The sequence below is a fragment of the Gossypium hirsutum genome, chromosome D11, assembly GCF_007990345.1.
Source record: "Gossypium hirsutum isolate 1008001.06 chromosome D11, Gossypium_hirsutum_v2.1, whole genome shotgun sequence".
Lineage (NCBI taxonomy): Eukaryota > Viridiplantae > Streptophyta > Magnoliopsida > Malvales > Malvaceae > Gossypium > Gossypium hirsutum.
The window spans coordinates 4,616,300-4,879,886 of record NC_053447.1 but is presented as its reverse complement, the minus strand read 5'-3'; the positions used below and the strand labels follow the sequence as shown (position 1 = coordinate 4,879,886).

At 32.2% G+C, this 263,587-nt stretch overlaps 32 protein-coding genes, 3 long non-coding RNA genes, 3 other non-coding genes and 4 pseudogenes across 62 annotated transcripts; 25 read left to right on the top strand and 17 right to left on the bottom strand.

Moving 5' to 3' along the window:
- Positions 1-1,051: 1,051 nt before the first annotated feature.
- Positions 1,052-1,629, bottom strand: LOC121223662 (inactive TPR repeat-containing thioredoxin TTL3-like). The gene is made up of 2 exons (XM_041105627.1): positions 1,461-1,629; positions 1,052-1,379 (listed from the first exon to the last, which is right to left on the bottom strand). Exons 1-2 carry the CDS (start codon positions 1,472-1,474, stop codon positions 1,079-1,081), a joined length of 315 nt encoding a protein of 104 aa, XP_040961561.1. The 5' UTR covers positions 1,475-1,629; the 3' UTR covers positions 1,052-1,078.
- A 4,133-nt stretch (positions 1,630-5,762) lies between these two features.
- LOC121223011 (uncharacterized) lies at positions 5,763-6,615 on the top strand (annotated as a pseudogene).
- Positions 6,616-7,929: 1,314 nt separating this feature from the next.
- Positions 7,930-10,124, top strand: LOC121223661 (uncharacterized; annotated as a pseudogene).
- Positions 10,125-13,839: 3,715 nt separating this feature from the next.
- On the top strand, positions 13,840-17,840 carry LOC107911639 (uncharacterized). Of its 2 annotated transcripts, none has more exons than XM_016839508.2 (7): positions 13,840-13,981; positions 14,430-14,462; positions 14,572-14,741; positions 14,857-14,930; positions 16,402-16,531; positions 16,623-16,931; positions 17,347-17,840. In XM_016839508.2, exons 3-7 carry the CDS (start codon positions 14,601-14,603, stop codon positions 17,617-17,619), a joined length of 927 nt encoding a protein of 308 aa, XP_016694997.2. In that variant the 5' UTR covers positions 13,840-13,981; positions 14,430-14,462; positions 14,572-14,600; the 3' UTR covers positions 17,620-17,840. The 2 variants fall into 2 exon arrangements, with proteins under 2 accessions (XP_016694997.2, XP_040961560.1); XM_041105626.1 differs by having other exon boundaries at positions 13,846-13,981; positions 14,423-14,462.
- Positions 17,841-20,186: 2,346 nt separating this feature from the next.
- Positions 20,187-22,051, bottom strand: LOC107911638 (annexin D2-like). Its single transcript, NM_001327048.1, has 5 exons — positions 21,976-22,051; positions 21,230-21,375; positions 20,893-21,111; positions 20,584-20,796; positions 20,187-20,483 (listed from the first exon to the last, which is right to left on the bottom strand). The coding sequence occupies exons 1-5, from the start codon at positions 22,049-22,051 to the stop codon at positions 20,187-20,189; spliced, it is 951 nt and encodes a 316-aa protein (NP_001313977.1).
- A 2,015-nt stretch (positions 22,052-24,066) lies between these two features.
- Positions 24,067-27,507, top strand: LOC107911637 (UDP-N-acetylglucosamine transporter ROCK1). Its single transcript, XM_016839505.2, has 7 exons — positions 24,067-24,538; positions 25,340-25,388; positions 25,479-25,705; positions 25,969-26,167; positions 26,266-26,409; positions 26,652-26,726; positions 27,021-27,507. Exons 1-7 carry the CDS (start codon positions 24,411-24,413, stop codon positions 27,180-27,182), a joined length of 984 nt encoding a protein of 327 aa, XP_016694994.1. The 5' UTR covers positions 24,067-24,410; the 3' UTR covers positions 27,183-27,507.
- Positions 27,508-28,188: 681 nt separating this feature from the next.
- LOC107911636 (ras-related protein RABH1e) lies at positions 28,189-31,429 on the top strand. 3 transcript variants are annotated; one of them, XM_016839504.2, is made up of 7 exons: positions 28,199-28,521; positions 28,949-29,019; positions 29,550-29,638; positions 29,801-29,912; positions 30,250-30,340; positions 30,661-30,897; positions 31,045-31,429. In XM_016839504.2, exons 1-6 carry the CDS (start codon positions 28,405-28,407, stop codon positions 30,805-30,807), a joined length of 627 nt encoding a protein of 208 aa, XP_016694993.1. In that variant the 5' UTR covers positions 28,199-28,404; the 3' UTR covers positions 30,808-30,897; positions 31,045-31,429. The 3 variants fall into 3 exon arrangements, with proteins under 3 accessions (XP_040961558.1, XP_016694993.1, XP_016694992.1); XM_016839503.2 differs by having other exon boundaries at positions 28,203-28,521; positions 31,013-31,429; XM_041105624.1 differs by lacking the exon at positions 31,045-31,429 and having other exon boundaries at positions 28,189-28,521; positions 30,633-30,715.
- A 4,899-nt stretch (positions 31,430-36,328) lies between these two features.
- LOC107911221 (protein SENSITIVE TO PROTON RHIZOTOXICITY 1) lies at positions 36,329-37,812 on the top strand. The gene has a single exon (XM_016839096.2). The coding sequence runs from the start codon at positions 36,562-36,564 to the stop codon at positions 37,573-37,575; it is 1,014 nt and encodes a 337-aa protein (XP_016694585.2). The 5' UTR covers positions 36,329-36,561; the 3' UTR covers positions 37,576-37,812.
- Positions 37,813-42,628: 4,816 nt separating this feature from the next.
- Positions 42,629-43,948, top strand: LOC107911635 (protein SENSITIVE TO PROTON RHIZOTOXICITY 1). The gene has a single exon (XM_016839502.2). It carries the CDS (start codon positions 42,708-42,710, stop codon positions 43,731-43,733), a length of 1,026 nt encoding a protein of 341 aa, XP_016694991.1. The 5' UTR covers positions 42,629-42,707; the 3' UTR covers positions 43,734-43,948.
- Positions 43,949-44,101: 153 nt separating this feature from the next.
- On the bottom strand, positions 44,102-49,104 carry LOC107911634 (probable LRR receptor-like serine/threonine-protein kinase At5g10290). Its single transcript, XM_016839501.2, has 12 exons — positions 48,786-49,104; positions 47,878-48,018; positions 47,166-47,298; positions 46,930-47,001; positions 46,690-46,833; positions 46,521-46,592; positions 46,291-46,356; positions 46,080-46,150; positions 45,811-45,951; positions 45,340-45,681; positions 44,732-45,126; positions 44,102-44,630 (listed from the first exon to the last, which is right to left on the bottom strand). The coding sequence occupies exons 2-12, from the start codon at positions 47,942-47,944 to the stop codon at positions 44,316-44,318; spliced, it is 1,818 nt and encodes a 605-aa protein (XP_016694990.2). The 5' UTR covers positions 47,945-48,018; positions 48,786-49,104; the 3' UTR covers positions 44,102-44,315.
- Positions 49,105-52,480: 3,376 nt separating this feature from the next.
- LOC107911631 (pentatricopeptide repeat-containing protein At4g39952, mitochondrial) lies at positions 52,481-56,273 on the top strand. Of its 7 annotated transcripts, XM_041105621.1 has the most exons (5): positions 52,505-55,166; positions 55,308-55,394; positions 55,692-55,758; positions 55,846-55,954; positions 56,034-56,273. In XM_041105621.1, exon 1 carries the CDS (start codon positions 52,644-52,646, stop codon positions 54,999-55,001), a length of 2,358 nt encoding a protein of 785 aa, XP_040961555.1. In that variant the 5' UTR covers positions 52,505-52,643; the 3' UTR covers positions 55,002-55,166; positions 55,308-55,394; positions 55,692-55,758; positions 55,846-55,954; positions 56,034-56,273. The 7 variants fall into 7 exon arrangements, with proteins under 7 accessions (XP_016694989.2, XP_016694986.2, XP_040961554.1 ...); XM_041105618.1 differs by having other exon boundaries at positions 52,516-55,166; positions 55,250-55,394; positions 55,846-56,273; XM_041105619.1 differs by having other exon boundaries at positions 52,516-55,166; positions 55,250-55,394; positions 55,692-55,954.
- A 413-nt stretch (positions 56,274-56,686) lies between these two features.
- LOC107911633 (uncharacterized hydrolase YugF) lies at positions 56,687-59,358 on the top strand. The gene is made up of 5 exons (XM_041105622.1): positions 56,687-57,618; positions 57,841-57,933; positions 58,061-58,128; positions 58,220-58,384; positions 59,041-59,358. The coding sequence occupies exons 1-4, from the start codon at positions 56,992-56,994 to the stop codon at positions 58,356-58,358; spliced, it is 927 nt and encodes a 308-aa protein (XP_040961556.1). The 5' UTR covers positions 56,687-56,991; the 3' UTR covers positions 58,359-58,384; positions 59,041-59,358.
- Positions 59,359-68,408: 9,050 nt separating this feature from the next.
- On the top strand, positions 68,409-71,049 carry LOC107910840 (linamarin synthase 2). Of its 4 annotated transcripts, none has more exons than XM_041105613.1 (4): positions 68,409-68,485; positions 68,929-68,995; positions 69,143-69,675; positions 69,985-71,049. In XM_041105613.1, the coding sequence occupies exons 1-4, from the start codon at positions 68,437-68,439 to the stop codon at positions 70,902-70,904; spliced, it is 1,569 nt and encodes a 522-aa protein (XP_040961547.1). In that variant the 5' UTR covers positions 68,409-68,436; the 3' UTR covers positions 70,905-71,049. The 4 variants fall into 4 exon arrangements, with proteins under 4 accessions (XP_040961547.1, XP_040961549.1, XP_040961550.1 ...); XM_041105615.1 differs by having other exon boundaries at positions 68,414-68,485; positions 69,314-69,675; XM_041105616.1 differs by having other exon boundaries at positions 68,447-68,795; positions 69,314-69,675.
- Positions 71,050-71,169: 120 nt separating this feature from the next.
- Positions 71,170-72,819, bottom strand: LOC107911630 (linamarin synthase 2-like; annotated as a pseudogene).
- Positions 72,820-77,672: 4,853 nt separating this feature from the next.
- On the top strand, positions 77,673-80,725 carry LOC107911629 (F-box protein FBW2). 4 transcript variants are annotated; one of them, XM_016839495.2, is made up of 4 exons: positions 77,673-78,316; positions 78,462-78,558; positions 79,011-79,325; positions 79,761-80,725. In XM_016839495.2, the coding sequence occupies exons 3-4, from the start codon at positions 79,018-79,020 to the stop codon at positions 80,413-80,415; spliced, it is 963 nt and encodes a 320-aa protein (XP_016694984.1). In that variant the 5' UTR covers positions 77,673-78,316; positions 78,462-78,558; positions 79,011-79,017; the 3' UTR covers positions 80,416-80,725. The 4 variants fall into 4 exon arrangements, with proteins under 4 accessions (XP_016694984.1, XP_016694982.1, XP_016694985.1 ...); XM_016839493.2 differs by having other exon boundaries at positions 77,787-78,316; positions 78,973-79,325; XM_016839496.2 differs by having other exon boundaries at positions 77,962-78,316; positions 79,004-79,325.
- Positions 80,726-82,359: 1,634 nt separating this feature from the next.
- LOC107911628 (ras-related protein Rab11A) lies at positions 82,360-84,296 on the top strand. Its single transcript, XM_016839491.2, has 2 exons — positions 82,360-82,681; positions 83,605-84,296. The coding sequence occupies exons 1-2, from the start codon at positions 82,449-82,451 to the stop codon at positions 84,047-84,049; spliced, it is 678 nt and encodes a 225-aa protein (XP_016694980.1). The 5' UTR covers positions 82,360-82,448; the 3' UTR covers positions 84,050-84,296.
- A 3,595-nt stretch (positions 84,297-87,891) lies between these two features.
- On the bottom strand, positions 87,892-90,718 carry LOC107911627 (serine/threonine-protein kinase SAPK2). Of its 2 annotated transcripts, XM_016839490.2 has the most exons (9): positions 90,314-90,717; positions 90,052-90,126; positions 89,794-89,895; positions 89,653-89,706; positions 89,473-89,565; positions 89,113-89,205; positions 88,894-88,998; positions 88,686-88,784; positions 87,892-88,607 (listed from the first exon to the last, which is right to left on the bottom strand). In XM_016839490.2, the coding sequence occupies exons 1-9, from the start codon at positions 90,431-90,433 to the stop codon at positions 88,323-88,325; spliced, it is 1,026 nt and encodes a 341-aa protein (XP_016694979.1). In that variant the 5' UTR covers positions 90,434-90,717; the 3' UTR covers positions 87,892-88,322. The 2 variants fall into 2 exon arrangements, with proteins under 2 accessions (XP_016694979.1, XP_040961545.1); XM_041105611.1 differs by having other exon boundaries at positions 89,473-89,706; positions 90,314-90,718.
- Positions 90,719-94,999: 4,281 nt separating this feature from the next.
- Positions 95,000-98,548, bottom strand: LOC107911626 (uncharacterized protein DDB_G0284459). Its single transcript, XM_016839489.2, has 2 exons — positions 98,212-98,548; positions 95,000-97,691 (listed from the first exon to the last, which is right to left on the bottom strand). The coding sequence occupies exon 2, from the start codon at positions 97,686-97,688 to the stop codon at positions 95,181-95,183; it is 2,508 nt and encodes an 835-aa protein (XP_016694978.2). The 5' UTR covers positions 97,689-97,691; positions 98,212-98,548; the 3' UTR covers positions 95,000-95,180.
- A 2,698-nt stretch (positions 98,549-101,246) lies between these two features.
- On the bottom strand, positions 101,247-101,753 carry LOC107911624 (uncharacterized). Its single transcript, XM_016839488.2, has one exon. The coding sequence runs from the start codon at positions 101,751-101,753 to the stop codon at positions 101,247-101,249; it is 507 nt and encodes a 168-aa protein (XP_016694977.2).
- A 2,642-nt stretch (positions 101,754-104,395) lies between these two features.
- On the bottom strand, positions 104,396-108,013 carry LOC107911220 (uncharacterized). Its single transcript, XR_001687813.2, has 2 exons — positions 107,795-108,013; positions 104,396-104,771 (listed from the first exon to the last, which is right to left on the bottom strand). It is a non-coding gene; the product is annotated as an uncharacterized lncRNA (long non-coding RNA).
- Positions 108,014-113,371: 5,358 nt separating this feature from the next.
- On the top strand, positions 113,372-114,722 carry LOC107911623 (putative clathrin assembly protein At4g40080). Its single transcript, XM_016839487.2, has 2 exons — positions 113,372-113,887; positions 113,992-114,722. Exons 1-2 carry the CDS (start codon positions 113,454-113,456, stop codon positions 114,602-114,604), a joined length of 1,047 nt encoding a protein of 348 aa, XP_016694976.1. The 5' UTR covers positions 113,372-113,453; the 3' UTR covers positions 114,605-114,722.
- A 2,410-nt stretch (positions 114,723-117,132) lies between these two features.
- LOC107911622 (GLABRA2 expression modulator) lies at positions 117,133-119,171 on the top strand. The gene is made up of 4 exons (XM_016839486.2): positions 117,133-117,650; positions 117,729-117,830; positions 118,370-118,641; positions 118,749-119,171. Exons 1-4 carry the CDS (start codon positions 117,299-117,301, stop codon positions 118,923-118,925), a joined length of 903 nt encoding a protein of 300 aa, XP_016694975.1. The 5' UTR covers positions 117,133-117,298; the 3' UTR covers positions 118,926-119,171.
- Positions 119,172-119,628: 457 nt separating this feature from the next.
- On the bottom strand, positions 119,629-122,039 carry LOC107911621 (cyclin-D4-2). Its single transcript, XM_016839485.2, has 6 exons — positions 121,382-122,039; positions 120,956-121,042; positions 120,767-120,865; positions 120,472-120,676; positions 120,267-120,388; positions 119,629-120,162 (listed from the first exon to the last, which is right to left on the bottom strand). The coding sequence occupies exons 1-6, from the start codon at positions 121,736-121,738 to the stop codon at positions 119,923-119,925; spliced, it is 1,110 nt and encodes a 369-aa protein (XP_016694974.2). The 5' UTR covers positions 121,739-122,039; the 3' UTR covers positions 119,629-119,922.
- Positions 122,040-131,938: 9,899 nt separating this feature from the next.
- On the top strand, positions 131,939-137,332 carry LOC107911620 (uncharacterized). 2 transcript variants are annotated; one of them, XR_005920954.1, is made up of 3 exons: positions 131,939-132,285; positions 132,358-134,645; positions 137,201-137,332. It is a non-coding gene; the product is annotated as an uncharacterized lncRNA (long non-coding RNA). The 2 variants fall into 2 exon arrangements; XR_001687945.2 differs by lacking the exon at positions 137,201-137,332 and having other exon boundaries at positions 132,358-134,350; positions 134,451-134,795.
- Positions 137,333-137,664: 332 nt separating this feature from the next.
- On the bottom strand, positions 137,665-141,532 carry LOC107910838 (uncharacterized protein At4g38062). Its single transcript, XM_041105610.1, has 2 exons — positions 141,365-141,532; positions 137,665-140,903 (listed from the first exon to the last, which is right to left on the bottom strand). The coding sequence occupies exon 2, from the start codon at positions 140,866-140,868 to the stop codon at positions 137,827-137,829; it is 3,042 nt and encodes a 1,013-aa protein (XP_040961544.1). The 5' UTR covers positions 140,869-140,903; positions 141,365-141,532; the 3' UTR covers positions 137,665-137,826.
- Positions 141,533-142,566: 1,034 nt separating this feature from the next.
- On the bottom strand, positions 142,567-142,683 carry LOC121223979 (U5 spliceosomal RNA). The gene has a single exon (XR_005921443.1). It is a non-coding gene; the product is annotated as a U5 spliceosomal RNA (small nuclear RNA).
- Positions 142,684-151,035: 8,352 nt separating this feature from the next.
- On the top strand, positions 151,036-152,600 carry LOC107911219 (uncharacterized; annotated as a pseudogene).
- Positions 152,601-156,587: 3,987 nt separating this feature from the next.
- On the top strand, positions 156,588-162,252 carry LOC107911619 (nucleobase-ascorbate transporter 11). 2 transcript variants are annotated; one of them, XM_016839484.2, is made up of 10 exons: positions 156,588-157,613; positions 158,354-158,451; positions 158,543-158,713; positions 158,987-159,087; positions 159,222-159,357; positions 159,494-159,544; positions 160,398-160,685; positions 160,839-161,073; positions 161,315-161,595; positions 161,788-162,252. In XM_016839484.2, exons 1-10 carry the CDS (start codon positions 156,959-156,961, stop codon positions 162,007-162,009), a joined length of 2,238 nt encoding a protein of 745 aa, XP_016694973.2. In that variant the 5' UTR covers positions 156,588-156,958; the 3' UTR covers positions 162,010-162,252. The 2 variants fall into 2 exon arrangements, with proteins under 2 accessions (XP_016694973.2, XP_016694972.2); XM_016839483.2 differs by having other exon boundaries at positions 160,836-161,073.
- Positions 162,253-162,784: 532 nt separating this feature from the next.
- TRNAA-CGC (transfer RNA alanine (anticodon CGC)) lies at positions 162,785-162,857 on the top strand. The gene has a single exon. It is a non-coding gene; the product is annotated as a tRNA-Ala (tRNA).
- A 4,327-nt stretch (positions 162,858-167,184) lies between these two features.
- LOC107910837 (abrin-a-like) lies at positions 167,185-168,108 on the top strand. Its single transcript, XM_016838770.2, has one exon. The coding sequence runs from the start codon at positions 167,185-167,187 to the stop codon at positions 168,106-168,108; it is 924 nt and encodes a 307-aa protein (XP_016694259.2).
- Positions 168,109-168,596: 488 nt separating this feature from the next.
- Positions 168,597-169,529, bottom strand: LOC107911618 (uncharacterized). Its single transcript, XM_016839482.2, has one exon. It carries the CDS (start codon positions 169,379-169,381, stop codon positions 168,731-168,733), a length of 651 nt encoding a protein of 216 aa, XP_016694971.1. The 5' UTR covers positions 169,382-169,529; the 3' UTR covers positions 168,597-168,730.
- Positions 169,530-169,715: 186 nt separating this feature from the next.
- LOC107911616 (receptor-like cytosolic serine/threonine-protein kinase RBK1) lies at positions 169,716-172,721 on the bottom strand. The gene is made up of 9 exons (XM_016839481.2): positions 172,248-172,721; positions 172,051-172,113; positions 171,575-171,964; positions 170,990-171,244; positions 170,721-170,875; positions 170,563-170,642; positions 170,339-170,474; positions 170,109-170,258; positions 169,716-170,016 (listed from the first exon to the last, which is right to left on the bottom strand). Exons 1-9 carry the CDS (start codon positions 172,264-172,266, stop codon positions 169,876-169,878), a joined length of 1,389 nt encoding a protein of 462 aa, XP_016694970.1. The 5' UTR covers positions 172,267-172,721; the 3' UTR covers positions 169,716-169,875.
- A 976-nt stretch (positions 172,722-173,697) lies between these two features.
- Positions 173,698-173,770, top strand: TRNAR-CCU (transfer RNA arginine (anticodon CCU)). Its single transcript has one exon. It is a non-coding gene; the product is annotated as a tRNA-Arg (tRNA).
- A 4,951-nt stretch (positions 173,771-178,721) lies between these two features.
- Positions 178,722-183,301, top strand: LOC107911218 (MADS-box transcription factor 23). The gene is made up of 9 exons (XM_041105608.1): positions 178,722-178,970; positions 179,090-179,292; positions 181,498-181,576; positions 181,959-182,020; positions 182,215-182,314; positions 182,408-182,449; positions 182,542-182,625; positions 182,704-182,825; positions 182,910-183,301. The coding sequence occupies exons 2-8, from the start codon at positions 179,111-179,113 to the stop codon at positions 182,821-182,823; spliced, it is 669 nt and encodes a 222-aa protein (XP_040961542.1). The 5' UTR covers positions 178,722-178,970; positions 179,090-179,110; the 3' UTR covers positions 182,824-182,825; positions 182,910-183,301.
- A 10,729-nt stretch (positions 183,302-194,030) lies between these two features.
- LOC107911615 (uncharacterized) lies at positions 194,031-196,356 on the bottom strand. The gene is made up of 2 exons (XM_016839480.2): positions 195,620-196,356; positions 194,031-195,011 (listed from the first exon to the last, which is right to left on the bottom strand). Exons 1-2 carry the CDS (start codon positions 196,253-196,255, stop codon positions 194,259-194,261), a joined length of 1,389 nt encoding a protein of 462 aa, XP_016694969.1. The 5' UTR covers positions 196,256-196,356; the 3' UTR covers positions 194,031-194,258.
- A 6,272-nt stretch (positions 196,357-202,628) lies between these two features.
- LOC107911614 (uncharacterized protein At5g65660) lies at positions 202,629-203,534 on the bottom strand. Its single transcript, XM_016839479.2, has 2 exons — positions 203,135-203,534; positions 202,629-203,001 (listed from the first exon to the last, which is right to left on the bottom strand). Exons 1-2 carry the CDS (start codon positions 203,366-203,368, stop codon positions 202,834-202,836), a joined length of 402 nt encoding a protein of 133 aa, XP_016694968.1. The 5' UTR covers positions 203,369-203,534; the 3' UTR covers positions 202,629-202,833.
- Positions 203,535-210,655: 7,121 nt separating this feature from the next.
- LOC121223659 (uncharacterized) lies at positions 210,656-211,484 on the bottom strand. The gene is made up of 2 exons (XR_005920953.1): positions 211,229-211,484; positions 210,656-210,980 (listed from the first exon to the last, which is right to left on the bottom strand). It is a non-coding gene; the product is annotated as an uncharacterized lncRNA (long non-coding RNA).
- A 2,951-nt stretch (positions 211,485-214,435) lies between these two features.
- LOC107911613 (piezo-type mechanosensitive ion channel homolog) lies at positions 214,436-216,889 on the top strand. 6 transcript variants are annotated; one of them, XR_005920952.1, is made up of 5 exons: positions 214,447-214,692; positions 215,870-216,002; positions 216,177-216,247; positions 216,394-216,489; positions 216,606-216,889. XR_005920952.1 is itself a non-coding variant. In XM_041105606.1 (3 exons), the coding sequence occupies exons 1-3, from the start codon at positions 216,189-216,191 to the stop codon at positions 216,814-216,816; spliced, it is 366 nt and encodes a 121-aa protein (XP_040961540.1). In that variant the 5' UTR covers positions 216,009-216,188; the 3' UTR covers positions 216,817-216,889. The 6 variants fall into 6 exon arrangements, 1 of the variants encoding a protein (XP_040961540.1); XR_005920949.1 differs by lacking the exon at positions 216,177-216,247 and having other exon boundaries at positions 214,436-214,692; XR_005920950.1 differs by having other exon boundaries at positions 216,177-216,489.
- Positions 216,890-224,917: 8,028 nt separating this feature from the next.
- Positions 224,918-226,979, top strand: LOC107910836 (transcription factor bHLH18). The gene is made up of 3 exons (XM_041105605.1): positions 224,918-225,754; positions 226,246-226,623; positions 226,743-226,979. Exons 1-3 carry the CDS (start codon positions 225,629-225,631, stop codon positions 226,815-226,817), a joined length of 579 nt encoding a protein of 192 aa, XP_040961539.1. The 5' UTR covers positions 224,918-225,628; the 3' UTR covers positions 226,818-226,979.
- Positions 226,980-237,699: 10,720 nt separating this feature from the next.
- Positions 237,700-240,452, top strand: LOC107911217 (probable hexokinase-like 2 protein). Of its 2 annotated transcripts, none has more exons than XM_041105604.1 (9): positions 237,700-238,175; positions 238,271-238,424; positions 238,612-238,750; positions 238,876-238,950; positions 239,021-239,193; positions 239,276-239,374; positions 239,466-239,596; positions 239,688-239,769; positions 239,872-240,452. In XM_041105604.1, the coding sequence occupies exons 1-9, from the start codon at positions 237,892-237,894 to the stop codon at positions 240,187-240,189; spliced, it is 1,455 nt and encodes a 484-aa protein (XP_040961538.1). In that variant the 5' UTR covers positions 237,700-237,891; the 3' UTR covers positions 240,190-240,452. The 2 variants fall into 2 exon arrangements, with proteins under 2 accessions (XP_040961538.1, XP_016694582.1); XM_016839093.2 differs by having other exon boundaries at positions 238,612-238,791; positions 239,038-239,193.
- Positions 240,453-241,903: 1,451 nt separating this feature from the next.
- On the bottom strand, positions 241,904-243,087 carry LOC107911612 (EPIDERMAL PATTERNING FACTOR-like protein 2). The gene is made up of 3 exons (XM_016839478.2): positions 242,538-243,087; positions 242,420-242,445; positions 241,904-242,339 (listed from the first exon to the last, which is right to left on the bottom strand). The coding sequence occupies exons 1-3, from the start codon at positions 242,638-242,640 to the stop codon at positions 242,085-242,087; spliced, it is 384 nt and encodes a 127-aa protein (XP_016694967.2). The 5' UTR covers positions 242,641-243,087; the 3' UTR covers positions 241,904-242,084.
- Positions 243,088-253,050: 9,963 nt separating this feature from the next.
- Positions 253,051-254,543, top strand: LOC107911611 (probable xyloglucan endotransglucosylase/hydrolase protein 7). The gene is made up of 4 exons (NM_001327047.2): positions 253,051-253,359; positions 253,447-253,547; positions 253,636-253,832; positions 253,909-254,543. Exons 1-4 carry the CDS (start codon positions 253,179-253,181, stop codon positions 254,297-254,299), a joined length of 870 nt encoding a protein of 289 aa, NP_001313976.1. The 5' UTR covers positions 253,051-253,178; the 3' UTR covers positions 254,300-254,543.
- Positions 254,544-263,587: the final 9,044 nt, after the last annotated feature.

The window sequence follows — 263,587 nt, the reverse complement described above, 5'->3', positions numbered from 1 at the left end:
TTTTTTCTAAATAAGGGATAATTTTAAATATTGTGTTTAAAAAATTGAAGAAAGAGTATAGATGAAATCTGTTCGGAAAAATGTATAAATTTGACTGTAAATCTAAAACTAATATAGCTTCAATTATCGCACAAAATAAGTGCTTTAAGAATGTATGTATGTATACTTGATTAAAAAAGGAATAGATGCGTACATATACACACATACAATACCATATATGTTCTTAAAGTATCAAAATTTACTTTCAAGATTCCGCACAATGACAAAGAAGCCTTCTTTTTTCATCTTCCCCGATCTAAATAAGTTTTAAGCTCCTATTAATTCCTTGGCTGCCGATTTAACTCTTTTTGTTGTTGCCTCCGAGCTTTTTATTTTTATACTTTTTCATTTTAAGTGTTTGTTTGATTTGTGTTCATCAATATACTTCCATCGTATTCTTCCCTGCCCTAGCCTGTCTTCTTGTTCTTGATCTTGAGCTTTGGACAAACCTTGTTTCACCTCCTCGTTGTTCGGAGTTTCTTTTTTCAACATCTCGTAGTCTTCTATCGAAGCTTCCATCTCTCCAACTATTTATGTATAAATCCAATACAACATTATTAATTAGGTTATTGTACATGTTCAATAGCCAATACAATTATTTTAAGCATAAGTTTTCATTACGTGCATACTGTTGATAGACTCAGTAATACTAGAGATTATACAATTTATTATACATAAAAACATAACAAAAACAATCTATTGAACTATGGAGTAGTAAGGAATTTGTGTTCAAAGTTTTAGTTAACAATTGTCCAAATTTTGATGTTTGGACAGTTTCTATCCTTATATATATATAAAAACATGATACGGTTGATCAGATCACATCGTGCTTGTATTACTGAATTTTGGGTACCCACATAGTAGAGTCCATTTTATAACACTAATATTTTATGTCGAATTGTGTTAATTCTCATATTTTATCATGCTTGTGTCGTGTTGTGTAATTGTGTATCATCAATTCTAACCAGTAAACATGGAAAACTAGGTAGCCAGTTAATATAATAAGGCTGACCTTGGAATTGCAATGGCTCTTTTGAGTCTAGCTTGGTGTAACCAGGGCGGACACTAAGGGCACGGGTGCAGTCCTCGATTGCGAGTTCGTCCTGGCCAAGTTTGGAATAACAGATTGCTCGTTAAGCAACAAGACAGAGTTGGGGTCATGCGCCAGCCCCTCGCCATATGAGATACATGCATCATAGAAATTTGATGTCTTGAAATGCTCATTTCCAATGGTTTCGAACGTTGCCAATGCTCTAGCTTTGCTCATTGCACTGTTTGCTTCTTTGCTGTTCGAGTCAAGCCTAACTGCTCTCTCCATGGCAGCCAAGGCATCGTCAAATCTTCAATGAAATCATAAAAAATAATAATAACATTATCAGTTGGCTTCAAATTTTTAATTTTTTTTATTAAAAAAAACTAACCTGCCGAGGGCCATATCCACCTTTGCTTGAACAACTAGCAAATTGGCGTTACCGATAGGGCCGAAGTGTTTAATGCAATCCTCGTCATTGTATTTCGGACCTTGTAACAATGTTCGTTCGCCTCTTGGTGTCTATGGAGCTTCAGCAAAGCTTCCGCTTTAAATGCATACAACTTGACGAAAAAAAAACAAGCTATTTATTATAAACCCATATCAAAACACTAAAATTTGATGGAATTTGACCCCTTTTTGGGGATTGTTTAGTGTTACTCACAAATGGAGATGAATCTGCACCAGCTTTAATGGCGGAATCTGTCTCTTTTACCAATACATTCAAGTTCGTAGCCTTTTTGCTTCAGTACATTTGTTTATCGTTCTTGAAGAAGTTTTAGCTTTAGCAATGTGATCACTATCAGCCTCAGGGCCTGCACGTTTGAGGTGATACATCGCCTTTTCCACTTCCCCCAATCTGCATAATTTCATCAGCAACAAATACAAATGCCCGGTTGTTTAAATGTAGAAGAATTGAACAAATTTCGTTGACGATTTTTCACAGGTGGCTCTGAAACATATTCGTGCCCCCTCAAAACTCTCCGTCCGCCGCGCCTAAAGCTCCCTAAGGTCGAACGCAATGAAAATCAACGATCGCCCAAACCAAAGCTTCGAACTGTATGTATTCGGGTTTCCTTTTTTTCTGTAATTTGCGAGAGAGTGGCAGGCTCTTCACCTTATCTGCGTCCTAGGGTTCCAATTCCTAAATGGCCGAAAGCATAAATTCCCCGATGTCGAATATTTTTGTTTTATTTCGAAATCTTTCCAGCTCGCCGGAGATACTAATGGCTTCTTTAGGCACCTTCCTTGGTTAGTTGTTATCTGGTGATTCAACCGGCGGTTACAAACCTGGTTTTGTTGATGTACGACGACCAGCAACGAATGATTTGAGGCAATTCAATAGGAACCGCCGTCGAGACCCTGTCGACATCGCCCCCCCCCCGGTATCCAGTTGATGTTAAACATTATGTTGTTTGGTTGGAATTGAACCCGTAAATAGACGTTCTCTCGGCCAACACTACACCTCCCAAAACTGTACCCAAAACCCCCCGATTCTTCTCCAAAGAATTGCCCCCCATATTTCCAGCGAGAATCTCGTTCATGAAGCAGTTTATCGTTGTGGATCCACGCAAACAAACAGATAAAACATGGGTTTTTTGAAATTGCGCGAGAAACAAACAAAAAATGCTGAAATAGGGATCATGATTTGTTAGTGTGAAGAAAATGAAGGGTTGAAAGAGAAAAAATGGAGGGGAAGGGATAAATAAGACAAAGGCTTATTTTTAGAAGAATGAAATGCATTGGTTGTCCTGGACAATGGCTGCCAAGAGAACAAATTTACGGTGTTTCTGGGAGACAAAAAAAAAAGGATTTTTTTTCCCTGATTTTTTTCCAGGGAAAAAAAATCAATGATTTTACGTCGTTTGTCCTTTATAAAAAAAATGCAAAGGTGGATTTCATCGGTTGACAAAATTTCCACCTTTATTTTTCCTTTTTTCCTTTGGGTTCTTTTTTTTTATCTTTATGATGCAAATAACCAAATCTAGGGAAGTGGTTTAAATGAGAATCTCTATAATTAGAAATTTAAGAAATAAAAAACCTTCCTGTTATCACCTTTTTCTATCTGTAATTTCGAGTAAATATAGATACCAATACTATATTTATGTATGTATTTGAATTTAATTTAATAAATAAAAGCTCAATCCAATCATAACCTAACACGTATCTGTCTACATATCTTAATGGGGTCTAATTTGTTCATTATTACCTTTTCCCAATTCTTGCATATTGTTACAATGCACACCCTAATTTATCTTAAACAAGAAAATCGAACGTGCTCTCTTTATCTTTTTTAATAGGGCCGAGCTAGGGTTGGTAGGAGCCCCGCTCTCCTGAAATACTTAACACGTCTTTTAACTTTTAAAAAATATAAAACAATTTTAATCTTTTACTTAATTTGTAAAATATATGGGCCGATTGAACTAAACTAAAAATTAGTAATCAAATTTATAATTTTATAAAAAATTAATAATTTATTTAATTTTCAAATTAAACGTCACCAATCAACTGGGATCGATTCAATCTCAATCTAATTTCAAAAACCATTACTTCTACATCACCATCAACCATCATTGGTTCTTCCAAAAGTTCTTCAACTTTTGTTGAAACTGATTGTAAAAAGGACCAAATCATAATACTTCATTAAGTTTACAAAGAAATCATATTAATTCTTCAGTTCTCGTTTCTTTTTTGTGATGTTTGACATTAATGATACAATCAAAAATACAAATAATAAATAGACTATCTTCGAATCATAAAAGAGTACTTATCAAAATTTCGACTTGTCATGTACGGGGTAGACTATCGCAAAATTATTCAATATGCAAACAAAATAAAGTAAATTCATAAAACGAAATGATAAAAAAAAACAAAAGTAAAAAGAATAAATGAATAAATAGTTACCAAAAATTATTCCATCACAATATACATCATATGGTAAATACCTTCTGGGTGGAATTGTCACAATATAGCCATTCTTATCAAGAATATTCAGTAGAATAATGGTTAGGAGGATTTGAAAGGCATTATGCATTAAAATTTTCAAGGTTTAGCAAGAATTAGCTTAGACCCCACTACTCCCGTATTTGGTTTGGTATGCTATGGTGCATACAGTAAAACTTAATTGTGGTTAAAAGTATACTTGAAATTTTAATTTGATTTAATCATACACATTTAATTATAATGTTTAACATTTCAAAAAATTAAATTAAATTAAAATTTTAATATATAAAATCAAACAAAATACAATTATACTTAAATTATTATTTTTATATAAATTATCCAAATAATAACTGGACTCTGGAACATGTCATCTACAAACAGTACTGAAAACCTCGTCAGGAAAAGACTTGGGAAGGACATTTATTCTGATTGTCCAATCATTCAAATCATTATCCCCAAACTTCTTGCAGCAGTCTTTTATTCTGTCACAAAAAGCAAAACTAAGGAAAACGACTCAGATCCACCAACCAGAACATACCACTGTTAAACCATTATCCTGATCTCAAGAGTGGCTCCACCGATGTTGTTAAACCTTTCCACTGTTCATATGCTGTGATACACTTTAACCTTCCCGAAAAAGTCAACGATCAAAATCCTTCCTCCAACAGAGAAACCCCAAAAAAGGGAAAAAGAAACACAGATTACTTACTCAGTACTCTGTTTTTTCTGTTCATCTATTTTGTCTTTTCCCACTATTCCCGAAAGGAAAACCCTTCAACAATGAAATCCGAGACCTTACTTTGGTTTTAGTGAACCTAGCTGGGATAATGGAACGAGCCGATAGTCATTTATTGCCTGGGGTTTACAAAGAAGTTGGCGCCGCTTGCATACGGACCGACGGGGTTAGGCTCCCTCACACGTGTACCGATCCATAGTTCAAATCTTCTTGTTATCCTTAGCTGCTTACCTTGCTATCATCACAACGTGCTCATGTCATTGCTCTTGCGCTTTTCTTTGGCTGCTGCAACATTTCTCGTCGCCATTCCACACTTTCCTCCAGTATTATATACCTTCATTTTTTATGCATTTTTCTTTTAGTTGAAATTGGTTCTTTTCTGGGTTTGTTTGTTTGATTAATCTATGATGATAATTATTTTAATGGATGTGTTATACAGATCTAGTGGTTTTGGATGGGGTGAACTAAGTCAAAAATGGAGACTATATGCCGATATGAAGGGTAAATGTATACACACTAATCAAACTTGTTAAAATCTAATAATATTTATAATGGTAACAAGCATATTAAACATAAACTGAGTGAATTCTGACAAAACTTAGTTATTATTTAAATGGTTAACCAAGCCTATAAACTTAATCTAGCAACAATCTTCTTGGCAATTAGGTTGCACTTTCAAGAGGTTGAATGGGATGGCCTTGCAATTGTCATACACCATCAGTCCTTGTTGCGATTCAACCGATGATAGTAACCGTGTATGGCTTCGGATGGCTTCAATTGACTGGAAAACATCGGTTGATCCAGGCGGTCTATGCTCAGTCCTTATTGCCTCAAAAACGATCATTGGCATACCCTGGCTGGCGATTGCATTCCATCTGGTTGGGATAATTAGTGTCGTAGTTGGTATTTCGGTCTGTTTTTTCACTAATGATCCACGATATTCCGGTCGCGACAATGTAGCCAAAGACCATGCTGCATGTAAGTCATTTTCATTGCGGGTGAAGGACATGATAAATGAAGCAAAGTCATTATGAGAATCCCAACTTTCCAAGTCATTGTTGCTCAAGGTGTTTCAGGATCTTTGCAGGATCAGCTTTGGCATTTGCTCCAATGTGGCTTGAACTAATCGGCTTCTCCCACAAACAACGGCACTGATCATGACTTTTGTGATCTCGGGTTCAATGGAGGTCTCTTTGGAGGATGGATGGAGATATTCTTGCGAAACGCTTCCCGAATGCCAGGAAGAATTATTCTGTCACAGATAAGCTCGGGTTCTGCAATCCCGATAGCTGCGGTTTGATGCTGGCATTACCTGATAACCCTCCACTGCAGTTGCCCATGGTCGGTCTTTCCATCTTGGGACTATGGATGTCATGGAATGCTCCAGCAACCAACAAGTATGTATTCTTTGTCCATTCAAACTACAACATACTTAGCTCGGTTTAATAATGTTCAGACAGTGGAAAGTGTTTTAATCTCTGGTATATGCAGTCCGATATTTGCGGAGATCGTCCCCTGAGAAATCCAGAACAAGTATCTATGCGTTGGTAATTCTTCGAGTCTATATTGGCATCATTTGCTCCTCCTATTTTGGATTTGGCTCAGCTTGTTTTTGGTTATAAACCGATACCGGAAGGATTACGGACTCAATCGAATCAAGACAGATAGAGAGAACGCTGCATCACTTGCTAAGGCATGTACACCGCAATTGGATTCCGATGGCAATCTGTTGCTTCATTTACTCATTCCTCTATTGCACGTATCCGAGAGACCGGAGACAGCACGAATGCAAGCACTGATAGAGTCGGAATTGCAAGACACAGAGGAAAATATCTCTTTCAAGTCGGAAAACCCGATTATGTCGTAAACTTAAAAGCTTGATGACGAGGAAAGGAGTGAAAGTACATAGAGTTTGGGGAGAAGAGGTCGATTCGAAAATAATGACGACAAAGAATCCCTCTGCATCATGATCACATCATCACCGCTGATTCTCATACTAAGAAGCTTCAACAACTGTCTTATAGAAATTCAACTTTCGTGCGAACGAATTTTAAGGATCAAATGATTACTAGCATTAATCTAAGTCACAGGTAAGACATGCCTAAATAATTGAATTCAACTCTTAAGGAGTAGCTTATACAAATTCATGATCTCAAAAATTCAACAAATGGCATAAATTATGATTTAATCCAACTAAATTTCATTAGAAACCATGTTTAAAAATACTAGAAAATAATATATTATTTAAATTTCTGCATATTAAACATCACAATTCTCTCCGATCTATTTGAATTTAAATTGATATTTATAATAATAATATATTTTATACTAATATGATTTAATTTTGATTTGTTATCTAAATCTATTATACATTTGTATTTTTTTATAAACTCTCTTAAATCATTATGTTTTTTAATTCATAAATAAATTTAAATGTAAAGGTCTTAAATAATAATTAAAAAAATCTTTTAACTACTATAAGTATTATATGTGCCCACATGATGGATTGATAGCAACTCGAACTTTTTGAAGTGTTTTATTCAAGATCAGTCTGGGTCCAACACTTTAATATTTCTGTATCTCAAGATAAATATTTATTAAAATATATTTTATAATTAATTTAAAAAATATTTTTATAATTAATCTTACTTTAGTATCTATATTATTTTATTTATTTAATACTGAATTTTTAATCATTCTCATGAATTTAAATTTGATGAAAGTGAGATGATTATAAAATATAATTTTATATTTATGTATATTTAAATAATAACAGTTAAATAATATCACATTTTTCAATCTAAAATTAAACAATAAAATAAACCTAGTTGCCGGAAATTAAGCATTTATTTTGATGTCCAAACCTAAGACAGATGGGATCCCATCGTATCCCAAACTTCTTGCAGCAACCTTTTATTCCGTCACCAAACCACGGAAAACTCCGCAGCCTCAGATCTGCCCAATCAGCACATAACACGTTTCAAGCCAAGTCATTCATATGCTGTAAGACACCATAACATTGCCCAAACCAAGTCAACTTTCAAAGTCTTTCCTCCAAGAGAACAAGGCAAACAATAAAACAGAGTCTCTTAGAACAAGACAAAGAAACAGAAAAACAGAGCAAGTACCTGCTCTGTTTTCTGCATCTACTTTTTTCCCCATTATTCCAATAGCTTTTACAATGAAACCGGAGACTCTAACGTTAGTTTTAGTGAATCTGGCGGAATAATGGAGCGAGCCGACGAATCATTACTGCCTGGTGTTTACAAAGAAGTGGCGCCGCTTTGCATACGGATCCAACAGGGCTTGGCTCACTCACTCTGTATCGGTCCATAGTTCAAACTTCTTGTTATCCTTTAGCTGCTTACCTTGCTATGTATCACAACCGTGCTCATGTTATTGCTCTCGGTGCTTTCCTTTGGGCTGCTGCAACATTTCTTGTCGCCATTTCCACTACTTACCTCCAGGTTTTTATATAGCTTTTCTTGTTTGATGCATTCTCTTTTCCGTTCTTTCTTTTTGCTTCTGTTTTAGTTGAAATGGTGTTTCCTTTTCTGGGTTTTCTGTTTTTTGAATGAATATTTGTCTTTAATGATCGTATAGACAGATCTATTGGTTTTTATGAGACTCTAGTGATTTAGAATTGGGGAAAACTTAGGTAAGTCAATGGTGAAAAAAAAATTATATAAAAAATAAATGAAGAACGAGGGACTTAAATATAATATAGATAGATAAATTACATGGTATAACAGTATGTTTATTTTTTAACTAGAGATTTTTTTGGTCCAAGCTTTTATTTTTTGAAGTTAATTAGAACTATGGAAATTAAGTATAAACTCATTATGATTGTACAACATTTAAGCTGATTTTCTTTTTGTGGTTTTAATTGCATAAATAGTTGTTCTTGTACCAAGAAAGAACTCATTCCATGGCATGCTCAGGTGCATAATCTAGAAATAATGCTTTCTTTACCTAATTAGGTAGCAATTTCAAGAGGTTGAATGGGATTGGCCTTGCAATTGTAGTACCAGCCATTCAGTCCCTTGTTGCCGATTCAACTGATGATTGTAACCGCGGTGTGGCTTTCGGATGGCTTCAACTTACTGGAAACATTGGCTCAATCCTAGGCGGTCTCTGTTCGGTCCTGATTGCCTCAAAAAACTATCATGGGGATACCCGGCTGGCGCTTTGCGTTCCATTTGGTTTGGATAATTAGTGTTGTTGTCGGTATTGCGGTCCGTCTTTTTGCTAACGATCCACGATTTTCCGGTCATGACAACGCAGCCAAAAAACATGTTGGACACAAGTCTTTTTCATCACTGGTGAAAGACATCATAAACGAAGCAAAATCAGTTATAAGAATCCCAACTTTCCAAATCATTGTTGCTCAAGGTGTTTCGGGATCATTTCCATGGTCCGCTTTGTCATTTGCTCCCGATGTGGCTTGAACTAATCGGCTTCTCCCACGAAACAACAGCAATGATCATTACACTTTTCGTGATTTCGGGTTCAGTCGGTGCTCTCTTTGGAGGAAAGATGGGTGATGTTCTCGCAAAACGCTTCCCAAATGGCGGAGGATCATTTTGTCGCAGATAAGCGCGGGTTCTATGATCCCCATAGCCGCAGTTTTGCTGCTGGGATTACCTGATGATCCCTCCACTGCATTTATGCATGCTTTAGTTTATGTCATCATGGGATTTTGCACATCTTGGAATGCTCCAGCAACCAACAAGTATGTATTCGTAGTACATCTTAATATTTCCTCACTGTGTTTGAACTATTGCATGTGAGCATTGTTTGGTATATGAATCGTATGCACAGTCCGATATTTGCAGAGATCGTACCTGAGAAATCCCGAACAAGCATCTACGCTTTGGATCGATCTTTTGAGTCTGTACTGGCATCTTTGCTCCTCCTATAGTAGGGATTTGGCTCAGCATGTTTATGGTTTTAAACCGATACCTAAGGGATCATCGGACACAATAGAGGTCGAGACGGATCGGAAGAATGCTGCATCACTTGCTAAGGCACTTTACACTGCAATCGCGATTCCAATGGCTCTCTGTTCCTCTATCTATTCGTTCCTTTATTGCACGTATCCAAGGGACAGGGAAAGAGCAAGAATGCAGGCATTGATTGAATCAGAAATGCAACAACTAGAGGACGATCATAATGCTCCATCAAATGCCAAACAATCTGAATTCCGTGTGGCGGACACGAAGGACAAAGAAAGGAGTGAAATGTGTAGCATTGATTTGGATGATAACGATGAGAAATCTCTTCTGAATCACCAGATTGGCTTCTCAAACTTAGAAAACTGATAAACATGTCGTTTTGCAGAATCATTTGAAACTAAAGTCATAAAGGCTTCATTAATTTCATGTCAACACAAAATTTTTTTATTCAATTAGTCTCGTTAATTGTCAATTTCCATTGTTTTTCATTTGAAACTAACACATCGGCTACATTGAACAACCCTTAAACCATGATAAACAATCAATTTAAAACCTGTTATAAGTAAGCCAAGAACTAAAATTAAACTGGTCTATCTTCAAAACCAACTACAGAAATCTATATATATTTGCTAACTGCTATCACTGTCTTTTTCTCCTCGATATATATAACGCTCTTTGTCTAATCGGTCGGCATGGCAAAGCGGCAAACAGGACAATAATGGCTAACCTTCAACCACTTTTCGATACAATTACAATGAAAAGCATGCGAACAAGGCATCTGAGAAGCGTCGATCCCAATCTCGAGCTCCTCCAAACAATCAAGCAATCTTCATCTCGACTTTTTACTCTTACTTTCTTTAGCATCTTCTTAACAAAAGACTCTTTAGCAGCAACCATGCCGTAGTTACTCCTCTCGAACTCCAATTCCGATTCCGCCGTAGCTCTTCCAATCGAAACCTCCTCCTCTTCGTTTTCCTTTTCCACAAAGACGACCCGCATCTCTAAACACAAAGGCAAGACTTCGCAATTATTTCCCGTCGTCGAATCCGCAATTCTAAGCCCACATTCGACAATTTCATGAATGATCACATCGTAAGCAGTAGAGACTACGTCGATTCCGTATCTTATAAAATTGGGAGCAAGAGCAAGACGAAGCTGGTCGTGGCTTTGCAAAAGGCCGAGATCGAAACGAAGTGTTTCGAGGGATAAACGCTCGAAGTTGATCAGGTGGCCATCAATGCGACGACGAGGGATTAAAAGGGAAGTTACGTTGAGGATCAACTCGATTTGCATGGGACGGGGAGGTGTGTGATGGGTTTGTTGGAATCTGGAATGGGGTTGGAAAACACGGTAAACAATGTCATAACACTCGTAAGAAATTGAAGCCATTAGCGAAGGAACTTGAGGAGAAAGCTTTGTGTCAAAAGTTTGAATCACGATGGTATTTTATAAGGAGGGGAGGCAATGGCGATGGCACTATCGGCTACGTGAAATCTTGAAATTCTAGTGGCGGTTTAATTTTCACTATATGTGTTGACATGTTCGTCTTGTATTTTCTCGTCTCATTTTATTTATGGCTAATTTAAGTCCCTATTGACTTCTTTTATCATGATTTTAATTAAAATATTTTAAATATTTTTAATAATTTGAGTATGATAAATTTCTTTGACAAGTTGAAATAATTTTGATTACAGAGACTTCATTTTCCAAGCTAAAAAGCTGTTGTGTTTGTTGAAAAAATTTTACAGTATCATTTTAATTAGATCATGATGCCAATTGATTTTGAAAAAAAAATGTTTTTTTAATTCATCTTATTATAATTTTTATCATATCTGCTATTTTTAATATAATACTTATCGGGGCGAAGCCAGCAATTTTTTATAGGGGGCTAAATAAAATTTAATTTTTAATAGTTTATATCTTTATAATTTTTAAAGGATTAAATCAAATTTTTATAATTTTAGAGGGGCAAAGTGTAATTTTACTTTTACTAATTTAAAATTTTAAAAAAATTTAAAGGGTCTAAATATTAATTTTCTATTTTAGGGGGGTCGTAGCCCTTGTCAGCCCCTAGATTTACCTATGAATGCTTAGAATTACTCATAGTCTCTCCCTAGCCCTTAAATAGGATAATACGTTTCAGTACACTTGAATACACATTCTCATGCATTAACATAATTACCAATATCGATCAAGTTAAAGACTCTTTAATTATATGAATCCAAGGTTTTGTTTTATTAAGTGTATTACCTTAATTTTCTCCTCCTAAGGTAAAATGCAACATAGGTCGTAGGTGCATGTATTTTCGAATAGAAAAATATTTATATATTGCTATGGTAACAAATATTTTATTTCATAACATTCATATATAGGTTATCTTTAAGTAACTGAAGAGTTGGATATGAATATTTTACCGCTGGTTGAATTGTGAATAATTTATGTAATATATATTTTTAGTATAACAATGATTCAATTTTAATTATTTTTATTGGTTTGTTGAAATCGTTATTATATGAATTTTTTGTTTTTTTTATAGTTCATTTTTATTAAACAATTTTGAATATCATGAATTTGTATTAAACTGTTTTTTTTCCGATCTTTGATATTGGTTATCAGATTAACTTGGATCTAAAGTATGTTATTCTACTCATTAATAGGTATTAATCCATTGTACCGATTGTTGAATCATCGCTTGAAGCTCGCTAGTTGAACTTAAAAAAATAATAATTATCTAATGACTTGAATAAATTTTTTGAATAATTCAATAACTTGAACGTAAACTTTCAAACAATACAATAATTATTTTATAAAATTTTGAAATTAAATTGTAAAAATTAAATTTATTAATAGTTGATGATTTTTGGAATGATTTAACGGTAACCTTAATTTACCGCCGAAGAAAAAGGATTTTGTGTGGCGTCCGTCCCTTGAGGAATTGTTTTACTTATAAAGCGAGTTTAAAACAACGGGTTCATTGTAATTATTTATATAATGTTGAATTGCTTTAAGTCTAAAGAAGCCCGGCAGTTAGCAGGTATGTCTCTTTCAGGTGCACCTATTTCAGATTTTATTTGCCTTCTGACCTGTAATCATTCATTTCCAACTGTTTATGTTTGAAGAATTAATTTCAGAATGCATACCTTTTTTGACAAATTAAAGTGTTAATAAGGTAGCCTTGTTATGTAAATCTTCGTTAACGAAGTGTTTTCCTTCACATGTTTTATTTTTAGTGAATTTGATATTTTTATTTAGATTATCGTTTTTGAAAATCAAATTAATTATACATTAATTAAAATCATGGTATAGAATCAATTGATTCGTAAATCAAAATAAATTATAATTGTATTAAGAATAATCTATCAGATGAATCGAATTTTTATATTTAATTAAATCATTTTAACCCTAATTGAAAAAAAACCTTTGAATAGATTAAATTTTTCTTTAAAAGAGTCTCAAATCTTATATAGGTCAAATAATAAAAGAAATGGAAAGAAAGTTAAATTTATTTAAAGAAAAAAAAAACCAAAAGGCAAACTCAAGTACCCTAACTTTCTAAAAAGTTTTTGGGGTTCTCTCCCTCTTCGATTTCAAGTTCTAATCTCTCAGTTGCTCTTACATCAAAATGGCAAAGGTTAAAGCTTTAGCCTTCAGAACACTTCTTGATCAGAATGGCAAAAGTTCAAGCTTATACGGATAGATAGTTTTAAGCTTCTATTGGATTTTGTTTAAATAAGGTTTTAAATTTTTATAGAACTATCACATTTTATTATATATATTGGATAATTTAATTATTTTTGTTAGTATAATTTTATCATCGACTCAAAATTTGAATGGTTTTGAGCCGGATCTATTGAGCTCACAAATCGAGCTTGCTTTCATGCAAAATTACATATGCACAAATTATATAGATACGTGTAAGTCTATAGTAGATACTGTCTATACATATGAAATTTATCTAATATGTCATATAAATGAATAGTACTATATTATATAAATATATAAACACCACCTAGAGATATGAAAAATATCAACAAATTTATTATGTATAATATGAAAAGAAATAAAATTATTTATAATGTTTTTCATAGGAGGCTTAAAGTAGCCTTGTATGATGGGTTTGTGGGGGTGTGATATAGGGTTGGTAAACACGGTAAGCAAAGTCAATACACTGGTGAGAAATTGGAGCCATTGACGAGAAAGCTTGCAACCCTCGATCGTCGTGGTATTCATATATATGGAGGGCAATGGCGGTCGTGTAAAATCCTATATCAACAAGGAGTATGATATTCTAATTGTCGTTTTCTGATTATTATTATTATTATTATTATTATTATTATTATATTATCGTATATGCTTATTTTATTTTATCTTAAATTGTGTTTATTTTTTTGCTTCTAAACACTATTCTTTTGGACTAAAATGAAATTTTCTTTTATTAGTATTAATCACAATAGTTTTAAATATTTATATAAAGAATAATAGCTTTAAATATTATGAAAAGAAATTAAAAATTAAAAATTTATTAATTTATTTGATAAATAATAGTTGTTAACATTTTTTAAGACGAGGAAAAGAATCTTCATGACTGATACTTTCAACTTAAACTTAAATTTTAAAATTAAAAAAAAAAGTATATTACATATTTACAATAATTTAAAAAATAAAATAAAAATCTAATTTAAAATTAAGAAAATCAATTCGAGTTCTGACACGTTTCAGTTCCTAGGGGCGAGTTTTGAGATCCGCCAAAACCCCGCGAGTACGTCTCTTAAAATTTTCTTTTAATTTTTTTCTAGTCATTTTCAAACCAGAAAGAGAAAAAAGGTATCTCGAAAGACTGAAAGCCTGAAACTATTTTCACCTTTCAGCTTAGCATACCAAAGAAAAGAAAAGAAAAATGGAGAGGAGCACACCCGTGCGAAAGCCTCACACCTCAACCGCCGACCTGCTGACGTGGACGGAGGGTTCACAATCTGCCTCCTCCAACTCGGCCGCTTCCTCAGCCTCCGCCCTGCGTTCCTCTGGTCGTTACAACCAGGTCTATTTCGATTATATATAAATGTATATTCTCTGCATATTTATGATTACGCATGCAGCATGCTTATTCCGTACACATTTTTTCTTCATTTGACGAGTAATGCATTGAATAACAGCCATCGGATAGAATCAGTAAAGTGCTATTTGGAGGTCAGGTAACTGATGCCGAAGCTCAATCTCTCTTGAACAAGTAAGAACCCTTTCTATTTTCAGTTTATCTTTATTTTGGAGAACAAAAAGCTTCTTTTTTTTTTCTTTTTTTTGCGAAACTTTGCATTTTTAGTTTGATTTTTAAATTAAAAATATATTGTATTTCGTCCTTTTCCTTTTAGATTTATAATTTAGAACCAGATCTATCTATTGTTACATCTTGTTTTGGGGGTTGTGTTTGATTTGTATTAAGATATTGATCTTCTACTATTTTATTAGCTGAGGAAATTTTGATAATATAATTAGAAATATCTATGTATCTTTTGCAGGAACGAGATGATCTGCTTTTTTTTTCTTGTTCAAATTACCTAATTTATATTAAATTTATGTATTTAAAATAATAAGTTCGGGTGGTTTAAGTTTTAATCTCGCTGTAGTTCCTACTTTTGCCTTTTTGAATTTATTTATTCCTTAATGAACTCTCAATAGACATGAAACTTTAAATCTTTTCATATGAAAGCTTATCTTTTAACTAACCGGAGCACTCACATTCCATGTTATTCAGACTCGGGTACCACTATCAAATATGGGTATGTGTCCTACATGGGTATCTTCAGTTTTTTAAAAGTTTTACCATATATTTGGAAGGTTTTTGAGGGTCATACTCCATATCTCAATACTTATATCCAAATATTTGTTTGATGTCAGCTATGAGTATTTCAAGAAAAATGAAGAGTTGAATCAACATAACTTACATTTCCAACTTATGACTCATTCATGTCCTTTTTTTTCTTTATATTAGGTTTGATAGTTGAGCTGCTTTTTATGTCCATTTGAAATTAATGTTTTAACCTGGAAATCTCTCTAATTGGACATTGTAAAATAGATTGCCGTGTAGACCATTGCAAACATAAAGTTGGGGTATTCACATGTTTAGGCCTTTATCATAAATCTCAACTGTCAAGTACAGTTGGCTACAGAGCAGGCATTAAACTAGACTGCACTCTTGTAGTTTCCTCATTTATACATCTTTGTTTCTGGATCCAGTTCATGTATGTTAGTCATTGATTTTTCGGGTCATGCTCTCCAACTCGGCTCATACAGTTAAGACTAACACTGCTTAAAAAGTTAGATCTGGAACCGATGTTGGGACTCCTTGGGGTTTAAGATAACTAATATAATTTCTTGGTTTTTGATTGCTTGCGATGTCATTTCCCGTAGAAAGACTCCAGCCAAACTAATATTGGGACTTCCAGTTGTCTGGTATCTCTTATATTTTGCTCATTGAATTCTGGATTAACTATGCACTTATGGGTGTACACCCTTTAATTGGACTCTATTCTAAGAATTTCACAACTTCGTCCAAGCCCGTTGCATGAACCGGTTCCCTTTTGCTCATTTTTGTAATCTGGCATGGAGTTGTAATATAGTACATTCATCAAGGGCCAATTTATATGAGTGGCTATCATTCGTCTGATTCTGTCTGGAATTGTTCACTATTGCTCTTTCAGGAAGCCATGCTCGGGTTACAAAATGAAAGAGATGACTGGTAGTGGAATTTTTGCTGCTGCTGGTGCCAATGGGGCATCTGAAACTACTGCTATGAATTCCACTAACAAAACAGGATTGCGGATGTATCAGGTATCTGTTTGATCTCCCTCGCAGAATGAGCATGATCGTTCACCAGTTGTTGATGTAAATTTACCATTTTAAACTTTGGTGTGATTTTCAGCAAGCAATGAATGGAATTAGCCAAATATCATTTACTGCTGATGCAAGTGTTTCTCCCAAGAAGCCTACCTCTATCCCTGAGGTAGCAAAGCAGCGAGAGTTAAGTGGCTCATTGCAAAGAGAATCAGATGCAAAGAATAAAAAGCAAATATCAAATGCAAAGTATAAGGAGATCAGTGGACATGACATCTTTGCCCCTCCTGAAAATAAGCCACGTTCGTTGGCTGCTGTCACCTCTGAATCAAGAGGAAGCAAAGACATGGGAGAACCTGCACCACGAAATGTCCGCACATCTGTCAAAGTTTCAAATGTGAGTTCTATCTTTTTTGTGTCTAATAATCCTTTCTCACCATTGTACCACTCGTAGAAAGTAAGAACATAGAATAGTCGACTCAGTGTAGTGCCTTCTCAGTACTCTTGGGATGCATTATTCCAAGTCTTCATTTTTCTGAGGTACTTGTGTCCAATATACATATCACTATAGTAATCCTTAACATAAATTTGGGAATACACACATGCTTTACATAAATTTGGGATTGAACCATAACTTTTACGTCAAGCAAATAAATTTTTTTCTCTCCAATTTGCACGATTTCCTTCAGGCCAGTTCTATTATAGGCTTATCCTACCTGCAAACATCATTCCATTGGTCCTAGGGTTTTGTTTTTGTATATTGATTTTGAAGTTTCACCAGTCATGTAACTGTTATTTCGTATTTGTTATAGCCTGCAGGAGGTCAGACAAGTATCCTATTCACGGACGAACCAATTGTCAAGGTGACAAAGAAGATACATAACCAAAAGTTTCAAGAGCTGACCGGTAATGGTATCTTCAAGGGAGATGTCCCACCAGGTTCTGTGGAAAAACCACTTAGCCGAGCTAAACTGCGAGAAATGAGCGGCAATGACATCTTTTCTGATGGGAAGGCAGAATCTCGCGACTCTTTGGGTGGTGTACGTAAGCCTCCCGGTGGTGAGAGCAGCATTGCCTTGGTTTAACTTGATATTAAGCTGCCTGTATAACTATAGTGTCATTTGCTGTACATCCCAGTTTGGGGTGCTATGTTTTGACTATGAAGTGTTCTCAGTGTTGGATGACAATCGAATATAGGTATTCGAGTGGTGTATGTTAGTTGTGGCTTGTGATTATGCTGTTTTGGTGTAACATTTAGATCGAGACTCTAGGCAATTATTATCGGCTAATTGAGTGATTTCAACAATTTCCAGTGTTAGTGTTTGTTCTGGTCTCCAGACCAACTTTCTTTGTTTCTGTGGAATAAACAAGGCCCTTGGTGAGACCATGCACCAAAGTGTTAAATGCCAAAAATTAGCCTTCTTATGGATACAGAGTATCTGCGGCCTGCGCAGTCCCGTGGAGCAATTAAATCCTGTATTTTTAAAATCAGAGTAAATTGGTAATATTCTCAGCAGTTTTTAAAGTCGAGTAAATTGATAAATCATTGACAAAAATCGAAGTAAATGGGTAACACCGTTAACAATTTTTAAAATGGACGTAAATGGGTACCGAATAAATTTTATTAATCCTTGTACCTTTGATAATGCCGCTCTAAAAGACCAAAAGTGCACATGCAGGAGGCAGGGGCTGGAAGGCACATAATTATGAACCCCATTTTCAACGGAAAGAAGGGTAAAGCTTGCGCAAATGCACTGCCTGCATGTGCTGTTGACCATTCATGTCCTCAAATGCTTTGTTACCCCAAACGGGACCTCCCCATGAATATATTTTAGATCTATGCTCCGATGTGTCAAATAAGGGTCTTTTACGTTAATAATACAAATAAATAATTATAAAAATATATTTTAGATCTATGCTCCGATGTGTCAAATAAGGGTCTTTTACGTTAATAATACAAATAAATAATTATAAAAATACGGTGGAAAACATATTATTTATGAGAATAAATTATTTTGAACAATAAAAGACGGTCTGGTCAATGTGTTATATAACACCTATAAAAATAATATTTTAATAAAATTAATTTAAAAATAATATTTTAATTCAAAAAAGGGTGACGCTAAAATGTCAACCAGCACCCCTTTTTCACATTTATTTTTTTTTAATTTTATACATTTTAATTTTATTACTTTATATTTTATAGTTTTCATAATTTAATTTTTATTTCATAAAAAATGGTTGAGTTGGGTTGTTTTTATAATTTTAATATTTTATAAATATAAAATTTTGAATATTTAAAATAATGACCAAGTAGATAATTTTTTGGTAAAATTGACATAAAAACATGAAGGTAATCTACCTAAATAGCCATTTAAGTTTTTTATTGAGTTCCTGATTTAGTTATCAATTTTTTTTTGTTAATTTCGTCATTCTTGTTAAGTAAATTTCTAATTCTAGTCACTCCACTATTAAAATGTATTTGGTCACCAAATAGAATGTTGATATAGCATTTTTTATTGGTATAATAACAAATTTAGCCCTTAATATTTTACATATTCTATCAAATTGATTATATTTCTAAAAAGTTTAATACATTTCACTCTCAAAATTTACACATTATCAACTCGATCATTATTATAAATATTAAAGAATTTATAATTATAAAATATTTAAAAAATTAAATTTATAAAATTAAAACAGCTCTACCGTTTTTTATGAAATAAAAATTAAATTATGAAGGCAATAAAATATAAAATTATGAAATAGAAATATATAATTAAAAAGAAAGTAAAGATGGGTGAAAAGGGGCGCCATTGACATTTTGGCGTACCCCTTTTAAACTAAAATATATTTTTTATTATTCATTTAATTTTATTAAAATATTATTTCTATAAGTGGTGTCATTTCATTGGCGACATCGTCTTTTACTATTCAAAACTATTCATCCTCGTAAATAATTTGCTTTCCACTCTATTTTAATAATTATTTCTTTTATTAGTGTAAAAAAACCCGTCTCCTCGTAAATAATTTGCTTTCCACTCTATTTTAATAATTATTTCTTTTATTAGTGTAAAAAAACCCGTCAAATAACATTCGTAGTCACATAATGTGTCCGTATGTAGTGTAAGCTTGTTTCTATCACATGTTGGAGTACTAACTTTCTAATTTTCTGGTATTAAAAAAACATTCATATCAACTTTGGGTATATTTATTTTTAAAATTTTTTTTGGTATAATAAAAATATCATCATGATATATTGACGTTAGAAATAATTTATTAACTCTAAAGGCTAAAAAATAGGGGGAAAAGTACATTTTGAAAAATAATTTTTCAAATTCTCTTTCTTGAAATAACAAAAAAATGTTTGAATAATAAAAATTTTAAGAAATAGTTGTATAGAGTTTTACCGAGTATCACTAACAATGGAGCTTCAAATCATGGGCAAACAATGATTGAATCCGAAATTGAACTCAAACAAATCGAAAAATACCTGTAAACGAACTCAATCATTTTATTTTGAATGTTCTATCATGGAAGCAAGCAATGCTTTAGATAATGAAAACGATGAAAAACCAAGCATAAATTATTAAGTCATAGCGGATAAGGCAAACTAGACATTCATACAGAGGAACTTAATACCGAAGACGGTTCATGCATCTCCAGCTCCGATCAAGGCAAGAAGAAACTTCTCATAGTCACCCGAAGTATCTTTAGCAATTGCTTGTTCGAGAGGGATGCTGTTTCTTCGTTGATATGCCTCCTTAATACGTACCATGTCGACCTCTGCACGAGTTGTGACGACTCGGGTAAGAGCCCATTCATCGGATCCCAACTTATTGATGGCTTGACGTAGAACCTTCTCGAAATATTGCTCTGGGGTGGTCAAGCACTTGATCACAGCTCTTAGTAATTTGAGGAATTCATCACTGGGATCAGCCTTCAAATCCTGCAAACCCGTATTTCATCATTAGTTTGATTCGAACATAGTAAAAGGATTTACATATTTCGTCGAGAAAAATGACCATCGTTTATTGTTTATCATCTACCTTGTTGATAGCATTGCCGAATGAGGTATTGTAATGGTTGAGAGTTGCATTGAGCTGTGCCTTACTCCTTGTTGATACAATCCTAATCACCTCCTCATCGGTATAATGCTTGTCCGAGATTTTATCATGAAGTATCTTAGCCTCAGATTTTGCCAATGTCATGTTCACCTCCTCTCCCTCATATCGGAATGCACTAACAAGAGGGACCAAAAGCTGCACCAAGCAAGTGAAATAAAACACTTTATAAATCTTATGTAGGCATTCAACTCGAGAACGATAAAAGCATGGCAAAGAAAGTCAAGCCGGAACCTTGCGGTACTCTCCGGTAGTGTGGTGAGCAACATCTTCTTCAAGGGATTTCTTATAACGAGCATGATACGCCTTTTTCACATTGAGTAGTTCATGCGAAGACCTACTGCAAGCTATCTCCATGAGAATCCAATTGCTTGATGTGAACTTCTTTGTAGCTTCATTAGCCAGATGAGCATCTCGCTCTGCAGGGTCCAACGTAAAAAGCAGCACAGCCCGCTGTAGAATGTCAAAGCAGAACAAAAATCTCAATAAGTTAAAGAAAACGTAATATTCGAAACTATTACAAAAAAAAAATGTCCAATGCCAGACATCAAAATGTATGTCGAAATTTGACCTCGAAATCACTTGTAAGTTCCTTCTCCAAACACTTGAGAAGATCTTCCCCATAAGCTTCACCATAAACTTTCCGAATTGAATTGCGCTGTGCTGCATTCCTGTGAGCCAATATGTCGATAATCAATTGCTCGTTCGTACCCCAGCCTGCCAAAGAATATCGGAAACAGTTCATCGTCATAGCTTGTTCTTTCAGCAATTAAAACAAACAGTAACAGGGAGTATCTGTTGATTGTATGATACAATATCTATTACTCCAAAATAGCACAAATTAAAATACTATTTCATTACCCCATCAAATGCAGATTGAGAAAAAGATGACGGTCCTTCAATATAAGCAATTAAGCATACAAATAGCAGATAACATTCACTTGATCTACAAATTATAAGGGCAAACTCTGATGTCCAGAGACATATAACCAAAGTAATCTTGATCTTCCATTTAAAAAATGCAGATCAGATGGTGATCCAACACTGACAGATCAGATCTGGAATCCATTTCCAGATGAACAACTTCAAGAAAGCCTTTATGAACGATTTTCAAAGATCATAGCGAAGGAGATGATGACAAAATATGAAACCACCCAAGAAAAAAAAGCAGATCAATCAAAATACATAAAAAAAAAACCCCATAATTCAATACAATGCTATACCATCAAACATCAACTCAAACAAGTCAAGAACAAAACATGGAAAGATAGATGAATGATTCAACTTAGTAAGTATAGAACTAAAGAATAAAAGGACCTTCAAAAGCTTTCCGAAGTTGCTCAGCATCCTCAGAAGGAGAAGGAACGTGAACTGGAACTTTGAGGGTTGCCATTGAAACTTTCTTTGGTTTGTTTTCAGTGATTGTGGAAAATGTCTATAGCCTTAAAACGCTTTATATTACATTAAAAGCAATCAAATTCCTTCCTCTCTTTTTTTTTTTTTTGTATTTTCTAAATTTTGTTATTAACTTTCCTTTTCTTCCGCACGTTGAAAGTATATTATTATTATTTTCTAATCGTATCAGTTTCTTTTAAAGATAATGTCTAAAATTAAATATAATCTTTTTTCAACATATTCAAATTTATGTTTTTTATACTAATAACAATAATTATATAATTGAGTTAAGATTTAATTAATAAAAGTAATACTATTATTATAATTATACGGTAACTAGGCATTCACATGAGAATTTCCGCCCATATTTTCACATAATTATTGAATAAGGACAGAACAGTGAATCTTATCTTTGTTGATAATGTAATATAAGTCGGGATTTTAATACTGTTTCACATTTCAAATATTTGATTTTGGTATAGCGAAGTACATTTACTTAAAATTTGAATTAAATTAAGTTTAAATTTCAAAAATATTATATTGAACAGAGTAGTTATAAATTTTTAATAATTAATTTTTATAAACAATAAAATGGACAGGTGTACGTATATTTCATGAACTGAATTTTTCACTAACTTTTAATTATTTAAAATATAAAAAAATAGTTCACTTTAAATTAATAGAAATAATTATAAAATATTATATGAAAATATTTTTAAATTGTTTTTTTTTATAAAACTAATGAGCTAAACCGATAAGAACAGTGGAAAAACATGACCACCTTTTACATTTATTCATAATCTATTTGTGTATTTATATTATTTATATTAGTACTAAGAGTTTGACTGAATTGGTATTATTAATTAATTATAGATATAGTAAATTTTTTATTTTTAATTTTATAAAAAAATTATTTTAGTATTTTATTTAATTTTTTTGTCTCTTTAAATTCTTGAACTTATACTTCCTGCTAAATCACCCTGCAATGGATGAAAAAGTTAATGTTTGTTAGTTAACATTGCTAATGTGGCATATATATGGATTATCACGTAGATGACATTCAGAATTTAATTAACTTTTTAAAATTATAAAAATATTTTTATAATTTTAATAATTTTAAATTTTAAAATAATTTTTATATATTTAAAATTTTTAAAAATTAATTAAATACGAATGTGTATGTGATAATGCACACATATGTTAAAAAAACGTTAACTTTATAGATTGACCAATGAAATTTTAATGATGTTTGTAAAAGTTGAAATTTTAATAATCAGATTCGGTTCACACTTTGCATTATATAAAGCATATATGAAATATTTATAGATTTATTTTTATTTAAGTCTCTATTGTCCTCCTCAAAACTATTTTAATTTGACTCCTTGCAATCATTGACCTCATTGCTTCTTAATTATAATCATAGCTAATTGGGATATATATTATTTGTTTTATACATATTTTTTAATATTAATTAATATGGAAAAAAACAATTCAAATTTATCATAAACTTCAACATAAATGATGAAATTATTAGATAAACAAGTTTAATGAAATGGAATTAGACCTATATATGGTCGGGTCATTCGGTTCGGCCCAAAGACCCTCCTGAAAAGTGAGTGAGAGGGTTTAGATAAAAATATAAACTTGAAAAGTGAAATTAGGTAAAAAATAAGACTCGTTAAAAAACTGGTCGGATCTCAAGTAAGATTTTTTACCTAATATGCAAAAAAATGTATTTATTTTTTTTTACTTTTTTTAATATTTTGTTTTTATTTTCTTATTATTATTGCTTAGATATTGTATAACTCTTATTTTATTGTTAATTTTGTTATTATTTTAAAGACATTTACTTATTAAGTTGCATCTATATATTATTTAAATATATATATATTTTTAAATTTATTTTTAATTTGTTGAAAAATGTTTATTTTTATTTTAATGATTTTAGTAATTTTGGTGTATTATATATTTTTTAAAAATAATATAATATGAGTGAACCAGGCCTAAAATTTTGATTGGCCCGGCCGGGCCATCTACACCTCTAGTTTACTTCAAAAGCAATGAACTTCTCAAATGGAATGCGGTGGTCAATCTTCAAATTTGAAATTGAGCAGCTTGGCTCCACTTGATTAGCCGGGTTAAACCGAAGAAGCCGAAAGGAAACAATTTAGTTTACTTCAGTGAAGAGCCGAAGATCCGCGAGAGTTACCGCTACTTTTTCTTTTTCCTGACGGGGAAAAAATTAGAATCATTCTCTGATCTCATCTCAGTCATCCGCCAACAAAACCATCAGACAAGCAAGGATCGACGTTGAACAAGAAATCTCCCATCTAGCTTATTCGTGAAGGTCGCCAAAAATGGTGGCGACAAAGCCCAACGCTTCTACTCCTATTACAGGCAAAATGAGTCCGCGCATTTGGTTTTACTCCATTTTGCTCACTCTTCAATACGGAGCGCAGCCTCTTATCTCCAAGCGCTTCACCAGGTAACCATTTTTCCTTCAAAAAATTTTAATTTATTTAATTATTTGCTTTTTAAATTGGATTGTAATTGATCACCTGCTGGATTTTATAGAAAATAATTTTTGAGTGATCTTTTCGAAATTTTGATTTGCATTATGGGGTAATGTAGTAATTGGAACTGTTTTTGTAATATCTTAGTTTATCATGATCTTTTGGCTAAGTTGAATATTCATTCATTTTCCTGGTTTTTGTTTTATTTTGTTCTTTTTAAGATTGGCAACTTAGTTAGAGATATTGACGTTTGAATTGGTCTCTAGAGAGCTTATTCCTTCCTTGAACTTGAAGCATCATCTTGGTTTGCCCATGCATTTGATGCGATTAGTAGCGGGAAATCTTCATTGGCATCAACTGCTTAAATGTACCCTTGTTGGCTTATATCTTAATGCTATCTTTTAAAGTATTCAATGCTAGGATGTAAATTCAGTTTAATAATGATGGTGAATATCCCAGCTCTTGCACAGTGCACACATGTATGCTTTGACTTTTCATTTTTCGTTAGTACCCATATCCGTCAACAATCTAGATGATATAGAGCTATGAGTCCCTAAGAACCCTTCAAATACATGGAAATTCTGAAAAAAATTGAACTTGTCCGTGTTGAGCTCATACCTGTGTCTGATTTTTATACTTGAATCCAGGTAGCAGAGCATGTATATGGATCATAAACAACATCTGACTTCTTTGTTTACATACTTGCTGGAGTCTATTTGAACAAATTTTATTTTCCAAGTCTTTAACTCATTTTTTTAATTATTATTATACAGACGGGAAGTAATTGTAACGTCGTCAGTCTTGATATGTGAAATAGCAAAGGTAATCTTACATGTAATTTATACTTTTGGTTCTTTTAGCTTTTAAACATTTGAGTTTATGAGATCATTTACTTTTGAATATGTTTACTAGGTTGCATGTGCTATAATTCTCATGGCGAAAGATGGTAGCATAAAGAGACTGGCGAAGGAATGGACTTTGATGGGTTCACTTACTGCATCGGGTCTTCCTGCTGCAATTTATGCACTTCAAAATAGCTTGTTGCAAATATCTTACAGGAACCTGGATTCGCTTACTTTCTCAATGCTGAACCAGACAAAAATATTTTTCACTGCCTTATTTACATATATCATACTGAGGTATCTTCTCCAAGGGGTCCTTTATCTATCATTTATCTTCTTTAGTACTGATCTACTGGTTCCGATTAAAGCTAGAGACTAGGTTGATGTTTGTGTATATTACCCATTACTGCTCACCAATATGCTAGTCTCCTTTTGAGTTTTCAAATGACTTTTTCTTGCAGTATGTTTTACGAATGTGGTTGTTTTTTCTTTGCAAAATGGGCATTATGGTTTTTTTTTTTTTTTAGTTTTTTGACTTAATTTGTTGTGTGTCTATGCAGGCAAAGGCAGTCAATTCAACAAACTGGGGCTCTGTTTTTGTTGATCATGGCAGCTGTTCTTCTAAGTATCGGTGAAGGTTCTAGCAAAGCTTCTAGCACTGGTGATCCTGAGCAAATTCTATTTTACGGAATTGTACCTGTTTTAGTTGCTTCTGTACTTTCTGGTCTGGCTTCTGCATTATGTCAATGGGCTTCTCAGGTGAGAAACGGCCTATTTTCCTTTTTACCTATTTTTAATAAACAAATTATCTATGCTTGCCTATTTCTTAACTTTCATTAAAAATTTCTTTATTACAGGTCAAGAAGCACTCATCATACTTGATGACTGTAGAAATGTCTATTGTTGGAAGTTTGTGCTTACTGGCTAGTACCTCTAAGTCTCCAGATGGAGAAGCTATCAGACGCCATGGATTCTTTTATGGTTGGACTCCACTAACTCTGGTAATAATCGTTCTTTTTCCTAAAAATTCTCTGGAGAACATAGGGGATGCTCTTGGGTTTACATAAGCAGGGAAACTATAGTATAAGACTGGGTAGGGAGCCTGCAGGGAGCTTTGCAAGCTAAGGCTACCTAAGTTCTCTCTAAAGGATGTACATTAAGTTTATTTCTGCAATACTTTTTTTGTTTAAACTGCTATGGTACATGCATAGTTTTAACACATCTATCTTTCTTCCTTTTTCAGATTCCGGTTGTAGCCAATGCTGTCGGTGGGATTCTTGTTGGCCTTGTCACCAGCCTTGCAGGTGGCGTGAGAAAGGTAGGCCTAACTACATAGAACTAATACGGTGACTACTTAGGACGGAGCATTGAAGAGTGGAGTGGTGATTAAATGGGTGCTTGTCGACATGGAGGCTATTGAATTGCATGTGTTAATCAAGTAAACAAAAAATCAAATCTAAAGTCATCAGACCTGCAGATTTCGAAATAATATTTTTGAGGGATCATTAAAGAGAAGAGTGATGTTTGCTTTATTGTTTGAATTTATTTTCTATACCGCATTTTGTTTTCTCAAGGGTACTTACGCCAGCAAAATTTTCTCAAATGCGATCAGGGGTTTGTCATTGTTTCGGCACTTCTTGTAACAGCGATGCTGCAGTTCCTGTTTGAAGGAAAACCTCCATCAGTATATTGTCTCGTGGCTCTTCCACTTGTCATTAGTAGCATTTCAATATACCAGAAATATCCGTACAAAGTCAAAAAGAAGGAAGCCTAATAACACCTGTAGGCAGGTAAGGGAATTTCTCATAGTGACCCCAATTATTATAGTTTACATTTGTTTTTCCCAAGTTCTACAGGGAGGGTTTACAGGAATTTTACATGTATGCAACTGAAGAAGGCATTTTATACCTGCTTGAATTTGGGAAGTTAAAGAAAACCCAAGGCTTTGATGCAATTCTTACCTTTTGGAGCAGTATAAAGTTGTATGAATTATGAATTGAATAATCATGTATGTGATTGTGAAGTAATTGAGAAGATCTATAGAATTCTTTTTAATGAGAAGAAAATACATAGTTATGGATGGTGCTGGCTTCACTTAACTAAGCATTTCTTCGCATCTAGTTAGATTCTAAAAAAAATATCATGATCCTCCCTTTTTTTGTCATTATAGAGGTAATGAAGGCCTTAATTGACTGCCATTAAGAATTATAACATATGGATCTACATCTTCTCCAATTGGGGTTTCAAGTTTCTTTTTACTGTTGGAATGCCTCAAGTTCCAAACTATTGAAACCACCAAGTGGGGTCAAATTCCCCTTTATTATTCTGTTACTATTATTTAATCACCATTCATAAATTAATTAATGTATTGAAAAAATCAACAGAAATAAATTGAATCTGATCTCTTCGACTTGGGAGTCACGAAAACTTAAAAAAGTGATAGAATCCGGGGTTTATAAATGTTCTTTTAACTTGGAAAACTTCGACTTTTACCAACAATATAAAAGTTTTATTGGCATTTTTAATAAGATTTTAAATTTTATATGCAAAATAATAATTTAATATATCTATTAAAGATTAAATATGTAACAATTTTTAATTATACTTTTGGAATGAAAAAAAAATTGAACTCAAATCAAAACGAATAAATACTAAATAGGACAAATTGAAAATGTGGGAATAATTCAAGGATAAAATTCTATTCTCGATCCCCGAATACTCTGATGAGTTTATCCCGTCTCCTTATAAAGGAAGGGATAAAATTGGAAAGAAAAAAGCTGTTCAAAGGTTTTGACTCTCGATAATTGGCGGTTTCTCGAACTCACTATATAAACGATTGAAGTCAAAGCTTTCCTTCATTTTCTTCTCTCTTCTCAAAATTAAAAAGTTTCATTTCCATTTCCATAATAATAGTAATTTTATTTTATTTTCCTTCCTGGTTCAGATCTGAAACTCTCGTTTATACAATCGAAGAGAGAGAGAGAAGAAATTGAAAAATGGCGACGGTGTCCCCTCTGGCGAAATACAAGCTTGTATTCTTAGGCGATCAATCTGTCGGCAAAACCAGCATTATCACCCGCTTCATGTACGATAAATTCGACACCACTTATCAGGTCAATTTTTCACGATAAATTCGACACCACTTATCAGGTCAATTTTTCATTCATTTTTTTTAACTATTCGACGTGGTTTTTCTGAGTAAGATTTTACCGTTTCTTAAATTCCTCTGTCGCTCGTAATTTAGTCCCGTATTTGGTTTATTATCACTCTCCGTTAGATAATGATCGGGAGTATTAGTCACGGATGTAAATGTCGTCGTTTCTTCTGTTGTTGATCTCGATCGAAATGATCTTAGTTTAAAAAATGCTTGATTTTTAGGGTACAGGAAATTATGACCAATTTTGTATAATAGCTTAACCAGATCTTGATTTTTATTTTTTTAAATATGATTAATTTAGATTTTGAATCGGCAGTTTTTATGTATATTTTGCTTGAAGAAAAAGAAATTGCTCCTGATTCATTGATATAAATCAATTGCAGGCCACTATAGGAATTGATTTTTTGTCAAAGACAATGTATCTTGAAGATCGAACGGTTCGATTGCAGCTTTGGTACTATGTTTTCTTCCTCTACGCCCCTCTTTTCTGAACAATGTAGAATCTTGGATAACTTTGATCAGCGATTCATTTCGATAAACGCTGAATGAATACAGAGCATATTTCTTGCAAATTTGTTTTGGACTTCTTCTAAATTTAGATTTTAGTCAACAAACTAGTGCCAAATAGAGCTTATATTTGTTGTCACTTGTCAAAAATTATTTCATTTTGTTGTGTACTTTTATCATCTTAAAAAATAACTATCCTCATCAATTCCAAGGATTGACTATTCACCCGGTCCAATAGACCAAGTTTGGATGATTTTTTTCTTGATGACCAGTTTGATCCGAATCACTATTTGTAAATAAAACATTATTTGAATTTAATTATAAACATAAATTTTAAATATTTAAAACCAGTAAACTGAACTCTCGGGTCAGTCTCGCCTGATCAAGGTTGGGTAAAAATTTCAACAAAATTCAGGCCATAGCCGAGCTCGACCTATTATCTCTTCTCTGTTTGAGTTTTATCTTATAATTTCACAGGGATACTGCAGGGCAGGAGAGATTTAGGAGTCTTATTCCAAGTTATATCAGAGATTCTTCTGTTGCAGTAATTGCCTATGATGTAGCTAGTGAGTATCAGCTAGCCAAATACTTTATATCATACATGTACATGTACATGCATAGTTATTATGTTTTATTAATTGAACACTCTTTGGTAACCATTATTATTTGTTTGGCGTACGCCTTAACCTGAATTATTCCCATCCCTCACTTGGATGATCACTTTGCAGATAGACAATCATTTTTGAACACTTCAAAGTGGATTGAAGAAGTACGCACAGAACGAGGCACCGATGTCATTATTGTCCTTGTTGGGAACAAAACCGATCTGGTTGATAAAAGGTAAGTGATAAGATGGAAAAATAATTGAACTTCTTGATTGGGTTTCCTTATTGCTGGATTTTAATTGCTTATTTGCTTGGACTTATTCTAATTTAGGAAGTTTAAAATGTCATTTTTCTTTCGCACTTAAGAGGTGTAACAGTTAACTTACAAGCACACGAGCAACATAGAAGATGTTTTTGACTAATTTGGCATGGCCAAGGAAATAACATTTCTTGATTATACTTCTTAAATACTTCTTTTTCTATCCAAAAAATTTCAACAGCAACTTTAAACTAAAAATGTAGTGAATATCTTTTATTGTGTCGTTAATTTGCACAATTTGGTGACTAAACAGGCAGGTTTCTATAGAGGAAGGAGATAGCAAGGCTCGTGAACTTGGAGTCATGTTCATAGAAACCAGTGCAAAAGCAGGATTCAACATTAAGGTGGAAAATACAACAATTTGATAGTCATACAATATTTTGTTAACTGAATTTTTATTTTACTTTATATATTTACATGTTCAACATTTAGGTCCGAATATATGATTCTCTAGATATATTAAAAGATTTGAAACTTAAGCATATTCATATCCTACACTCATATTGCAATAGCAGTGACGTTACATATATGTATTGTTGATCTCCTACTTTTATGCTGTACCTTGCACATCATTTTTCTTGTTTAAAGTAGATGCAGTGGTAGTGTTTACTTTTTGCTCCTTTTGTTAACTTGCAGTTTGAAAATGAATAATGTGAAATTGCAGCCTCTATTCCGCAAGATAGCTGCTGCCTTACCAGGAATGGGATCTCTTTCTTCAACAAAACAGGACGATATGGTTGATGTAAACCTGAAATCCAGTGGAAATTCATATCAAAATCCAGATCAGCAAGGAGGTGGTTGTGCTTGTTAAAACAAATACTGTATTTACTACAAGCTTAGCTTAAGAGATAGGGAAAAAGAGATCCAAATTAAGTTTCCGAACTTCCTTCACGTTACTTAGGTAAGTCTCATTCACCAAATTAAGTTCAATTGGCATGAAAATTTTATTATATATGTTGGGGTCGGATTTTGGATAGAAGTTCTGTTAATTCAAGTTTGGTCCGGTTTGATTTTAGGCCCTGATTTTCTTAGCTGGGTTAATGATCAGTTAGATAACTTCGTCAGTTGGATGAAGGGGAGCAAGACCTGCAAGCAATGAATTAATAAGGTAAGGGGAATACCGGAAATAGATTTTTGAGACATTTTCTGATACGTAAGTCAACAAAAATTTAAGAAAGGAAAGAGGGGCCAAAGAGGCAGAGTGTAAAAGTATTATGGAGAATTCTTTCCTGAAGTCTTGCGTTACGTACTGGTATTCCAAGAATTTCGATCCTATTTGTGGCTCCCGACTTTCTTCTACCTTAATGTGCCCTGTGTGATCAACTTATCTATGAACATGTTATTACTCTTTCTTTTGGTAATTGCTAATGCTTTGTCTTTACAGTCTCACGGACTGAGTGGAAATAATCTAATGAAAAGTTGTTTTTTTCAAATTTTGTTTTGGCATTCAACCATATAAAAAGTTATTTTAGAATTTTATTTTATTTTGCCTTTTTTACCCTTTGAATTAACATTATTTATCAAATCATCCCAAAATGGATGAAAAAGTTAGTTTCGGTTTGACTTGACATTCACGTGTATGTCACTTCAACAAAGTTAAACAAATATTAACTTTTTCATTCCTTTTAGAGTGATTTGATAAAGTTTAAGTTTAAGGATTATAAGAGACTAGTTTTCACCAAAAGAAAAAAGAGAAAATTAAATGGAGGGTTTTTTTTTTGTTTGTAAAATCATAGGGCGGAATAAGTTATTGGGACTTTTTTGAATGCTCTAGCTGCTTATCCAACTTGCTCAAGTTGGGCCTTCGATAAGATTGTTTGTAATTTTAGATCTAATTAATTATAGGTTATTTGCTTTAATTAATAAGTTAGTATTTGGTATGTTGAGAGTGTATTTTTTTATTTCACGGGCAGTATTTAAAAAATTAATGTGTTTTTTTAAAATATTTTTAAAATATTTTACTATAAGAGTTTATAGGACATTTGTCAATATCTTAACATTGTTTGTGAAGTCTAAAAATTTAATGTGTGCCAAATAATTTCCCTTAATTAATAATTAAAAATGCGTTTGCTTGAGTGAGAAAGTAGAAAGATGGAAAGATGGGTGAAAATTTTGAAGGCACCTAATAATAAAGAACAGCAAGAGAAAATAAAACACAAAATATGATGATATATCATCTTAATGCATAAAAGCAATTATTTTAAAATGGAGTGATAAAATAGTGAGAATAAGATATGCGAATTAGTTCTAAAATATATATTATTTAAAAAATTTTATTAATCTTCTTCTCATTTTTTATCTTTACAAAGTAATCCATTGATTAAAATAATTTTTTTTTTAAATTTTCTGTCTTCTCTATCAAGACCTAGAGAAAGAGAAAGAGAAAATTGCTTTTCTAACTTTCTTTTCACTCTACCAAAAATATATATATAATTTTCTGTTCACCCTACCAAGTAAAACATAAAAGTTACTTCATATGGTACAATAGTTTTAGCTATAAGCATTTCCAAATTAGCTCATTTGCTGGCAATTAACACTTACTTGGACATCCATAAATATGACTTTACTTATTGAGAAATGGTGAGTGAAGTATGAATGAAGGATTATTGAAACATATGATTGATGGTAACTTTGCTAGGATTTGGGCTTACATTATTATTGATATTGTTTGAATTATTAAATTGAGGAGTAATGATATAAAGATTAAGTGATTAAAATATTCATTGCCAAAACATATATTCGAATATTCACAATTTAACTCATTCTTATAAACTATTTCAGCTTCAACATCAACATAAGGGTAATGAATTCTTGCTTTGTTTTCAGCAATTTGGAGAATCTTCTGCTTAAGATTGTCAGACAAATTGAGTAAATCTTGCATGGTTATTAACGAGCATGTCATTCTTCTAGATCTTTTCTATAAAAAGAGATGTCGGTGGTCTTCAAAAGTTAACTGGCGGCGGGTACTGGCGTCGCCGACCAGGCCACTGAGTGGAGGCAATTGGATTTGGATGAAACTTTGAATCTGACGTTTAAAGTTTGAGCTTTTTTTCATAATTGATTTCTTGTTTTTGACTAAATGATCATCCCTGTATAAACACATCTACATCTATACTATTTATACTATTATATGTACCAGCCAATCCAAAAACAATTAGGGAAAGTCGAATTTTAACTTCATAAATTAAAATATAAATTTATTATTTTTGTAGGGATTTAACAGAAATTATTTCATTTTTATGAGCTAAAGTGTAATTTTACTGTATATTAATTTATAATTTCTTTATTTATAAGAAGATTGAATTGAATTTTTTTCATTTTAAAAGAGCCAAAGTATAATCTCAATATATATTAATTTATATATATTTTATTTATAAAAGAACTAAATTGAAAATTTTTTATTGTTTGGGGACCAAGGCACTCTCTGCCCCCTTCGAATTTGCCTCTCACTATATGTATATAATAAGAATTTGTCATGTGTCCTTATATAATATTAAAATTAAAATTAATATTTGTCACTCATTTAATCTTGTATTTAAAAAATTAACAAAAACTCTATAAAATCTTGTATTTAAAATTTGTTACATTTTTTTTAAAATTTTTTAAATACAACTTAAAGATATATGATAGAATCTCAATCACATTTGTGCATTTAAGAAATTTCACGGCTTATTTACCAAATAATTAATAATTTTAGTTATTAGAAAATCATCAAGTTGTAGATTTGATTCAACTATTATGCTCAAATATGATTTTTTTTAACAATGAGATTAATTAACTCAAATAATTAATAATTTTAATAATTTTAAATAAAATATTTATGCAAATTAAAAAAAATTCTAAAACATAAAAAAATTGACATGACAAGTTGTAATGTATATTTTAGAGAAAAAAATCTACCTTAGCATTTTAACTCGAATAATTATGTGTGTCGATTGTTTAGTGGAACCAAATTTATATCTAATACAATCGTGTTTTTTATTTAATTTGATTTTTTAAAGAACATATATTTTTTAATTAAAACTTAAATTTTGACATTACAGAATAAAGACCTTTGGATGGTAAGACATGTCCTTAGGAAGTTTAATTTTGTCGGGAACAAGATTGTCAAGATGGCTCTTGCTAATGTGGAGGGTGTTAACGTGATGACAAATATCCCAACGAGTTTAAGTGAAGTCATTGATAAAGATAAGGTTAGTGATGCTTTTGATATTGTAATTCTGAATTAAACTTTTATGAGTTTTTTCTTCACAAAAAAAAAAGTTTGAATTAATAAAAATAATTTTGGTCATTTTAATAATTATGATATAATTAATTCAATTTTTTTAAAGAAAATTACTATCATTAATAGGAATCATAAATAATAGGAATACATTGACATAACACATAGCTCAAACTACGAATAAAACAATAAACTGCTATACAGATGTTATTGTCTAAAAAAAACCACAATAGAAAAGAAAAATAGACTAGCAATAACTACAACCAAAAAGTTAATAAACAAATTAGAGATGTGTCACATTAATCAATCTTCGAAAATTGCATCTTAGCTTGTCATTATCGAACTAAACTGACAATAAACCATGGCCTACTAATAAATCACTTGAAGAGCCCAAAAAACACATTGCATTAGTGATGCACAAATAGTTTAGTCTCAAATTACTTCTTCTCTTCGTCATATCAGAATTCAATCTTGTGAATACCATCAAAATGCTCTATCACGATAACATTATTTGAAAACAATTTTATTGATAATACAAATGAAAAGCTTTATAGAATACTTAAATCGTAAATATAAATAAATATGAATACAAATCATGTATAAACCACATCAATAATTGATTCAAAAAATTTAATTCCATAGATCGATTGCATAAAAATAGAATTATATTTTTGGTGGCTATTTTTTTCCTGTGAAAAAACCCTAAAAAAATTTTAAATCATTTTTTTTAAAATTTAGATGAAGTTAGAGAGGTGATTGTATTCGGATGTGTATATTAATCTTTTATATATTTAAAAATGAAAAAGATTAAAAATTTTAAGATGGTACTGATAGAAATTACTCCATATTTATATTATGTGTTATAAAATTTATATTTATATTATAATTTTATTCAAATCCATCCCAAACAAGCAAAGTGGGTATATGTTGAAGGACGCGGTATTTACTGTGATGAGTGGAAGTCTGCTGTGGTCTCCCACATTAGAGCAAAGCATGCCAATGCCAATGCCAATTCCCCCACCACTTTGTTTATTTTAGGAAATTTGGTCTGCAAATTATTCTATTATTGGGTACTTTAGCCGAATAAGGAAAAACCAGGTTTTTCTTTTTAATATGAGACTTTGTTATTTTTTATTCAATATACCCAATTAAATATTAATCTTATATTAGATTTTAACATTATTATATTAAAATAATAATGAATAAATTTATTAGGTCAAAATTATTTTTGTTTTTACTTTATTTTATCCATAATATCCGATTACCATTTATATTGTTCTACTTATTCTTTTTTAATTTCTAACTTACAAATTTAACATTAACTATATCCATATAATACATAAAATCTTTTAAATTAACATTTTCCCCTTACAGTTTTATTTTTTAAAGAGTTAGATTTTGTGATTTTTAATTAAGTGATGTTTCTTATTAAAATATTTTAATATTTTAAATGCATTGAATTTTATAAAATTTTTAAGGTTCTTAGAATCACCTCTACATTTTTTGGGACTAAAGCATTATCATTTCTTTCTTTTTCTTCTTAATATTTTTATTTATAGATATTTATTCTAAAAAGAATGTAATTTTTTTAATGATGTCACTAGAGTTTAGGGTTTATGTTTAAAAAATTACAAAAATAATGTGTCAATGATATAAAAAAATATTAAAATAATATTAAATAATTGATAAGAGATACAAGATGATATGACATCTCTATTTTATACAATATTTTCCCTTAGATTGAGTGGTTTGCTAGAAATAAAGACGAGAAGATGAAAATCATTTTTGGTTTGGAGAAGAGAGAGAAAATAAAAAAATTAATTTAAGTTTAATATATAATATATTAATTTCATATGGATGGTGATGCGTCCAAAATGGCAGGTGGGATGCTTTGATCGGCTCCACATGGTTGATCAAAATTTTTTAACAGTGTTAACTCAAATGAGCTGAACCTATTGACTGGAGTAAAGCTAAAATATCAACGTGAAAAAATATATATAATTTAAGGACTAAATTGTGAATAAAAACTAAATTTTTCATTCAAACACAAAATGGGCGGAAACAAACTTCAAAGCAAAAGTAGATAATGACCCAATAGTTCCATGGCCCAGAGCCGCCACAGAATTATTAAACGGTCAAGGTCTAATTCACACGTGTCAGTACCAGATACATTTAGAGTGTTTCAACTTGCTGTCTCTTATCTTTTCCTCAATAGTTCACAGTAAAAAACATAATATAAAATAGAACGACATGGCCCCTTGTCACTTGCTCTTTCGTAAGCTTATCAAAATCTTACATTACCAAATTTAGAGAAAAAAAAACACTTCACTTCCCCAGTCAAAAATGTCGATTCCCGCAGAACCTTTTCGTACATCGTCGGAATATCCCGGCAACGGAGGACCCTCTCGCCAGCAACATGATCCTATAGCCTTGGCCGCCGATTTACGTGTCCCTCTCCAAAACCTCTCGACGGTGAAACGTAGAATGGATTCACTACAAGATTTCCTATCTCTATCGGTTAACACCAACACTTTGATCTCCAAAGATCAAATGGACCTCGTTTCCTCCGAAATCGCCGACGCTGTACACCAAATCATCACCAACAGTGCCGCTCTCCTCTCTTGTGCCCAAAAAACTCATTGCCGGAATTCGAATCCGACTCCGGAACTGAAACCGGAGTTCGAAGATTCCGATGAAGGAGAACCCGACGTAATCGAGGTAGACGCCGTCGAATTGCTTTCGGAACATTTACATTTCTGCGAAATTTGCCGGAAAAGTTTCAAACGTGACGCGAATCTACGTATGCATATGAGGGCTCACGGAGATCAGTACAAAACTCCGGAAGCGTTGGCAAAGAAATCCGAGAACAATTCGGACGTGATGAATCCGGGTCGAAAAACCCGGTTTTCGTGCCCGTACGAGGGGTGTAATAGGAACAAGAAACACCACAAGTTTAGGTCACTGAAATCGGTCATTTGTGTAAGGAATCATTTCAAGAGAAGCCATTGCCCGAAAATGTATCGTTGCAATAGGTGCCATAAGAAGAGTTTCTCGATTTTGGTGGATTTGAAGGTTCATTTGAAGCATTGTGGCGGAAAGGAAGAGATTAAGAAGTGGAAGTGTAGTTGTGGGAATGGGTTTTCTAGGAAAGATAAGCTTTTCCGACATATATCATTGTTTGAAGGGCATATGCCGGCGATGGTGGCCGAGGAGGATCGGAAGCTAAAAGGAATAGTCGCAATGGAGGAAGATGAACAAAAGAAAGCTTGTTTGGAAGATGGGTTATTTGATGATTGGCTTAATGGGTTTGATTCTCTTGAGAATTATTGTTTGCAAGATATGTTGGAATCATGGTAGTCGCCTAGTTGGTACTGAATTACTGGTTGAGAAGCATTTAGGATTAATTTAGTATTGTTTGTCAAAATTATTTTTGAATTATAAAATACTTTTGAACAAAAATTGAATTTTTCTACTTCTGTTTTGGGTAAAAAAATGTGTTTTTGTAAAGAATTTTTTTTATCTCAAAAATATTGTTGAGAAGCAACACTAAACTTAGTACTAATTAGTTTAAGTTTCGGTTTAGTCATATTAATTTATTTTGGTCCATTTCAACTAATATCACAATCCGTATCATTGCTATAAGATTTTAATATTTTAAATTAATTTTTAATATTTTATTTTTTATAATTACATTTAAAAGTAAATACCATACTAATTCAGTACTACCATAATTAGATTTTGTTTCATAGGACGTAAGTAGAATTATTAGATGACAGTTTGTAGCACAACTCACAGATTTAGATTATTTAGATTTAGTTAACACAATCAAACTATCAATGTGTTATATTCAATTTTTTTTTATAAGAGTCATATTTTCAAAACTATGTTTTTACGTAGAATGTAAATGTTGCAAGTAAAAATTAAAATAGCTTTGGAGAATGAATATCCGATAATTGATATCTCGAAATTTACAATAAATAATAATTAAAATATATGAATATAAATATTTAGTCGAATATACGAAAAAAACTTATAGAAATCAATTATTCCGGTTTAGCAAGCTAGAACTGGGAAGTTGATATAGTTCAGCATACAAAAATGGTTCAATGAAGAAGCGCGATTGAGGAAAAGAAAGGGTTGCTCTAACAGCCATTCAAGCATAACGTCACATTAATCTTTGAACACTCAAAACAGGACATGTTGAGATTAAGAGAAATAAACAAGATCATGCCCTTTCTCCACGTTTGTTCTTCGTCGATTCAATAAACCCTAAACTAGAAATCGTGGAATAAAACATGCCAAAAAGGAGAGTTACGATACGATACACAAAGCCATGCAACTTGGACCACTGACACCACCTCCTCGATGCTGTAGTTTTTTATTAAGGTTCCGCTCTACGATAGCATCCACCTTCACCTTCACATCCCCATGAATGATTTTTGGATTGCAACCTTTCATGAAGGTATTCTCCTACTCCTAGAGCTATTATTATTCTTGTAGCCGAATCTAAAACCGGGTTTCAGTTCTGCAGCAGTTGCATAGTGTTAGTGTATAAGGCAAGTTAGGTTGTTAGCAATCAGTTATACAATCTGGTATACTGTTAGTAGAATTGGTTAGCAGCAGCTAGTCACTCACACATGTATATTAATCCTGTTCCTGTACTAATACAATCAAGCAAATAATACTAGAATATTCAATCAATTTCATTTTATATTTCTTTATTCTGTTTTCCTATACTTACTAACACTTAGGGTAAACTATAAAAATAGTCAATTTTGTTTGACTCAGATTATATTTTAGTCATTTATGTTTGAAATATTGCGTTTTAGTCACTTACGTTATCGTTGTGTTATGAAGTGGTTACTCTACCGTTAAACTCCGTTACCTGTTGTCCCTTACAACAGTCCTACATGGTAGTCCAAATGAGGTTTAAATGCCAACTTAGATGTCTAGTTGCTGAAATTAAATAGGTTTTTAATTAAATAAATTTAATTTGGACTGCCACGTAGGACTGTCATTAGGGAGGTAACGAGCTTAACGGTAGAGTGGCCACTTCGTAACAAAACGATATTATAAGTGACTAAAACGTAACATTTCAAATATAAATGACTAAAATATAATATGAGCCAAACAAAAAAGATTATTTTTATAATTTATCTATATACATATGTCAAACACGAATATCGAAGCATTGTATAAACTATTTAAAGTCTTCAAAAAAGAAGCATGAATATGAGATATAATCTTTCAAATATATAAAAAAAATTGACTATATTAAATTTTTGGGTTTTTTACAAAAATAAAAAAAAATAAAAATTTACCAAAATATTATAACTTTTTTTTATTTACCAAAATATACAAAAAAACAAAAAACAGAAAAAAAAACCTGACAACAACCTGATCAAGCCAATATTTAAATTAAAATAGAGTTATTAAATGAGAATAGTTTATTAAATTAAAATAGAGTTATTACTTAATTAGAATTCTAAGTATCTTAATTATCACTTAACTAATATTAGATTTAATTAAAAAATTAATAGAAATACCAGTAAAAACCAGGAGTAATAATAAAACTGATCACCCATAAATGTAACCCAAATAGAAAAAATAAATTATAATTATAAACTATTCTCATCAAATTTAGTAAATTTTTTAAATAAACTATTCTCATCAAATTACCAAAATAATACATAAAATGCGAATTAGTTTATACTTTTTTAAATAACTTTACTTTAGGTAAAATATATTTACTTTAATAATAAAATAAAAGGCTTTTATGAGTAAAAATCATAAATTAAGAGTTTATTTAACTACAAAAATAGGTTGAGGGCTTGTTTATTAAATAAAAAAGTGAGTTGAAGGAGAATAAAAAATAATAAATAAGGAGGGCTTAGAAGGCAATTAGTCACATTTCAATTTTAGTGCCCGCTGCAACAATTCACTTTCAAAATCTGAAATGGTAAATTTCATGTCATGTCCTTGAAACTGCAGGTGGTCACATTTTAGTCCTTTGGCACCATTGGTGCCGCCAATCTCTTTGGCGCCTTTGGTGCCGCCAATGTGATTGGCCTGATCAGGTTGTTGTCAGGTTTTTTTCTGTTTTTTATTTTTTTTGTATATTTTAATAAAAAAAGTTATAATATTTTAGTAAATAAAGAAAAAGTTATAATATTTTGGTAAATTTTTATTTTTTATAATAATTTTGTAAAAAACCCTAAATTTTTAGTATTTTATTATTTAACCATCAGTTCAACTGAAAATCAAAAGTTAGACTGATTCAATTTTCAATCCCATCTATAACATTGGCCCTCCACAATCATGTCATCTTCATCTGTATGCCATATCATTCTCCTTCTCAGGGACAATGCAAGGCTTTAGTTCCTTCATTGGAAATAAAATGTGTCTCATCTCAATAACACTAAATCTTGTAACATTATAGTACAGTTATTGTATGAAAAGAAGAAGAAGAAAAGTATAGGTTTTGTGCCCCTCCATCCTTCAACTAGAGTGGCAATAAACTCTAGCATGTAAAGGAACTTGCTAATTCAAGTTATTGTATATAATTTTAGATGATTTAATGACCCGACACATAAATTTTCAAATTTCGGCAGCAATTAATCACTTCATTCATTTTTTTTTCTACTTTTTATCACTTTATGTTAAAGTACTAGAAGAGATTTAAATAATTTAGAATGAAAAATAGAGAAATAAGAGGTATCATAAGAGGCAGCCGCATAGCCGGGGTATAAAATGGGAAAATTTTCATTTAGGCCTCTTTAAAATTTTAAAAATTTTAAATTAGAAAAGGTAAAATTGTACTTTATCCCCCAAAATGATAAAATTTTGATTTAATCATTTAAAAATTATAAAGATATAAATTATTTAAATGATGAAATTTTATTTTTTAGTATTATAAAAATATACAATTTAATTTCGACCCACCTAAAAAAAATTTCTACCTTCGCCCTTGGTAAGAAAAGAGATGAAATGAGTCTAGAAGAATCGTGAATTCAATCGAACTTCAGCAACCATAGTATCGAGGCACTTTATGCAATCTCGTACATTGAAAAACTTGGAATTCATTCAACATTAAAGTAGAAACTAACTTCAACATTATAAAAGTTTTGATAAAAAAATTTAAATTAAAACTTATAGTTATACTTATATTTAAATATTTTATTGGGTTGGTATCATCCTTAATCGAGTCATCAACTCAGTTATGAAACTATAGAAACATTTTTTTTAAAATTATAATTAATATTATTATAATGAATTTTTTTATCTTTTCATATTTTTATAACATCTTTAAATAAATGGTAAACTATCAAAATAGTCACTTTTGTTTCCCTCAAGTTACACTTTAATCACTTATGTTTGAAATGTTACATTTTAGTCACTTAGATTAACGTGTTGTAACATTTTAGTCACTGAGCCGTTAATTGTCGTTAACGATATAATGGTAAGATAACGTGACACGTTAAATCATCATTTCAAACAAAAATTTTAGGTTAATTTATACAATTGGTCCCCATATTTTTTTCGTTTTGAGCATTTTTTTTCTTTTATGTTCTTTTAATTTTCCATTCTCTTTATTTTCCTTTTTTTCTTTATTTTCCATTCTCTTCTGCTTCTCCATCTATTTTCTTCCCTTCTCAATCTCTTTTAACGTAAAAGAGAAAAATTAAATTGCTCAAAATGGAAAAATATAGGGACCAATTGTATAATTTAACCTAACATTTTCTTTTGAAATGATATTAACATGCCACGTCAGTTTACCGTTACATCGTTAACGACAATTAATGCTCAATGACTAAAACGTTACAACACAATAACGTAAGCGACTAAAACGTAACATTTCAAATATAAGTGACTAAAATGTAATCCGAAGAAAACAAAAGTGACTATTTTAATAATTTACCCTTAAATAAAACAACTACAAATCTAAAATTTATTATCACGTTCACTTATATTTATTATTGAAAATATTTCTAACATAAAATTAAATAGCTCATTAAAATAAACACATGTTAATAACGATAAAATCAATTATTTTAGATACTAAATTGAATGAGTGACTAAAATAAATCTAAATCAAGCATAGATGTGAGATTGAAACTTTGACATCTCTCCTACTAAGCCAAGTCTTTATTTGCCATAATTAATTTTTTAGGTTTAAAATTTTGGAAAAAAATGCAATAATCAAATGAAAAGATTCTACAAATGATCGAAGAAAAGTCCAAAAGAAAAAATAGTAACCCAATAGTTGCGAGCCACGCAGTTATTAAAAAGGCCGGGATCTGCAATTCACACGTGTCGATCTCAGCGTACATTTCGAGTGTTTCCAACTTGGCTCTCTTCTTGTCTTTTTCAAAGTTCATAATATAAAATAAAATAAAAGAGAAAAGCCTTTTCTACTTGGTCTTCCTTAAGCTTATTAAAATTCAGAAAAGGGAAAAAAAAAAAGAGCTCCACTTCCCCCCAAAAAAAAAATGTCGAATCCCGGAGAACCCTTTCGTATATCGTCGGAATATCCCGGCACCGGAGGAGCCTCTGGACGGCAACAAGAGCCGGACGGCGATGCTAATCTACGTGTTCCACTCCAAAATCTCTCGACGGTGAAAAGTAGGATGGACTCTCTACAAGATTTCCTCTCTCAATCGGTCAACACCAACACTTTGATCTCCAAAGATCAAATGGACTACGTTTCCTCCGAAATCGCCAACGCCGTCCACCAAACCATCATCAACGGTGCCGCTCTTCTCTCTTGTGCCCAAATCCATTACCGTAATCTGGCTCCGGTTCTAAACCCGACTCCAGAAACGAAACCCGAGTTCGAAGATTACAATGGAGGAGAGTCCGAGGTAATCGAGTTAGACGCCGTCGAATTGCTTTCGGAACATTTACATTTCTGCGAAATTTGCGGGAAAGGTTTCAAACGTGATGCGAATCTACGGATGCATATGAGGGCTCACGGAGATCAGTACAAAACTCCAGAAGCGTTGGCGAAGAAACCGGAAGTAAAGAATACGGTTCGGAAAGCCCAGTTCTCGTGCCCGTATGAGGGGTGTAATAGGAACAAGAAACATAAAAAATTTAGGCCACTGAAATCGGTTATCTGTGTAAGGAACCATTTCAAGAGAAGTCATTGCCCAAAAATGTATTGTTGCAATAGGTGCCATAAGAAGAGTTTCTCGGTTTTGGCGGATTTGAAGGCTCATTTGAAGAATTGTGGCGTAGGTGAAGAGAGTAAGAAGTGGAAATGTAGTTGTGGGAATGGGTTTTCGAGGAAAGATAAGCTTTTTGGACATATATCATTGTTCGAAGGGCATATGCCGGCGGTGGCGGCCGAGGAGGATAAGAAGCTGAAAGGAGTGGTGGCAATGGAGGAAGTTGAAGACGAAGATGAAGATGAGTTGACGGAGAAAGAATCCTATTTGTATGATGGGTTTTTTAATGATCTCGATTTGCTTGATGGGTCTGGGTCTTTTGAGAATTACTCTTTGCAAGATGTGTAGGGACCGTCTCGCGATGTGTTGTAGCGTTGTCATCAAGGTAAGACTTGGATTTATATTTAGTGTAAAATTATACGTTGCAAATATGTTTTCCATCCTTTACTTCACTGCTCTATTTTTGTCTTGATTTTTAGTGTTGGTTTCAGATTTTCTAATAATCTTTATTGTAACATATAATAATGTTAGCTTCTTGCAATAACAAAATGCTTCTTATTTTTTGTGCAAGTGTTTTTAAGTGTAAACTGGAAAGTTTGCCAAGCTACACCTCAAAGTTTATGTATGGTTCAATCACGAAAAAGAATGATTGAGAAAAATATGGTTTCTTTAAAACACACAAACACAAAGGCGCCATGTTGAGATTAAGAGAAAAATTAACTGAAAATCAAGAACATGCCCTTTCTTCAGGTTTGTTCTTCCATTCAATAAACACAAACAAGAAATCATCGAATACAGCATGCTGAAAAGGAGAGTTATGACGAACAATGATTCGGATATTAAAACAGAAATAATATGATGGCTTTTTTTTTGGCTAAAGCGAAACATTTGATTTAGCTAACCAACTAACTAGGATATTATATGTTTACCTCATCTTCCGCCAGATAACTCAATCGCGTCCTGATTATATAATGAATCTTCTCCCCATTCAAATCTCCTTTGAAGTCTTTCGTACTCTTGCCTACGCGTAACTTCAACATGCTGCCACTCTTCCCATCTCTCAGCCAGCCCCTCTCCTTCCAGCATCCTCACCACCTCTGACATTGCTGGACGTTCCTCGGGTGAAGCTTGTGTACAAAGCAATGCAACTTGGATCATTGCTTCCACCTCCTCGATGTTGTAGTTTTCATTAAGGTTCTGATCTACGATAGCATCCAGCTTTTTCTCCCTTTCCAGCTTCTTGACCTTCACAAACAAAAATTGACCAGTGAGCAAAAACAACAATACTATTAAGAACTGTTCATTTGCAAATGTGAAAGCCAACATAATAATAGATTTTATCTTACATGATCAAGCAGCAAAACATCATCTTCTTCTTCCAAGCGTGAAAAATCAATCGCGCGTTGACCTGTTACAAGCTCTAGAAGCATAATCCCGTAACCAAAGACATCTGTCCTTTCCGATGACTTCCCAGTGGACAAGTACTCGGGTGCTATGTGACCCATTGTCCCTCGAACTTGAGTCGTTACATTTGTCTGCCTGACATCCACCAACTTTGCAAGGCCGAAGTCACCAACAACCGCTTCAAAGTCTTCGTCCAACAATACATTAGCTGCCTTCACATCCCGATGAATGATCTTCGGATTGCAATGCTCATGAAGGTATTCCAGTCCACGTGCTGCACCTAGGGCTATTCTTTTTCTTGTAGGCCAATCTAAAACAGGTTCACCAGGTTTGAGTTCTGCAACAGTTCCAATAATAGTCGCATATTATACGAAGCTCTGTAGAACTGAATGCCTTATAAAACAGAAAATTATATAAAAACAGTTTTCTGCACCTAAAGTAGCTCTAATGGCAATAGCACAATGTTTGTTTTTGATAGGAAGTTCGTTTTAAGAATGATAAAATATATGTAATATGGTAATGTTGAATTAAATTCTCAAATAACTAGTACCTCTAAGGCGATACGCCACACTTAAATTCTCCATAAACGGATAAACCAAAAGGCGTTCAGTTGGTGTTGTGCAAAAGCCAATCAGCCTCAAGAGATTCCTGTGAACAGCTACACTTATCATCTCGACTTCACGTTGAAAAGCCGCATCTCCTCCAGGACTTTCAAAATCGGTTAATCTCTTAACTGCAATTTTTGTGTTATCAGAAAGCACGCCTTTATAAACCTTTCCAAAACCTCCCTGTCCGAGGATATTCTTTTCACTGAAGCTATCAGTAGCCAACTGTAATTCCCTCCAAGCAAACCTTTTCAATTGACCAAAAGCAATTCTTCGGTCGACTTCACCTGACCATTCAAAATTATTCAGTTGGACCAGAAATTATTTTTTATATATTTAAAATCATTTTGATCAAATCAGCTGGTCCGATCAGCAGCCACCGGTTTTTACTCAGAAGTATGAAAGGTAGCACCAACCTGCAACATCTACAAATACTTCACCCTTGTAGCCTTTTCGACCCTTGCACAAGAAAAACAGCAAGCTACTGAAAAGAAGAAGAATTATAAACCCGCCAATAATTCCAACTATAATTCCAACTTTCGGTTTCTGTGATGAACCTGCAAGCAAAGAGAAACCTCAGAGATAGCTGGTCAAAGTACGGTACATATTTTTAAATGGGGTATCTTTGAAACCATTGAAAGCTGTAAAAAAAATGCAATTCACTCAAATTATCAAATCCAACTACCCGACTCATTTCCTTTTGATGCACAACCGTGCGGAAAATTTCGACCACAATTTAGCCTGTTTCCTGTAAAACTGAAATAAATAATGTGTTAGCTTAAGTTCACTGCTGATAAATATTTGTGATCGGTGTGAGAATTGAATTGACCATTTACAATATTTTTATTTCTGTCTTAAAATTGGAAATGAAATGAACTAATCAAAGATAGGCATACTTGTAAATCGGAATGCGGAACAAATGATCAGGAACTTGACCGCTAAGATCATTTCCATCGAGCAGACTGCAGAAATAGTTCAACCATGCCATCGGTAACTTTAAAAAGAGTAAAAAGAAATAATCCTTGTTCGTTCGAGTTTGCAACTTTACAAACTGGGAACTCAAGGCTTAGTCAATTAAGTGCTGTTTTCCAAGACATTCAGATATCAATCTTGATGCAATACTTACAGACTAATCAACTTTGGAAGATCTGAGATTGACGAAGGGATAGTCCCAGTAAGATTGTTCATGCTCAGTGTCCTGCTTGAATGAAAGGAAGGATGCCTTAAAATAATTAAATACAAGACACTGCAAATAAATAAATAAGCCTAAATATAAAACAAACAGCAGTACTTACAGGAATTGGAGATTTTTAAGATTACCGAGGGAAGAAGGTATATCTCCGGTTAAACGATTATTTTCCAAATCCAAGCTGGTCAAGCTCGACAAGTTCCCTAACTCTTTTGGTATCTCACCAGTTATACCATTTCCTTTCAATGTACTACAGGATGAACACACGGTATACAGAGATATATGAACACATGAAGAACATAAACTATTGAAATATACTGTTTGATTGAATATGTTCGATACATACAGTGATGAAAGTGTCGTCAGAACTCCTATTTTAGGGGACAGCGTGCCAGAAAAGTTCATGGATGCCAACATCCTGAAAGCAGAATTATGACATAAGGATACCTATTTATTTATATAATGAAGAAGAATGAAAAATTAATAATAAATATTTCATAATCAATTGAATAATGCATGCATATATTTACAACTACGAATAATAGTCAAGGAGGAAAAATAAAAGTACAGCAAATTACTTACACGGAAATGACATTATTACTAGGATCACACATAACATTTGGCCAAGCGCAAGGATTAACTTGATCGGGATTCCAGTCTCTCAACTGATCGGGTGAAGCACGGAGCGAAGTCTTCAATGCAAATAAAGCATCTCCTGAAACAAATGATATGAATATTCATAATCTAATTACGCAAACAAATAACACCAGGCCAAACCAGGCCTAAAGAGTTGGAATATAAAATCAATAGAACAAAGAAACAAGATTATCCGAGGAATATCATCTCACTATACGACTCACACATGCGCACATGTTTAGACATCCATATGTCTCTCCCTAGAATTCAGGCAAATATAACTTTTAGGCATATATCAGTTTCTCAACCCGCTAATATTTCAGTAGAGGAAATATATTATTATATAGTTTGATTAAAAGCATATATGAAACCAAATCTAGAGCTCATTGAGCAAAATGAAAAGCTTCTAGCATCTTATTATGTTCCCATTTGAGCTTACTGGCTAAGTAACATATTTGGTATACATCTAAATTCTTTAGTATGAATAAGGACCTAAAACTCCGAAGTAACTAGTATTATGAGAAAAAAAAAGAAAAAGAAGATGTCTATTATCAAATTTACCACACCAAGTGAAACCAGAGAACAATTGCCTCCACATGTGCAGCGTATGCATGTTTGACCAGGAAAAAGAAAATTCAGACAAGGAATAACCACATACCTTGTAAATTAGCAGATACAAAAGAAAGCAAGCAAGCCAATATAATAAAACCACGAAAGGATTCCATTTTCAACAAAGTTAGCCCCAACGATCAATGCCATGAAATATAAAATCTCACGAGCATAAAAGTGAATTCCATCTCTGCAAAAACATTCAAGCACAAAAATGTAAGGCACAACACAATTAGCTAAAGAGCTATTCCTGCAGCTTCAGCCATTACCAGGTTCACAGACCTGGTGGGGATTCCCCAAGGACAATCACCTCTTTGCAAAATCACTATTATGAGCAAGTAAAACATCTGCTTTTTCTAGAAAGCTAAAATTCTTAAGATCCAATTTGATTCAAAATGAATGAAAAGGAATTGCCAATATTAAGTTAATGGTGCAATGGAGAAATTTCAAAGAATAATAATAATAATGTCAATAGAACTGTGAATTTAGTTACAATAGGAAGCTACTAATAAACTGTAATAAATATAAATTAGGAAGTAGCAGCAACTTTTCCATCAAAACCAAACAATATTCCAATAAGCTCAAAAGGCTTCTTCCAGGTTGTAAAGCAGTAAATGCAGGTATTAACATTCAGTACTAGGGAAATAAATGAAGAACTAACCAAGGAATTCCATTTCAAACAACAAGACGGAAAAGAACAGCTAAATGGTTCTCACATAATTGAAAGAAGTTCAACTCAATAACTACAAGGAGACACATTAAAAGTCTATGAACTTCCAAGCTAAAACTATCAGAACCCAACACACACACATACACACACACACACACACACAAAAAAAAAAAAACCCTGACCTTGACCAAAAAGCAAAGAGAAAACAATAAGATATCAGTCACCCAACAAAAACCCAAATCTTAGAATCTAAAAAAAAAAATTGGATTTAGAAGAAAGTAGCTTACCTTTGAGGAAGGAATCAAATTGGAGAAGAAACAAAAAAGGGGTTTTTTCATTTCAGATGTACCATGTAACTTCAAAAGTGAAAGAATCAATCTTTGATTCTCTTTTAATCTGTAAATTAGAAGTAATGAGCTGGCTTAGTGAAAGGGATGACAGTATATTTGTTTGAGTTTTTCTCTCTTATGGAAAAAGAAAAAGCAAAAATCAAATAAGAAGCTTCTGTCTTTTTGCTTTTTGCTACCCCTCCTCTCAGTCTTCTCTTTAGTTATTGCCTTGTTTTTCTAACTCTGCAATTATTACTACCCTCTTTCTTTCTTTTTCTTTTCAGATTAGAATCTTGTATTTTTTACTTTTGTATTTACGAAATAATAAATATATTTTATTGAAATCATATTTTTCACACAGCATAAAAAATTATAAAGAAAGTGTACAAATGTGCAACTCCATCCATAGTTAGTAGTTCAGATGTATTGTTATTTTGCCCATATAATATATAATATAAATATTATTTAAAATAGTTTACATATTTTTATTTTTATATTGAGTTTGATGTGACTTCAATTTTGTAATTGTTCTTAATTATCTACTGTATTGATTTTTTGGGATCTTTGTTATAAATTGTTTGTACGTTACCATGATTCTGTCTTATATGTTAAAACATAAACCAAACTTGACGTCATTCTAAATTAATGGCATTAGTTTAAATTTTAATAATAAAATAAAATTGATTTCTTTATAGAATTTCTTGACTTTAGTTTTAAAAATTATTAAAATAATTACTAATTGTTTTTATTTTTTCCCCTTTAATTTGGCATTTTAAAATTTTCAATTAAAAAGTTAGAAGGAATAAAAATTAATTGACACAATAGTTAGAACTAAACAAACCGTGTAAGGGAGAGATCAATTATTAAGAATGTATTTTTAAAATATTTATAGAACATGAAAGTATTTAAAAATATTTTTTTTAATTTAAGAGAAACATTTTTTCCCATTTATTTAAGAAAATATATAAATATAGCTATATTAAAATTATAACAAATCAAATCTAACAGAAATTTTATGTAAGCATCACAGTAAAATAATCTAATAAATAGTTTTATATATTGTTTTAATAAAAATTATGTTTAAAAAATTACTGCCAAAATTATACTACATGAAAAATGGAGAATGAGATGGAATTTTTGTTGTTTAAAAGATATAAATGTAATTTGAATGTTCCCTATTTATTGTTGGCCCACTTGTTTTTTCTTCTTGGTAATTGAGGGAAAAAAAAAGGGTTAAGTTGTCGTATTTACAATATAATATTTTTGTGATTAAATTACAAAGTTATTATCACTTATTAAATATTGTTTATAGCAACCATGATTTGTAGTATGCTAGTTGTTCGTCTCATCTTTTAATCTTATCACGAGGTTAGGAGTTGGATAAAAAATATTATTTATAGTACAAATTTTGAGATTTATAAATGCTAACTAAATAATAATTTTTTTAAATGATTTTGAAACAATAAAATATAATTTTTATAATAAAGAAATAAAAATAAAAAAAAGTTTTGTGAGTAAAAAGAATTAATTTTCAAAATTTATCCGATGAAGACGGTAAAGAAAGGCCAGCTTCTTATTGAAGCATAGATGGTGGACCAGTCAATCAAGTCAACAGACATAACAGGCCCCCTGCATTTAATTGATGCAGGCATGCTGCTCAATTTCATCTTCACCCTTTTACAGGCTTACTAGATTTTAGAGCACGAAAAATAAATTAATTAAAGAAAAAAAATTATTTTATTCAAAATGAAAGTCGAAAATGTTGAAATAAAGGTTTCTCAAGTGTCATATACTAAGTTTTAAAGTTTTAAATTGTGTCTTTTTAAGCGCAAAACTTAATTTTTACTTAAATTGGGTTGAAATGTATAAAAAATCTTTATTTAAACATTTTTATAAAGATTATGCTCTTATGTGAGCATTTTAAAATGTTTGTGGGAGCCGCCCTAAAAGATTGGTTCATAATTTAAGTATTTAGTAAAAAAAGAAGAAGAAGAGATAATATAATTTTCCCCATTAAATTTGACAATTAGGTCCATTTAGGTACCTATATTTTTATTTACTTTGATACTTGATATTGGCAACTAAATTCGTTTTGATCCTAAACTTGAAAAATATAAAAGTTTGATAATATGAAACTCTAAGATTGTGTCACATCATTACTTGAAATAAAAATTTTATATAAAATTTCAGGTGATAACGTGGTACATTCTTAGAGTGACACATACAATGTTCTAATAACTAAACCAATTTTTGTGTCGATTTTCGATTTTTACTGATTTTTGAGCAGTTTCTGATTCAATTGCTTCAATCCTTTTGTTTGAACCAATATACCTATTGATTTTCGGTTTTATAGTTCGACTGACCAATCCAATCATATTTCAAAAACATTAATCACATCATCAAATCTTGATGGAATCCAAATTTAGAGACAAAAAATTATATTATCTCAAAGCAATCTAACGACTCCAAAAAAAAGTTTGTCAAAACTCGAATTTAATAAAAAATAATTAATTTTCAATTAAATACTTTTTTATAAAAGTTTTAATTATTGATTTTATTTTAATATTTTTAATAAATTTATTATATATTTATATAAAATGAAATAATAATTTGTGAGGAAACGAGATTACTGATGTTATATATAAACACAAAAAGTTTTCAATATTAATACCTAATTTTGAATTATTTCTCTTGTCATAGCATTTTATTCTTATTATCTTAGTTTCTTATTTTCAAAACAAAAATTTGTATTTGGATGATTTAATTCAATGATTTTGATGAATTTCATATATGAGAAAATTTATATATTATCATTCTATTTTCATGATTCAAAAATTAAATTAAATACAATGACCTACATACATGTAAAACAGGAATGGGAAAACATGCACATTGATAGCAAATCAGTGGAAATAGAGAAAACAAAATGATAATTTAATAAACATGATTGCATTGTGGTTGTTGGAAAGAGACGTAAAAGATACATTAGCTTTTAAATATATATATATATAATCAAATAATAAAAAATGAATTTTAATTAAAAGAATAATAAACATTTATCATGAATTTTATTTGAAGACAGAAAAGAGTAAAAATCCAAAAGTTCTTTTTTAAAGTTGTAATTATTCTTGTTACAGGCCTATTAAATATTTTATTTACCTACTTATTCTTTTTATTTGTTTTGATTTGTTCTTTGTATAAAATGTGATTTTCTTTGTTTTTGATAAGAGTCTCCGTGTTAAGATCTATGAATCAATTGAAATTTCATATTCAATAAGACCTTTAAATAAATTCAAAGATTCTTTGAATAAAAACCATTGGATCATCACTTATTCAATTAATAAAATAGATATAATAAATAAAAATACAAATAAAAGAAAGTTTGTCCCTTGCAATTAATTTAATAAAAATTTAATATCAAATGTTACTAGTAAATTATTACTAAATCCATAATATTAAACTTTTATTAACAAATTAATCCCTACTCCAATTATTTTATTGATATTTTTTTTGTCATAAATTTACATAAACAATCATTTTATCATATTTTACCTAAAAAATATATTGTATTTAATAAGTAAAATATATATTAAAATATTAAAAACTGTTTAAATAATTTAAAATAAAATAAAATGAAAGTGAACCAAGCCGAGTGGTGCATTGGATTTGGATCCCTCGTCCATAAAATTGAAAGGGTTTTAGTGCGTACAAAATTCACTGTGGTGTATCCAAATGACCGGCAAACGGATGCCGATCTTCAGTGGGAGGATTTCCTTCCATTTTAAAGCTTAGGATCCCACTCCATTTTAAACAACAATGCTGAAACTCAAACCAACACGGTTGTTGAAACAACACTTCGCCTCTCCTCACTATCAACTCTTGTTTTATTCAACTTCTAACTACCTTAACTGTCACTTAGACTCCTTCCTCTCCACCAACGCTGCCTCTTCAACTGTCAAATCCCTTCTTCAATCCCATGCTCTCATTATCACCAGCGGCAACTCAAACGATAACATTTTCATTTCCTCAAAGCTCATCTCTTTGTACGCCTTTTTCAACAAACCCCATTGTTCCACCAAGGTTTTTGATTCACTTCCCACTCCGAAAAAGGATGTTTTCCTTTGGAATTCGGTTATCAAATCCCATTTCTCCAATGGGAACTACTCTGAATCCTTTGCCTATTATCTTAAGATGAGGTTGTCTAATACCCTGCCTAATGATTTCACTGTTCCCATTGTTGTTTCCGCTTGTGCTGAGCTGAGGTGGGACGTTTGTGGGAGATATGTTCATGGGTTGGTCTTGAAATCTAGCCTTTTCGTGTTGAGTTCGGCCGTCGGGTCTTCCTTTGTTTTTATGTATGCCAAGTGTAGTTCAATGGGGGATGCTCATCTTGTGTTTGATGAAATGATTGTTAAAGATGTGGTTGCTTGGACGGCTCTTGTAATTGGGTGCGTGCAAAATGGGCAGAGTGAGAAGGGCTTGGAATGTCTTCGTGATATGCATAGAGTTGCCAGGGATGGTGATACAAGGCCAAATTTTAGGACTTTGGAAGGTGGCTTTCAGGCTTGCGCAAATCTGTGCGCTTTGGATGAGGGGAAGTGTTTACATGGTTTTGTGGTGAAAACTGGACTTGGATTTAATCCACTTGTACAATCTTCAATATTGTCTATGTATTCTAGGTGTGGGAGTGTTGAGGATTCATATGCTTCATTTTCTGAAGTTGTTGATAAAGATGTTATCTCATGGACTTCAATCATTGGCGTGAATGCTAGATTTGGACTTATGAAGGAATGCTTAGATATATTTTGGGAAATGCAAGTTGATGGTTTATGTGCAGATGGAATTTTGATTAGTTCTATGGCATTGGGTTTTGGAAATTTCATGAGTGTACGTGAGGGAAAGGCTTTTCATGGACTAATCATAAGGAGGAAATTTTTGTTAGATCAGCTGGTTCATAATGCACTTTTATCGATGTACTGCAAGTTTAGAATCCTATCTATGGCAGAGAAGCTCTTCATAAGGATACCTAACCATAGCATAGAGTCGTGGAATATAATGGTTCATGGATATTGTAAGATGGGACAAGAAGCAAAAGCTATAGAATTGTTTAGGAAGATGCAACAACTTGGCATTGAGGTTGATTCAAACAGTCTGGTCTCTGTTATCATTTCATGTTCTCAGCTAGGAGCAATCCGTATTGGCCGCTCACTTCATTGCCAGATAGTTAAAAGTTACATGGCTGACAACACTTCAATTGCTAATTCTCTCATAGATATGTATGGAAAAGTGGGAAACTTAACTGTTGCATGGAGGATATTTAATCAAACACAAAGAGATGTTATCACATGGAACACAATGATGTCAGCATATACTTGTTGCAGACATTTTTCTGAGGCTATTGCCTTATTTGATCAAATGCTTTTGGGAAACTTAATGCCCGACTTGGCAACATTGTTAACTGTTGTTTCAGCTTGTTCTCATCTAGCATCATGGGAGAAAGGGGAAAGGATTCATTGTTACATCAAGGAAGGAGGATATGAGCTCTGTCAATCTCTTGTTACTGCATTGATTGACATGTATGCAAAGTGTGGGCAAATAGAGAAATCGAGGGAGTTATTCATGTTAATTGAGGAGAAGGATGTAGTTTCTTGGAATGTAATGATTTCAGGTTATGCAATGCATGGAGATGCAAAATCAGCACTTCAGATTTTCCAGCAGATGGAAGAATCAAAGGCTAAACCAAACGATCTTACCTTTCTTTCTCTTCTCAATTCTTGTGCTCATGCAGGCCTTGTTGAAGAGGGGAAGTTTCTATTCAGTAGAATGGAACATTATTCTATAAAGCCGAATTTGAAGCATTATGCTTGCATGACGGACCTTCTTGGCAGATCAGGTAATCTTCAGGAAGCTGAAGCCCTGGTTACGTCACTGCCCATCTCTCCTGATGGGGGTGTTTGGGGAGCTCTGTTAAGTTCTTGTCTTGTTCATAATGAAACTGAGATGGGGATAAGGATAGCAAAGCGTGCTATCGATTCTGATCCCGAGAATGATGGGTACTATATTTTGATTTCTAACATGTATAGTTCTATGGGATGGTGGGAGGAGGCAGAGCGGGCCAGAGAAATGATGAAGAAAAGGGGTGTAGGAAAAAAAGCTGGTTGGAGTGCAATGTAATATAAAGAATACGAGATCGATTTTGGTTCAGAAATTTCTCGTGTCCCTTAAAAAATGTGGGCTTCCTGGATCCACCTATGTTTCAGCAGAGAACATATGGTTTTATTTCTTCAGGACTGATGCTTGCTTCACGTAAAGAATGAGGCTGAAACTGCAGTATGCCTGGTATGCAAGTACTTTTTTCATCTTCCATTTTGGCTTACACCTGCCTATAGGTAATAGATTAATGTTGCACGTTTTGTTTTTAGTTTTAAGGAATTGGTAAGGTTTAGAAACGAGGACTTCTCAGATCTGTGAATTGTGCAGTGAGAAAACATATGGCTTGATGGGTTCAGGATCTCTGCTTTACCCGAAGAATGAGGCTGCACTACATAATGCTAGCATTGTTTTCAGGTACTTTCTCTTGCTTACAGCCATTTTCACCCTTTTCAGTTTTTAGTTACTACTTTTGTTAGCATGCTTATGAAAAACATATTTTATCTTGCAATGTATGCATATCCCCCCCCCCCCCAAAAAAAAAAAAAAGGTGCAGGTACGGGTTGTTCATGGTGATTGTTGACTATTGACTTGTTTCTCATCCTGCATGCTAAGCATCTGTATCAAAATACTTAAGGAGTTCCATCCTGTACCTTTTCCCTTTTCTTTAGAAAAATTTGAGACTGATGTTGAAATACAAAATCACGTTTTCAGTTCAATAAAGCCAATTCCTTTGTCTCAAGCAATTCAGCAAACCTGGCAAGCCATATCAAATTCAGAGGTTTATAGTTTGATTTCTTTGGATATGCTTCTACCAATTGGAAAGACATGCTAGCTTAATCGATCAATTTGGTTAATTCTTCTATAGCTTTTGGCCATATCAGTTGCAGCCAGTTGCTGTTCAAACTAATTGTTCTACGAGAGGACTTGTCGTTATCTTGAGACAAATTGTTTCTTCCTCTAGGCTTTTTATACAAGTTTGTATCCGAAAGAAATTCAAAAAATTATGGTGTGTAATATCTCCCCAAAATCACTTAAATGCGTAGTTTTCTGCAGATGGAAGTCACTTGTATGTTCGTTGGGGATTTCGTGTTTCACGGCATCGGGAGATGAAATTGTTTCACAGTGTTCCGGTATCGGGTTCATTGCTTTCGTTCTGTATTGCCAGCTTCACAAGGTGCAGAAATATTCTTGTTTGACATTTATGCATCTATCAAACATACAATGCACTCCTTCATTTTGACATATGTGAATCAGTTACTTGGCCGGTTAAGAAATTTTATTTCCAGAGTTTAATTGATCCCAATTTTGTTTTGTCTGTCTCCTTTAATTAATCTCGATCACAGAATAAGCAACCGAAGCAAAATTGGGAAATCCCAAGATCAGGTTGCCATGGAAAATTATGTTGTGATAAAAATTTTGGTGGAGAAAGAAATTTTCTGGCTGAGAAAAACAAGTCAACTTTTTGCAAACTTGATCGTCAATAATATAATATAATCAACGTGTCACATATACAGGGGCAGACAAATTTGGTACCACTCAAGAATACGATATTTGTGTATATAGTTCTATTAATCATCATTGCAGCATCCTCATTGGAATCTGATTCTTTTATAAACTTGATATGATTTACACGTATAAAAATTCGGAAATTTGTAATATGATTTTGATCCACCCTTTTACATCACTTGGGTATTGACTCAACACGACAACTGCAAGAATCTGTGTTCTGGAAAATATTAAAAGGAGAATCTATCCCCCCCCCCCAATAAAAAAAAAATAGAATAAATTCCTCAGCTTGAAAGATAGAAAAGTCCAGAAGGAGCCATTTTTGACGTTTTTTACTTGCAACAAATGAATAAATGTTTTGTTACCAAAAAAAAAAAGGAATAAATGTTTAATATTCATTGGCCTGCCTGCATTCGCTAAACAACAACCACCCACTAACTCCTTTAATTCATTCCCTCCGACAAACCCACATCGGATTCTGGAGCAGACAAATAATTTTTGTAGTATGGTTAAGTGTTTCAGTTTCACTGCAACGCGGGATTCGTGCTTTCGTTGCAGCTTCTCCAGGGCCGGTCTCCGATCATCGACGACGGACCTCGGAGATGGCACCGTCATGCACGTTTGGATCCCCAAACTCCATGTCCAATCCAAGCCAACGTTAGTCCTCATCCACGGCTTTGGCGCCAACGCTATGTGGCAGTGGAACGACTTCATTTCACCTCTCATCTCCCGCTTCAACGTCTACGTCCCAGACCTCCTCTTCTTCGGGGAGTCCTACACGACCGGACCCGAACGATCGGAGCAATTCCAGGCGGAGTGTGTGGTCCGGGTCATGGAGGCCCATGGGGTGGTTAGTGGTATGAACGTGGTTGGGATCAGTTACGGGGGATTTGTGGGATATAGGATGGCGGCGCAGTTTAAGGAGAGGATAGAGAAGGTGGTGCTATGTTGCACTGGGGTGTGTCTGGAAGAGAAAGATATGGAAGAAGGAATGTTTAAAGTGAAGAGCGTGGATGAGGCTGTTAGTATTTTGTTACCCCAAACGTCAGATAAAATGAGGGAGTTGATGAAGCTTTCCTTCTCTAAGCCTACTCAAAGAGTTCCTTCTTGCTTCCTAAACGATTTCATCCATGTGAGTCAAAACTACTTCATATTTCATTTCATCCCTATATATATATATATATATCATTCCACCTTAAGTACATATTTGTTTCGAAAATTTTCTCTACTTCAAAACTATTTCAGACACATAGGTAGGATCTTTCTAGTATAAAGAAATTAAATATATTTTGTATCAATATCATACCCAAAACTTTGCATTATTTTTGTGTTGGGAATTCAATTTTATTGGCAGGTGATGTGTACAGAATACCTTCAAGAGAGAAAAGATTTGATTTTAGCATTACATAAGGACAGAAGACTGTCTGATCTTCCAAAGATAACCCAGGTTTGTTGTTACTACTTTTTTTTTTTTTTTGAAACATACTCGATATTGATATTGGTATTGGTATGAAATGTCTTTCAAAAAGCAACTAAAAAAAATGGAAAATATCCGAATTATGTTTATTGTGCAGCCAACACTAATAATCTGGGGAGAGCATGACCAAATATTCCCTTTAGAATTGGGACACAGATTGAAAAGGTCAGTCACTGTCATATATATGCCCATAGTTAAAACTTTTGAGCTAAAAATCAACCTTGATATGGACGGCTATGTTTTACTGTTGATGCAGGCATTTGGGAGACAATGCAGAACTGGTGATCATAAAAAATGCAGGGCATGCCATCAATGCAGAGAAACCTAAAGAGCTATTCAAGCACTTGAAATCTTTCCTTATCGATCCCCTCTCCCGGGCTAAACCCGGAAACTGAGCAATGGCCGTAGAACAGATTCAAAGGTATGCAAAAGAATGAAGATAATCCAGGAGTTTCTGGTTTCTCAAAATAAGCCTTCATTTACAGATTTTGTGTTTTAGTCCTTTAATCTGTGAAAAAAAGTACTAGATCCTCATCGTTTAATTTGTTATAATCAAATTTCTACTACATGGTATTAATTAAATGGATTTGATTATTAAATAAATTATGCGGATATGGATTGGAATACTACTCGATTTGTCTGGTTTTAACAACTTTTCCTAGTCGAAGAAAAGTTCCTCGACTCTCATTAAACTCACAACATTCAAAAGCAGACAAGAAGAAATTTGAAGGTGAAAGCATCTGCAAAGGATAGACTTGAAGAATATTTCTCTCACTTGATTAACTCACTTGTTCTAGCTTCAAAGCTTGTTTATCATTTGCAACATGAGATTTAATAATAACACTCATTTTAAAAATTGAAGAGGGTTATATATGGGTGAGTTTAAACATAAAATTGTCCATATTTTGAGTCTAACTGAGTTAAAAACTTTTAATATATGTATGGATTTTTAAATATATCTGTTATGGACAGAATCAGTGATTAAATGCAAAAAGTATATATTTTATGTAATTTAATTGGTCAATTTATGAGAATGAATCACTGATTTTCTCCATGTTTATATTGAATTTTATGCAGGGGTGCAATTTAGGGTCAAAAGAGAAAAAGGAGAAGCAATTGGGCTAGATTGAAGAAAGGAACAAAGAAGACGAGCCAAAACAGAATTTTTTCAAGTTGTAATTAGTTGAAATTTTATTTTAACTTAGTGAGAGATTATGTAGGGATTTTGATACCATGGTAATATTTTTTTTCCTTGATTTTCTATAGCTAGTGGCCTTTAATTTGGCAAATTTGTTCAAAGCCACTAGTATAAATAGGGGGCTACTATGTTCATTTAAGAATCAAGTTTTTCATCAAGCTTTCATCTTTTGAATACAATATTTCTTTCCTTTTTTATTTGCTGTCATTAGTTCTTAATATTTTTCCATTTATTAATTTCCAGCCTTGGAAATATAACACTAGCAGCCGAACATTGCGTCACCCACACCCACCCACCCACCCACCCACCTATTTCTTTTTCATTTATCCAACCCTCTCCAATTATGCCCAACTCTAACAAGTCCCAAACTTTAGCCAACTAAACCCATTTCAGCTTTAGGTCGGTGTTAATTTCATCAAGACCCGTGAGTTACGAACCCGGGTAATTTAACTCCTAAATTTTAGTATTTATTATTTCTCCAGATTAAAAGTATGATTTCGTCAAATCAACACTAAGTCAAAAAAGACGTCGTTTGAGTTAGTGTGGTTAGACGTACAGTTAGAATTCCGAAAGGATCGATTGTTTAATCAATTTTCCGTGAACACATTGGCGTGCTAAGTGGGGATTGCTATTTGGTTCTGTCAAGGGAAGTAATAATCGGATTTAAATGTCCCACGCGGTTGAGGGCATTGGTTCGAGCTAGGCTTTTTTAGAACGTAAAGCTGCCGGAGTTCTAAATCACGAACGTTTTGTAGGTTGTTCGATCGGCAAGGGTTAGTTAGGACGTTCCATAACTAATTTACACAAGGAAGAGTTGGTAGCCGAAGCGTCCTTGGTAGCTATAACTAGCTTATTGGAAAAAAAGGAGTTCATCTAATTTCGAGGATCGGTTCAAAGACGAAAAAACTCGTGCTTGAAGCTGAGCTAAATATAATTAATTTTTCTTCAAATTTACTTAACTATTTTTCTTATTTAATTGTCTTCAGCTTTTACTTTTTACACATTTTTTTCCTCTGTTTATTTCAGGTTTAATATTTTATCCCCTCAAACTTCTTGGGCACGACAACTACCCGACATAAATCTGGTCGAGAGAGAAACAATTTTCAGTAAACCCAGTCTCTGAGGGATCGACCCTACTCTCTATGCTGCTCAAATTTGCAAATTAGGTGTAGAATTATATTGGTGGAATCGACAACCATCAGTCGGTAAAGATATCATCTATGAAGCATTGACACAACTCTTTTTCTCTCATGTCAATATCATAGGTGTCATCTATGAAGCACTGACACAACTCTTTTTCTCTCATGTTCATGTCGAGTGTTCTACACATATACACTTGGATACGGGACATATTAGAACATACGGAAAAAAAAGTTGAAGACAATCTTGACATAGCCGAGGCATGAGTATCCAGAAACAAGCATAGATGGATATGGGAGAACTTTTTTCAACGGGAAGTAGAGGTGGAAAGAAGAGCTCTGTTTTAGGAAGAGTAAGAGGCTGGATGAAACTTTGGAAAGAAAATGATAGATGAAGATGAGAAAATGAGTAGTTTTAGCAAATAAATAAGCAAAAGGTTCTGGTATGATAAAACAATGTAGCTTAGGGTCTTTTTTCATTTTTCTTCAATTTAGTTTTAGATAATTTAGAAAAGGGTTAATATGCAATTTGACTTCTGAATATTTTCAAAAGTACTTAGTTGTAAATTAAATTTCTTTTATTTAGTAGGTACTTAAACTTGTGCCCTATTATTTAAGATGGTACTTCTACATTAATATTATTTAATTTGTGTTGATGTGGCATGAGGACCAATATAATTATTGCACTTTGTAGCCTCTAATATGCCATCTTACACAACTGTTTCAAAATAAATAATATATTTTTAATATCAAGAATACCCATATCATTATTAGGTGATAATATTATGTTAGGTGACAGTTTCACATAAAAAAAATATATTTTCCCTACAAGTGTCCCTTACATGGCATTTTCAAAATATAAAAAAAAAATTCTAAAAGTTCTTTATACAATGATATCAAAATAAAAAATATTTTTTTTTCTAAAATATTTCTCTTATTCTTTTGCACTCTTTAGAACTTTTACAAGATAAGTATTTAATTTTTTCAATTCTTTCAAGTAAGTTTCTTTCCTAATTTGGCAATAATTCTTATTTTTTTAAAGCTTTATTGATTAATCTCTAGAAAATTAGTATTGTAGCTTTTCTTGTAATATATTCTGAATTTTTATCTATTGAATGATATTATATATAAGATTCCTAACATCATGATTGGGTAATAATTTTTAGAGGTTGATTAATACGAATCATTGAAGAAATTAGATTTGATTGTATTTATAATCTTGAATTTATTGAATTCGTTTAGAAATTTAGCATTTTTATTTAGAAGTTGTTATAAGTGTGATTATTGTAAATTTTGTGTTAGAAAATTGATATATTACATTCGCATTCACATGACACCAAAAACACTTAACCAATTTTTATTTTTGTGAAAGAAAATTACTAGTTCTTTGTTGGATTTGTAAACACTTTTATGCGTTTCAAGATTAGATTTATTTACTCTAATGCCTCGTTTGGTTGCAAGTGTATTAACATGGAGGAACTTATTTATTACATGTCTATTACAATAGTTAGACATATAATAAAGAATAGTTGGTATAAATTTAAACTTGAAATTAGAAATATGAGTAAAAACTCTGGTAAAAAATAAGACATTTTTAAAATAAGTGAATTTTTCCTTCTCTTTATTAAAAAAAAGTCATGAGAGTGGCCAAATATTACTAATTAAATTAGTTTATAGATAACTCATATATTAAAACATGTATAAAAAAATAATACTTCTACCAAACGTAACATAAATGTTTAATACGAATAAAAAATTATTTTAAAAGAAAATCTACTAATGAAGTAAAAGAAAATTAACAACAAAATAAAACATTATACATTAACTTATATAATTTTTATAATCATTTTAATTTTTTTAAAAATTTACCCCACAATTCAAACTTTTTTAATTTCACTGCTCTTGTGTGGTACATATTCTTAACCACATTGCTCTTAAAAATATATATGCTAAAAAAAATACCCAACAAAATGAGAAACTTTTTTACTCCATAACATTAATAATATTTTGTACTTTTTGAAAGCACTTATAAATATTATAAATATTAGATACATAAACTTTTTTTAATAATATTTTGTACTTTTTAAAAACACTTGATAATATTTTATGGATAAAATTATTGAATAATTAGAGGCAAACAATTATAGGTGTGACAAGATAAAAGAATATAAAAGATCAATCTTTTATGAAGGGTATATGATTTTTTTTTAATTAGTGGACTAAGAGTACTACACCACTTATTGTATGGCTCATACATTAAATTTGATGTAAAGTTTGTAACACCTTCATATTCGATTCGACGTTCGGTGCAGGTGGGCAATGTTGAATTAACTTCTTTTTTTTGTGTTTCTCAAAATTTTTTTAACAAAATCATCATCATTTAAACAATTTAATAAAATTCAATAAAATAATTTCTAACGTTTTCAAAAGCTAAAAAGCCTTTAAAAAATCATTTCAAATCATCCTTTAGATGTTTGGATATGGAAATTATATAAAATAGATTTTCTGTAACTCAAAATGCAATTAAAACACTTTAACAAATTTCAACACAACTCAAATGCCATCTAAGTGGCATTTTGGCAAAAGCACCTCTGTTAAGACAATTTGTCCTCTATCGTGATGACCTCGCAACTGCCCATCCAAATATCACCAACCAATGTCACTTTATTTCTAAAGCATTATCAAAGCTCTTTTAAACACAATTTCCTCTAAAAAAAATATGGTCAAATCATATCAACACCACAACTTATTTTAACAATATTAAAAAGTGTCATACACATCATGAAAACTTGACAAACTTACAATCTTAATATAAAATACATTTGGCTTATGTACATGCTATTTCAAACTCTTCAAATACAAGAAATATAAAACTAAATTCTTTATGCTCCTCAAACCTTGCACAAGAATATGATCTTTAAAGACACAATCTCTAGCTTCTTGGAGTAGATCTTCCACCTACGCATTTTAAACCATTAGCGTATTAAGCTCAAAGAGCTTAATAAGTACACTAAAATTTTCTTAGTCACCTCATTTCTGATTTATATTGAATCTCTTATAATAATGATACATAATTTTCATTTGTGCCACTCACTTAAAAGAAACTTAATGTAACACCCCTAACCTAAGTCCGTAGCTAGAATAGGGTTACAGAGTATTACCGGAGTTTACAAAACAAATAGACAAAAATTTCAAGTATTTCACATCGCATAATATACATGTCAGAAACCAATCAGAATTAAACATATTGTCTCTTATACGAGCCCTCGAGGCCCAAAATACACATTAGAAACAAATCGGGACTAAATCGGAAACTCAAAAAAATTTTCAGAAACATTTAATATTTGCAACACTGCAAAGGTCACACAGTCGTGTGACCAAACCGTGTGACTCACACGGTCAAGAGACACACCCGTATCTAAGGCCGTGTAACTCACTAACTTGCATTCTTTTAAAAGATACAGGGGACACACCTATTTTACAAGCCACATTTCTCACCCAATTTGGTGTCAACCTACAATCAACATTACGTATATCAACAAGTCGTAATTAGGCATCTAAAACAAGCCAAAACAAGTGTATTCATGCATTCAATATATTCATATGTATAACTAACTTATATGCATTTTTGTACCCAAGGTTTACCAAGTTAATGTGCTTTATTTCAAACCAAGTCACTTACCTACCAAAACATACCATTTGGTGCCAAAATGTATTTCAAATACTAACATATTTAGATATATATACCTTACATATTAAAGTACCGATTCATGATGAATTCATCACATTCCAAATCACATGTATAAAATGCACATTTAGCTAACATTTTACCTTTCACCATACAACCATAAACCAAACCACACATAAACCATATAAGACAAATATGCACAAATCAAAATGTGCCAAAACACAAGCCAAATAAGTGGCTAATCTCAACAAAATACATATAGGCCAACATTAACCAAATTCCCTATACATGCCATTATAACCAAAATCAAAACATCCGAAAGTACCAATAGAAATGATGGATAGTGTGATATATCTCCGACAAGCTTACAACCCAATCGAGCTTCCGATAATCTAGAAAGTAAAGGAAAACAACTACGTAAGCAATGAATGCTTAGTAAGCTCGTATAAACTTTAATCATAACAATTCATTTCAAATATGAAATTTATACAAATCAAGAATAATCCAATATTGATACCGCAATACTCGTTAAGTTATATTCAATAACTCATAAGGTGAATAAATCCATAGCATCACTCATACATATTATTCCTAGCATAGTAGGATTTTAAACAACTTTAACTCTTCCAAATTTATTTATTTTCATTTGCATTTCTTTACTTTCCACACTCATTTCATATGCATAACATACCAGTCATAAACATATCATTCAACCATAGCCACAAGCTAATGCATTTAAACATAACCTTTTTCAAATTAATCATTTGATAAGTCATTTCATAAGAAATTGTATAACTTAAAATTTACCACTCTTTCATGAGCACTAGCATATTTTCACTTGAGTACTTACCCTTTCAATGTATCATATAAATAAACATATTACCATTCAACCAATAGCTTGGCACTTGCCTAAGCATCAAACAGCAACACTTGTTAGCGTACTTGCATATATTTCATATAAATTCAACAATGATAAATTTATTTTCTTGACATGTCACACTTGATTTTATTACCCGTCTCAACTTACATAATTTCCTTATATAGTCATATAAAAAATATTCATATATGTATATATTATGATACATATCGTTCTCTTACAGTTTCTTCATAAACATATATCATTCATTTCATTATATCAATATATCATGTACCATCATTTCCATGTATCTTGTATAAATATCAAGAAACATGTATGAGCTCAATAATAATCAAATTTCCATATACATATACTTTCCACATTACGTGTCCATATAACATGTACAAATTATATCCATATAAATATATATTATTTCTGTAATAATTCATCTCGAATTCAGATTATCTCATATCAGAACTTTGCCCGTTGAATTATTCCTTATTCAATGGATACATGGGTAGTACACACGAAGTGTACAAATCTGTAATCCGTCAATTCATGTATTATCCGTCAATTTATATTCGGGAATGCTCATAAGAGCACATAAATGAGAAGCTCATGTGAGCCATGTAACGGGAAGCTCATACGAGCCAATATCGAGAAGATTCAAGCGAGCCAATATCAGAAAGTTTCGGAGAGCCAATTAATCGGGAAGCTCCGAAGAGCCATATATCGGGACGCTCATAAGAGTTGCGGTGTGTCTACAACACATGTAGGATTAGAACCAATCGGGATGCTCCGAAGAGCTATTAACGGGAAGCTCGCAATAACCATATAACGGGAAGCTCGTGAGAGTTAATAACGAGACGCTCTTTCGAGGTATGGTGTGTCCGCAACACATGTAGAACCACAACCAATTCGGAAACCCTGTATCCATCGAATCTCATTTATCCAAATAGGATTTAACGCTTGTCAGACATTATTGGATATCTGATTCATAAATTATTCATGGAAATTTTATACATTTCACATACATAACATTCAATTCAAATATATAAATATAAAATTTAATTACACGAACTTACCTGGCTAAATTGAAGAAATACCAAAGTTCAGAGGCATTGCATTTTGGTAATTTCCCATTTTCCTCGATTTTTCACCTGATCTTGATCTAAATTAATAATTTCATTCAATATATTAATTTAGACGATAAAACAATTCATTTCATGCAATTTGGTCATTTTTGAAATTTTTACAAAATTGCCTCTAAAGTTTTACTTTTATTAAATTTAGTCCCTAAACCCAACACATGCAAATTAACCAATTTTAATACAAATACAAGATAGCTGAATATTCATGGCATTTAATACAGCCAATTTTTCAATAATTTCACAATAAGTCCTTATATTTTTACTAATTTAACAAATTAATCCTTAATCGAAAAAGTCATCAAAATCACTTAAAAAATACTTTTAATTAACAAATAATATTTTAAATTCATCATTTAGCATAAAAAATCATATAGATTCATCAATGACAACATTCAAAATCTTTAACAAAATCAAAAACAAAGGTAAGATTTAGTTGAACCTAATTGTAATAATCTCAAAAACATAAAAATTACAAGAAATGGGCAAGAATTGAACTCACATGAGGCAAAAATATTAAAAACCAGCTTGAGCTCTCTCCCCTGTCTGTTTGAACCGAAAATGGGAGAAGAAATGCCTAGAAACTTTCTAATTTCACATTTATTTTACTTTAATTACAATTTTGCCACTAATGGCTTTATTTTATTATTATTTTCTTTCATATGCGGCCTAAACTTTTCATTTAGGCATAATTGTTATTTAGGTTCTTCTTTATTTATTACTCATGCCATTTAATCACTTAATTATTATAATTAGTAAGTTTTGCACCTTTTTTAATTTAGTTCTTTTTAATTAATTAACTATCAAAACATTAAAATTTTTCAACAAAACTTTAATACTACTTTAATAACACTCCATAAATATTTATAAAAATGTTTACGGCGGTTTATAGAAACGAGGTCCTGATACCTCATTTTCTAAAACCACTTGAATTAGGGTTTTATCAGTCAAACCTAATAATTCATTATAAGACATAAATTACCAATTTAAAAATCTTTTTAAAACTATATTTGAATCATAAATATTAAATAATAATATTTACAAACTTACTTGTCGGATTTAGTAGCCTCGAACCACTATTTCCAACACCACTAAAAATCAGGTTGTTACACTTAATCCCATGTAATTTTTAAACATAAGCATATTTCACTTCGATTATTTAACTTCGTTAAATTAAATAATTTATAAATCATATTTACTCATTCAATTAGCATCCACTTAAGTCATCCATCTCTTTAATTCCACCATACAAGTTAGTCACTTGGTTACATGCATCCTTTTCTTTTATTACAGTTGGAACACCATTTTTATAGAACTCTTTCCTCATTATACTTATGATGATTCAATGCCAAGTTCAAATTTCTATCTCTTGATACTAAATTAGTAAATTCACTATATCATGAGCGATGTTGCTGAGTTTCTTCTGGTTAGTTGTTAGTGATTAAAGGATTTTTTTGTTATATGCAACTTATGTTTCGATTGCTTACACAATTGCTTTTTGGAGGGTAGAATAACAGGGGGTTTTGGGGGTCTAGTGGTATGGAATCATGATTTTATCCATTTGAGATTTTGGTGATTTGTACTTGATAGAGGGACATTTTTTGTGGGGGATTACTGCATTTGGCAAATTATAACATTGTTTGTAAATGCTTAAAATGTGTAATAATTTGATCGAGCAAAAAAAATAGCAAATTCACCATAAACAATTATTTACTTATTTCAAATTTAGAACCAAAAATTTTATCTTATATTCACTTTACTTAAAAGTCATTCTTATAAACACATATTGACATAATAATTTAAAATACGTATCCCTTAATAAAACTCTAGTGTAATAAAATTCGAATATTTGAGATTCCAACCGATCATATCACAGATATTGCACTAATTCTACATTCCACCTAACACACTAAGCACATAAAGGCTCAAGTTGCACATAAATGCTATGCTAGAAAGCATCACATTGTCATTCCAAAACATAAAATAATTAAATATTATTTTAAATTATTTATCATTTAATTAGTGTTGCAGTTATGAACCAATCAAATTAATATTTATCTAACATTTTGCACTTAAATATTTTCTAACAAATAATATCTAAATAATGTCACTCAAAAAATGAAGTTTTTTTAACATTAATAAGTTTAAACTGTTTAAAAAATAATGGAATATTAAAATATGGGTTTTCCGAAAAGAAAATTTTCAAATTACAATTAAATAACAATGTCAATCATAGAGATAAAACATCAATTTAATCCAACATGAGATAAATTAATGATAAATCTTAGTTTTGTGTAAAAAAAAAGGGGTTGTTTGATTAATTTACATTAAGTTTTTTAACAAAAAATATCTTTTTAATTGTTGTGTCATGCCATACTTGAATCTAAACTTTTTAAAATATCATATATATATATATATTTATATATACACATATATCGTAAAGGATGTCACAGCTTTGGGATAGGAAAATTGAAAAGACAACTGATCCCATTGGTAAGACTGATGCAGATTTCTTGCCTCTTCGGATTATCAAATGGAAGATGAGATATAGATTGATATCTTTTCTTAGGCGTTGAAAGCTGCAATTTTTTATTTACTAACCTCCAATGGTGGAGTTTCCAAAGCACCAAGTACAACTCTTTTAAACAACAGAGACAAGCTTAAATGGCATATTCCATAGAGCTGTAAACATGGTGCTGATAAGGCTGAAGCATTTTTTTTGGCTGATGTTTTCGTTTTTGTTAATATCTTGTTTTTGCTAGCTTTCAGGGTCGGACATTGTAGACTATGCACTTGTCTTGTAGTAAACTGACCTTTCTCTCTCACTTTTGTCTAATTGAATATAGATTTTGTTTCCGGGAAAGTTAAAATTCTTGTTTGATTTGCTAAGCTCATTCGAATCCTAAGAAACTCTAAAACTTTCTTTTTATTTGCAGAAATTGTAGCTGGTTCACCTAATCTCCAACCAGGCAGCATTCAGGGTTCAACAGCCTACAAACCCAGGTTCAAGTTTGACCTAGTTATTTATCCTTGTTCGATGTCAACTCTTCATTTGCAAGTATTGGAATATGATCTTGAATATACCCGCATTAGATACATACATGCACTTGAATCAGAATAACGTAATCCCTATCTTCTATATATATACAGCCTAAACTGGGACATGAGTGCATTCTATAGCATGGGTTCAATTACCAAGCCTCATGCGGTATTTGTCCCATACCCTGCACAAGGGCATGTCAACCCATTAATGCAGTTAGCTAAGCTTTTACATTCAAGAGGCTTCTACGTAACCTTCGTTAACACTGAGTTTAACCATAGGCGGTTAGTGAGATCCAAAGGTCCAGGATTTCTCACCAGTTTGTCCGACTTTCGGTTCGAGACCATATCTGATGGGTTGCCACCATCAGACCGTGATGCAACCCAGGACATTTGGGTCCTATCCGATTCGGTTCAGAAAAATTGCTTGGGTCCATTTAAGGAGTTGCTGGCTAAGCTAAACGGTTCATCAGAATCCCCACCTGTAAGCTGTATTGTATCAGATGGGTCCATGAGCTTCACCATTAAAGCAGCTAAGGAGTTCGGCATACCTGAAGCTCAATTTTGGACCACCTCGGCTTGTGGTTTCATGGCATATTTGCATTTCAGGGAACTCATCGAGGGAGGCATTGTTCCATTTAAAGGTACTTTTTTATCTTATTTCTCAATTATTTTGAATTATACCCTGGACATAAAAACGAGATAAGACTAAAATTGTCAGCATCATATTGGTTAGTATACTGTTTTTGTTTTGGAACTAAAACATGTCAATTTCGTTGTATTTCAATGTATCCAATCTAAAAGTATTTCTTAAATATTATTCATATATATATAGTTTAATTTTTACTTTTTTTTAAAAAATAATATATATATATATTATTTTTTTCTTTAGTATTCTCCACTCAACCATATTCGTTTTAGATTTATAAAATGTTATCTTGATGTGTCTGCAGATGAAAACTTCACCAAGGATGGCACACTAGATACACCAGTCAATGGAGTCCCTGGCATGAGCAGCATGAGGCTTAAGGATTTCCCAACATTGATAAGAACAACAAATCAAACCGACATAATGTTGAATTTCATGAGTGAAGAAGCACAGAATTGCCTAAAATCTTCATCAATCATTTTAAACACATTCGATGCGCTAGAACATGAAGTTCTGCAAGCAATCGCTGCAAAGTCCACTAACCTTTACACCATAGGCCCACTTTCGTTGCTCGAAAAGCTCACCCCTCTTAGCCGAAACTACTATCTCAGGTCTAGCTTATGGAAAGAGGACTCCAAATGCCTCGAATGGCTCTACAAGAGACAAGCTAACTCAGTCTTGTTCGTTAGCTATGGCAGCATAACTGTGATGACAGACCAACTGTTCGAAGAATTTGCATGGGGGCTTGCAAACAGCAACCACCCTTTTTTGTGGGTTGTAAGGCCTGATATGGTGATGGGGAACCCTGGAATCTTGCCGGGAGAGTATTATAAAGAGATCGAAGGTAGGGGGTTGATAGTGAATTGGTGCCCGCAAGATCAGGTACTTTCTCACCCTTCAGTTGGGGCATTTCTTACACATTGTGGTTGGAATTCAACACTGGAAAGTATCAGTGGAGGCAAGCCGGTGATTTGTTGGCCATTTTTCGATGAGCAGCCCACGAATTGTTTGTATTTATGCAATCAATGGGGAATTGGGAAGGAGATTAGTAATGATGTGAAGCGTGATGAAGTTACAACACTTGTGAAGATGATGATGGAAGGGGATGTAGGGAAGGAAATGAAGCTAAAGGCTTTGGAATGGAAGAAGAAAGCTGAAGAGGCTACTAATGTTGGAGGATCTTCTTATAATAATCTTAACAAATTCATTAGTGACATTCTATAACGAGATACAAGGTTATTTCATATTTTTCCTTTGATTTTTAAATTGAAAGATAATTTACGAATAAACATACTCAAATGCATATCTTCTTAAATCAAATTCACCATTGAACTTTGCAACACTTTCTCGACTACAATTCTTATATCCCTTCTCCATGATCGGGAGTTATGTAGCTAGGATTACTCTTCTTGTATCTCAACATGTAAACATGCATATGAGCTTAAAAATAAGATTTTCAAAATACATAAGAAAATTTAATAAAAGAAATTAGATATATTAGTGACTACATGTTTAAATCCGGTACTCAGGCCTAGGCCCGACGACTAACGGAGATGGAGCTAACTTCTTCAATGAATCTGTCGAAATTATTGTAAGAAGATCCGCCGACATCAGTGGCAACATGAGCTTTTTCCCTCCATTCCAGGGCCTTTTTCTTCATCTTCTTTCCATTTTCACCTTCCATCATTTCCTTCACAAGCGCAGCAACGTCATCGCGGTATACATTAGGGTTAACTTCCACACCAATGCCCCATCTGGTGCATGCAAATCTACAATTCGTTTGTTGTTCGGCAAAGAACGGCCAGCAAATCACAGGCAGCCCTCCCGAAATGGATTCCAACGTCGAATTCCACCCGCAATGCGTAAGAAAAACCCCGACAGACCCATGGGACAACACTCGATCTTGGGGACACCAGCTCGTAATAAATCCTCTATCCTTGACCTCCTCGAAGAACTCTTCGGGCAAAACAGCTGATTCCCCATCACAACATCGGGTCTCACGATCCATAAAAACGGGTGCTTGCTGTTTGCAAGTCCCCATGCGAACTCTTTCAGATGATAATCGGACATCACCGTGACACTCCCGTAATTCACATAAACCACAGATTTGGGTTCCCTTTGATTCAGCCATTCAATACAGTTGGTGTCTTCTTTCCATAAGCTCGACCTCAGTGAGCTGAAATGGCTTTCGGGGACATGTCTGCCGAGCAAACTCAAAGGACCCAAGGTATAAATACGAGGGAATTTGGCAACAATGGCTTCCAACACCTCATGTTCTAACTCATCAAATGTATTGAAGATTATTGCTGAAGATTTTAAGCAGTTTTGAGCTTCAGATTCCATGAAATCAAACATTATATCGTTGGGATCTATTGTTCTTATAAAGCTCGGGATATCCTTGAGCCGCATGTTACTCATACCAGGGATCCAATCTATTGGTGTGTCCAGAGTGCCATCATTCACGAATTTTTCATCTGTAAAAAACGTATATGTAAAGATGCAAATCCCCGAAACGAAAGCAAAAGAAAAATGAAACAAAAGATGTTTACCTTTGAATGGAACAATGCCCCTTTTGAATATTTCATTATACTGCAAATAACACATGAAACCACAAGCCGAGGCAGTCCAAAACTGGAACTCGGGTATCCAAGCAACCGGCCGGCTTCAATGCCAAAGCTCATCACACCATCAGAAACAATGCAGGTAACAGGCGGCACATCAGAAGAGTTCAATTTAGTAATAAGCTCCAACAATGGAGCCAAGCAATTCTTCCTCGTCGAGTCGCATAACGCAGGGATATCCTGAGTTGCATCCTGGTCCGACTGCGGCAGCCCATCGGGTATCATTTCGAACCTAAAATCCGGAAAACCCTTCATTGCTTCGGCACCTTTGGATCGAACCAGGCGCCTATATGGTTGAACTCAGTGTTGACGAAGGTTATATGGAACCCTTTCGAGTGTAAAAGCTTAGCTAATTGCGTCATTGGGTTAACATGACCTTGTGAAGGATATGGAATACAAACAACATGGGGTTTTTGAGCTTCAATTGAACCCATTTTTGAAGAATTATTTGAGAATGAATCATAGCTAAAATGAAAGAGGATTTTATAAGTGTTGCTCAACATCAATGGAGGATAAGACAAAATGCATGTTAAAGTCAAACAATATGAAAGATGCTTTAAATCAAGAATTCATTGGCTATTTATAGAATTATTGAATGACGTAAACAACTGGTGCGTATAATGGTCAGTTGAAGATTATTTAATTATAATTTTATGAAATTTGTTAATAAATTTTAAAAATTAATACACTATTACCCGCTGATTCCATCTGTTTTTGAAAAATAGTTAAATGATTAAAAATCGAAACATGGCTTTTTAAATCTATTGGTCAACGCAGTTAAGCTGTCATAAGAGGCACTAAAATGAATCTTAAGATCCATATAAATTGAGTCTATAATGGGCTTTCCTCATTTACGACCCATATCCTCACTGCAGTAGACCACTTATCTGCCAATTCCAGCCCACCATTGGAGATGGTGGAACCATGTTTTTTTTTTGGGTACATTTTTATTTATTATTGTACTAATATTTGTTTAGTATGATATTGTTATTTATGTTTATATGTTAAAATAAATATTTGAGGAATTATTTTATATTAATAAAATTATTAAATATTTTATTGTAAAATATTCGTAGTTTGACAAAAAATTGAGAAAAATCATTTAATTACATTTTGATAATTTTTATTTTTAACATTAAATTTGAGTTGAAATTTAAATTTAAGTTTAAATTAATAGAATATTGTGATTTTTTTTCAAATCTTTATAAAAATATCTTAAATTGAAATAACCAAATGCAGTCCAATTCTTTTTTTTTTAATTTTAAAATTGAGTTTTAATAAAATCCACTTTAATAAGATTTTAATTTAAACTTAAAAAAATTAACTTAAACTGATTAACTAATTTAATTAATTAATTAATTAATCCATACATAAATTTTACAATATGCAACATAAACTTAAAAATTCAAAATCTCAAAATGTTAACCATTATCGGCATAGGTAATATCTCATAAAACTATCATGAAAGTTTTCATGTCAAGAGTCAAATTAAATTTTATCTCTGCACACAAAAATGTGCAAAATTAATCATTTTATGTTAGATGAAAAAATAAATTAATTTTTTTGTTAAAATTTTTATTTATTTATATTATTAAAATTTTATGTGATTGATAAAATAATCAGAGAATAATATATAATATCTCACGTGTACCTCATATTAGCATACAAAAATTAACTTTTAATAATATAAATAAATAAAACTTTTAACAAAATAATCAATTTACATCTTAATTCAACTCCTATACAAGCTCCTCTTTAGTAGTTTTACCGTAATATCTCAATGGCAAGTAGTAGTATTTTTATTTTGAGAAATTAAAAGGAAAAGCTGATAATTAATGGGCAACTACTGGTTTCTGCAGCTGCTGCAGAAGACTTGTCATATGGAGATTACGTATGAGAATCTGATGGTACAAAGTGGTTCACGTGTATGTAATCACTTGATCAGATTTATTCGACGGTCTTGATTTCCCCAATGACAATCCTCTTTCTTTTTATCTTTTTTCTTTTTTGTCTGTGTGCCTGTTCATGGTCCCATTTTCCAAGTAAATGTAAAAATAATGTATTAAGTATAATATAACATAACCAACATTTGTGTTTAAATTTTTTTACATATTTAATAATATATATTATATTGATAATTTGTAAATAGAAATAAAAAACACAACATCCATAAAATATTCATGCTAAGTTTTTTTATTTAAAAAATATCTAATTTTTATGATTAATGAAAATATTATATTAATTATCAAATAAATGCTGGAATGTAAATTGTTATTACTTAGGCACATAGGCAGGCACCAGCCGCTCATATTAATAAGGCTGGTTTATTGTTATAAGTAGGAAGGATTGACTAGGAATTTATTTCCAGAAGGGTAAAAAAAATACAGTTTTTCAATTGATTAAAGGCTAAAAAATTTAAATTGAAAGTTTTAATTTTTGAAAGGTAAAAAAATAAAATTTTCCACTTAGTCAAAGCCGTAGCTACACCTCTGATAATATGTAATGTGATATCAATTTTATCGAGAAAATATGCAAAAGTCTAAATTTTTATTATTTTTATTATTTTTATTATTTTAATAAATAATTATCTACTAAAGATTCTACTAATTTAAAAAATTTTAAAAAAGGTAAAACATGTTTTATATTTATATTAATATATTTTATAATTAAATTTAAATAAAATAATTCACTCTAATCAAAACTGGTTTATTTTAAAGTAATACTTAAAATTACTAATAATTTCTCTCAACGAGAGAATAAATATATTTAAATTAATTTAATATAAATTGAATTAATTGGTTGTATATTCATTAATAATTTAAAATAATAATAAAATTCGAATAACTATCAACAAATAAATGAAGTTAGAATGGATGAGTAAATGACAGAAGATTTAAATACGTTTAACTCCAAATCAAATATAGGTAAACCTAACTAAGATTTTGCCAACGTGATTCACTCGTCCCATTGCCAAAATATTCTCATCTACGCATTAATAATCCATTCAAAAAATAAAAAATAAAAACTCAATTATATTAATATTGTTATTGGTGTAGAAATACGTGAATTTGAGTGTATTAAAACGCATTATCTTTAGGGGTGTAAATGAATAGAACGTTCGGTGAACTGTTCGTATAACGTTCGTTTATATTTGTTAATTAAGCTAAATAAACGAGTATGAACAAAATTTTTATGTTCATTTAATAAACGAACGAACACAAACAGAGGTGTGATCGGCTCGTTTTTGTTTATGAACAAGCTCGTTTATTTATTAATGATTTTTTTCTTATAAAAATTCCATCAGTATATATTAATAAAATTATCTTGATTTGTATTTTTTTTCATTTGTAATATAGTTATTAATATTTATATTTGACTATTTTACATCTAAACAATATATGTGTGTATTTGTTGTTTGTTTGTTTGTTTATTATTTATTAACATTGTTCGTGAACATGTTCATTTAATGTTCGTAAACATTAAACAAACAAACATGAACATACATAATTTTAAATAAACGAACACGAACAAAAAATTGAAATTATTAACAAACACAAACTGAACACGGACAAATTTAAAAGTAAACAAACAAACATGATAAGAAATTTGTTAGTTCAAGCTCAATTCATTTATAGCTCTAATTATCCTCCTATTCAAAGTATGGGGGAAGAGAGATTTATGTTAAAAAAAAATGCTGGCCATCGTTTTACGAAGTGTAGGCACGGTGGCCCTTCATCCTAACACGTGGTTTCTAAATTTGCAGAAAATAGGCACAGCAAAATGGTTGTCACATGCTCTGTGGAAACAAACCAGGGGCCTTCACTTCCATGGATGCTATGTTAAAAAGGCACATCCAAATTTAGCACCTGTTTCTAATACCTTCCTGGACAAATTTAAATACCATACAATTAAAAATATAGACATAATAATCTCAATTAAAACATTAAATTATTAATACGTATGAGTACATAAATTGATTTTAAGATCAAACAATATTTTGATTTTTGATTTAATAATTTAGTAAATTGATTGTACTATTAACTATATGCATTCTTGGAACTTGATTTCTAACTTAGAACCCAATTTTAAGTTATTTGGATTTAAGATTGAGTGTGGGGTATTCATGTATATGTGATTAAGATTGTATTCAACTTAATGGGGAAAAACTATTTAGATAGCTATAATTTATAATCATAATAACATTAAAGGATGACATTTATTTTTTCAAAGTTCAGAAAAGGAGTTAGTTTTTGTTGTTAATCAAATCTAAATTTTATTTGGAAATAAATAATGAAATTAATTAAAATAACAAAAGTAAAAGGTTGTTTAGTCTAAATTTTTAGAATTTATTTTTTGTAATACAAGATAATTTAAGAAATAGATCGTATTGAAATATTACCTTTTTATACTACGACATTTTGATATTATTTGAAAATATGAAATTATAATATAATTGAAATGTTTCGAATCTAAATAAAATATTTTAAAGCGAAATATAAAATTACGGGTGGAATGTGATATAATATCAATTAAATATTTATATTTTATATTCATAGATGACAAGCAATTCAAAGGAGTTGAAAAATAAAAGTAATGCAAATCTCATTTTATTAATTTATTTATTTTTATATAAAAATATTTTTAAAAATAAAAAAATATTTGTAAAATATAATTTTCTATAACAATTTATTTTTAATTATTTTTCAATTTAATTAGTACTCGATTGATTATTGATTTTAACTAAATGTAAAATTTAAATGATAATATAGATATCTATTGAAAGTTTACGAGTACAATCAAAATGTAAATATAATTATATATTCGAGTAATCATAAAATATAAAATTAAATGATTATAATACAAATAAATTAAGACTGAAACAATCTTAAATTATGTCTAATTAATCAAACTAAAATTCAGGGGAGATTATGAAAATGAAGGTACAAAAGAAAATATTCCAATAAATTTCCCAACCTCTTTTACAGGTTTAGATTTACAAAGTCTAGTACATTGTCTTAGTAACAGGAGTTGTACAAATAAGTTAAATTCTTGAAAAATTTTCTGCTTGATTTTGATATGCTAACAACCTAGCATGTACAACTGAGCTTATATTTTGTTACTATTTTTATTAGTAGTGTTTTTCTAAATAGGTTATTGAAATCTTAATCATCTACACTCACAATCCCAGAAAAATAAATTTATAAAAAATTATATAAAAAATTTCATTATGGGTATTATTTTACTTTTTATATAAAAAATACAAAATACAATAAAAATATGATCAAAATAATATAATATATTTTATAAAATTAATATAAATTTTTATTATCGACTTAAATTAATATTCGGTTAACTCAACTCAAACTGAAGGGTTTAATATTCAATATAAATTATAAATTTTAGCATCACTAAAATAACAAAATTTTCTTTGGAGAAAAGGTAAACACCATAAAAGAAAATTCACCATTGTTTAAGAAGAAAGATTATCCGGGAAAGTGCAAAGGCAAAAGCATCATCAGCCATTGAATTTCCCAAAGACCCGCCATCCTACCAACATTGGAGTCATTTCGAATTACTGCTCATTTTTTTTTTTGAATCAAATGGAATTGAGATTACCAATTATATATAATCAAATCGAATTGATCTCTCCAAGTTGGAAGAGCAGCAGAGACTCAAAGAGGGGTTAAAATCTCATTCCCCACTGTTACAGTGATTACCCAAACCCGAAAAGACAAAACCCACATTTGTGTTCATTCAATTATTTACTTTTCCTTCACGTTTCTCTTTCTCTTTCTCTTTCTCTTTCTCATTGTTTTGTTTTTGGGGGGGTTTTTGCTTCTTTTATTTTCGCTTTGTTCTTTCTGTAGTCTTCTACTGCCGCTTAAAGCGCTCTCTCTCTCTCTCTCTCTTTCTCTACCTGTGCTTTCTTTCTGCTTTCTCTCTCTTTTTAACCTTTGTTTCTGGCGGATAAACCGGGGTCTTTGCAGATCCAGGGGAAAAAAATCCCAACTTCTGGTAAAAACTCTTATTCTTTCCTCCTTTTTTTTCCTTGTTAACTGTAAAGCGTAAACTCGGTGTGTGTATATATGTGTTCATTCTTTCTCTGTCAGTTTTTTTTTTCATTCTTGTTAAAGATAATGTTTTTGTTTACATTTTGCAGTGCAACTCAGTTAGTAATGTTAATTAGGACAAAATGATGGGATGTTCTTGGTTTTTCCCGTCTGATCTATATTTCTGAGCATAAGACCTCCTTCGGGGTAAAATTTCTGCCTCTTTTGTTGCTTTTGTTTTTGTTTTTCTTGCATAATTGGTTTCTTTTAGCTGTTTTTTTATCTGCGTATGTTTTGTTTTCAAAGGTTTTTTTTATCAGTAGTATTGGAATAGAGTGTTTTTTTATTTGGGTTTCTAAAGTGTTTTTTTAATTATTAGTATCAGGTCTTCATTTCCAATCATCTTTCTCTTTAAAGTTTGACTCTTTTAATTGGAAACTGGGATTTCAGTGTTCAAAAATGTGTTTTTTTTCCCCCTTCATTGTTACTTTTGGCACTTCTAATTGCTAACTATTTAGGCCTCATTTTCACTGGTTTCTGCTTGTCATTTAGCTTCTATTCTCTTCTCTTCCATTTTGGTTATTTGTTTGTAGAAGCATTTTAATGGCTTACTGCTTGCAGTTTCGTACTTAGTTATGCTTTATCTGGAAAGGAAGCAGGGATTAGATGGGGGAGAATATTGATTTCAGACGCTGGGATGAATTGATACCGGATGCCTTAGGGATGATTTTCAAGAATCTTCCGCTCCAGGAAATACTTACTGTTGTTCCGAGGGTCTGCAAGTCGTGGCGGAAAGCGGTTGCTGGACCGTACTGCTGGCAGGACATTGACATTGAACAATGGAGCCAACAATGCCGGCCTGAAACCCTTGATCGAATGCTTCAAATGCTGATAACTAGAAGCTCAGGTTCACTCCGAAAGCTTTGTGTTACTGGTCTCGCTAATGACCAGAGCTTTTCACTCATTGCAGATAAGTAAGGACATTACATGTTGCTATCCATGCCTTTCAATTGCATTTTCTGTTTATTATATCCCCTTTGGCGTGAAAGTTATTACATCTGCAATTTGCAACTGGAAGGGCATAAAACCATTATAGGTTTCGATACGAGGCTTATGCTAACGGGCTAAATGGAAAAAATGCTGACATTGGGTGTATGTCGCTGCTAAAGTCTTAGCTTAGGCAATTAATACTAAACTGAAAACTAATACCTAGCTGGATGAAGCTGCTCATAATTTTCATTTTCCTTCTATTTTACTTTAAATTCTGTATCTTGAGTATCTTACTGATAGAATATGATGGATTCTAAGATCAGAGTTCACGTTCCTTTTTATTTTGTGACTTCATTGTGGATATTGTAAATTCAATAATTGCTGCCCTCATTTTCACTCTTATTCTCCCCTGCTTCTAGTGCCAAATCCCTTCAGACTTTACGGCTGCCAAGAAGTGAAATAAGTGATTCGATAGTGGAACAGGTTGCTGGGAGGCTTTTTTCGGTGACTTTCTTGGATGTTAGTTACTGCAGGAACATCGGGGCTCCAGCCCTTGAAGCAATTGGTAAGAACTGTAAGTTACTAATGGGGTTGAGGAGAACAATGCACCCATTAGAGGTAATTGACAAGCTGTCTCAAGACGATGAGGCCTTTGCCATTGCTACAACAATGCCGAAGCTCAAGCAACTTGAGGTGGCATACCTACTTATTAGCACCGAAGCTGTGCTTAAGATACTCGAAAACTGCCCTGAGCTTGAATTATTGGATGTGCGAGGATGTTGGAACGTGAAGCTGGATGAAAATTATATCAAGAAATTCACACGACTGAAAGTGGTCGGACCTCTTGTTGTCGATTATTTTGGGATGAAAGGCTGCGATGACTGTTCAAATTATTCAGGTTCCTCCGGTTACTTGGCCTGGGACTTCATTGCCGGAAATGTCGGTTCTGATTACGACGATGAAATATCAGATGGGGATTGGGAAGATGACCAAAGCATGGAAGATGTCGAAATGAGGTTCTACGATGGATTTGATTTAGACAATGCTGCCTTTGATTGGCCCCTCTCTCCCTAAGGATTTTTCCCATCTTATTTTCATAACTGGCTTTGACAATCTCTGTCGATGCTTTTCCACCATTATTGAGTACCTCTTAGCTGCCACTTTGTTATGTATAAACAAAGCTTTTCCATGAGTGTTTGTAATAAAAAACCAGTAACATGTAGCCAAAAAAGAAGAAGCTTTCTTTTATACATATTTTAATGGTCCGGTAGTGCCCTTGCAATAATTATAGAGTTTCGGTGTGGGATTGTAAGATTCTTGAGATTAGTGTTTTTGGTTGGTGACTTTGATGGAATATCAAAGAAAAATGGATCAGATTCTGACAGAAAGGTCTCTTTTTTATTCACTTTAATCTTTTGACTTCTGTTGGATGCTTTAGGTTCATAATCAAGAAAAGTAGTTGAAAAGATCAATGTTTGAGGATTGGTTGTTAAGCTTTTTTTCTTTTTTTTTGCTCAAATGCTTCATTATTAAGCCAAATATAAACACAGAGACTTAGAATATTGCAGCTGTCTTTGAATCAGATGCTTCAAAATGATGAACCCCCAAAAATAAAAGATGCTGCAAAATGAGGGGGTTTTTTCCTGTTAAATCATGGCATATAAAAGGATGGATTATAACGAGTAAAAGAGGGACACACTTTCTTCTTTTATATCTGATTCAAAGACAGCTGCAATATTCTAAGTCTCTGTGTTTATATTTGGAAATGTGCTCAACAGGGACTTTATAACTTTAATGCTATGTTTGGTAGGAATATTTATTTTTCACATATTGTAGTTATGAGTTAGCTACGCTTACATTATTTGTTTTATGTTCAATTACAACTGACAATTTTTTTTTTCAATTTTTAGCCACAAAAAATTAAATATTTTCAAGATTTTAATGTATTTGAAGGATCTTTTGTATTAACCCAGGTTCATAATCAAGCTACTCATTGATGTAATAATAAAAAAGAAGCTAAAATGAACTATTTTTTCAAGATGTTTTTTTTATGTCGATAATGTAGATGAGTGCCCAATCAATTAAATTCCATAGCGTTGATGTGAGGTTTAGTTGGCGGCGACGTTGGTCAGTTCATCCTGTTTAGAACATGATAAAGAGTTGACAATATAGATGATCGGAGTATGGTGAGGAAGCTTGGCTTGGTACTTCTCTAATTGATGGGCTCTCCTGTGGATGTGAGGAGGGAGATGAAAAAAAAGGAGAGGAGAGAGAGACGACCCAAAAAGGGTCCTTAGAGTGGATATAAAAAGGCCTTGGATGCATACATTTATCGTGTAGAAGCGCAAGCCTTTTAAGTATGAAAGATAACAAAGCCCAACCAATCAATACACATACCATAGCCCACCAAAACAACAAATTGAACAGCTGTCAATATCTTAGACACACCATGAACTTTTTTTTATTAGGTTCAGTTGTTATAAATAGAATGAACAACTGAACCACGTCCATAGAAAAAATCAATTGGACCGTCAAAACGATTAATAAAATAACATGGCAGGGGGGATAAATCTCGACGGTAGGACTGTAGTAATGATGGCGGTTGAAAACAATATTATAATATTATCCTAAATTCACGCCCTATCCTATTTAACTTTCTTTATTACCATCAATGCCTATCATTAGCTTTTTTTTTACTCTTCCCATCTACCTCTCTTTTAATTTTTTTTTATAATTTCTATACATTTATTTTTATTTTAAAAAATAATTAATTATTAACGTCACAATACATCAATGTTGAAATGCTACAGTAATAAGTTAAAGGAAAATTTGTTAACTTTTTCATCCAATTATGAATATTTTGATCAAACAATAATTTGAGGATTAAAAAAGATTAAATAAATAAATTTAAGGACTAAAATAAAAAAAATTTATAGTTCGAGGTTGAAAACACTCATTACGCCTAAACTCAAAAACTTTCCTAATTGCACCCCCCTTTTTTCTCTCTCTCTTCGCTATATTTCAGGGGACGAAACAAAATCAAGTGGACACATACAAAGACACTGAAGAAAAAAAAAACTTCAAAAAGTTGGAATTAGAAGAGAAAAATGGCTAGTGGGGGAGGGTATGGTGATCCAAACCAGAAGATTGACTACGTTTTCAAGGTAGTTTTAATCGGTGATTCTGCTGTGGGTAAGTCTCAGATTCTTGCTCGGTTTGCTAGAAATGAGTTCAGTTTAGATTCCAAGGCTACCATTGGAGTTGAGTTTCAGACTAGAACTCTTGTTATTGAACATAAGAGTGTCAAAGCTCAGATCTGGGATACTGCTGGTCAAGAACGGTACTTTTTCTTTTCCTACGCAAATATAATTGTTTTCTCTTGCTGTTTTTGGTGAAATATTTCTGGGTTTTTCATTTTATGTGCATGTTCCCCTTCTTTCCCCTTCTTAGACCTGTAGTTTGTAGATAGAATTATAAGCTTGCATAAGAAGAAAACTGTTTGAAACTGAAAACCCATGTCACTGTGGAATGGCAAGACATGGTTCAATTAGGTAACATGATTGTGTTTAGCTGTTTAGATTATTGGGTGTTGAAAGGTTCGATCATAGGATTGGATGTTTGATGGATGAACTGTATATATAGTTCCTCTTGATCTTTATTGATTGCTTTTAACTTGATGAACTTGATAAAAATATACAAGCTGCTTAGATGAGTATGAGCCAGGTCCTTAGTTGAATCTTGTGACGGTGTCATTTTTTCTATTTTAGATCGTACTCTATTAGATTCTCGATCTCATAGCATTATCATTGAATCTCAGCCTCCATGTCGAAAATTTGTGCTTGTGGTAGTGTGTGTTTAAGTAAGCAATGCCATGTTGAAAACCTGGGCTGCGGTCTCTATGATCCCTATTAAATTTGAGCAGGCCGTGTTCGTAAACCAGATATATATCCTCTATATGGAACTCGAACCATTTTACCTTAATAAAATAAGTTGTCAATGTTGATCTACTGCCTGGGTTTGGTTAGGGTTTTATCATGTAACCAGATGGTAATGGTTAAACCGTTGAATCTGCTTCTTGACAATAAGGTTTATAACTGGTTTTCGTACAGTCTAACCTGCCGTTTAGGGTTCTTGCTATTTGGTTATAGCGGTTCTTTTGACATGTCATTTTGTGTCTGGATATACAAATCTAGTGATCTAGCTCGGCTAATTCTTTATAAGCGGTTGGCAATTTTATTTCTTCTCTTCTGTTGTATTGAATAGATACAGAGCTGTTACGAGCGCATACTATAGGGGCGCTGTTGGGGCAATGCTGGTTTATGATATATCGAAACGCCAGACCTTCGATCACATTCCACGTTGGCTTGAAGAGTTGCGTGGCCATGCTGACAAGAACATTGTTATCATTCTGATCGGGAACAAGAGTGACCTCGAAAACCAACGAGCAGTCTCAACGGAGGATGCAAAAGAATTTGCTCAAAAGGAAGGACTATTTTTCTTGGAGACCTCAGCTCTGGAAGCTACTAATGTGGAGGCTGCCTTCTTAACCGTGCTCAACGAGATCTTCAACATTGTGAACAAGAAGAACCTAGTTGCTGCTGAGAATCAAGGGAACGACAACCCTGCTACACTAGCGGGCAAGAAGATCGTTGTTCCGGGTCCAGCTCAAGATATTCCAGCGAAGAAGAACATGTGCTGTAGGTCATAATTTAATCGGATTTGTCCAGTAATATCGATTCCTTTCTTCTTTCACATTCATGATAGCAATTTTTTTTGGTGTGGTATATCTATTTGTATATTTAACATTGCATTAGTTTAGTTTGCAAGAGAAGGCTAATTAATTGCATGTTTTGAGTTGGGAAAATAGAGAACCAAAATTTGAAGCAGAATTGTAAATTGCTTCAATGTTGTTTCTTAAAATTATATATTGGATCCGTTTATCCTATTGAAGATCACTTTTGTCTTTGAAGTATTGTATCGAAGAGAGAAAAAAGAAATTGTTTTCAGATATACAATCCATATCTATCCTGGGGTTGTTCGACACGCGACCTGCTCGGACTGATTTGGGTTGGTTCCACTGTGATCAGAGGTAAAAATGGACTTCGTTAAATGGGCTGAAAGAAAAATAAACCGAAAGGCGTCAACCCATATTAAGGTTGATCCACGGCATTATGGACATTTTAACAAACACCTAACAAGCATCAAAACTCTTAGCAGCGACTCCGTCAAACTCTAGTGTATAATGGCCCATTTTTAAGTGCTGAATTGAGGTAGGTAAACGCCGAAACCTATTCAAAATCTTCTCACTTTCCTCAGCATCCTAGAAATATTTTTTTTAAGGAGATGAATGAAATTTTAATTTTTAATAATTTATATTTTTATAATTTTTAAAGATTAAATTAAATTTTTATAATTTTAGAAGGGTCAAAGTGTAACTTTAGTTTTACTAATTTAAAATTTTTTAAAAATTTAAAAAGTCTAAATAGTAATCTTCTATTTTAAAGGGACGAAACCCCTACCAGTCCCAGATTCGTCTCTGTCAGCATGGGTTCTTTTATTTGAATATAACCAGAGAAATCAATATGGTTTCTTTATATTACGGGTATTTATTCTATTAATGAATATATATTTGCAGATTGAGTCTTAACTCGATTGAAATTGATATTATTGTCAGTATTAGAGAATGTAAATTCGAGTACGATGAAACACATTTATCCTCATATGTAAGGGTTAGAGGAAGATTATAAGTAGTTCTAGACATTATATTAATAAATTAACAGTGTATAAAATAGTTATCTACTACACATGCGTACTCTTTCCTTTTATTATTTTTTATTTTTTACCATTCATTTGTAGACGAATGCACTCTTGATTTGATGATAATAATAATAAAAATCTAACACTAAGATATTCTCTTTCATTTGTACCAATTTTATTTCTAGTTTGATTAGGAAAAAATCAATCACTAAAATATGCCATGGGATATTCCTTTAATTTCCTTTAGAAATAATCTTTTACCCTTTTAATAAAATTTTAACAAAATTAAGTAGTAAAGTTTTAATTGTGATTCATTTTGAAGATAAGTGACATTATTAAGTGAAAATCCTCATCACACACTCTTAAAGCCCATTACACAAATTTTATTACAATTTTAACATTTTATAGGATAGAAAACAGATGAATTGTTGTGGAATCCATAGGATATAATATTAAAATGGTAATTTATTATTAAAATATTGGAAACTTAAGTGGACAGCCATATCAATCTTCCCTCATATTCCTTTACTATCAATTCTATACTACTAATATATAAAAGATGACAGCTGTCCACTACACTGCTTTTTTTTATATATCTGCGGCATGTTCTGCACTCTGCAGTACTTAACAAAAATATTTTTGGCAGGAGAAAAGTAGCGCTAAATAAGTTTAAAATTTTTAGTTTTTTATTTTTCAAAAGTATTTTTAGTGTTTAATTATTTTTTTACCCCTTTGATATTATAGTATTTTTTTCTTTTTTTTTGTGCTTAATTATAAATGTGTTAAAATTATTAATTAAAAATAAAAAAATATTTTTTAAATACTAATTACAAATATTTAAATATTTAAAATATAGTTTAAATATTCTAATTAAATTTTATAAATAATTAATATTTATTGCTTAAAAATATTTAAAATTTATATTTCATATATTAAAATATTAACAAGCTATAATAATTTTTTATATTTTTTATTAAAATATAATAATATTAATTAATTTAAATATTATTTAAATGCATATTTGTTACTTGATAATAACATGTCTAAAATAGACATTTTATTTCTCAAAAGTACTTTTTGACAGTAATGCTAAAAACTCAAATTTTAAACCAAAATTTTCAAAAGTATTTCTCCACAACACTTTTCAAAAGCATTGCCAAACTAGCAACTTCAATTATAATCCCTTGAGATTATATAAGAATAGTTATATTTAAATTTTGATCTTCATATTTAGTTAAAATTTGAGATTTAATCTCTACACTTTAATTTTATAATATCAATACTTAGTCTAAATACTTTTTTCGATTCAAATACTAAGGTGATTTTTTAAGAATCGTTAACACTGTTAAAATTCTCTGTTAAATTTAAATCAATTATAATGTTAACCTTTTGTTACATGGATACCGAATGAGTATTTTTTTTAATTTTTAAAATATCACACCAATAAATTTAATAAAAAAAATGATGTTATGAAATGGACGTAAATTTTAAATTCGAAAAGTAGATTGATTAAATTCATAAAAATAAATAAAAATTATTTTGTAATTTATAATAAAAATAAATAATTAACCCTCATTTCTCTAAGCAATTTCTGCTCATATTTCATATTGATTTGAATTTAACCTTGGAATAATCTATATTTCCTATTGTATAAATAATCATATAAAAATATTTTTTGAGTAGTTTCATTGTTTTAATTTGTTGGAAAAATAAAAAATAAAAAATGTGATTGTGATTGTGATTGTGATTGTGATTGATATAAAATGGGGGAAAGAACATGGATCCTTTTTCCTCTGATTAAACTTTAAAAAAGGAGAAGAAAAGGATGCCCTCTAACTTCTATAAGAAGTGGTCCATCCTTTTACTTTTACTTTGATTCAATGGTTGCACACTTTTACTATATGTATCCCTTCTATTTTCTCCATTATTTTCCTTTCATGGATGAGTTTTCTCTTTATTTATTGAAAGTGCAATTCAAAGACAACCCCTTGCATTTCCTTTTTCTTCTTTTCATGTATTACAAATTAAAGTCAGCTTTTACTATACTAAATATTGTCAAATGGAGCCTAAAAACAATGGCTATTTATGTTTTTAAATAATTTTAAAAGAAGGGAGAAATGAAATATTAAAGTTTTTTTTAAGTGTAAATTTGATTTTTAATGTAATTTTGTATGAAACAAAGACGCTATCATTATGTATTTCTTATTAATTATTTAATGTCATTTCAGTATTTTTTTTCATGCCATTGTCACATATTTTGGTTTTTTTTTTACCTTGGAACTTGAATCCTCGATCCTAAACCTTGAATTCATGAATCAGGTTTTAAGGTCGAGGGTTCAGAATTCAAGGTCCAAGATCCAATGTTTAGGGCTTGAAGTTCAAAGAAATGATTGTATGAAACTGTGATTCTACATCATCCTTATCCCTTTTCAATAGGTGAATGACAAATAAGATTTTTCCTCCTGATTTTTAACATTTTTAGTTGGATTTAAATTTGTTCAGGGGAAAAAAATTGAAAATCATGAGGAAAAATCTTATTTATCATTCTTCCATTGGAAAGGGATATGGATGACGTGGAATCACAGTTTTATATAATCCCTTCTCTTGGGGTCCAAGTTATCTATAGTTTAGGGTCGAAGGTCGAGGATTCAGGTTAAAAAAATTACCAAAATTGTCAATGATATGAAAAAAATACTAAAATAACATTAAATAATTAATAAGGAATATAAAAGGATATGAACTCTCTATTTCATACCATCCTTTTCGTTCGTATGTTAGAGTAAAAAGTTAATATGAAAATTCAAAAGTAAACTAATCCACTTATAGTTTCCCACTCAACTACTACATTGACATATTATCATATCCGCCCAGCAGTGTTTAGAGCTTTACAGCATCTAACAAAAACAAATTGTATCACTTATCTTTGTCTCTATTCAACTATTTTACTCTTTTTTTTTTTTTTCTAATGGCCATGACATTCATCATTCATCACACTTAATACAACCTTTTCTTTTTGGAATTTGGTCTACCAAAACACATTCTGCTCATTGAGATAAGCATTGGGAATTTTAGGGAGTAATTAAAAATTTAGAAGCAGACATAACATTTAGTTTAATCTAATCCCCTTCATGCTAATGAAACATCATCCCCTGGAGAACAGTTACCCATAAGCCATGAAAATACAATGCACTGCCTTCGTCTGATTCGGAACATAATTTTCAAACTCAAACTCGTAATGCACAAACAAAATCGCCACTTGTTTCTAAATCATCGATGTCCGCATCACAATCAATGTCATCATCATCAAGATCCATGCTTCCACCAAGTAATTGACTACCAACTTTTGGACCATCACCACCCTTCCTTGCTTCATCTCTTATAGACAATATTTCTTCAATACTCTGTGATTCTTCTTCATTTTCCATGTACCCATTTTCTCCTTCCACGAACTCTATTGGCAAGTTCTTTAGAAACCAGGGATGCTGCTTGATTTCTGGTATGCTTATTCTCTGCAATCAAAAGACAGATATGTATCTAATACGGGTATTTCAAAAATTCCTTTACATGTCCGGATGTGAGTCAAATACCTTTTCGGGTTCCGCTACGAAAATCCTCGACAGCAGATGTTTACACTCCTTGGAAACTCGAACGTAATCAGGAATTGAATAGTGGACACTCAGAATCCGCTGTCATAATCCAATTATCATTTATTATTGTTGTTTTTTTTAATCCCAACATAATAAACTATCATATCTACAGTCTATATGGAGCCAAAAAGGGCTGATATCAACTAACCTGAATTGTTTTTCTGAAATTTTTTGGATCTTCAGGATCTTCAAAAGGATAAGCCCCAACCAACATGACATACAAAGTAACCCCACAAGACCAAACATCTGCAATCTAAATATTTCCAAAACGTCTCTAAGTTTTCATTCATATGAAGCTCTACTCAGCTCAACTCGGAATAGTATGTCTTATAGACCAAAAAGTACAGAAACAGGGAATAAGAATTACCTTCCCATCATATTGTTTCCTAGACAAGACCTCTGGTGCAATGTAGGCTGGGGTTCCTACAGTAGATTTGGGTTGGGAATGAAACACACTTGACTGAAACATGCAGTACAAAGTTAATAATTTAATTTTTATAGCTATGTTGTTTGGACTCTTTGGTCGGTGTTTGACATCCATGCTGAACACATTTTCAGGCATAGATATGGGAATATGACAGTCCAAGTGTATGGAAAAAAGTAAAAAAACTAAATAAGCCCGCGTCAAATATTATAGCATATCAAACACATACACTCAAGTCCAAGTAACATAGCTTTTATAGCAAGTATCAAGATTGATGCTGAATAATCAATAAAGGTTCATTGCCTTAGAGTAGCCAAAGTCGCATATTTTGAGTCTCGGCGCAGTGCTCCCATCTAACAGCGTGTTTTCCAGCTTAAGATCTCTATGACAAATTTGCTGTATAAAAAGGGGTGAAAAATCTCGATTTAGATAAGATATGATAGGCAAAAAATGGAAAACTATTTTCAGAATTAGTATATATACCATTGCATGGCAATAACACACTCCTGATATCAGTTGCTGAAAGAAAAACCTTGCCTGACGCAGGAAAGCAAATAACAGTTAATGAAAAATGGAAAAGAATGAAATTCAATATAAAAAACAGTAGTTAAATTCAATATATACCTCATCCTCACTAAATCTACCAGCATTGCATATCCTTTCAAAAAGTTCTCCTCCAGCTGCATATTCCATGACTATGGCAAGATGGGTTGGTGTTAACAGCACCTGCAAAAAAAAAAGAACAGAACAAAAGATGAATCGTTTTTAAGCCTGTTAAGTTCAAACCAACTCTGGTTTTCTCTGGATGTTCAGTCATTCGATATTTAGAGTTATAGCAAGTAATGCAAAACGTGAAAGCAGTATATATGTATAGATATATACCTCTTTGAATTTAATTATATTTGGATGCTTCAAAGACCTATGGTTCATAATCTCCCTCTGCACATGTTCATCTATCTGCATAGTCAAAGAAACCCTTGAAATCAATCAATTGAGTCTAAACAAGAAAAAAGGAGCCCAATTTAGCCTATGAATAATAAAAAAAAACAAACAGATACAAGATCATGAACATTAACCGTAGAAATCAGTATAGTAAATATGAAATGGAAGGAAAAAGAAAAGAAAAGAAAATCCTAGTACGTACCTTGGGTCCTCTTTCAATATACTTGACAGCATAAAGGTCGCCACTCCATTTTTCCCTAACCAGCTTTGCAACACCAAAGTTCCCAGACCCAATATCTTTCAGTATCTCATAACGATCCATTTTTCCAAAACCAAATCCCAGGAAAATCTATATATGACGTATAATATATTACGAATATATGTTCTATGTTGGGTTTTTCTTAAATTTGTTGATTTTGCTTATGTTTGATTTGGTTTGAAGGTTGATGAAACTCGGTCTTAAGGATATATATTGGAGAGGAGATGCTTAGAATCGGAGGATCACCATGATTTGGAAGGCTTTTGAATTTCTGGTTTGAGTTTGTGGTATAGCTGACAGCAAAGGCGAAAAGGCCAATACGAAGTGGAGACTGTCAAAATGGTGTCAACTGCCAACGGCAGAGAGACAAAAGAAACGCAGGAAGTACACGTGGCGTATAGTTAGAGGTTGGAATTTGGAGCAGAAATAGAACAAGTTGCACACTAGACAACGACGTCGTTGCCTGCGCCTTTGTTTCCATTTTTATTTTATTTTTGGTCTTTGTTTGGTTACCCTCCCCTGTAGGTTTCCTCCACTTACTCGTCTTACTTCTTTTGCTAAACTACTCTCTTCTTGTTATTTAAACACTATAAATTTTTTAACATTAATTTCTTATCATATTTGTTTTTTTTAATACAATGTCTAAAATTATTTATAATCTCTCTTCAACTTTTAAATAATAGGATAATGCATTTCAATATACTCAAACCCACGTCTTTCTACACTGACAACAATATTTATATCAATCAAATTAAAACTCAATCAACATTTAAACACTATAATTAATGTAAATGATTTTATTTTAATAATCAAGAGAGGAGAATAGAATTACTTAAGATCGAACCCTAACTCTCGTACCTACAACATAATACTTTTACTATTGAATCAAAAATTGTTCCCAATGCGAATGAATGAAAATTTGATATTCGTTGCAAAAATTAAAACTTTTGAGTATTTTAGTTCTAAGTCTTATTATGTTTAGGGTTTCACCGAGGGCAGATGAAGTTATTAAATCGGGAGAAAAAAGTAATATCTTTATTGAGAAAAGTTTTGTTGAAATTTTTAACTTTACAAATTTCAAGATATATTTTTAAAAATTAAAAATAAATAAATAAAATATATAGTAAAATCTCAACTCTTTTGTTGACTTCAAAATTTTCATCACTAATGTACTAAATAAATACCCTACTGGTTTTTATAGGGACGAATTCACTTACACAGTATAAAAATTAAAGTAGTTTTACACACTTCCATAATTATTTATATGATTAATATTTTAACGATCCAACCGTTATATTCTATGGTCTGTTCATGTAAATCATGTATATCTAATTTGATGTAAGTTTAAAAACTTCTAACTATTTGTTGTATGTAAAAAACAATTATTGAATATATATTATTATATAGAGTATTTTAGATCAATTTGATAAGATATCGGATCGGTTCGAAAATTTGCATGCATGGCAAGTAAAATTATATTGATAAATTTAATGATTGGATCATTAAAATATTAATCAGATAATAGTTAGGAAAGTGTATCAAACTATAGTTTTAATGTGTAAGTGAATCCTTCCTCGATTTTTATTGTTAAAATTAAATGTTTTTACTAGGATTGATATAATTATGTTTCATAAGTTTAATTTAACATTCAGTATCTAACATGATACTTTTTACTAATTATTTGGTACTTAAATTTTTTTTTTCAATTTGGTATCTAAACTTAACAATTTTTTCTTAATTTAATATCTAAACTTATTTAGTCCAATTTGGTACTTGAACTTGACACTTTTTCCCAATTTAGAACCTAAAATTTTTGTCTAATTATTATATCAATTAATCCAATATACTAGCAACTTTTTTTTTTGTGATGCAACAAAAATAATCCATATAAGATCATCATAAATGACATGAAATTTCCTTTTTTCATTTTAAATGTTGAATTAGTTTAATATGTTTATTTTATTTTTATTTTTAATCTCACCTAATATTTTTTTAATTTTAAGTTTTAAAACTCTTATTTTCTTCTTTTTCACACTAATGATTTTTTTTTGTGAAATTAAGGATTTTGTGAAGACCAAATCATGCATTAAGCATGCAGTCTCTCTCGATTTATTTTTGCCACTAACAATAAAGGTAATCGAACCCTATGAAAAGTGAAAATTTTAGCATATTATTTAGGAAAATAGAGGAAATTCTAAATAAATGTAATCAATACTATCATTAAATCCCATACCATCTGCCATATGTCAAGCATACATTAGCTATTTATGTCCTTTAACAAAAAAAACACCATTAGTGTTATGGAGTAATTTGTATAATATTTGACAAGTTTAGTATCAAATTTGAAAAAAAAAACTTAGGTACTAGATTAGAAAAATGTGTCAAGTTCAAGTATCAAAATTAGATAAAAAAAAATTTAGGTACCAAATTAAAAAAAAAAGTGTCAAATTCAAGTACCAAATGTTATATTAAACCTATTTTATACCATGGAGGTACATGTATTAGGAGTTAGATTGCATTTTGGCCCCTCTATTCAAAAAATAGGTAAATTAGTCCTTGTACATTAGATCAAAGAGCAAACTAGTCCTTTTGTTAAAATTTCCATCTAATTCTGTTGTTTGAAATTAGTCTATACACGTCAACATGAGGTACACATGGCATGCCAAGCATCACTATCTGGTTATTCTGTTAATCACGTCAGTTTTTAACAGTAAAAAAAGGATGAAATTTTTAATAAAAAGACTGAATTACTTCTTAATATAAAGTATAAGGGTTAATTTGACTATTTTTTAAATAGAAAAAGTAAAATATAAGTTAACTCATCATACAAAGGTCTGTAAGGTACTTTCACTGTTTTAGGCTTGAGTTTCTTTTAATAAAAACTAGTTAATTATGTTAGGGGTTACTAGAGCGAGTACCAATATATTCATACTCGAGGCGGGTAGGGCTGTAATTTAGAAAACAGAAAAAGTACAAAAGAGAAAATTCTTTCAAATTACGAGGAGAAGAGGATAAGTCGACAGGAGGTAGAACAGAACAAAAGAATGACGTGGACGGTCGAGGAGGGTTGATTGATTCACTGTATTGGAATTGTGGTCCCTACCTTAATTCGCTTTTATATATTTAAATCTTATTATTTATATGAAAATTTTAATATCTAGGGTATTAATATCGTATTGGTCTAAATTTATTTAAATTGGTCTTGAACTTAGACAAAAAAATGTTTAGACTTTAATGTGAGAATAGTTGTCATTTAAAAATTATTTAACTTAAAATTTAATTTATTAAATATTTTTATTTTTATAATCTATTTTTTCTTAATTTTAAATATACTAAATATTTTATCTACATAGTCTCATAATGGGTAATTGCATTAAGTGGATTTCTAATGTTATTATTCGTGATCTCTAGTTTTATCATGTGCGAATGTCGTGTATAAGTTTTGCCTGATTTTTTTATATTTATTGCCTTTTATTTTTTATATTAGTTTGATATTAAATTATATTATTTTATCGAAATCAAAATACCTATTGTCGATGACAATAATTAATTCTCTTATTACGATTGTCTTCCAAAAAAGTAAATGATCGGCCGTAAAATGTGCTACAAATTTTATATTATAATATTAGTGAACCTTATGTAAAACTATGTGCTATATGTGCTTTTCTTTTCGAACTATGTACTACATTTGTAATATTAGTGAACCTTTTAAAAAAAATTATTCAAGAACGAATTCGATTGCACTTTACTTTTTTATCTTTATGCTTGTTTCCATATTCAAAATAAAATATTAATTTTATAAAGATATATTTTTTATTGGGATAACTTATGTTTATCATAGAACTAAATAAAAAATTAATTTAATAAATTTTAGCATTCAAATTCAATTTAATTAAGATTGTTTGTATCATATAGGATTCATCAGTCGGATCTGTTAGATTAAAAACTGATTAAGGTATCGGTCAAAAAAATTTTTATTGATCTAGTTTACTCAGGATTCGTTATAGACCAGTTGAATTGAATTTTTTTATATTTTTGTATTTTATAAATTTTTAATAATTTATTTAATCGAATTGAACGAACCAATCAAATCAACAAATCGATGATCTAATCAATTTAATCACTTATCTAAATCTAAAAATCTTAAGTTTAATCTATAAGAAATCAAAGAAAGAAGCTAAAGTTATATATTATATATATTCAATTGTGAATGAAGGATTTTAATGGTAGGTCTTTTATGGGATAAATCGAAAAATGTGTAATGTGTTTCATTTTCGAATAAAATTTTATTATAAATTTATGTGCATGTTTTTATTTAAATTTTATTATAATCTGAATATATTTTAATTAATATATTATGATACATCTTTTGTATTTAAAATTATAATTATAATTGCAATTTAAAAAAACAAATTTCCCAACTTCATCGTCGGAAGTCGGAAGTATATAAAAAGTAAAATCATTGAAAGGTAATTTTTTAATATTTAATTTAAAAGATTATCCAAGTGTTGGGTTTAGGAATCTCAAGTTTCATGAGTTTAGGCAGGCTGAGCCCAAACTCACGTTTATTAATAAATATTAGTATGGCACTGGTTAATGAGTTTCAGCTTCCCTTCACGCCATGAAAATTCTGTACTCCTCTCAATGGCGACATTGTTCACCTTTATACTCATGAAATCTAACTAATAATTAATTGTTAGCTTGGATAAACTAATGTAAACAATACAACAAATATTTTATATGAATTACACACAGAAAATGATACATCAAAGTTAATCAATCTAGAGTGTTGAATACGAAAGATACTGTTTTATTGATCTAAAGGTGGTTGTTCTTTCTTGTAAAAATTTCTCATTCCTATAAGATCACTAAACCTCGAAAACAATGCTCTTTTCTTTTTTGGGAATTTATCAGTTTCTTCGTCGAAATGGCTTGAATCAAAGTGATGGAACTCCTCACCGCACATTGATTCATCATCAGCGACATAGAGTGAAGGCTTTTTCGAATGATGGTTTTGCACTGCTTCACTTTTGGGGGTTTCAGCTACGTCGAAAATTGAGCCCTTAAGCGGGTCAAAGTAATCAGAGTCTGAATCCTCATCACTGTCTTTTAATTGGACTTTGGGCTCTTCTTCTGGGTACTTGTTTTTGTATGGGAACTTTATAATCAAACAAGAGCTGTTGGTTTTAATATGCCTTGATTTCTTAGTATGTTCTTTATCATAATCTTTATTTTCCTTATGCTGTGTTGAATCGGTTGATTTTAGTTTCATAGCTTCCTCTTGATCCTCCATTTTCCTAAGATCTTTGACACTATAAGGTGTTGTTGAACTTGAATCCGTTGGCTTTGGATTCATAAGCTCTCCCATATCCTCTAGTTCCAGAAGATCCTTCATTGTCATCCCCCTTGTTATTACCGGAGTTGTCGTTGCTGGTACTGGTGATGCTGGTGCTGGGGATGGCGACGATGATCGTAATGGTGTCGCTGTAGTTGTTGATTGTGATGATGATTGTGTTGGTGGTGTTGGTGTCGGTGTCGGTGTTGCTACCGACGATGACGATGATGGTGCTATCGTAGATGCTATTTGTGATGATGATTGTGCTGGCACTTCTGTTGTTGCTGATTGTGTTGGTGTTGCTACCGACGATGACGATGATGGTGCTATCGTAGATGCTATTTGTGATGATGATTGTGCTGGCACTACTGTTGTTGCTGATTGTGTTGGTTCTGGTGGTGCTACCGATGGTGATGATGTCGTTGTAGCTGCTAATTGTGATGCTGGTTGTGCTGGTGCTGGTGTTGCTACTGCAGATGATGATTGTGATGATGTCGTTGTAGCCGCTGATTGTGTTGGAGATGGTGTTGCTGTTGTAGATGATGATTGTGATGATGTTGATGTTGTTGTTGCAGATGATGATGATGATGGTATGGTTGTAGGTGCTGATCGTGATGGTGATTGTGTTGGTACTGGTGCAGATGATGATGGTAGTGGTATCGTTGCAGCTGCTGGTTGTGTTGGTGCTGCTGCAGACGACGACCACGATGATAATAGTGTCGTTGTAGCCGCCCGTTGTGCTGGTATTGGTGATGGGGCGGGTTCTCGGCTTTTCTTTGTATTCTCACAAACCGATGCTTCCTTGAGCTTAAGCCTTTCGTTTTCTTGGGAAAGGAGTTTCAAAGCTGCTTCTTTTTGGGCAATGGTGTCTTTGAGTTGGGAAATTTCTTGTTTAGTTGCATTTGCTTCATTTAAAGCCTGTATCATTATGTCCTTTAGTTTATGATTTTCTTCTTTGGATTTTTTACTGTCTTCTAGAGCAGCATTCCTTTCATATTCAGCCTTCTTAATACACTCAATGAACCCCATCTCTTTTTCATTCCATGCAATCAAGGTTTCTTCAGCTTCTAATCTTAATCTCTCCGAAACAATCTTACACCGATCCGTTTCTTTCTTGGCTTCTTTATATTGTTCCTCAACCTTCTTCAACTTCACCTTCAGTTCTTCAACTTGCCCTTTCGTTGTCTCAAGTTCACTCGTCGTTGACATGAGCTTTTCTTTAGCTTGGTTAGCCTCGGTTATAACTTCTTTCAACGCCACAGCGAAATCATCCATGGCTTTCTTGTTGTTTTCCTCCGCTTCAATAGTGGTTTTCAATTCACTTTGCAACTTCTTCACTTCCTCAGCTAGATTCTTAGCTTTCAACAAAGCAAACCTTTCGTTATCTTGGGCTCGCCCCAACTTTTCTCGAGTCGATTGCAGCTCAGATTCAAGGGCTTCCACCAATGAATTTTGTTCTTCATCACCTGTTGAACACTGCGAGGCAACATCGGACGAACTCTCTAATTTCTCTATATTTTGGATCAATGACTTGATTTCTTGCTTACATTCATCCAATGAAACCTTGGTTTTTTCCAACTCTTTGGTCTGAGCTAACAGCGAATCATGCAACTTTTTTTCCGACCCTTTCCTTCTCTCAACTTCTTCTTCCAGTTCTTGGATTCTTTTTTTGCCTTCCGACAACAATTGCATCGCTTCCGACTCGAACGATTTCACCTTATTCAACTCTTCTTTCAACTTGCAAAATGATGCTTCTTTCTCCGCCAATTTATCCTCTAACTCTTTAGTCTTTGCAACCTCCTTTTTCAAGGATTCAATGCACCTTTCCTTGTTCTTCAACTCTTCAATGGCATCCGTTAACGAGTCTTTTACTGCTGCAACTTCTGTATGAATGTCTGTAACTTTCCCTAATACCATTGCGTTCGATCTCTTGTTGGAGTCTTCATGTTTCCCCATTTCTTGTTTTGTCTCTGAAAAACTCATTTTCTATCACAAAATTTCAATTTAGCTTGTTAGACTAAAAGTCCAGACATTTTTCATTAACACGAGGCTGCATGAATCAATTTAATTAAGTTTTATTTTATGAATATATTAAATCTTTGATCACGAAAATTGGTATTCAAACTTTTAATTTTTTTCTGAATTGAATTATAGCTTCGAAAAAGTGCAATCTTTCATCATCGAAATTGGGATTCAAATCCCAATCTTTTCATGATTCAATTCAACTAGTTTAAGTCCTAGTTTTCAGAAAGAAAGAAAAAAAAGAAAAAACCTTCAGCCTTTGACCACAACAACTAGGATTAAAACCTTAAATGCCACTTTTTAATGATAGTTACATGATTCAACTAATTTGATGAATCAAGTCTTAAACTTTCTAAAACCTCATGTTAAAGGTGAATACATGATTCAATTTCTAGAAATGTTGAATCTTTCATCATAAACATTAAAAACATAAAAGGGAAAACATGTTGAAAGAAACATAAATGTTAGGGAAGACAATGTTTACCTTGATTGAATTAGAAATGTTTTCTTGAAGGTTTATTTGGAGATACTTGGGATTGATCTCCAATAATGTCAAGAGACTTCCCTACTCATTGCATTTGAAGAACGCAAGTCTGTTTTTGGTCGACAAAACAATCAAATGAGTTCTAAAAATAATGATTGGTATAATATTCATTATATTTGCTAATAACAGGTGGGAATAAACAAATAAAGTGATAAAAAAGAAAATAGAAACTACAAGAAATACTAAAAATAAAGCTATGTCAACAATAGTATCATGAGAAAGAAAATTAAAAATCTGAATTAAGTAAAAAAAGAGATAAAAATCTAAAGGAGAGACAAATAAGGGGAAAAAGGGCTGGTTTTGTTGGAATAACCGAAGTTGCCGGATTTTCCACTAAAAATCGGAGCTAAAATTCTAGGGGAAAAGAAAGGATGGTTTGGTGCAACCGGTAAATATTTGCATTTGTAAATTATTTGGAATTTTGTAAATTAAATTATTTTAACAGTTAAACTAAAGATATTTTTAGATGAATGGTGTGTTTATCTTTGATATTATTAAAAATAAAGATAAGGATAAAATTAATTATTATAATTATAAATTAAAAGATTCTACCGCAATACCATCATTATCCCAGACCTAAAACCTCTCAAAATTTAGAGTTGGTAATTAGTTGAATGTTTTTGCCGCTGATTTTTTTTGCAACTTGGAGCCGCCTAACATTGTCTCCAAAGTCCAAATGAAAACAGTTCATATGACACTCTTTACTATCTATGATCCTTTATTTACATTGGACTTTCCAAATTTTTTAATAAATTTATTTAAAAATACATCTTAATAAATTATAATTTCTTAAATTTGTGTTTATTATAATTTTTAAAAGATAGAATGTTAAATTTAATCTTCATGCTTATATTTTATTGTCAATTTAGCCTTTATTCGCTTTTTTTTCTCAATTTGACCATAAACTTTTTATAAAAAACTAAATCTATTTTTAAAATAGAAATATTGACTAAAACATTAATTTTTTAATGATATTGGGGTGGTAAATTGCATAACAATCCACATATACTTTATATTAATATGATATTATTTGTTTTATATGCCACGTCACATCAACTAATAATTTAAAATTATAAAAAAGTTTATAAAAATCCAAAAAGTATAGAATGAACAACATGTGGGTTGACATGTCGACATGTTTTAAAATTTAACGTTTTAATTAGTATTTTCAATAAAACACAGTATTTCAACTTTTTTCGAAAAATTTAATAGTTAAATTCAATTTTAACTAAAAAATAAGGACCAAATTAAAAAAATTGTAAATACTAGTAGCTACATTTAACATTATACCTTTCAAAAAAAATGGAATAACGATTTAAAACCATCTCATTGGGAGTAAAGAAAAAAAAAAGATTACGTGACAGTACAATCTGGATTTAAATCGGATCATAATGATGCGGATAAAAATGAGACTGATGAAAAGGAGATGGAGATCACGGGTTCGACGCCATTATATTTATCCTTCATTTATTGAAATGTGATTCTTGAGGTCCCCCTACACTTATGGGAATTTTATTATTCTTTCACTTCAAAATTTTAAAAATAATACAATTATTTTAATTTTGTTGTTATGTTTACAGTTAATAATTTATTTCATCTTCTAATTTTACAAAAAAAAAATATTTTAGCTATCGATTTAATTTTTAGTTTTTTTTTAGTTTTAAACTTACGTTTTTTGTTAAATCGTTTCAAAATAGATTAAAAGATGATGTTTTTTTCACTTTGCTGATGTGGTGGCAGACACGTGGATTGTCGTGTGAATGACACATCAGCATTTAAATGATTTTTACAAATTTTAAAAATTCAAAAAAGTTATTTTTAAAAGTTAAAAATCATTAAAATTATTTAAAAAGTATAAAAAATATATATTTTTAATAATTTTAAATTTAAAAGTATCAATTAAATGCTGACATGTTATCCACGTGTGTCTCATATCAACAAAATTTTCAACCATTTTTAGGTGACTTGACAAAAAATATATAAGTATAAAAACTAAAAATGACAAAAATTAAATAGAGGGCTAAAATGATTTCTTTTTAAAGTTTGGGGCCAAAAAAATGATTATACCTTATTTAAATAAATATAATTTATGAATATGTAATTTTTAATTTGATAATTCATGTATAATTAATTTTAATAGTTGGAATTATTACAAGACGAAGTGGACAAAACTGGAAAAATGAAAAGGTAGCAATCCGCACGACTTGAAAACTTTGGAAAACGAAGGAAAGGTGGGACAATGTTTTTAAGATTGTTTGGATGTTTTTCAACGAAATTGGCTGAAAATTTAATTTATCGGTTTTATGACTTCCTTTTAATATAATATTTATAATTATTTATAATTTCTCTTCAATCCATAAATACAAAGATAATATATTTTAACGCATTCAACATCACATTTTTCTACATAATTAACAATAATTTTCATACCAATCAATTTAATATTTAATCGGCCAGATATTATATTATAAATTACAGCTGTTTTAACTTATATATATTTATTTAATTCTTTAGGATAGTGATGTATATATTCAAAAGTAAACATTCATGCTGTGCATGAACTATAGAATTGCATCACCTTTAAGAAAAAAGATTGGAAGACAACATGACTTACCAAGTATTTTCTGAGTTTGAATTTGAATATATATTATTTATATTTTTACTATGACTTTTCTTTTATCTTTTTAGAAAATGGAATTTAGAATTTAGCCTAATTAGTTTGAAGTGATATTATTCACTAAATTTAGAGTTTGTGTCCCTAAATTCACAGATTAAGGCAAAGCTTGTGCAATCATTTTTTTTATATTGAAACAAGTATTACAAATTTTATAACTGTTTAAGAAGAAGAGTTTTGACGCCTCGTCTCAACAGACTTAAAACCTACATCAAATCTTTCATTTTGATCTCACAACTGTGTAACAAAAAAGGAAGAGGAAAAAAAACACAAATTATCGTCGAAATTGAACCCTAGGAAATCAATTCACTCTTCCAATCATTAATCTCATACTCATTGAATGCGAGAGAACATTCTTCTTCCCTTTGAAACTCAGCAACCTAGACCAAAACCCTTTCTTCTTATTCTTCCCATTCTTGAGTTCTTCATCATCCAAGGTCCTTGCTACACAAGCAGTCGATCTACTCTTCTTCAAACCTTTGGTACTACCAAACTTTAACATAAAAGACGAAGACGAAGACGACGACGACGACACCGGCTTCATGATTGACGTCACGCCAGAACCGTTCCGCTTACGATGTCGAGCGTCAGGGGAGGCCGAGGTCGAAGATGAAGGCGAAGAGTAGTCAGGCGCAGGAGAAAAGGAGAGTGAAGAAGAGCAAGAAAGGAAAAGCGTTGAATTAGTTTCTGTGTATGAAGCTGAACAAAGGCGAGATAACCTTTCTCTTAAACATGAAGCGCAAACCCCTTGCTTTTGTTGATGATTTGGGTGATCCTTGCATCCATTGCCCATTTCAGAGAAACCCATCTCAGAAAATAAAAAAAACTCCAATAACATCAACTTTCAAACGGTTCAACCTTTTTGCTTTGCTCTCTCTCTCTCTCTCTCTCTCTATATATGTATATATAGATTCAAACTTGCTCTGTATATTTAGCTTCCAGGAAAGCGTAGAGAGTCGTATGTGGAAAATATGTATTACATGTTAGTGTGATATTGTACATCAAAGTAATGTTTATAACCGTTGGATCATTTAAAACATTATGGAAATGTTAAGAACAGAAAGTGACTTTAGCATTTTTCTCACCCTCACGTGCAGTGGACCCACCCTATCTCGGCTGATTACGTAGAAAGCCGGGGACTTTTTTTTTTCATGCGTTTCCCTTAAGAAATTAATTCCATAAGTTATTTTTTTTTTTTAAAAACGAGGTCAATTTTACAGAATTGTATTCTTGTGAATATAATTATGACAGAAGAATATTCACCCACCTAAGTAATTTGTTACCCTTTAATTATGCTCTAGATATTTAAAATTTTATCATCTAATTTTCATCTATAAATCTAGTTTTTTATTTTAAAAATATCACATAATTCAATTTAATATAATATTTTTTACAATGTTATCAATAGGACTTCAATTACAGCAAATAAATTAAACTCTTATAATTAAAAGTAGAGAACTGCTAATGATGCCTTGACTCAATGACAAATGTGGTGACATTAGAAATTTTAAAGTTATATATTTGAGTTCTACCTTTCGTAAACTCGTGGATTATCTATCAGATTTATTCTAATTAGTTAACTTAATAAATTTGAATCGAGTTGTATATACATGCCTAGCATTTTTCCCAACAAAAGTCAATTTATTGATAAAAAGGAAGCATATTAAATTTTCCATTTTCAAAGCTGAGAATACAAGCACAAAACTAGAGATCAAGTCAAACATAAAAAAAAAAACAATTCATAAAAACTTAGACCAGCAAAAAAAAAAAACATGATACAAAAAGATAGGAAGACACGAAAAACATCACTAGCCCTTGTTAGAACTCGACCATTGGGTATATGAAGCATTCACCAAATAAAAAGCCTCCATAGCACATAACATGACACCAAAAGCCCCAACTCTTAAATGCCACCGCAATAACAAATGATTTATGTTAAAGTTGAGTTTAAATCTAAATTAAAAGTATTTTTAGATACAATAATAGAATTAAAAGATGGGTAACATGATTTGAATTTCGTAATAAATAAATATGTGATAAAAATTTTAACTACTTAAAAATAATTTAAATTAAAAGTTTGTAGCTTATTAAAAGTTAAAATATTAAGAGTTAATAGACTACACACTAAAGAAATTATAATAATTAAAAAGAATTATAATTAAACATATAACAAAAATAAGAGTTTAGCTAATCTAATTAAAAATTTAAACTTCATATGCAATTTAAACATTACGGCTTTATTATCATCACTGTTAGTTTTTTTAATAAAAAAAATACTGTTAGTTTTTTTTAAATCTGATCATGGTCGGATCACTGGACCCGAAGATTAAAAAAAATATTGTTAGTTTTATAAATTAACAAAATAGAAATCAAGAAATAAAAAATATACTGGTAATAAAAAGTTTGTTAGAAGAAAATTTTCTAAACCTAAAAAATAGATATATAAATATTTTATATGTGATGAAGAAGGTCACATAGCAACAAATTGTCCTAACAAAGAAAAAATGCTAGGAAAACGATTAAAAGTATTGAAGAACAAGATTTAGAAATATGTTATGAAAAGGAAATAAATCCTGAAGAAATATTATATGAATTAATATCAGAAACAGATTCTGATATTGATGAAGAATATATATTTATGTTTAATAGAGGAAGTAGTTCTAATAATCAATTAGAATAAATTTTTAATACTGAACAACAAGATATAAAATTAGGAAATTTGATTGGAGAAGAAATAGACTTTTGTGATGAAATGATAGAAAAAAAAAATATAAAAATCATATTTCTAAAGAAGAAATATAAAAAATATCTAAATTCAAAATATGGACTAAGAGACATGTAGAAAAGCTAAGTGGAAATACTATAGCTAAGGATACGAGAGGGGGATTAACAGAAATCTCATTATTTACTAAAGATAAAATTAAGAGGATTCAAAAGAAATACCCTCAAGTTAGATATATCCATTTAGGGATAATAATGATAACTATTTGAGCTCTATTTAGGAAATGTCATGATATTTCTATAATAGTTGTTCTTTTAGATAAAAGATTTGAAAATCCAATAAAAGCATTTATTGGAGGAATTCAGTCTAATTTACATACGGGTGTAATAGGATTTAAGGTTAAACCAAATTACTTTATATCCATTACAAATCCTCTAGTAGAAGAGTGTCTATGCCTTAGAATTCAGACAAAAAAGTCTGATATTAATGATTTAGTAGAAGATCTAGCAATAAGTTTGACTTCTATAAATAAATATACTAATACTGCAGAAGTAGAAATCAAAGAGATAAACAACAAAATTATTAAGCTCTTTGAACCTAATAAATTTACTACAGAAATACAACCAAAATTATTACATTTAAGAGATCTATCAATTCCAAAAGATTGGATGATAGAAAAGATAAGTAGTGCAAGTATTTCTAAACCAGTAAATACCATAGAATATATGTCATCGGGGAATAAGTTATACTTTAAAAACCTTGCTATAACTAATACAAATGAAAACTTAATTTTACCCTCTAATAATTCAGTAGAAGAAGAAGAGGATAATATTAGTAATAATTCTACACCAATAGGAGTAAAAACAATTCATATTCCTATTTTCCCTACATAACCAAGTAGAAATTCTAGAAACTCTAGAACGGAAGAAATACAAAATTCAACGATTAGTAAACAAATGAAAGTTGAAATAAATAATTTCCAATCTAGGAAATATGATACATATATTGAAATTGCATTTCAATTTAGAGAATATAAAAAATATTCTTTACATGCTTTATTAGATACTGGAGCTACAACCAGTAGTTGCAGAAAAAATGTCATTCCTGTAGAAAAATGGGAAACTATTAAAAATCCTATAAAAGTAATAGGAATGGATGATAATAAAACCATAATTAATTATAAAGCTAGAAATATATCAATCTACATAAAAAAAATGTAAGATTTATGATTCCTAAAATTTTATGTTTTCCTGAAATGCATGGAGACATATTATTAGGAAATAATTTTACATGTCAGTATTTACCATTCTCTATTGATAAAAAGTCAATTAGTTTATCTGTAGAAAATTATTCTATAAAAATACCATTAGTAAATAATAATAAATTTGTGTGTAATAAAACTTTTACACCATCAAAAGAATAAATTATGTAATTTTATGTTATTATATAAAGTACTAATAATTTATTGTTGATTATCTTAGCAAGCCTTATGGATAGAAGTAGAGGTGATCATGGGCCGGGTCGGGCCCAGATAAAAATTTAGGCCCGTTTTTTAGGCCCAGGCCCAGCCCGGCCCGAAATATGGGCCTAAAAATTTGTCCAATCCCGGCCCGAAAGAAAATTGCTATGTAACACCCCTTACCCGTATCCAACATCGGAATAGGGTACGAGCGGAATAGGGTACAAGGCATTACCAAAACACATACACTTGTAAACGTATTTAACCGAGTTATAAAATTTCAACTAAATTAAAACTTTCAAAATAATTAGAATGCTTCTATAACTTTTCACAATATATCCTCAAAATATTATAATCATAATAATTAGGGCCTACGAGACCCGGTACATACTCATACAATTCAATGCTTCATTTGCATTTCATTTAATTCGCAATTTCTCATGCTCACAATTTAGATCATATCACTAGCAATTTCCATTTAATTCACGTACAATTCAATGTCACTAAGTTTAACACTAATACATATTTACCATTTAACTCAACGTTTATCGATTATATCATTCAATAACACATTTATGAAATTCTTAATTTTGCAATGAAAATATCACTTTAGCTTAAATAACAACATCATCCGGGTATAAATACACTACCACTTATTCATTTACTTTAATTCATTTGGGCCTATTTGTCACTTACCATCCTTAATCAAATTAGGGAACGGTTACGGAAAATTCAGTACTTCACTTTCACTTTGCCATAGTATAACTATGGTCTTACGTATGATCACTTATCACTTGTCCCTGATCAGATAAGTGTAGCCACTTATCACTTTCTTTCTTGATCAGATAAGTGTAGTCACTTATCACTTTGTCTCTTGATCAGATAAGTGTAACTAAAGCTATCACTTTTCACTTTTCACTTGTCACTTGATCAGATAAGTGTAGCCGAAACTATCACTTATCACTTTGTCTCTTGATCAGATAAGTATAGCAGAAGCTATCACTTATCACTTTCCACTTGTCACTTGATCAGATAAGTGTAGCCGAAGCTATCACTTATCACTTTCCACTTGTCACTTGATCAGATAAGTGTAGCCGAAGCTATCACCTATCACTTTGTCACTTGATCAGAAGTACTCAAATCCGGCGTTCCGCTCAATTTGATCATTTATTCAATTTTCGCATTTTTATTTTATTCTCATTTCATCAATAAATATATCTCATCATACATTACATAACTCATGAAATTAACATTTAATCATTAAATTTCGGTCATATGAACTTACTATTTCATTATCTTACCACACTTGTTTCCTATGCACATCACACAAGATATAAACATATTCAACCATAGTCACAAGCTAGTATATTTAAACATAACTCTTTTTGGAACTAACCACATGATAAACCATTCATGAAATTATTTCATGCCAAATCATATACCGAATATACGATACACACGTACTATGAAACTTTATTTTCACACATGAGCTTAAACCAAAACCAATAATGCACAAATATAAGCATTATTTCTATTTCATCGTTTATCAATTATAATCAAGCATATGACCAATTATACACAAATCATTCATATACTTCCCAATTTTCCTCCTCCTCCTCTCCATTCCACATCCTTAATGTGTATAACACACTTAAACAACATTAGCTATAATTTCACTATTCACTCACATGTATATTCAAAGCTGTTTATCTGAGTTAGAGTCACTAAATTATTTTTATCCGGAGCTACAGAGCTCCAAATTAAGATCCGTTAATTTTCCCTGAAACTAGACTCACATACCTTCTTACCATAAAATTTTCAGAATTTTTGGTTTAGCCAAATAGTACAGTTTATTCTTTAAAGTTTCCCCTGTTTTGCTGTCTGACAGTTCCGACCACTCTTCACTAAAAATTAATTATCCCATTGTACAGAATTTGGATGGTATTTATATTGGTTTCTTCTAAAAATAGACTCATTAAGGATTCTAATCATATAAATTATAACTCATAATCATTTTTTTACAATTTTTAATGATTTTCCAAATTCAGAACAGGGGAACCCGAATTCATTCTGACATTGTCTCAAAAAATCTATTATATCTCATGATTTACAATTTCATTACTTACACCATTTCTTCTATGAGAAACTAGACTCAATAAGCTTTAATTTCATATTTTATTCACCCTCTAATTCAATTCCCACAATTTTTGGTGATTTTTCAAAGTCAGACCACTGCTGCTGCCCAAAACTGTTTAGTGTAATATATTGATTACCAATTTGACTCTAAACTTTTAATACATGATAATTTCGTCCCTAGGCTTGGAAAATGAAATTCTTGCAATATAATCCTTCATTCAAGCCTATTATTTCTCATACATATCAATAACAGCCCATAGATTCCATGAAATTTTAGAATTTCTCCATGATTTCAATATTTTTCAATTTAATCCCTAAAACATGTTTTCATCTAAAATTCTTTATTAAAACACCTTTAAACATCCATTAACATCTCAATTTCATCAAAAAATAACAACAATCATATGAACTTATCATTAGTATCTTCCAAAACTTTCAACAAAATGAGAAACTAGTAGAATACTAAGTTGGACCTAATTGTAAAAGTCTAAAAATATAAAAATTTCAAGGACAAAGCAAGAATTAAACTTACTTGAAGCCAAAATATGGAATACCAGCTCCAAACCCTCTTCCATGGCTGTCTCCCACCGAAATTTCAAGAAGAAATGGTCTTGAAATGCTTAAAATAAAATTTGGCCACATAAACTTTATTGTAATTCCAATTTTGTCCTTAATACATAAAAATCTTAGATTTTTTTTAACGGTATGTCATCTCAGCCCCTAAATTGGTCCATTTTCTCTTTTAGTCCTTCCTTATTTAATTGTTAAGCTATTTAATCACTTTAGCAAGTTTTGCATCTTTTCAATTTAGTCCTTTTTAATTAATTAACTGCCAAAACATTAAAATTTTCTGACGAAACTTTAACACTACCATATTGACACTCCGTAAATATTTATAAAAATATTTACGGCTTGGTTTATAATATCGAAGTCTCGATACCTCTTTTTCTCAATTTCTTGACTTAATAAATTTTTATAAAATACAAATTACTAATTTAAAAATCTCTTAAAAATCATATTTGGCTCGTAATTATTGATAATAAAATTTACGAGCTTATTTTCTGAATTTGGTGATCTCGTACCACTGTTTTCGACATTTTTGAAAATCGGGCTATTACATGCTAAACCCGAGCCCGGCCCATATTAAATTTTACAACACCAAACAAGTAAATATTTAATATATATTTGATTAAAAATAAAATTATATATTTAATATATAACTCGGGCCGGGCCGAGCCCGGGCCAAAAAAGCTTTACCCGAGGCCAGGCTCATTTTTTAAACGAGCTTCTTTTTTTGCCCAAACCCATATTTCGGGACTATATTTTTACCCGAACCCTCCCATTTTTCGGGCAGGCCGTCAGGCCGAGTTGAGTAGCCCAACCCATGATCACCTCTAGATAGAGGTAAAAAACCTCCAGAATTAGTTGGTGAATGGACGACTGTTTATAAAAAACCCAACAAAATGAAAGCAACAAATTTCAAAAAAGGATTTGTACCTGCACAAGTACCATTTTATTCTAACCAATGATATTATATGTCATATCCAATGGTAAACCAACCAGTTAGAACAAAAGTTTTGTTATTGGTAAAACAACCAGTTGGAACTCCTTTATCATTGACACCCAAAATGGTGAGTCAATCACAATGGTCCCAATATTCAAATTCAACGTTTCAAGCCAATTATGCTGAAATGATTAAAGGAGCAGAAAATTTGTTAAAACAACAACAAATTCAAGAAATAAAAGATTTTTACAGTCCTGGTTTATCGCCAGAAATTTATAACTTTATTAATAAAATATGGAAAAACTATGTTTCTCAATAACGAGCCAATTTCAGAAGAGCTCTTACAAAATTTTCACAATTTTTAGTTGAAAAAACAACTAAGGAAAGTGAATCTGATGATTTATTATTAAAATCCATCTTATACAGAGATTGGGATGAATTCCAAATGGAATTTATGGATATTAAGGAGATAAACAATCTTCTTGATATATTTCAGTACTTTATTCATAAAGGAAAAAACAATCCTATTATGAATAAAATGTTTAGAATATGTTTATATAATAAATCTAGACATATTTACCATAAGAAATATTTTTTAAAATAAATAGAGCTATTTGTAAACAACAAGCTCAATTTCAGAAAACTTTTTTTGAATATTTTTTTAGAAGCATATGTTTATATTAATGATATAGATGAAAAATATTCAACTATAAAAATTAGATTGGATCATGAACCATTTGATATAACCAATATTGAATGGGGTTTTGTTAATTTATCACGCCTATATTTCTTTTTATAAGTATTAGGACGTTTTATAATTAATTATGGTTTTATTACTATAAAATGGACCCAAAAAATGGATTTGGACAAAAAAATAAGACCCATTTAGAAAATAGGTCGGGCCTCGGATAAGGTTTTTTTTGGCCTAACCAAATTTCTTGTTGTTTTTTTTTCTTATTTTGCTACTATTTTCTTGTTTTATCACTATTTTGTTACATTTTCACTATTATGTTACTATTAATTTATTGTTATTGTTTGAATATTATATAATTCTTGTTTTATTATTAAATTTATTACTATTTTAGAGACATTTATTTGTTAAGTTGCACCTATCTTAGTGTTATTTAAATTTACTTCAATGTTTTTAATTTTTTTATGTATTATATATATTTTAAAATATTATACAAAAAAATTTTAATACAGGTGAGCTGGACCAAGATTGAATATTAACATTTTTATCTAAATTAGACTTAAACAAAATTTTAAACCCATTTTTCAACCCGAATTTAATTAAGCTCATCCTAACTCGCGAACCCATCTAATTTATTTTCTATAAAAAGAAAACCATTCTTACTAAGCCAAGCCTTCGTTAGCTTCTACGAAGTATGACTTGGATAATTAAAATTGATCGAATAAAAAATCAGATTAAACTGACTAATTGGATTGAAAAAATGTAATTTTTATTAAAAAAACAATATATTTAACATTTAAAAAATTTGACTCAAAAATATATATTTTGAATTAAGTTATCCATTAATCCAATCAAATAAATGAGTGATATAAAAGTCTGATTGCTCTAACCTTTTATCTAATTTTTTAAACATCAATTGACACTTTTCTTTAATTATTTTATACTAGTTAGATCTAATTTCATTTTAATAATTATAAATGATTTATAATAATAGAATTAAGATCTTTTATTTTCCGGTTTATTTATTCAAACCTGTTCGTCTCCTTTTTCTGTCTCTAATTTATAATGATAAAAAAATCAATTTTTATAAATAAATTCAAACTAATTACTATATTAATTTTAGAAAAAATCTCCAAAAATACAAACTTTATGCCGATTTACTTAAGAAACATATCTCTGGGATTTAATTAATTGGGTGGGTGAACTGACGAAATCAATTAATTGCAGCATGACAAGGATGGAACTGCTACTGCTCAACTTGCATCATGCACATAGCCATATGCAACCATTTCTAAGCAAAGTTCACTTGACACCAATCAGATTGCATGAATTTAGTGCTCAACTTGATAACCCCTTAATTGAGTTTTAGTTACTATTTATCGAGGCTTGATTTTTGAGTGTCCATCAATCAATTCATTATCCTCTTTTCTATCATTATTTAGAAAACTATTATAAATTTGTTTTGTTTAATCTTTAATATTTACAATTTTTATAATTTTAATTTTTCTTTTTCTTTTTAATCTAAATTATTCTTTTAAAAAGAGTTGATTTGTTGTTTATTTATTTATTTATGAAAATTCTGACTAAAACATTAATGTTTTAAATATGTGAACCCACATGACAATTCACGTGTAATTTATGTTAATTTTTTATTTTTGAATATTTTTTTTATATTTTTAAAATTATTTATTGACGTGACATACAAGACAAATGATGTCATATCAACATGATATATATGCATAATGTCATACGAGTTACCACACCAGCATTATTAAAAATTTAATATTTTAACTAACTATTTGATTCTTTCTGAAAATTTAATAAAAAATTTCATTCAAAAAAAATATAATAATTAAATTGACAAAAATGTAAACGTTAAAATTACTGCCTTTTAAGTTATTACTAAATTAATTTGTATAGAATTGTTATGCTTCGAGCTATAAAATAGTTCCTTTTTTCTTATTTTAAAGTTCAACTATCATTTGTTTCGATAAAACTAATTAATAGAGAATTAATAATAGATAACATTTAATTCTAATAATTAAATGTTATGCTTTCTTCTAATTTTGAGCTGTAATTTTTTTCGTTATGCTTTGTACTTTGAAATGTGAAATTTTGTGTTGGTCATTTAACTTAAAAAGTAATAATTTGGTCATTAAATTATTTAAAAGTTTTCATTTAAGTCACTCAGCTATTAAATCAATACTATATGACTTTCTCTGTTTGCATTTCTCTGTTTGCATTGCATGTACCAATCGAAAACTCTCTTTCCCATTTATTTTTATAATTTAATTTTTTTCATGAAATAACTTTGGACGTCACGAATCTGCGAACCAAAATTCAAATTTTTTTTTTCAATTTTCGACATTGACTATCAGATTGACTGAAATTTTGAATCGTCGCTTGGAGCTCGTTAGTGGAACTTAAACAAAAAAATTTAACAATCTAATAACTTAAATAAAAATTTTTAAATAGTTCAGTAATCAATTTTAACTCTTTTTAGTGTTAAAGTGATCAATTAATAGTATAATTTATCCAAATTATAAAATATGTTCATGAAAATCGTAATTATTAGGCTTTAGTAATATATTAACCCTTAAGCTATACCATGATTCTCAATTTGGCTCTTAAAGTTTTTTTATTTTTTATCAAAAGTAATCCCAAAAGTTTACCCTCGTCACACAAGTTGGCCCTTCCGCTAAAAGACGTTAAAAAAATGGGGCACTTTCAGCCATTAATAAAGTGACCATGTTAAAATATATACAAACTCTCTAAGGCTAAGTTCATCGAAAATGGTGAAGAAGATAAGAACGAGAGTAAGAGTCGAGTTGCACTTAGCTTTTAAAGATCTTATGCTTTATATTATATTTATGTTAAGTTCATCAATAAAATGTAGTCTGCAGTTAGCTTTAAAAGAAGAAGAGAACTGTGGCGGGAGAGGGAGAAAGAGGAGGAAGAAGAAAGAAAGAAAGAATATTAAGGGCCAGTATTAAGGGCCAGTTCTTGATTGCTTTTGAAAAGTGTACTGGAAAAGTACTTTTAAGAAGTGCTTTTGAAAAATTTAGTTTAAAATTTGAGTGTTTAAGATTTACTGTCAAAAAGTACTTTTGAAAAATAAAATGTCTATTTTAGACATGTTATTATCAAGTAATAAATATGTATTTAAATAATATTTAAATTAGTTAATATTATTATATTTTAGTAATAATATAAAAAATTATTATAACTTGTTGTTAATATTTTAATATATGGAATATAAATTGTAAATATTTTTAAGCAATAAATATTAATTATTTATAAAATTTAATTAGAATATATAAATTATATTTTAAATATTTAAATATAACCATTAAATATTTGTAATTAGTATTTTAAAAAATATTTTTTTATTTTTAATTAATGATTTTAACACAATTATAATTAAGCACCAAGAAAAAAAGGAAAATACTATATTATTAAAGGGGTGAAAAAGTAATTAAGTACTAAAAATGTTTTTGGGAGAGAAAAAACTAAAATTTTTAGCTTATTCTTTCTAGCTCTTTTTCAGAAGTGCTTTTGAAAAACACTTCTAAAAAGTTAAAAATTTCAGCCAAAAACAGCTTGTTCTTCACAGCTTTTCTTTCAAAAGTGATTTTGGAGTCAGAAGTGTTTTTTTTAAACAATGAAGAACTGACATTAAGTTTAATTTATTTTTTGGCACATGTCATTTTAGTATTGGCTGAAATGCCACATAAATTTTCTTTTAATGTCTATTAACCGAAGCGCCAATTAGGGTGACAAAAGGAAACTTTAGGGATTACTTTTGACAAAAAAAAACTTTAAAGACCAAATTGATAATTGGGGTATAGTTGAGGGCCAATTTACAAATTAAAGCCTAGTAATTATTCTTATATAAAAAATGAACCCCGCGAGATTGTGATAAGTAGATAACAGATCTTTTCATAATAAATTTTCACTTTACTTTTCGTTTCTTCAGTGGCTTTGTTTTGTTGTTGAATGGGGCGGATACCGATTCTTAGGGACTTCATTGGGATCATCAAAGACAAAGCTTCTCAAAGCAAAGCAGCTTTGCTTTCCGATCCCAAAACCCTATCCCTCCACTTAGCCTTACTAAGAGCCACCACCCATGACCCCTTCACTCCACCTGACCCAAGGCACTTGGCCACTTTACTTGCCTCCGGCCATACCTCACGTGCCACCGTTTCCACCGCCATCGAGGTCCTCATGGACCGTCTTCAGACCACCCGTGATGCCTCCGTTGCCATCAAATGTCTCATCACTGTTCATCACATCATTAAGCGTGGCAGCTTTATTCTTCAAGATCGGCTCTCTGTTTACCCTTCCAATGGCGGCCGAAACTACCTTAAACTATCCAATTTCAGAGATAAAACGACGTTGTTAACTTGGGAACTTTCCTATTGGGTTAGATGGTATGTTTTATTTTATTTTTTAGTTTCTCCAACTTTCTAGGAAAATACGTGATTTCACAGTTCAGCATCAAATTTAAAGCAAATATATTCAAAACAAATTGCAGGTATGCTTTATACCTTGAGAATCTGTTGCAAACGTCAAGGGTTTTGGGATTCTTTCTAAGTTCAGCTTCAAGCAGTGTAGATAACAATGAAGAAGAAGAGGAGAAAGTATCATCTCTTACAAATAGCCAATTGCTTAAAGAGATAAACTCTTTGGGAAATTTGATCGAACAGATTTCGAGAATGCCCAATTCTTTGCATACCAATGGCAACATATTGGTGGACGAGGTTCTAGGAATGGTGGGTGAGGATTATTTGGCATCAACCAACGAGGTTTCCATTCGAGTCAGTGAGTTTAAAGAGAGACTGAGTTGTTTGAGTGTTTTTGAGTCAGTTGAGTTGGGGTTTGCTTTGAAGAGACTAGAAGATTGTAAAGAGAGATTATCAGCACTTGGACAGATGAGGAATGTGTTGGTTGAGACTGTTTGGGGCTCAATAAGTGAAATGAAGGATCAAGTCGGGAACGATGAATTGTACGGAGAAGGAGGAAGGTTAATGACTATGGAGAGCAGCAAGAACAAGGTTAGCGAGTCATCTCGGTACGGAGAGCGAGTTCTGAAGCTTGGTGACTCAGTTGACTTCTTTTCAGGGTGGTTTTCTAAGCTTCAATATTAATTTTTTTTTTACGGATTTAGCTTAGTTGGAATCTGAATAATTGCAATATCTATTTTTAAAAAAATCGTTAAGAATTTGTAAGTATAATTATCTATTTGAATTTGGTCATTGGCTCAAATAATTACCTTTTGATTTTAAAATTATATAATAACATTATTTAAATATTGTTCCAATTATTTTGATTTTAAAGATTAATAAAAATAAAGTTAGATATTAAAATTATACACAAATAAAAATCACGATTTTTTTCATAAATATAATAACATTATTTAAATATTGTTTCAATTATTTTGATTTTAAAGATTAATAAAAATAAAGATATTTAATTATGTTTTATAATGATTAATTTTTTTCCTAATGATTAGGATATATTCAAATAGTGAAAACTATAACCATAATTACTATGGTTAATTAATATATAAGATATGAAAATTTATTTCATTTAGGTTTCTTTATCAAAATAATATAAAATAATTAATTATAAAAATGTATGAAAAATAAATTAATTATAAAAATAGGTATTTGTTATAATGTTCTGATAACATATTGGCAACACAAAATTAAAATGTGATGATTTAAAATATTTAAGGACCTAATATGTAAATTTTCCGTTTTGGTTGACACTTAAGTTCTTTTCTTTTCCTTTCTTTTAACACCAAAAAAGTTATTTATTTTGCGAAAAATATTTTTCCTTACTCTTCTGTTATTCAAAATTCACTCTTTTTCGTCTGTTTTCTTTTTTCTTTTTACTTATAAGGTATAATATCTCATTTCTCAATTTAAATCAACATAAAGCAATTTTATTTTTATTTATGTTTGCTTCTAATTTGTTCATATTTGATTATATATATCTTAAAAAATCATCTTTGTATTTACTTCATTTGATATCTCTCACCAATCCTACATTAACCCCATTTTTTTATCTCAATATTCCTTTTGTCCGGGTTTTTTTCCTATCTTTTTCCTTGAAGACTTTTAATATTTTTTAATTGATAATGGGTGCAGTAGAGCAAATTTTTAATTCGAGCAAATAAAAAAGGAAATGACAAATATCGACATTGATGGGATCTTGAAGGAGCTTCCAAATAATGGTCGTATCACCAAAACCAAAATTGTTTGCACTCTGGGTTTAGTATCGCGATTGATACCTATGATCAAGAAGCTGCTGAGGGTCGGCATGAACTCGCTTCAATTTCTTCCGTGGCAGCCATGAATATCACCAGGAGACCTTGAACAATCTAGAAAAATTTCATTATTTTATTTATTTTTGGTGTTAAAGAGAAATAAAAGAAAATAATAAATAAGAGGGTTTATGAAATAATTTACCTATACCAAAATAGAAAATTTACATATCAAGTTCCTGAATATTTTAGGTCATTACATTTCAGTCTAATGTTGCCAATTTGTCAAATGGCACCGTCAAAACACTGTAACTAAGGCTTATTTTTATAATTAATTTATTTTTCATACTTTTTTAATTAATTATTTTTTTTATTATTTAGGTAAAAAAACGATTTGTTTGGTAAAGAATCATGAGCCAATAAAATCAAACAAAAATACTCAGATTGAATGATAAACATCATATTTGTGAAGAAAAGGAGGATAGTAAACTTTTTTTATCATTCATAAATGCTAACCTTGAAGGTTTACATATTTATGAATTTGATGAATTCCGTCGTTCTTCTAAAATTTAAAAAATATAATTATACAAAATTAAAAAAATTAATAAATACATAGAATTTTTTCAAAATATTAAAAAAAATCATAAATATTATAAAATATTCATAACAAAAATTCTAAATGTACATAACTAAACAAACAATGAAAATAAATTTTGACGAACTAATAATTATAATCCATCAATACATGTATTCCAACAAAAATTGAGGGTAATCTTTGAGCTAATTAATTACGTCTCAGTCATGTCTCGACGTCTTACTTGTATTTGATCGACATGGTTATTACGTAAAACACGATTATATAATAAAACTCATACTAAATTAAAACATGTTATTCATGTGTTGTATTTTTGTGCATATCATTACATGTGTTTAATTGGTCAGTTCAATTATTAATCGAATCAAATTATTATTAATTAAATTACTTAAAATATAAAAATCTTTAACTACTAATTAAATTAATTTTTTTAAATACATTAATCGAATCAAAATATTTCGACTAATTTAGACGGTTAACACCGAATTAACCGAAATTTATATATTCTTGTCTTTTGGTTAAAATAAATATAAAACATTACTAATGTTCATTTTTTTTAATAGTTCACAAAATATATTATTATAACATATAATATTTATTTATTTTGATTAATATAAAAAATAATAATTCAAAAAATACATTTCTAATACAAATATATTATATATATTATTTATTTCGATTACCTAATTTTGAATCGAATTAATTGGTAACTAAAATTTTAAAAAATTATTAACCAACTGACCGCTACTAATTTGTAATAAGTATTAAAGTTGGTGTGAGAGCGTAGGTTGCATATTATTACTATTAGCAATTTCGCTGCTTAAGTTATTCCTTCCTTTTTCCAGTTCTGGTCAGCTCAAGTTATTCTTTTCTTTTAAAAGAAAAATACAAAGATCAAATACCAGCCTCCGACTAAACTTCCAACAAAAAACCCACGCCACTTCACGCGGAGCCATTTTTTCTGAACGTTCTACAAGAATGGAACAATGGACGACGGTAGCCGAGTCAAAGTCCAGCTCACCGGCCGAAGAACCGAACCGGAAAGAGTCGGATCCCGAAATGGACGCGGATGAATTTGTTATTGTGCCAACAACAGAACCGGAGAAAGAAGAAGAGAAAGAGGCTCAGAATCCGAAAGAGAATGAGATTCAAAGCGAGCGGTCACCGAATCAAACATCAACCGGGTCCAGGAAATCTGTTCGTTGGAGCGCCGAGTTAGTTAGTGAATCGCCTGCTGCGGATCACAGCGTCACCATGTCCGCTGTTAACGGATCCAATCCTTACATTGCTCAGTCTCCTGCTCCGGAATCATTTTCGACTTCCTTCAAAGGCAAGCAATTACAACACATTTATTTCCATTATTATCTTTCATTTTGAAAATTTTAATTCATCTTGAAATCGAACACAGAGAAAATGGACACTGTGAAGGATGTCTTGGGGAGATGGGGGAGAAAAGTGGGAGAAGCCACGAGAAAAGCCGAGGATCTTGCAGGGAACACGTGGCAGCATTGTATGTTTCCCCTGTTAATTTGCTTTTTTATTTCTTATATATTTTTTAAGGAAAATATATATTATGGCCCTCAAAGTTAAAATTGGTATTTAATTTTTTTTTCATTTATACTTGAATTGAACTCAAGATTTATTTTGATATTTAAAATTTATTTTTATCCAATTAGGTATCTGGATTTGATTTTTTGTTTGAATTAACACATGAATTTAATTTCATAGTTCAAATAACCAAGTACGTAAGCTTGATTTCTTATACCATTTTGAACCAAGAAGCGAAGTTTAGATACTTAGGGTAGGTTTGGATGGGTGATTGAGTGCAGTGCGGTGCGTTTAGTTTACTTTTTGTCTCACGCTACAGTATCGCTACAGTATCTAATCTCACCGCCACCGTTGTTTTTACACTAATCGCAGGTAAACGCACCGCTCATCCAAACTCGCCCTTAATCGAACCAAAATAAACTTTAGCTTTCAAATTAAACATTAAATCCAAGTTTAGGTATATAATATTGGAAAAAAAACCTTAAAAATCTATTTAAACAGTAAAAACAAGCCCGAGTTTGGCAGAGGCAGCCATGGGAAGAATCGCACAAGGAACAAAGGTTTTAGCAGAAGGTGGGTATGAGAAGATATTCAGACACACTTTTGTAACGGATCCGGAAGAGCAACTTGGGAATTCATTTGTATGTTATTTGTCCACGTCAGCTGGACCTGTCATGGGAATTTTATATGTATCTACAGCAAAGCTTGCATATTGCAGTGACACTCCCCTTCCCTATAAAAATGGTACCCAAACTGAATGGAGCTACTATAAGGTTATAACCTTTCATTTTTATTGAAATATTTGTGTTTGATGGGTGTGGAAATATATATATATATGAGATTCATATGATTCTCGACATTCTTTCTCTGCTTAAAACAGGTAGTTATCCCATTACATCAACTTAAAGCGGTTAATCCTTCAACGAGCCGACTCAATTGTGCTGAAAAGTACATCCAAGTTATCACCGTTGATAGTCATGAATTTTGGTTCATGGGCTTCTTAAACTATGACGGTGCTGTTACATGCCTAAAGGAAGCTTTGCAACTCCATAGCTGACATCACAATCTCTCGTGATACTCCGTCACACGACGTTATCGTGCAATGGGTTTACTCGGCTGCTCGGGATCGAGCATCTGATAATACATGCTCCCCTCCCTTGGAAGCTCTGATGGCTGTTAAGGAGGAAAGAATACAAAGACTATGTATGTTCTGTTGTTTTCTTTAACAAAACGATGTGACGATAAAAATGCTATTGTAAATCTCAATGATAAAATTCACAAGTATAGTTTATATTTGACGATATATATTATTTTATGTGTCATAATTAGATTTAAGATATCATATATTACAAGTTTTTTCTATTCTCAAGCTTATCTTATAATTTAATTATATAAAAAGGAACACGTGGAGCAACTATTTCTCAATGACATCTATCAACTTGTCAGAGACATGTCATAGAATTAAATTATAATTATTAAAGTAACATTTTCATATTATAAAGATTAATATATGAATTACTTTTAAAGAGAAGAGGATGTGGGAAATTTGATGGCAGTGAGTAAGTAGGCCTGCGGATTCCCAAGGCTTCTGCCCTCACATTTATTTTTGTGTTTTCTGTTTTTATTTCAGAATTCAGAAACAGACAGAACTTAAATAAATTAAAGGTAGAGTATTGGGTTTAGAGTAAGACCAGTCAACATCTGAGGTTTGGTTCAGTTTTTATGTAAAAATAAGACAAAAGTACACAAACCACCCACCATCAAGAAATAACAGCATTTTTCAATTATGATTAGAATGCCCATAATTACACTCTAATTGCTGCCTGAAAGAATATTACACTCTTTTGCTTATAATTTCTGACATGATATTTTTCCCCTCTCTCTGTAATTGAAATCTAATCTACAACAAATGGTAATAATAATAAAGCTGCAGTATTTGTTTCCAAAAACACCACCTCCATGGCAATGGCTGAGGCACCATCCACTTCTCTTCAACTTTGACCCATATTTGTTTTTTTTATTTTTCACCTTAAAATTTTATTCCAGGGAAAATTTCAGATGTGATCCGGTTGAGGTGATTTGTCTAGTTTCCTCCTTTTAAGATCTGGTGTAGGATGAGAACAATTTGCAAATAGCCCATGTTTTATTTCATCACTTTTATAGCTCAAACATGCTGCACCATCTAATACCCCAATGGGGCTTTGGGGCACCGATGATGTAGCTGAAGTAGTAGCAGCTGTGCCATTAATGAATGTCAAATCTTTCATCACTTCAACACACTTCAACACTCTTTCCTGCAAAATAAAAAATAAAAGTAATTGACTCTTCTCTTGTTGTGAGTTTTTCAAGTATTTACAGGCACCACCACTTTTGTATCTTCTTTATTTTTTATTTTTACCTTTTGTACAAAGATGAATGATGAAATAACTTTATCAATGGCACATCTTTGCATTTGTCCTGAAACAGAAATGGCCACTGCTGCTGCTATTTCAGAAGGTCTGAACTCCAACAAATTAATACCTGCATTCATTCATTTCCCCAATCAAACACCATTGATTCTCAATAATAATAACATAAACAAATAGATATAGTGAGAAATAAACCTCTGGTGGTGTTCAATATTATCTGCAATGATCTAGTGATTGGAGTTGATGATGGATATTGATGATCATTACAAAGTTTATTCAAGAAGTAATCAATGAAGGAACAAGGTGTTAAAACTTGCATTCTCCACTTCAATGTACTTAAAACCAATAGTTCCATTCTTTGTATTGTTTTAGCTTCAAACACAAACTTTGGTTCCCCCACCTGCAAACAACCCAATCATGAAACTCAAATTGGGAAAAAGACCAAGGGATTAACAATCATGAAAAATCAATCTATATATATAGTAATCACCTGTAAGTTTACTGATGAAGGCACCTTTGTTTCCTCCATTTTAGCTGCAATAGATAAACATGCAACGGCCAACAGTTGGACAGTCCATGTTTTACCTCTCTGTGCCCCCAAGAAGATAGAAACAATCAGTGAATAGATTATGGTTTAAGAACTTAAAGAACCAAATTTGAAGCTAATTTGAGAACTTACAGGTAAATCATACATTGATAGGAACCGATCCAAGTAGTTAATGGATAGGCAAAGACTCAAAGGTCCAAAATTGAAATAAGCTGAAGCCTGTTAATAAAAAATGAAAGATTAAATCATCATTCCTAGCACATTATCACTGAGGAATGAACAAACAAAGTGTCCAATTACAAGAATAATGAAAGAAAAGGGGGAAAACACATTTACTAAATATAAAAGAATGCTACCAATAGCTAAGAAATAGATTGATCCAAACGAACTATGGAAATTCCATTAAATTGCACAATGCGATGAGTTTTACTGAGAAAAGTCTATATTGCTGTTGCTAAACAAGAACCCAGTTACAAAAACCGGTTAAATGGATCAAACAAGTAAAATGTCAATATAAAACTGATCAGGAAAAAAAATAGCTTAGCAAAATAAACAAACCTTCCAAATCCATTCAATAGCCTCTCTCCTGGCACTCAACTCCAAATCCCCACTTCTCAGTCTCTTAAGATAATCATCTCTAGGCAAATGCTCCATCTCTTTTTCAACCATTTCCTTAATTACATCATCACTTTGTAATGCAAAACCAGGACAACCCAGCAAAGAAGTTGATCTGTTGTTCATAATCATAAGGAAAGGGTCATTTTGATTAAAGATTTGGTTTTTAAAGAGTTGATGACAAGCAGGGGAAGCCCCAAACTCGTTCATGGCATTAAAATCAAGATCACCATCAAAGCAAGAGCTTGTGTTCTCAGAACAGAGAAGATTTGAGGTTGAACAGTCAAGATTTTCAGTCATTTTTCAAGAGAAACCCCTAAAATGTGAGGTATACTAAAACCCCAGGGGAAAAAGGAAAAGCAAAAACTAATTAATTCATTATGAAGGTGAAAGCTTTGTGTTGAAAAGGGCTCATCAATGGCTTGTGGGGAAGAGCATATTTTTCATTATACAATAAAGCCAAAAAGAGAGAGTGAAAGGGAGTGGGGCTGAGGAGAGACTGTTGCAATAAAAGAAGCTTTATGTAGGGAAAGACAAGTTGAGTTTTTAGGGTTAAATGAGAAATGAAATTGAGGGATCGAGCAGGAGGACAGCCACGCCATTGCAAAAAGAACCAAGAAAGGAAATATAATGAAAAATCTTATAATTAATGCAAAAATGGATAAATCGCCGTAATAAACCATTGATGTGTAGGGATAAAATTAACTTACCTACTAACAAATAAGTCTCAATGATACAATCAAGTCCAATGACTATTTATATTTTGTATTGGCAAAAATGATTCACTAAACATTAGACAAAAATGATCCACTAAGCATCTACGTGGAGTATAGCAACAATATCAAATTCTATTAAGATGGAGGTGAATAGAGAAACTTCTGTTTTTAAATTTTGGTATATATTCGTATATATGCAAATGAAATTTCTCTCCTATTTATAAAAATTATCATGTCTCTTTATAGAGATATAACTATCTAAGAAATATTTATCTGAATAGTCGTATCTATTAATAATGAACACAACTATTCATAAGATATTACTTGAATAATTGTAACTTTTTGTTCATAGTCAAGTTACATAACTGATAGAGGATTGCGCGCGGACCAAGATCGAGTTGCCAAGTCACGAGAAAAGTCCTAAGAAAGCTTTAGACAATCAGATCCGAAACGAAACAGAAAATTAACTCAGAATCAATTAGATCTGAAACGAAAATACCCAAAACAATAAAAAATCAGCCAAGAATCGAAAACACTTATGAATGGCTATTCTTGGAAGCCAAGAACACAAAATAGCCTATCACGTTCTTGAGCTTAAGTTGAGCCTTTGTGACCCGTATCAATAACTTTTAATAACAAGAAACATAATTTATCACTATGTTCCAACACAAACCACCCCAACTTTTGTGTTTGTAATAATTGACATTGTTTGTTAGAATTGAGAAAAAAAGGGAATGCCTCTTCCCTAGATGAAAATCCATGGCTCAATTCCTTTAAGCTCTTTTGTCTTTCTCCATTTTTGAGTTTTTTCCGACACTTTTAGCATTATGGAGTCTTTTAATATTTGGGTTTTTGAGAGCTTCTAACCTTGGGGAGCAACAAAGGCGTTTCCCTCAAATATGTAAAAAAAAGTATTTATTGCACCAATAAAACGATCAACAAGGAGCCCTCACTCGCACACCATGAATCCCTTCACCGACATATCAATGGGCCTTTTGCCACATCAAGAGAGCCTTCAATAGCACACCAAAGGGCTTATCACCCACACACCAAGAAGCCCTCTGTCGCACCCAATAGGGATTATCAATGGTCCTTCGTTGGCACATTAAGGGACCCTTTGCCAACACATCAAGAGACACATCACCTGCACCATTAAAGGGTTATCCAAGGAGTACTTCAACAACACATCAATAGGCCCCTTCACTAGCATTATGGGTCCCTCACTCGGACTACCAAGGAGCCCTTCACTAACACTATTAGGAGGTCACCTAAGGACCTAAGGAGTACTTCACCAACACATTGAGGAGTCCCTCGTTTGCGTCACTTGGGGGCACTTTGCCACACCCCCAAAAGGCCATCTCACTCGCACCCCAGGTAGGTTCATAAAATAGAAAGATAGTTACTAGGTATGTGTTGTGTAGCTTGATAAATATGCTCATATGGAGAACAATTGAAAGACAAGGATTGGAGTCTCGTCCCTTAGAGAGGTCTCGTCTGCCTTAGTAGAATTAACCGAAGGTTAAGGTGTAAGGTCTCGTCCACTTTATGCCCTTAAGGACCAAGCCAAAAGGTCTCCTCCCCCTTTTATAAAACCAATCAAAGATGATGATGATAATAATAATAATAATAATAATAATAATAATAATAATAATAATAATAATAATAATAATAATAAGAGGCATTGCTCCTTGTAGACAATGGTAGCAACAATGAACTAGGCATAATGTCTATTTATAAAAATCTGACTTTTTTGTGTCATAAAATACATGATATATAAAAATAACATAATATAATATATTACAAATTTAGAAAACGAGCTATGCTTTGAAAGCTTCAATCTGAGCCCTGCTCATATTTCAAACAATCTTCTTTTTTATGCGTAACCTCATTTTTTGAACATTATATTTTTATCTAAACACTACTAAAAATTGAGCAGACTTTCGAGCTTGTTAGAATTGTGTGACCCAAATTCTAAGAGATTGCTTGCAAGTCAAGTTAAACAAAAATATATTTTCTTTCTAGAAGATTTAGTATTTATTAGTATAATATATTTAGCATTTATTAGTATAGTTTATTTGACTTACTAATTTAGCCTATAAATAGGCTCCTTTACAATCTTAGAATTAAGAGACACCCATTAGATTAGAACTCATAACACATTCAGAGAATTTTGTGTTTACGTTTGAGGGTTCTTTGTTTTTCGGGTTTTCGGGGTTTAGTTTTTATCTCCATCTTTTGTACTCTTCATTCTTTTGCCATTATAGTAAATTTATCTTTGCCCGTGGTTTTTTATCCTCTTTTGAGGGGTTTTTCCACGTTAAATTTGTGTGTTCATCTTCTCAATTTCTTCTACTATTTTTACTTGTTCGTTGCTTAGTCGGGACGATCCTAACAAGTGGTATCAGAGCTAGTTTAACTTTCATAGATCAGCCCGGTCAGAGATGGCAGCAACAAGGTTTGAAATTGAGAAGTTCGATGGTGAGACAAATTTCAATCTGTGGCAAGTTCGGATGATGGCAATTCTAGTTCAAAATGGCTTGAAAAAGGTTGTTACAGGGAAAAAGCCTGAGAATCTAAATCAAACAGAATGGGAAGAGCTTGATGAAAAGGCATTGTCTGCAATCCAGTTGTGCCTCGCGAATACAGTATTGCAGGAGGTATTGATGGAGAAGACCTCATTCGCCTTGTGGAAAAGGTTAGAAACTCTTTATGCGACTAAGTCTCTGGCTAACCGTTTAGTGTTGAAACAACGTCTATTTACGTTTCGCATGAACGAAGGTGAGCTTCTTAAAGATCACATCAGTCAATTCATTACTCTTTTAAATGATTTAAAGAACGTTGAGGTTCATATTGACGATGAAGATCAAGCTATGCTATTATTGTGCTCTTTACCTTCTTCATACAAGTCTTTCAGGGAGACCCTGATTTATGGCAGAGACAAACTCTCGTTAAAAGATGTGGAGGGTCATTTGTTGAGTAGAGACAAACTCGACAATGAGTTTGATTTGAATAGCAAAGCAGATAGACAAGCTTCCGTTTTGGTAGCATCAAAGAAACGAGACAAAAGGTGTCGCTATTGCAAAAAGTTAGCTCACGTCAAAGCAGATTGTTATAAACTGCGAAATAAAAGAGCTGCTGAGAGTAACGAGGAAGATGTAGTTGGTGCTAATTTGGTCGATGAAGGCGGTGATGATTTCTTGTTAGTGTCAACGAGCGATAACTCCAAGCTTACGTCTGAATGGATCCTAGATTCAGGATGTTCTTTCCACATGTGTCCCAATAGAGAATGGTTCTCCACATACAGTTCAGTTGAAGGTGGAGTTGTGCACATGGGAAACGATTCATCTAGTAAAATAATCGGTATTGGTACTGTTAAAATTAGGATACACGATGGGACGATTAGGACACTCTCAGATGTCAGGTATGTACCTAATTTACGAAAGAATCTCATCTCCTTGAGTATTTTAGACTTGAAAGGATGCAGAATCAACATCGAGTCGAGCGACATTAAAGTATTTCGTGGAGCTCTCGTTTTGTTAAAAGGTAAAAGAACCGGCAGTCTTTATATTCTGGAAGGTTCTACAGTGACCGGTGAAATCGGACGTCCCTCGTCCGTTACGGAGTCAAAGTCAACTCATTTGAAGCGGAGGCAACTTGGTCATAGGAGGGAAAAATGTATGACCGTTTCGTTGAAGAGAGGTTCTCTTTTGGATGCAGGTTTTGAAAAGTTAGGGCACTGTATTCGTGAAAATCAGACCCGGGTTAGTTTTGATTTGGCAGTGCACAAGTCGAAGGCTAGAAGTCTTCCAGCTTCTAAGCATAAATTCGACTCAGTTAATTCCCTGCATAGTTCAAGATAGGCCCGTGGCGGGTTTTGGCAAATATGGCATTGAAAGAATTCGTGTCAAGGTGGAGATTGTTAGAATTGTGTGACCCAAATTCTAAGAGATTGCTTGCAAGTCAAGTTAAACAAAAATATATTTTCTTTCTAGAAGATTTAGTATTTATTAGTATAATATATTTAGCATTTATTAGTATAGTTTATTTGACTTACTAATTTAGCCTATAAATAGGCTCCTTTACAATCTTAGAATTAAGAGACACCCATTAGATTAGAACTCATAACACATTCAGAGAATTTTGTGTTTACGTTTGAGGGTTCTTTGTTTTTCGGGTTTTCGGGGTTTAGTTTTTATCTCCATCTTTTGTACTCTTCATTCTTTTGCCATTATAGTAAATTTATCTTTGCCCGTGGTTTTTTATCCTCTTTTGAGGGGTTTTTCCACGTTAAATTTGTGTGTTCATCTTCTCAATTTCTTCTACTATTTTTACTTGTTCGTTGCTTAATCGGGACGATCCTAACAGAGCTTAAGGTAATGTTGCCCCCGACCCTTAAACAAGTTTACTTCTGAAAGCCCTAATGATATTTCTGAGCAACCTCTTAAAGCCCCCAACTTGCTAAAAAGCAACTACCAGCGAAGCCATGCGTATCTTGCTAAAGCTTCAACAAACAAAGTAAGTGTAGAATGATAAAGGCAACTTGGAAAAACAATTAACAAAGCTACATAATTAAGTATAAGTAGAAGTAGAAAGATTATATCAATGACCTCCAAAGCTTACGTTTTGAGGATCGGTACACCAAATTCACCTCCAAAACATCTTATTTACTTCTCTTGATCGACTTTGCATACCTATAAAGATCATTCACAAACCTTGCCATGAATCGACTTTTCGTGTACAAAACAATTATCATCATGACATGCTAATGAAGCATTCATGCCTCCATAGTAGGGCATAAATCTATTGGGAGGATACGCTATTATATAAAATCCAGAAATGATTAAAAGTTTCATTTTTTAAATAAATTATGAGGGGTGAGGTATGTATGGAAGCCATCTTGTCAATATGAATTTGCCTCCCACATTTTGTTAAAGTCTGGCAGAAATAATTCTTAACCTTACCTCTTTTGAACCTTTTAATAATATATCAATTATATACATATAGGAAAATTTGTTAATTCCATCATCAATGGCAACATTAAGTCATTCAAAAAATTTTAAAATTTATTTTAGTTGGTTAATTATTTAATTAGATATTTAAATGATTTATTTCATTTAAAATGAATGACATAATGTCGAATTATTGCTCATGTATGAGGATGTGGATTCAAGTGTGTTGAAGCGCATTATCCACCTATTTTTGAATTGGTGAGAAGCTATGGATAGTTATAGTTATTGTATCAAAAATTATGATCAAAATCTATAATGAAAATATTTTTAAAAAAATGATATAACATGAGTGATGCCAGAATTTTTACGATAATAAAAATACAATTTCATCATTTTAATAGCCTTTATCTTTATAATTTTTAAAGATTAAATCAAATTTGTAGGGGAGCTAAAATACATTTTTACTTTTATTAATTTAAAATTTTAAAAATTTTAAAAAATCTAAATAGAAAAATTTCGATTTTAGAGAGTGGGGCCTACCAGCCCCTAAATATAATAAAATATTTCTTTAACCCTTTTAGACATCTTATAATGTCAAACAACAAATAATATGTATATTTTGAAATATAATTGATGAAATTTATTTTATAATTTATCCATAAATAATAAACTTTTAATTGTTAAAATTATTGGAAAGCTATGTTATTAAACAAATAAATACTTTTAAATTTTTTTATACTATTTATTCTACTTATCGAATTCCTTACACTAATAGCAACCGTTATATTGTGTTTAGGCTTAGTATAATATTTTAGTTTCTATACTTAATTTTTTTAAATTTAGTACTTAACAATTTGCTAATTTGGTATTTAAGTTTTTTTAGGTTTAGTTTGGTATCCAATTTTGTTAAATGATATATAAATTATCTCAAAACACTAATGGTGTTAAAAAATTTATACTATGTTACAAAATTATCGTCAATATTAGAAGAAATTTGTGTTAAAAGAATTATGCATTTAGCTATACTTAACGGATTAATATTGAACAAGAAAATAAGAGTTCTAAAAACCCAAAATAAAATAAATTCATTAATTTAAATTAATAAAATGAAATAAATAAATAAAACTAAAAATAATTGAACATTTAAAATACAAAAAAGAAATATCATATCATTTGCTATATGTTTGTCATACATTGATTATTTTGCTACCTTATAAAAAAATTAACATTGTTAGTATATTGGAGTAATTTGTATAATCTTTGATAAGTTTAGGTACCAAATCAGAAAAGAAAAAAAATTACGCATCAAATTAAAAAAAAGAGAGTCAAATTTAAGTACCAAATTGGACCCCAAAAAATTAAGTATCAATTTAAGGGAAAAAAATATCAAATCCAGATATCAAATTAAAAAAAGTGTAAGTTCAAATACTAAATTTTAAAAAAAAATTTAAATGTCAAATTAAGAAATAGTGTTAAGTACCAAATATTAAGCCTTGTGTTCAATAAAAGGGAAGCTATTCCATTTTTTTAAATATTTAATATAATAATCATTACTGTTTAAATGTATTGGAAAATTTTAATATCATTACATACCAATTAATGTTTAGCTTTCCTTGTTTATTGAGTCTTAACTCGATTGATATGGACATTTTGTCAATACAGGGGATGTGGGTTCAAGTGCGTTGAAGAGCATTATCCTCCTATTTATGGGTTGAGAGGAGCTATGGGTAGTTTTAAACATTGTGTCAAAAAAGAATAAATATGATCAAAACATCTAATGAAATTATTCAAAAAAAGAATGTTTAGCTTTCCTTTATTTGGCTGGTACGGAGAATTTCATTACGTACTGATTAATATGATACTCAATTTTCGTGTTTTGCAATAGTTAACATTTTGGAATAAATAAGGCCATAAATAATGAAATTATTTTTGAGTTAATTGCATTATACATCTCTAAACTATAATTTTCATTTTAATTTGATTCATAAATTTTAATATTCTAATTACATATTCAAACTATCAAAGTTGTGTTAATAGTCTTTCCATTATTAAAATCATTAAATTAATCGTTAAATAAGATGTTAAATATTATGTGACATATTCTAAAATAAAAAATTTAAATAAAAATAAATGTTGTAAAGATCCCAATTTTGAGGTTTTTGAAGCTTTTATAAAAGCTTTATCATTTGTTCTCTATTTTTTCTATTTTACTTTATATTTAGTTTTAACTTTTAAAAGTTATATGGTAATGTTTTATTTTTTTAATATTTTAAATTATGTCAAATAAGATTAGACATGTTATTTAACTGTCTTAATTGATATAGAACCGATAATTTAAAGATATAATTAAAATGTTTTAAAATTAAAAAATAAATTTAAAGATATTTAGTACAATTAACTTTTATTTTCCAAATAATAGATAAAAGAGGTATAAAAAAAGGGAAGGGGGTATCCTTTACTATACTATTGAACTTAAGAATTTTAAGATTCATGGGGGTTGAAGTACATTTGATAATGCTTTTGAGAAATAAATTATTAAAAATATTAATAGTGTGATATTTTAAGAAATAAAATATATTTTGCTTTAACTAAAATTGTCTAACATTTGAAATACAATATTACTTCTAGCTACCACAAACAACAATAAAGACAAAATCTTAAGCATGCTATTCTTAGATCAATTTCAGATTTTGCTATTACAATATTGATAGTTGGAGGTAGTGGTAGAGGTGGAAACAATGATGGTAATGGCAGTGAGGGAAGCGGGAGAAGAAGATAAATTTTGAGGATCAAATTAAGATCATTGGTAAATTTTAAGGGTTAATTTTTTTTGAAATTATGATTAAATTCATATAATAAGTAAAAGTTTAGGGCTAATTTTATTATTGTACTAATTTTTTAATTGCCATGTCACCCTCTCGTCAGAGATTTAGTGACACTTTATAGAAATAGACAAAAAAAATAATCTTGATTAATTGAGTGGCCAAACTAAAAAATTGATAGTTGGGTGACCAATAAAAAAGACCAATAGTTGGGTGACCAAATTAAAAAAATCAATAGTTGAGTGACCTATGGTGTAGTTTACCCATAAAAATATGTTTATATAATGTGCAACTATTAATATAAAAAATAAATTTTAATTATCATTTTTTATGTCTTTCAAAATGGACCGCATCCAACTTGGCTGAACAAAGCTTAGGGCTCTGTGCTAAGCAAACTGCTTTTAATTAAAATTTTTGGTTTTTAAAAAGTACATTTATAAATGTAAATGAGAATCTAAAAGTTTTAGCTTTTATTCTCCCAAAAACACTTTTAGTGTTTAATTACTTTTTCACCCATCTAATAACATAATATTTTTAATTTTTTTTCTTGGTGTTTAATTACAAATATATTAAAATCATTAATTAAAAAAATATTTTTTTAAAACAATACAAATGTGTTAATATCTAATTAAATTTTATAAATAATTAATATTTATTACTTAAAAATATTTAAAATTTATATTTCACATATTCAAATATTAACAAGTTATAATGATTTTTTTATATTCTTACTAAAATATAATAATATTAATTAATTTAAATATTATTTAAATACATATTTGTTACTTGATAATAATATGTCTAAAATAGATATTTTATTTTTTAAAAATATTTTTTAACAATACTAAACAGGGGAAATCACTAATAAAAGCCTTTTTTAAAAAAAATTTACCGAAATGGGCCGACTTTTTGATTATTTACCGGAATAGGCCATTTTCCACGAAATCTCGTCCACGTCAGCGCGATGTCAAGGTACGTGTCAGACATCGCGTCCACGTCAGCGCGATTTGCTGACGTGGAAGGAAACCGCGCCCCTAGGACGCGATTTGCTGACGTGGCATGAACATTGTGTTTTTAGCTTGGAAAACTTTGAAAGGCCATAACTTTTGGCTCGGTTGTCTGATTGAGACGAAGGCGATTTGCCGAAGTTTTCGTCGAAAAAGATCCTTTTTTGCCCCTAAATTTTGATTTTTTCGGTTTAAAATTGAATTTTTAAACATTCAAATCGTTATTTTCCTCATTTATTTGAAGTAAACACCGGATATTTTTTTGCAGAATTGTCTTATATCATCTTGTTATAGGTATAAGCCAGCTCATTCCACTTTTGAGAAGTTCCCTAAAATTTTCTATTTTATTCAATTTAGTCCCTAAAACCTAAATAGTCATATTTTCAAATCTAAGCTTCGTTTTTCAATTCAAATTCAAATTCATCCTTCCATAACATTCAAATATTCTTAAATACAAAAATTTCATGCTAATTTTGAAATAATTACACTTTAGTCCCTATACTCGTAACTAACAAATTATACTTTACAAATTAGTCCCTATTCATCTCTAAGCAGTTTGCCAGCGCGTAGATCTCAAAAAGTTATTCGAAATAAAAAAAATTCGTCTCAACCGAACAATCGAGCCAAAAGTTATGGCCTTTCAAAGTTTTCCAAGCTAAAAACACACTGTTCATGCCACGTCAGCAAATCGCGTCCTAGGGGGTGCGATTTCCTTCCACGTCAGCAAATCGCGCTGACGTGGACGCGATGTCTGACACGTACCCTGACATCACGCTGACGTGGACGTGATTTCGCGAAAAATGACCTATTCCGATAAATAATCAAAAAGTCGGCCCATTTCGGTAAATTTTTTTAAAAAAAGATTTTTTTTGGTAAAATAACCTACTAAACACTCAAATTTTAAACCAAATTTTTAAAAAATATCTTTTCATACTTTTTAAAAACATTGATAAACTAGTCTTTAAAACCTTAAACAGAGATATATATATTTAAAAAAAATGTTCGAACTACGAAGCGGTTTGACTATCAACACAATAACGACAAAATAGTTTTAAAAGACTGGGCAACAAGATGTCGATGCTTTGTCCAAATTTGAATGGACTTTCCATTTGAATACGGTTAATGACGGCAACGAGAGAGAAAAAACCTACCGTCACCACCGCCGGAAGCTCCAGCACCATCACTAATGGAGGCGCATTTACCACAATCCAAGAGATAGTAACATTCGAGAAGGAAATAGAAAAGACCAAATTCATAGTCATTGCTGGTCCCATCTCCGACTAACCATCTGCTCAGTCTTTCCTCAGTCAGGTCAAGGATCCCCGTGCCACTCACAATTGCTGGGCTTATAAGGTATCTAATACGCAGCTTCGGTTATCTGATTCAATTTCAGTTCATAATTTGACGTTGTTAGAAGGATTATAGGTTGGGGATCAGTACCGGTCGAGTGATGTCGGTGAACCTTCTGGAACGGCGGGGAAGCCGATTCATTCTTCGGTTGCTTTTTGGGGTTTGGATAAAGTCATTGTGGTCGTCATCAGGTAAAATTAATTACTTTTGGGGGAATTAAATTGGGAACGGTAGGACTTGTTAGGGCTTACGGTAGAGTGACATCGGAATGCTTGAGAAATGCTCCGATTTGTCTTGTCAAATCTAAAGCAAGAAAACAATTGAAGATTTTACGATTTCAATACATTGAAATTCTAATATTTGATTGGAATTTCCGAAAGGTCCCAATGGGTGTGGATGTTCCTTTCGATCTCTCGCGAGTTCTATACCGTCAAGTGAGCATTGTTTTGCATTAGAATTATGCCTCGTTTTCCAAGTAAATTAATATTTTAGGGTTAATCGTTAGCTTCTGTTAGTCGTATGCATAATTATTTCAAGCAAAACAATTGTACCAGAGGACATTAAACAGGATTATGATACTGGCGAATATGGGATCGCCATGGTTTCATTCAAAGTTGATTTTGATCGGCTTGTGAAATTAGAAGAGACTATCAAAACCAATCGTAGCAGAGAACTTGTGTTTTATAAGCGGTGAAACCGACTTTGCAATTTTCTCAGCTTTCCAGGAACAGGCAGGATCGGTACGTGATCTAAATCTAGGCTTGGCATGTACCTGTATTTTATCATATCATAACTATTGTGTTTAAAATTTAAGATGTCGACTTGTAAGTGTTTTGAAACATTCGAATGTGTCGTGCTTGTAGATCATATTACGAAAATAAATTAATTAAATTTGAGAATTGAGGCAGTCGTGTTTCGAACTGTTGTTCTAGGTCATAGAACTACATCTATGAAATTGAATACACAAAGCACACTATTCACCATTATTTGTTCTTTAAATATACTCATAAAACCAACCTTTTCGATAGCCTTATAGCTGCTAGAAATTACTACCATTTCACACACAACAGAATAATCAGATGTTGAAACGAGGGTTCCAATTCTTCTTAGGTATATCTATGGCCATTTTCAATGCTCTCTTGAGCATCCCCATCCGTTCATTTCCACTAAACCCTTTAATCCACAACACACTTTTATTCCTTCCTCCTATAAACACCATCTCAGCCCTCACAACCGTCCCACTCACCTTCCTAATTTCTCGTGTGAGATCAGCTATCAGTTCTGGCCTGTCATCGCAGCTGAATGTAGCCTTTACCAAATTCCCATCCTTTTCAGAAAAACCAAAACTTAAGCTGTTCAACTCACCAGGGAGCACACATTCCAAGCTTCCGTTAGAAGCTCCTTTCATTTCTTTTACTCTGTTTTTCAGCTCCCTTACCTGCCTCACTGTCTCACCCAACACAGATGCCTTGTCCATCTGTTGCACGAAATGAATAGATTGACTTGAGTACCCTTTCATTTTTATAAAGGAGACTGTTGCTTAGGGTTATGTTACTGAACTCTTCTTTTTCTTAAAGTACCTGTATTTGAAATTTGCATCTGATACATGGAAAGATTGGGGGTATGATCCTCTAATATATTGAAAAAGTGAGCGAAACAAATTAAGCATACTAGTGTAGGATAAATATCTATGGCTGACACTCGCACCAAATCTGGGAACATAAGACTAGAGGAATAGAAGGGTCTGCAGATGCTGAAATTCAAACCTCAATCACCTCTTAAAGATGGTTTCATGAACTAACAGGCCTAAACCCAAACCCAATACCCATGTTTTATGTAAGCTGTTATTAATAAGTAAAATTCCACAAAATTTCTGCAAAAAGTTAATATATCATATCTACAGTTCAATGTAATGGTAATTAAATTTATGTAATCTCTTCGTCACTTACTTTGATCAAGTTCAGTAGGATGGTTCGGAGCATGTCAAACTGTCGGCTGATCCGCTTTCTTTGATACCTCTCAGCAGTTTTATGTTTCTGGGCATTGGCTATGTTGGCCTCAGCCTTAGGTTTAGTCACCTTTTTCAAACTTTTGAAGCTGAAATCAATGGTGGAAATTGAAGCACGGTAACGTCTGAGATGCTGTTGTATATCCTGTTCTAACTGTAGGTACAAACCAGAAGATACAAACAAATGATTATAAGAAGATTGCTCGACTAAGAAATGAGAAAATGGGAAAAACAGTAAACCGTTACCTGTTTAAGACGAACCATGGGGGAGCTCAGATTTTCCTCCAGTAGAACTTGTTCAGTAGAAAGAAAGATTGTAGATCGGAAGAGAGATTTTGATCCAAGATTGAACAAGGTAATTCCCTTTTACTGCTTATTAGCGAGATGGCATATGCACGCAATAAAGAGAATAAGAGATATCGAAGCTAATAAATGAGAGTTAATGTATCAAGCATGGGCTGATTTTATGAAATATTTGATATAATCTAGACATTTAACTCTTTAAGATATTGGTATCTAGGAGTTGTTGATTATGATCTTGAAGTTTGTTTCACAATTTTATCATTTCATTCTTCACAGAAACAAAAAAAAAAAAAAATTGGAATAGCCACAGTGTAGGATAATCCTTAGTACATTCCAATGATTTGCATGATAATCAGGCCAAAGTGAAGTGCAATATGTATGTGTGTGTTTTTGCATGCGTGCCTATATAATAAGCTAAAAATATATAATTATGAAAATAAACTATAAAGAACAGTTTATTTACAAAACATGTAAAAAGGAAAATTTCTTTTATTGGCCAATATGCATGATTTTGTTATGATTCCATGTCTGGAGTTCAAAAAAAAATTGCCAACTCTCTCACAGCCATGACAACATAAGCAAGTTAAACTAAAATCAAAGTTAGCTTCAGAAAAAGAATATTCTGTTAATAGATAAATGCACAAGAAGAGCTTAACATGACAAAATGCTAGATTTCACCATCTAGGAATATCAAACTCTATAAGTGCAGTCTCAGTATGAGTCAAAGAAGTACTGGAAATTCTATAGCTGACATTCTGAAATTTTTGTATGAATGAAGACCAAATTCAGTCTAGGACATCAATGACAGTGTCTAGGACACCATTTCTAAGCATCCACAAATTCAGTCTATAACACAGAAAGACATTTTGAGTGTGTTGAATATAGGAATATGCCCAACATAAGTATTACATATATTGGAGGATGTACCTGTACCCATATCCGAATATGTGTCACACATGGGTACTTTAGGAAAATAAATAATCCAAGTAACATAGATTTAATCCAAGGGTCAATCTTCATTTGAACAAAAGAAGCTAACACTGGGCTTGCAGAGCTTGAGAGAGATTATCAGGAAATTTCTGCTTGAATTCTTATTCAAGCCAAACAGCTTCACAAGTAAATATAACTGTCCTCTAAATCCTGCAAAAACAGTTAAAGAAAAAGTAGTTGACACTATCAATCAAGCCCCTTCTAACATACAAATCATCAAAACAGAGAATAACAATCCCTTCAAGAACAAATAGTTAAAACATAACATCAAAACACATGCTCAAGAACCATAACACAGTTTCCATTAATTAATAGCGATGAAATAACGACAATTTGGTCAAGATTCAAGAACCATGCCATAACTACTGCATTTTATTTTCAACAATGAGGCTAGTAAACAACAGTGTCAGCTAAACTAGCCTACATAAGCATACATTATGCTTTCATGTTAACCTGTCTACTGTTGGGAATCATACAAGCATATGGTGAGGGATCCCTTAATACCATTGATTTCCCATCAGCTAATATCTCTCAAACCAACAAATATATCATCAACGACCTCCACTTCATCTTCATTACAACCATCTGCAATTCCATTCTCAACTTTCTTGATCTTTATCCCTCTTCCTGCAATTTTCTTTGTATTCCTTGCCACAGATTTTAGTCTTTTCATTACAACACTACCTTCACTATTGTTGAAACCTTCTGCTTTCACTTTATTAGCCTCAATTTTCACTCCCAATTCCTTCTTCTCATCATCACTATCAGAAATCTCCACAACATCATGCCTTTTCCCTTTACCTCGCCGTCTGGTTTCCTTCTTGTCACCCATTGAACTATTACCAGAACTATATTTCACAGCTAAACCTTCCGGCGGCGGCGCCACCGCCACTGCATGAAATCCTTTTCTACAGTTCCGACAACGCAAGCGGCACTCTTCATACTTCTTCTCATACTCGAACTTGTAATAGCAGTAGGAACATGCAGTCCAAAATGAGCCCTTTACATTTCCCGTCTCTCCAGGACCTTTCTTCCGCTCATTTTTCCCATTTTTCCCTCGCTTTACACCTCTCTTTTGATCGAAACCCATGTTTAAAGAATGGGTTTCCCGTCTTTGGTCTTCTGCAGACTTATTGTGGATGGTTTGACCATTGTTTTGAGATGAGTTAGCAACTTTTTGACAAAAAGTGAATTTATCAGTCATTGGGGTTTAAGTCTTTTAAGAGAATGGAAGATTGGGGTTGGGATTAAGGGTCGGTTTTGGCGACAGAACGTCGCCGCTAAGTAGAAATGGTCGGACGACGGGCCAAATATTGGGTAAACCCAAATGATTCGGATCGGATTCTTAGGAGGCGGCAAGAGAGAACAGACTCGGAACAGGGAAGAACCGAAAAACTAAAGAAATATTTTGTGCGGTTAAATATAAGGGTTTATGTTTTTATGGATTGTGTTGCCACTTGCCAGTTATAGAATCTATACGCTATAATTCATTTAATTCTTTGAAATATTAAATAAATAAATTTCCGTAAAATTTGAAATACCACTTTTGGACATGCATGGTGAACTAGGATATGAGGGTGTTTTTGTCATTTCATGGTTAGAGCTTTCTTACATCAGGATCACGTTTCTCCTAGCTGGCATGCAGGACAGGTGTTGTCGTCATTCATGATCTAAAACATTAGAGAATTTAGAAAGGGATAAATATGTAAGTTTATACGTGAATTATTTTAATTTAATGTGTAATTTTATTTGGTGTAATTATATATGTAAATTTGAATTATGGTTTATATGTATTCATAAAATTTTTATTTTGATTCAATTGTACATATTTAAATAAATAAATACATATATTTATTTTCATATCGAATCAATATAATTGTTTGTGAATGCAATTTATTAATATAAAATGGTGCTAATTCGATAATGTTATTAATAATTTGTGAAAATTGAATTCAATCATATAAATCCGCAAAAAGTCCATTTATTTTGTTTGAAATATTAATCTATACTAAGGAGCAAGGACGGATATGACTCTAAAAACCTTCCAAATATTATATATATATGTATATACCCATATCTGATGCAGTAGATAATCGTACAAGGTAAATTACATTAGAAACATGCTATCTTGTTATTTAAAAATGAAACAATGAATCTTAAGTGGTAAACTGTTACTGGCAGATAATACATGCACGAATTTATCCATATACAGAAGCCGAAAAGGAAAATGAAATCAATAATTTCTAGTTGAGCTCTCTAAAAGGTGATCTTTCTTCAACAAGAGAATCAGGTTTTCTAGCTGCTGGAGAAGAAATAAGACTCTTCTTGTTTTCCTTGAGAGTGTCATAAAGTTCATCATTACCTTTCATGTCTGAAATGCAATTGTCAAAAGACTGCACTATCCTCCCCAAAATCCCCATCAGCTTAGCGTCTTCACCGGAGAACTCGCTGATCCAATCACCTAGGCTCGTAACAAATCCAAGAAGGTTTTCGCGGTCTGTTGACAACTTGGTGTTGTTTTCACCCTTGAGTTCATAGACCAAAGCCTCCATTTCCATATGCTTTGCCTCCAATTCAGCTTCGTGTTCTCTTGTCTGTTGATGAACGCTGTCCTCTGCCGAATTGGCTGCTTCTTCTAGTTCTCTAGCTGTGTGCTCTTGCACTAGTGACACCATTTGCTGCTGGAGATTAACTATTCTCCCATCTTTTTCTTCGGTTATACGGACAAGGTCTTCTTTCTCTTTCTTGATACTTTCCTCCACATCCATTTGTGCAAGAAGAGAAGCTTCTAATTCTTTACGCAATGCCTGACTTTCTTCAAGCTTGGCTTTTAACCGCTCAGCGATTGATTCCCATATCCACAATTCAAATTTGAGTTCATGTCCTTCACGAGTTTTCTCTGACAGTTCAGAATTTGCTTTCACCAAGGCATTGCGGACTTCTTTCAGTTCCCTTTCCGAGTCACTGTCAGTCCGAGAAATTTGCTCTTCTAATAGAAGTTGGCACCTGGATGACTCTAACAGTTCATTGTATCTGTCAAGTTCTTTCTGCTTCAGGGCCAACTGTTCTTCCAACTGATCTGACGATTCAATCCGCTTCATTAGCGAAGCTGTTTTCTCACGTTCTTCAGCCAATTCAATGTTTTCAGTTTCTAAAGCATCAGAAACTTCTTTTAATTTCTCCCCGAGTTCATTTTTCATATGCACAGATTGCCCTTCTAACTGACATTGACGCCTACATGCTTCCTCGAGCATTTCTTTATACCTCTTAAGCTCTGCCTGTGTCTGGAGCCACCGCTCTTCAATCTGATCTAAAAACTCGACCCTTATCGTCAACGAAGCTGTTCTCTCTTGTTCTTCGGTTAATTCAGATTTCGTTGTTTCTAAAGCATCACAAACTTCTCTAAGTTTCTCTCTGGATTCATTTTCCATCTGCAAAGCTTGCTCTTTGAACTGTATTTGAGACTTAGCGGCTTCCTCGAGCATTTCCTTGCACTTCTCGAGCTCTTTCTGCAGCAGGAGCCGCTGTCCTTCGATAAGATCCAAGGACTCAACTCTCCTTAACAAAGATGCTACATTCTCCCGTTCTTCTTCCAGTTCAGAATTCAGTGCATCTAAAGCATCATAGACTTCTCGAATTTTTTCTTTTGAATCATTCTCCACCTGCAAAGCTTGTTCTTTCAACCAAAGTTGACACCTCGATGATTCCTCGAGCATTTCTTTACATCTATTGAGCTCTTTTTCCATTAGCTGATGCCTATCCTCAAGTTGATCTAAAGTATCAACCCTCCTGGATAAAATCGCTGTCCTCTCACGTTCATCAGCAATGTCTTTCTGAGCATCGGCCAAAGCAGTATCTTTCATCTCCAGCTGCTGTTTCAGAATAGAAAGCTCCTCTATCCTCTCTTTCTCATGGAGGCCCAACTCAGCCTCAACATTAGCAAGTTTCAGTCGAGCCTCTGACATTCCCGACTTCAATACTAGCAACATCACGGAAATCTCCTCATTCTGCAATTTCAACTGTACAGCTGAAGATAGGCAACCTTCAAGTTCCATCTCGAGAACTTTAAGAGCGGCATCTTTACTCTGTAACTGAGAGCTGTAATCGTTTAATTTCCTAGTCATTTCCTCCCGCTGAGAGTTCCATTCGGCTTCTTTAGCTCTAAGATTTGTTGAACAGTCCTTGTGCATCTGCTCCACACTTCTGAGCTTGTTTTTCAGTTTTGAAAGAGACGAGGAACTTCCAGCTTCCTGAATTCTAGCTTCCCGGAGTTCTTTGAGGGATGTCAGCAACTCTTGGTTTTCTTGTTCCAGCTTTCCGGATCGATATTCCATTTCCTTATAAAACGATTCCTTCGTGCCCAATACATGTCTCAAAGTTGCAACTTCATTGTCCCTCTGAGAATTCAAGCAGTCCAGTTGTGATTTTGCATCCTGGCATTCCGAGAAAATGTTTTCATAGTGTGTTTTGAACTCCAAAACTTCAACTTCGAGGTGCTTTCTTCGGGTTTCTTCACGAGATAAGGCTTGATTGCACACCTGTAACCGGTTTTGGAGGTCTCTCGTTACTCGGATCTCTGAATCTGACCTTGTCTGCAGTGAAGAAATCTCATCGAGCAATGCAGATTTTTCTTGCTCCCACTCTTTCTTACTTGCTTTGAACCGGTCCCGAAGCTTCTCGTGGGCTTCTTCTAAATGTTTGAACTGCTCCTTCTTCCATTTTAGCTGATCTTCAACCTTGCTCTTCTCTTCCTCTACTTTGATTAACAAATCTTCTCTTTCCCTCAGCACCCTTGGATTTTTGGCTGCCTTCTCGGCTTCTAAACACTTCTTCTTTGAAACAGATAGGTCCATTTTTAGACCTTCAATCTCGGCTTTAAGCACATTAATCTTTTGTTCTTGATCTATATTCACCTCATTTGCTTCATCTAAAGCCAATACCAACCTTCGATTTTCCTGCTCCGATTTCCGATTCCTTTCATCACGCTCAGCTCTCAGCTTCTCATTTACAACATTCAAATGCTTGACAGCAGATTCTTTTTCATTCAGGATGCATTTAAGTTCTTCATTTGATCGCTTTACTGTCGTGATTTCTTCTTCTTTTTCAAGAAGCTCTTGTGCCAACTTCTCGATTTTGGAACTCGCTTCTCGGATCTTCTTTACCTGCTCATTCTGCACTTTCTTCAAGTGCTCACATAATTCAGCTTTGCTTATGAAATCTTCCCTTAACTTTTCGTTCTCAACTTTAACTTCTCCTAGCTCTTCATAAACTTTTTCCTTTGCCATTTTTTTTCCCGGAAAATATAGTTAAAAAGTTACACCTGTTTGTAAGCAAAGCACAGATCTTTTAGGAGTGAAAATGACCATAATATATATGAGCATATAAAAAGTATAATCCATCAGAATTCTTTAGGAATTTAAACCGAATTGTCATTTTCTTTTCTATGGATCTCTGGGGAAACAAACGGAGGGCAGAAAATAATACAAAATCTAATTATAAAAAAATGTAAATTGAAAAAAAAAAATCTAAAGCTACATAACAACAAAATAAATATGTATATATTTCAAATTAAAACTTCACAATGCAAAAAAAAAAAAAACCTACAAGCAGAAAATGATTATTTTCTTAAATTCAAGAGGACTAAGGCTAAAAGGACTTAGTTATCAGTTTTCTCCTACATTTGATCCTTGGCTCTTTTATTGTTATTTTAATGGAAGGTTGAGTGGTTTCTCAAAGTCTTTCTCTAAAAAACTAGAAGATAAGAAAAACCCAGAAATGTACCTGGTTTAGAGATAATAGATTCGTCATCTGATGGGGATTCCGCCAAAGTCTAATTTTTTCTGGTAATTTTCTGTTTCTCAGAATTGAAAGATTACGGAGAGAAAATATGTACGAAAATGGAAGAAAAAAAGAGAAAGGGAACAAAAGAAACAGATATATGATTCAAAAAGAGCCGTTAAGAGATGGATGCCGTGAATTTAAAATTAATTGAACGGAGACTTGACGTCGTTAGAATTTAAATGAGACTAGCCGTTAGGTAGTAAAGGTTGGATTGGGCTAAGTGGGCCACTATCTATGGGCTTTTTAACTCGCTGCTTTAACTTTCTCAGGTCAAAAATTTTACTTTATTTTGATATTTTTAATCGAATTTTGAAACCTCGATTTGGATTTAAATTCATTCTATTATTTTTAAAATATTACACGAGAAACATATTTTTACATATGTAGTGTGATATTAATTTTTCATATAATATTCATAAAAATTATATTATTTTAATTAATGAATTTTATAATTAGTTAGAACTCTATTTAAAAAAATTTTAAATATTAAAATTATTAAATTAAAATATATGCTAAATGTACTACTTAGTACTTAGTATACTATGAGATTAATGGAAAATTTTTACCAATGAAATTACTACTATCGTTTGAATCTGGACAAAGTTCAAAATTTAAAAACTAATGATTAAAAAGTGATTAAACTAGAATACAATGATTAAATATATAATTTATTCATAAAAATATGAACTAATAATTTGATCTAAAAAAAACTTATGTTTCATAATTATATTTAAGATATTTTATATTTTTATGAATTTTAATTTTTGCGGTAACATATATATAAATTTTAATAATTTTATTATATGCAATTTAAATAATTATTATTTTCACTTTATAATATTTAATACATATTTAATCATCATTCACAATTGATTTTCTCTGTACCTTTAAATTGGTAAAGATTATTAAAAAAGTAATGAAAATGCATCTTAGTTATTTGAGACCATTATTTTGCAGAATCCTTTATATACTAATATAAACAAATTAGTCTATTTGTTTTTCACTAGATATGAAAATCTTCTTTTTATCAGAAAAATTAAAGTGCCTACTTAAATAATTAACCCTAGTTACAAAAATGAATTTCTGTAAGGGTTCTTTGAAGTGAAAGCAACACCATATGAAGCTTAAACTGGAATTGTTGCAGCTCTCCAACATGAAGAGCCCTCCAGAAATTGGCGTATGCCGCTAATAGCAGCGAGCACACGGTATTCGTTAGTAAAAGGCGAAAGAATAGTTCGCTCTGCGCTCACTGCACGGCTCCGTGATTCAACTAAGCACTCGTCACTAGTTTATAGGATTGCACTCGGGGTGTTGGCCTTTGTTTCCTACCAGAGTGGGATGTGTGCTATTTTTATAGCTGATTCTAAGTTTCCTATGCTCGTACTGTTAGTTTATCAGTACTGGTCGAAGGGCACCGCAAGTGATCCACGACGGTCCCCCAGCCATAGGCATAGAAAATAAGAGTTAAAAACAAAGAAACTAATTTTCTATAATTAAAAAATCAAAGAAGCAAGATTTGAAAGGTTTGAAGAATATAGGGATTGGATACAGAATTAGCCAAACAAGCAATCAAACAGTTAGTTGATCCGCTGGCATTGTATAAACCACATTCTGTTGCTATCATTGAAAGACGAAGCCAGTTGCTGGTCAAGCATCTCATTGTCATAGACGTGGCAGATCTTTGGAACATGTGATAGATATATGAGTGCAATTCTTGAAAGTGAATCTGTAAGTAATTTTGTGCAATGAAAAGCTTTCTTTATTTGGAGAAGATGAAGCAGTTTGGAAGTACAACTTTTCAAGGTATTCAAGTTACTAAATTGTTGCAGATACTGATGGTAATTAATTTGCATGATTTGAACACTGGAAGCAGTTGTAGAAACTCAAAAGGTACCATGCAAAAATGGTGCTGTTTATGTGGAAAATATGCAGGAATTGTCTTCCAACCAAACAGGAAATAAGATAAGAGGCTACAGGCAAATACAATTGGTAGCTTCACGTTGGATTTTACGATAGCCACGTAAGCGAATTTGGACGTTTGATGTTGATGTTGGGGTTTGAAGTTTGAAGTTTGATTTTTTTCTGAAGATATATCTATAGAGCAGACTGTTCTGCTTGAGCTTAATTTACGAGCTTTTGGATCCAATTAATATCATCTCAAATTTTGGTCTTGTTGTTTTTTAAGTTATCACACTCAATGAACTATTTCCTAATTTAGTGGTTAACTGCAATTTTGACTTAAAGAAAGAACAGGTTTGTGGAGTCTTAATGTTGACACCATTTTTTTGGTTGAAAACGAGGTCGACTTGGATTTTGAAAATAAAACGAAAATGGGAGTCGCCACCAATCTTTTTTTGATGAAGTACGATCGGGTCACCTCGAAAAGTGGTTGTTTTTAATAAACGATTTAATTTTTATTAAAACAACGATTTTGGTCTACGAAATTCAGAAAAAACGGGTTCGGGAGTCGGTTACGCACGAGGAAGGATTAGCACCCTCGATACGCCCAAAATTGGTACCTAGTTGATTACTTAATGTCTTAGTGTCAAAAATTGAGAACTTTAAAGAATTTAAAAAATACAATCCTTCTTTATGTGTGTTATTTTAAAATTACTCGAATAAATCAAAATGGAAAAATGCCTTCTTATCTCGAAGTAACAAGATGTTACATCCAGTAAGTTAGGACACGACACCTCGTATTTTTGAGAGTAAGCTTGCCTTTCATTTTTTTATTTAAACCTCATTTATTTTAATTTTAAAAGGATATTCGATTACTTAGAATCAACGAGAAAAATCGAAGCTCAGTAAGTTAGGGCACGATTTCTCGAAATATTAAACATTGAATATTGCATTTATTTCAAAAAATCATCGTCTCAAAAAAAAACGTGTCACATCCAATGCGTTAGGACACAACATATTGAATTCTCGATAACGAGCTTTTTATCATTTTAAAAGAGTAATCTCGATTATTTAAGATCAACGAATAAAATCGAAACCCAATACGTTAGGACTCGATTCTCTCGAGGATCCAAAATATCGAATATTACTTATATTTTTAAAATTTCTTTTTTTGAAATCTAAATAAAAATGGGCGTAATGGAATGATGATGATAATGTAAGTAAAATAATCACGCAAAACAAAATATACATAAGTAAGACTAATATATAAAACAATTACGCGGGCACAATAACAAATAATAAATAGATAAAAACTAAAGCAAGAAAAATAATAATAACGGACATGTACATAAATTAATGAAGGAAAAAGATATATACGAATTATAGAATATGAAAATATAAGTATTTACATATATATGTGAATAGGTTTTTTTTTACAAAAAAAAATTCAAAATATAAGTATGTACATATTTTGAAATTATTATATAAAATATATAAATAGGTATATACATATATACGTATGTAAGTTAAAATATGAAAAGCATATACATATAAAATACATATATAAAATACATATTTAAAAAGTATGAAGAATATATATATTTATTATAAAAATAAAATACATATATAGACATGTATATGGGTATGTATAAAATTACGAAATGAAAAAAAAAATAAAGGGTAAGTATATATATAGATAGATCATAAAAGTATAGGTATTATATGTATATATAATATGAAAACGCATATATGTATATATATAACAAAGATTCCAAAAAAATAAAATAAATGAACTGTTAACATTAATGGAAGACAATTAATAATGGTTGCCATTAACATTAATGGGAGACAATCAATAATGACAACCACCAACTTTGGAAAAGTGGTAAGGGATAATTTTTTTTGGTCCTTGAGATAATGGGCTATTTATTGTTTGGTCCTTGAACCTCAACTATAAATAGGCCTTCTCATTTCTCATTTCAATTCATCCCAACCAATCTTTCTCTCGTAGTTTTCTCTCTTCTCCCATTTGAGAATTCTTAAGGAATTCTATTTGTTTGTAATACTTTGAAGATAGTAAAGTTATCATCTGGTGTTAGTGCCCGAGGACGTAGGTATAATTTACCGAACCTCGTTAAAACTCTTGTGTTCTTTCTTGTCCTATTTTTCTTTCAATATTTGAGGGTATAATAGTAGTATTTAATTGTGCTATTAAATTACTATAGAAGGGATATTCTGTCTAAGGAAAGACTTGGTATTTAAGAGATCCATGTGATCCACCTCTCTTTCCTGGGAATTGAACTTTGTGTGATTTTTTAGTACAATAATTTACACGCTTCCGACCCTATTGGAACAACAAGTGGTATCAGAGCCGAAGGTTAATCGTAGTATGCTATGTGGTTGCAGTTTAAACTGATCTTCCACATCAGAAAAGATTTCCTTAGGTATATTGAAAGATTATGGAGAAAACGGTCGGTGTAGGAGCTTCAACATCGTCCATGTGGATAAGACCGACAATTGCAAATGCAAGATTGGCCGTGGAGATCTTTGATGGCACGAGCCATTTTGGTATGTGGCAAAGTGAGGTTCTAGATGCCCTTTTTCAGCAGGGTCTAGACATTGCCATTGATGAAGAGAAACCAGATGATGTACAGGAGAAAGATTGGAAGGCGATCAATCAGTTGGCATGTGGCACAATTCGATCATGCCTTTCTCGAGAGCAGAGGTATGCTTTTTCAAAGGAGACTTCTGCAAATAAGTTGTGGGTGGCACTTGAAGAAAAATTTTTGAAGAAATTTTTTTGAAGAAAAACAGTCAAAATAAGCTCCACTTGAAGAAAAGACTGTTTCGCTTCACATACGTCCCAAGTACCACAATGAATGATCACATCACCAAATTTAATCAGTTAGTCACTGATTTGGTGAATATGGATGATACATTCAAAGATGAAGATTTGGCTTTGATGCTGTTGGGGTCACTTCCTGAGGAGTTTGAGTTCCTAGAAACTACTCTACTTCATGGCAGGAGTGATATATCTCTGAGCGAAGTCTGTGCGGCCTTATACATTTATGAACAGAGAAAGAAGGACAAACAGAAAAACTCAATCAGAGATATAGAAGCTTTAGTAGTCCGAGGTCGTTCATACACTCGGAAGAAAACTCAAAAGGGGAGATCAAAGTCAAAGTCCAGACTCGGGAAAGATGAATGTGCTTTTTGTCATGAGAAAAGCCACTGGAAGAAAAATTGTCCAAAGCTGAAGAATAAGGGAAAAGCTGCTGTAGATGATTGTGTTGCTAAGCATGATACTAGTGACTCTGAACTATCACTAGTTGCATCATCATCGTTGTTCCATTCAGATGAGTGGATATTGGATTCGGGTTGTACCTATCATATGTCCCCTAACCGGGAGTGGTTCTCTGATTTAGTAGAACTAAATGGAGGAGTTGTTTATATGGGCAATGACAATGCCTGTAAAACTGTTGGGATAGGTTCAATCCAATTAAAGAATAAAGATGGATCAACGAGAGGTCTGACTGATGTTCGGTACGTGCCCAGTTTGAAGAAAAATCTCATCTCATTGGGAGCCTTGGAATCCAATGGTTCAGTTGTTACTATGAGAGATGGGGTTTTGAAAGTGACATCTGGCGCACTTGTGATATTGAAGGGCATCAGGAAAAATAACTTGTATTACTACCAAGGTAGTACAGTTATCGGAGCAGTCGCTGCAGCTTCCGGCAACAAAGAATTGGACTCAATACAGTTGTGGCATATGAAGTTGGGACATGCCAGCGAAAAATCCTTTCAAATTCTGGCAAAGCAAGGATTGTTGAAAGGTGCAAAGGCTTGCAAATTAAAATTTTGCGAGCATTGTGTTCTGGGAAAGCAAAAGAGATTGAAATTCGGTACTGCTATCCATAATACAAAAGGTATTTTGGAATATGTTCACTCAGATGTGTGGGGGCCTTCCAAGACACCTTCATTGGGAGGAAAACACTACTTTGTTACTTTTGTTGATGACTTTTCCAGAAGAGTTTGGGTGTATACCATGAGAACTAAGGATGAAGTGCTTAGAGTTTTTCTTAAATGGAAAACTATGATCGAAAACCAGACTGGAAAGAAAATCAAGCGGCTTAGGACGGACAATGGAGGGGAATATAAAAGTGATCCGTTCTTCGATGTGTGCCAAGAGTATGGTATTGTTCGACACTTCACAGTTAGGGATACACCACAGCAGAATGGATTGGCAGAGCGTATGAATCGAACATTGCTGGAGAAAGTTCGATGTATGTTGTCCAATACTGGGTTGGGCAAGCAATTTTGGGCTGAGGCTGTGACATACGCTGGCCATCTTGTTAATCGTTTGCCATCATCTGCATTAGAAAGAAAAACTCCTATGGAGGTATGGTTTGGAAAACCGGCTACAGATTATGATTCCTTACATGTGTTTGGAACCACTGCATATTACCATGTGAAGGAGTCAAAGTTAGATCCGAGGGCAAAGAAAGCTCTCTTTATGGGAATCACTTCTGGAGTGAAGGGATTTCGTCTTTGGTGCTTAAGCATAAAGAAAATGATCTGTAGCAGAGATGTTACCTTTAATGAATCTGCCACATTGAAAAAGGTAGCAGATAAAGATATTCAGACGAGCAATACTCCACAGCAGGTGGAGTGTACTCCAAAACAGGTGGAGTTTGAGCAGATGGGGATTTGCCCAGTTAATAAGTCTAATTCTCCAGCCACAATGGAGGAATTAGAGGTTGAAGAGGTTCTGACCCAAGAACTACTAAGTACACCAGAACCAGTTGCAGTTGCAAGGCCACGGAGAGAAATTCGTAAACCTGCTCGATTTACTGATATGGTGGCCTACGCCCTTCCCGTTGTTGATGATATTCCTATCACTTATTAAGAAGCAATGCAAAGCTTAGAAAGTGATAAATAGAAAAGCGCCATGGATGAAGAAATGCAGTCTCTCCGGAAGAACAATACTTGGGAGTTAGCGCAATTACCGAAAGGTAAAAGGGCAATCGGATGCAAGTGGGTATTCGCAAAGAAAGATAGATCTCCTAGCAAGAAGGATATTCGCTACAAGGCAAGATTGGTAGCTAAAGGCTACGCTCAGAAGGAGGGAATTGACTACAATGATGTATTTTCCCCTGTTGTGAAGCATTCCTCCATTAGAATTTTGTTGGCCTTGGTAGCACAGTTGAATTTGGAGCTAGCTCAACTTGATGTTAAGACGGCTTTCTTGCATGGTGAGTTAGAAGAGGAGATCTATATGACTCAGCCAGAAGGATACACAGATGCTGGTGGTAGAAATTGGGTTTGTAAGCTTAACAAATCGCTATATGGATTGAAGCAATCCCCGAGGCAGTGGTACAAGCGATTTGATAGCTTTATGAGAAGGCAGAAGTACACAAGAAGCAAATATGACAATTGTGTATATTTGCAGAAGCTGCATGACGGATCTTTCATTTATCTACTATTGTATGTTGATGATATGTTAATCGCTTCGAAGAGCCAAAATGAGATAGATAAGCTGAAGGCTCAGTTGAATCAAGAGTTCGAGATGAAAGATCTAGGTGAGGCTAAGAAGATTCTCGGCATGGAGATAACTAGAGATAGACCGAGAGGCAAGCTCTGTTTGAATCAGAAGCAATATCTGAAAAAGGTATTACAATGTTTTGGTGTAAATGAAAACACAAAACATGTAAGTACCCCACTTGCTTCTCATTTGAAACTTAGTGCTCAATTATCTCCGAAAACTGAAGAAGAAAGAGAATATATGGCAAAAGTCCCATATGCTAATGCAGTTGGGAGTTTGATGTATGCGATGGTGTGTACGCGGCCTGACATTTCACAAGTTGTTGGAGTTGTGAGCAGGTATATGCATGATCCTGGAAAAGGACATTGGCAAGCTGTGAAATGGATTCTACGGTATCTTCGAAAAACCGTAGATGTTGGTTTAATTTTTTGAACAGGATGAAGCACTTGGTCAGTTTGTAGTTGGATATGTTGATTCCGACTTTGCTGGTGATTTAGATAAACGTCGTTCAACTACGGGGTATCTGTTTACTCTTGCGAAAGCCCCAGTGAGTTGGAAGTCTACCTTACAGTCTACAGTAGCTGTGTCTACTACAGAGGCAGAATATATGGCAGTTACAGAAGCTGTTAAGGAGGCTATTTGGCTTAATGGATTGTTGAAACACTTAGGAGTTGTTCAAAGTCACATAAGTTTATATTGTGACAGTTAGAGCGCTATTCATTTAGCGAAAAATCAAGTCTATCATTCAAGAACCAAGCATATCGACGTAAGATATCACTTTGTGCGGGAAGTCTTTGAAAAAGGAAAAATTCTACTTCAGAAGATTCCGGCAACAGATAATCCCGCAGATATGATGACCAAGGTGGTAACAACAATCAAGTTTAATCATTGTTTGAACTTGATTAACATCCTGAGAATTTGAGCACCTTCAGGTGTATGGCGCTCGAGAGCGCATTTGTAGGCACTACAAAAGATAGCTTTATCGAATTTGGGGAGTTGAAGGAAGTGTGTGAAGATGTGATTATCCTAATCAAATCTTCAAGGTGGAGATTGTTAACATTAATGGAAGACAATTAATAATGGTTGCCATTAAAATTAATGGGAGACAATCAATAATGACAACCACCAACTTTGGAAAAGTGGCAAGGGATAATTTTTTTTTGGTCCTTGAGATAATGGGCTATTTATTGTTTGGTCCTTGAACCTCAACTATAAATAGGCCTTCTCATTTCTCATTTCAATTCATCCCAACCAATCTTTCTCTCTTAGTTTTCTCTCTTCTCCCATTTGAGAATTCTTAAGGAATTCTATTTGTTTGTAATACTTTGAAGATAGTAAAGTTATCATCTGGTGTTAGTGCCCGAGGACGTAGGTATAATTTACCGAACCTCGTTAAAACTCTTGTGTTCTTTCTTGTCCTATTTTTCTTTCAATATTTGAGGGTATAATAGTAGTATTTAATTGTGCTATTAAATTACTATAGAAGAGATATTCTGTCTAAGGAAAGACTTGGTATTTAAGAGATCCATGTGATCCACCTCTCTTTCCTGGGAATTGAACTTTGTGTAATTTTTTAGTACAATAATTTACACGCTTCCGACCCTATTGGAACAACATGAACAACTTAATAATAACAGTAATAATATCATTTTATAAAAAGAAAAATAAACAATAGCAAAAGGACTAAATTAAACATTGGAACAAGATTCGGGGTTTAAATCACAAATACATAAAATGGGTTTATAAGGGACCGGAATAAAACGCGCTAAACATGCAAGGGATCTGTTGGGAAATATTCACTTGCATTGAAACGCTGCGTTTCGACCAAGAGTGGGGCATGGTCTTAGGACCAAATTGAAAAACAAGCTAAATTAACGGGTCGAATTTAAAAAAGAATAAAAAGAACAAAAAAGACCAAATTAAAATAATCATAAACGTGAAAGGATCTGAGATGCAAATAACCCACTCAACGAAAACACGCGGATCTCCCTGGAGCGGGTCGGGTTGAAATTCGGGTAAAGGCCAAAATAAAAACGACGCCGTTTTGACGCCTGAAGCTTAGGTCCAAAACGACGCCGTATGGGCTATGCTATATATATAAATTTTTTACCCCAAAAACCATTTCAGCCCCATTTTTTAAAAAAAAAAATCTGCCAAACTCTCTCAACTATCTCCATATCCGGCCATAGCTACGACCAGTGGCCACCGCCGGTCGCCAGTCGCCGGCGCCGGTGCCGGCGCCACCATAGGCGGCGGCCGGAGGCTTAAAAAGGGCCCCTTTCGATCCCCTTCGAAGCCAACCACCTCTAGAGCACAGATCAAACGTCGAATCCCGCAAAAGGTGCACCCAGACCCCCCAAAAAGGAGAAACCTTTCGTCTCCTCCTCTTCCCGGCAAGACAAAGGTAAGGTTTCTTTTTATTTTGATTTTTCTAGTGTTTCTTACTATTTAGTATAAACAAAAAAATATGAACAGAAAATAAAAACAAATCCAAAAAACCTTTAAGAAATCTCTTTGCTCTTTATTTCCCAAATGTTTGTGAAGAGAAAATAAAGGACTCTTTTTTTTACAATGGTTAAGCCCCCCTTTTTACATTGTTTTTCAAGGCTTATAAAGCCGAAAATCAACCCATTCTCTGCCCCTTTTGCTGCTTCTATTCCCCTTTTTTATGTTGCTTGCAGGTACTTGACGAAGGCAGAGGCGTGGCTTGCCGTTTTGGTGCTAGGCGGTGGCTAGGGTGTCAGGTAAGCCTCGGGACGAGGCGCGGATGGTACGCCCGAGGGAGTAGCGCACATGGGCAGTAGGGCTACGGCGCGAAAGGGCAGGGAACCCTAGGGTTCCCTGTGCTGTTTAGTTTTTTGGGCCCCAATGGGCCGTTTTAAATTTTGGGCCTTGGGCTATTGGGTATTTGTTTTTGTAATTGGGCCTCGGGTTAATATTTTTGGCACTAGGCCCGGGTAAAATTGGGTCTGTACACTTAAGATTACTAAGAAAAATGGCAGTTTCTTTTCCTGGTTTTCCATGGCGATTTAGCCGTGGTGCAAGTAAAGAGAAACAACCTGTTGTAAAAGGGGCTTCTCTGAATTCTGGGAATTCTTCTTCTGATTGGGGGGCTGAAACTGTTAAATTCCAAACAAAAATATCCGGAAATGGAAAGTGGCAAGGCAGTGAGGAGAGGAGGGTCATTGATAAAGAATTTGATGTTGTGGTGGTTCCATCAGATGGTATACATTTGTCTGGATATGAATCAGATGGTCCATTGGGTGGGAAGAACCCCTCGGCCCTGGCTTTCATGGTGATGAAGATGATGGTGGATACGCTGTTCTCGTTCCTTGTTATAAATGTGGTTACAAGGAGCTTGTAAATGGCCCCAGTAACCAGCTCCCGAGTGCAATCAAAGAACCCGCCAAATGGGTTTTTGTATGGTAACTGCTCAATCCCTTTTTTTTTATTGGTGGTGGATCATTTCTAAGGCTAGTTGATTGGATTTATGGTGTCTTTAAATGCTCCCCATTCTTCGAAATAAAGGCTAGAATATGTTTAAATCAGTTTTTGTGAATAAGTTCGGATTGTTCTTCATGCCTTTTTTGTGCTTGACTGTAAGCTAAAGCTTTTACTGTCTGTACTTGGAAGCTATCGAGACAAGTATAACTTATCAAGAATTCTGCTTTGTTTTATTGAAACCGGGTTCGATAGAACTCATGTTACAATTGCAACATCATAAAATTGGTGCTACATCCTATTGCGTGCTTGCATAGTCACTGCACATAATCCTTGCAGCATACATCACTGGAATAGAAAGCCTGTATGGAACATGCATTTTAATGAACAATATTAATGTATTAGGATACTATGAGGTTATCTACCATTTTGAGGTACTTGGTAGTTAACCATTGATGCATACTTGTTCATTAACGGCTAGAGGGAAGTGTTAGGATATTATGAGGTAGGTATCTATGATTCTGAGAAAATGGATCAGCAATCGTTAATGCAAACTGTCCAAATGACTATTATTGCTGCCATTATGGCACCATTCTTCCTTCCAACCTTATTGTTTCATTCGGAGCAGTCCCTTGTAGTTTCTGGTAACAATTCATGTTCGACCTTAGTTCTAATTCAGAAGAAACCCGAATTCGGTCAATGCTATAGTTTTACTACTTTATGATTCTGCTTCTATTTGCTTTTGAAAATCTATCTTGACATTCTTGGTAGTATGCCTACAGACAATACTGCAAACATTGTCAATCACAACTCACAGTTAAATGTCTCTGCCAATAGCTTTCTATGGAATGGGATGAAGCTTTGGACTTATAATTTCATCTCCTTAGCTCCATTGAATTCCATAGTGCAGTTCTTCCTCATGACTTGCGAACCGGGTGTTTCCGAGCTTTAATTAGATGCTTATATATGTTGTTTTGACTGAAAATGCTGCATTGGCTATTATTTCTCGCCATATCGTTTTCATCTTTTCGATTTGTATAAATTCGCAGAAGGAAGCAACTCTTTGCATCAGTGGTTTTCTTCTCGTCGGAACTATTGAAAGGAATCCAATAAGTCAGCTGATAGTAAATATTTCCGCCTTATCAAACAAGTTTTCTATTAGAATCAGAGAACATGCATATTTCCAGGGCTAACATCCTATGATTGGAGATGACATGGAAGAACATGCATATTTCCAGGATGTCACTCTGTTTCAGTATTCAAGCCTTGGATTTACATGTAGTTGAACCGATCTGCCGCATAACAAAGATATTGCGGACAATTCTTTTCAGATTTCTTTCTATAAAATAGTATTACTGTGAATATGCAAGAAATTCACTTATATTAAGCGTAAAATCAAGTTAGAAATGGTATAAACTAAATTTACACTAAAATAATAGATTTTCTTCTCAATGGTTTAAATTGTCAAGATAATAATAATTTCAGTATTAAGTGAAAAAGTTAAAACATTACATAATCATCTATTATTGATGCTTCTGATTCAAGGCAGTAGTGGTGTTGTAATTATCAACCCAAAGAGGTATATATTGCTCTTCTTCTATAGTGATTGATAATAAATTCATTATTCGTCCGCCAAATGGCCTTCCAAACAAATAATTCAAATGAAATGGCTATTCAACAATAAAGTCCAAACTTTTGATAAATGCAACAAATAAAAACATTTAATATTTTTTCACGCCAATATAAATTGTATAAGGACGAGCATAAAAGAATAAAAAATTTTAATAGAGTTGGTTTGTACAATTTTATAAAAAAAATTTAAGCTACAATATGTTATAAATATGGATTAAGTATTGCTCAAAACAATCTGATTTAAGTGTAAGCAACTGATTTTTCGAGTCTATTTTTCCTACCTAATTAATTTAATCCATTTATTTTTAATAATATTCAGCGGATATTAATTTTAACTAATTTAACTGAATTTTTAATTTATTCAACTAGAAATCGGAAAAATCAAATGCGTTAATTATGTTAATTAAATCAATTTTAACCGCCATTTTCTCATATGTCAAAATTTTAAACTCGATGTTAGATTTTGTTACACATAAAAATATTTATGTAATAAATTTATAAAAAGAAATTGATATATAAATTTAATTAAAATGATAAAATTGAAAAAAAAATTAAATACTATTTAAAAATTAAAATCTAATTAAAGAATCTAGTGGATAACCGCAAACTGCACGTCCATGTCAACCAAATCGACTGTAAGGTTTTATTTATTTATTATTATTTAAACAGCGACTTTTTGTGTACTTGAAAAAGGAAGGAAAGAAAAAGTAAAGATTAAGCTAAAATGTATAAATGAAGTGACGAATAAGAATTGAGAATGGAAAAAGAAAGTAGAGAGAGTTGGAAGTTGGGACCCATAATCCTTTTTTGTAATTGTCCAATTCTATTTGCTAATCAAAAAGCTATCCTTTACAAATCCTGAATTCTAAGTAATCTTCCTCTTCACGTTTATAATAATAACCTAATTTTATATTGGAAAAAATTAGGTATATATTTTTAAAACGAATTTAGTAAGTTTAGACAAATATTTCGATTTTAAAAAAAACTGAAAGCGTCTTTTATTGGGAGCGTTTTTAACTTCTCTCCGTTTTGGTTTTTTTTTTTTTTATATGACTTTAGTTTAACCCTTTATTTTCATTATTTTTAGCTTTGTAAAGTATTTTTAGCCAAAACAATGGAAATATTTTTTTGTATTTTCTAAATTTTATATATTATTGTTTTTCAAAAATCTTTTTTTAAAATTTTCAATTAAACACATTTTCTAAAGAAATAAAAATTATTTTTGTTGGTTGAAAATTTGAAATATCTCTAATTTTTTTTATAAATCGAATTGAATCTTGTAGATAATTAAATTAATTTGAATTAAATTTTATAAGCTTAATTGTACATTTTCGAAATCAGTTTAAATTTGTTCGATTTGTTTTTTTTTAAATATCTCTTATACAATAAAAGTTAATAATTAAAAAATAACATCTACTTTAAAATTCAAATCCTAATAACTTTAGTAATTTTTTATACCAGAAGTATTCATAAACCTAATTAGATTGCAGTTAAATTTTTCTAAATAAAAATTATATCAACCTTGAATCCGAGCTATTCAAATGATTTGTTTAAAAATGGAATAAATATTAAATTTATGCATGAACTTCATATTAATGTACAATTATACCTAGTAAACTTGAATTAGGGTTTATTTGTATATATAAAACTTTAATTTTGATTCGATTGTACACATCTGAATAAATTAATAAATATATTTATTTATTTTCATATTGTATTAATATATTATTTGTATTAATATATAAAATAATGCTAATTTAATAAAATTACAAAATAAAAAACTGAATCAAAACAAAATTTCATATATATAATTGTACAAAATCAAAGTTTATGTATAGTATTACATATTGAATCAGAGTTCATTTATAATTTCGATATTTATCCCTTCAAAAATTAGTAATAAATTAAATTAAAAAAATCAAAACTATTATGCTGACGTAACAGGAGAGAGAAGCTGAAATCACCTCTTGCAAAATCGATTTATTTTCCTAAATTTAAGAAAAATCGACCTAATTTATTAAATTCATTTTAAAAATGGCATGTGCCTAATTTTTCCTTTTATATTTCAATAATTAGTTGATAGAAATTTCATTTCATCACTTTAAAATTTGTTGATAAGTATTTTTCAAAGGAAAAAGAAAATAAAGTAGGTCAATATCACAAAAATAGGAAAATAAAATGTGATTCTGATGATGGTAACTTACATTTACAAATAGATTCAAATGATTCTATTGTTTATATGATGAATTATTATTTTGGTCTACACAAAACTGCTCGGTGAAAATATTTGGTAAGTCTTACATGAAATCAATTTATTTAGTTATTCTTTTATTAAAATTAAATTAAATGGTAACCCAATTAAGTATTTATTATATTACATAACGCTGTTTGATTTAGGTATCCAATTCAATATTAAAATCAATTCATAACTTATTTTAGAAAAACATTATATTATATTAATTTAATCTCTAATCTCGTTTTACATTTATTAGTTTAGCACATATTTTAATTTCGATCATAATTATAGTTAAAAATCTAAGAAATTTACATAAATTTTATTTACATTGGATTGGAAAAATCCATTTATGCCTGATTTTTGTTGAAAAAGAAATAAAAGGACAAGAGAAGGACTGCATTCAATTTTGCCGTTACAGTGGCAACTGGGTAATTTGCAATAATAAACTTCAACTGATAGCAACTGGCCAGCGGCAATGAAGAAGAAAGCAGAACCAGAAAAAGTGAACAAGATAAAATAAACAAATTCCCTCACTTTTCACACTCACAGTTCCTACTTTCCAATTTCCTTAATAATACAAACAAAAACATACCAAACTATTTTCCTCTGAATTTCTCATCTTTCCCTGCACCGATCTGCCTTTACTTAGTTTCTACATTTCCTTCTCTCTTTTATTTTTTTCTCGGTTTTTCTTGGTAGTTCACTGAGGTCCTTTTAATAGTCATTCGTTTTTTTTTGTGTGTGTGTGGGGAAAGAATTGGTACGCATTTGAGAAGAAGCTGAAATGGAAACTGGGTCGAACTCAGATTCACTAGCAAAGGCAGAGACTTCAAATGGAAGAGGCAACAAGCTTGGTTCAATGTTACCAAAGATTGAACCTTTTGTGCCTAAAAAAGATCAAAACCATAACCCAAGAGAGTTAAGATCTTGGGCTAAAAGAACCGGTTTCGTCTCTCACTTATCTGGAGAAACCGGCACTGCTAGTTCTACTGAAAGATTCGACAGTTCCACTGGGTTTCATGTGGGAAAAAGTGGCCGTGATCAAAGAGCAGGCGGGTCATCTCCGAAAATAGAGATTGATCCGGTTTTGGGCCGGACTAGACCCAATATGGGTGTTGAAATTGAAATGGATTCAGGTTCTGGGTCCGGATCCAGACAAGGAAGGAAGACAGTTGCAGATGGGAATGGTTTGGGAGAGAAAGTTGAGGAAAGGAAAGTTGGGTTAAACGGGAATGGGGTGGAAAATGGGAATGGGAATGGGAAAGGAAATGGAGTTGCAAGTGTTACACCACTAGTTGTTGAAGAGAAGGATGAGGAAGGAAAGGGTGGAAGGGATGTGGAAATTGGGATGTATCCAGAAGGTGAAGAGCAGGGTCATGAAGGGGGGAATGGTCATCATCCCGGGTTGAAGGTTGGGTTGAGAGATAATCCGGGTTTGGGTTAGTTTCCTTTTTTCCAACTTTTCTTTTTGTTTGTTTATGTTCATTGTTGAAGATGAATTGATTACTGTTTTCTTCATAATGCTGGAACCGACTAATGTTAGCTAGTGCTGAAGTAGGCTGTTATTTACTTTAGATTTCCGAGCTATGTGGATATTGTATTACTGAATGAAGCTAGAATCTGGAGTTGATATGGTGATAATGTCTCCTATGGCTTGGCTTGGTGTGTATTTTAAAGAGCATAGAAAATGATACTGTAAGAGCTAGGAAAAATTGAAGAAGCTCATAGAAAAATGAAAATTGAAAAAGTTCTACTTTTTTCAGCAAACTTCTCCACGCAGATGGAGCGTTTGGATTTTTCTAGACTTAATGTTCTAACTTGGATAGTTCTACTATAGTTTTTTTGTTTCATTTACACTTGTGATTTGTGAAAGTATAAAAGGACTCATCAATGCATGGTCAGCTTAGAAAATTGTCAAACATTTATATGAAATATCCAATTCAAACATGGTTCGTATTTATATCATGGGTATATTTGAGGCTTTAACCAAAGGGAAGGACATAATATTATTGATCTTTCAGTAGCTACCAACTACTGAAAAACCAAAATCGTGAATTGCTTTCTGCAGTTACAGGGTTCTTGAATCTTGTAGTTGCCACGTAATCCTTAAAATGTCCTGGATAACTAGGAAGAAATCAGTACACACTACCGGTTCTCATCCGGTTATCTTTACCTACAGGAGCACTAATATATTATGGCCTGCAGCACTTTTTATCATTGGCGGGTTCGCTTATATTCATTCCATCAGTTATGGTACCAGCCATGGGCGGAACAGATGTAAGCTTCCTTTCCTATGGAATTATTGATTGCTTGACTTGCAGCAGAATTGGAATATGAAATGCAGTGATATTTCTGATATGCATTGCAGAAAGATACTGCCAGTGTGATTTCTACAATGCTGCTAGTTTCTGGCATTAGTACAATTCTGCACTCCTACTTTGGCACCCGGCTTCCATTAGTTCAAGGAAGTTCATTCATCTATCTAGCACCAGCGCTAGTTATCATCAATGCTCGGGATTATAGAAATCTCACAGAACATGTAAGCAGAGGAAAATGAGTGCTTTACCTTCTGCTGTCAATATCTTTTCTTTTTTATATAGTTTTAACTTCTCCATAAATGGCTTTGATCCTCTAAATTCTGATCAAATTAATGAACGTGATCTCTTTATTTTCATAAAAAATTTCCTCTATCTGTAAGAACATTGAGCGCATCTCTAGTTCATGTCTTGCAAGCTTAAACTAGTGTTTCTTGCAATACTATCTTTTTCTAGACTCTAGTTCCAATAATACATTTTTTTTTCTTTTAATGCAGAAATTCAGGCACATAATGAGAGAGCTGCAAGGAGCTATTATTGTTGGTTCAATATTCCAAAGTATCTTAGGATTCAGTGGATTGATGTCTCTTTTACTGAGGTAATTCTATCAGAATCCTTGTTCATGGATATCATTAGAAATTGCCATGTCAACTATCTGCACACCATTTAGTTAATGATATAATTTGAAACCACCTATGGAGTTAACTGTTTCATTCTCATCTCACTTTGCAGATTGATTAACCCAGTTGTGGTTGCACCAACTGTTGCCGCTGTGGGTTTAGCATTCTTTAGTTATGGCTTTCCACAAGCTGGTAGTTGTATAGAAGTCAGTGTTCCCTTGTTGTTGCTGGTTCTTATATGTACCCTGGTGAGTGATTTCCTGAGCAAAACAAATTGAATATGGGTAGCTACTGAGCATATGAACATATTTGATACTTTAATTTTGATTATTCCTTTTAATGACGTCTTCCAAATAGTTACTCAATTTTACATTTTTTTTCTAGTACCTTCGAGGAATATCCATTTTTGGGCACCGATTGTTTCGAATATATGCAGTACGTACTCTCACCCTTCATCTTGTTTATACTTTCTAAACCTTGACCTCAATTTTGTTTTTAATATCTAGTGTTACTCACGAGCTACCCTTTCTTGAGTTCCTTCTTTGGGGTAATGAGCTACCAGCTAAAAGCTAACCGGCTATCTGCCGTAAAAGTTTCTCACTTCATTATGATGAAAGCCTAATAGTGGTGGATGACAAGATAATTTGTTGCTTCTTGTCATGTTTGTTTTGTTACCATTGTTTACCAATTGTTTATCACCCCATGTTATCAGTGAAGGTGTTTTTATCTAGTTTTTTTGTGGTGTGGTTAAAGGACCCCTCTGTCCTGAAAATGCCCCAAGCTCTATTTAATTCAGTTTCCTTAAAAATTGAACTTATTTTACTGTCAAGCAATACATTCTTTGTACCATTGCATCGTCTAATTGAGTCGGAAATGGGATGTAATACGGATTTGTCATATAGATCTAACTGAGTGGGAATGTCCTTCATAAGAATGATTAAGGTCACATTGCTCTCAAAAGTTTAAAAAAAGAAGATGAAAACTACCATGTGAATGATCTTTCTTCTTTCTTTCACTACTCCTATTCAAGGATTAATTTGTGTCTGTTCCATCAGCCATTACGGAAGCTGAATTTTTTTACCCATGAAAAGCTGTTTAGCAGTGCTTCCCAAGGAAAGGTCTTTCTTACCCTACCATAGTTGAAGTAGAATCACAATATTAAGTGTTTAAAAAGTTACCGCAGTTCATTTTGTTGAACAACTTTGGTTTGTCCAGGAAAATGGTAGATTCTTTGTTTTTGGTAGGGATATTCTTTGTTGGACGTCATGTCATTGTTCGATCACTGCAGGTTCCTCTTAGTGTTACAATCACTTGGATATATGCATTCTTTCTGACAGCCGGAGGAGCTTATGATTATAAAGGATGCAGTCCCGACATTCCCAGTTCAAACATTTTAGTTGACGAGTGTAGAAAACATGCATATACCATGAAGCATTGCAGAGCTGATGCTTCAAATGCATGGAGAACTGCTGCATGGGTCAGAATTCCGTACCCTTTACAGTGGGGTGTCCCTATCTTCCATTTCCGGACGTCTTTGATTATGATCATTGTGTCACTTGTTGCATCGGTAGATTCGGTTAGTATTTATTGTGTGCCAAAATATCGTATCAAATGGACTGTGTGATGGAAATACTTTATTTAACATTTAATATCTGTAAATTTAAGACACTGAACAAGAAATAAGGATAATGGCCCTTACATTGATGCTTGTGATACAATTACTAAGCAGGTCGGAACATATCACTCTGCCTCTTTGCTAGTCAGTTCGAAGCCTCCAACTCCTGGAGTAGTTAGCAGAGGCATTGCTTTGGAAGGTTTCTGTAGCCTGCTTGCTGGAATTTGGGGTTCGGGTACTGGCTCAACAACTTTGACAGAGAATACACATACGATAAACATAACAAAGATGGCAAGCCGAAGAGCTTTGGTATTTGGGGCACTTTTCTTGATCCTCTTCTCAGTTGTAGGTAAAGTCAAAATTCAAGCTTGGATGTGCATTGCGGATAGATGATAGAATGTTCTTCAACTTCAATGGATTTAAATGATTTGGGGTTCAATCTGATCTTACTGGTTGATACCTCTATGAAGTTTTGGAACAGTACCCATTGGGTTGCATATGTATTCAATATGCCTTGCTCAATAATTTATCTTGTTTATCTTACATGTATGAAATCAATATATGTTGATTTATTGACTTGTGCGTGACAGGAAAAGTGGGTGCAATTCTTGCTTCAATACCACTGTCCTTGGCTGCTGCAATTTTGTGCTTCATGTGGGCCCTTGTTGTGGCTGTAGGCCTCTCAACCTTGCAATACACGCAAACAGCAAGTTTTAGGAACATAACCATAGTTGGGGTGTCCTTGTTTCTTGGTTTATCCATTCCTACTTATTTCCAACAGTACCAACCCGAGTCAATTTTGATGCTGCCAAGTTATTTTGTTCCGTATGCAGCTGCATCAGATGGACCAGTCCACACCATTAATGAACAAGTAAGTTGAAGTTGTGCATATTTTTGAATCTTGATATAGATTGCCGCCATTCTAGTTGCTAAGCTGATGATACATAGATATGCAGACACTTATCCCAGGTTTCTTTGATTTTATGATTTATGATGTCTTTCTTGATTTCCTTAATTGTATGAAAAAAAAAGTTTTAACAAGTTTGTTTTATGAACATGTCAGCTTGATTTTTCTATAAATGCACTCTTGTCTATGAGCATGGTGGTTACACTCTTGGTAGCATTTGTACTCGACAACACAGTTCCAGGCAGCCGGGACGAACGAGGGGTGTACATTTGGTCATGTGCTGAAGATGTCGCAACTGATCCATCCTTGCAATTGGATTACTCTCTGCCAGGAAAATTTTCCTCACTTTGTTGTCGTTCTAGCTGTTTGCGGGCATAATACTCAGCAGAAGGTAGCTTGTTCTTCAACTTGAAGTTTCTTTCCGAAAAGGTAAGTTTTGTTACGGAAGGGCACTTCCTCAATAGTACGCATAACCAAGCTCGAAGATGGTTTGGCTAAGTGAGAGAGATACAAGTACATGATAATTCTTTTGCAACAATAGAATTAGTAATGGCATCTTTGTAACTGATTGTTTCTACTTGAAAAGAAGGTAATATTCTTTTAATGAAATGTTTTCCTGTATCCATTTTCCAAAGTTTGAAAGGTAGCATCTTTTCCTGTTTCTCTTTTCATTTACAGCAAGGAAATGAAATGGAACCAAAAATGGTTTAAACCTGAGATTCTTGAATGCATGTTCCAAAGAGCTCTGCAATGAAAGAAACATATAAAACAGCTCTTACTTGGTAGTAGGAAAAGCTGGACTTTGGGTTAAAAAACAAGGGTTGCAGTAGTTGGCCCCTTCCATCAGTGTATGTTGAACTCATGGTTAACAGACAGGAATTTTGTGGATCACCCTGCCAAACCGGAATGGCTTTCTCATCCAAAAGCCTGAACATGGGTTACCATTTTCGTTGTGATTATATCAGCCCTGATCCATAAAACCCCAAAATACAATCTCAGATCATAGTGATCATGGTGCCACTAAATCCCTTACAAGACTAAAGTTGTTGAACACGGTGAGTTGACCATGAGCTAATTGGAATCGGGATTGAAGTTTGTCCAAATTTTTTGGTTTTATATATCAATAACCTAATATTGAGATAGAATATCATCTGGGGGTGTAGCTCATATGGTAGAGCGCTCGCTTCGCATGCGAGAGGCACGGGGTTCGATTCCCCGCATCTCCAAAGCAGCTTTCTCTGTTATAAACTTACCATTTATATATGCTTCTTAGTGTATTTTAAGGTTTACCATTTATATGATGAATACGTTAAAAATCATCTTATCTAATTTCATAAAGCTAGTGTTGTTAGGCTTTTTTGTTTCCTCGTTTATGGGATAACATATTTTCATACTTTATTTGATAAATTAATTGAAAATTAATTTTTCCAATGATTTAATTCCATTTGAATTTGTTTTAAAAAATTGTAAAAAAATGTTTTTTTGGGTATTTGAGTGTCATGTTGCAGTTGGGAAAGAAAGTAAGGTAGATTGTTGTTGAGTTAAGTGAGATTTTTGCACTACTTAAGCAAGCATATGCATGTTGATACTTGAGATATCTTGAGTCTAACATGGCTATTGCCATGGTAGCTTAGTGCTAACCTGAATGCTCCAAAGTGGATGTTGGTGTAGCCACTATTGTGGAAATTCGAGGGATTTTTATGTCACAAAATGTTCTGATGTATTTGTCGGGATAATACATTGGTCAAACTTTGTAGGGGTTTGCATGAAGGAGTTGGATGTCTTATAAAGGCTTTTTTTTTCTTTGAACCAGAAGGGTGAAGGTGATAGTATTCTATTTGGTTGGATTATGAGATATGGGTGATTTCATACAAGTAGCTTAGTTTATTTACAATAGTATTGTGGATTTGGTTTGATTTACAAAATTAGAAGGTAGGGGTAAAATTAAATTTTTTTTTTAAGGAGGGTCGAAATTAAATTGTAATTTTTACGATAATAAAAATGTAATTTCATCATTTTAATAGTTTATGTTTTTATAATTTTTAAAGGATTAAATTAAATTTTTATATTTCTATGAGGGGGTTAAAGTATAATTTTACATTTACTAATTTAAAATTTTAAAAATTTTAAAGATTTTAAATGAAAGTGGCCGGGAGAGATGATGGACTTCAATTACTTTAAAATTCGTGTTAGAAGGGTGAGTAAAAAAATATCAAAGTTTGAACTTCAATTACTTTCCTATACTTAAGTAAACTTTTAGGCCAAATGAATTTTAGAAAGAAAAAAGCTTAAGAAGGGAGATGATGGAATGTAAACATGAAAATGGCAAGATATTTTCCATAATTCTTTTGAGGCTTATCTTTCACATGATAAATTTCTTAGTCTTGGAGTCCAAGGCACCTTGGGATTGACTCCTTCCTTCTACCTTGTCTATTATCATTATAGCCCTAACAGTTGTTGGCTATTTGGGCCCTTTTATTATTAAGTTTATGGGCGTGGTCTAACAATGTTAAGGTTGGAGGAGGGTTATCTACGGTTAAGAAATTCTCTTGGTTATTTTGCCCATACAATATCTTAACTAGCGTAATATGAGTACAACAAATATTATAATTTTATTAGGAATATTTATTTAAAATGTTAAAATTTTTAACTTTTTTTTATGGAGTAATAATTAAGTTGAAAAAAAATGTTTTTTTTAAAATATATAAGAAAACTCAATATCTCAAAATTAAAATATATGGACTAAATTTTAAATTTTAAAATATAAATTAGGAAGGTATTTAATTAGAGACTTATTCAAGTCTAGCTTCGTTTCTCTGATGTTTTTCCCTCATATCATTTTCTTTTCTTTTTCTTTATTTTTTATTTCTTTATTTTATTCTTTGTTTTTACCCATCTCCCTTTTAGTTTTATCACGGTCATTTTCTACACTTTAGTCCCGCACAAGCTACCTTCAAAATTTTCAACTTTCAAAATCAGATGATGACACATTATCTTAAATGGATTTAATCGGATTATGTGTCATTATTTGATTCACTAGTACATCAAATATTAACCCTTCACCTCTTTATCGTCATTCTTAGTTTCACTTTCAAAATAAGTTTTTATAGTTGATACACGTTAGCACAAGGTTCTGTATCATATCTCATTGATATCAATATTATAACAAAAATGATTTCTCATTGATACTGTATTGAAATACTTTGATATTAAATTTGTCTTTTTCTTTTACGTTTTTATATAAAATCTATAAAAAATAATTTAAAACCCAAAATAAATTTAAAAAAAAAACACGTATATTGAATGAAACTTCAACATAATATATCTTTATATTTAAATATTAAACTTACCATTTGAATTAAAATTTCGTTTACTTTTTGCATCAATTTTTTTTTTACTTTTGTTTTTTCTTCTTTTACTTTTACTTTTACTTTTTACTTTCACTTTTACTTTTACTTTCACTTTTTTTTTCTTATTTGTTTAACTCATGAACTATATTCGTATACATTATAATTCACTATTAGTATATAAATTTATATTTTATTTACTATCAATATATAAACTCATACACTAACAAACAAGATAGGATGAAAATACCCTTGACTTTCTTAAAATAAAATTAATTACGTGTATTGTTTTATAAATGTTATCTTCATATAATAGTTTTAAACATTAATTAACATAATTCACACGTAGATATTCATTTTTGGCTATTAACATTTTTTATTTTTTTTAAAGATAAAAATTATTATATTTCAGGAAATTATGTATATCTCTTTCGAAGCAACAATTCTTGTTTGAAATGGTTGTTCGAGAATAATTATATTCAGAATATGACTTTAGTTAAAATAGCTATCATCCAGTACAATTGTTATTTGGTAACTCTTATTAAGAACAGCTAAAGTTCAGAACAACTCTTGTTTAAAATAATAGTGTTTCAAAAATAGTTATATTTGGAACAATCATTGTTTGTAACAATTTGTATTTAAAACAAATGTGTTTTTTTTCTTCTTCTGAAAAAGCCATTATTTAGAATAAGTTTTACCCAAAAAAGTATCACCACATAACTCCTCTTATTCGAAGCAACCTCTACACCGAGAATAACTATGTAAAAGCAGCTCACATTTTGGAATAAATCAAAATAAATCATTATTTAGGAACGACTCTCATCTAAGAAGAGCCACATCTTGCTTTTTAAGAAATGTTTCGCTAAAGATATTTCATATCTTACTGTTTTGCCAAAATAGAAGAAGTGAAAGTAACCCCAAAATATGACAGGATTTTTAGGTTACCTTTACTTTTGGGATGTTCCGGAGAGCTTAGTTTGGTAGATCAGACATCGAAGTAGTTAAGAATTATCCTCGGAATTTTTCTTCACTATTCACCATTACTCACAAAACTTTTCACTACCTTTTTTTAAATTTTTAATGCAATTATAACTGGAAATTAATTACACTATTCATATTAATTATTATATTTGTAAATCCTATTCTTGAAACACAATAAATACGAGTCTTTCACAATTGATGAAAGAACTCATGACACTTTTGACATTTTCCACATTTTAATCTCTCAAAAGATTTTCTCTGAAATTCTCCCAACTTGCTTCTTTGTTAAGTTTGATTGACAACTACCACATGCTGTTACGCTCATTGTTAGTGGATTTACTCTAATCTTACTCTCTGTTATTTTTTATTACATCCCACTCACTTGTTTGCAATATTTCCTCTCTTTACTAAACAACCATCTACGTGATAAAAGGTTAGAGATTTCAAAATGCTAATTATGTACACTATAGAGAAGGTACAATCGGATTAAGCGACCCAATCTATAGAATATGAGTTACTTAGAACTAACATAAACGATGGGTTATCAATATAATATACTCAACAAACACATTAATATTGTGCATGCTAGTGGATGAAAGTACTAGATTTGGGGCCCCACCAATCCTTTCACCGTTAGACACGTGTCTTGATGTGTGTGGTGGAGGAGTTTGATATGTTGGCGACCAAAATTGTTATAAAAGGTGCTCTCCTCTTCCCGTTAGAAGCATTGCAAAACCCTCTACGTTCAAAAATCTATCACCCAATATACTTCCTATAGAAAGTTTTCTTCAAGGAAAAATGAAGGCGTGGATTCTCTTACTGTTGGCGGTATTGGCATTCATGGTGGAACCACGATGCTGCATCGCTGCCAAAGAAAATGAACAGAAGCTCAAAATTTACACGGTGAAATTCACCACTAAGGGTGCCGACAGGAAGTCGTATCAGATGTTTATGAAAGATCTGCAAAATGCATTGACAGTCCGCGCAGATCGAAGTGGAGACATCCAACAGGAACTGCTTACAATTGCAGAGCCTCGTCATGATGGAACTTACAGTGTGTTTTATCCAGATGGTTTAGTGATGGAGTATGAAACTAGCTGGGAAGATATCCACCGCCATCCAATCTGCAACAGATGGAATCTTCAGAACAGCAGTCCGTTTGGTATATGATGGTCAAGAATTAGTTTTGAGCACTGTGAGGCAAGTGATTTTCACCATTGCAATAATGCCGTCACGATGCAGAAGAAACACAGGGGCTCATCTGCAGATTTTGCGCATGCCAACATCAACGCCGTCGTCTGGGTTTTCCCCTTTGTTGCCTGTGGCTACGAGGTCCACTGGCCTGGAAGACAATGACCGCACCTGTGAAAAAGATTTAGCACCAACCTCGCATATTATTGGTCTAGACGGTTTTTGTGTTGATGTATACCAAGGAAGCTACCACAATGGAAACAAAATAGTTTTATCAGAATGTTTGGAGAATCAGGCCGGTCAATTGTGGACGCTGAAAACAGATGATAACACAATTCGATCCGGTGGAAAATGCCTAACCACTTACGGATACAGCCTAAAGGACTATGTGATGATCTATGATTGTGACTCAGCTGTCCCTGATGCAACCAAATGGGAAATCCGGAGAGATGGAAACATAAGAAATCCCAAATCGGGGCTAGTTTTAACGGCAAGTAGATATAGCTCAACCATGATTAATCTGGTTGTAGATCGCAATATTTATAGTTCTACACAAGCTTGGTTTGTCAGCAATAACACGAAACCAACAGTGACCACCATTGTTGGTTACAATGGTTTGTGCTTGCTGGCAAGTAGAAGTCGAGTGTGGTTAGAGAAGTGCGTGAAAAACGACGATGAACAACTTTGGGCTATATATCCAGAAGGGACCATCAGGCCTAAAAAGAACCGAAACGGGTGTCTCAAGTGTGCATATCCAGGAGGGTACTCAGTCATCGTAGGAACTTGCGAAGGATGGGTAGAGGAACGATGGCAATTTCAAAGCGATGGCACGGTTCTGCATGTGGTGAATGAGCAGGTGATGGATGTGAAAGATACTAGCGCCTCTCTTCCTGAGATTACGGTCAATGACTACGACTCTCAGCGCCTTAGCCAAATTTGGTTTCAAGTGCAACCATGATTATGAAAAGCACAGCAATACGCAGGCTTTTATATATGTATTGAAAAACATGTTGGATCTTGTAACCCAACATCAGTATCTACCCCACTAGTTGTTGATTAAAGACTTATTTTATGTTATTTAAATGAGCCATATCGATTAACATAAGCATTTTATACAATTAGTACTATGCCGTAGCTGAATGTCATCTGTTGGTGTGGCACTTTGCTTTATAAGCAAATATTGTGATGATAAAAAAACAAACAATATTGATACAACTATAGTTGAGAGTTCAAAATATATAAAAAGACAAAACTAGTTGAAAAAGAATTGAAGGCTCTCCAATTTTTTTTAAAATTTTAAATTTAAGGTTTTTTTTTTGTCAAATCATCTTTAATTAATATAAAAATATTTTAAAAATTAATATAAAATATAAAAAGAATATATTTTTAATATTTTTAAATTTTAAAAATTAATTAAATACTGAAATCCTGGATGAAGCGGCAAAGTTAAACAAACTATTATGAAAGCATTATGCCGAAGTTAAATATACAATACAAAATACTTTTACAATATTTTAGGGGAAAATAATTAAAAGAAACAGAGAAGAACGGAAAGAATGACGAGTCGTGGAATCAATGACTCATGACAAACTCACCCGTTCCAAACCCTGACGAGCGAGGGTAGAGGCAGGCTCCAGCTTAAGCGCCTCTACGAAAGCCTTCCTAGATTCTTCCCTCATCCCTTTTAACTCATAACAAACCCCCAATAAACAAAACGCCTTCGTTTTAGTCTCAACCTCTTTATCACTCACCTTAACTGCCTCCTCCAAATCCGAAACGGCCCAGTCAACTCGCCTTCTCTTATTAACCGCCAACTTCAACTCTGCCCTCCTCACCAGCGCCTCCACGCGTTCCTTCTCCGAGAGCGACTTCACGCGGGGGAAAGCCAACGCCAAATCGAGCGATCTGAGAGCGGATCCCTTGTGGCCCAATAAGTCGAGAGCTAGGGATTTGAGAATGTGAGGAGTTGGGTCTTTTGGGAAAAGAGAAAGGGCTTTTTCGATTTCGGTTATGGCGGTTTTCGCTAGGGTTTGAGATTGGTCTTTCTGAGGGTTGGATTTGGCTCGACAAAGCAATTGGGTGGCTCGGCTGAGATGGCGTTGGGTTTGGGTCGTGGCTCGATGGTCGGTTCGGTGCTTGGTTAAGGTTTGTTTGGGAACGTATTGAATTGCAAAGACAATAGCGAGTGTTAATAACAAAATTGCCGTCTGGATAATAATGTCCGTCGCCATTTCCCCTTCTCAAGCTTTTGCATAGAATTCTGTTATTTTACGGCTCATTTTGTTTGGGCCTAAAAGGGCTGCCTTTCTTTTTCTTTTTTCTTTTTCAAAGAAGGACTCAATCGTGATTATTAATAAACTATTTTTTAAACTAAATTAAGCTTAGTTTTTATTATGAATTGAGCTCCGATTAAACTGGACTCAATTTCTTCTAACTTTGGATTAAACAGTGAGATGTCGAAATATTAAATTATCCGGTCGATTAAAAGAATGTTTATTTATTGGCTTTTGGTAAATAAACAAAAGAATATCTAAAATTCAATGAAAGAATAGGAAGTTGAAAAGCTGAAGAAAAATAACCCAAATCACGTGGAATTTATCAACAAACACCATGCAAGGCGGCTCTATTTGTTCCAATCCTGCAACACCATGCCTCGCTCCTTATAGATACAGTGCCCGAATATATTCGAACGTAAATATATAGATACGGTTTTCCAAATACAAAATTATGTTGGACGCATGGTATGTAGATAGTTTTTACAACTAGAATCTTTCAAATCATAGCCGTCAAAAATCACTGCTTTCCTTCCACAAGATATTTGGTGAAACTCAATTGGACCATCTTCGTTCTTAAGCATCTTTACAACCTGCAAAATCGGCAAAGAATTCGTGGTTTCTAGCATGAATTTTCCGGGAAAATGGGATGTTTTCTTGGGAAATTTTGTTGTGTTTTTCATACCTTTGTCATGGTTGGACGGTTGGTGGGTAAGTGACTTAAGCACATTGAAGCTGTTAACAATGTTCGTTGCAGTTCGCTCGGATTATAATCATCTTTGAGCCGAGGATCGACCAATTCCTTTACTTGATTTGATTCCAGAAATGGTCTTGCCTGTAACAAAAATGCAGAAAATAAGTTCATATCTTTTTGCAGGATATAATATGAATGATTTTGGTGCATATTTGTGTTACCCATATTACAAGACTTTGTTTGGACTTGTCAACTGCACGGCGACCTGTTACTATCTCCAGTAATAGAACTCCGAATGCGAAAACATCGGTCTTTTCATCAACGATCCCGTGCATAAAATACTCTGGAGCTAGATAACTGCAGGCAATTTTGTTTTACTTCATATAAAATGAATCAATGCTAATAACAAATTAACCGAATAAGGAGAAAGAGTCGCTTTTCTAACCCGAATGTTCCTTCAATGGGATGAACAATATGGTGAGCCCATTTGTCCGGAAGCCATTTTGCGAGACCGAAATCTGAAATCTGCAATGTTGGAGGAAATCAGAAACATGGTATCATTCAACAAAATATATACATTTTCCGTGCAAGAAATCACAGTACCTGAGCTTCGTAATCTTCAGTGAGCAATATGTTCGAAGCAGTGATGTCACGGTGTATAATCCGCCGATGGCAGTCATGATGGAGATATTTCAATCCTTCTGATATGCCAACAGCAACCTTAAACCTTGTTTTCCAATCTAAACACTGTTTTGAATCTGAAGGAAAGAACAGTTTCTAGTTACAGTCGAGACCGAGTAACGTAGGAGATGAAAGTATGTTTACCGGACTAACAAGACAAATTGAAACTATAAAGGAAGTTGGGGTAGTACAAAAAAGCATGGAAGTAAGGCTGCCAAAAGGGGAAAACTCAAGGACTAAATGTAAGCCGTAATCAACACTGAATCCGATCAAGTGAGCTGCATTCGGGTGATTGATGTGAGCAATAATCCCAAGCTCTGTCAAGAAATTTCCAGCTAGATCCTCATCTTCACCATTACTCACCATCTTCTTCACCGCAACAATTTGACCATCAGATAAATGCCCTTTGTATACTAATGCATGGCCTCCCCTTCCGAGCAAATTCTCTACAAAAATGTTCTATGCATATTTAGAACCATACTCTATCAATATAACCAAAGATACAGTACCTCTAGAGAATGTTACCCCAAATCAAATCAAATCAAGTTTTAAAATTTCCCAAATCAAATTCTAATAGCTCATTTACATGGATGTTATCCCTAAGTTGCTTTGAATTGTCAGTAAGTTTGAGCATCTTCAAGCTGTCATTCTATTTCTATCTAAAGATGTTGGAAGTGAAATTACTTATAGTTGAACCAAATACAACCCAATTTTAATATATTTGTATCAGAGAAATAGAAAGGAAAAAGACTTCGAAATGGGATATGATGGCATACCAGGACTGAAATTATCAGTAGCATTAGCAAGCTCTAAGTAAGAAAAGTTCTTCCATGAAGCTTTAAGCAATGGCATGCAATCAAGCTCTTCATCTCCGTAAGAGCCATGGCGTTTTGAAAGTTTTGTTAGCAAAGGAATCACAGATATACTTCTGGCTGATTTCCTCTTAATTGATCCGATTACACTCTTCCACTGAAAACTATCGGCCCATTTTTGCAAAACTGGTTTTTGAGGATCGGAGCTATCATTGCCGCCTCCCTTGCTGGTGGTCCTTGTGGGGGTGGCGCTGTTGTCGGAGTCTGATCCCAGTTCAGGATTCTCCAACACGCCTCTTGGTGGTTGATTTGATTCAATTTCTGGGTTCTTTTCTTCTGTTTCATTTCCCTTGTCTGCATGAACAAAACCAAAACTTGTAAATTTGAAGAAACCATTTATGATTTTTAACCAATCCCAGTAAAAAGAATCTCCAATAAACCTCTTGGTAGTTGGTGATTTGAGTCAATTTCTGGGTTTTCTCCTTCTGTTCCTTTAACTGTCTCTGCATGAACAAAATCAAAACTTTCAAAGCAACCATTTATGATTAAAACAATCCAAAAAAAAAAAACCCCAATTCATTAAAGGATGAAAAATGTCCAAAAACAATAAGACAAAAAAAGAAGAAGCCTGAAATACCTTCCACTTCCATAGCCATATTGTCCCAGGCTTTTCAAATTCCAAACAAAAGGAAAATGGAATAAAAAAGGATTTGTTTTTTCAATTCAAAATTCTCTCCAACATTTGAAATTGAAAAGTTCTTGGAAAATCAAGAATCTCCCAAAACAGAACTTACATGTTCGTGTTTTGGGAGAAAAGGAAAGGGGGGGGGGGTTCTTTCCAATCTCAATCTCTGGGAAGATTAGTTTGCATTCAAAGAATTTTAGATGCAAAATAGTTTATATTTGGAAGTTGGTTATCCGTTGACACATTATGGCAAAACTAAGAATCAATCCACCTTTAATTATATGATCTGGAATTTCTTCTATATTTATACACTAAATTCAACTCAATCTATATCCTTTTCATTCATTTTTCTAATTAAAGTCACTAAAAAATAAATAAATATTATTTAAATTATATTTTATAGTTAATTTTGTTTCAAGTATTGTTATGTAAAATGGAAGCATATGGTTTTTTCTTGTGAGGTTTTTCTCTTCCTTTTTCTTTTTTTTTGCTAAGATTTTCTTCGACCGTTGGTTTTGGCGCTCGACATTTGTGCCAAAACTAACGCTTGTAAGAATGGAGGAGAAAGTTGGGTAAAATTCTGTTATTAATCCCTGTATTATATACAGGTTGTGAATTTAATCCCTATATTTTGTAACTTTTAAATTTTCAATTTTGATCCAAATGTTTTCCATTAAATCTGTTTCGTTAAATTCTGTTATTAGTATTATATTATGCATAATTTTATAGATTTAGTTCATACTTTTTAATTTGATAATGCTTAGTTCATGTATTTTTTTGAATTTTTAAATTTTAATCTTGAAGAAAATAGCACCCATTAAATTTATTAACTGATTTATTTTAAAAATTTAATATTATGTGTGAATAGAAAGTTAATATAACATTACACATTTGCTAATATATTGACAAATATAATTTTTGAATTGAAAAATATTTAACTTAATAAGCTCGTGATTTATTGATCGGGTGTTATTTTTTAAAAAAATAACTTGAGTTTGAATAATCAATATAAAAAATTAGCTTAATGAATACAACTATTATTGTTTAATGAGGACCTAAAATTTTCAAATTATAAAGAGTTTAATTAAAATTGACAAATAAACCATCAACCATCGATTCTTTGTAAACTTTTGTAAGAATTTTACTTTATTGCTATATGTTGAAGGGAAGAGAACATTATTTATTTATTTCAAATAATAATATATTTAATATAAAGTGAAAAAAGTTGAATGTTGGGGAGTAGTTTCAATTTCTAAAATGGATATCAATTTCATGGTGAACTGAATAATAGAATTGATGAAAACAAGTTACCTGTAATAGGACTAGAAAAACCATAAACTAGTGTAGGAAGTATAATGAACTAGATAATGAATATAGTAATTAGTTAGCCGATAGAAAACAAGCGCTCGTAGCTCAGTGGATAGAGCGTCTGTTTCCTAAGCAGAAGACCGTAGGATCGATCCCTACCTGGCGCGCATCCTTTTTGTTTTCCACAGAACAATGCCCAAAAATTGGCTCAACCGATGCGCGCACTTCATTTCTCCTTCAATAACTTTGTACATTTTTTTCGAACAGGCAATAGTTTAAGGATAAGAAATGAATGTGGATATGTGTTTTAAGCCCAACCCCAAATTTATAAGATATTATTATATGTGTAGAATAAAAATAAAAATATGTAAAATCGATAACTTAATTCGGTTCGGTTCAACGCTTTTTATTAAATTTGGATTTTATCAAAAAAAATATCACCTTGTTTTGGGTCCAAAATAATCTAACATTGCAATAAATCATTTAAAGTTGTTAAAAGGAAAGCTAATACATAAATCATCAGCATACATAATTTTTTTCGATTCATTTTTTATATCAGTTATAACTAGGTGATTATAATACGCCAAATAAGTGATTAAATTCAAAACTATCAAATATATATATAGAATTGCGAAAATTTATTTCTTTTATAAATAAAATATTATAAAATTTAATAAACTATTTTCCTAAAATTAAAATTATGTTTATGCTTATGTTTATATTTATAATTATAATTATTATATTTAATAAATTATTCACTTACTCTAATATAAAACTAGACTTTTATAATTTTTTATGAAATATTTTATTTAATAATAATAGGGTTAAATGAATTAGTCCATATAGATATTAAAATGATCAATTTATTATTCTATTAGGACTATTTCTTAAGCTTTTTTTTTCATTCGGTTCGATTTAGATAAAATGAGTTTCATGTGAAAAAATCAAACTTGAAACGAATTGGGCGGTTTGGGTGATAGCACCAACCCGAAATTGAATTGAATATTACAAAATCCAAATTGAACCAAACTGAATACATCAATTTGAATCGATTTTTCGATTTTTTTACTTAGCCCTAATCCTAATAATTAGATTTAAATGTAATTGTTTGTAATTGCATATTTGTAATTTGAGTAACTATAATATAATTACCAAATTTCATTAATTTTTGTACAATTAGATAATTTCAATTACAATCTCTAATTCTTGTAAACAGTTGGAAATTTTTTTTAAAAATCACGATAATTAATCATAATATTTTTTATTTTTAAAAATATAATATAATATACTCTACGAAACAAAGACTACACACTCTAAAAATCGAAATCATGTGAACTTGAAATCTGTAAAAGGCAGCAGATCTCTACCACTTTGAAAAAACGTTGCCAAAATCTTGAATTTTTCTCGGGTGGAGAAAATATTTGAGAGGTATGATGAAAGTTCACGTGCAAATCCTTTCATTTTATGGGTAAAATATAAATTATATTTTGATTATTAAATTTTAAAAGATGACAATATAATTATTAATATTATCAATTTCCTATATTTTGATCATTAAATCGCTACTCATGCCTAGCTAAAAAATTATAGTTAAATGCATAATTGGAAGTTACATAATTTTAAAAAAAAAATCTTCGTGCTTTACCATCTTCACTATTTAACCTATTACATTACACATCAAGTTTTTGGGTACTACGGTCGTGTCACCGTCCTAGCTTTAATCCCCACAATCGCTATATTGAAAAACCAAGGAGATCTAATGACAGTGATGGGGAAGATTGGATTCACACAAATTCAATTATGAGTTTTCATTCAAATGATTTTGAGCATGTGGGTGCCATCGTTGGTGAGAGGAGCGCGACTGAAGGCAGTGGTACGTGCAAAGTGTGACTTTAGGATTGGGAGTAAATTATGGTGACGTTGTTATCAGAATTCAATGACAAGTCAAATGAAATCATGATTTTTAAATTTTGGTGATGCAAATTAAGATAGACATCCTTCCGCAACTTGGAAAATGATGAGTTGATGGTGGGATGAGTCAGAACAGTGGGATGCTTTATTAATTAATAGAAAACTGTTCGTTTTCGTAACTTTCTTTTCTCAATCATTTGTTGATGATTGACACCTGGCTAACCTCGGTTTCTCAAACATATTTTAAAATCTTTGGATTTTGGGTTCTCCTTTATCTATGACTGCCTAACCCTAACCCTAAACACTAGCCCTAGTTTCAGTTTATGCTTTTCTGGCAAAGGTTTATGGAATCTTATTGGTCCAAGAAATCCCATTCACATGCTCATTAGCCAATCGCAGGTGTGATTATCTGTTTGGGACCCCACCCAAACTTCTCATTTTCATTTTCATTTTCATAAATCTTTATTAAATTCACACAGGCTTTTACATAAATCACGCGCGTGGAGATTGTTTCCCATTGGCTAATGTGGATGAAAAAGCGTGTGGAGACAGCACTAGATTGGTGGATGATATTTTTAAGGTGTTTCACATGTATGTCGCTGCTCAACTTGTATTTTCCAACAAAAATGTTGGAATAAAATGATTTAACTCAAAGTAACCTTGTTTTGGTTCCACGAAATCGGTCCATTTTCACTTTAAATCTCCTAATATTTTTAGGCATGTTCAAAGTAACCTTCTTTTGCTTCCACTAAAATGTTGGACTTATCATCTATGATTGACTCAATATTAATTGTTCTATCAAATGAGAAATAAAATTACAGATTTTTTTTTTATATACAGACATCAAAATTTGAACATTGGTGTTAGGACTTGGGAGTGCGAATAAGAAATTAATCATTATTTCCTTAGGACTTAGGACTTAGGACTTAGGAGTGCCAAGATTGGCTTTGACATTTCAACTTATTTTTTTATATATATAACAAAAGAGAGAGAGCTAAGTGTTAAAAGACTATAGAAACTAAGAGAGGCAAAGACGACTCAATTTATTACCTGACAAGATATTTCTAACTTCAACTGCTGGCTGCTTAAATTCTTGCTATCAAATTTTCACTAGTTAACATACGTTTCATATTAGATAGAAGGCTAGCGTTCAATCAAATCAAGTGAAAAGTTTTCGGGTTAATCGAGTTAATGAGTCCTATTTTATTATCTTAATTCGATTTGAAATTTTTTAAATCGAGTCGAGTGAAATGAAATTTGAACCAAGTGAAATTATTCGAGTTAAATTAAAAAATTAAACATGTCAAATTAAAATTTTATTACAGTATAGTTAATTCCATATTAAAGTGCATAAATTTGAAACCATTTATATTTAAAAAATGTTCAAAATATAAAATAAAATTTGATACTTTAGTATGATAAACTTGAACCGTTAATTAACTTATTTAGGTCCGTATAAATATTTTGAATTTTTGAAAATTATTTTGAAATTTTTGTTTGAGAGAGTGACCAATTTGTCCATTTTCAAAATTGACAGGGACCAAAAGGATATTTACACCAATCTGTTATTCAAATTATTCAAGTTATTCAATTTGTAAAATTTAACTCGACTTAAACTCGAATCTCGAATCTCGAATCACTTATTCAAGTTGACTCGAATAACTCGATTCGATTAACTTAAAAAAATTTTTATTTTTTCGAATCAAATCAAATTTTACACACCCCTAATTATAAATTATTGTAAATTTCTTTAAACAGTTAAGTTATCATATATATATATACACATCATTAATATATACATTTCTTTAAAGCAAAGGTTAACACTTTTTGAAGGTTTATCTCTCAAGATTTTCGCATTAACTTTATTACAATGTAAAAAAAAAATCATTATTTTGAAATATATTTTAAGCATTTTAGGAGCATCTATATTATATGAAGAGAGGTGAGGAGAATAGTTTGCATGTGAGCCGAACAATTCCATCCTCTAAAATAAAGAAAACAAAATAATTAAAATTTTTAAAATCCTTAAACTTTGTCATGTTTAATTTTAGGAGCCTTTTTATTATTGTTAATAACTAAACAGTGGTGACTTGTGAATTGTGATGCTGTGCAACATTGTATTAAATATAATGTATTTTCTATTTGGAACTGAAATTTTAAAGAAATCCTTTTATAAAGAATTGTTCATAATTTAAGCTATTTGCTTATTTGCTTTACTATTAATTATAATCAAATCAATTTAAATTTGTAGAATTTATTAAACAATTCTAATTTTCATATAAAGTTAAAACAAATTATTCTTCGACAGTGACAACTCTAAAATCTCCCCTCCCCAAAGAAAAAAAAAATGCATGAGTAAACTTTTGTATACCTAAAAATGGTGCGTTGGCATGATAATCAAGGTGTTCATCGCTTCAGGTGTGGTCTGGATTCAAGTCGTGTTGCTATTAAGACTTTGCCCACCTCTTGTAATTAAGAAAAAAGAAAAAAAAAAAAGAGTTTGATAGAACCAATAACATACAAGGGCTTCTACATTTGGATTGAAGAAATTTGTTTCTTACATTATCCATAATTGGAAGCTGTCCAACTCCAAAGCTATGTCTGGAAATTAACACCATTTTTATACTTAATGTTCAAACAACACCTCCCACTTCACGGATCCTATCTTATTCAAATTCCCTATTCTTTTTAAATATATATTTGTAGCCTAAACATGAAAGTAGAATCCCAGTTAAAATATATTTTGCATTTATTCTCAAATCCAAATTGACTTAAACAACTGCCACTCCTTTTAGCTTTTGAATTAAAATTTTCCATATATATTTGATGAATCCTGTAAATTTATTTAATGTCATGTGTTTTTCATTTGCAATTTAGTTATTTATTTACTCTTTACAAATGGGTTGAATTCTTTATTGAAAATAATCATGTGATACAAGAAAATTAAGGCATTATTTAAGTATTTGATTGATTAATTAGATCTCAATTCAGTTGTCAAATTATTTAATATTTATTTTTACAAAACAATAAATACTGTTTTAAGATTATTTTTGTTTTTATATAAATTTTTAAAAAATTACATACAAATTTAAATCTAAAATACTATTATTTTTATTATTATCAATATTAAATGTGCAGTAATTAACATGCGACTGTTTTCCACAAAAGGTCATTAAAAAAAGAAGGGATAGACTACTATTTTTTCATATTCATTCCCACCCGTCCGTAACTTATTCGAGCAATGGCGCCATAAAATTACAGGAAATCTCTATACCTTGTAAAGTATTTGCCCTAAAGTATTTGCAGTGTTAGCAAAGTTCCAAGTACTCCAAACCAGCTCTATTAACCCACAAAAAGCAAACCCACTTCTCACTTGATAAGCCCCTCTCCCTCTCCCTCTCCCTCTCTCATTCACCATTAATTTCCAAACGCTGTCCATTGGCTTGGCTTAACCCTGTAAGCTAATAGTTCCAACTTGAGAATCAATCTTTGCCTTGTTTGTTTTTTTTATTGACTAAGATTTGTGTTTAGGGTCTCTTTCTATTTAATCTTTCTCTGTCATGATCTGACTGTAGAAACCCTAGAAGAAACAAAGGATGGGGAGAGGGAAGATTGCGATTCGAAGGATCGATAATTCAGCAAGTAGGCAAGTGACCTTTTCAAAGAGAAGAAAGGGTTTGATTAAGAAGGCCAAAGAGCTGGCTATCCTATGTGATGCTGAAGTTGGCCTTGTCATCTTCTCCAGCAGTGGGAAGCTCTATGAATTTGCAAGCACCAGGTTTCAACTTTTAACTCAACTCATATCCTTCCTTTATATATATATATGTCCGTGTGTGTGTGTGTGTGTATGTATGTATATATAATATGTTTTCCTTGACTTTTTAGTTTTTACAAATAGAGATAACCATTAAACCAAACCTGAGTTATACATGCTACCATTAGTCCAATGTCCTTTTTCTTTAATACTTTTTTTTTTTTTTAGTTTATTTCTATCTTTGGCCTAATTTCCTGCTTGTTTAACCTATGAAAAACCAAAAAAATGTTCTTCATTTCAAGCTTAGGGATATATTCATCTCAATGTAGTAAAAGATAAACACAATAATCCCTTCATGTCTAGGGATGAACACCAAGAGGTTGAGATTGAAATGGTGAACTTGTGATGATAAAAGTAAAGAAAGGGGTTAATTACAAGATGGATCAGCTGGTGAGAGATATGAAGGATATCACGGAGTATCAGATGAATGATTTGATTTAGATTATGTTCTGCAATAATAATGGAGAAGAAACAAATAAAATACAACTTCAAAGGGTAGCCAATAGTGCCTTTTTATGATCATTAATCAAGGGGGAAAAGAAAAGATGAGTAAGTGCTTTTCTATAAGACTGCACTATTGGGAAGGATTATTGCTGGCGTGCTTCAAAGGCGGAGGGGGTCAGTCAATGAGCGTAAAAAAGTCAAAATGGATCATTATTGTCAAATAAACTATATATATATAACTCTCACATGAGATAGAAGAATCTGAACTAGCTAGATAAACATCAATCTAAATTACTTGGATTCTTTTTCCAAGTATCCATATTTGATATATACTTATGTTGGCTTATGGATATATGAAAAAATTATAAAATCTAGCACTCACCTTCAAAGATGAATAAGTGTTGCATTCCTCCTTCCTTCTTATTGGAAAAACAAGCTAATTGCATCTTCTTTCTTCAAGCACTAACTAAAACATTTTCCTTTTCCTTTAACAAGAGGAATCAATTTAGCCTTCTTTAATATAAATATGTATGTTTTTTTTATTATTATAATATATCCATATATATTTTCAACAACTTTGTTTTTCTCTTCCAATAGCAATTCCCATTCTCCAGTTCTTTTTATGGCCTTCGTTCCTAATCATTCTTATATTCGAACTTGTTAAAACCATCTACTTTTGACTAATGAATCTTTGCTTTTTCTCATACGAAATCGTAACAGTAAAATTCTTTCCATGATTATTTATGTCTAAATCAATTCCCAGGCATTGAAGTCAAAATTATACAGCTAGCTTTAGCTGAAATATATAGATCGTATATACGAGTACAGTTCCCTCACTCAAGAATTTGGTGTTCATAGATGTAGCTAGACATTTTGAACCTAAAAAGATTTTGTTAATGACATCTTCAGTTCATTGCATCAAGCCAAATTTACAGAAAAAGAAAAAATCTCATGGAGGCAACTGAGCAAAACAATTGGCCTTTAAAACACGGTTGTAGCCAACTTTAAAACAATTTCTTAAAAAATACAAATAATTATATAGTTTGATTCAACTTTCTAGGATTAGTGTTCCCTTTTTAATATTCAAATCATAAAAAAGAAAACCCAACTTATATCTATATATAATTAATGTTGTATTTCACTTTAGCATTTGTTAACGTAGATTTCCATATGAAGTAATCTATGAGATATCAGCCATCCATTCAGATAACCTCAAATGTTCTGAAAAAGGGAAGGTTCATATCGAAAAGAATCAAGCATTTGCAACCAATAAATCATGCACATAAACATTGTTTTATATTTCCCAAAGTTTTATTTTTTGAGTATCTCTTGTCATGACGTTAGAAGAATCTTATGCCACTAGGTAGGTCAAGAATTCATGTGCAATAACCTGTGAATTTTGCATTTCCCATATGCACGTGGTTTACAACAAATGAAGTTATTTATGCCAACACTTAATACATTTACGAGTGGTTCTTACAAATATAAATGATAATAATAAATATATTAAAAATGAATTCATGAAATCTAAAACTGACTGTTTCAATTTGTTCAAAAATTTATTTTTATTTCGTATTGCCACCATGATTTCTCTAAATCATTTCAAAATATGCTATAAGTTGACACTTACAACAAATGATATCTATGTGAATAAATGTTAAAAAGACAGCTAAAAAATAGTTTTTACACTAAGACTGAGTATACCTTTGTATATATATATATCAGCATGAAATCAGTTATTGAAAGATACAACACCTTGAAAGAGGAACACCAACAGTTGTCGAATCCATCATCAGAAGTCAAGGTACCCTTCTCTACCACCTTTTTCCCATACACACACATAATATAACACAACATCTATATGCTTGAAGATTCTGAAAGAACATATACATGGAATCTTGTTCTAATGGCAGTCTAACCTTGACAATGCCAAATACTGCAGCAATTCTTCTAATGACTTGGAGGATTATCCTTTTCTCTCGTACCCAAATATATCATAAATAATTCATAGGAGTCTGTTTGACAAATATTGCTTGAATAACAAAAATTTGGATTAAATGATGTGAAGAGTCTATAAAAGCTAAATAAACGTTATGTTATGGTGAAAGCAATTTGCTTAATTCCCTGTAAGAATTAAGAAAAAAAGACGCTTTTATGTTCTAAATGAACTTAAGATTTTCTGACAGTTTTGGCAAAGAGAGGCTGCAATCTTGAAACAACAACTGCAGAATTTGCAGGACAACCATCGGTATGTCCTTCTCTCTGACCTTAAAATTCCCTAATATTTACAAAAAAAGCTGCATCAGTAGGCAACCGGAATTGTAGACCAATCTTATACATGCACAAATACAGACGCATGTATAGGAATACATGTATGTAGGATGTGAAATCATATATGAGAAGACATGGTGATTGACCAACGCCTAAAATCTGATACGTCAGGCAACTCATGGGTGAACAGCTTTATGGTTTGAGAGTTGAAGACCTGCAGAATCTAGAGAACCAACTGGAGATGAGCTTGAGAGGTGTTCGCATGAAAAAGGTCTTAACACCACTATTTATGCAATTTTTAGGCATAATAATAATAATTGTATGGTAGTAAACTTGACATGCTTAATTTTTAACTTTTTTGCAGGAACGGATATTAACCAATGAAATAGAAGAATTAAACCGAAGGGTCATTCAAAAAGAACACACTAGCTGAGTTTTATTTACATTTGTTGTTCCAAATAGAAACACTCAATAGAACGCTTTTTCGCCTTCTTTCAGGGGAACCTTATTCACCAGGAGAATGTGGAACTCTTCAAGAAGGTAAACCTTATCCGCAAAGAAAACATGGAATTACTCAAGAAGGTAGTTCATTTTATTGATGGATACAAACAACTCCATAATATGAAATTAGCATAACTCCAGTTGAGTTAATCGAATCAGGTTTATGGAACAAGGGATGAAAATGGAAATGCTGTGAGTTCATATGTATTTGACAGTGGAGAGGGTTCAAATGTCCCTATTCATCTTCAACTAAGCCAACCTGAGAGATATAAGGATTGAAGGTAAAAAAGGGTTTCTATATCAATTTGATACCTTTGCTATATTGCTTTTAATATCCAAGTATATTCCATTCCATGAAACCGCAGGATAACAAGAAAGAATGCAGTGATGAGTTAAGAGACATGTTACTTCAGTTCATCCCCAGCAAAACCCATGTCTGTGAAGATATCTACATAAAAGATCGTCAGTAGAATGACGAATCTGAAATTGATTGTGGCATTATTTATAATAGAACCACTATAATTTATTGGAGAACCAGGACGCAAAATATTAACTACAATATGCTGTTTACACGAAAGTATCTTTGTCAATGAGATGCAGGCTCTTTTTGCTTCTTCACTCACAAGTAGTCAAGTAACATGAATGGCACTTGTCTTGAGATGTTGCCACTACATTGTACTTTCTATCTCTCTTCTACAAATTGCAAAACATTGAAATGCAATATCATTTAGGACAAGATGAACATTGAAGCTTTAAATATGGAGCAACAAGACTCATCATCAAATTTCTAATTTGCTAGAAATTTATACATGAAACACGATATCATGTTAAGCATTAGTGGAGGGGTCTAACTAACTTGAAATTAGGTATTAGGGGACAAAAATAAATTTTAAGTACTAAATTGATTATAGTAAGTAGGACAAGAGATTTGAGTTTTTTTTGAGGTGATTACAAGACAAATGAAAACTTTTTTTTAGTATCTCATTTTAAGTTAATTTTAAATATTATAAAATATTAATAAATTAATATAAATATTGTTATAATTTAATTAATTGTTTTGCAAATGAATACCTTCTATCTATCTAAATCACATAACTCATTAAAAGTTTTAAATTGTAAAATATTTATCCTTATCACAAAATGCCATATATATATAAAATTATTAAAAATCAAATCTCGCAAGGCGAGCTCATATTCCTAGTAATATCTATTTTAGACAAAAAAAAAATTAAATGAGCTTGAACTCCTAAATGGTACAAATAATAATTTACAATTTAAATTTCATATGGTATGGCTGCAAGTTTAAATTAAGTCTTTGCATTTTTTTAAATATTTGTATGTCATTTTAATCCACTTAATATGTTGTTTCATTATTTGGATTTGTATTTGATGCATCATTTGTTGTGTGTAATTTATAGGTTTAAATATACATTTTTAAAATTTAAAATTTAGTTATTATACTTTTAATCTTAAGACGTTGAGTCTTTATATTCTTTTTATTTAAAAATTTTGATACCTTCTGTTGTGCGGAAGCGTGTAAAAGAGTAAAATTATTGTACTAAAAAATCACACTAAGTTCAATTCCCAGGAAAGAAAGGTGGATCACAAGGATCGCTTAAGTACCAGGTCTTTCCTAGCCAGAATATCCCTCAATCGTAATTTAATAGCATAATAAATCACTACAATCACACACACAATTCATGCAGAATAATACAATAAAGAACATAAGAATTTAACGAGGTTCAGCAAATTTTGCCTACATCCTCAGGCACTACCAAATATATTTCACTCCAAAATACAAGTGAGAATTTACAAAGAGAGAGAGAGAAAACAATGCCTTAAGTAGAGAATGGCAAGTTTGAGATACAGAATGAGAGATGGTTATGCCTATTTATAGTTGAGGTTCAGGGATCAACTTGCAAAGTCACTTTACAATTAGGGACCATATATTGCAAATATCTCAGATTTTATTATGCCAATATCTCGATACCCATATCTTTGACTTTCCAATATTTGATACCCATATCTTTGACTTTCTATTATTTGATACCCATATCTTTGATTTTCCATAAATATGGATAATTCCCAATAATCTCTACCTTGAAGATTTGATTCGAGTAATCTTATCTTCACACAATTCTCTCTGCCTTTGTCAACAACACTTGATAGTGCCTTCTTCAACTGTTAAACATGCAGAATATTGATCAAGTTCAAACAATGTTCGAACTTGATTGTTGTTACCACCTTGGTCATCATATCTGCGGGATTATCTGCAGTCTTAATCTTCTGAAGGTGAATTTTCCCCTCATCAATAATTTCCCGCACAAAGTGGAAACGTACATCGATATGCTTTGTACGTGCATGATAGACTTGATTCTTTGCTAAATGAATAGCACTTTGACTATCACAATACACATTAATATGCTCCTGGACCAATCCCAAGGTTTTAACCATACCTTGTAACCAAATAGCTTCCTTTACAGCCTCTGTTACAACCATGTATTCAGCTTCTGTGGTTGACAACGCAACTGTAGACTGCAGTGTAGACTTCCAACTTATTGGTCCTCCAGCAAGAGTAAACACATAACCAGTGGTTGATCTTCGTTTGTCCAAATCACCGGCATAATCAGAATCAACGTACCCAACAACACCTTTACCAAGTGTAGTATCCTGCTTGAACAGTAATCCAATATCCATGGTCTTATGAATATACCGTAGAATCCATTTCACAGCTTACCAATGTCCTTTTCCAGGATTATGCATATACCTGCTCACTATACTAACTGCCTGTGAAATGTCGGGTCTTGTACACACCATTGCATACATCAAGCTACCTACTGCATTAGAATACGGAACTTGTAACATGTATTCTTGTTCCGTATTTGTCGAAAGAGATAGTTGTGCAGAAAGCTTGAAATGAGAAGCCAACGGGGTACTTACAGCTTTAGTCTGCTCGTTCATGCCAAACTTCTGTAGTATCTTCTTTAAATATTGCTTCTGAGATAAACTAACTCTGCCATGAGCTCTATCCCTACATATTTCCATGCCAAGGATCTTCTTAGCTTCACCTAGATCTTTCATCTCAAACTCAAGGTTGAGTTGAGTCTTCAATCTCTCAATTTCAACTTTACTCTTAGATGTTATCAACATATCATCAACATATAAGAGCAAGTATACGAAAAATCCTTCTTGTAGCTTCTGAAAATACACGCAATGATCAAATTTACTTCTTGTATACCTTTGCCCTTTCATGAACTGATCAAATCGCTTGTACCACTGCCTTGGAGATTGTTTCAATCCATAAAGCGACTTTGTCAGTTTGCAAACCCAATTTTCTTTATCAGCAACCTTGAATCCATCTGGCTGAGTCATATAGATTTCCTCTTCCAAATCACCGTGTAAAAATGCGGTCTTCACATCGAGCTGAACTAGTTCAAGATAATATTGCGCAACCAAGGCTAGCAAAATCCGAATAGACGAATGCTTCACAACTGGAGAAAATACTTCATTGTAGTCTATTCCTTCTTTCTGAGCGTAACCCTTTGCTACCAATCTAGCCTTGTATCGAACTTCATTTTTATCAGGAAATCCTTCCTTCTTTGCATATACCCATTTGCATCCAATTGCCTTCTTTCCTTTAGGTAGTGTCACCAACTCCCAAGTCCTATTTTTATAAAGAGACTGCATTTCTTCATTCATAGCTTGCTTCCACTTTACACTATCAGAGTTACTTCTTGCTTCTGTGTAAGTAGAAGGAACATCATCATCTGCAATTGGAAGTGCATAGGCCACCATATCATCAAAGCGAGCAGGCATACGAATCTCTTTTCTTGGCCTTCTATATGCAATTGAATCATGTTGTTGTAGAAGTTCTTGGGTCGAAACTTCTTCATCATTTGTTCCTTCAATATTAGCTGGATCATCATTAACCTTTTCAAGCTCCACCTGCTGTAAAGTGCCACTGGTTGTGTTATCCTTTTGTGAATCATTGTTCTTCATCATGGTTGATTCATCAAAAGTCACATCTCTACTGAAAATTATTTTCCTTGTATCAGGACACCAGAGACGGTATCCTTTTACTCCACCAATTATACCCATGAATAATGATTTCTTTGCTCTTGGGTCTAACTTAGATTCTTTTACATGATAATATGCAGTGGAACCAAAAATATGTAAAGAATCATAATCAATAGCAGGTTTACCAGCCCACCTCTCCATAGGAGTTTTTCCATTTATTGCAGCTGATGGCAACCGATTAATTAGATGGCACGCATATGTAACTGTCTCAGCCCAAAATTCTTTGCCCAATCCAGCATTGGACAACATACATCGAACTTTCTCCAGTATAGTCCGATTCATACGTTCTGCCACCCCATTCTGTTGTGGTGTATCTCGAACAGTGAAGTGTCGTACAATACCTTCATCGTGACATACTTGTAGAAATGGATCACTCTTGTACTCAGTACCATTGTCTGATCGAAGTCGTTTGACTTTTCGACCAGCCTGGGTCTCCACCATCTTCTTCCATTTCAGAAATACATCCAAAACTTCATTTTTCCTTTTCATTAGATACACCCATACTTTTCTTGAATAATCATCAACAAAAGTAACAAAATAGTGCATACCTCCCAAAGAAGCCACTTTAGTAGGTCCCCACACATCACTGTGAACGTAGTCCAGAATTTCTTTTGTATTGTGAATTGCTGAACCAAATTTTATCCTCGTCTGCTTGCCCAGAACACAATGTTCACAGAATTCCAATTTGCAAGAATTTGCACCTTTCAACAAGCCTTGCTTCGCCAAACTCTGCAAAGCTTTTTCACCAGCATGTCCCAATCGCATATGGCATAACCTGGTAGCCTCTGAATCTGCATCTTTCGTAAAAGCTGTTGATGTTGATCCAATAACTGTACTTCCATTTAAATAGTACAGATTATTCCTTCTTGTGCCTTTCATCACCGTCAATACCCCAGCTACTACCTTTAGTAATCCATCTCTCAAAGTGATTGTGAGCCCTTTAGATTCTAGGACCCCTAATGAGATAAGATTTTTCTTCAAGCTAGGTATGTAGAGAACATCTGTCAAGACTTGAATTGAGCCGTCGTGATTCTTCAATTGGATTGTACCTACTCCCATTGTCTTACAAGCGCTATCATTGCCCATAAAAACAACTCCACCTTCTAGTTCTTTAAGACTAGAAAACCAGTCCTTATTAGGACACATATGGTAAGTACATCCCGAATCCAAAATCCACTCATCTGTATGACATGCCATTGCCATGCCAACCAAGATAAAGTCTAACTCCTCATCATGCTCCGTTACACATGCATCAGAAATAGCTTTACCCTTTTGTAACTTAGGACAATTCTTTTTCCAATGCCCTTTCTCACGACAAAAAGCACATTCATCTTTGGCAGGTCTCCCTTTGGACTTACTCCTTCTACCAGATTTGTTGCTGCGCGAACGACTTCTTACTGTTAAGACTTCTGTAGTTGTATCTCTGTGATCTTTTTTATCTTTCTTTCGAGTCTCAGATCTATACAACGCACTACAGACTGCATCAAATGTGATTGTATCCTTCCCATGAAGCAATGTGGTGGTAAGATGATCATATTCATCAGGAAGAGAATTCAACAACAGTAATGCCTTGTCTTCATCTTCAAATTTCTCATCCAAATTTAGCAAGTCTGCTAAAATTTTATTGAATGAGTTCACATGGTCATTCATCGACATACCGGGTGCATACGTGAATCAATAAAGTTTCTTTTTCATATAAAGCCTATTTTCAAGACTTTTTGTTAGAAACTTTTCTTCCAGTGTATCCCACAACTTCTTCGTTGATGTCTCCCTCATGACAGAGTACTTCTGCTCTTTGGCCAAACATAGGCGAATTGTTCCACATGCCTGTCTATTGATCTTGGCCCACTCCTTGTCATCCATCTTGTCAGGTTTTTCTTCAAGGGCTATATCCAGCTCTTGCTGACATAAGACATCCAGGATCTCACATTGCCACATACCAAAATTATTGGTACCATCAAATTTCTCTACTTCAAATTTCGCATTGGTCACAGTGGTCTTTGACGATGACTTTTCCATTTTTTCTCCTCAATCCCAACTACAGTACGTGAACAGTGCCGTGACCGATCGTATTCCCCAAGTACGAATCTAGCTCTGATACCAATTGTTGTGCGGAAGCGTGTAAAAGAGTAAAATTATTGTACTAAAAAATCACACTAAGTTCAATTCCCAGGAAAGAAAGGTGGATCACAAGGATCGCTTAAGTACCAGGTCTTTCCTAGCCAGAATATCCCTCAATCGTAATTTAATAGCACAATAAATCACTACAATCACACACACAATTCATGCAGAATAATACAATAAAGAACACAAGAATTTAACGAGGTTCAGCAAATTTTGCCTACGTCCTCGGGCACTACCAAATATATTTCACTCCAAAATACAAGTGATAATTTACAAAGAGAGAGAGAGAAAACAATGCCTTAAGTAGAGAATGGCAAGTTTGAGATACAGAATGAGAGATGGTTATGCCTATTTATAGTTGAGGTTCAGGGATCAACTTGCAAAGTCACTTTACAATTAGGGACCATATATTGCAAATATCTCAGATTTTATTATGCCAATATCTCGATACCCATATATTTGACTTTCCAATATTTGATACCCATATCTTTGACTTTCCAATATTTGATACCCATATCTTTGACTTTCTATTATTTGATACCCATATCTTTGATTTTCCATAAATATGGATAATTCCCAATACCTTCATCTTTTTTTTATCGTTAAAGTTAATGATGTCAAAAGTAAAATAATTTTCTTAACCCTCAATATTTATAATTTTTGTTAATTTGATCTTCACCCTTTAAAAGTACATAAAATATTTTAATAAATTTAAAAAATAATTTTTTCATATTTTAAATAAAAACATAAAACATAAAAATTATATTTTTAAATAAAAATCTTATTTTTTAAAATAAAAAATTATAAAAAAAAATTAAACACTTTAAAATCCAAAAAATAAAAAATATTTTTAACACAATCATTGCCTCATAGTCACCCCATATTTTGTTAACCGCTATGCCAATTTAGAGTTCCTATGCACAGTGTAATTTAAATATTTTCTATATTATTTTAATAAATATCATATTATTCTTAAAAAAACTAAAAGATTAATACTAAATTAAATATTGAAGCCAAATTTAAATACCAAAGAATATATTGATCCACTTTCTTTCTCCATGTGAGTCATAAATTTTTTTCATGAATCATAAATGGTTTTAAGGTTTCAATTTCATGCATTCAACAATGATGGTGAACTTGCAGGGTGTGGGTTCCTGCTCCAAAAAATCAAAATTGTTTCTTTAATTCTTTTGAGTATTTGTAAAGTTTCAAGTTAATTTAATAGTAAAATTATATTTTGATCTCTCCTTAAATTTAAAATTAGATTATATCCTCTTCAAAAACAAAAAATTTATAATTAAATCCCTTAAAAATATAAAAATATACATTAATACAATAACAAAATTATAAAAATTTATAAATCAAATTCGACTTTAAAAAAATTCTTCCCTTCAATTATTCCGTCACCATTATTAACTGATAAAGCTGTTTTTGGGGGATACAAAATTGGTGCTGCCACTCATCAATCATTTTTGTTAACGAGTTATCCATCCCAGTTCATTGGTCTTTATCATGGAGTTCAAAAGAGTTGTTTTTCCAGTGAAAAAAGAAACAAAAACAACATATCTTGATATATTTTTATATAATATTACAATTACATCAAAATTGATAGCAAAACCAGAAAAAAGAAACATAAATAAGCACAAATTTATCATGATCTAACGTCTTGAAATATTGATTGTTGATGATGAAAACCTTCATCGAAATTCTGGGAATAGCTAACAGCATCATAGTGAAAAGACAATGGCTTTGAGGATCCTTAAATGCTACTTTTCCCATCTTTTACCAATCTCCTCAGCAGATTTCTCCATCTCTGCCTTCTCTTCTCACTGCCACTGCTGCTGCACTCATGGATGCGCGAGTACTCCATTTCTTCCTTCACCGGTAAGCATGAGGGAGACATCGTATAACAGCCGGAAAATAAGATGATTGCCGCCGGCGACTCAGATCTCTCCCCATTTCCGACATTGCTTTCTTCTTTGATTTAGGTTTGAATTTGGCGATGCTAAGCTTCTCATGTATTTCTCAACATATATATAATATAACATATGATTGAGTATTGAGCAGAGGGTAGATCAGTGTGTATTTTATATTACTATAATTTTAAGATATTAAAAATTTATGTTATGTAATATTTTTATAACTAAATTTAAATAAAAATATATTTTATTAAATTGTAATCAAATGTAAGAATTGAATAATTCCTTTGTTTTTTTCAGAAAATTCAGGGCGCCATTTAATAATTTAAGCCTGACTAAATGGAATTTTAAAAAAGAATAGTAAGGACAATAATCATGTGATCCCTAACGATTAAGGGATTTAAAAAAGAATAGTAAAAAATATTATACCTTAAAATTCAAACCACATTAATATACTAAGTGTGATTAAAAGGAAATTAAAAACCAAAGCTAAAGTTGTTAAAACCTGAATTACACACAAACAACAGTACTTTCATATATATTATGGCATCCTTGAAATATAGAAATAAATGAAAATTTTAAATCCCAACCATTTTTAAAGTAGTATTAAATAAGTAGGAGATTGTGCTCATTTGACGTTAACAGTTAATTCTTGTTTTCCATTCCAAGAAATTAAATATTTGAACAAGGCAGTACCTCCAAATTTGTTGTTCAACATGTAATTTAATAGCAGTTTTGTTTGGTGAGTTTGTTTCCCGTAAAGTTGCCAACCCAATAGTACTCACTTTGTTAGTTGAAAAGCATTGGTATACATTGTAATACCCGATTTGCAGTGATGTCGGCAATAGTGGTTCAAGGTCATTAAATCCGACGAGTAAGTTCGTAAATATTATTATTTAATATTTACGACTCAAATGTGATTTTTTTTTAAAAAATGCATTCCATGGATCGGATTCGTAAATATTTACGAAGCTAGTTGTGTAGTTAATTAGGTTTTGATTAGGTGAGTTTGACTTAATTAAGGTTAATTAGATAAAAGGACTTAATTAAATTGATTGTGAAAGTTTAATTATGAAATAGAAAAAAATCAAGGGACTAAATTAATAAATAAACAAAAAATGTGACACTTGTGTGGTAATAATAAAATACATGTGTAATAAAAATATATACATACAATTGTAATAATATGTATAATTTACTTATTATTTAAGTATAAGATATTTTAGATTAAAATATTATTATTATATTTATAAAACAAATTGAAAAGAAGGAAAGCAACAGAGAAGCAAAACGAAAACAGGGGAGAAAGGAAAGAAAACGAAAAGGGGAAGGAAAGAAAGAAAACTTGGGATTTCAAGGTTCAAGGTTTGATTGGTAAGTCAATTTAGTTCCTATTCTTGTAATTTTTGAGTTTTTGGAATCCTAGAATAAAATACTACTTGATTTAAGTTGAAATTTTGAAAGTTAGTAATTTTTTTTGATGTTGTTCATGTTGAATTAATTGATGAATTAGGGGTTAAATTGATTGAATTTCAAGTTACGAGTTAGTAAAGGGTTGATTTGTAAAATAAATCATAAGTTTTGAATAGTAGGGACTAAATTGAGAGAATTTCAAAATTAGGGATTTATGGTGAAATTAGAGAATTAAATTAGTTTAAAGTGGGAATGAAATGAAAATATGAAATTAGTTTTGAGAATAAAAGTTAGTCTCAATTCAGGGACTAAATTAGAATTTAAGCAAATATTGAGTAAAAATTGAAACATTTAATGTGAGATTAAATGATGTTGTATTGATGATTTTTAATTGTTTAAATTCCGCCGCTAGCGTTGTACCGAAATTCTTGACTAAAAAGGGGAAAAATATAGTTGATGAGGAATAGCTCAGAATTCTTGATTTGTGTATTTCTATAATCCGAATCTAATTATTAATTGTTGCATTTTGATTAAATGTTATAGTAAGTGATTGAGGTGAGAATTATTGTGTTTTACAATTGAAATGGATTGTCTTGATATGTGATGAAATTATATTGGTTGAATTGAATTGGAATATATATTATAAATATATATGTGTAAATGTGAAATTGTGCCAATATGATAATTGAATTATTTTTTATATGTATAAAATTCAGTTTTAATGCCCAAGTAGACGGAATTTAGAACTACTAGGATATTAGTGGCATGCCATTAAGAAACTTTAGCGTGCTTTCTGATTATTAGCATGTCAGTGCTCTCTGATTATTAGTACGCCAATGCTCTCTGATTATTAGCACGTTGGTGCTCTCTGATTATTAGCACAATGGTGCTCTCCGTTTAGTACATCTTTGCTATCTGTTTAGCACTTTAGTGCTCTTTGTTCATTAGTGCATAACAATGCACCTCTGTATTTGTTCTATATATCTGGTGTGTTCTATAAAATCTACTTTGGGCTAAGAATATGAGATAGTAGACTGAAAATAGAATGTGAAACATGTTGTAAATAGATGGAATACACGAGTTATATATTCATAAATTGATTGTGGAATGAATAGTGTCATTGTTTAAATGATACCTGAATAAATTATGGAAACGTATTATATATAGCAAGTGATGAAAATTGAGTGATGAAAATTGAGTATTGTGTGATTTTAAATGTTTAATTGTGCTTAACATTTTATTATATATTTTTTTGTTTTATTTTTTTTAAAATTCGGATTATAGAAATATCACTGAGTTTTTACTCAGCGTACGGTTTTGTTTTCCGTGCGCAGGTTAAGTACTTAAATTTGATCGTTGATTCAGCATCTAACAACAATCCCGAACTCAAATATGGTGATGTTTATTTCTTTGTGTTGGTATGTACTTAGAGTGTCTAAATAATAGTTATTTTATGGTTTGATTGTAAATGAAATTATAAGATTAATTTTGGAGAGTTTATAATTTGGATTAAAATGATGCTTTGATGACTTGTTTCAATGATATAAAATGTTTGTGATTTTTGTCTACTTGATCTGTAAACTCCGGTAATATTTCGTAACCCGGTACAGGCGAGGGATACGAATTGGGAGTGTTACATAGATCGTTTAGCAGATGTTTTTTAAAGAGATAAACAGCTAATCATCCCGTAAATAAGGATCAAACTTCCGATTTCATGATTGAAAGATTCTGTTAAATAAGAGTTGTCATTGAAGTAGGACCCAATTTCATCACGGGTATTTCCATGCGTTCCCATGCATTGTACTTTTCGTCGATCCCCAGGATCCTACTTAACACAAGGTCCATGGTTGAATCAAATCAAAGCAAATGAGCAGACAATACCACTATCCAAAAATTATTGATGTTCGATACTTATATATTTCTAATATATTTCAACATGGATATAAACCATGGTTCTCCAAATATCAAATCCATAAACCAATACTCACTGAGACTTACATGGTTATAAATATATTAACCTAAAAGTTTACAACTTGAAATCAACCTCCTCCATTTTATTACTTGAATGAGGAAATAAATTACTATGTTCCAATTTGCTAAACTACAAGTTCATTAAACAACATATGACACAATTAGCATTCTAGTTATAGCAGATTATCATACAAAATAAAAATCAAAATGTTATAGCTTAACATCATCGTCGTCATCATCATCAATGTCATCCAACTCCGAAGAGTTGTCAACACTAGTGGTCTGCAGTTGTTGCATCTGGTTAATAACATATCTTGCATCAGAAACTAATACATTTTTTGCTGCTTTAACCTTGTCTACTTGGATTTGAACATATCCTCTGTTCTCCTTTCCAAGTACTGCTTTTTCAACTTGCGTACGTTCAGCTTTTCTCTTAGCCTCCCGGGTATGTAGCTGGTCGATGTACTTCTCATGTAAAGCCTTATTTTTAATCTGCTTCAACACTGGGGGACTAACAAGGGCTCCAGTACCTGAGTTACCAAGTCTCGAATGGTGCTTCTTACGACCCAAAGATCTCTCATGACACTTGTGGACAAATCCCTGTTTTTCCAATAATTTTTTCGGGGTACAAACCATAACTTTCGGTACACCATGCATGGTTGGACTTGTGTTGGGCTCAAGAATGGAGAACAGATCCGCTTCATCACATTCGTCCACAAGATGATGCTTTCGCAACAAATGTCTCACTGTTTTTTTCTGTACGAGAAAGCTTTTCTGTTTACCGCGGCCTGAGCTTTTATTCCTTGCTGCAGAGGACTCTAGTAATTTGCTTGCGGAGAATGACAAATGTTCGATAGGCGACAAGTTTGTTACATTTGCCCTCGATCGAGGCTCAGGCTGAGTTGGAGTTAAATGGTTGGAATGGATTCTATCAAAGCAATCCTGGGCAGATTTTCCTGGCACCTGAGATAGAGTCCGAGTTAAATGATCAGAGCAAATGCAAGGCCGTATTTGACACCAAAACAAACAGCAGAAAATTTTCACATAAGAGTAAATCATGAATAGTCATACACATCTAAACACAACTAATAGCGAAATGCACAGCATTCACATCTAACAAAACTGAATGCAGTATAACTCACTAGTCTAGTTTCACAAGGTTAATGCTGTAAATCTATAATTAATTTTCCTTCATTTGTTAAAAAATTGTTGTTTTCAATGATGACTAATCCCACAAGCCCCCCTTGTTCAAAGCTCTAGTTGCAACTAGGCTGGTAGTGGTACTATAAGCTGAATCATGTGTGAGACATAGCAAAATCAGAAACATCCCAAGTTCCTAATAATATTCATTTTCACGAATGATTAAGTAATATTCAGGTTTTCAGCAACTAGGAAACACATAAAACATATAAGCTGAATCATATGTCTTGGACAAACACGGCATAGATATCCATAGGCTTTAGCTTGAATTTGAAAAACCACAAAATAAGCACATCAAATCTATACCATTATGATAAGAAAAAAAAATCCATGAAATTTAAACCCAGATATCAAAGGAATGGAAAATATACCAGCTTTGAAACTTTCTTCCAAAAATTAGGCGTTGGCTTGGCTGAAAAATAGGCTCTTTGCAGAGCCAATTCTTGCTCCCTTGTCCACCCTTGAAGAACTGCATCCCCTCTATTGTCAGGCTTCCTCTTTCTCTTTCTCTTAACTCCAACAACTTCATTTCTTTCACGAACTTCTCTTCTTTCACTTTCTTTCCTGTCCACTGTAGTCACTTTCAATCCAACAGAAGCTTCCCTTTCCTTTTCATCCAACGATCCCTCCTTTATACTCTCGTTCTTCTTAGATCCATCATTCTTTGTCTCGACAAATTTGCTACCCTCGGGCTTGTTAGACAAAGACCCACTGCTCAATCTTGGAGATTTTCGCAACCCAGGCGTTGAGTTTGCACAATTTCTTGATATCTCACTTGAAACAGTGCTGGTTCTTTGAGACCTTCGCAACTGAGGCGTTGACCTTATATGATTTGTGGAACCATGATTTGAGTGTATGGGTTTCTTGGAAAGTTTAACTGTAGAGCTAGCAGTACTGTCCTTGGAATTGACCTTTGACTTAAAGGGAGTGTTTTGGTTGAGAAGCCTTGCAGATCTGCGCATGGCAGTGGGTTGTGGGGTTCTAGGAACGGAATTTCTAGTTAGCATTTCAGGAACACTAGGTAGGCTTTCGTTTTTCCTGTCTAATCACCTCATGTTCGGGAGTTTTTGAGAGGGAAAGTTTTTTTCAAATTTTAGGTCGTTGATATGAATTGGCCTTTGCACGTGTCGTTATACACACACGTTAACTTAGCAGGCCCAATTAGAATGGGCTAGAAAAATAATCTCAGCAAATTTTCTTTAAAAATAGGTATAATAACAAATTTAGTCATTAGTATTTACATTTTTATCAATTTGACTCCTTTTTTATAGATAAATTTGACCCTCACCCTTTTAATACGAGTCAATTTGACCATAAACCTTTTAAAAAGATAATATTTTTAAATGGAAATGTAAACTAAAATATTAATTTTTTAGACATGGCACTCTATGTGTACTTTATGTCAATTTTATTGAATTTTTAAAATTTTAAAATTTTATTTTTTTAAATATTTGATAAAACAATTTCATGTTAGTATAAAATATACATGGACTACCATCTGACTCTCTTTGAATGATTAATGGTCAAATTTAACTCAAAAATAGAATAATGACCAAATTAACAAAAAAATATAAACATTAAAAAATAAATTTCACATCATACTTAAAAAATACAATAAGGGTACCAGTTCAATAAAGTTGAAGTTTTAGAATTTTGAAATATTATATTTAAGCTTCTTTTTATGAAAATCATGTATGAATTCTCAATTTCCGATACTATTTTGTGAGGATTAATTATATATTCCTCATATTTAATAAATCATGAAAAAAAACACAACTATAAATATGGTAAAATGCATGAAGATAAATAAAATATCATCCTACATTGCCAGACATGCTAAAGAACATCAAAGAGACATCCCGATAAGACAACACAATCCACAGGTTTTAAATGGTGGTTAGAAACTTTATCATCAAAATAAGACAATAAGTAGTAGAAAGAGCTAAAATTAAGTTGGGAATAATATCCTAAAATATGTTGAACTAAGCTTCCCACTAATATGATTATTTTTCTCACATCTACATCAATAATAAAATGGTTTGCTTAAACAGTAACTTTTACTAGAAAAAATTTTTAAGGGAGTGTACATTTTGGTGATAGTAAAAGTAAAATTTTATCATTTTAATAGTTTATATCTTTATTATTTTTAAAAGATTAAATTAATTTTCTCATTTTTTGAGGTGGTTAAAATTTAATTTTACTATACATTAATTTGAAATTTTTAAAATTATAAATGTGAAAATTTTTATTTTAGGGGGATCGGGGTTACCTACCCCTTTGATTTCGCCCTTGAACTATTCTATTTGTTTGTCAATATTTTAGCTCATATTGAAAGGTGATTGCTGTATATTTATTATAATAACATTAACATATGAGATTTATACTGTATTTGGCAATTTTTTACGATTTTCAACTTTAAAAAAAAAGTATAATATGTTAATATTATTATTAAATATCGAGATTTAAATTATATTTTTAATAAAAATTTATTAATATAATCCCGTTCATTAAATATTGTCTTCATTAGTAAAATACAATTAGTAAATTTTCAATATAAGTTTAAAATATTATTGTGATATAATATCTTAACTTAAATTTATTATTTTTATTTCACTTATAAATATAATTGATTTCACTAAAATTTAAAATAAGAAGTATTTTATAATTTATAGTTGTTGTAAATAAAGAAATCATAAAAGATCTAATTAAAAACTCATTATGAAAGTAAAATAAAATATAAAAATTAATATATTGTTATAAAAGATATTTTTTTATGTCGGTTGAATATTAATTCGATTAACATCGATATTATTATCGATATAAGAAAACATAAATTCAATTATGCTAAAACATATTATTTCCTAATTTAAAAATTAAAAAAAGTTCATCAATAGATTCATATTTTTTTTTTAAATGCACAAACATACCTAACATTTTATGGGGAATTCCACTACCACTACTACAAACTTTTAATGCAAGTAGCTTTGGTTGATTGATTTCTTGTGCCCCACTAAAGCAACGTGAGCTTCAAGATTTGCACCCAAAAACCTAACTTTTCTTGATTTGATTTGATTTATTGTCTTATCCCTTTCCAAATTGCCAATAATGGTTTTCTTTTTTTTTTGTTCGTTGAAATTTTATTTAGAAATAGAAAGATCTACTTATTTACGTAAATATGAGCTTATCTCAAACGGTGTACTTATCTAAGGAGTTATATTTCAAATTTCAAGGAATCCCACCCTTTAAATGTTCTCATTCTTCAATTCTTTTTTAGATGATGACCTCCTTTATATGAAACTATAATAATTTATTTTCTTATAATGTATTTCATTAAATTAATGTGGCTTATTAACGTCACTTACTAATTAAATTTTAATTTAGTTGTAAACATTATTTTTAAAAAATTTATGTATTTTTTGCATTTTAAAAAATCTAAATACATGTGAACCCAAAACGTTATAATCTTTATTAAATTAACTTTACCATATCAATTCTCATAGTTTAATATGAATTATTTGATTCATTTTTAATTTTTATCCAAAAAAGTGGAATATATATTTTAAAATTTAATATTGAGTCATAATATAGCAATGTAATTGTTATTTTGTATATTGAAAATGGAGTACTAAATTTAAGTAGGATCAAGAAATCATTGGGTTGTTGAGTGACTCTCCGTTTGTTCATCAACATTTCAGATTTTCATGTCAATAGTCCTTGTCAATCTTTTTGGAATGAGGTTCTTCCATCAAAAATTAAAATTTTTTTATGAGGACTATTGTGTGATTTTGTGTCTTGTATTAGTGAGCTTTTGACTTGTGGGGTGAATATTTATCCTCTTTGTCCGAGATGTCGTCAAGCTAATGAGGATTTCAATCACATTTTGATACATTGTCCTTTCACGCTTGTTGTGTGGCAGCAACTAGGTTTTATACCAAGTGCTATGTCGATTAATAAACTTGTTCATAAGACTTTGGCTGATAAAAAAGAAGACAGAAGGAGACATGTTTTGGAGGTGTTATGGGAAATTTGGCACGACAGGAATATGACGATTTGGAAACAAAGGTTATGACTACAGATCAACTTGTGCAACATGTGGATGAATTTATGCAATGTTGGTTGGGAGCGAAGTTGGTTCACAACTCTCAAACTATCACATGTACATCGGTAGAGGCAGGGAATGTTTGTTAGTGGAGGCCGGATGTGGGAAAGCTTAAATGCAATGTTGATGGCTCTGATAGTGGATATATGGGATGGGCAATAGTTGTGCAAAATGATTCTGGTGACTTTGTGCGGTGTATTTCTGGTTTTATGAAGAGCATATTGATCCCTTTCAGTCAAAAATTCTTACGGTGCAGGAGACTCTTTCCTGACTCAAGTCTTTATATTTAGATAAATATTGTAATAGAGACTAATAGTTAAAAGCTTTGGCAACTTTTCATCTTGATAGAGTGGATGCTTTAGATTCAAGTTTGTTATTAAAAGGTTGTTTATATTTAATTCACTATTTTTATATAAACATGACAAAATTAATATGTGAGTGATGGAGAAACAAATCTACCAAGTTAAAAAAAATAATATAAAAAAGTGTTGGAAATAAAGCTGTTTTAATGATAAGATAAAGGTATTAATGTCCTAAATTTAGTGATTAATTGAAGACTTTTAGCTATCTTTACTTTTTCTTAATCAAAAATGCATTCGAGTCTACCATGAAATGTTCATCTCTAGTTTTTCCCTACTCGACAAATGAGTGATACCTTGAGAATCATTATGTTGGCCAATCCAGTACTGTTTTCAAACATCACAATCAATCAATAATAAATTTTCTTTATCTTTTGAAAAAAAAATCCTTTTATTTTACATTCATATTTTTTGCATCTAATAAATCCTTAATTTACGTCTAAAATTTTGAAGTTAATAAAAAAAAGAAAAATATTTTAGAAGAAACAAAATGATGCACACTTCCTTTGTTTGGATAATTAAAATAAGTAAAAAAATTAAATTAATCTTTTTATTTAAAACATTTGTTTAATGCTTCATTCTTTTATCATTAAATTTTAGTTTGACTCACAAAAAATAAGATATAAAGAACAATAACAAAAAAAAAAGAAAAGAATATTGAGTAGTGTATATATTCAAGGCGTAGCTAAGGAGTTCGCAAGTACTTAGCCCCTTAAAATGAAAAATTTATCATTTAAATTTTTTAAAATTTTAAATTAGTAAATATTAAAATACACTTCAATCTCTTTTAACAATAATAAAATTTGTAATTCTTTAAAAATTATAAAAATATAAATTATTTAAATAATAAAATTATATTTTTAGTATTGTAAATTTAATCCCGATAAAGTGCAGATCACATGTGCGGGATAAAGTAAAGATGATTGAAAACCCACTAAGAATTGTCCATAAAAAGGTGTATGGGTGTGTCCCCATGTGATTTTGGTCAAGAAATGGGTCCCACTTGATGGAACGCTTATAATCCGTACGTTTACAAGAGTCCCTACTTTGAATAAGATGGAGCAGATCAAACTGCTTTTTTGAGCACCCAACATCAAATCTATTATAATTACTATTATTCAGAATTACGGATGATTGGATTGGCCGGAATATATATCATTTCATTAGCCGATCGGTTCTTTAAAATAAAAATTCGAATCACACAAAGGTTAAAAGAGCATGGCCCAGTTCCATTCCCACGACAACGAATAGAAAAGGTTAAAGTACCGATTCAAGAAAAAGGCCAAACATTACATTAATACAAATCAATCAACAGACAAAACATGGCCTGGCCATGATTTTCATTATTCAAGATCTAACAAATCATCATAGTTGGGAAGATTAATACTGATGGGTATACAAGTATAATTGATAATTAATAGATAGCTGGAGAAGTTATACGAAACTCATTGGGAAGTTGGAAGGAAGGCTTTAGGAAACAATCGGGTAGATGTTTTATTTTCAACGCTGAATTATAGACTATTCTTTACGGGCTTGAAGTTGCTAGGCTAAAAGATCATAGGAGAGTGATTGTTTGGAAGCCATCGAATATCTTATGAATAGATTTGGGGATTGTAATTCGATAACACTGTAGTTAAGAAGTGCTTTCAAATGGTAAAAGTTCTCATTCATTCGAAGAGAGGGGAATATAATGTCCAAGAGGAGATTTTGAGCTCACAATTATTAATTTTCCTATATTTCATGTTAAGAAGTTAACTTTAGAAGATAAATTTGATAAACTTTTTGTAAGATCTTTTTAAGTTAAAGATATTTGATTGTCTTCTTTTATTAAAAAAAAAAAGAAAACATAAACCCTCGGCAAGAAAAATGAAAATCAACATGAAACTCGTAAATGATACATAATGCTGTGAATAGTGAAATTAGGTCATATGGAGAGAAACACACTGTGGCATCCGAAGTGGGTTAGAGTAAAAACAATTCAAAAAAGGGGGTTATTATATTCTATTAGATGTTGATACCATGAATCCCGAGGAGATTCGATATTCTTTTAACATGATGTTTGATATTCCATGTTTTTATCATTTCTCCCAAACAAGTACAAGTAGACGCATAGAGAGGTTGTTTCTTAATATTTTTGGGTCCTAGGTAAAACAATAAGATATGTTTTAGGTTATTAAAAGTTGGAGAAATTTTTTTTAAAACCCCTTAAAAGTTGGAAAATAATATTTTAAACTACTTTCAACATTAGAACATGGGTGGCCACACCTCCAAATAACCCTAGGGCAGAGACATATTTTAATCGGTTCTTCCATTGTTTTTTTCAGTTTTTAAAATTTTAAAACTGAATTAACTGAATATGATTTTAATGATTGCTTCCACTACATAGGTTGGATGAGTAGAAATACCAAAATGGTCCCAAATTGACATTAATTCCTATTTTGGATGGAAGCTTTTAAGATTAAAAATAAAAAGAAAGATAAACTACTCTTCATCCAAATCTTCCCTTGTTTTCTTTTTGAAAAGCCAAGTCTGTATCAGACCAATCTCTTTAAACTGAGCTACTTATCCGTTTCCATTTGGATTCACATTAGTTACTATAGAAATAATAATGTAAAAGTAATTAAGTCGTCTAGAAAACTGGGTATTACCAACCAAATTAAAAGACTCGATGCACTTAAAGCATGCCGGTTTTAGTTTGCAGGACTTGTAAGTTTTCTTACAATATAAAACTGGGTCAGGTTTGTTTAGTTATGGACTAAGACGTGCATGGATTCTTCACTGACAAGTGTTAGTTAGAGACGTGGATCTCAATTTTCTGCTGTTATTTTGTGTCTTTTTTTCTTTTTTTTTTATGAAAGCATTTACCATGTTTGTAATTTCGATAAACACGATGTAAGGATTGTAATTCAGAATAGACAATTCTGGACCTGATTAACCCCAGATGGTTAAATTTCCAGACATTTGTATCCTGAAAACATACAGAGCTGGATCTCTGTTAGTCAAGGAAAAAAAATGGCATAATAAATTTACAACTACCTACTTGCAAGAAAAACTGTAAACAGTGAACACTATACAAATTGAACAATCAATCTACAGTGGGATTCAATATTTACAACAATCAAATTTGCTAATACAAAGGAACTGGAAAACGAGGTGATTTGGGTGTCTTCTGCACTTCTATTACAACCTTAGCTTCTCGTCGAGGTTCACATGGACATGGCAATGCTATGAACTTTGGAATCTCATCTCCAGGCATTAAAACAGGCAAGCTTTCGCTCTGGTTTCTCTTTAAATCCTGAAAAACAAGAAAACCCAAATCCATGTTTAATTGATTGTTGAAAGTCAAAAACTATGAAAGACCCTTTTTTATCTAACAAGGTTAATCGAGTACTTGAAAATTTGTCATGTTGTTGAGGGAAAAGTTTTACCATGCAGTTAGGCTTAGGTTTGGAGGGGGATGCTTCGATATCGTCATCGGGAACTGCGGCGGCGTCGGTGAAAGATCGACGGAGGGATCTAAATTTGCCCCAGTGGTAGCAGCAAGAGAAGAAGCCACTCAAGCTGAAAATGATGATTAAGAGGAGAGCAGTGCCGAGAGGGAAACCGAGGGAGGGTCGAGATGCATCCATGTGTGATGGTGGGGAAAGATCCTGACTGTCCATTATCGCATAGTACTTATTGTCCTTCCTGCGGCGGCGGTTGCGGCTGATGCTGGTGGTTGTGGCGTTGTTTGTCCCTACTCTCTCTCGTATGAATGGAAGGGGCGGAATTAGGTAAGCTGACAGCTGAGTATGGACAATGAATATTTTTGGGATTTGGGTTTTGGAGAGGATATACAATATTTATAAAATGAAAGGGTTAAGGTGTACGTGGAAAGGTGCATGGAAAAATGTCCTAATTGTCCCGGCCATGGTACGGTATAGGATGGGGTCCAATTGTTGGAGTACAATCACAAACAATGAACCCATGGAAAAAATGCTACACCAGAAAAAAAGAGCAATTCACGGATGAAATTGATCATGTATGTTTGGTTTTTTCCTCTGGAGACATGCATGTATGTTGGAATGTTTAATTTAATGTTCAAGTACGTTTCAATAAAAATACTAGTTTTAAAAAATAATTTGAATAAAAATAAACTAACAAACTTTGATTTTGGTTCATTTTAAATTTTATAGATTGTATTGTTTTTATATTCGTGTAATTTATATTTTATACTAGTAAACATAAATTTAATTTAATTTTTACAATCAATTCTTATGGTTATTCATAAGTCCGCCTTAAGTTCAAATGTCCTAATCAATATTGTCGTTTCAAATCCAGTAACATTCAAGTACAGTAAAATACATTTGTTCGGTTGGTATAGCTTGGAGCGTGGACACGTGCTCTCAAAATGCGGGACTCACCCTGTCCATAACTAATTACCATATTAACTAAATATGACAATTAAAATATTAATGACATGCAAATTTATAAACTAATCGTGAATAGCAAGTAGCAATTATTTTTACCAACACATTAATCATCATGACAATGTGATTGATTAATCTAATCAACGAAGCCATTTCAATATATTTGCACAAACAAAATTGAAGAAACATATTATACTAAAACAATAACATTTTCACATAATAATATTTAGCACAGCTAATTTTCGTAAATAATTTTATTTTTATTTTATTTAAATAAAATATCCACATAAAAATATTAGTCACCAACTACACAGAAAAATACTAAAATAAATTACCTTAACCCGAATGTTTGCAATTGAAAATTTCTATTCTACCCAAATTAATAATTTATATATATAAACGTAAACAATCAGTTAAAATATAAATTTCAAACATAAAAACAAAAACAAAAAAAAATTCAATCACACACACTTACCTCTCGGTTTCATAGGCTAACCTCTAAAGTACAAATACTATGAATTGGTTGCTTCGATGAGAAATCTTCCTTACGGTTCTATAATATTCTAGGAGACCCTAAATCTATTGATGGAGAAGTTGAGCATAGCTCCTCAACATGCAATTTTTAATATTGTTTATATTGGTATGAAGAAAAGGTCTAATATATCTAAATCTTCTTCTTTTTCAAACTTTAAATCTATCATGCTTGATATATTAGTATCATTGATATGTATATTTAATCATTATATATATTTTATTTTAACATTCATATTATCCGTATTTTTATAGTATAATTTAAATCTCATTTGATAAGGTAACAACATCACTTAAAAAATAGTTTTTTCATCTGAGATGATTTGTTCATGATGAGGGTACTTTTAAAGTTGATATCGCTTAATGCGTTAATGACGCTTAAAAACACTATTTAAATATTTCATTCTTATAAATAATTTATAACCGAACTATTTGTTGAATATTGGCAATATCCCACATTAGGAAAAGATAGAAAGGGAGGGGGTTTGGTTTGTTATATATAGAACCCCTCCCCCTTTGGTTGTATCATCCCAAAATCTTCTCCTTTGTAATATTTCTAGAGGAAATATTAATTTGGTAGTGTCCGAGGACGTAAGCTAAATTGGCCGAACCTCGTTAAAACTCTGGTATTTTATTTCTTATTTGTTTGCTTTTATTTAATAGCTTTATGTTGGTTATATTTATTTAGTTATTATTGCTATAAATATCTAAGTGAGTTCTGTCTAGTTGTTGGGTTTTAAGCGGGACCATTGTGACCCCTCCAATTTAACTGGGAATTTTCTTAGTATAATTGTTGGCATAATAATTATCTAAATATTTCTGATAATATTGTTATTAATATTATCGTCGCTTCCGCAACACTATTTTCATAAATATTTTTAACTATCATAAACATATATAAAATTGATATTGAAGCAAGTTTGTGTAAAGATGGGAAAGTGGGAAAAATAGAAGCAAAAATTAGTAGGAGACAAGTTGAGTTGCCCTTTATTGCTTTATTGCTTTTAAAGTGTGTAAGGAAAACAGCTTTAATCAGTTATAATACAATGGACGGCACCAAGTTATAATTTGTCTGTAAGCGCTGTGTTGTGATTTAAAATATGGTGTCAAAGCTTAGTTTAGTTTATCCATTGTTTTGTACTTCTGAATCTGCTCAACTATATTTTGTCTTGTATTCGTTTAGGGAGGAAGGTATAGTTTAAGAATAGATTAGAGTTACAAGTGTTGAATTTTGTATAATATTATTGCTAAAATTTGGACTACTTTTTGTTGTTGTACTACCCCATGCTGTCTTTCATCTTTACACATATCTATTCAGATTTGAAAAATATATAATACTAAATTTAGTTCCCAATATATATATATATATATATTATTAATCTTGACTTTTAACTTTTTTAAAAAGAGTCAAATTTGATCATCAATCATTTAAATAAAAAGTCAACTTTTTTAACAAAAATATTGATTAACGCGTTAAGCTTTTTAACATGAAAATCTACATATACTTCATGCTAAATTTTTATGAACTCTTTTATGTACATTTTGATTTTTTTTATAATTTTTAAATTATTTTTTGACGTAGTATATAAGACAATTAATGTCATATCAGCATCGAGTATACGTGAACTTCTACACCAACATTGTTAAAAAATTAATGTTTTAATCAACATTTTCATTAAAAAAATAAGTTGACTCTTTTTAAAAAGGTTAATGGCCAAATTAAATTCAAAAAAAGAATAAGGGTCAAATTAATAAAAAATGTAAACATTGAGAACTAAATTTCACATTACATTGTTGGCAAATGAAAGTCACGTGAATCTATTTAGCAGTTTAAATTAATTTCATAATCATAATTTTTATTTATGCATCCAAATATGTGTTAAAGTAAGAATGTTAGATGTAAGAATTTTTTTACAATATTAGATTGTGTGGTTGGGGGTTTGAACCCCGCTCACGAAAAAGAAACACATTTTATAGCCAATCATTTATCTCTTTGGAGAACACTTATGAGGAGAGGATTAATTACTATTGCCGATGATGACTAGCTTGATTTTGATAATAAAAAAATATTAGATTATGCGAGTGAAAGATATTATATAAAAATGTAATTATTAAAGAATTATGAAAATAATTAAACCAGATTTTGGTTAAAATGGTTATGTTAAAATTTTCAAATTTATAATGTTGTAGGCTTAAATTCTATTACAGTAATATTTTATATAAAAAGATATAAATATAAGAATATCATTGTAGTAATATTTATTATTTTGTAAAAATAATAAAATTTTAATTATTTGAATTGAATTAGTATATGATTAAAATATTATAAATAGTTGGGTATAATGTTAAAATATATTACACTCTCAAAAGGAGAATGTAAGTTCGAATTTTGAGATAATATTATTGGAAGGGTAACCACAAACTCCAATATAAGTAGGATAGAGGGAGGCAGGCATAGGCAAGTGGCTCTTGAAGTTGTTAAAGGGCAAAATTAGGAACCAAACAAGGAACGGAAGCAATAAATAGACAGAAACTTGGAATTGAACGTAGTGTTGAAATAATAAAAAATTGAAGTAGGTAAGAAATATCCTGAGTCGATTCGCCCATCCTATGATAGCAACATGATTTAGGGAAGAAGAAATGCCATCAACAATTCAAGTTTGAAACGTTTTGTCTTCACGAGGGGACCAGTTTTAAGTTTTATTTATAATGGTTGAAACTGACTTGTTTCTCTAGTATCAAGCAAAATCACATCTCTTGCTACAGACAATTTTGGAATGTTTAGTAGATAGAAATTAGAAAATTGTTTAACCTGGGGTTTGGTAAAGATAACAGATAAAAGCCCATTTTCCTTGAGTTGATAAGCGATGATGAATCAGCCCCCAGGATCATGCACAAACATACAAAGATCCTTTCTATCCACACCAGCTTTTGCAAGCCTTGAAATGGCTTTGACACCCCAATTTTTCCTACCAAATATCAGCTTCACAATAGATTTGCAAATACAAGAATATTGCCATGGAACATCTACCAATATCATTGGTACAAAAAGCGCATACAGCTCTGTCCGATGAAACCAAGCTCCTCCTTGGTTGGAATTCGACCTCGAATGAGTTGCCATAACACTTCCATTTTTGGAGGGGCAAGGTCGACCCATATATATTCACATAGCTGACCTTAGGACATGATGGCAGTGCAATAAGATTTAGGGGAATCATTTCCACATCTAGCAGCTTTCCATAATAACTGGTCGTTTTTTGAGGGACTCCACGTTACCATCTTGAAGAGATTCACAAAATTCTCTCCACTGATCATTTTCCCAATCAAACAAACTCCTCCTTAACTCAATTTTCCATTTCCAATGGTCATTAGCAAACTGAATCGTTTCGTTTATTTGAAAATAGAACCAAGTATGGCCCATGTGTTCACCATCCCATGTGAGCATGGGTTTGAGTCATGCTAATCACGTTGTTGTTTAGGGCTTTACCTTATTAGTGTAGTTCACCAAAAAAAAAACTGTAAAAGGTAAATGTATTGTAATTCTTTTATTAAAAAATAGATAAAATGTTCTTTGTACATTAGATAAAGGAGTAAAATAATCTTATTAAAAAATTATTTCAGTGTTTTATATATAAGACATAACAATAAATTTAGAACTAAATCTTTACATCTTTATTCGATTTTACTCTTACTATTTTATTTGTACCAAATTAATGTTTAATCATCCACCATCAAAGTGATATTATTTTATCTTATATTAGGTTAACAAATAATTAAAAAATATAAATAAAAACATGATTTTAGAACTTATGGAGAATCTCTTCAAAATTAAAAAAAAACACCTAATTTTTTTAAAAACAAATTATTATTTTTTCAACTTTTCAATAAAAGATTGTAAAATTTTTAAAGAAATACAATTCTTTTTTCCTTTTAAATTCAAACAAGTTTAAAATAGATGAGATTGTTGGTGGGGTGCACTATAAATAAATATTTTAGGTGGCATAGATAACTGCAGAATACATACATTTATATAATTAGTGACATAATTATCAAAAATATCCTCAATATTTATAGGTTTTTAGGTTTGAGCTTTTGCGCTTTTTGGTTTTGGATTGACACCTTTTAACATTACAATTTTTTTAGAAATCAGTCTAATTTTAATAGAAAATATGAGTTAATCATCATCAAACCACATGTCAGCAAAATAACCTTTATGCCACATAAACATGATGTCATAGATCACATCATCTATTTAACAATTATTTTTCATTTTGATTCATCTTCTTCCTTCTGCTCTCTTTCTGTGTCCCCTTTAGTTGTTGACTTGTTGTTCCAGTAAAATCAAAGAAAAACACAAGTCACAACACATGTTTCTTTTAGTTTCAGTTTTTGTAGCCTTATGTTTCCAACCATGGCGGATTTACTGACAAGGAACTGTCGTACATAAAGCAACAAGGCTTTATTACAAATTCCTCAACCATGGGGTTAAGCTTAAATAAAATCTCAACCAAATCTCTCATCTCGTTCTTGAAAATCTCACCATTACTCCCATTTTCCAAATTGCTAAATCCATTAAGCCCTCCAGTCCTTTTCACCGTCTATTGTTGGTTCTTTTCATTAAACCCATTCTATGTCAGTATGTTGCTATCGCCATTGCTATTAGTGATTGCTACAGGATTTTCTTAATAAAAAATGTCTTCTTTAGTAGTCTTAGCACCATTTGATACCAGCAACTCAGTCCAATTCAAAAGCCATAATAAAAATGAGCTTAGTTTCCCTCAAGGCCCAATTACTAAATCCAAATCTAAGCAACTAAGGATAAAACTCAACTTATTCATTCAGGCTTTATCACCAAAAAAAAATCGAGAAGAAAAATTGAAGCTTCAAGAAGATGAATTCTAGAGCAATGATGAATTAGAATGGCCTAATTTTGTGCGTAGGTCTAAACTTTCAATCTATGATAACAAGCTCATGTGAAAAATGTTAACAAGCTTAGACACTTCACTTCAAGGACCCCAATCGATCCCACAAGCCTAGACGTATCATATTAGGTTTGAGTTTTAAGCTTAATTTTTTATTAATATGAACTCAATATTGTATTTATCAGCTCTTATTATATTATTATTATTATATTCTAAATTTTTTATAATTATTTAGTATTTTAAGTTATTTAGGAGTTTTATGTTAACAATAAAGTTTTGTTTAAAACTACTTTTTGTTTAGATTAAATTAGAGTTCCAGTATACTTAAGAGCTTTATTTAGATTTATTTAGCTAGCCTATATATAAGCCTTTGCATTGTACACAAATCACACAATTCATTATTCAACTTCTCTTTTGAGTTATTAAATTCTCTTTGAGTTTTTCTTTCAAAAAATTCTATTGAGTTTTTCTTTCAAGAATTTCTCTTGAGTTTCTTTTAGAAGACTTTTGACAATCTTTTTAGATTGCGGGGATAATCTTTAAACTTTTTCTTGCTAAAGTTTTTTTCTTGGAGGGAAAATTAAAGTCACTTGAAGAGGGTTGTGGATTCTTCGTATTTCCAATGCTTCTTAGGACTTATACATACCATGTTCTATCTTCTTTAATTTCTTCCTTCTTATTATAATCGTAGATTTATTATTCTATTTTAATTATCTTATTTATTTATTTTAATTGTTTTATCTAACTTGGATTTGATTGTGTTTTAGGTTGTATAAAAAATACAAGTTTCTTTCCGAACGTCTAGAGCCCTAAGTCAAATTTGCGACTATGACAAACTTTACGATCCGCTTCCGCATTCATCCGTTTCATTCTGTATCACCATTCGTGGAATCAGTCTTGGTCTTTGATTTATTTGGATGGTTTACCAAATTGAAGTCAAACGATTTTTGCCCTGACACTCTCGGCAACCGCCATGATCAAATCGAAACTCCCTCTAAAAAGAACTGTTTTCTTTTTCCATATTCCTTTGTAAACAAACAACAAAAACTATCTAATGATTTGGAAAACCAATACCTAGAAAAAAGGAGAAAAGAAATAAGTTGTATATATATAATTGTTATTGTTGTTGTTGTCCGGAGAGCAACATACCTCCCTTATCTAAATGGTTTCTGTGAAAGCCCAATTCCGTCCGGCCCAAGACCCAATAATAAAACAAGACCAAATAATAAAGTCTAATTACAAACAACCCAAAATGAAAAAAAAAACCCCTAATGGCCCTGTGGCCCACAACCTAAACTAAGTTTTCGAAAAGAAAAAAAAACAACAAAAAAACCCTAGCCGTCGTTCCTCTCTCGTCGCCCGAGGTCTGCCACCGCCAACTGCCCCCATCTTGTCATTGACTCCAAAGACGCCTGCAAATACAGAAGAGCAAGAACAGTAGAAAAAATAAAAAATAATATTGTAATTTGGCTATAAAAAAGCCTGAAAATAGATTGTAAAAGGGGGTTTAAAAAAAAAAGATAAAACAAACAAAAAGCAATAAAAAAAAAGAACTGAAAAGAAAAAGTTCAAAGGTGACTTTCTTGTTTATTTTTTTTTATTTTTTTAACTCAATTATTTTAAAAAGAAAGCATAAAGTAAAAAAAAGGGGAAAACTCACCTGTCGGTTCATCTTCTTCCACTGTCGGAAACCATCGCAGCCGTTTCTTCGCGCTATTTTCCCCTTTCTTTGATTTTCAAAAACTATTGGGCTAGATTCAAGTTTTTTTATGAAAGAGGTTTTTTTTTAAAAAAATGTTAAAAGGCATTTTTCGGCCACCGGAGGCAACGACCTCTATCGCTGGTGACCGGTGGCCGCAATGGCCCACGGCGGCACCGATGGCCAGGTCTAGGGGGTTGAGAGAAAGAAACAAGGCTTTTAGGTTTTTTTTAAATGAAAGGAAAAATGATTTTTTTTGAAACTTTTTTAACTTATATAGGCATGCTGAAATGACGTCATTTCACTCAGGCCCCAAACACCCCAAAACGGCGTCGTTTTGACGCGAAATCCAATCCAACCCGACCCAGCAGGATTCGCATGTTTTTTTAAAGGGGGTCTAATTACCGCTTTGGCCCTTCCGCTTTTCTTTTTTTTCAATTTGGTCCTAATTCTTTTTTTCCTTTTAGACTTCACCATTTAATTTTGTTTTGTTTTCAATTTAGTCCCCCGATTTGCCAAAGAAATGATGCGTTTAATAGGGTATGCGATATTTTCCCATTTAGTCCTTATTTCTTTTTGTGCATTTCATTTTGGTCCTTTATTATGTTTTATTTTTTTAGGCCCCTAAATTCCATTTAAATTTCAATTTAGTCCTTTTTATATTTGTTCATTTATTTTATTATAATTTAGGCTCTAAATTTCATTTTAATTTCAATTTAATCCTTTATTCATTTAATTTCAACCTTTTATAGATTTTTATATATATTGTTATGTATTGTTTTATTTATTTATTTATATATTCATTCATTTATTATTTCTTTACTTTATTGTATTTAAAATTTGTATTGTCATTTATTCCTTTATTTGCACACTTTATTATTATTATTTATTATCATTATTATTACTATATTGTTTATTTTTCCTTTATTATTTAATTAGTATTAAAATAGTAATTAAAAGGATTATTGCCATTGTTATTATTTGGTGTATTATTATTATTTTATTATTATATCATTCATTTATTTATTATTTTAGTATTCTACCCACATAGCGACTTTATATTATTTCATTATCATTGTATTATACACTATGTTTAAACACATTCGTCCGTTTTTCATACGATGCCCGAATAAACTAAATATATGTACCATTTTAAGTGTTACATAATTTTTTTTACTTGATGCATAAAAAGGAAAATTTTAAAATTAAGACAATGTTTCATATTTGGAGATTCGAAAAGTTGTGCCCTAACTTATGGGGTTCGACTTTCTCTTTGAACCTAGATAACCCAACATTCCTTTTAAAATTAAAACACATGAGATTTAAATAGCAATTAAAATAAGGAGCAAGCTTATTTTCAAGGATTCGAGATGTCGTGTCCTAACTTACGGGATATGACCTTTTGTTACCTCGAGATAAGAGAGCCTTTTACATATGTTTTGATTTATTCAAGTGATTTTAATTTAAAATAGCATTATGCAAAGGGGGATCGTGTTTTAAATTCTCTTCAAATTTTTAATTTTCGATACTAAGACATCGAGTAATCAATTAGGTACCAAATTTGGGCGTAGCAAGGGCGTTAATCCTTCCTCGTGCGTAACCGAATCTCGAATCCATTTTTTAAATTTTGTAGACCAAAAATCATTGTTTTAGTAAATCAAGCTTTTTTATTAAAATAATTAAATTACGAAGTGATCCGATCACATATCATAAAAAAAGATTGGTGGTGACTCTATCATCGTTTTCAAAATATAACTCAATCTTAAAAGGGGGGGGGTCAACATTTTCCATGGATGAAAGCCCAACCCAGCTCAAAGATCATCGCCACTTTATGAATTGAGAATTAAAAAAGAAAAAAGAAAAAGGAGACAGACTTTCCAAATTGATGGAGGAAATAGGTAAAACATAGGAAAATAAGTAATAATATTTTGTCTGCAGCTTTATATTAAAAGAAAGAAAGAAATAAGAAAGACATTTTTGACACGTGATCTACATGTGGTTAATTAACAGTCAATTGACATTTTTCATTAAAATTGAGTTAATTTTTAGAAAAATCATAATGTTTAGGATCTCAATCCCCCAAAAAAAGATTAAGGGTTCAAATCCCAAAACTCATAAACTTTTGAGGGTATTTTCGATAATTATGTCATAATTATTAAAGTGGTTTGTTGAGTTGGTGTTGCCTTCAATTGGGTCACCAAGGCAGTTGTTAAAGTATAAAAATATTTTTTTTGTAATTAAAATAAATTCTATTATTCGATGGTACTTTAATCTTTTTCATTTAAAAAAAATGCATATCGTGATATTTAAATTCAAACCAATTGTATTAGTAAAACATTTAATTTATCACTCAATTAAAACTTTATTTTTATATTTTTATACATTTTAATTTTAATTATGTACACTTTATTATTTCTATCAATTTTATATATTCACACTTACTATTTATTAAGTGTTTTACTGAGGTGGTGTCACCCTCAACCGAGTCACCAATTCGGTTAAAAAATTACAGAAATATCCTTCTGTAATTTAAATAAATGATACTATTTGAGGATATTTAGTCTTTTTATTTTAATAAAAACCAATTAATATAGGTATATGATAGGATTTAAACCTGTGCCACTTAGATTAATAAAACATTAAATTACCACTCAACCAAAGCTTAATTTTGATATATTTTATACATTTTTATTTTAACATGCATAAGTTATTATCTCCATTAATTGTTTGTTTTACTCACAAATTAGTCTATCTTTTAATTTTAATATCGTACATATTTCATGTGTTATTATGATTAATTAGTTTAAAACTATACGTTTCATTATTTATTGTATGCTACTTTTAAACACACATTTGTATTCTAAATTTATAGTTTCCACACGCATACATGTGTGATAGAATTTCTAGTATGAAATTTAAAGACGGACTTTCACTTTACATATTCACTCACAATTGCACCTCAACTATAAGATTTTTCTCGTGTCTTACTTATACGTGGAATTAGAAAATCCTAAACACATGCTCCTAATAAAAAATCCAAGTATGAATTTTGGAGATAATTTGGGTAGCCATAAACTTCGGATATGAATAGTACAAAGGTAAAATTATTACATGTTAATTAGGTAAAATATGCTATTAATCCCCGTACTTTTCACCCAAAAGTGCTTTTCTCTTAAAAGGAGCAAAGAACAACCTCCTTTTTCTCTTAAAATTTCTCCATCAAAAAAGTACTTCTCTCTAGATGGAAAAGCTAAAAATTTCACCATCTAAAACGCTGGAAGTGCTTTTGGCTAATAAAAGACCAAATTAACCTATTTCTCCCCCTTGAAAAAACGTTCTTTCCTCTGCTGTGAAAGCTCTATACCCATTTTTTTTCACATTTTCACTGTGAAAGCTCTTTTCTGTTCTTTGTTCCTCTTCCGCAGGTAAGTTTGTTTTCTTCTTCTTCTCTTTAATTATTAATTATGCTTTGTTTTTAGTTGCTTTTTAGTTCCTCTTCCGCAGGTAAGTAACTCTTCCAACAGAAAAAAAAGAGGGAAAATTCTGGCTTTTGTGCCTGTTTTGCTTTTACTGCTTTGTTCCTCTACTGCTGCTTTGCTCTGCCTCTTTTGCTTTACCGCTTTGTAATTATTCCAAACTATTTTAGTTGATAAAAATAGAAGAAATATAGACTAAATCAAAATTCGTATCCAAATTCCATATCGTTGGTGAATTTTCTGTATCTTTTGTATTTAAAAGTTTTGATGATGTTCTTTTTAATTGTTTCTAGGGTTTAGCTTTACGATAAGAAACATTACTAATTACTCGAATTCAAGCTCTCCAATCTATTGTTGATATTTCGATACTGAAAATTAATTATATAAATGATCATAAAATCACATTCAACGGTTGGATTTTGCAATGAATCAGATTCGTATCCAAGCTAAAGGGGAAGGTTTGATTTGAAAATGCTGTGAAGTACTTTCAAATTGATAACCAGCAAGGCCTTTCTTCTTAGAAAAGTCAAATAGATTGAATGTGCAGATTCCAACTTTGCTCAGTTTATGTAATTGTTCTTAGATCTGTTTGATTATATTAAAGGCTGAAGTCCCTTTTCTTCTTTTAGTAAAATATGGAATTGGTTCTGCTTGTTGCATTCTTTGCATTCGAGAATCGAGAGAAAAATCAAGAAGAAGCAAAGAGTTTTATTTATTAATAATGATATTTAAGTAATGAAAACTTGATTGGTTCTTTCCATTTTTGGTGTTTTTACTTTGTGGTTTGGAAGTAGTTAGTAAGATGCTTTTGGAATTAATTCTTATCTAATATAACAATTGATTTGATCAACGTGATTGCTTGGATTTGAGAATAGATGAACTTGTTTAATGTTGGGAACTTAGTTGGAGAACTTGTGAATAGCTAAACATGGTATATTTCTTTGTTTTGGTAAAAGAATCTAATGCCAGTAAGTGCCCATTGGGGTATATTCCTGTTCCATTTTTTAACATAAGTTTTGGCTTTTCTCTGCTAAAGCTTGATTTATACTTAAAACATTTAATCAAGAGCCATTCTTCTCTCTACGGCGCTTGGCTCACAGCCTTCTGTTTGTAAATTTGTTCCCAGGTAGAATATGATATTCTCAGATGCTAGCATTTGATGTTGGTGAATTATGTGACCTTTGGTGGAGAGTGTGAGGCTCTGCGCTGAGCAAATAGATGTAGGCAGTTGGCTTTTAGTAGTAATGAAGAACATACAGGTGTTTCCCTCTTTTAATAAGTAATTATATGTATATAATTGCTCTCTTTGGTGTCAGCTAAGTAGCTACTGTGTCAAGTTACAAGTGATCATTACTCCTAAGTTAACATATAAAAGAACTGTTCACTCCTAAGTTGCAACCGTTGTATTTTTTGGATTTTTTTTTTACTTTTAGTAGGAAAAAAGTATGATTAATTCAGTTAAGTGGGACAAAGAGATTGGAAAGCATGGCTTGAACTTTGAAAGGTGATATCATGTGTAACTCAAACCATATTTATGTTTGAGTTCCTTGTTTTAGAAAATGGATATAGCTGCTGCTTGCTGTTGACGATTCTTAACCCAAAGTATTAATGCTTGCTCAGATTCTTAACCCAATGTTTATTTCATGAAAGGTTCCATCTTAAAGTTGCTTCCTGTTTGACTAGCAATTTTCTAGTATTAATGCTAGTGGATTGGTCTTTGACTAGCAATTTTCTAGGACTATTCAGGTGATTGCTTCTTGACTCTTTGTACATTGTTCTATTTCATTTTCTTTGTCAATGAATTTGATTTTATCATTGGTTAATGTTTTTAGTAGCTTATGTTCTGTTTCTTTTTTGTCAAGGTTGTGGAAGGCTCTCCAGTTTTATGCAGGCTTCAGCATTTTCATGCTTTATGTGTATCAACTCCCTATAGAGTTCTCAAGTATGTTACAGTGGATAGCTGATTTTGTTGGTCTATTCAAAATATGTTCAACATCTGAGTGGACTGAAATTTGCTCTTCTGTTTCTCTTGTACTTTTTACATCATGGTATGTACTAGTTTTATTACTATAGGTCTGATTCTATTTAAAGATTTTAGCTGAACCTTTAAATGAAATGCAATACACGCTAAACTGTTCAATTGAAACTATGTTTGCTTTTATAATTCTAAGTATTTTGTTTTATATTCCCAAACATTTAATCTAAGGGGTGATGAAATAGTTAGTTCGGTCCATTGTTAATTGAACTATAATTAACTAAACCGTTAGTTGAATTGAGCTTTTTTCTGTTAAAATAATTAACTGAATCGAACCAACTTCAATTAATTTTGTCGGCTTTCTATTGAATTGTTGTTTATATAACTTTTTTTTTCTTTTGGTCCAAAGTTCATACCATTTTGAAACAATTATTGGCAAACATTACACTAAAATAGTAGTGTGCATTAAATCGGAACAAAAATATGACAAACAATGTGCATTGTCATATAGTAGAACAAAAACATTATAACATTACAATACAATGACAGTTGGAACGAAATTGATAGGTGTTTAATTAATTAAAAGTAAAAAATAATTTTTATAATAATACAATCGTGTCAATATCTAATTACAAATATTTAATTTTTATATTTAAATATTTAAATATAGTTTATATATTCTAATTAAATTTTATAAATAATTAATATTAATTACTTAGAAATATTTAAAATTAATATTATATATTAAAATATTAACAATAAGTTATAATAAGTTATTTTTTTTATATTTTTGCTAAAATATCATAATATTAACTAATTTGAACATTATTTAAATACATATTTGTTACTTTATAATCTCATGTCTAAAATGGACATTTTATTCTTCAAAAGTACTTTTTGACAGCAATGCCAAACACTCAAATTTCTCAAAAGCACTTCTGAAAAGCACTTCTCAAAAGCAATGAAGAACTGGCCCTTAAAATGTTAGAAATTAAGTTCTCCAACTATTTTGATTTAAAAATTTCAATACAATAATTAAAATCGTAAGTATTTTCTGTCAAAATTTGTCGATTTAGCATGTTCATTAAGCTGCCCTCATATGACATTTCATACGATTAACAAAAAAATAAAAATGTTGGTTAACAATTTGAAAAAAAAAACTAAAATTGATGATAATGATTGAACTAGAATTTTTAAATATAAAAAGTACGAAGAATGAATTTTAAAATTTTAAAATACAAAGACTAAATCTCAAATTATATAAAAATATATGAAGTAATAGGTGAAGATTTTAAGATTGAAAAATCTGAAAAATAAAATAAAAGAGAAGAAAGATATAAGACAATGTGAAGTGTGACAAAATTTACCTTATTTTAGAGTTGCCAAATAGTAAATAATTCCATCACCAAACTTAAAGCTGAAATGTTGATCTTTGATGACATAAAGTAAAAGCTGAATAAATAAACTCAATTTCTTAGTGGGCTTGACACTTAACAAGATAGCAGTCGACCTTCATTGGGTCTAGACCCTTCATGGGTTTGCCCGTTAGAAGTGTTGGCCAGCTCTGAATTTTCACGTCTCTTCAAATTTTCATTTTACTAATATTTACGTCTTTTCTTTTTTCTATGATGTTTGTATCATATGATTTTATTTTTACTAAAATTTATTGTAAGTGTTTTAATTTTTGGAAAATCCAAAAAAAAAAACCCTCTAACTTTTTAAAGGTAATGTGGATCCCTGCATAATATTTTTACATTTGTATATTCAACTTGTAAGTGAAAATTCACTAATCTCAATATCATATGTACTCTTAAATTTTAGGGTAATCTTTATATTATGATAATTTTACTTTTCCTTTCTGATAATATTGGTCAACTTTACCCTTTAAATGATTGGAGTTTTAAATCAACAAAAATAATTTTTTAGTAAAAATTATGAAATTTGTATGTAACAATGAGCGAATCCACAAAATTTGATTAGTAAAAAATCAGTAAAATAAAAATAAAAGGGATTTTAAAATTTAAAAGTTAAATTAAAACTAAAACTATTGAAATAAATACCATATATAAAATTTTAAAAAATCAATAAAATAAGTAAAATAAAAATAAAAGGGATTTGAAAATTAAAAAATTAAATTAAAACTAAAACTATTGAAAGAAATATCGTAAATAAAAATCTAACAAATCAATAAGATAAAAAGTTAGTGAAAAGTTTAATCTCGATTTTGATTCATAGATTTAATCAATAATACAAAGATATATGTTAACATTGTTGTGAAACAAAGAATAAAGAGAAAATAAATAACAAGAAAATAGGAGAGCAAAAGAGAATACGCATTTTTATTAATCAATAGGAGTGTTTACAATGCTTCTCCAATATATATATATTTATAAATATATTTTATTAATCACTTGACATTACCAAAACAAATTATCTTAAATGCATAATCTGGAAATTGTGCTATTAATTTAATTACTTGTGCAAGTAATCTCGCAAACGCTAGGTTGCGAGTTGATAATAAATACACATGTGACCATCTTCTAGATATATCAATCAAAATCATGAAATACTTAAATGGCCTACATATATCTCCTTGTATGTGTTTCAAAAATGCAGGTGATTCTAACCCAATTTTAACTAATGATGGTCTAAGAATTAATTTACCTTGAGAACAAACAACACATGAGAATTCTTTAAATTGAAGATTCTTTTGGTTTTTCAATGGATGGCCTAATTGGTCTTGCCAAATAGTAAATGAACTTGGATCTATAAACTTCTAGTTTATTGTAACATGTGTTTTAATTGTACTAATAGTTGTATAGTACAAACCAGAAGACAAGACAAGTAATTTTTCCAAGATATGTTTCTTTCAAAATATAACTGTAATGATTTGTAGATACTCCATGTTTTTCTCACTTGTAGTCTCAAAATAATATTCATTTCGACGAATATCTTTACAGCTTAATAAATTTCTTCGAAACTCAAACAAAAATAATGCATCATCTATAATAAACTTTATCTCTCGAGGTGATAATATTGTAGCTCTTTCAGAGCTTTTGATTAAATTAGCAATATCAGAAATGATATTAACATTTGTGTCACTTGCAATTAATTGAGAAAAATATTTCTTATATTTAAGTGTTGTATGCATTGTAGCAGGATCTGTGAGACATATTTTCATTCTTGATCTTGGGACCAACTAAAAACTTGAGAAAATTAATTTTCTTCATTAAAAAAAATACAGCATAAGTGATGTTTGGAAAAAAAAACACTTTATTTAAAAGAAAATATTTAAAATTGAATCACATAAAAATATAACCTTTTTCCTAAAAAATCAAATATTGAAATGGAAAATAGTAATCAAATGTTCTTTTCATCCCCAACTTTTCCACTATCATTTCCCCAAAAAAAAAATTTCACAGCCAAGTTTGAATTCATAAAGTCAAATTTGTTTCAACATTCTTTCCCTTCTTTGTGAAGAAGGCTTGTTATAGCTTTGTAAGATGTTCAAGTGTATTACAAGTACGCAACTAATATGCTTTCATTTCACATCGATAGCACAAATTTTTTTGTACTTTTCGAAGGATTGATTAGACCATCTTTCTCTTTCTTTTCAATGTTATTCTTCTTTTGTTGGTCAATATTACAACCATAATAGCAGTAATTATTACATCATTCACCACATCCATAATTATGATCACAATTGCAACCACGACCATAATTTCTTTCACTTTTAGAATTACTGTGTACCGCCACATTTACTTTCGGGGATGGAGCAAAACTAGTAGGATGACTTTTGTGGTTTTTCATCAAGAGCTCGTTATTTTGCTTAACTACTAAAAGGCATGAGATTAATTCAAAGTATTTCTTAAAACAATTTTCAAAATATTGCTACTGTAGAAGCACATTAGAAGCACGAAAGGTTGAGAAATTAGTTTTCTCTAATAAGTTTGCGTCTGTAATTATCTCTCCACACAATTTTAATTGAGAGTTTATTTTGAATAATGCAGGGTTATACTCACTTTCTGATTTGAAATCTAGCAATCTGATGTGCATCCAATCATAACGAGCTTTAGAAATTATTATCGTTTATTTATGGTCGTATCTTTTTTTCAAATTATTCCACAATTCAAGTTGATCTTTTAAGGTCAAATATTCTACCTTTAACCCTTCATGAAGATTATGAAGGAGAAAAATCATAGCTTTAGCTTTGCCTTGATTAGATTCCTGATTGGCTTGCACAATTATATTTCTTAGACTTTTGGCATGTAGATAAATTTCTAGCGTAAAAAAATAGTTAGAATCTCTAAAGAAGTATGAAATAAAACTCTACTTTTAATGACTACTAGAGTCTTAAACTATATTAAACTTATCTTGATTTTGATAAACATTCACTTAATGGTAAGATATTTATAACAAACAAACATTAATAAATTAATTATAATTATCGAGGATAGAGATTTATGTGAGTGTTTAAGGAAGTAGTATTGGCGAAGAAAAGATGCAACTGTTTGAAGTATTTAGATACCCCAACTAGGTATTACATAAGTTAGATTGCTGCAAATTGGCTTACAACTTCAACACAATGAATCATTGCATGATTATTTTATTAGTTAAGTAAATAAGATTGAAAGCTGTTAAATTATTCAAAGGCATAATTGGTAGTATTTTAGTTCATATCTGACTTCTATTACATCAGTCTCCAGGAAAAGGAGATTTTCAATTAGCTAATAAACTAATTTTGCTGCCATTTCCTATCATTCAAGTAGAATTCCTTTAATAAATATACAAGCAATACCATCAATCAAATACGGTATGTGTGTGAATGAATTTGTCATTTTTCATATTTAATCATTTTTGGTGGTCCTTATATACAAAAACATATGAGAAAAAAAAAATGAGTTGGTGACGTAATGCCAAAGATCTCTATCGTAATAATATTTTGGTGTCATTGAATTCGATTTCTAAACATTTTATACCCCTTTCCCTTATAAAAAAATATATGTCGTGGATTAGTATGGGGTTGCCAATGCGCGAGTGTAGGAGATCATGAGTTCGAGTATGTTTAAACGTATTTTTCTCTTATTCAAGAATAGGGGAGGGGGCTATTAGTAATTCTAAGCATTATATAAAAAAAGAAAAAGAAAAAAGAGTTATTATATTTGGTTATAGGTTTTATAATATCAATGTTTTAATCAGATTATCGATTTTTAATTCCATCATCGGTCTAATAATAATTAAATAATGAATTAAAATTTTATAAAATTAAAAAATATTTTAAAATTTTATAAAACTTATTTAACCGGTTCAACCACTAACTTTTTTTGTTTTGGCTTTTGATTTTTCACGAGTTTCAAGTGATATTGATTAGTCTAGTTCAAATCACACTACATGATATTATGTATGCTTAAATGAAAAATTGGTAGTCAAATTATACGCTTCTTTGAATTAGGTACCCAAACTGTACTTTTTTTTTCAAATTGATACCTAAATTTTTTGAGTTAAAAGTGGTATCAAAACTATATTTTCGTTACCCAAATCACCTGAACTTGAATGTTACATTGGTTAAAAAATTCAATCTTAGAAACTTTATTATATTTTCTCTTACTTGCTTAAGTATCCAAATAGATTATGACACACTTATGATGCGAGTGAAAATAAATTTATGTAATAAATATATTCATAAAAAATTATATAAAAAAATGAGGCTTTAGTTGAAATGATACAGTAAAATGGTTGAAAACCATAGTGTTATAAGTTCAAATTGTACTTTTTTATTTTTATTTAAAAAGATAAAAATATTCTCAAAATAATATAATTATTTAATAAAATAATAATATTTAAACTACTATCTAATTAAATTAATATCTAATTAACTCGTGATACTAACTTAATTAAAGGATTAATCATTTGCTTGCGTGTATGCCCCTTCTATATTTTATTATAAAATTATATAAGATTAGATTGAAAACTTTTAAAAGATTAAGGGTAGATTAATAAATATAAAAGAAATGTCTTGTATTTATTTGTTCTCTCGAAGAAAGTCTAATCACGTTTGGCATGTGATTGTGGGTCTCTGTCTTCTTTGTTGTTAAGTGGCAATAAATAAATAAAAATGTCGGATTTGAAGCTACTTGGAAACTACGACATCATGATGTAACGAATATTATATCAAATAAGCCCCAATAACATTAAACAAAACCAATTAAATTTATTAAATTTTAGATAACAACCATCCATAATAATTAACATTTTATTATTTATTTAATGATATTTTAATTACAATAATAACTTTAAATACGATCTAATCACAATATATTTAAACACTCATAAAATAATATAATAAATATAAAAACAATAAGTTTAATACATATATTTCTTAGTAAAAAAAATATATTTCATAGATGTTTACTGATTTTCATTGTGTTTGAAATTTTCTATAATGGGTGAAGTAAGGAATTTTTCTTAGAGGAAGCGCTGTAGTCAGGAAGGTTGGCAGGAATTTCGGTCCTCTTTAAAACAAAAAATTATCTATTTAGGTCATTTAAAAAATTAAAATTTAAAATTAATAAAAAGTAGAATTGTACTTTAGTATTTCCTAAAAATAATTTATTGACTTCGCCCCTATTTAGAGGAGTCAAAACTAAAATATAAGTGTTTGAGAGGCCAAAATAAAAATTTATCATTATGCTATTTTTTTTATAATTTTTAAAAGTGCTCTAAAGCAATTGTACCAATTTTGGGATGTCAAGGATGCTTCTAGCCCCTCCAGCTTCCCATTGTATAAAATACCCATAAATAAAAATATTGAGTGAATAACAAAAAAATAAGGATTAAATTAAAATAATAATCTAATTGTGATTTTTTTCTTTTTCTTTTTGTTGAAATTGATGGTTAAAAAGGACAAAAGTTTTGTCGTAGTTGAAGTGGCATTAAAGAAATAATAAATGCCGAACCTCAAACATCCCAAAATTAATCATTTTTTGCTGTAAGAAAATGAAATTCAGCTGAAAGAGCCAAAGTGGGATACATGCAAAGTAAAAAGCTATATGTGACGACTCACCTACAATATTTCTCTTTTTAATTAATTTGTAAATACATATTTATTGTTCTTAGTATGTTTTACAATAAATTTTCATAGAAAAAGTTATTCCTAGTATTAAGAATGATATTTTTTCAGGAATATTTCCTTTTATATCAACTTGATAGTTTTAAATGCAATATAAAAACTACGATATCTAAAAAATGTAAATAAAATATATATATATATATTGAATTAAAAATTGAACATATTTGATATTTTTAAAATTAAAAATATAAATGATAGATATTCGAATAATTATCACCAACATTAATCATAATAATAAAAAATTGAATAAAATCCATAAATGATCCAACATGGATTATAATAAATAATAAAATCCATTAACCAAGATTTTATTAGGGAGAATTTATGTTGAATTAGTATAAAAATATAAATCCATCCCTGTTCTAGCTAACACCTAACAGAATATAAATCTTTCATTGCCATTTGACCATAACACACACACACACTACAATCCAAATCCTAAAAACAAATTAGAAAGATGTTTTAAGTTTGGATAATCAAATAAACAAGTTTAGATTGTTTTAAAAGTAGATATTAATTGATAAAATAACCTGAAATAAACCATCTTATGTTTTTAAATTTATTAAATTTCAGAAATGAATGCGGGGTGTGGAAGGTGGAACCAGTTTTGATCACCCCATATATTTTTGTCTTTTGATTTTAGGTCCCTATAATGTTGCATCTACTTTATGACCCAGACTTAACCTGTAGGGACATGTCTCTTCACTTGCTTACGCGTTCGTCAACCATACACAGAAATAGGCTTGTTCAAGTTTCAACATTAACTCAATTAATTCATATAAATCAAATATCAAATTACGATTATAAAAAGGAGATGAGACATTCAATTCGAAAGACAAAGTCAAAAGATACGAATTTTCACACTTGCGAGAACGCCATATACTTGGAAGCGCGTACGTAACCTTTATATGTATATATATTTATACACACCACATATCCAACACTTTCATTGTTTATGTTCAAGATAATCTTTTATTTGTCAACTTCCACGCTGACTTTTTTCCCCTATAGGCATATTTTCGGAAATTAAACTTCATATTCATCCATTTTATACTGTTTTAGCCTGGGAATTCCTTTATTAATTACTGGGTTTTTTTTTGTGATTTTCTATCATATTTTCAGTCAAATCAAATATAATTATGGGGTGCCAAGCTTTTAATTAATTGTGGTGCCTTAATTTCTAAGAATTTATTGTTTTCATGGCGCTCTTTGTAGGAGCTTCTTTGATGGAAATCACTGTTATGTATGTTTGATTTACACGAAATGGAGGATCCCACTTTTTTCACACAATATGAAACGACCAACCCTATTGAGTATCCATTTGATGATTTCAATTTCCAATCTGAAAGCTATTCATCCTATCCAAAAATCAATGGTTCATCCATTAATGAAGCTTCTTATCATCAGCTCGACGTCTTGGAAAGGCCGCCATTAAAGCAACTCAAGACCAACAATTGGAGTTCTTGCATCGCACCTCAAAAAGCTTCTTTTCCTTCTTCATCTTCCCATATAATCTCCTTCAACAACTCCAGTTCATCTCTGCTATATTATGGTGTAGACTGTGATTTGAAACCCAAAAATGAGGTTGGCATGTATTTACACTAGCTCAATTATAAAGTGTCGGACAAGAGTATCTACCCGACACAATTATGTAAAACTTTAGAAAATTATCTCAATACCAACGTTCATATATGAATCTATTACTAGTGTCGTGCCATTTTATTTTAATTTTCTAAGAAGCAAAATTATTGATGAACTAAATTTGGGGGCAGGTCCCAAAGATGGTGGGTTCATTGACTAGGGTTCCATTACTGGCACAAGAACATGTAATTGCTGAAAGAAAACGTCGTGAAAGGATCAGCCAGAGCTTCTTATCTCTTGCAGCACTAATTCCTGGCCTGAAAAAGGTACAAGTTCAAAAACTTTTCCCATGTAATCTATAATCTATATATTCAAAGATTACTGTTTTAATCGTTGTAGAGAACAAGTACTGTCGGTAGTTGTAGCTTTGAAATTTTCTTCAAAACTATTACAAATTCTGTTTTGTTATAATTACCGTAACTAAAAATTCCATGATTTCACTGGAAGAATTGTCATAAAATGGAGTTTCTTCGGAAAAAAGAGAGAGAGCGCGCGCTAAGAATAGGTTTTTAAAAGTAATTTTATGCGTTTGAAGGATTCTTAAAGAACTATTTCTGAAAATGTAATGGACACGGATTTTAGAAGCAAGAAAATTACCCTAAAAGTAGTTAATTTTATAGTTCATACAATATAAATATTTCATGCAATAACTTGCGGAATTCTTGAAAAGCAAGGTATAGTTTCAAAAGAAAGAAAAGCATTTGGGCTTATGTTGAGAGCTTATATGTATATATATATGTGTGTGTGTGCATTGCAGAAAGACAAGAATTCAGTTCTTGGAGACGCTATCGAATACTTGAAGCAACTTCAAGAGAGAAAGGCAAGGCTGGAGGAACAAGTTGCTAAGAGAACAGTGGAATCAGTAAAATTTGTGAAGAAGACCACCCAATTTTACGCGCAAGATGATCAAACATCTTCCTATGATGAGAACTTCGATACCCAATCTAAAAACCCATTCCCCGACATCGAAGCAAGAGTTTCAAACAAAGATGTGCTGATTAGAATCCACTGCGAGACCAACAAAGGGTGCATATCAAACATCATAAACGAAGTCGAAAAGCTTCATCTCTCCGTGCTTAATAGCAATGCCTTGCCCTTTCGACAAGCTACTCTTTATATAACCATTGTTGCTCAGGTAATCTTACAGCACTGCCGGAGTTTATAACTCTTCAAATTTAGCGTATATAAACTAGTGTAAAAATAGTATTAACAAGCCCTTCACTTAAGGCCATAATGTTTTCATGGTTATTGCAGATGGAAGATGAGTTTTCGATGACATTGAGGGATCTTGTGAAAACCCTACGAGAGGGTTTGCTCAGCTTCATGTGATAATTAACTTTGTAAAACCATGTGATCTTAGGGAAAATAAACTCTATAGAGATTTTTTCCCCTCTTCCTTTCATTTTTATTTTTGCATCTCGTGATTTTCTGTAGCTAATAATGGAATAATGGAATCTGGGTTTTCGATTTGCTGCTAAAGTTTTTTATTTACTTCTTTTCCATTGAAGTTAAAAAATTAGTGAGAGAAAATGGTATAAAACTTTCTTTTTCCAACAATTTAGGATGAAAATATTGAAATGACATTAAATTATTAAAAAACACTCCAAAAAAAATTAATATATACCTTTCTAACATTTGAAAGAAATGATTTTTTTGTATCAGGATAAAAAATAACCATTCATTCTATTTTCTTTTCTCACTTTTATCTTTTCAAATATACTCAAAATTTATTTTCTTTCCATTTTTTTCACTTATTCTCTCTATCCTTTCACTCTTTCATCCCCACTATGTCATTTACAAATAAATCTTGTCAAGCATACCCTTCATAACAATTTGCATATAGAATTATCGACGGGTTTTAGTTTAGGTCACAAAATTAATTTTACTATAAATGCAATTTTAAATAAACATATTAAAATAAAATATAAGTTTAACATAATTTTTGGTAAAAGAAATTAAATTATAATGTGAAGTTAAAACTTTTTTTGGGGATAAGTAAGGTTTGTATTTATGCAAAAGAAACGGTTAACTGCTACAATGAGACAACCACTTCTTTTATGCAATAGAACACAAAAGGAAAACAATGACTTCTCAATACAAACCTACGAAAACATTCAACATTTAGCTTCTAATTTTCAAGCAATTGCACATTTATAGGGTGTAGAGTAATGTTTTTCTTTTTTCCCAACTAACCTCAATCTGATGAACTCCTTAGTAGTACCACTAATGGAGTATGGGACTAAGCAAAGCACCTGCCATTCCTCTCCCTTCACGTTAGCTAGATACTAGCACAACAATGGCAATAAGAGATTTCCCTATTAGTTTAGATGACGCCCATTGAATTTCACAAGTCCAACTGATTGTTGTCTTTGGAACATTCATAAGTATTGGAACCCACCCATTGTTTGAAAAGTCAAAAAGGGTGGGCACCGAAAGTAGAAAGTAAAATTAGTTGGCAAGTTGGGTTAAAAGTTGGCATGGGATAATTGCAATTTTGGTCCCTAATTGTATAGGGACATTGCAAGTTGATCCTTGAACCTCAACTATAAATAGGCCTAACCATTTCTTACTTTCTTCATCCCACACTTGCCATTCTCTACTTAAGGCAATTGTTCTCTCTCCCTATTTGTAAACTTTCACTTGTATTTTTGGAGTGAAATATATTTGGTAGTGCCCGAGGACGTAGGCAAAATTTGCTGAACCTCGTTAAAATTCTAGTGTTCTTTATTTTTTGTTCTGCATATTTTGCAAGTGTCATTGTAGTGATTTATTGTGCTATTAAATTACGATAGAGGGATATTCTGGCTAGGAAAGATCTGGTATGTAAGCGATCCTCGTGATCCACCTCTCTTTCCTGGGAATTGAACTTAGTGTGATTTTTCAGTACAATAATTTTACTCTTTCACACGTTTCCGCGCAACAATTGGTACCAGAGCCAGGTTCGTACTTGGGGAATACGACCGTTTACGGTACTATTCACGTATACGGCACTATTTACGTATACAGTACTATTCACGTATACGGAACTATTCACGTATACGGTACTGTTCACGTATACAGTAGTTGGGATTGAGGAGAAAAATGGCAGCAGCATCGTCATCAGCAAGGACTACTGTGACAAATGCAAAATTTGAAGTAGAGAAATTTGACGGTACCAATAATTTTGGTATGTGGCAGTGTGAGATCCTGGATGTCTTATGTCAGCAAGAGCTGGATATAGCCCTTGAAGAAAAACCTGACAAGATGGATGACAAGGAGTGGGCCAAGATCAATAGACAGGCGTGTGGTACAATCCGCCTATGTTTGGCCAAAGAGCAGAAGTACTCCGTCATGAGGGAGACATCAGCGAAGAAGCTGTGGGATACATTGGAAGAAAAGTTTCTAACGAAAAGTCTTGAAAATAGGCTTTATATGAAAAAGAAACTTTTTCGGTTCACGTATGCACCCGGTATGTCGATGAATGACCATGTGAACTCATTCAATAAAATTTTAGCAGACTTGCTAAATTTGGATGAGAAATTTGAAGATGAAGACAAGGCATTATTGTTGTTGAATTCCCTTCCTGATGAATATGATCATCTTACCACCACATTGCTTCATGGGAAAGATTCAATCACATTTGATGCAGTCTGTAGTGCGTTGTATAGATCTGAGACTCGAAAGAAAGATAAAAGAGATCACAGAGATACAACTGCAGAAGTCTTAACAGTAAGAGGTCGTTCACACAGCAGCAAACCTGGTAGAAGGGGTAAGTCCAAAGGGAGACCCGCTAAAGATGAATGTGCCTTTTGTCGTGAGAAAGGGCATTGGAAAAAGAATTGTCCTAAGTTACAAAAGGGCAAGTCTATTTCTAATGCATGTGTAGCGGAGCATGATGAGGAGTCAGACTTTAGCTTGGTTGGCATGGCAATGGCATGTCAAACGGATGAGTGGATATTGGATTCGGGATGTACTTACCATATGTGTCCTAATAAGGACTGGTTTTCTAGTCTTGAAGAACTAGAAGGTGGAGTTGTTTTTATGGGCAATGATAGTGCCTGTAAGACAATGGGTGTAGGTACAATCAAATTGAAGAACCATGACGGCTCAATCCAAGTTCTGACAGATGTTCGCTATGTACCCAGCTTGAAGAAAAATCTCATCTCATTAGGGGCCCTAGAATCTAAAGGGCTCACAATCACTTTGAGAGATGGATTACTAAAGGTAGTAGCTGGGGTATTGACGGTGATGAAAGGCACTAGAAGAAATAACTTGTACTATTTAAATGGAAGTACAGTTATTGGATCAACATCAACAGCTTCTGCGAAAGATGCAGATTCAGAGGCTACCAGGTTATGGCATAGGCGATTGGGACATGCTGGTGAAAAAGCTTTGCAGACTTTGGCGAAGCAAGGCTTGTTGAAAGGTGCAAATTCTTGCAAATTGGAATTCTGTGAACATTGTGTTCTGGGCAAGCAGACGAGGGTAAAATTTGGTTCAGCAATTCACAATACGAAAGGAATTCTGGACTATGTTCACAGTGATGTGTGGGGACCTACCAAAGTGGCTTCTTTGGGAGGTATGCACTATTTTGTCACTTTTCTTGATGATTATTCAAGAAAAGTATGGGTGTATCTAATGAAAAGAAAAAATGAAGTTTTGGATGCATTTCTGAAGTGGAAGAAGATAGTGGAGACTCAGACAGATCGAAAGGTCAAACGACTTCGATCAGATAATGGTACTGAGTACAAAAATGATCCATTTCTACAAGTATGTCAAGATGAGGGCATTGTGCGACACTTCACTGTTCGAGATACACCACAGCAGAATGGGGTGGCAGAACGCATGAATCGGACTATACTGGAGAAAGTTCGATGTATGTTGTCCAATGCTGGATTGGGCAAGGAATTTTGGGCTGAGGCAGTTACATATGCGTGCCATCTAATTAACCGATTGCCATCAGCTGCAATAAATGGAAAAACTCCTATGGAGATGTGGACTGGTAAACCTGCTACTGATTATGATTCTTTACATGTTTTTGGTTCCACTGCATATTATCATGTAAAAGAATCTAAGTTAGACCCAAGAGCAAAGAAAGCATTATTCATGGGTATAACTGGTGGTGTAAAAGGATACCGTCTCTGGTGTCCTGATACAAGGAAGATTGTTTTCAGTAGAGATGTAACTTTTGATGAATCAACCATGATGAAGAACGAGGATTCACAAAAGGACGACAAAACCAGTAGTACTTTGCAGCAGGTGGAGTTTGAAAAGGTTAATGATGATCCAGCTAATATTGAAAGAACAAATGATGAAGAAGTTTCAACCCAAGAACTTCTACAGCAACAAGATTCAATTGCATATAGGAGGCCAAGAAGAGAGATTCGTAAGCCTGCTCGCTTTGACGATATGGTGGCCTATGCACTTCCAATTGCAGATGATGATGTTCCTTCCACTTACACAGAAGCAATAAGTAACTCTGATGGTGTAAAGTGGAAGCAAGCTATGAATGAAGAAATGCAGTCTCTTCATAAAAATAGGACTTGGGAGTTGGTGAGACTGCCCAAGGGAAAGAAGGCAATTGGATGCAAATGGGTATATGCAAAGAAGGAAGGATTTCCTGGTAAAAATGAAATTCGATACAAGGCTAGATTGGTAGCAAAGGGTTACGCTCAGAAAGAAGGAATAGACTACAATGAAGTGTTTTCTCCAGTTGTGAAGCATTCGTCTATTCAAATTTTGCTAGCCTTGGTTGCGCAATACGATCTTGAACTAGTTCAGCTTGATGTGAAGACAGCATTTTTACACGGTGATTTGGAAGAGGAAATCTATATGACTCAGCCTGATGGATTCAATGTTGCTGATAAAGAAAATTGGGTTTGCAAACTGACAAAGTCGCTTTATGGATTGAAACAATCTCCGAGGCAGTGGTACAAGCGATTTGATCAGTTCATGAAAGGGCAAAGGTACACAAGAAGTAAATTTGATCATTGCGTATATTTTCAGAAGCTACAAGAAGGAAGTTTCATATACTTGCTCTTATATGTTGATGATATGCTGATAGCATCTAAGAGCAAAGTTGAGATTGAGAGATTGAAGACTCAACTCAATCTCGAGTTTGAGATGAAAGATCTAGGTGAAGCTAAGAAGATTCTTGGCATGGAAATATGTAGAGATAGAGCTCATGGCAGAGTTAGCTTGTCTCAGAAGCAGTATTTGAAGAAAGTACTACAGCAGTTTGGCATGAACGAGCAGACCAAACCTGTAAGTACCCCGTTGGCTTCTCATTTCAAGCTTTCTGCACAACTATCTCCTTCGACGAATACGGAACGAGAATACATGTTGCAAGTTCCGTATTCTAATGCAGTGGGTAGCTTGATGTATGCAATGGTGTGTACAAGACCCGACATTTCACAGGCAGTTAGTATAGTGAGCAGGTATATGCATAATCCTGGAAAAGGACATTGGCAAGCTGTGAAATGGATTCTACGGTATATTCAGAAGACCGTGGATGTTGGATTACTGTTCAAGCAGGATAATACACTTGGTAAAGGTGTTATTGGGTACGTTGATTCTGACTATGCCGGTGATTTGGACAAGCGAAGATCAACCACCGGTTATGTGTTTACACTTGCTGGAGGACCAATAAGTTGGAAGTCTACACTACAGTCTACAGTTGCATTGTCAACCACAGAAGCCGAGTACATGGCTGTAACAGAGGCTGTAAAGGAGGCTATTTGGTTACAAGGTATGGCTAAAACCTTGGGGTTGGTTCAGGAGCATATTAACGTGTATTGTGATAGTCAAAGTGCTATTCATTTAGCAAAGAATCAAGTCTATCATGCACGTACAAAACATATCGACGTACGATTCCATTTTGTGCGGGAAATTATTGAAGAGGGGAAAATTTGTCTTCAGAAGATCAAAACTGCAAATAATCCCGCAGATATGATGACCAAGGTGGTAACAGCAACCAAGTTCGAACATTGTTTGAACTTGATTAATATCCTGCAAGTTTAACAGTTGAAGAAGGCACTATCAAGTATTGTTGTCAAAGGCAGAAAGAATTGTGTGAAGATAAGATTATCCTAATCAAATCTTCAAGGTGGAGATTATTGGAACCCACCCATTGTTTGAAAAGTCAAAAAGGGTGGGCACCGAAAGTAGAAAGTAAAATTGGTTGGCAAGTTGGGTTAAAAGTTGGCATGGGATAATTGCAATTTTGGTCCCTAATTGTATAGGGACATTGCAAGTTGATCCTTGAACCTCAACTATAAATAGGCCTAACCATTTCTTACTTTCTTCATCCCACACTTGCCATTCTCTACTTAAGGCAATTGTTCTCTCTCCCTATTTGTAAACTTTCACTTGTATTTTTGGAGTGAAATATATTTGGTAGTGCCCGAGGACGTAGGCAAAATTTGCTGAACCTCGTTAAAATTCTAGTGTTCTTTATTTTTTGTTCTGCATATTTTGCAAGTGTCATTGTAGTGATTTATTGTGCTATTAAATTACGATAGAGGGATATTCTGGCTAGGAAAGATCTGGTATGTAAGCGATCCTCGTGATCCACCTCTCTTTCCTGGGAATTGAACTTAGTGTGATTTTTTAGTACAATAATTTTACTCTTTCACACGTTTCCGCGCAACAATAAGCCAAAGCATATGTTGCCATATAGCTTCACAGAAGCTGCATTGTTAGAAGAGATGGTCCCTACTATCAATCCAAATAACATGGATCAATTACATTATATTTACGTCGACGAATTAGATTGATTTTAGTGAGCTAAAATCAACTTAAGTTCACCCTTAGTAGCCTTCGTAATTTGCCTTAATCTATCATCCGTAGCTTGATCCTTTATTTCTACCCAAAAAATAAAAAAGCATGCATGCCAAAAAAAGTTTTGGGATTTATCTAGAAGGGTTTATAATCGAATGACATCGTGACTTTATTTTAAAATAAATTTTTTAGGCCGAGCTTACTTATTATTTAAAAATAAAAATAAAAACAAAAATTTATATTTTATAATTATTTTTAAATAAAAACATTTTAAATTTATTAAAATCTATATTGATTTATAATTTTAATTTACTAAATCAAACTATCTCCAAAAAAATAAAAAAATAATTTAAATCGAAATTAAATCAAACCGAACCGATTATCAGATGGTCTAAATTTATCATAGAATAATATTCAAGGTAAAGTATGGGCGGCTAACTTTATTTATCGAAAAGAAGTCCAAAGATTTTTAATTTTATGATTAGCCACAGTTTTAGAAGAATGAACACCAATTCCACTAAGCCATTAAAGCACCAAAAATTGACTAAAATTCGGGAAGACTTTAATTATTTCCATACTGAATATTTAAGAAAAAAACATATCAAACTCCAGTTAAATTTCACAAACAAACTAATTAATAAAAAATGAGAAAGGAACAAATATACTGAAAATATATTTATTTAATAATTGAATATGGGGTCAATCCTTAACCATTTTTTAAGTAGTGTTTATAGTTGTTTTATTTAAGTAATTTATATAAAAAAGAAAAAAGAAGAACATCATTCTAATAATATTTATCAATTTTTCAAAAATTAATTTTTAACAAGTTAATAACACAATGTCAGGTTGATTCGTGATATCAAACTCAACAAGTTAAAAAAATAATTGAATTATGAAAGGAAACATATGGAAAAGTTTGAACATCCAAGAAATTTCACTATTAGTGCATTGAAAATTAGTTGCAAAAATTGGAAAGAAATGATTTGTTAAAGAAAGTGAAGTTGAGTTAATTGCGCTTTAAATCTCCTTTGTTACAAAATCCATACGTAATTAAGATGTGATCACATTGCTGTTTCAACCACTCTCTTTCCAACTTTTATGTAAATTAAGTTGGAGACTAAAATTGAACTAAGAAATACAAAGCAGAAACTTTCTTTTAACATTTTCCCTTTCCATGTATGATTATAAAATACAAATTCTGATGATTATACATTTAATTTACAATCATTAGTTAAAAAAATTATGCTAATTTCAAAATGAAATTAATTATTATTTGAATAGACCTGGAAAAGTTGTGATAATTATAATTATTAATTAACAATTTTTTATGCAAAAAAAAGTGTCGTGTTAATTTTATTGATGTAAAATAGAGTTATTACTTGAATAAAATTTTAAGCATCTTAATTATCGTTCAATTAATATATTAGAGTTAATTGTGTTAATCGGCTATTGTTTTGAATAACATTAATTACATAAAGTAAAATTATATTGTATTGTATGTTAAAAGTGCTTTAATTTTGATTTGAAAATTTTGTATCGTAAACTTTGAATTGATAAGTTAATATATTTTAGTTGTATTTAATAATTTAAATAAAAAATATTTTACATTAATTATTTCAATTAAAAATATAATATTAAATGGATAAAATCGTATGTAACATTGTAACATTATAAAAGTAGGAATTTGAAAAAACTTTTAAATTGAAAAAAAGATGTCAAGATCAAATCTGGGGTTAAATTTCTGGATGAAATAACTTAGAAAGTAATTTTTCCAACTCCATTGAATGAGAACAGTACACAAGGAAAGCAAAAATATAATTCACACTGAGTAACAAGACTCCTTTTTATCACTAAATATTTTAATTAAATTAATATAATTTTTATCTATAAATCTGATTTTATTTTAAATATTAAAATCGATTTTTCTTCTTTTATAATTCTTAGAAACTGAAAGCGTAAGATATATATAAGATAAATAAGTTTGTGAAAGTGATTTTTGACCTTTAGAATTACATGAGTAAAAAGTGATTCGGAGGAAATGGGCAAAATTTTTCTGCACTTTGGTCTTTTCTTATGTTTTCCACCCTCTATTTTTAAATTTTAGTTAAATTATTTTTTGTTGGATAGAAATGCTGCTTAAATTGTTAAAATTTTAACGACCTTACTTGACAATTTACTAAAAAACATATTAAGAATGAATCTAGACAAAATTGACATAGCCAACCAGGTACAACCGACCAATTTAAAAGGCAAATTATATAATTCTTAGGTAAAAAGACCTCTTCAGTCCCTTTTAATTTCGAAAGTGAGCAACTAAGGACAATTAATCATGAAGTTAATGTTTTTCATCAATTGTATATGATTTTGGTTGGTATAATAAAAAATTTGGTCCTTAAAGTTTACACATTCTATCAATTCGGTCATAATTTAACAAATTTATCTTGTAACATTTGTGTGAATGTTGAGGTTGAATTTGTTGATCTTTTAAAAATTAAGGCCAAAATGATAAAATCTATAAACATTGAAGGTTGAATTTGTTATTATACTAATCAAAATTGTATACAATTGATTAAAGACTTTAATTTCGTGATTAATTATTTTTAGTTACTCACTTTTAAAATTGACAAAATCATATCTTTATACTTAATTCTTACTTGAGGTAATCTCAATATAAAAAAGGCACTATGCTATATATATAATTGTTAGAGAAGTTGCGTCTCTATCTCGTTAGTGAGCTTAACTCCGACCACCCCTTAAGAATACAAGGCAAGAATAGAATAGAATAGGAGCCAATAATAGAGTGCACATCAGAGACTACTCCCCTTTTACTTCATAGTAAGGCAGGATTTCCCAAACCCGTTCCTTAAGATATAGAGCAATCCTCACTCGACAGCTCAAAGCTGACCAGTACAAAACCATGTGATCCGTCCTCAGTTACATACCCTACTGGTTTTGCCGTACCCTCACTACTCCTTGTTCACTGGCTTATTTGTACCCAGCTACATGACGGAACTGCCCTTGGCCAATCGTCACTCGCCAGCTCTGTCCTAGCTTAGAAAAAAATGTTTGGCTGAACCCCATCTCTTGATTGATCTGATTAAACACTTGATTTTTTTACGTGGTTGTTCTCTTAATATTATTTCCACAACTATAAATTTAGAGCCAACTAAGTATCACTGTTAAACTGTGTCAAGTGGGAGACACAAGAAATATTCCCCTGAGTACTTCGTGTGTACTTCTAAATCTTCATTAATTATAAAGGCCCGTCATAAAGTGGATTTATCCAAATTTTTGTAGTATGAAACATATAAATTTGGTCTTATCGGTATAATGAGTAGATTCATAATTTCCTTTTTCATTTTTGGGTATGAAATGCGGGACAAAATCGATTCAAATAAGTTCAAGGAGTGAGTGTTTCGACTGTTCTACCCTCCTTATCATCCTCTAAAACTTTCAACAATGCTGCTAGAGGACTATAGAAACATCTGGAGCCCTCTTTCATGATCAGCTGCCAGTCGAGTCAAGATATCTGCTACCTGATTCCCTTTCCGATACACATGTTCCACCTTCACCTTCCACGGCCGATCCATCAAAGCACGAGTTGCTCTCCCAAGCCCAGTACATAACCTGTCAGCTTTCCCTCCTGTTAACGCTTAGACAGCAGGTAAGCAATCTGTTTCCAGAATAGCTTGGCGAACTCCTAATGACCAGGACAGCAACAAGCCATCATGTATGCCCCACATTTCAGCTTCCTCCACCGTCGTACATCCGATATTGCGAGAGCAGCCCGCCAACCAGTCCTCATGATAGTGACGAACCACAGCCCCTCCCCTGCATATCCATTTGTCATTTTGACAGCCCCGTCGGTGTTGATCTTCACCCAACCTTGTGGAGGTGGCAACCATTTGATCTCCCTAACTTCAACCCCTACCATTGAAGCATTCCCTGCTGCAGCCCTCAACTGAGCATTCCTCCATCCAATCATCCATCGTTGACTGGCTCCCCCTAGCTCTCCCATTTGTACTTGGTTCGCAACACTTTAGCCCACAATTGTTCTTTAAGGAGTAGGAGGTTGAACGCAATTCTCATTAGGAATGCTCTATTCTGCTTCTTCAATTTCCTTTTTTCTATAGAAAAGATTTGACATTTTAAGATAGATAAGAGTCGAATTCCGACATGGATAATAATTTTATAAATTTAAATTACATCGATTCAAATAATTATTTTTTATTGAAATATTGATATGAAAGAACTAATATTTTTTTGAACAATAATTCAAACCTATCACTGGACATACATACAGCTAATAAAATCTTTGCACTAGAAGTGGTTCCAGCCTTTATAACCCTTTGTTGAAGAAAATGACAATGGACCTGGAATCCTAGATTCATTTAAAAAGTAGAAACTAAGAAGAGGCCCAGTGTGAGCGGTGTATAATCAGTGATGGCTCATAACTGCAAAACTATGGGGTTGGAATCCTAGACTTTAAGATGCATAATACTCGTTCTTCTCCACTGAATTCATGGATTTTCTGTTATTTACCTTAACAACTTTGAGATAAAACGTAAAAGAAAAAAAAACGAAATTTTAATTAGAAACTATAAAGAAATGGGCAAGTATAGAGGTAAACAAATCAAAGCGAAAGATGAAGCAACAAGTAGCGCTTGCAGCAGTGACCACGACGGCTGCAACAGTTATGGCGGTGGTAGCTCTTGTGAGACAATATAGGAAAGCTAAACAGGATCGACAATGGGGGAAATGTCAACGCATATTGCGTAAATTTTCCAGGGATTGCTTAACTCCCGTCCCCAAGTTATGGCAAGTTGCTAATGCCATGGTTTCCGATATGGGAGCCTCCCTTTCTTCGTCTGATGAAGCTACTAGTAGCCTCAACATGTTTGTTTCCTACGCCTCTCCTCTTCCCACCGGGTAAAATGTTACACCTCATTTGCTTCCTCTCTTCCCTTTTTTTTTCTTAATGTATGTGTGTTAATGTTGTTCGGGAGCTGTTGCAATGGTGGCAGGATTAATGAGAAGGGAATGTATTATGGGGTGAACCTGAGACAAACAAAGATTTTAATGGTGTGTGGGAGGCTGCAAGGCAAAAACCAGCCTATATCTGATTTATACGTGGACGAAGTCCCTATTCCTTCCAGTGTCATGATTGGCACTTCCCAGGTACACTTTTTATCTTACATTAATCCAACTAGGATATAATCCCTTAAGAGGTCTCCTAATATATGAAAAATATAATCTGATTTGATATGCATGTGTTTTAGACATTTTGGAATACATTGAAGATGACATTAAACATAGTTTTCGTCGTATTACGATCTCAACTTTATTGACTATCACTGATCTTCAGGAATTATACGACTACATAGCAGCGGAGCTAGTAAAATTTGTGTCGGCACATCCCGAGAAAGATGATGAAGCCCCAGCAAATGATAAGAAACTGGGGTTCACCGTCTCATCTGGAGATGATCAATCTACAGCCATATCAGGTTCCAACATTAAATTGAAGAATTTCGCTGCAGATACCACAGTTGAGTAGATCCCAACTCTCAACTTTGGATTCTGAACCTAACCTTTCATACCTGCCCTAATTTTTTATCACTGTGTCAATCAGGGGGTAAAAGATCTGATCACTGGAATGAATCGAGCTCTGGAGAAACATGGTCTGAAATTGCGAGTTCATGCGCTAGTAAGCATCTTCACTTGCTTGCATTACTCCATTAACATTGTTTATAAGAGACATTTTCGAGTTGATTCAGACTCAAGGATTGAGCAGGTCGATGATATCGTTGGAAATTTAGCTGGTGGCAGATACTATGATAAAGACTGCGTGGCTGCAATCACCTTAGGAATGGGTACCAATGCTGCTTATGTCGATACTACTCAGTCGGCTCCTAGATGGCATGATTCTTTGCCAAAGAAAGGCGAGATAGTGAGTGACTTCCTACCTCTCTTTATATGCTTTGCTTTTTTGCTTGGTTTTTCCAACATAATATTTGTGGTTTGTTTCATAGGTTGTTTGCATGGAATGGGGAAACTTCAATACATGCCATCTTCCAATAACTCAGTATGATACTTCTTTGGATGCTGCAAGTTCGAACCCCGGCCATCGGGTAACACAACCTTTATATTTAGAATAATAGTTTCTCAAATTGAAACCATAAGTCTTCTGTAATTGTTTCTAAACCCTTTCTTTTGTTCTAGATTTTCGAAAAGATGATTTCTGGAATGTATTTGGGAGAAATTGTAAGAAGAGTCTTAGTTAGGATGGCCCAAGAAGCAGCCCTCTTTGGTCAAAGCGTTCCTCCAAAACTTCTAATTCCTTACCTGCTAAGGTAAACAAGGATAAAAAGTTAAATGAACATGGCTATCACGAAAACTCCCCTAATAATCTTTGTATGTGATGTAATTTTGGCTTCTTATTAGGTCACCTGATATGGCTGCAATGCATCAAGATGCATCAGAAGATCGTGAAGTTGTGCATGAAAAACTCAAGGAAATATTTGGGGTAAACTTTCTTGCTTAAACTACACATACATACGTACATACATATAGATAAAGATTTTAAAACAAATTTGATTATCTCTGACAATTAATCAACCTCTCTCAGATCACGAATTTGACAACAATGGCGAGAGAACTTGTTGCAGAGGTATGTGATATAGTAACGGAACGGGGAGCTCGTCTGGCAGGGGCAGGCACAGTGGCGATTGTAAAGAAGCTTGGGAGAATAGCCAACAGAAGAAGTGTGATTATAATGGAAGGTGGACTATATGAGCACTATAGGATCTTCAGGAATTATCTCCATAGTGGTGTTTGGGAAATGCTCGGCAACGAGCTTTCCGATAACATTGTCGTTGAACATTCTCACGGCGGCGCCGGCACCGGTCCTCTTTTTCTCGCCGCTTCTCCCACCCCTGACTCTTGATTCATTATTTTTTTTAATGTTTTGGTTGCGTTACTCTATAATTTTTTTTAAGAAAAGATTGTTTTGGTCATTTGGTAGAGATTTAAAATACCATAAATTGCGTTTATGGTACGTAGTTATAGAGGTAGAAATGTTAAGCATGGGTTTCTAATGAAATAGATTAGCAGTGGCATGTCTGATTATATATGATTATTAGATTCAATTTGATTGTGATGATATAGGCTTGATTTTAAAGCAATCAGATATGAAAATGGTCCTGGTCCCTTGATAATATGTTGACAGAGAAAGGTCAGAATCCATGAAATTAGGGCAGTCGTGTGCCTCAGCCTTTTACTATATTTTAATTTAGTTAAGTTTTCTGGGTTTCTGACTTGTCTGTCTTCAACTTCGCAACAAAACATTCTCTTTTAAGCTTTGGAGTTTGGACTCTTTCATATTTCTAGACTGTAGAACATGGGGGTGATGGTGCCCCATCTTCCCCGCGTGACTCTTGCCTTTTATGCATTTTCTTGATTGAAGTTGTAGTAGTTTTTATAAAATTTGAATGTCTACCTTAATTTTCCAATTGGTTTATTATATAAAAACTTATTGGAGTGAAAATTAGAAATTCTGCAGTCAAAGATTAAAAAAATTGTGTTAAAAAATTTAAATTAAATTATTAATATTTTATAAGCTAAAAATGTAAACTTTGCACTTAATTAAAGTCGGTTAAATTTAATGTTTTAATTTGTTGGAGGAGCTAAAATATAACTCTTCCACTTAGCCATTAGATATCAAAGGGTAAAAATCTGTATTTAGTATTTTTTTAAAATAAAAAATAATATTAATATGTAGTTTAGCTTTTAAATTAATATTTAAACTTATATTCGGTCATTTAAATTGTTTCTTCTGCGTTCACATCGTTATATAAAATTAAAAAAACTTTAAAAATATATAAATTAATTTAAAAAATATAATTTTTTTCACATAAAAAATCAACCTCAGAAAAAAAATTATATATTTATTATTAATTTATTTAAAAAAATAAATGTTGCAAAGATGAACAAGATAGGGTCACTGCAGAAACAAAAAAGTTATGGAACAAACATGAATCATTAGAAAAATTTGTACCTGCAAACGTATGGAAGGAGGCCTTGTCAAGTCATGTCTAATCATAAAGGACGACGAGATAACATGCCAATGAAATATCCCATCAACTTTCGTTTTCTTATTCATTTTAAAAACACAATTTTATTTTAGGATTATTATACAATTCTTTTAATTCTATAAGCCAATAAATCAATACATATCTTTACTTAGCTTTTTTCATTTAGAAAACACACAAATATGGTTCAAATATAGACATATTTTTTTAATTGAGCTTGTGTGCCATGAGAATTCACTGATTGAGGCTTATTATTCAGAATCCAATGCGGCCATTGAACTTGCTATTGCATCAGTGTTCTTCAGACCAGACACATATTTTGGCTTGTCGATAAGACCACTTTTGAGATTCCTGGGGAGCTGTTAAAGGTTGTTATATTATTTTCTTACACGCCAAGAAATATTCACTTCTTTATTATATATAATATATTGGTTGGAATCAACAACGATTCTTGATGAGACGACAGACGTTATGACGTATGGTGAAAACTGTTGGAAAGCCAAATCATTGTCTACTTTTTAAAGCATGCAAATATATATATATATATATACTCAGACGAGTTCGTGACGATTTGCCCAAGAAATCTTATCAATAAAGATATATACAAACCTTGTTCTAATATACGGTCCAGGGAGCATCTAATATGTCAAATAACAGTGAAAAAAAAATGAGACAAGAAAACTAACTGAACCGATGAAATATGTAATTCTCTTATGCAGATTTACAAGGTTGAAAGATGGATAATTTATGTTCAGGGGTTGAAGATGAAGTTGCCACACTTGCATTTCCAACTTAAGGGTTTGTAATTAGAGCTGTCATCTCTTCTTGCATAAGCAACATCAGAGACTGAAGTTGAAGAAGGCTTGTTTTGAATTCTGAGTTGGGGATTTGTAGGCACTTGAATGGCTTCACAGTGACCGCATGTACTGCATCTTCTCTCACATCTTGGCGGCCTTGAACCTATCTGACCACTCAACACCATCGCCTTTTCTTCATTTACTACTCTCTATATTCAAATTAACAACACCAAGTCAGAACAAAACAAGTATATATAGTTTTGGTTTTCAAATTGTCTGCAAAGCTCACCTTATCAGATATGGGATTTGGTTTACCTGCAGTGAAAATAAGTGGGAATCAAAGGAAATTCACTTCAAAATCGTACCAAATATATGAAATGAAATGAATTAAACGAGTAATGAATTACCTTCAGCTTTGTATCTAGCTTGGGTCGTGGTTAAGATCAAGAGAAAACAGAGGAGAATATGGCAAGCTCTCTGGGGAACTATGAAACTGTGGCTGCAAACCATTTTGTTTTGATGAGAACAATAGAAAGGCTCTAAGCTACATAAAGTCAGTGCAAAACTTTACAGAAGAGACCATGAGAGGGTGCAAAATGAGATCAAAGAGATTGCAGTAAGTTGATATATAAACAAAGAAGTGGGTGGTTTGAGTAAATGAATGGAGAGCAGAATATAAACAAAAAGTTGGTGTCTGATAAAATGATGGAGCATGGAAGGGCAAATAAGCTTTGCAGAATGAAAGAAAAAGAAAGAAAGGGAAAGAAGGCAGAATAGATTAGCCTCGTGTGTTAAGCCAACTCCCCGACCACCTAAAAGCTACAAGACGAACAAAGTTTTTCAAACAGTTGACAGTAAAAACAGAGAAAGGCTTTGAGAGAGGAAAGAAGAAGACAACTAGGAACCAAAACAACAAAGAGAGCTACCACCCAATTTACACAAAAGGACGTGAAATAACAGCTGTGGGAAATTGGAGTTTCGCTTCTTCAAATTTACATTTGTTTTGTGTGTTGGTGGTGAGTGCGGGCAGTTCCACCGTATCTTCTTTTTCTGTTCATTCACGGACAAAAGGACGGTCAACACTATTATCTAAATAATAATAGCAGTAAATATTGCAGTTTCTCACTTTCTCCTCTCTTATCTCTCTAACGTCTTTAATCATTACTTTATAATTAGTAATTTATATTTATGGTTTTTTAATAATCAATATGATGGCTAAATGATTACTTTATAATAATTTTTTTATTATACTAAAATTTAAAATATATATTCTCCTTCCTTTTTTTTAAAGTTATTATATTTTTTTAAAGAAAATAAGGAAAAAAAATCAGAGAAAGAAAAAGTATCAGGCTTACATAATACACTCAAACCGAACAATCCATTTTCAAAGGAATAAAATAAAGATAAATCAAAACAATGAACATCCCTAATACAATTTGGAGGCCTTTCCCAGACTGAGTAGTTAATAAATAATAAGGTCACCCTAGCAAGCTTATGAACCACCCTATTAGACTTCCTACTAATCCATTCTCTTATGTTTTATTATTAATTTACGTCATATAAGCATTGAGATATATTTTTATTTGGTTAAAATTTAGTCCTATACTTTAAGTGTTAAAATGATTTTTTTTTACCTTTTCAATTTAAAAATCCTAGTCAATTACAATGAAAGTGAAAAAAAATAGAGTGGGGGGGCATGAGTCAATGACAAAATTGGAGTGTGGTGCAATTAAAAGAACTTCAAATTCGCTGGTGTTGTTTCCCAAACACCATTTCTGTCTAATGTATTTTCAATTTAAAAATCCTAGTCAATTACAATGAAAGTGAAAAAAAATAGAGTGGGGGGGCATGAGTCAATGACAAAATTGGAGTGTGGTGCAATTAAAAGAACTTCAAATTCGCTGGTGTTGTTTCCCAAACACCATTTCTGTCTAATGTAAGGCTCAGTGCTAACAACACTTGAGTAGAGTTAACAAGGCAAAACCAAAAGCTTTGAAGAAACTAGGTAGACCGGAAACAACAAGAAACCTGCATGCCAAGCCCGCATAGCTAGATAGTCATCTGCCGCGGATCCATAGAGGCAATGGTTAAAGTTAGCTAGTAGCAGATATGAGCATCCAACGAATCAAGCCCATAACCACCAAACTAGAACTACTGTGTTGATCCCAAGTTTCCAACTAACAATGCCATGCTCACAAGTGAGTATCATGGTTTGTCAAAAATAGTGGTCTTCTTGTGGGGTCACCATGTCGTAAGAGAGAATGGAGAGGAAAAATATCAAAGAAAGACTGAAACTGAGACTCGAGACAAAAGTAAGTGTGAGGAAAGAAGGGAGAAATATGATGAGATGATTGAATTCATATAAACGGAAGTCATTTATCTTCAATTAGCATTGTTGTTGCAATATCTAAGAAGATGTGAGTTTAAATACGCTTAAACACATGTTATCTTTCGATTTAAGAGTTTAAATAAAATTTGTTAGTAATAATAGAAATTGTATAAAAAAATACAAGGTGAAGTTTTTCCTTATCCATTAATATGTCGTGTCCAAGGTTGAAATTAGAAGGGTAGGCAAGGGCTATGCCTTCCTAAAATAAAAATTTGTTCCTTTTTAGTCCCTTGAATATTTATAAAGTTTTAAGTTAATTTAATGATAAAATTATATTTTGACTCTTTCAATTATGCTCTCTTCAAAAATTAAAAAAATTATAAAATTTTATATTAATACACTGACAAAATTATATTTTTAACTGTTTTAAAATTTTAAAATTTAAATTTCACCCTCCAAAACCATTTTTCATGTAAATATTTTAATTGGAGAATAAAATAAAGGAAGAGGGACGAAGAAGGTATGAGGATGAAAGAAATTGGTGGTGGATTTGTTGATAGAATTAAAAAAATTATCATAGTGTAAACCTAATTTAATACAAGTTCAACTGGTGGACTGGAGTGGGATGAATAATTGGATGTTTGCATCGAAGAATGTAAAGCGGACTTAGCCCGTGAACGTTGACATCATACCTTTCATCTAAATTGATCAAGTCAACAATATTTCGCAAAGTGGGCTTCCGCTCGTGCAATTGTTCTCAGCCTGGACCCTCGTCTATCCAATGGCATCCTTTATGAAAACTACGGTGAAACCACCATTAACTAATTAGCAACTTGTCCCTTGTCAATTTATATCCATGCAATTAGATTCTAGAGCAAGTCTTATATTTGGTATGACGATTACTCTAACGTCTTTATGGACACCCACATCAAACTCATTGAAGTCCTGGATAAGATGTAAATTTTATGATTAATCTATACTTGTAATAATTTTAAAAGTAATATCCAAATTTGAGCTGAATTTCTAATTATGTGTAATCATTGTCAGAAAGATTGAAATTAAAGTAAGCGATAAGGAAAAGGGATAGATGAGAATCTTAATTAATAGCGCCTACTTGCCTCTAAGATAACCTCTTGTTGTTGTTGCTTTGTCAAATCCAGCAGCTTCAATTACCGGCAAAATACACATACATTAAACCTTATGTCGAGCCAAGCTTTTGTTGCCAAATAATTCAACCACTGTTCGCAAAATCATGTTATATGTTGCGCGGAAGCGTGTGAAAGAGTAAAATTATTGTACTGAAAAATCACACTAAGTTCAATTCCCAGGAAAGAGAGGTGGATCACGAGGATCGCTTACATACCAGATCTTTCCTAGCCAGAATATCCCTCTATCGTAATTTAATAGCACAATAAATCACTACAATGACACTTGCAAAATATGCAGAACAAAAATAAAGAACACTAGAATTTTAACGAGGTTCAGCAAATTTTGCCTACGTCCTCGGGCACTACCAAATATATTTCACTCCAAAAATACAAGTGAAAGTTTACAAATAGGGAGAGAGAACAATTGCCTTAAGTAGAGAATGGCAAGTGTGGGATGAAGAAAGTAAGAAATGGTTAGGCCTATTTATAGTTGAGGTTTAAGGATCAACTTGCAATGTCCCTATACAATTAGGGACCAAAATTGCAATTATCCCATGCCAACTAATCTTACTTTCTACTTTCGGTGCCTTTCGGTGCCAACTTTCTGCCACTATTCATCTTTGAAAAGTCAAAGATTGTAGGTATCCAATAATCTCCACCTTGAAGATTTGATTAGGATAATCTTATCTTCACACAATTCTTTCTACCTTTGACAACAATACTTGATAGTGCCTTCTTCAACTGTTAAACTTGCAGGATATTGATCAAGTTCAAACAATGTTCGAACTTGGTTGTTGTTACCACCTTGGTCATCATATCTGCGGGATTATCTGCAGTCTTGATCTTCTGAAGACAAATTTTCCCCTCTTCAATAATTTCCCGCACAAAATGGAATCGTACGTCGATATGTTTTGTACGTGCATGATAGACTTGATTCTTTGCTAAATGAATAGCACTTTGACTATCACAATACACGTTAATATGCTCCTGAACCAACCCCAAGGTTTTAGCCATACCTTGTAACCAAATAGCCTCCTTTACAGCCTCTGTTACAGCCATGTATTCGGCTTCTGTGGTTGACAATGCAACTGTAGACTGTAGTGTAGACTTCCAACTTATTGGTCCTCCAGCAAGTGTAAACACATAACCGGTGGTTGATCTTCGCTTGTCCAAATCACCGGCATAGTCAGAATCAACGTACCCAATAACACATTTACCAAGTGTATTATCCTGCTTGAACAATAATCCAACATCCACGGTCTTCTGAATATACCGTAGAATCCATTTCACAGCTTGCCAATGTCCTTTTCCAGGATTATGCATATACCTGCTCACTATACTAACTGCCTGTGAAATGTCGGGTCTTGTACACACCATTGCATACATCAAGCTACCCACTGCATTAGAATACGGAACTTGCAACATGTATTCTCGTTCCGTATTCGTCGAAGGAGATAGTTGTGCAGAAAGCTTGAAATGAGAAGCCAACGGGGTACTTACAGGTTTGGTCTGCTCGTTCATGCCAAACTGCTGTAGTACTTTCTTCAAATACTGCTTCTGAGACAAGCTAACTCTGCCATGAGCTCTATCTCTACATATTTCCATGCCGAGAATCTTTTTAGCTTCTCCTAGATCTTTCATCTCAAACTCGAGATTGAGTTGAGTCTTCAATCTTTCAATCTCAACTTTGCTCTTATATGCTATTAGCATATCATCAACATATAAGAGCAAGTATATGAAAGTTCCTTCTTGTAGCTTCTGAAAATACACGCAATGATCAAATTTACTTCTTGTGTACCTTTGCCCTTTCATGAACTGATCAAATCGCTTGTACCACTGCCTCGGAGATTGCTTCAATCCATAAAGCGACTTTGTCAGTTTGCAAACCCAATTTTCTTTTCCAGCAACCTTGAATCCATCTGGCTGAGTCATATAGATTTCCTCTTCCAAATCACCGTGTAAAAACGCGGTCTTCACATCAAGCTGAACTAGTTTAAGATCATATTGCGCAACCAAGGCTAGCAAAATCCGAATAGACGAATGCTTCACAACTGGAGAAAACACTTCATTGTAGTCTATTCCTTCTTTCTGAGCGTAACCCTTTGCTACCAATCTAGCCTTGTATCGAATTTCATTTTTACCAGGAAATCCTTCCTTCTTTGCATATACCCATTTGCATCCAATTGCCTTCTTTCCCTTGGGCAGTCTCACCAACTCCCAAGTCCTATTTTTATGAAGAGACTGCATTTCTTCATTCATAGCTTGCTTCCACTTTACACCATCAGAGTTACTTATTGCTTCTGTGTAAGTGGAAGGAACATCATCATCTGCAATTGGAAGTGCATAGGCCACCATATCGTCAAAGCGAGCAGGCTTACGAATCTCTCTTCTTGGCCTCCTATATGCAATTGAATCTTGTTGCTGTAGAAGTTCTTGGGTCGAAACTTCTTCATCATTTGTTCTTTCAATATTAGCTGGATCATCATTAACCTTTTCAAACTCCACCTGCTGCAAAGTACTACTGGTTTTGTCATCCTTTTGTGAATCCTCGTTCTTCATCATGGTTGATTCATCAAAAGTTACATCTCTACTGAAAAACAATCTTCCTTGTATCAGGACACCAGAGACGGTATCCTTTTACACCACCAGTTATACCCATGAATAATGCTTTCTTTGCTCTTGGGTCTAACTTAGATTCTTTTACATGATAATATGCAGTGGAACCAAAAACATGTAAAGAATCATAATCATAGCAGGTTTACCAGTCCACATCTCCATAGGAGTTTTTCCATTTATTGCAGTTGATGGCAATTGGTTAATTAGATGGCACGCATATGTAACTGCCTCAGCCCAAAATTCCTTGCCCAATCCAGCATTGGACAACATACATCGAACTTTCTCCAGTATAGTCCGATTCATGCGTTCTGCCACCCCATTCTGCTGTGGTGTATCTCGAACAGTGAAGTGTCGCACAATGCCCTCATCTTGACATACTTGTAGAAATGGATCATTTTTGTACTCAGTACCATTATCTGATCGAAGTCGTTTGACCTTTCGACCTGTCTGAGTCTCCACCATCTTCTTCCACTTCAGAAATGCATCCAAAACTTTATTTTTTCTTTTCATTAGATACACCCATACTTTTCTTCAATAATCATCAAGAAAAGTGACAAAATAGTGCATACCTCCCAAAGAAGCCACTTTGGTAGGTCCCCACACATCACTGTGAACATAGTCCAGAATTCCTTTCGTATTGTGAATTGCTGAACCAAATTTTACCCTCGTCTGCTTGCCCAGAACACAATGTTCACAGAATTCCAATTTGCAAGAATTTGCACCTTTCAACAAGCCTTGCTTCGCCAAAGTCTGCAAAGCTTTTTCACCAGCATGTCCCAATCGCCTATGCCATAACCTGGTAGCCTCTGAATCTGCATCTTTCGCAGAAGCTGTTGATGTTGATCCAATAACTGTACTTCCATTTAAATAGTACAAGTTATTTCTTCTAGTGCCTTTCATCACCGTCAATACCCCAGCTACTACCTTTAGTAATCCATCTCTCAAAGTGATTGTGAGCCCTTTAGATTCTAGGGCCCCTAATGAGATGAGATTTTTCTTCAAGCTAGGTACATAGCGAACATCTGTCAGAACTTGGATTGAGCCGTCATGGTTCTTCAATTTGATTGTACCTACACCCATTGTCTTACAGGCACTATCATTGCCCATAAAAACAACTCCACCTTCTAGTTCTTCAAGACTAGAAAACCAGTCCTTATTAGGACACATATGGTAAGTACATCCCGAATCCAATATCCACTCATCCGTTTGACATGCCATTGCCATGCCAACCAAGCTAAAGTCTGACTCCTCATCATGCTCCGCTACACATGCATTAGAAATAGACTTGTCCTTTTGTAACTTAGGACAATTCTTTTTCCAATGCCCTTTCTCACGACAAAAGGCACATTCATCTTTGGCGGGTCTCCCTTTGGACTTACCCCTTCTACCAGGTTTGCTGCTGTGTGAACGACCTCTTACTGTTAAGACTTCTGCAGTTGTATCTCTGTGATCTCTTTTATCTTTCTTTCGAGTCTCAGATCTATACAACGCACTACAGACTGCATCAAATGTGATTGAATCTTTCCCATGAAGCAATGTGGTGGTAAGATGATCATATTCATCAGGAAGGGAATTCAACAACAATAATGCCTTGTCTTCATCTTCAAATTTCTCATCCAAATTTAGCAAGTCTGCTAAAATTTTATTGAATGAGTTCACATGGTCATTCATCGACATACCGGGTGCATACGTGAACCGAAAAAGTTTCTTTTTCATATAAAGCCTATTTTCAAGACTTTTCGTTAGAAACTTTTCTTCCAATGTATCCCACAGCTTCTTCGCTGATGTCTCCCTCATGACGGAGTACTTCTGCTCTTTGGCCAAACATAGGCGGATTGTACCACACGCCTGTCTATTGATCTTGGCCCACTCCTTGTCATCCATCTTGTCAGGTTTTTCTTCAAGGGCTATATCCAGCTCTTGCTGACATAAGACATCCAGGATCTCACACTGCCACATACCAAAATTATTGGTACCGTCAAATTTCTCTACTTCAAATTTTGCATTTGTCACAATAGTCCTTGCTGATGACGATGCTGCTGCCATTTTTCTCCTCAATCCCAACTACTGTATACGTGAACAGTACTGTATACGTGAATAGTGCCATATACGTGAATAGTACTGTATACGTGAATAGTGCCGTATACGTGAATAGTGCCGTAAACGGTCGTATTCCCCAAGTACGAACCTGGCTCTGGTACCAATTGTTGCGCGGAAGCGTGTGAAAGAGTAAAATTATTGTACTGAAAAATCACACTAAGTTCAATTCCCAGGAAAGAGAGGTGGATCACGAGGATCACTTACATACCAGATCTTTCCTAGCCAGAATATCCCTCTATCGTAATTTAATAGCACAATAAATCACTACAATGACACTTGCAAAATATGCAGAACAAAAATAAAGAACACTAGAATTTTAACGAGGTTCAGCAAATTTTGCCTACGTCCTCGGGCACTACCAAATATATTTCACTCCAAAAATACAAGTGAAAGTTTACAAATAGGGAGAGAGAACAATTGCCTTAAGTAGAGAATGGCAAGTGTGGGATGAAGAAAGTAAGAAATGGTTAGGCCTATTTATAGTTGAGGTTTAAGGATCAACTTGCAATGTCCCTATACAATTAGGGACCAAAATTGCAATTATCCCATGCCAACTAATCTTACTTTCTACTTTCGGTGCCTTTCGGTGCCAACTTTCTGCCACTATTCATCTTTGAAAAGTCAAAGATTGTAGGTATCCAATATTATACTTGCACATGTTAGATGAGATCCATTGCATTATTATCGGGAAGCTTTCAACTCGTAAATGTTACTTTCTTAAAAGAAAAAATATAAGAATTAATAAGTGAATGTAATGACAAAGTACATTATTTTTAAAGAAGAGAATTAAAATTTGAATCTAAAAAATGATATTGTCGAGAGAAATACTCACGAGATCTGAAAAAATTTTCATTATAACATGGACATAAAAATACTTTTAATTATATAAAAAAACTAAAATATAGAAAGTATGAGATATTGCAATAGCTCCCTTTATCCTAGATTGCTATTACACTCGTTTATGGCTGGGTATCCCATCAAGTCCAACAACCCCGACAAATGTATGGTTAAGGATTTTGTTGAGATAAAATATGTCGAGAGTTGCTAAGCGGCACTCGATAGGGTCGATTACAATATGTTATTGAAGTTGTTAAATACTTGTTTTATTTGGTTTGACAATTTAATGAGAAAATCGTTGGACCTGATTATATGCTATTTAATTATTGGCTTCTGGAGATTAGATTGCATTCAAGTGAATCAAATCAACCTTTGAAATGTACAAGATCAATTAAGGTTATGTTATTGTTTTGAAAGTCATATATTCAGTTAATTGTTATTTGATTAGTGTGATTGTATTAGCTATTTTTAAAGAATTATTTTGTATTCACTTAGATTTTGAGAGCTTATCAAGTGCATTCAAATCTATTAATTAAGAAACGCTTTCTTGTGCAAATATTATTGAAAGTGTTTATTGCCCAAGTTGTAAGAGGAAGATTTGGAGGTGAGTATCTTAATCTTTAGATATAAATGTGATTCTAATTTAGTTTACACTACTTTCGATAATGTTTTAATTTTATATCTCAACAAATAAGGAATCTGGTGCATAACCTAGGTTTTCTATCAATAGAACAATCAATTCAAAAGTTACAAAGAAGTAATAAAATATGATAATCCTATCAAAAACTTGTAGGGACTTTTGTTTTTCTAATTTTGTAAACGAAACCTATGTTGCTCAAAAGTTTAAACTTATCTATGTGATTTTATTTTTCTGATAGGATATAGATTTTTATAAATTTAGGCATTCTCAGTTAACCATAAATTCAAATTTATTAACCTAATTATAAAAAAGATTTCTAATTTAATTTTAAATAACAAAACGCGGTATTTTGTTTCAATTGAAAAATAATGAAGCAAAATAGGAAGGATCCAAAGTACAATAAATTGTTTTAACCATAAAACCGTGTGACAGGTGCAACTGATTAGCGAGCAGATGATTATTCATGATTGTGATTGGGCACAGATGTCAGTGCTATTATAGCTTAATTAGGAGCCTTATCATCCTATAGATTATGACACCATGTTCTTTGTTAATTGCAATTTATGTGGAGGGAGAAAAAAGCTAGAAAATGAAAACTATGCAAATATTCTCCAGCCTGCTGGAAAATAAATAATCTGAAAATTTCACTCTTTCAAAACAATATTTATAAAAAAAATTAAAGCCATTTTTTATTCATTTAAATTTTTTAAAAATTCATAAATTATTGACACGCGTTGGTACGGCATTGCTAATTAAGTTCCATCACCTTTCCAACATGTAAGTCAAGGCAGAGGTCCCCAACTATTTTACTAGCTCCCTGCCAACGTTTGGTATTCTTGTAAGAATCACGACTTTGGCCTGCTGTTTTCGTCCTTCACTGTCATGTCAATACAATTTACGAAAACTATAGGTTTTCCAAGGGAGAGTATCTTTTTCAGGTTTAAGGTATTTTCTTTTAAGATTTTATAAAAGAAATATTTCTGTAATAATAATTTTTATCTAAGTTCACTCCTAATATTAATTTACTCAAAATTTTATAATACTAATAATAATTAATACAATCTATAAGACTACGGAAATCTTAAATACGTGTACCATATATATAAGCTAATTAGGTTTAGGAAAGAAAACATAAAGGATGAAAATGTTGAATGAAAATTTAGATGGGTGAGTTAAAGAGTTGGGTCAATCAGGGCCTAATGAGGGTTTGGCATTTGCTGGATGGAAAGCTAAGCAGGTTGATGGCACTTCCCATGCAGCAATCTACATAGAACCCACCTATACTATATATATACACACCACTACGGCTCTCATCTCATCTCTAAATCAAACATTATAATAATAACAATAATTCTCTTTCTGTTTCTCTGGTTTAAACATGGGTATGGGTTTAAGGAATGGATTTCTTTTGATTTTATCTTGTGTTGTTACACTTTCCCTCTCAGTTTTGGGGCGACCTGCCACTTTCCTTGAAGATTTTAGAATCACTTGGTCTGATTCTCATATTAGGCAAATCGATGGAGGGAGAGCCATCCAACTTGTTCTCGACCAAAATTCAGGTTTAACTTTGAATGCTTTTAATATAAATCTTAAACATGAACAACTAATTATATTTTTTGTTTCCCGCAATGATATGGTTGTATTAGGCTGTGGATTTGCTTCTAAAAGGCAGTATTTGTTCGGACGTGTCAGCATGAAAATCAAGCTCATCCCCGGCGACTCCGCCGGAACAGTCACCGCCTTTTATGTACGCTAACATATATAATCCTTCAATACTTCACTTACTCTATTTTCAATATTCAAATTGGTTTCACTTTTAATTTGGAACATTGCAGATGAATTCTGTTACAGATGCTGTGCGAGATGAGCTAGACTTCGAGTTCTTGGGAAACCGTACCGGGCAGCCATATACGGTTCAAACCAATATCTATGCCCATGGAAAGGGTGACAGGGAACAAAGGGTTAACCTTTGGTTCGATCCTGCTGCAGATTTCCATACTTACTCAATCATGTGGAACCATCATCAGATTGTGTATGTTTAACAGCTATCAGATCATTAATCTACTTTTCGTACGACATTATTTAATCAATGATGCCTGTTCTTGCAGGTTCTATATTGATGAAGTGCCAATTAGGGTTTATAAGAACAATGAAGCTAGAAATATCCCATACCCAAAACTCCAGCCAATGGGAGTTTATTCAACGCTGTGGGAGGCTGATGATTGGGCAACAAGGGGAGGTTTAGAGAAAATTGATTGGACCAAAGCTCCGTTCTTAGCTTATTACAAGGACTTCGACATTGAAGGATGTCCGGTTCCAGGGCCAGTAAACTGTGCCACAAACAGTAGGAACTGGTGGGAGGGCACTGCTTATCAAGCCCTTAATGCCATGGAAGCTAAAAGATATAGGTGGGTTCGTATGAACCACGTGATATACGATTACTGCACCGACAAGTCCCGTTACCCGGTTACCCCACCGGAGTGCATGTCCATCATCTGAAAATCCAAACCCAAGTGACGTTTCGTGTCCTATTTTACGTACATATGTACCTCCCTTTATACAAATAATAGAGCCATGCAAAAATTGGGTTTTAATTGTAAAGGGAAAAATAAGTGTGCATTGCATATAATTGTGAAGTAAAAAGTCAATTCCTATTTGTCTGTATTTGGTGCATTCTGTTTTGTGCCAATAAAAGCTTTCTTCAAAAGATGTAATTTATTAATTTTTAACTTTTAGTTCTCAATTTTCAGCCTTCTTCATAACTCTTGCTGGCTTTTTGAAAAAAATGGTTGGTTTATGGGTCTTCATAAATCATAATGATGCAAACCAACAAAATAGATTTATTGGAAATGAAACGACAGATGAAGCCTGCAAAATATTCAAGAGTGTTTGAAAATACATTTGCTTTTAATTCATTAGTGAATGGTCCCCTCTTCTTTGGCCGCTATATTCATTTACCCGGTCCCCAATATTGCATCAAAACAGATCAATGTTATGTTATCCGGATTCAACACATTTTAAGCGTATAGGGGTGAGCATTCGATCGAATCGAATAAAAAATATTCGAGTTAATCGAGTTTTCGAATCTCATTTTATGATCCTAACTTTATTTGAAGTTTTCTCAAATCGAGTCGAGTGAGATGGAATTCGAATCGAATATATTTGTTCGAGTTAAATTTTAAAAAATAATTTTGGGTCCTTGAAACCACTGTCATCCATCGTAATAAAATTTGTCCACCTTAATCAATTTTTTTTTTAACTTTCACCACCTCATAATTTATTTATTAATTTTTTATATACTGGTTAGCTTTTTTGCTTGCTTAGTTGTTTCAATTATCTTCAGATTCTTGTCACTATGTATTTTGGAATTAAAAAATATATTAAATGTAAAAATATGATTTTTTAATAAAATTTATTTTAAAAATAAAATGTGAAATTGATACCAATATAAAATTTTAACAAGAATATTTGATGGGTGTCGAATCCACCAATATAGACCTACGCCTAATTTGCGATTTAAGCAGTATAGGGAGTAGGGTCGATCCCTCAGAGACTGGGTTTATTGTAAATTGTTGCTCGCTTGACCAGATTTATGTCGGGGCAGCTGTCGTGCCCAAGACGTTCGGGGGGATAAAAATTTGAAAACCTGAAATAAATAGAAAAATAACGTCAAAAGTAAAAGTTGAAAAAAAAATAATAAAAACCGTGAAATAAATATTAAGAAAAATTAATTAGAATGAGCTCAGCTTTAGACACGAATTTTCCTCGTCTTTGAACCGATCTTCGAAATTGGATGAACTCCTCTTTTCCAATAAGCTAGTTATAGCTACCAAGGACGCCTCGGACACCAACTCTTCCTTGTGTAAATTAGATATGGAACGTCCAATAACTAATTCTTAGCGATCGAACAACCACGAAACGTTCGTGATTTAGAACTCCGGCAGCTTTGCGTTCTAGAAGAGCCTAGCTCGAACCAATGCCCTCAACCGCGTGGGACATTTAGACACGCCAATGTGTTCACAAAACACCGATTAGGAATGTTCTTTTCGGAATTCCAGCTGTACGTCTAATCGCACCAAATCAAACGACGTCTTTTTTTGACTTAGTGTTGATCTGACTTTATGAGCTGACAAAATCATACTCTTAATCCGGAGAAGTAATAAGTACTGAAATTTTAGGAGTTAAATGGCTCGGGTTCGTAACTCACGGGTTTTGACGAGGCTAATTTCGACCTAAAGCTGAAAATGGGTTTAGTTGGCTAAGGTTTGGGACATGTTGATATTTGATAAATTAATTAAGGTAAATGGGTGAAAAGGTGGGTGATGTGATTGAGTATGGGAGTTGAAATATATTAAAGTGGGGTGGTTGACTATTTGAAAAAAAAAATTGAAAAAGGAATTACAAATGGTGATTAGCTACTGGAAATTAAAATTTGAAGGAAAAAAAACTAAAGAAACAACAAAGGCTACGTAGGAAGGAGAGAATTGAGAGATAAAAGCGAAATATTTCTTGATTGATTAATTGGTGAACAATACATGCTCTATTTATACTAGAGGATTTACTAATTTAGGAGCCAACTAGTCTAGAAAATCAAGGAAAAATAAAAATATAAATATTCCATGACAAAAAATATCCCAAAATAATCTCCCCCACTAAGTCAACAAAATTTTCAGCTAATTAATATTGAAAAAAATCTACTTTGGCCCTCCTTCTTTGCTTCTTTCTTTAATTTGACCTAATTGTTTCTTGTACAGGCCAATTTTGGCCCACCCCCAAAACCCAACTAACCTACCCTAACTAAACAAACCCAACGGGCCAACAAAAATAAACCCTAGCCCAAATCAAAAAAATGACAGAAACCCTAGCAGCCCTATGCCCATGTGCGCCGCTCAGCCTCGTCTGCCCCCCAGCATCGCATGCGCGCCCTCGCCCCCACGATGCCCATACCGTCTGACACTCCCACCACCAACACCGGCCATGCCCTGCAAGAACAACAGACAAGCAAAGCAGAAGCAAGAATAGTAAAATAATAACAAAGTGTGTAACAAAACAGGCTATAAAAAGCCGAATGAAACACTGTATTCGGGGGGTTTCCTTTTTTTTTGGCATTTTAATACAAAAAGCAGAGAAAAATACACAAAAAAAGGAAACAAGGAACGAAAACATAAATCGGAAGGTGATTTTGTTTTTCTCTATTATCTTCTTAAATCCATTTTTTCCTTTTTCTTCCTCATTTCTAGCATATATATACACATAAAATCGAAAAATAAAAAAAACAAAAAAATAAATTTTTTACCTTTTCCGGCCACCGCGTGCGGTGGCCGGCGCCGACGCCGGCGAGCCTCCGGTGGCCGTCCGGTGACCGGCCCCCTGGCCGGATTCCCCTTCCCCCCTCCCTTCTCTCTCCCTTCTCTCTTCCCTCTCTCTTTTTTTTTCTTTCCCTCTCCCCAAATGATTTTTTTGGTTAGTTTAGGCCTTATATAGCCCTCCAAAACGACGTCGTTTTGGGGGCTACACTTAAGCCCCAAAACGACGTCGTTTTGGCCATGCCCGACCCATCCGACCCGACCCGCTAGAGGATCCGCGTGTTTTCATTTGAATGGGATATTTATGCGCGCAGTCCTTCCGCTTTTCTGATGCTTCACAATTAAGTTTTTTATGGTTTTCAATTTGGCCCTATAATTTCTCGCGCTTTTCGATTTAGTCCCCGCCAATGTGCTGCGTTTTAATGGAAAGGAATAATTGTTGTTTCGGTCCCCCAACGTTTCACGCGCATACAATTAAGTCCCTTTTCTTTGTTTTCATTTCAAATTGGCCCCACAACTTTGTTTTTAATTCAATTTTAGTCCTTTTTTTGTTGATTTTTATATCTTTATTAAATATCCTTGTTATTTTTATATTACCATTATTATTATGTATTAGTATATATTTTTATTATGTACGTGTATACCTATATATATTCTCATATTTAATATTTTTATTTCACTTTATTTTAATATTTTATTAATGTTATGTTTGTTTCTTTTATATTCCAATGTTATCATTATTATTATTCTTATTATTTTTATTAGTTTATGCTTTGTTATATATTTATATATTTATAATACGTATATATACTTGATATATTTGTATATACCTCGGTAATATTATTACTAGTTTTCAATATACGCATATATTACCTAAATATTTTAGTATTATGTAAATATTTTAACATTATATTATATATGTATTTATATATTACGTATGTACATATACCTTTTAATATTATATTTTGTATTACGTAAATATTATTTTAAATACTGTATTGTATATATATATATCCTTAGTACCACGTTACATATATATTGTGTATATACTTGTTTTCTTACCCTTATTATATTCATTGTTAATACATTTTTTTTATACATGTATATGTACCCTTTTTATAATATTATTTTTTACACATATATGTATATATTTATCTATGTTTTCATATTCTATAATTTATATGCATTTCTTATTTTATGGCTTAAAATTATACATGCATATACTTTTTTACATAATTGTATTTATTGTCATCATTGTTATTTGGCGTTTGTTTATTTATTCATGTACACTTGTGCTTTTTCTAAAAGGTTAGTTCTATTTATTTATTTGTATGCTTTGTTTATGTAATCGCCTCGTCATTTCATTTTGCCTATTGTATTGTTGTTACTCACTTTACTTTGCTCACCTCGTCGTATTCGTTGTTGTTTTGTCAAGCATTGACACTAAACATCAAAAGGAAAATTTTTCTAAATGAGGCAATATTTCGCGTTTGGAAAATCGAGAAACGTGCCCTAACGTGCTGGGTTTCGATTCCTCGTTCGACTAAATAGCCAAATATCCTCTTAAAGCTTCAAAGTATGGTTTCATTAAACTATAAGGTGATCTTGGTTTCGATGGTTTAGAGTATCGTGTCCTAACGTGCTGGATGTGATATTCCTTCGGAACAAGAGAATCTTATATTTCAATTCACGTTATCAGAGTTTCTTTTAAGGATCGCATTTTTAAAACTCTTCAAATTTTCAATTTTCGACACTAAGACACTGATTAATCAACTAGGTACCAATTTTGGGCGTATCGAGGGTGCTAATCCTTCCTCGTGCATAACCGACTCCCGAACCCATTTTTCTGAATTTCGTAGACAAAAATCGTTGTTTTAATAAAATCTAAATCGTTTATTAAAAATAACCGTTTTACGAGGTGACCCGATCACACCTCATCAAAAAAGATTGGTGGCGACTCCCATTTTTCGCTTTATTTTCAAAATCCAAGTCGACCCCGTTTCCATCAAAAAAATGGTGTCAACATTTCTTTTTTCTTCTATTTAGCCCCAAATTGTATTCCTGCACAAAATTCAATAAACATGGCAAATTTAGTGGTGCATTCTCATAAATATACCAAATTAATTACATAAAATATGTAACTTTAGTATTTAATCAATATTTTATGGCATAATTAATAATTCAATTTTAATATAAATATTCAATATGACTAAACAATTCAATAATATAAATAATATAAAATGTGAAATTTAATTTAATAATATAAATAGTAGATATAAATAAAATTATTACTATTTATGTTTAGTGATTTTTTTTGGATAATTTTGATTTTTTATTTGAGAGTAAAGAGTGAGAAGTAAAAGTTTAGGGGGAAAATAAAAAGTTTTGAGGAATAAAAGTTTGAGGGAAAGTAAATAGGGGGAGTAAAATTTTGGAGGGAAAATATTTAAAAAAAATTGAGGGGGGAGGGTTTGGGGTAGATGAGAGGTGGGATGGGAAAGTAATAAAAGTTTTAGGGGAAAAGTGGGAGGGAGTAAAAATTTTGGGGGAAAATAAAAGGTTTTGAGGGTCTTTGAGAGTAAAATTTTGAGAAAAAGTAAATGAGAGAGTACAATTTTGGTGGGAAATGGATTTGGGGTAGATTGCGGGGTTGGGAGGGAAGGGGAGTAAAAGTTTTGGGGGGAAAGTGGGAAGGAGTAAAAGTTTTGAGGGAAAAGTAAAAAGTTTTGGGAGTTTGGGGTAAAAATGTAAAATATTATAGTTTGATATTTGAATTATTCGAGTTATTTGAAGTCAAAAACTCAACTCGGTTCGAACTCGAAATTTAAAAAAAAATTCGAGTTGATTCGAATAACTCGATTAACTCGAATAACTCGATTCGTTTAACTCGAAATTTAATTTTTTTCGATTTTTTCGAGTTGAATCGAGTTTTTCTCACATCTATACATATACTCAAATTGTTTATACAATTTATTTTTAACTTAGTTCTTTATAATAGTATATTGTTTAAAATTTTAAATAAAATTATTACTATTTCATATAAATAAACCTATTAATTATAATTTATTAAATGAAAATGATTTTAATTAAAATATTATCTCAATACAATATTTAAATTTCACATGAAAAAAAATCTATTAATCATTTTTTATTAAATGAAAATAATCTTTGATGAGTGAAATTAAAGATATCGATTCAATAAATTATTAAGCTCCCTAATTAAATATTCTACTATGAATTGGAACCTCATTAACTTATAAATTGATTACTTGAATTTAATCACTAATGATAAATTAATTAATTTAATTTAATTTGATAACTCATACTTATTAATTGAACTTGTTAAATTTCTGAACTTCATAATTAATCATGTGAAAGAATGTAAAATAAAATATGGATAAAAGCAATAATACATGCACCTGTTGTAACACCCCGATATTTGACCCGATTGCTAGGTCCGAGTTACAGGATGCCACATTCATTGTCGGAGCAATTACGATCAATTACATTCAATTTATACCATTAAACATAAATTTGCGAGTATTATGATTACATAATGTGATACACAATTATTTTTGGGTCTTATACGAGCTTACGAAAGTTCTAATGCTAACTCGAAGTTGAATTAGGACCAAATTATAAAGATTTCAAAGTATCGACTTGACGTCATGACTTTAGGGGTTCCTCGTCGCAACACATCTCGCTGACTAGGCTCATTGCGACATTAAGTAGAAGTCGTCGCGGCGTTGAAAGTACACTGTCTCGACATGTCTCATTGTTTCAAAAAAGGACCAACGTGGTACAAGTTTGGGATACCTCAAACAACACCTAAACTATAACACCCTTAACTCAAATCTGTCGCCAAAACAGGGTTACGGAGCATTATCAGCATTTACAAAATTAATTATCAAACATTTCATTTCATCTAGCATTCATATTAGAAACCAATCAAAGTTATACATTCATATTCTCCCTTAAACGAGCCTTCGAGGCCCAAATTACGCATTAGAAACAAATAAGGACTAAGTCGAAAACTCAGAAAATTTTTCGAAAACATTTAAAATTTTTAACATTGCTGGGGTCATACGGTCGTGTGGCCAGGCCGTGTGAATCACACGGTTTGGAGACACGTCCATGTCTAAGGCCGTGTGGGCATACGAAATAGGGACACACGGTCATGTCTCAGCCTATGTCCGTGCCCGTGTAAGTATACTGACTTGGGTCATACGGCCAAGTCACACGCCCATGTGCAAATTTAAGATACAGTGGACATACGCCCGTGTCTCTGCCCGTGTGGACAAAAATAGACCATTTTACAAGCCATATTTCTCACCCAATTTGTTACTAACCTATCCCCACCAATTCACAAGTCTACAAACTATAACATGGCATTCAAAACAAAGCTAAAATAAGTGGCTAATCTCAACAATTTACATATAGACCAACATTAAACAAAATACCTATGCATGCCATTATGACTAAAATTAAAACATTCAAAAATACCAATAGAACCGATGGATAGTGTGATATATCTCTGACAAGCTTCCGACCTAATCGAGCTTCTGATAATCTAAAAAGTAAAGGAAAACAATTACGTAAGCAATGAATGCTTAGTAGGCTCGTATAAACTTTAATCATATCAATTCATTTTAAATAAGAAATTTATACATATCAAGAATTATCCAATATTGATACCCCAATATTCATAAAGTATATTCAACAACTTTAACTATTCCAAATTTCTAAATTTTCATTTGCATTTCTTTACTTTCCTCGCTCATTCCATATGCATAACTCACCAGTCATAAACATACCATACCACCATAACCACAAGCTAATGCATTTGAACATAGTCCTTTTTAAAATTAATCACATGATAAGCCATTTCATAAGAAATTGCATAACTTAAATCTTACTATTCTTTCATGAGCACAAGTATATTTTCATTTGAGCACTTACCCTTTCAACGCATCAGATAAATAAACATATTACCATTTAACCAGTAACTTGGCCCTTGTCTAAGAATCAACAACAACATTTCTTAGCATACTTGAACATATTTCATATAAATTCAACATTTATAAACTTATTTTATCAACATATCAAACTTGAGTTTATTACTCATCACAATTTCAATCGACGAATACACTTATTTCAGATCAACACCAATAATAACCTTAAGTCTTCAAACATTAATTTCATATGTCACTTATCAGATCTTATCGAATCGGGTAACGGCTTACGGATATGAGTACATCGTATTCAGAAACCCGAAGACTGCACAGAAGCACATAAGTGCTAAATAGAAACCCATAAGGGTTGAACGGAAGTTCGTAAGAGTTGAACGGAAACCCATAAGGGTTAAACTGAAGCTCAAAAGAGCTGAACAGAAACCCATAAGGGTTAAACCAAAACTCATGTGAGTTAACAGAAGCTTGTGAGAGCTAAACGGAAAGTAAACACGAAAGTTTGCAACAAATGTTGAACCTCGATTTGTTGTCAATTCATTCTTTGCATTCACCGTCAATTCATCCGTTACCACAGAACGATTGTACTCAATCCCGCATTTCACTTTAATGAGATATTCTTTTCAATTCATAATTTAACAATATTTCATTTTTTTAACAATATGCTAAATACATAATAATTTAACAACATTCCAATTGTCAACAATATATTAAATACGTAACATCATTCGTCAATTCAATATAATTATTAAACTTTAACCATACAAACTTACCTGATTGAATTGTAATAATTGCAAGAGTTCAGGAACTATTCCACTTTTTTTCATTTTTCACAAGTATCTACGAAATCTTGATCTAAAATATAAAATTACTCATTCATTAGCATATATTTATGTTCCAATGTATTTCAAAATTTATACCCTTTAATTTTTTTAAATTTACACAATTACCCCAACTTTTACAACTTTTACAATTTAGTCCCTTAACTAGTTAATCTATCAAATCAACTAATTTTTCTCAATTAATAATTTATTCAAATATTATACGCTATCATAAAACCCTTAATAAAATAGACATATAATACCAAACCCTAATATTTTAACTATTTTCACAATTTGATACTAACATTAATATTTAATAAAATCACTTTATAATATCATCATACAACAAAATTAAAGCTCTAAAATCACTTGATATTAATAATTTATTTCAATATATATTAATCTAGACAATAAAACAATTCATTTCATACAATTTGGTCATTTTGACATTTTTATAAAATTACCCCTAAAATTTTACTTTTATTCAATTTAGTCCCTGAGCCTAAAACATGCAAATTAGTCATTTTTAATGTAAACTCATGCTAGCTGAATATTCATATATTTTCCTCCTCTCCATTCTACGTTCTTAATGTGTATAACATGCTTATATGTAATATTATCTATAATTCCACTATTTACTTATGTTCGTATCAAAGCTGTCCACTTGAGTCATAATCACTAAATTATTTATAT

Coding starts and splice junctions, on each gene's coding strand:
- LOC107911639 (XM_016839508.2), top strand. CDS start 14,601: ATGGAGAGGAGCACACCCGTGCGAAAGCCTCACACCTCAACCGCCGAC. Junction 16,532..16,622: donor CAGGATTGCGGATGTATCAG/GTATCTGTTTGA, acceptor TGTGATTTTCAG/CAAGCAATGAATGGAATTAG. Junction 16,932..17,346: donor CATCTGTCAAAGTTTCAAAT/GTGAGTTCTATC, acceptor TATTTGTTATAG/CCTGCAGGAGGTCAGACAAG.
- LOC107911638 (NM_001327048.1), bottom strand. CDS start 22,051: ATGGCAACCCTCAAAGTTCCAGTTCACGTTCCTTCTCCTTCTGAGGAT. Junction 21,112..21,229: donor AACTTACAAGTGATTTCGAG/GTCAAATTTCGA, acceptor GACATTCTACAG/CGGGCTGTGCTGCTTTTTAC. Junction 20,484..20,583: donor TCGGCAATGCTATCAACAAG/GTAGATGATAAA, acceptor ACGGGTTTGCAG/GATTTGAAGGCTGATCCCAG.
- LOC107911637 (XM_016839505.2), top strand. CDS start 24,411: ATGGTGGCGACAAAGCCCAACGCTTCTACTCCTATTACAGGCAAAATG. Junction 25,389..25,478: donor TGATATGTGAAATAGCAAAG/GTAATCTTACAT, acceptor TATGTTTACTAG/GTTGCATGTGCTATAATTCT. Junction 26,727..27,020: donor TTGCAGGTGGCGTGAGAAAG/GTAGGCCTAACT, acceptor AAATGCGATCAG/GGGTTTGTCATTGTTTCGGC.
- LOC107911636 (XM_016839504.2), top strand. CDS start 28,405: ATGGCGACGGTGTCCCCTCTGGCGAAATACAAGCTTGTATTCTTAGGC. Junction 29,639..29,800: donor AATTGCCTATGATGTAGCTA/GTGAGTATCAGC, acceptor ATCACTTTGCAG/ATAGACAATCATTTTTGAAC. Junction 29,913..30,249: donor ACCGATCTGGTTGATAAAAG/GTAAGTGATAAG, acceptor GTGACTAAACAG/GCAGGTTTCTATAGAGGAAG.
- LOC107911221 (XM_016839096.2), top strand. CDS start 36,562: ATGTCGATTCCCGCAGAACCTTTTCGTACATCGTCGGAATATCCCGGC.
- LOC107911635 (XM_016839502.2), top strand. CDS start 42,708: ATGTCGAATCCCGGAGAACCCTTTCGTATATCGTCGGAATATCCCGGC.
- LOC107911634 (XM_016839501.2), bottom strand. CDS start 47,944: ATGGAATCCTTTCGTGGTTTTATTATATTGGCTTGCTTGCTTTCTTTT. Junction 46,357..46,520: donor CTTCCAAAGTTGATTAGTCT/GTAAGTATTGCA, acceptor CTATTTCTGCAG/TCTGCTCGATGGAAATGATC. Junction 45,682..45,810: donor AGTATTTGTAGATGTTGCAG/GTTGGTGCTACC, acceptor TTGAATGGTCAG/GTGAAGTCGACCGAAGAATT.
- LOC107911631 (XM_016839500.2), top strand. CDS start 52,644: ATGCTGAAACTCAAACCAACACGGTTGTTGAAACAACACTTCGCCTCT.
- LOC107911633 (XM_041105622.1), top strand. CDS start 56,992: ATGGTTAAGTGTTTCAGTTTCACTGCAACGCGGGATTCGTGCTTTCGT. Junction 57,619..57,840: donor TCCTAAACGATTTCATCCAT/GTGAGTCAAAAC, acceptor TTTTATTGGCAG/GTGATGTGTACAGAATACCT. Junction 57,934..58,060: donor ATCTTCCAAAGATAACCCAG/GTTTGTTGTTAC, acceptor TTTATTGTGCAG/CCAACACTAATAATCTGGGG.
- LOC107910840 (XM_041105613.1), top strand. CDS start 68,437: ATGTCACAGCTTTGGGATAGGAAAATTGAAAAGACAACTGATCCCATT. Junction 68,486..68,928: donor AAAGACAACTGATCCCATTG/GTAAGACTGATG, acceptor TTTTATTTGCAG/AAATTGTAGCTGGTTCACCT. Junction 68,996..69,142: donor TCAACAGCCTACAAACCCAG/GTTCAAGTTTGA, acceptor ATATATATACAG/CCTAAACTGGGACATGAGTG.
- LOC107911629 (XM_016839495.2), top strand. CDS start 79,018: ATGGGGGAGAATATTGATTTCAGACGCTGGGATGAATTGATACCGGAT. Junction 79,326..79,760: donor TTTTCACTCATTGCAGATAA/GTAAGGACATTA, acceptor CCCTGCTTCTAG/TGCCAAATCCCTTCAGACTT.
- LOC107911628 (XM_016839491.2), top strand. CDS start 82,449: ATGGCTAGTGGGGGAGGGTATGGTGATCCAAACCAGAAGATTGACTAC. Junction 82,682..83,604: donor GATACTGCTGGTCAAGAACG/GTACTTTTTCTT, acceptor TGTATTGAATAG/ATACAGAGCTGTTACGAGCG.
- LOC107911627 (XM_041105611.1), bottom strand. CDS start 90,433: ATGGATCGTTATGAGATACTGAAAGATATTGGGTCTGGGAACTTTGGT. Junction 90,127..90,313: donor ATATTGAAAGAGGACCCAAG/GTACGTACTAGG, acceptor TTGACTATGCAG/ATAGATGAACATGTGCAGAG. Junction 88,608..88,685: donor TCGTAGCGGAACCCGAAAAG/GTATTTGACTCA, acceptor TTTTGATTGCAG/AGAATAAGCATACCAGAAAT.
- LOC107911626 (XM_016839489.2), bottom strand. CDS start 97,688: ATGAGTTTTTCAGAGACAAAACAAGAAATGGGGAAACATGAAGACTCC.
- LOC107911624 (XM_016839488.2), bottom strand. CDS start 101,753: ATGGGTTTCTCTGAAATGGGCAATGGATGCAAGGATCACCCAAATCAT.
- LOC107911623 (XM_016839487.2), top strand. CDS start 113,454: ATGGGGCGGATACCGATTCTTAGGGACTTCATTGGGATCATCAAAGAC. Junction 113,888..113,991: donor CTTTCCTATTGGGTTAGATG/GTATGTTTTATT, acceptor AACAAATTGCAG/GTATGCTTTATACCTTGAGA.
- LOC107911622 (XM_016839486.2), top strand. CDS start 117,299: ATGGAACAATGGACGACGGTAGCCGAGTCAAAGTCCAGCTCACCGGCC. Junction 117,831..118,369: donor AGGGAACACGTGGCAGCATT/GTATGTTTCCCC, acceptor CTATTTAAACAG/TAAAAACAAGCCCGAGTTTG. Junction 118,642..118,748: donor CTGAATGGAGCTACTATAAG/GTTATAACCTTT, acceptor TGCTTAAAACAG/GTAGTTATCCCATTACATCA.
- LOC107911621 (XM_016839485.2), bottom strand. CDS start 121,738: ATGACTGAAAATCTTGACTGTTCAACCTCAAATCTTCTCTGTTCTGAG. Junction 120,866..120,955: donor TATCAATGTATGATTTACCT/GTAAGTTCTCAA, acceptor TTGGGGGCACAG/AGAGGTAAAACATGGACTGT. Junction 120,389..120,471: donor AATATTGAACACCACCAGAG/GTTTATTTCTCA, acceptor GAATGAATGCAG/GTATTAATTTGTTGGAGTTC.
- LOC107910838 (XM_041105610.1), bottom strand. CDS start 140,868: ATGGCAAAGGAAAAAGTTTATGAAGAGCTAGGAGAAGTTAAAGTTGAG.
- LOC107911619 (XM_016839483.2), top strand. CDS start 156,959: ATGGAAACTGGGTCGAACTCAGATTCACTAGCAAAGGCAGAGACTTCA. Junction 158,452..158,542: donor CAGCCATGGGCGGAACAGAT/GTAAGCTTCCTT, acceptor TATGCATTGCAG/AAAGATACTGCCAGTGTGAT. Junction 159,358..159,493: donor TGGTTCTTATATGTACCCTG/GTGAGTGATTTC, acceptor TTTTTTTTCTAG/TACCTTCGAGGAATATCCAT.
- LOC107910837 (XM_016838770.2), top strand. CDS start 167,185: ATGCCGTCACGATGCAGAAGAAACACAGGGGCTCATCTGCAGATTTTG.
- LOC107911618 (XM_016839482.2), bottom strand. CDS start 169,381: ATGGCGACGGACATTATTATCCAGACGGCAATTTTGTTATTAACACTC.
- LOC107911616 (XM_016839481.2), bottom strand. Junction 171,965..172,050: donor AAATCACCAACTACCAAGAG/GTTTATTGGAGA, acceptor TTGTTCATGCAG/ACAAGGGAAATGAAACAGAA. Junction 170,259..170,338: donor AACAAAGTCTTGTAATATGG/GTAACACAAATA, acceptor TTTTTGTTACAG/GCAAGACCATTTCTGGAATC.
- LOC107911218 (XM_041105608.1), top strand. CDS start 179,111: ATGGGGAGAGGGAAGATTGCGATTCGAAGGATCGATAATTCAGCAAGT. Junction 179,293..181,497: donor TATGAATTTGCAAGCACCAG/GTTTCAACTTTT, acceptor TATATATATCAG/CATGAAATCAGTTATTGAAA. Junction 181,577..181,958: donor ATCCATCATCAGAAGTCAAG/GTACCCTTCTCT, acceptor ATTTTCTGACAG/TTTTGGCAAAGAGAGGCTGC.
- LOC107911615 (XM_016839480.2), bottom strand. CDS start 196,255: ATGCTAACTAGAAATTCCGTTCCTAGAACCCCACAACCCACTGCCATG. Junction 195,012..195,619: donor GGAAGAAAGTTTCAAAGCTG/GTATATTTTCCA, acceptor ACTCTATCTCAG/GTGCCAGGAAAATCTGCCCA.
- LOC107911614 (XM_016839479.2), bottom strand. CDS start 203,368: ATGGACAGTCAGGATCTTTCCCCACCATCACACATGGATGCATCTCGA. Junction 203,002..203,134: donor AACCTAAGCCTAACTGCATG/GTAAAACTTTTC, acceptor CTTGTTTTTCAG/GATTTAAAGAGAAACCAGAG.
- LOC107911613 (XM_041105606.1), top strand. CDS start 216,189: ATGATTAATTCAGTTAAGTGGGACAAAGAGATTGGAAAGCATGGCTTG. Junction 216,248..216,393: donor CATGGCTTGAACTTTGAAAG/GTGATATCATGT, acceptor ATTTCATGAAAG/GTTCCATCTTAAAGTTGCTT. Junction 216,490..216,605: donor AATTTTCTAGGACTATTCAG/GTGATTGCTTCT, acceptor TTTTTTGTCAAG/GTTGTGGAAGGCTCTCCAGT.
- LOC107910836 (XM_041105605.1), top strand. CDS start 225,629: ATGGTGGGTTCATTGACTAGGGTTCCATTACTGGCACAAGAACATGTA. Junction 225,755..226,245: donor TAATTCCTGGCCTGAAAAAG/GTACAAGTTCAA, acceptor TGTGCATTGCAG/AAAGACAAGAATTCAGTTCT. Junction 226,624..226,742: donor ATATAACCATTGTTGCTCAG/GTAATCTTACAG, acceptor TGGTTATTGCAG/ATGGAAGATGAGTTTTCGAT.
- LOC107911217 (XM_016839093.2), top strand. CDS start 237,892: ATGAAGCAACAAGTAGCGCTTGCAGCAGTGACCACGACGGCTGCAACA. Junction 238,176..238,270: donor GCCTCTCCTCTTCCCACCGG/GTAAAATGTTAC, acceptor CAATGGTGGCAG/GATTAATGAGAAGGGAATGT. Junction 239,194..239,275: donor TGCCAAAGAAAGGCGAGATA/GTGAGTGACTTC, acceptor TTTGTTTCATAG/GTTGTTTGCATGGAATGGGG.
- LOC107911612 (XM_016839478.2), bottom strand. CDS start 242,640: ATGGTTTGCAGCCACAGTTTCATAGTTCCCCAGAGAGCTTGCCATATT. Junction 242,446..242,537: donor AGCTAGATACAAAGCTGAAG/GTAATTCATTAC, acceptor TTTTCACTGCAG/GTAAACCAAATCCCATATCT. Junction 242,340..242,419: donor CAAATCCCATATCTGATAAG/GTGAGCTTTGCA, acceptor ATTTGAATATAG/AGAGTAGTAAATGAAGAAAA.
- LOC107911611 (NM_001327047.2), top strand. CDS start 253,179: ATGGGTATGGGTTTAAGGAATGGATTTCTTTTGATTTTATCTTGTGTT. Junction 253,360..253,446: donor TGTTCTCGACCAAAATTCAG/GTTTAACTTTGA, acceptor TGGTTGTATTAG/GCTGTGGATTTGCTTCTAAA. Junction 253,833..253,908: donor TGGAACCATCATCAGATTGT/GTATGTTTAACA, acceptor CTGTTCTTGCAG/GTTCTATATTGATGAAGTGC.